Source organism: Brienomyrus brachyistius, chromosome 7, assembly GCF_023856365.1.
Source record: "Brienomyrus brachyistius isolate T26 chromosome 7, BBRACH_0.4, whole genome shotgun sequence".
Lineage (NCBI taxonomy): Eukaryota > Metazoa > Chordata > Actinopteri > Osteoglossiformes > Mormyridae > Brienomyrus > Brienomyrus brachyistius.
In genome coordinates, this window is record NC_064539.1 from 13,347,156 (window position 1) to 13,635,513 (window position 288,358).

Below are 288,358 nucleotides of genomic sequence, written 5' to 3' on the forward strand. Positions count from 1 at the left end.
ATTTGGGTTTGCTCAATGATGATGTCAAATGTTGGTTGGGCGCCATCAAGGCTGCACATAAACTTCAGGAAAATACCTCTGTATCTGACTGCACACACAGGAGGGTGGTGCGTGCTCTTCTTTAACCCCGAACCCCAAACTGAATTAGAAATCGAGTTCTGACAGCATATTAATTGGCTGTTCATGAATGATTCAAAATGGGGAATTTTTAAATAGGTGGAATTAAAAATAAACATTAAATTAATTACTGATCACAAATGTATCAACTTTTTTCTCTCATTGGATACATTTTTGCATGATGTAAAGAAGTTCATTTGTACTTGTTGATTGTACTGCCATGCCTGTTACGGTTTTTAAGGTACATGTTTTGTGACGTGTTATAAAGATGGACGATAGGTTACTTGGTGACTCAGGTGATTTGAGGGAAGGGTAAAAAAAAATGAAAAGGCACTTATTGCATGTCTTGTGACACCCTTCCACCACCACCGCCCAACATGTGTACAATGGCATGCTATGTTTGGTGAAGTAGTCCCTGATTGAGATTTATAAACTAATGCTGATAAAAGTTGTCTACATGTATCTTACCACAATCAATGTTCATTGCAATAAATACTTGATTCAACCAATTTGTTCAAGTTTCTTTTTCTGTACTCATCAGTCATCTATATATGAAAATACTTATATTCATAGCACAAAACCATGGATTTACCAGAAATTTACATTACAATAATGGCATTATTAAAATGGAATCAATGTGGATTAGAAGACTTTAAAGAAATACTTTCAGTTTCACTTCAATCAAATGTGAGAGACATATGAGACCCACATCCACATAAATGTTGCAAAGCAGTCAGTTTAACGTCACAAAAGAGATAGATGACGTTCAGCATGGTGCTTCTGCTGTAGATCTAGATAACAACTCCATAGCATAAACATCAACAAAGCTGGTTTTGCTTTTTCAGTTATGAGACTAAGCACATGATAATACGTTATCGATTATAAAAACATGTGCCGTACTTCACCTTGAGACATCCATATGACCTGCTTTAAGAAATTACGCTTTGTTAAATATTTTCATGGATTGTATAAAACAGGAAAGAATATATTTGAATGAGCTGGTGTGTCTGAATTCTGAGCACCTGTGTGTAGTTTTCTAGCATGCAAAAACAAGCATGGTAGACATTTAGCTCATTTTAACAATTTAAGTTCAAAGGGAATGATAAAAATGGTGCTAAATAAAATACAAATATAGCCATGTATATTGCTTATAGAATGAGCTAGATAAGAATCCCATCCTGGCTGCCCCCTCTCATACCATGCTGTTCCAAAAGTAGTGTTGTGGTTTTTCTTTCCCCACCAATCAGGAGTCAGGAGCCGCTTATGTAGATCTTCATATTCAGTCTTTATTGCAACAATGAAGTTACAACCAAGGCCAGACAGTCACAAGTGTGTCCAATACTGTTTTACACCGTCCAATTAAAGTGGATATTCATAGATTCAGGACTAACATAAAGTAGCTACTCAATTGATTACATGGTGTTGATTACATTATAATGTTCACATTGTACTAATCATATCATGCATATTTGGCATACTTTTTAATAATATCATAATACTTATATTCCACGTTACATGATGCTAAATAATATTCCATAGTAGTAAGCCATCTAAATATATATGGATGAATGGATGGCTAATGATAGAGCCATTGCTTAATTGCTACTGAGATTCATGTGCATATATTACCATTAATTCCAGCTGCCCTTTTAATGTTCATGTCTTGTAATTGTATCAGATTCTTTTGGCTTGAATTGAAAAATAAGCTTTCATACTATCAGATGAATTTAGAGTCCGCACCAGTTACTATGTGTCTTCCTTTTAATATAATTAATTTTAAGTTGCATTGCTATAAGCAGACTCATACACTTTATGGCAAAAGTATGTGGATGCCAGTTTATCCAACATCTTATTCCAAAACCAAAGATACTAATATGCAGTTGACCTGCCCTTTGTTGTTATAGAGGTCTCTGTTTTTCAGGAGTGCTTTCCATTGGGATTTGTTGCCATTAAGGTTGGGTATTGATGTAGGGTTATCAAGTGCCTTTCTGTCAGCTTGTGTAGCTGCTACTTTGCACTGAACTTGCTCCCACATCTTCTGACTTCATAAGCAATTTACTTGAAAGTTGAAGGTCACTAACCTCTTCTATACAAGAGTACTTTGTCTAAAATACTTTTTTGGATCCTTTTTACAAGTAATATAGTGAGATTCTACATCTGACAATGCTTTAAAAATATTTGTTTCAATTTCCTTGTGCATACATCACAGTCGGTTCTCTTCCCAGTGAGCATGTTGTAGTTAAAGGTTGCATAAAAAAAGAAAAATAATTATCATATTGCATTTCAAGATCCAGTATTTTTTATCCATGGTACACATATAATAATTTCTCAACATCCATAAACTTTTATCTGTTGAAGACCAAAATTAACTTTTTCAGGTGTAATTTTACTTTCGACCCTTACTTTTTATTACAGCAGTCACAGAGTCAAATATGTCAGCCAGTAAACTAGACTTCTCTGTGCAGCCAGAGGTTTTAAATACATTACAGCATAGAATTAGCAACAGTTTGTAACTGTTCAACAGGAATATCCACGGTCTGATGAAAGTGGAAAACATGCTTGTGTCTCTTTAAAAAGGGCTACAAAGGTTTCATGAAATTTAATCCTGTGCATGCTAATTCATCTAAGATTATATACCTTGTTTATCACGTTATGTAAAGTGACCCCAAATTATATGTACGAGGCAGAAACCATTACTTCTAACTATCTTTGTATCTGCGTGCATCAGAACAATCAGCGAAGGACAACTTATTCTGATCAAGGTGCAAAGAATATGAACCATCAGATACGTGCTGTCACATGAGACAAGTGCATTTTGCATATGAATCAACCTAACCAACTGATAACCAGTACTCTATATTTTCTTCCTGTACCTTCTCATACGTAATTCTGAAAATCAAAATAAAGGGCTTATTTATGAAGTCTGACTGTTTTGCTAATTTTGTATTTCCCTGTAACGGTCTACTGAAAATTATAAAATTATTATTAATTCGCTTATTACTAAAAGAAAGGGAATGGTTACATAACTGTAATGGATTTTAGCACTAAAATTCTAGGACATTTTAAATAATTTATTCTGTATTAAAAACTGGCGTTGTATATATCGGAAAAAATGTGCAAAAATATTTTGGAAATATCTGAACAGGTATGATTCAATGACAGTATGTAGAAGGCCAGTAGTAACGACGTATTGTTTAACGTTGTGAGGTGTAAAATACAGTTCGAAAATGATCTTCTTGAATTTTGGTTTGGTGCGTGTTATGTACGCGGTAGATGTCACTGTTTCTCTTGCTTAGGCACTATCCCTATCCCCTGTGCTTCCCCCACACACACCTTCCCTATTACCACTGGAAAAGGGCTGCGCTCCGTTACCCACAATGCAGCGAAGCGACGGCGCTGGAGATGCCTGTGTTTGTTGGATGTTGAGGATTAAAGATGGCCACCAGCAGGAGGAGCAGGGATAGTAACCACTTCGGAATTACGGCATTATTTATCATGTATGAATAATAATAATAATAATAATAATAAGAAGAAGAAGAGGAGGTCAAGAAAGGCGTCGTCGACATTCTTGCAAATACACATTCCTTTCCTCGACCCCGCTCCCTGACGATATATGCACCGATTCATTGGTGAGTTGTACATTTAATATAGTATGCAGTTAGCCAGCCAGCTAAATCTCAGAGTGGCAATAATGCCAACAGCCTCTGCTGATCGCGAAATGGAAACGCAGAAATACGGAATAATGCATTTAATCTGTTTCGTTTGTATGGTGTTATGCTCGGCGGACACAGTTAATGAAGGACAAAAGTGATCGTCAACGCTTTGATCTCTTTCTTTGACAAGGTGCGTTAGCTGGCTGTGGCTAGCTGGCTACATTGGCAGATGCTTTATTATTACTATTAGTATTATTATTATTAGTATTGTTATTATTATTTTTAACCAGGAAGTGGCTATTAATGTGCGTTGCATTGCTGCTGGGTACCGGCTTATCGCTTGATATTTCAGGCGTGCGCTGCCAGTGCATTGCGGGCTGATGGAAAAACGCAGCGGCTCCTCACTTTCGTTACGGATATTTAAAAACTGCAGCATGATCGCCAAAATTTGATGACCTCAAAGCTGTGCTGTAATGTTCGCACAGGGTGCGTCGAAAATATACATAATATTACAGTAACAGTGCTTTCGTGGACATCACGACAATGCCCACTCTCACAGCCTGCAGTTTTTATTTTTATGCCTGCGTGTGTCACTTAAATCATCACCAAACGCGCTTCTTAAAATGTAGAATTAATCATAAGGAGACCGAATGACTAATTCCAGAGCACTTTAAAGGCTGAGTCAAGTCACAGGTACGGATTTTCAGTATTAAGCTCCCTGCAACCCACATGAAATAATTTTATGAAAATTGCATTCGAACACTTGAGTTTGATTTTAATATGGCGTTGGCATAGTGGAATGGTTATTTCCTAATAGTGCAAGCGATGACTTCTCCTTTTTATGATTTGAAAAGAAGGCTTCATTGGAATCCAGTAACTGAAAACGAGCTTAATATAAAGATTATTTTATAATATATGTAGTGTTGCACTTTGGGTTATCCGTAATGGCCTATTTCTTGTAATGATTATATAAAAATATGTACTGTACGCAGATAATACACAGGTATAGAAAAGTGGTTGTTTTGTGATTATTAAAATGGGCGTGTTTTTAATACTCTAGGCCCTTGCGTAAATTTTTATTTGTATGTGGTTAACGGTTGTTTAGAAAGACCTCTGATTTGCATTATACGTTTTTCAAGTCCGTCAGTGCAATCTTGTTTTTGGTGCACGTAACTTCCTATTATTAATATTGAATGTTGCACCACAGTAAACGCAATACCACTCGCGTTTTACTGCTCCGTTGTTGTAACTGGTGCCTTCATTACTTTCAAGTAAATAAAATTTTGTAGTAATGTATGGAAGTGATGTTCTGATGAAGTTCTAAGTAAGTTAAATAGCCTTTTTAATGTGACCAGTCTGATCTCTCACAATAACACTGCTATTTTCAGATAAACTGAAGTCGCCTCGGATAGCTATACAAGTAACGTTTTTCAGAAAGTGTGTAACTTGTAATTGGATGGCAGAAAAATGTCACGATTTCCTTTCATTTGAGCCTGCATTGGTGGAGTCTTCTTTTTGTACTGTAGGTTATTGGTGTGGTATCCTCTAATTTAGGAACTGCTGTTAAGCTGCTTATCCCATCAAGGTTAACAGACATGGGGTGAGGGTGTTTATTGAATATGGAAAACTGGTAACTATGAGATCTATTCACAATGTAAAGTGTGTGTTTGCTGGGGCTTATGCCTAACTTGGTGAACACTTCGCTCAATGGAATGAAGAGAATGTTGTCCATCAAAAGATTCATTAGTAAATTTTTACAATCATAGGTGTAATTATACCCAAAATAATGCATTATGACTTACTATTCGCCAGCCAGTATAATTTTTAAAAATCCATTATTTATCTGTTTGCCTTCTAAGCAGCTGTTTTGGGTAACGTCTCCCCACATCTTCATCATCATCATTACAGTTTTTCTGTAGCAGCTCTGCAGCCATAATTGGCAGTAGAATGTTCCAAGAGTTCTATTCTGTGAGATTCCCAATTATTTATTGAACACTGTGTCATATGTGCTTTATTGTATTCTCTTCTGGTTGCACTGGCTTTCATTTTATTTTTATACTGCTAATTCATTTCAGTTCTTCAGTTTGGCCCTTTGGTAATCGTGAATTTAAGGTGACTGAAGACTAATGGTAAAATGATGCCAGAATGTCACATAATGATACCGGGGTTTGGCTTATCACTTACTGAGTGGAAGGGTGACTGTCTGCTGTCAGTGTGTTTGTCAAGAGTGAGTTGGAAGCTTGGGTCAAAACTTCCGATGCGCCATTTGAATATTTTCATTCTTAATGACTCCAGGTACGGGATTGCTTCAGACCTAATACAGGAACTTGCTGGCTAGTTGTTTTGGCATTAACAAAACTGGATACTTTGTCAGCTGGTTAAATGCTCACTTCTAACATTATTATTACAAGCCGCAGTGGTTTGGTCTTTCTACCCGTGGAAACCATGGTTGCATCTTTGGTCTTATTGTTCTGTTTTTAAACTTTTAATAAGGTAATTACTTTGGTACCTCAGTACTCAAACTCATTAGAACTTGAAGTTGAACCAACCAGTTCGAAAAAAAAAATGACCTAGAATTCGAATCTCAGAAGTCGAACCGTGAACTTGTACACGCAGGGAAATGAGTCATGCGCCACGCCTCTCAGCAGAAACAAAGGGTAACGCTTCAGTGTCAGCTTCGCATTCGCTGCGATAGCATCGTTTGTTGGTAATTTTGCTTTTTTTATTGAAAATACTGTATCGGGTAATACACTGTACTTTACATCATTTTGGTAGCCATTGCTCACCAAAAAGTTCCACAATAATTGTACAAATGTTACGAACTGAAAGTTTGTGATTTACGAACAAATTAACGAATACAGAGTAATAATCAAAATAAACAATGGACGGCATGGCATACTCTAGTGTTGGCAGTGTTGGGGAACGGCTTGGGGTAGTGTTGGGGTACATTCTTTATCATTTTGGAAGCCATTAAGAAAAAAATGCTCCACACGGCGTAATTTTTTTTTTAACTTTATACATTGTTTGGATACATTTAATTTCTTACTTTACTGTTTTGATAAATGTGCTTAGATGTGTTTAGTATATGCTCTTCTTGTTTTATCCTGTTCATTTTGTGATAAAATGCTAGAGAAAAAAAAAACAAATCTAGGTGTAATTTTTTGGGGCCGGGAACCAATTAATTGGTTTTCCATTATTTCTTATGGGGAAAATTCGATCAGAACTCAATTTTTTTAGGATTCGAATCCAAGTTCCAAACGGATGAAGTTCGAGTTCTGTGGTACCATTGTAATTACGATTGCTTTACCTCTCATATACAACACATCACAAAACTGAAATTGTATTTGAATATTTGAAACTAAATCGGGAATTTTTATTAATGACATACAATGCAAGGGCAAGTTTAAATGGTAGTCCTTCACAAAACCTATTTCTTCATCTGACTCATTAGTGAGTAAGGGAAGAAAATCCTACCAACGTCTGAAAAGCCATTTGGGATATGGCTCTTAGGGTCTGAAATGTTTTGTAAATGTTAAAAGAATACTTAAAACATTATCGATGAACCAAATAATACTTTTTCATAGGCGAACCTTTGAACAGCATGCTGGTTTATCGAAAATACAAAATAAGCGAGCTTTATGAAGTTCTGGAAATGTAGTTGTCTTAGAGAATAAAGCATAGTAACCTTTAAAGAATGGAGTTTGAAATTTTAGTTATTTGTAGCTTGAAATGTTATGACTTAATCATGTTCAGTGTCAGAAGCAAAATTGGGTGTTCACACACAAGGGATTTATTAGCCACTACATTCATCGTGTCATCCCAATGGCTCTCCCTAGTTCCCAAAACTGGAATATTCTTGTTAAAGCCACCTGAAAGATACTGTGCACATGAGGTTTTAGGAATCACGGCAGTGACAAGCTGTCCGGCGGCTTTGGCCTGAATTCGTTAACTGTTTTCCACGTGTTCACTGTCTGTTAGTGCAGATTCATTGCATTTCGATAGTGTGGAGTCAGATCGTATTTGTCATTCATATGGTTGCCATCCATGTAGCTGGAGCATGACTGTGCCAGTGCAGGGGCAGTTAATCTAAGACTAAGGGGGCCGGTATCTGCTTTCACTGCTGTCCTGAGGTTGTAAGAGGCAACAGTTCTTTAGTTTTTCAGTTGCAGGAGTTGGTGTCTCTCCTGTCCACAGGAAGGGTTCCTTAAATTGCTCTCACAGTTTGGCCCATACTGCCGAGGCCTCCGTAGGGCATGTACAAGGCGTCTTTATTGTAGATATTGGATCTCATTAATCTGCACCAGTCCTCTGTATATGAAACTGTGGTTCTCATAGTTTGTAATTTAAGCTTCAGATATTTCAGGTCTGTCAGTATGACCTGTGTATCGAAAACCTTGCTGGACTGTGTGTCTCTTTCTGTGTGTCTTTTTAATTGCAAATTGTCACCTTTCTGTAATGTAGACACTGTCATACACTGTAGCCTCTTCTGAACACAGTTTATTAATACATCCATTTGACTACTGATCGATTGATTAATTGGCCCACATTTTTCTTCCCCTCCTAATTTTAAGTTGAGTTTTTGTCTGAAAAAAAATTGAAACTACCTTTGAATTTAAAGTTTATAGATTTTGAAACATTTGCATAAAAATTTTGTCACACATGGATTGAAATCTTTAACATACAGTGAGATATGAAATTGTGCAATAAGAAATCTTTATTAATTATTATATAATTTAAATGAACATTTTACATAACCTGCAAGTGTGTAATTGATTTTGATATGTTGTAATATATAGCAAACTTTATTTGTAGTCATATGTGTTGTAAATATGACACTGTTATGGACATTATGCCTGAATGGTTGTGTTGGATATGGTGGAACTGACATTGGTTTGATAGTTGGATCATTTTCTCAAAAATCATGTATTTGCTGATTTCCAGTAGTAGCTTTAAATTTTTTTTTGCTTGCTATAACATACATTTATTTTGAGAAGCAGTTTTTTTTCCCTCTATGCGTTTATCTGCTGGCAGATTTAAAAATTCTATCACTTTACGTTACATTTTTGTGGAGGCTGTGATGTATCAAGTGACACCAAAATACCAAAGATGGGCTGCATGAGCATAAGACGTCTGTGAGTGTAGGCCTAGTGATTTTAGGAAATGACTCTGCATTCTATTGCTGCTTTTACGCTTGCAAAAAAGCCATCTGCATTTTTACTCCCGATTAATGAGTGTGTGTGAGAGAGAGAGAGAGAGAGAGAGAGAGAGAGAGAGAGGAGAGGGGGGCAGAGACACATGTTGGGGAAACTTCTGTCTTGCCTGACTGTAATGTGGAACTACCTAGAAATAATCAGTTTCGCTGTGTTTGGGCTGCTATCATTTGTCTGCTGTTACAGGCTTTGTTTATTCTTTTTTTCAGTTTGGAGGGAACTGCAATTAGTGCCAGGTACCTTAAGTGTTTTTAATATGCATTAGTAATACATTCATGTTCCAAAGCAAAGGCAGAAAAAATATGCATGATGAGGTATATCATAGATGTTTTCTAGACTTTACCAGCTGATGAATGTATGCAGTTTCGATTGATTTGGTTATTGGTTAGATCCATTGGGGTAGTTGTAGCTGATCTGCAGTCATTGAAGTATGTGCACTGGGCTGTGATGATGAGCAATGTTGTTATTAATTAATGGTAAATAGTGTACTCATTAGTGAAATGGCATTAGTTGGTATTTAGTGATATTCATAATTCTTGACCAGTATATTGGCATTAAGGAGAAGGAAATTTCTATAGTTTCAATTTTCCTAATTGTTAAGAGTTTTATTAAGGCTATAGCTGCCAATCAGATCGGTCACCTTCTGCGTTTTTAATTTTAATAATGCTATAGATATAGTCTGCAGTGCTAGTGGTCTCTAGTAGTGGGGTCCAGGGTGGATATTTTTAGTATCTGTGATATGGAGGGCACTTGGTGAAAAAGGCTGATAGAGGTGAGTGGGCCACCATAAGGACTTTGAAGCTAGCAGAAGTGCTGCAAAGAAATGCAGACTTTGGAGACAGAGCAGAGGTGGGATTTCAGCGCCCAGCCCTGAAAGTGTGCAGCAGTGCTGCTACCGCCTGGTTCTGGGTGACAACTTAGTAGAGGAAAGAAGTATGAGAGAATCGCTTTGGCTCAGTGTGACTGACTGTGTCTTTTGTCTGAATTGCATAGTAAGTAGGTGCTAAACACAAACTAGATAGTAGTCTGTGTACATTTTTCACAAAAAGTAAAGGATAAACCCACACTCAGTAAAGTCCCATTCTAATACTCTTCAGCAGGCATAGGTACCAACCAATATTATATAAACTATCTACCAAAAAACATTTTAAACCAAATTATTGAATTACTAGTAGGGCCAGACATATATTTTGTTTCTTTATTACTGCAAAAGCCAATAGCAGACATGTTTAGAAAAATGTGTTCCTCAGTTTCTATAAGCCAAGTAATCACAAATTAGCTCTTATATAATGGAAAGGAATTTGACCACCTGTTCTCAGTCCCTGCAATTATCATTAGTCTTGAACAATTGGCTACCTTCAATACTTTGATTTCCAACGAATGATTCAGGAGAACCCCAATCGCTAAAGCAAATACAGAAAAACTGTCAAATAATACAGCATATAAAAATAATTTGACCTGATTTCTGAAAAAGTAACATCCTCATTAAGGCCAGTTTGATACTTGTTCAAAACGTGTTGCCGGTAGGCTTCCTATCATAGTATTATTATGTTTAAATCACCATCCCTTTTTAGTAGTAGAAGGATAATTTGTATTTTTTTTGTGCACACCCAGATGCTGGCAGAGGTATATTCTTTATAAAATTTCCAAAGGAAAACTTAATATTTAAGAGAATGCAAAGAATGTAGCAGAAAGATATTGTATATAAAACCATTTTTAAATGACACATATTTAATTAGGTATATTGTTACAAAACAGTTTTTTTGATGCTTGATTTAAAATGAAGGAACTTAAAAACTATTTTTGCTATTCACTTTTAAACACGGTGCATTAAAGCTAATGACTGCTGCTGTTTCAACAGGAATCTACTGTAGTAGATCAAGCTGGGATCATTGCTGTAAATATTATTATTAAGTGATGCAGATACATGCTATGGTTTTTACATTTTTTATGGATTGTCAAATCAAGTCAATTCCATCCATCCATGCTTTAATTTTCCAAAAGGGTCTCTATTGATGGGGCATGTACAGTACATGGTTACTAGGCAAGTAAAATGAAATTATAACTTTCAATATTTTTAGTGTAAATTTTTTCACCGGGCTTTTGTTTATCTTGGATCACATTTCAAATTCTGGATTATTTGTTTAATATATAAGTCTGATTGATTTTTATGTAACTAATATCAGTTTCGTGTGGGTGATACGTAAATTATCAAAGCGTAGTCCTTAGTGGGGGTGTTCTTCTTGCAGAAACATTGGTCCCATTTTATACTTGCATCATTGTAATATACAAAATCAGTATATTAAAATATTTAGGCCATAAATAATAGAATAAATAATAGTCATATATAATAGAAGGAAACAAAGATAAGGAGATTTAGCAATATTTACCATCTAATTTAATGTTTAATGTCATGTAGTTGTTTATTAAATGCAGGTTTTTCCCACTGAATTGTTCAGCTGAACTTCTCAGCAGCTGGAAGTATTTCTACACTGAGTATTTTTGTTGGTAGAATCGGGCCCCCCCCCCCTGTTTTAGCTCAGATGGTATCTCCTGGTGTGACTGCGGCTCCCCCCAGCTCCCTTGCTGGAGCTGGGGACAGAGGGATCAGCTGTGCCAGCCCCTGCAAGCCGCTCTGTACGCTGGCACAATAGTCTCCTGGTATCCCAGCAAAAAAAAAAAAACACTGGAAAAAAACAACAACAAAGCTGAAGGTTCACTGGCTGCTCTTCTCCCAGGATGTGAACTTAAAGCCCCGGGTTTGTTGAGCAGTGCTCCTGTCTCAGCTAGTAGCCGCGGTGAAGGTATTTAAAAATGCTGGCAGGACGACTGGAAAACAAAAACAGGTATGAAACATGATCTGGGAATGTTCTTGGTGTTTTTTCCCCGTTTATTCCGTGGGGCCGCTTGCTTTTTTGTCTTTAATTGAAATGACTCTCCATCCCTTGGCGCCTGATGCAGCGTGTGACTTATGCTGAGTATATTTGCATATTATTTTTATGAATTGGATGATTCTGGCTTTAGCTCGTGACTTTAAAATATAAAATTTGATATGGTCAGCGTATAATTTGAGTTCCTTGTTTTGTTGAATATTCGATAAATTGTAGAAGGTATGTTTGCAGTTTTGTAGCTGTAAACTATGCTAGCTGCTAGTGAAACCCTGGGAAACTTGTTTACTAGGCACTGACGTTTATTTTTATGGCAAAATGAAAATTGTTACAGTTCCAGTGCCTTATTGCAAACAGCTTAGCTACCTGCAGTTAACTGTACACACTATATCTTGCTTGATAGTGTCTGATTTGTTGGCAGTTTGTGAGGTTAGTTTCCGGGCTGTGCCAGAGGAAATGCTCTCCTTCGCTCTATGACTTGCATTTGACTCGTAATGTGACCATTTTCCTTCTAAGTTCAATATATTTAATTATATAAGGTTCTCTTGGACGTTGTCACTTCCTGCTCACTCCCACGGATATCTCAGTGGGTACCTTAAACAAACATCCTCACTGAAACTATTTGTTTATTAATCGATAAATGTATGTATGTATGTTTGTATTTATTTATATTTGTTTGTTTCTGTGCATTATTATTAAACAATCCAAAACACTGAAAATTTGAGACATTGACAAGACTCAAGAATCAAAGAATCAAGAATCAAAAACTCAACTTTACCATGATAATTTAAGGCTACACCGCGCCTATGATCTCAAATGACAACACTGATGATGGTAGCTGAAGTAAAACTACTTGGAGATAAATGAGTTTTCATACGAGTATAATCTTCATTTTCCCGCATCTAAATACAAACCAACATGTTTCACAGTTGATTATTTACAGTGCAGTATTTAACTTTGGGGGCACCTATCCTATGCAGCGCTGGGCACAGTCATGCACACAATATTCTAGGCAATTTAGAGAACTGTTAACTGTGGAAGGAAATGCAAAGTCACTCTCACATAGATTGAGACGGAAACCTCTGACCCTGGAGGTGTGAGGCAGTAGTAATACTCTCTGGGCCACTGTGCTGTCCCAAACACAATAGTCACTGATTGTATATATCAGTATAATGTATTAAAAGGGACAAACCCACATATGTCTGTCTGTCGCTGTCTGTCTGTTTGCATTTTGGTTTAACATAAATAGAAAATAAAGGTGTGAATAAAAATAACATTGCCTAGAATTTAAATTCTAATAATTAAAAATGCAGGCTATTCAATGGTCAGTGAAGCCTAAGAAAGAGGTCAGCTGGGAAGTGTAAGAGCATGTGTGTGTGAGAAAGGTGATGAGGAGCAGGGAGGTGATGAGGAGCAGGGGTAGGAGGTGCTTCTGTAAGGCCTGCTCCCAGCCGTAACCTGGACTCTGCCATACTAAGGCTTACATACTGTGAAGGTCTGTGTTCCTGTCGCCATCTTGCACATGAGTAAGTGCGAAGTCTTTCTGCTCTGTATTAATAACGCCTGTAACTGGGCTCCAGCTAGGCTTGGGTGCTGTTACGGTATATCAGATATATAGAAATACTGAAGGAATTATTTCGAATAATACAGACACTCCTCAGTCCAACTGATAGAGAGCTGAAAGCAAAACAATTCAAAGAATAACACACGTGCGTAGATCACTGCCACAAAAACAAAATTGTTTAAACTTGTACTGTTTGTGTAAAGATCCATACAGAAAAAACGCAAATAGCATTTGTATTGATATCAGCAGTCATCTACGATTACTTGTCAAAGTGCAGCCTAGATGTTTATAGATCACTTTTAAAATCCGAAGCATTCTGAATATTATAATTGTTTGGAAACATCTATTACATTATCTGTTTTATTACTCATTCTAGATGCATGAAATACATTTACATCAGTATTGAAATAGTATTGAAGCAATATTGTTACATGAAGGATGGCTTATTCTTTCATTTTATTCTCTCTTACACATAGAGGGCACTAAGGGTGGCAAGGTTTGAGTGTGATGTTTGGTGTATATGTGGACCAGGCGGTCCCTGAGCGCGGCGGTCCCTGTATTTATATTTTTTAAATATAAATACTGTCATATACCATATACTGGGGAGAATTGTCTGGAGGCTTTGACAGTATGAAACAATAGACTCCACCCAAGCCTAGTTCCAGTTATGTTATGTTTCTGCTTAATCAATTAGACTCTGTGATGCCTAAGCTCTGCAAAAAAAAAATCATATCATAAAACCGGAAATAACAATTAAATTAAACTAATCCAGTCATTTATCTCAGTTTAGCTCTTCTCACAGAGAGAGTCATGAGTCCAAACTTTAAAATGTTTTTGTGTTTTTAGACTAGAACCCTTCTCCCCTACCGGTTATAAAAATCAAGCTTGTCTAAATGCAGCTCAGTTCAACCATTGCTAAGACTACCTGTTGTTTATTGATTCTTCTTACTGTATTTGGATGATATACCATAGGATTATTTTTTTCAGTCCAGGTTCTGTGTGTGTTTTCATTCCAGCTGGGCTTTTAATAATGCATGATTGAGATAATATAGTGAACAGCAGGATTTAAATTACATAATTCGATAGGTTAAATATTTTTATGTTTTAATCACTTCATAATTTGATATTTGAATTAAGAATTTACATTTCATAAGATGTATATAGTCTTAAGACTGAACCACTGCTTCATTATTGGCCGATTGAGAGGTTCTCCCAAAAACCCATCCCCACACCGACCTCCATGGATTAGGTACCCCACCTCTGGCTTCACAGCTATGAATGAGTAACTGTTAGTTTCGGTAGTGAAGGGAGCTTAATTAATTCTATTATTTAATTTAATAATTTGGAATAATGTTCATACAATGGTAGCTGTAATAGCTCCATGTCTGTAGTTTTCCTCACCAGTACCATTTTACAATAAGGCTTCTTTTTGCCTCATACAAATGGTAGTAACACCTTGATGAAACTTATAACTTTGTTTGTAATTGTGTATTAATGATTTACAAAGTGTAACAACTAGGGATGCACCGATTGTAATTTTTTTGGCCGATCCCAATTACCAGTTTTTTGGTATGTGCCATCGGCCGATAACGATTTTTCCGATACTGATTTTTGCCCTGAGAACAGCAGATACATACAAAAATCACATTTTCTTCACCTCAAGACTTTATTTTCATAACAAACTCTTATTAAACTTTACTAATTCAATTAAATTAAACTAAAACAAATAAATAAAACCCCAACTAAACATTAATATACTTAATAATATACTTAAGTGGGGCGGCATGGTGGTGCAGTGGTTAGCACTGTTGCCTCACACCTCTGGGACCCGGGTTCGAGTCTCCGCCTGAGTTACATGTGTGTGGAGTTTGCATGTTCTCCCCATGTTGTCATGAGGTTTCCTCCGGTTTCCCCCCACAGTCCAAAAACATGCTGAGGCTAATTGGAGTCGCTAAATTGCCCATAGGTGTGCATGTGTGAGTGAATGGTGTGTGAGTGTACCCTGCGATGGGCTGGCCCCCCGTCCTGGGTTGTTCCCTGCCTCGTGCCCATTGCTTCCGGGATAGGCTCCGGATCCCCCGCGACCCAATAGGATAAGCGGTTTGGAAAATGGATGGATGGATGGATGGATATACTTAACTATAATAATAGATGCAGCAAGTAAATGTGTGTGACATGACACTAGATTAAGCAACTCCGGTAGCTTGGTATTCTATATTTTGGGCTGATGTAATTTATCAGATTTCTGAAGCCTTTATCCTCAGCTACAGAAATCAGCTGGTCATTCAGTGCCATGAATTCCATCATTTTCCTCATAATTTCTTTGCTCTTCTCACTGCTCATACCAACGAAAGGTAGCACAGACTGCTGGCTCGTCCATGACTTCAAACATGCTTTTGCTTTCGCTTTTGCTAGCTTGTGAACTCAAACTGAGTGTGTTCACTGGGGTGATGTGTTTTCAAATGTCTAATTAAATTTGTTGTGTTGAATGTCTTTGTATTGGTTCCTCCACGGAGCACCTGGTCCTTTACACTTGCTGCAGATAGAGAATTTTGCGTCCGCTTGGCTCACGCTGAAGAATTTCCAAATTCCGGACATTTTTGCGTGTCCGAAAGTGCGCGCGACTGTGCATATGATTTATTGTGCATGCACAAGATCGGTTCGTAATCGGAAATACGTGAGACTGATTCACCGATCACCGATCAGGCCAATCAGGCTGAAAATCGGCCCATTCCGATTGCTGGCCGATCGGTTTGGTGCATCCCTAGTAACAACCCAATTACTAACCTGATTATAAACCATTCATAGGCCCTTTGAAAGAGTAGTCTTATTGTAAAGTGATATCTCCTCACCTATTCATTTAAAAAGCAATTTTAAAGTAATCACACCTTATGATTAATGTTTCAGAAGGTGTTACTGGTCATAACGTAAAAAGCAAATCATTATCCTAGATGACTGGTGTTCATCCTGGTTCATCCACAGTTGGCATGACAAAGGGCAGAGTCTGGTGACTTGTATGACTGCACAGTCGTCACAAGCTGCAGAACACGATGGCAAACGACTCCAGTTAAAGGTGTCCCTCCCACCAGTGTGTTCTTATATGGATCAGGGCCAGAAGATTCTTGCAGTGTCGCAAAGGAAGTGCAGGCCTTCCTGGTGTGTCCTGGCACGGTCCCAAAGAGACGCTACTTGCGCTTTTGGTCACAAAAAGCTTCTACTTCAGAGCAACACAATGGCAACCATTTTAATTTTATCAGCACCTTTTCCCCCTTCTCTAACCAAGCTGGAGATCATATCGCAGTGTTTGCTGATGTGTGAACTGCACTACACTAAATTCATTTACTAAAGTGTACATGTTTCTCCTTTATATTTGGTTATTTTGTAAAATGGTTGGAATTAAGTAGATGAGTTAATAAAACATCACTATGGAAAATGGTGGATTCTCCTTAACCTTTCTTTAATTTGGTGACTCTGATGTAAGATTAGGTAACAGAACGGTTCTTATGGCATTGCAACAAGTTATCTGGCTAAGCAAGAAATCCTGCTTCGTGAAACACCACCCCTGTACAACACACACAGAGCTGAGAGTGCTACTTAGGGTCAGAATGCAGGGTCATGCTTAGAGATAGTTCATGCGTAAGATAAAGGTAACGTGGGTTACTCAGAGCAGGGGAACTTTAATCATCGGTGGTATGACGACCTAAATTGATTATACCTTTTTTTGCCTACAAAAGGATGTAAAACTTGTTTTACTGATTATTTTTAGTAATCAATATTATAGTTACTATACAGAAGCATCTTGGACTGGTGAAAGCTCAACAAAAAACCATCCATCCATTCTTTTATCAGCAACCATCAAAGTTGCTGGGGACTAGAACCCGTATAGATCCTAGGCTTTCAGCCAGTTAAACTCATGCCAGTTCAACTAACTGCTTAAATTATGACTATGAGGAAACTTGGAATTAAACAAATACCTGGAGGAAACCCGTAGAACATGAATGAAGAGAACAACTTTAAACCCCTACCCTAATAGCCAGTTCACCAGCACACATAATGCCATCACCAGTTGCAGAAAGTGTTTGAGCAAGCTTTCTTTTCCAGATCCTACCATATCCCATCAACCCTGTGTCAAATTTAGTGAAGCGTTTCTGTTTGGTAAATGGCTAACTATGGTAGAGTAATTTAAAGCCTGAAGCATATGTGTGACACATGAACCGTTTCTAGCATCGTTGATGAGCCTTTAAATGACACTCCAGCGACTACAAGCGCAAGTGCGTAGTGGGACATAAAACAGGCAAGTAAGCGATGGGGACCGATGTCCACCTCCGAGAGAACAACAGGTTATCTTCACACTTCATACTTCACAGCATGCATGCTATTTTTTGTGGAGTTGAACTAAGAAGTCGTGTTTTCAGACTTTGAAGTGATTAATTTATGATATAAAATGCGTTTGACTCTTGTAACGAGAACCATATATATTATAAAATCGCTGTTTTATTACGTGTACAGTTTGAGAATGGAAAATCGTATCTGCTTACAGTTGCTAGATGTGACCAGTGCTTATGAATATATATAAATGCTTGTGCTACAAATAAATAATTATATATTTGGCATAAGGAGTGTGATTGCCAGGTTTGCGCTGTGGTCAGCGGAGGGACCTTGGGAGACTAGCAGAACTGCATGCTCAAACCTGGGAATTATGGAATGGGTTCAAAGGGAACATCATCTGTGGTTTCATTCTTTAATAAGCACAGGATGAAGCTAGGAAGGAGACATGGATGACTATGCAGAAGCGAAGTTATAAAGTTTGCAAGTAGCTGACCCATAGAGAGGGAACTGTCTGTAAGAAAGAAAACGGATTTTGGAGTGCTTTTAGAATTTTAGAAGCTTCCATATATATCACACGTAAGCAGAAAACCACTTGGAGATGTTTTATGAGAATAATCAACTTCAACTTGACGCTAAGCGGAGGGTCGCTAACCAAGCTGGAGCTGATTATTCTGATATAACCATTCCAGCCTTGTTGTGGAAGTGAAAGCCAAAGCTAAAGTCGGCAGTCAGCGTAAAGTGTGAAGAGTTAAATTGGTGTAAAATGACCCATCATTCTCTCAATGGTGGGTGTTGGTTCCCATCACCTTCTTACCTGTTTTATGGGCCACTACATGCTCACGTTTACTCTCATCATTGGAGTGCATCCTTACAAGGATAGAACATCTGGTTGAGCTACTCGCTGCAAGCAGCAAGTTCATTCGGTTACCATGGTAACCATCAACAGATTTTGTTTTGAAAATTATGCTGATAAGAACGACTGCTTATCTGTGAGTAAAAAGTCACACAGGTATTGATATTAACGTTTGATAAAACATTTAAGCGCCTTCATATAGAACTGTCATTAGGCTGCTGGAACAAGCTGTGTGGTTACATGCAAATAAGCAACACCTATGTGACATGCCTGGACCAATAAGGAAATATTTACTGAAGCCAATAAACTCATGTACTCTTGTTTCACAGTGAATAGCCCGTGTATAAAGCAGTTGAAGTGTTGAGAAAAGACACAATCCTGTAAAACATGAGGTATTAGATCATTGAAGTTTCTCATGGTCTGATAATAAAGAGATCCAGAATCAATCAAAAAGTAATAGAGGCAGTAATAAATCAAATGAAAAGGGGAGAGCAGAGTTTAGAACCTCCTGGTAACCAAGACCATGAAAGGAAAACATTAAGAGCAAGATCACAGATGAAACAAGTAAGTAGTGTACAAGATAGGGAGGGTTCCATCCTGACATGTACATTCAGCTTGGCTGTCTGAAGTGTCTGTTCACCCTTAATGAGAAATAAAGGAACAGAAGTGAAACTCCTCTGCTCTGTATTTGTGTAATTTTTTCTAAAACTGAATAAATTGTAAAATTAGCAAATTGGAATTTTAGAGGATTTATACTGTGAACAGGTTTCTTGGTAAGGCCTTTATTGTTTGTCATCCTTTCCTTTAGAAGCTGTGGTTTTGTGTTATGGAAGCTGTGGCCTCCTTCTGTACTGAAGTTAACAGTTTCAGATAGTATTCCACTGAGCCTCTGCCTCCTTCCTCAGCATCGTCTGCTGCATTTATGAAGTGACTTTTTTTCAGGAAAAGTTTTTACTCCTGAAGAAATATTTCACCTCAATTTTTATTTATTTATTATTATTTTTTTTTTAGTGCGTTAGTGTCTCAGAGTAATATCCTCTCTTGGAAGTAATTTTAGTTGGTGTCATTCTGTGCCTGACATGCTTGAAAAAGGAAACGGCAATAAAAAAGTGGTTTACTTGATTATGTCATAGTTGAATTAATCCACATTCAAACTTAATGTTCCTCTAACCGACCTCAGAAGCCAGTAGGATTTGCTGTATTCTGTACCAATGTTAATCCTGCTTTACCAAAACACTTTATGAAGTAAGCAGCAATATTAATCGAAGCCTCATCTCTAATCACCATACTTAATTAAAAGTTCTGAATGGTTGACTGCTTGTGCAGGCTATTCTGTAGATACTTCTCGAAGTATTATGCATAATTAGACCTAAACAAGTGTCCATTGGGGGTATAAATTTTAGTGCACTTCGATTATTATGTTTTTTTTTGTGAGTCAGACAGCTCATTTTTCTAGGTACAAACAAAGGTATACTTCTTTCTATCACAGCAGTGATATGTCACAGTGTTGATACGAAATGTTTCCAGCAAGAGGTGGGCAATATTCACGTTAGAAACTGACATTTGCTTACATTTCCTGTTCCAGTTCCAATTTTATCACTGCTATGTCAGCAGGATGTTAGGAAGGATATGCACTCCATTTATATCCACATAATAATATTTATAATAGCTGCAACCATAATCAGTGTTAATCACAATCGTGTAAATATCTTACTTTGGTACAAATTCTGCTTTGCTGAGTCACAGCCTAAGATAAAGGCAATCAGTCTTTTCACAACAAATCAAATCAATTGTTGCACTATTTCACAGTTGGTATAGTACAGGTGAGTGACAACATAGTGCAAATAATGGTAAGATATATAAATATTGTTACAATACACAACCATAATAATAATATAGTATGTTAAAAATAAATATGATGTGAGCTAATGCAGTACTTGCTACTATAGTGAGAATTGCACTATGACCTGTGTAATATGGTAGCACAGCCATATGTCATATGCTGTATGTGGTTATGGATGAATGCCAAGTAAATACATGCATTATCGCATTTGGTGTAGCTCAAACTGTCCACCAGAAGAGCACCGGAGGCTTCAGCTCATTTACGTGTCTGTTGCTGCTTCATAGCTGGCTCCGAATTCCCCGTTGACTTAATACAAGCACTTAGAAGAACAGTGTTTATGGATGTGTGTGATCTCGTGTGCTCTTTTGTCTGCTCTCCGTCGCCCCCTGCACCTGATCCGACCCGATAATGGTAATGTCATGTAGCAGCGTCTTTAATGTGAGCGGCTAGATTTTAAATTATTAAGCCGTGGGTCGAGGCAAAGAGCTGCATATTTATGTCGGCTTGCTGACGCGCCAACGATTGGATGACCGGCGGTATCTCTGGTTAACAGGCCACGTCTTCGGGACCCTTGCTGGGTCCAGGCTGCTACATGTGCAGAGTCCCGCTGCGACCTGCCTCCCGCAACATATGGTGCGCGCAGTCGATGCTCGTCCCCGCCTCGCAGTGGAAGCGTGACCCGCCCCGTAGTCCGAATGGGCTAACCGGCTGGTGTCTTCCATTTGCAAAGACAAGAGTAAGGCGGCGCTAACTCACTTGTACTCAGCCAAGAGGGGTTTGCTGTACCTGATGTAGCTAAGATGAATCCCAGCCAGCCTGAAAGTGCTAACGTACAGCTCAGAGAGCTTGGAAAGTCTTGTGCCTCCCTGGGATCCATTAAGCTGAGTTCAGCCTGCAAAGACTGCAGTAATGTCTTTGGGAGAAGCTTTACCTCAAAATGCTCAAGTGAAATAGTTCACGTTTGCTAAACCTTGGCTTCATAAAAATCGCTACTGGATTTTTTTTTTAAATGTGTATAAGAGGCGTGACGCACTTGATAGCGTGATAGATTTGTTGTACTCTTGTGCCATATGGTCTGTTACTAGTGATTTGAGGGCTTCCTTGTGAGGTCTTGCAAAGCCACGCAGAATGACGGTTTTGCATTATGGAGCCTTATTGTCATTTGTCTTCTGAATTTCTGACACTTTCTTGTCTTGGTCTATGTCTGCTTTGAAGACTAAACAAGGTGATGCAGTAATATCTCTGTTGGGGATGTGTTCAGTATTTTCTTATTATTTTATTTTTTTATTTATTTCCATCTCTGAGGGATAGTGTCACCAAGAGGAATTTTGTCTATGTCTGGATATAATTTCTGATAAATGTGAAAAGTCTGGTACTGCAAACACTCATAAGTTCCATGATGATTTTTGTTTTTCTTCAGAAGTAGCAGTGACAGTCTTGTTATTGCTGTTCTTATGGGAAATTACAAAATCTTTTACTTCATTCTGGTTAGTTTAATCAGTTTGGGTTCAGCGTTCAAAGTATTCACATGGTCAGTGTGTTGTTCCTTGTGTGCTACTTTCAAAACAAAATACAGAACAATAAGTGGCCTGCATGACACCCCGTGGCGACAGATCTCCGCCCTGCATATTTGTGGTTCACATGACCTCCCTATGTCTCACAAGGTTTCCTCCCACGGTTCACACACATGCGCATAAGCAAATTAATATCTGCCTGTAGTGTGTGTATCTGTGTGCCGTGCAATAAATTGCCATCCTATCCGAGTTGCATCCCAGCCTTCTGCATCCTGTTGCTTGGGTTAGGTTCCAAGCCCTCCACAGCCCTCTCTGGATAAGTCTTAGGAAGATGGATGGATATTCAAAGCATCTGATAGCAAGTAGCACCAAATAACCCAAGTGCACCTCTAGTTATATATATGTTTGCTTAGCTTGGTTCTCTTTTTTATTTTTTTGTCTTGGTGAAGAATGAAAAGGAAATATGTTATTATCCAGAGTTAAAAGTGTTTTTTCTCATACTGAGTAAATTGAGGACTTCATTTCATATTCAGTGGCAACACCTTTATCTTTCTATGTATTATGCATCGTTGTGATGTGTAAAATATTCATTTCGGCATTTGGGTTTTGATGTGACAGGTGACGGTTCATAATAGGAGGCGGGGTAATTGTGATGGTGGGGGGGGGAAGCACAGCAGCTGAGGGTGTTTGATTTGTGAATCAGTAATGTCTGTTCAGGGCACAGATGCACAGCTGGTGAGTTAATCGGTGTCAGTATGCCGAGGGGCCCAGGGTCTTCAGAGGCTTTTGCCTTCTTCCCCAGACCTAAACCAGAGCAATGCAGATGTGTAACCGGGAACAACCACGCGATGATCTGCCTGTCTAAAGCGGATGCGTCTCCTCTTATGTTGAGTTTTGGAAAGGGGATAGTAAAGGTGCCAGGAGGGCTGCTGGATTCATAAATGGTGCTTGGCGTTTCTCCCGAGTGAGGTACTACTCTGCGCTGTCATTTTCTATTTTTGTGTGTTGCCGGCGAAACTCTTTCAGACCTCTCTCTTCCGAATAACTTGAGAGAATGATGTCATTGTCCCGCTGTTTCGTTTAGTCCTTGATAACAGAAGGCTGTAGTGATTCTTGGAGCCTGTGCGTTTTTTTTTTTTTTTTTGAATCTATTCGCCTCCACAGTGCAGCCTTGAGCTGAACCTCCCCCTTTTATTTGTAGGTGTCTGTGGCGATTCGTCTCTTACAGCAGCATTTATTTGATGCGGTGCTCACTCTGCCTGAACCGTTCCTTATTCCTTAATGAGCCATTTTCCTTTCCTGACAAGGACTATGTTGACTAATTTCTGTCATCGCTTTATCTTTTTAGAATATCTGCCTCGACTGAATTGTTTAATTTTTTTAAGTCACTGGTCTGAGCATCTTATTGTGAGTGCTGGAATCAGGCATCTACTTACGGTGGGCCGTTTTATGGTTATTATGTGATATGCAGGTCACTGTGCATCACGGGGCCATTTTGGTGGCTTTGTAATGGTGTTTTCTTCTGTTCATAAATCCTATTCACTCACACAGGGCTTTATTTTACATTTCATTCAAAAATTTAGACCGACAGTATGTGCAAAGTTAACAATCAAGATAAAGCCTATTTCACTTATTATCGTAATATCCTTTTTTGGCATGGATTGTCGCTTTTGTTATTAACAATGAGAGGATATGAAAACGCCATGCAGACTGGGGGAGGGAATAAATGCCTCAAAATAGACATTTGAAGGCAATTAACAGAAGTGTGTGGATTCGAGGTGCCAGATGGTGTCTCCTGAATATAGGATTCACAGCCCAACAGGACTGAAGACTCGACGCCAGCGTTCCCTCCCCAGTGCTTTTTGTGGATTTTATGTTTTTTTAAAGGAGTAAGGTATCCCCCAAGTAAATTTCCGTCCTTATGAAATCAACAATTAAATGAAAATCTCTTGAAACAAACTGACAATGGCTCACGCTTTTGTTTTGCATTCGGTCAGCTACGTTAGCTTTTACGCTATTTAACTACATAACATCACTTGGTCTCCTTCTCACGTGCTGCTCCCCAGCCTCAGTCATAATGCATTGGTGATCCATCTGAAATAATACAAATCCACTGCTATGTCTATTACCGGTACAATATTCTGTTTTCAGCATATTCTATTTTTGTACTGCATACTTTTTCAATTTGTGTGCTTATTTTGTCTACAGTGAACCCCGAAATCTGAGGTCAGTTTACTTGACCTCTGTGGCTTTTTATCTGTCTGCTTGCATTTTGTACAGAATTGGCTCCCAAAAACCTGGCTTTCTTAGGGGCCTCTCAGTGCATACGTGGTTTTTGTGGGAAAACCAAAGGAAGTAACTTATCATGGAGGGTTAGGGTTATTCTTAGTTATCGTGAAAGGACTCTTTATATGGCTAAGATGGCTTTGTGTGAATTTCTCTAAAAACACTTGGGTGAAAAGTGTATGTATGTCTTATTGAGGTTTGGCATATTGCTTAGTTTGTTATTGTGGGTTGATAATTTTCATTCAGCAAGTTCCTTGACCAGCATACCTTCATTTCACTCCCAGTTAGAGCTGCCACTAATGACTATTTTTCTATAGATGAATCTTTTTTACCGATTGTTTCGATTAGTCTAAACTATCGCTGTCAATTGTATCAAAAATTGAGTAATCTGTCGATGAATCTGTCAATTCATTGAGTAATAGTTTTTATAATGTAATCTCAGGCAATGTGTTGTATTGTAATATGATATAATTAGCGTGAAATCAACCCTCAACTGCAGGGTGCACACTCAATGACACACACAGTCAGTTTAAGCACACTATTTTAGTTGTATGTTCTTGGACAGTGGAATGAAACTGGAGGATCTGCAGAAAAGCCACCACACAGAGTGAACATGCAAACTCCAACCACACAACGCAGCGGTATGCGGTGACACCATGAGCCTGTCCTGACATGCTTGCTGGAGGTATGATGTTATTATCAACATGGCATTTCATGCACATGCAATTGTCACAACTCAAGGACTGCAATAGTTTCCTGGGTTCAAGCTGGAATAAGTTTACAATAAGTTACTTATTGTAAAACTCTCACATATCTGGTGTGACACGCTTTCCGACTCTCACGATCACACAAGAAATCTTAGCAAATCTATATTATTCCATCATAAGCCTAAAATTAGGCAAATTTAAAGCGTTGGGGTAGTTTGCAAACCGTACAGAATATTTACAAGGTAATAAAACTCTTACATACATGTAAATGCATGTGCAGACTTAATTGAAAATCTCACGTCAGCCAACTGGACCCAAGTTGGTAACCCTGTATTATGCAAGAAGATTCGGGTTAAGTGACATACAGGAATAACAGAAAGTAAATGAAGCAAAATAATTTGTCACCTTGATGACCAAGACAGATACAGGCTACTCCGCTCGGCCACTCCCCTAGGCTACAGTTAACGTCGCGTTTATCTTCTCAAATGTCGTCTTTTAAGGCTCTGAGGCTAGGGATCTATGCCAGTAACCGGAAGGTTGCTGGTTCGAATCCTGTGAATGCCAGCAGTAATCCTACTCTGTTGGATTCAGTAAGGCTCTTGACCGGCAAGTATTTCATCCTGGGTGTGACATTAATCTACACCCAGCCCTGCAAGGAGGTTCTTCAACTTACAGGGAAATTTGGGGGTTGGTGACAGGATTGGCACTCCAGCCACTGGAAAACAATTCCCACTGGTCCATTCAGACCGGTGTGGTGCTAAGGTGTCACTCGCCACACGGTTACTCTCGGATTCTCATCCCGGAGTTGGTATGTTGTGTGGTGGGTGCAGCAACACATTGTCAGCACATGCTCTTTAGCTTGCTTCTTTTAAGATGTACTTGCATTGCAGTTGTTCTGTGGTGAGATTTTTAGTTCTGCTTTACAATACTTAGACGACTGCATTTTCAGTCACTTTTAATGTAAATGAAATCATTTGTACCCTCAAACACTATGCACAAGTTTCTTCTGTCACATTGCGAAGTAATCGAGAAGGAAAATTTTAATCGATTGCATTTTATAATTGATAATCGTGTTTAATTTGGTAATTTCAACAGCTCTAATCTGAACAATTAATTTTCCTCCAGAGAATCAAACTGACCATCTCATTTAAATTAATATTATTTAGACAGTCAGAGTCAGACAGTTTAATTGTCAATTCCTTTACATGTACAAGCCATATAAAGATATCGAGATTACGTTTCCCACTGTCCCTTGCGTACATTAGACAAACAGTACAGGACGGGACGAACTATAAACTGCACAGAACAACAACATAACAACAACGTAACCTGGGTTATACCAAATTCTAACGCTATTTCTAAACACTAAAAATACAGTGGACAGACAAGACAGGACAGACAAACAAGTGTCCAAGTACAGCACAGCAGTACAAGTACAGCACAGCAGTACAAGTACAGCACAACAGAAAACATGTATGTGCAGTAAGCAGTGAGTAAACGGTAAACAGCATGTAAAGTGCATTGATTGTAGCAGTAAACAATATGTAGGTAGTAAACAACATGTAAAGTGCATGTGGATTGAACTTAAGAAAGACTTAAAGTCAGGAACTGGCAGCAATGAGTTTTCAGTCAATAGCAGCATTGATAAATAAAAATAAAAATAGCAGGTTGTGCAATTTCCATATATGAAGATAGTCTTTCTATTTTGTGAGTCAGAGGATACAGGGTCCGAATTGTTTACTCTGGGGCTGGAAAGAAGAATTCAACATCCTGACGGCTTGGTGGACAAAGCTGTAAGTGAGTCTGGTGGTACGGGACAGACAATTTTATGGCTTTAATGATGGGTGTATCTAGCAGCTATAAGGACAAATGATATTTTAAAAACACACCATACTAATGGTATTTTAATAAACATGAATAAACAACAATTAAGGTAGTTTTGGCTTTTTTTTTTTGCAGTCCATCATCCAGAACAGGCCTGTGCGTTTCTCCTTCAGGTGCTCGTGCATAGCGCTAGTGCCACTCTGGTGTGCCTTTGAAACTTTACACAGTGTACAAACCTTTTTGTTTTGTGATACTTTGAATTGCATAATTATGTAGTTATATTGAAGGATATGGGGGGGGGTGTTTGTTGTGGTGACTTGGAATGGACAGGGGTGGGTGCAGCATACCTCTCTTTAAGGAGTGCAGGTGACGGAGTGGGGTGATGAATAGACCTCTGCCAAGGAGCGCCTACCTGCACTCCCACGTGCTTCTCTTACCAGCATAGCAGCTGAGCCCCGTTTTAACTTTCCGCCGTTTGACGCTTGTATACTTATATGTATGTGTATATCCCCCCCCCTTCAGCTTGCTGACTATCCTTCTCCTCCGTTTGCCTTTCTTTGTCATACATAATGTGGGTCACCAGACCATCGCACTCACAGAGACAGTAAACACAAAGAAATTGAGAATAAAAGAGGATAATTCAGCATGACAGGAGGCCACAGTTTACTCGCCGATATGACATTTGGCGCCGCATTTCAGAGCCGGCCAGGCAGGGCAGCTTTCCTCTCTCCTTATCTCCTCTTTCTCTTCTACCCCTTCCTTTGCGTGTGGTTCTGTCTTGCTACCGTTAAACGTCATTAAATATTCCACCTTCGCGTGCCACTCTTTGTCCCAGCAGCACCGGCTTCGCCCTGAGAAAGCAGCACAAGATGAACATGGTGAAGAGGATCATGGGCCGGCCGCGCCAGGAGGAGTGCAGCCCGCAGGACAACGCGCTGGGCCTCATGCACCTACGGCGCCTCTTCTCAGAGCTTAGCCACCCGCCGCGTCACATGACCCAGAAGGAACAGGAGGAGAAGCTGTACATGATGCTGCCCGTCTTCAACCGGGTGAGGAACAATGATCTCTGCTGAACAGGGGGGGTCAGGCAGCAACTGAGGCAGGTAGTAGTTTACATGGGGGGTTAAGGGCACACATTGCTTCAAGCCAAGATCCAATCCTAGCTGTCGTACCACTGAGGAGGAACTTGAGCAGAATCTTTATTTTTTCATTTTCCCCACTTCTTACATTCTAAAAGGTACTGACCTTGGAATTACTGCTATAAATATGAATATTCCCATCCTGCGTACTCCCCATCCTGGGTTGTTCTCTTCTGTGTGCCCGTAGCTTCTGGGTTAGGCTACTGAATAGGACAAATGGATGGATGGAAGGATGGATGGACATCTCGCATATAAAAAGCTGGTTCTTTGACTATCCATCCATTGGAAACTGAGAAGCTTTGCATCCTGGTTCTCCGCTCATCTCTCGGCCGCGTGATGCCCCCGTGCTAAAGCCAGGGCACCCAGCTGCCTTCCCTGCATTAATGTGGCAGTTGTAGAGGGATTATCTGTGTTCCAGGATGCAGTGATCCTGCTTAGCATCAGCTAATGAGAACAAGTGTCTTTGTTTTTTGTTCCCCTAGTTAATGATTTTTGGTATTTTACGTTTATGTGGCACATTTCAGCTTATTGTTCGCCCAGTGGGCTGTAGAGATTTCCACTCACCTACAGGTGAACGGTGCACTTCAGTCCCTTCAGCGGTGCACTTCACGACGCGTTCATTAATCACTCAGTACTGTTAATGATTTAAGCATTCATGCAGAAGCAGGTCCTTTTTGCAGTGAAGTGCAGTGTAACACCCACCCTACTTTTGAGAGGCTCCACTTCAAAAACTGTCACAGACGAGCAGCGATTGTAGCCTTTATTGGAACACATCGCACTGTTTGTGGGTGGGTGGGTGAGAGAGGGAGGGGAGTGTTTTCTGCTAATGCTACACTGCTAACATAGGTTGGGCTGGCTGAGGCCTTCATCTCTAGTTAAGAATTGTGAGTAAAGGTTATGTCAGTTTTAATCCAGGTCTGATGTACACTGGATTTTATTGATGCATATGATTAGGACTGGTGAATTTAATCTCATTTTAATTTCAGTTTTGGCTACTAACAATTATCAAAACAAAATAACTAAAATAAAATGGTTATTCTGCCACATTTTGTTTCACAAACATGCTCCCGTTTTGTCTTCTGTTATGAGACCTGTGTACCCCTTTCCAGCCCCTTTTTTTGCTGCTCATTTGAATTATTTTAGGGTTCAAGGAAATCCACTGTGGAAAAAGACAAATTTTGTATAAGTTCAATAAATGCCTGATATTTCCAAAGTCAGTGAGTAATCGTGTTAAATAATCTGGATCTCAATATTGACCAAAATAATGATGATTATAGTTAACTGACTAGCCCTGCCTCCGAATAACTTTCTGTCTGGAAGGGCAGTAAAAATGACCACGGCTCCGTTAAGCTGGTTATGTGTCTAAAGGCTGTATTCATAGTGATCTGTGCCTTAGTCTGCTCTCTGACCATGTCCCCCGGCTGTGTGTGACGCAGGTTTTCGGGAGCGCCCCTCCCAGCACGATGACAGAGAAGTTCTCTGACCTGCTGCAGTTCACCACCCAGGTCTCCCGGCTGATGGTGACGGAGATCCGGCGACGAGCGTCCAACAAATCAACAGGTTTGAGGAGCCGAAACCTTTATTTCCTACCTCACTCCCAAGCTCGTCTCAGACAGCATTTAGTATCAGCTCTCCTGAGCCTTTGTGTGAAAATAAAGGATGTGAGCAAGATGCTGGTTTATAGTTACAGAGCACATCTTATTCAAACTGAGTGTGGCAATAAACTGGATTCCCTCCAATAATTAATCTAAAATAAGCTGGTACGTGAGATATCAAAGCCAACATGCAACTGCAAAGTCAACTGTAGAAATAATGACACGGTGATGTTCATTTTCACACTGTATACGTTATCAGATGCATGGCAAATTTAAAGGGGAGCCGTCTATCAATTTTAAAGTCTTTGTGCTGCAGATGTTGGTTAGTCTTGTTACATGGGCAGCTTTGGATCTTTGAATTTAATCATTAAACATAAACCACTGTATCCCTGTGCTACCCCCCCTTCCCAAAGGGTTTGCACAGTAATTTGACTTTAGGTTCAGGTCCTTACCCCCATGTACAGTGTCTAAGTGTCTGTCCTTACGGAACTAGCTGGTGGAGGCTTGTCCCGTTGGGCTGAAAACAACTTCCCATCGTTCTCTACTTTCCCCAGTATCGGCTCCTGTCTGCGGGGCAAAATATACGCGTCAGAGGTGCTCACCAGCCGCGCGTATTTCCGCAGGACCCATCTGTTCTCTGGAATAGCCTGCACCACTCACACTCCCCAAATGCTCTTAATGTAGCACTTTCTGCTGCTCTGAATTATTGTCTGATTAGCTTCTCACTTGCTTGGAAGTTCCTTATCCAGTACTGCTTACCCCTCTACCTGGCTATTCACTGGAAGTTCAGCCTACCTGTACTTATGCCTAGTTGACTCCATCGCAGCCATATGTTTGTATGTATGTGCTATTTGTCCACCTTGTATATCGCTTTGGATAAAAGTGGCTGCTAAATAAAATAAATATGTGTGTTTGCAGCTCTCTTTATCGTATTTCTTTTGTTGGGTTCCTGGCTAAAGATGGACAGGGGCCTGTGCCCCTTAAAGAAAAGGGACCATTATACCTCTCTGTTCCTGCAGAGGCAGCCAGTCGAGCTATCGTGCAGTTTCTGGAGGTGAACCAGAGCGAGGAGGCGAGCCGAGGCTGGATGCTGCTCACCACCATCAACCTGCTGGCCTCGTCTGGACAGGTGTGGTCATGAGGCGGGTGAATGGGGCCACGGGTGGGGTGGGCGGAGCCATGGGCATTCTCAGCTCCATGTCTTTTTGCCGACGATCTAAAGGCAGTGCTGATCCAGATTGCATCCTCTCCTGGTGATCAGTATGCCGAATTCCCCGGCGGACCGTCTCGTGCCGATATGAAATAAATCTCAGGAATGCTTTTGAAACAATTTTTCTTTGAAGTTGCACTAAATCAAATTTTTGTTCAGAGTAGAAAAAGGCTTTTCAGATCCCATTCCCCCTTTCATGATCCGCAGCCTCCTCTGATTTTATGGCAGTTTATTTGCTTACCGTTCAGGGAGAGGCTTGTATATCTGCAGCGGAGCCCATAGCTGCCGGGGCACCTTGATGGCTAGGTATTTGCTCTGCTGTCGTGCTGCATCCTTGTTTACTGGATACTCAAGGACACCCAGCATTTCTCAGACAGGCCTGATGTGTGCTGAGCTGCTCTCTGTTACCTTGGCGACTCAAGAATACTGACGTTACTCTAATAGCTTTTGTGAGTTATTTTTTTAAATATAGCCAGAATTCAAAAGAACAGTTTTGAAATCATGTGTGTTATACAATGTTTATATTATGGAAGAGTATTAGGCCAGCTTATAAGAAATGTAACAATTTTGTTTCAAGATTAAGAAAGAAATATTGGATTCAATCTTGTCATTTTGAATTGGGATGAAGTTAATGTTGTAAAGTCAGTATCAGGAATCAAGCTGAAATCTACACTTACAATTTTATTCCATTCTCAGCACTGTATCTCGAGAAAAAAAAGAAAAACAAAATGTCAAGCTTAATGCCAAAATTTTGTATCATCTAAGAATACAGTTATTGTTTTTCTTCTTGGTGACCCTAATGCTCTTCCAAGGTGTATTATCCTACTGTTCTCATTGTTTATTGTTGTGTGAGAGCGTTTCTAGCAAGTGTCATAGGTGCCATTTCTCATTTTCTTTATCATCCAAAAAAATTGCCATAAATGTGTTTTTGGCCTCAGTCATTCTTGTTGACTAGGCTAAAATGCTTAAAGTTGTTCTTGGAAAAATCAGATATAAAATAAATCACGTTTTTTTTTTTCTTTTTGGAGCAATTTGTCAGTTTTTTCTGAGCACTTCAGACTTTCGCCACGGCAGTGTTGCATTACTGCTGAATGATACACTATGTATCGCCCTGTTTGTTTTTGCATCAGCAGATGGAGGAGCTGTTCCGACTGTCGCTAACTCTCAGATTGTCTTTCATGTGAAATCGTGCCTGAACTCTTACTGGAACAGATGTTATCACCAGTCTTTGTAGATAATTTCTGGCATTTACTCACCTGATGCCACATTGTTTTATGTCTCTCGTTTTATTAGCCTTGGTTACTGGGATATTTTGCATCAATATCAGTCATGCTGTCACGTAGTTTTCTTTTGAGAAGCTTTTTTTGGGTTGCCGTAATGTGCGTTGCGATTTGTGGATTTCCTGATATGACCCTGAGCATAACTGGGATCTGCTGCTTGTTATATGTGTTGCGTTCATCTGAAGTTTCTGAGGAAGAGCTTCTCCTCTGTTTTAGAAAACGGTGGACTGCATGACGACCATGTCGGTGCCCTCCACGCTTGTGAAGTGTCTGTATCTGTTCTTCGACCTGCCGCATACACCCGAGACCCCGGGTGCGGCTCAGACGGAGCTGCCACTGGCCGACCGCCGCGCTCTGCTGCAGAAGGTCTTCGTGCAGGTGAGGCCCCTCACCCTACCTTAAAGCTCACCAATCAATAGAGACTATTGAGCTCTCGACCCCCCCGTTGGGTGTTCCGTGCTCAAGCCTTTACAGTCCCACTTGCTGTGATATTCCTGTACATTTTCCAGTGCTGAATGAGTGATGTTTTGAACCCCATGCACTTCTTTTCTAAGAGGGTTTGTTGTTGTGGCTTTTGCATCTCTGATACAAAAAACAAAATAGAAATTTAAAACCAAGATTTGTGTCACGAATTGTAGGGCAACTGACTGCTAATATGTGCTGTTTAGTAACATTAGTTATACTGTATGGAGGAAGTATTGCACAGAGTAAGTTTTTTTGCTTTTATTTTTTTATTATAAAACATAAAAGTAAGAAAACTCTTACTTTGTGCAATACTGTTACTTGACTGCCACCATAAATCGTTGACAATTGGACTGCTGCTTACTCTGGTTACTTTATTTCATGTGCAATAACGTCCCCCCCCCCCACTTCTGTACATGCCAGTGGTCACTTTTTTATTATTTATTTTTTTTTTTTTACAAAAAACTTTATATTGTTATTTCTTTATGCTATATTGCTGAGAGACTTGGTGATTCTCGTCAATCACTGCAGGATCTACATGTTGTGATTGTTCGTTAGCAATAAATTAGCCCCAGAGATGTAAACCTTGCAAAAGCGAGCAGTGGGTAATTCGAGCCAGAGACAGAGACCGGGGGGTCATACTGCTGACACTGTTTCCCTTGCTGGCAGATCCTGGTCAAGCTGTGCAGCTTCGTGTCGCCTGCTGAGGAGCTGGCCCAGAAGGATGACCTGCAGCTGTTGTTCAGTGCCATCACTTCCTGGTGCCCACCCCATAACCTACCATGGAGGAAGAGTGCCGGCGAGGTGCTCATGACCATCTCGCGGCATGGCCTCAGCATCAATGTGGTCAAGTACATTCATGGTACGTTTTGGGCCTCCGTCAGCATTGGTGCTTTTTCATCCATCTATCTCTCCATTCATCTATCCTTCCTTTCATTCCTAGCTATAGTACCCATGAGCAAGGTATAGCTATCGAAATACTTACTAGAACTCCAGCTGTATATAGAGGAATAAAATTCTCATTGCTAACTTAAGGTGTATACTTCTTTCAGCATTAAAGGACAAAGCGTGTAAGCCTGTCTTATTCTGTTTATAAGCCAGTGAGAGAGCCTTCACTCGAGTGGTTCTCTGCTCTGATCTCCTCCCAGAATGTGCTTCTGGGCATAGAAATGATCATAGGTATTACTTCTAAGGTTGGGCTCTGCCTTGTGTGTCTTTTTGGACAAAGTCGTGGAGTCACAGCTGAGTTCGGCAGGCGGGCCTGACAGAAGGTGCAGTGTGGGGCTGCCGTTGCGGATGGAATTGAGTTTGTCGGAGAAACCCAAGGCTGGAGTAGAGTGGGTGATGTTAGAGCAAGAGGAAAGTGAAAGGGCCCAGCGCTGGAGAGTTGACAGCCAAGGGCTGAGAGTCAGTGCTGGGCACTGCAGGTGAACACGGTTAGAGTCCATGTTCAGTGGCCGATTCGCAAGGAACACCTGGCCAGTAGTAGGTAAGACCCACTTTGCCTCTTGAGAAGGTAGACTAGTGCATTCAGAGAAACGTTCCTGCACACTGCCGTTATACTGAGCTGCTGTTTTTATGGTGTTCCTGTTAACTTTAATGAGCTTGGCCATTCTCCTCTGACTTCTCTCTTTAATATGCCGTTTTTGTTTATATCCATTGACTGTCAGTTGTTAATACTGTACGATTTGAAAATTCCCGGAAGATTGCTATTTCTGAGATGATGGAACCATCGAGTCTGGCACCAACAATCACTCCATTCACCCTCACTTAGGTCATGCTGCTTAGCCATTCTAAGGCTTAGTCCAACAGTAAATGAACCTCTTGGCCCAGTCTGTGTTCTGTTCTGCATGTATTCAATTGCAGTCACATGATCTGATGTTTGGAGGAGCAGGTTTCATTAATAGGCTCTACCTAATAGACCGGCCTTTGAGTATATCATTAGTCAGATGAATTTTAATTTTCTCCTTTGTACCATTTATTATTAAACCAGATTAGAGGCAATTTATTGTTGAAACTGTGTTTGACTCTTGTCACTTGGGAGATTGTTCTTTGCTTGACCTTATAAAATGTTTTTCATATTTCATGTTGAAAAGTAAAAACAGAATATTCCTGCCAGATAAATGTTAAATATTTAAAACTCTGCCATGAATTAAAAACCTCCTGACATCTCTTTTATTGGCATTGTACCGTTGTGCTGCTAAATACATCATCCGGTGAGTCTCTCTTAATCCTCGGTGTGACATGACCAGATGCACGCACCTTAAACAGATGTGATGCTGTCCCCTGCAGAGAAGGAGTGCCTGTCCTCTTGCATCCAGAACATGCAGCAGTCAGACGACCTTTCACCCCTGGAGATTGTGGAGATGTTCGCCGGCCTCTCCTGCTTCCTGAAGGATTCCAGTGATGTCTCTCAGACTCTTCTGGACGACTTTCGCATGTGCCAGGGGTATACCTTCCTCTGTGACCTTATGCTCAGGTATGCGGCTTTGTGGGGGTGTTCGGGGCTGGGGGTGGGTATATGAAAAAGTATTATACGTTAAGTCAGGGATTATGCCTATTAGAAACGTAGCTGCTAGCCGTAATATCAGGGGGCAGTGTGAGCAAAGTCATTAAACTGCATTTGCTCCAGGGTCTGAACCTTCTGAATTATATGTTGCTTTGGATAAAAGCGATGGACGGATGGATGGAGAGAGACGGACGGACGGATGGATGGATGGATGGACGGACAGACAGACAGACAGATATATTTTGAATGGGGAGAATGCAAAGTGTCCTCTGCTTACTGATGGTTTAGACTGCGGCCTTCTCATCTTGGGTGTTCATGAAACAGTATTGAGGGCTATGGAAGGCTTCTTATCCAGCAAACCTGAATTGGCCATGTCCTTCCAGACTGGAGCAGGCCAAGGAGGATGACTCCAAAGACGCCCTGAAAGACCTGGTGAACTTGGTGACGTCCCTCACCACGTACGGCCTGAGTGAGCTGAAGCCAGCCGGCCTCACCACAGGCGCGCCCTTCCTCCTGCCAGGTTTTGTTGTACCGCAGCCCTCCGGCAAAGGTGGGTCCCATGGGATCTGGCAAGCCCTGGGTCTCTAGCAGGAAGGCAGCACACTGGCACAGTGCCAGCCAGCCTGTCTCACTGCTGCATTTGCTTGTCTGTTTCGGAGTTCAGATGGGTCCTGTCATGAGATTACATCATTACTCATCCATTTCATAGACCAGCGACATATGTCACTAAATTTTGGTTATCGGTATTATTTTTACGATGGTGAAATCACTCTTATCCAAGTGTAATTAGTGTCAATATGGGCATACCTTAAATTCCAGGCCCCCTGACAAAATGTCATCTTGACTCCCCTTCACCAATTTAGCATATAATTTTCTGTATTGAAGGGCTTCTGTCAAATGCTGAGCCAGCTGTATCTACCAGGGTATCCATCCCACTCTGAGACCTCTGCTCTTCTGTCTGCATACGTAACCACCACATACTACATGTGGTCTGCTGTTTGGAGTATATGAGTGAGGCCGTGTAATTGCTCATTCTGCTTATGCTTCTTAGCCCCTCCATCCTGCCTTCTTTATGATACTGTGCTGTTCCGCATGGCAGATCTGTCTTGCCCTTAACGATAGACTGAAACGAAACGCAGGTTTCAGGAGTCCACAGTGCCTGCTGCCGTTTGTTTGTGGGATTAAGGCACTGTAACAGCTTCACTTGATACGTGTCGCTAATCGTCTACAGCATCCCTTCTTTTTATAACTGCTGCAACTTGGTGTTTCAGTATACTGAATTAGTGAACATTTTTTTAAGCAATATTGAAAGATTCAGCCTGCCTGCTGGACAGTATAGTTATGGGTTACATAATCAATCAATTCCCCCCCCCCCATTGTACTGAAGAGTTATGGTCTTTAACAGCCTAATATGGACTGAGCATTGGCGGTATTTGGCCGTAAGAGGCCTGACATAAAGGGATTGAATTACTGTTTTCCTCACATTGTACTTTTGTTATTCTCACTTATAAAATCACAAATGAAAATGTGTAGCTAAAGCAAATCAGCTTAATGTTGTATTGAAAGTTCGTAAGTAGAGGAGCGTCTGTTTAAATTATTTGTGGTTGTGTGTGTAGGTCATGTGTGACCCGTCCAGCAACCTCATAGGTTTGTCCTCTTACGTTATGAGGGATAGCTTTGAACAGGAGTTATCGCTTCCCCAATGTATTGTATTGTATGTGTGCTCTATTGTACCATTGTAGGTATGAGTATTTTTGGGTCATCAGAGTGTGGTGTGAAATTCCATCTGTTTCTTGTCTCCCAGGTCACACAGTAAGGAATATCCAAGCCTTCTCAGTGCTCCAGAATGCATTCCTAAAAGCCAAAACCAGCCGCCTGACGAGCATCATCCTGGATGCCATCTCCAACATTTACATGGCCGACAATGCCAACTACTTCATCTTGGAGGCGCAGCACACGCTCTCCCAGTTCGGCGAGAAGATCGCTAAGCTGCCGGAGGTGCAGGCCAAGTACTTCGAACTGCTTGAGTTCGTGGTCTTTAGCCTGAACTATGTGCCCTGTAAGGAGCTGTTCAGCATCAGCGTTCTTCTCAAGGCCAGTGCGTCCTACCAGTGTAGCATCACCGCCATGCGCACCTTGCTCAAGCTCAGCCGCCACGACCCAATCTTCAGCGAGGTCTTCCGGGAGGTGGGCCTGCTTGAGGTGATGGTGACCCTGCTGCACAAGTACGCCGCTCTCATGAAGGACCCCACGCAGGCCTACAACGAGCAGGGTGAGGAGAATGTCCGTCCACAATGATACGCCTGGACGTTTTATCATCCGGAGTTCTTAAGGATCATGTGATGATATTTTGTTGCTTGGCTGTTAGCTTCAGAATCCCCACCTTATTGAATTTCACCTTAATCCTATTGACATTTTGGCAGTAACATTTTTATTGACTGGAACTGAATTCTGCTTGCTAACAGAATTTCTGTGCCAATAAGCACTATTCATTTTAATCACTAATGTAGTGCTGATTCTCATTTTATAAACTTTGTCATGAACTCAGTGTAATTGGAAATGTGGATTACGGCTGCGTCTGAAATGTGAGATGGAGGCTCTATATTGACGTGGCACCTGTTTAACCCTTAACACCCTTCCAGGTGAATCGAAAAACAACCGAGTGGCAGAGGATCAGAAGCAGCTGGCCTGGCTGGTGATGGAGACCCTCACCGTTCTTCTCCAGGGGTCCAACACTAATGCAGGTGCTTATCCACTTCCTCTTGCCACCGAACTAGAGATGCCTATGAGTCTGGTCTGCCCTTGTTTGAGCCCAAGGAGGATTGGGGAGCCCCTTTGCAGTTCCTTAATTAACTTCTCTCTCATCCATCCATCTACCTATCCGTCAACCTTCCAGTAGCTTATCCAGTGCAGGATCTATCCATGTGTGCCCACACAGACACACACACACAGACACACACACACAGACACACACACACAGACACACAGACACAGACACACAGACACAGACACACACAGACAAACACAGACACATGCAAAGATATCTGACACTACAGACTTTTTTGAGGAATCTTATCTTAATGCAGACCTCCTTAATTATTCGTTCTTTTGTTTTATGCATGGTTCAGACGCCCGATCTGATAAATCTGGGCTTTTCATGTGTGACACAGTGATAATGAGAAATGATAAATGGCCTGTGGGGTCGAAGGTCACGCAGGCCACACCTCCCGTTTATACACTATTAATGCTGACAAATTGTCTGAGTCTACTCAGTGTCTGTCCTTTTGTTTCTTCTTTGTCATTCTCTCTCTTGGGTGGGGGCCAAATCAGCTTGACTGCTTTTCCTTTGGGTGGTATTTTGGTGGGGGGGGTGTAGGGGAGAGGCTATTCAGTTGGGATCTGGCTGACGTAGAGATTTTGTTTGTTCTGTCATTCCCAATTACCAATCTCCAACCGCTCACAACAGGATGTTGGACAGACCGCAAGTAAACAGACCTTTCCCGTCCACGTCTCGCTGCGTCGTGTTAAAATTCCCAGCGAAACAGGGGTAGTGCAGCCTTTTGATGTCTGCGGATATCTACTCCCCTTTCGAGCTGTCCTGAGGTCCTAAACAGGGATGTAAATTGAGGCCTGTTACAATATTGATGAGTCAGTTTCTCCAGAAAGGGAGCTGAAGGCTTTTAGCAGATGGCTATTAAGCCATTTAAGCCACTCCTACTTCATACTGACTGTCAGCTTCTGCTATTTGGATTCATGCATGAATGCGCTGTAGAGAAACATTATTTCTAGGGCTGATGTTATTTTTGCTGACAAGTAAACCTTCAGACAATTCCTTTGTTTTGTTTAGGGTGGTGGTTGTTTAAGAGTATCAAGTCATTTATAGCATTTTTTAATGATTAATGGTAATATATATTTACTTTCTAAGCAAAAAATAGGTTAAATGGTAGGTGAGTATGTACATTTTGTAGAAATGCTCTACATTTATCATAGTGATTTATGATGGATTTTTAAAAATACCTGATTCGCATTATAGGTAATGCTCTTCCCCAGTCATACCGCATCCTGCCATAAAAAACCAATTATATTTCTAAATTATATTTAGAAATCTTAAATATTTCCCATATCTGTACAGTCTGTCTCCTTGGCAGTTTCTAACTGTGCAGTTAGCTGGCCATTTCTCAAATGGTTAGATATCATCTCAAATATCCGATTTTTTATTTTTTTTGATGGGCCATCATTGATGGTCAGACCTTCCCTGACGTTTTAACAGATTGCTGCCCACATCGCTCTGATTTAAATTTAAATAATAAGATTTTGTGCGGCTCTACCTCCTGCCCTGTGTTTCCAGGAACAAGCTTTAGCTCCTCCCCGCTAGATAATCGGTTACGGTACAAAGATGCTGATGTTATTTATTAACAACTTTTGTTTTCTTGATTTTACTTATTAGGGGTGTGTGTTTGTGCTTATTGATTTTGAAAGGAAAATAGACTCCAGGCCCTCAAGTGTGATGGGGTGTTGATCTTTGCCATAGCTCAGCATTTAATTGTTATTAAATTAAGGGAGTAGGACCTCCTCTGGATGAGTACCCCCCCCCCCCCCCCCCCCATCTGGGGAGAGTAGAGCCTCCTCTCCTGGGAGGGTCTTCCGCTGTTTCACGTGTCAGTCAGTTCTTGTCGGAATTAATATATAATGTACAGGATGACCACCCAGGACTGGCCCTGGGGGGCTTCTGATCCTGAGGTGGATGGGGTGGGGATAAAGTTACACGTTATTTGTTATGATTGTTGCCTGATTGTTGTGATCTCACGAATTCTCTGCAATTATTAATTTGTGAATTTTCGTTAGGATTCTTCATACTTTAAAACCGTGCTTGTTCTGCCCAGAGCTGCGTGAATGTAAAGGTGCTTGGAGTCGGCCTCCTTTGTGACGGTGCGTTCCCCTCCCCAGGTCAGTTCCGTGAGTTCGGCGGTGCTCGCTGCGTACACAACATCGTGAAGTACCGGCAGTGCCGCGAGCACGCCCTGATGATCATCCAGCAGCTGGTGCTGTCCCCGAGCGGCGAGGATGACATGGGCACACTGCTGGGCCTCATGCACTCCGCGCCCCCCGCGGAGCTCCAGCTGAAGACCGACATCCTCAGGGTAAGCGTCTGACCTTGCAGGTGTGCTTCCGTCACCCAGAACTCCAGGCGGCCATCTTTCCGCAGGGCACATCTTGACTTAAAAACATTGTGCGTGACGACGCCGGTGTATGGAGCAGCTCTGTGCTCATGATGAGAAGGTGGCCGCTCTTCCCATGGCTGGAAGGTGCCATTACTGTTGGCCCTTAATCACAACTTCTTCAGGGACACTGGTTGGCCTTTCTCTTTGATCCTTATGCGTCATTTTGGACAGAAAAATCTTCTAAATAAATGCAAAGAAGAACAGTGGGGGTTGAGGTCAATTACAGTGTTAGAGTTGAGTCCCCCTCCTCCAGTAAATGCATACATGTAGCCCTAAGTCTGACCAAAGTCTTTTGTTTCTTGGGCCCAGATTGTATTGCTTTTTAGAGTTTTTTTTTCCGTACTGTCTAGTTACCGAGACGTTCTTTCATCCCAGTTAGTTATTTCAAATCCAGTCCACTTCCATACCCAAATGAAGCCCTTGGTCCCTCCTCCTATGCTTCTACTCTCCCTCACACCTGAAGGCAGGTTTTTTATGATCATTTTTAATCTGTGTGGAAGCCTTGCTTTCGGATCTTTAGTCACCATCGATTTTCTCCTCTCTGCCTGTCCCTGCAAGCACATACCAGTACATGTGTATCACTGCTATTATGGCAGAATTTTATATAGATCTTCGGATTTCTTAGAAGATGAAAGTCTGCCATTCATGCAGGAGTGGAGGTTCCTGGTAGGCTGAGCTGGTCCATGATAGCAAGGATAGCAAGCAGATTCCTGCCTTTATGTAACGTTCAGCAAACTGTCAGTCTTCAGAAACTCTCTCAGTTGTTTTAATGTGCACTCTGCATGCCCTTCAGATTCATTAGACAGTTAAAGGTATAATTGTGACCCTGACTGGATATTTCTGAAAGCCCTGGCCATTATTTTTAAGTGAAAGTGTCAGAGACAACGGAAACTGCATTGCTTTGGAAAGACCTCGTTTACAGAGCAGTAAACACCAGGGTGAAGCAGCACTCTCTACCTGAGATTTTTAAATATAGGTACATTTATTGAGAGCAAGTTAATTACATTATATTTATTCTTTTATTTGTTGCTTTTATCCAAAGCTACTTGCAATAGGGGGGTTACATTTTTATGTGTGTGCTTTTTAATTAATTGTTTGTGAAAACTTGATATCTTAGTTCATGAGCAGATTTCCAAAACTAATTTCACGGGATATTTGGACTGGATATTTCTGTAAGTACGTACCATTTTATTGGACTTAGTGATTTTTGGAAATTTAACAAAAGCTCTTTGTTGGATTACATGAGGACTGAGTGAGTTCGGGCTCCCAGCACTGTAACTTAAAGGAAGCCTGACTTTGGGTCTTTGGCGGTCTCATTCCGAAAACAAAAAATGGACCGAGTGAGTTTTGGAAATTTTCTCTTTAGTTATGCGATTTAATTAGTAATTTCATAATTTAAATGTCTTGGGCCTGTACCTGATAACCTACTGGTTCCCCATGCTCACTGGTCCCATGCTGCTTCCCCGGCAGGCCCTCCTGGCGGTCCTCAGGGAGAGCCACCGCACACGCACCGTCTTCCGCAAAGTGGGTGGCTTCGTGTACGTCACGTCACTGCTGGTAGCCATGGAGGGTTCGCTCTGTGCATTGCCCCGGAACGGCTGGGAGAAGGCCAACCAGAAGCAGGTCTTCGAGCTGCTGCACACGGTCTTCTGCACGCTGACGGCTGCCATGCGCTATGAACCCGCCAACTCGCACTTCTTCCGCACTGAGATCCAGTACGAGAAGCTGACCGACGCTGTTCGCCTGCTCGGCTGCTTCTCCGACTCCAAGAAAGTGGGCCGAGCCGGCGTGCTGCCCTCCAACTCGCAGTCTTTCCAGAGGCTTCTGGAGGACGAGGCCGTGCTGGTAGACAGCGTGTGTCCCACGCTGAGGCACTGCAGCAAACTCTTCATTTATCTATACAAAATGGCCACCGATTCCTTCGACAGGTAATGCTCTCACGCCTACTAGAGTAATAGCTTTAGTTTTTTTATGTTTGCTTCTCTGGTCTTTTTCCCCCCTTGCTGATTTATTTTCAGGATTCAGGAACATCAGAGTGTGCAATTAAGCAAGAAATGTGGACACTGGTTCACGTAAGCCAAGCAAAATAAATGCGCTCTACGTTTTTTTTGAATGAGGGTTAAACAAAGGATCCTTTGTCCGCATTAAGTGAGTGAATGCATCTCGGCATTGTTGTGTTTCTCTGCTGATCCGCCTCAGTATTAGTCATACGGCTATTTGGGCAGATTTAAGAGAATTGTCATTCCTGGCAACACTTTGGATGCATTCACATAACCGTAGCTCTGTTTATGGTAAGTTTTCTGGGTATGTGACAGAGTGAGGAACACTGAATAGAATGGAGGGCTTGATTTTAGTGGAAAAATTGTGTGCAGACGTTTTATGAAATTCCATTTGGAAGCCGAATGTGTTCCATCGTAAGCGGTGGCATCGTATGATCTTCCAGAGTTGCGGCTGACCCTCTCCTTCCCACAGTCATCTTTCTGATGATTTGTGTGTTTTTCCTGCTGCAATTCTACCATTCTGCTGACTTTGGGATGCTCCTGGTAATTGGCTTACCCAGTTAAGCAGCTGAGTGCTTTTCATGTTGCAGGGACTTATGCATGTGAATTGATAAAGTTCACCATGTTAGATTAATCAGAGCAGCCAAGGTTTGTCCTCTCTGGAGTTTGTGGCAGTGTGATACGAGAACGCAAGGGCAGGGAGGCTGCTGGTTTACTTGGTACAATTGAGGCTCAGCATTTTATAGCCTATTAAGTCTATTATTTTGTGACTGTGCAGTCCTGCTGAGAGAAGCTTGGTTAGATACAGAAATATGATGATGAAGCGTAGCTGAGAGCAGATGTGGCAGCAAAGTAATGCCGTATCTGTGCTGCTTGTTCTACCATTAAGGTAGGGCAGTGTTTCTTAGTCCAGTCTGCGCAGACCCACAGACAGACCACATTTTCTCTCCCTCCCAGCTCCCAGCCAATGAAGAACACAAAATATCTGGTACAAGTGTGTTGGGAACTGGGAGGGAACAAAAATGTGGACTGTTTGTGGATCCCTGAGGACTGAGTTGTGAAATACTGAGGTGGAGTATTAAATTAAAAGATGAGGGGATGGAATGTACAAATGTAAATGTACTTATTTTGTACTAAATGTACTAAGTGATTTATTTCCTTTAGTGCTGGTTTTCACTAAAGTAACCGTGTGTGTGTGTGTGTATGTGTGTGCATGTGTGTGCACCTGTAAATGTGTGCATTTTACTTCAGGCATAATTATTTCGTAGTTCACGCTGCACGTGACCTTTTAGTTTTTTTTCTAAGAACATTGGTCGTATAAACAATAACCAGCAAAAATGTTTCAGAAAATTGGTCAAATGGCAATTCTGAGAGAGACACGGATGTGTGGTACCTCTCAAGGCTGTCATTAATATTTAAGCTTTATTTCATGTATTTCATAGACCTCCACTGTTCTTATCAATGTGTAACACGCTTCGCTCAGCTTGTAACATGGTGCTGAAACGGAAGAGGCCTTGCAACACTATCAGCTGCAGCGAGTTTTAACTATGTCCTGTGATGGCATAAACAAGCAACATATAGCACACACTATATGGACAAAAATGTTGGGATACTGGCATGCCATTTTAAATCTATAGTTATCAGTATGGAGTTGGTCCCTCCTTTGCAGCTATAACAGCTGCCACTCTTCTGGGGAGGCTTTCCACAAGATTTTGGAGTGTGTCTGCGGGACACTTTGCCCACTCATCCAGAAGAGCATTTGTGAGGTCAGACACTGATCTTGGGTGTGAAGGCTTGGCTCACAACCTCCGTTCTAGTTTATCCCAAAGGTCTTTGATGGGGTTGAGGTCAGCGCTCTGTGCCCTGTGGGTCACTCAAGTTCTTCCATACCAGACTCACCTAACCATGTCTTTATGGACTTTGTTTTGTGCACTGGGGCACAGTCACGCAGGATCAGAAAAGCTTCCTCAAGCTGATTCCACAAAGTTGGAAGCATAGAATTGTCTAAAATGTCTTGGTATACTGAAGCATTAAGAGTCCCCTTCACTGGAACCAGGAGGCTTAGCCCAGTCCCTGAAAAACAACTGCATTCCATTATCCCTCCTCCACCAAACATTACAGTTGGTGCAGTGCAGTCAGGCAGGTAACGTTCTCCTGGCATCCGCCAAACCCACATTCATCCATCAAACTGCCAGACAGAGAAGCTTGATTCGTCACTCCACAGAACACGTTTCCACTGTTCCAGAGTCCAGTGGCGGTGTGCTTTACACCACTCCATCCGACGCTTGGCATTGAGCTTGGTGATGTGAGGCTTGCATGCAGATGCTTGGAATGAATGGAATGAATGGTAGCCGGTACACAGTTTTTGTGCTGTGGTTAATGCCAGGGGAAGTTTAAGTGAACAGAGTGTTGGTGACTGTGCCCCTCGGACCTTGGCGATCCCACTCTGTTACTTTACGTGACTTGCTATTTCGTGGCTCAGTTTCTGTTGTTCCTAAACGCTTCCACTTTGCAATAATACCACTTGCAGCTGACTGTGGAATATCTAGCAGGGAAGAAATTTCACAAACTGACTCATTGCAAAGGTGGCATCCTATGGCAATGCCACGCTTGAATTCACTGAGCTCTGAATTCACTAAACAACCCATTCCTTCACAAATGTTATACACCTATATACCCTTATACACCTGAATTCAGTGATTAAGAGGTCTGTCCCAATACTTTTGTCCATATTGTGTGTGTGTGTATGTGTATAAACACGCACACATATACATACAAGCATAGGGTCATTCCATGTCAAATCATCACGGATTTTAACGAAATTTGGCATGCTGATTTGGTCACATGAGTGACCAATAATACTTACACCTGTGCTTGTTGTATTATTTCATGTCAGTTTGGCTGCCATTAAAAAGGCCCATTAGTGATATGAAACCATGTGATGCTACATTTACATCAAGATACCTCAGCAACACCTTAAAAAACAAAGACCAAGTTTTCTGGAGATGTTCATGACATGAACTAGATTTAGTAAAAATGTGATCAATTTTGAAATATAGGTTTTTTGTTATTGAATTTTTTATACATTTATTAGCGTTTACCTACTAATTATTCCTATGGGGATGGCATATTATTTATTCAATCTGTAGAGCTGGACAATAGCTTTAAAACAATTTGAGAACCATTTCTGTGCAGCTTATATTAAAGTAAATATAGCCAGTCAAAGTCATAGTCCCCCCCAAAAAAAAAAAAAAAGTGAAAAGTTTGTTCGCTTAAATCTCCCTCAGTATTGATCCAAGACGCATCCAATTTCAGTTTCATGAGTCACCAGAGTGACTCAGCTGCCAAGTTTTGTTAAATCGTGTGATGATTATGTCCGAAGGCGTGATGATTTGACATGGAATGACCCCATATTCACATACTGAGAAAAATATAAATTTGATGATAATCATACATACAGCAGTAGTCATACATTTTTTCCTTCGGTAAAGTATGTGTTTTTCCGCTGGCTAAATTAAATTAAGTATTTATATGTTTATTGTACTATCATTTTGATTGTGAGATCTTACCTACTGCGAGCTGCTACCAACAAGCCCGTCCCAGATAATTATCAGGTAATGGATTGATTTACTCAGGTTCTGTTATGGGAATGATGTTGGGGTAGTAGACCAGTCTGACTGCTTTTTATATGTATGTGGCATTTCTATTTTTGGTTTAATTTAAAGGGAAATATGATTTATTTCTTTGTTAAATATTTGCATATTAAATTGCAAGTATTAGCTGTTAGCTGAATTTTGAAGTTCTCCAAATGTTGTGTCTTTCGCGAAAAGGCTGTGTGATTTTCAGATTGGGGAACCAGGAGAGGAGTAAGATGAGAGTGCAGACTTATCCCAGTGGCATGTGTCGGTTAGTGGGCAGGGAGGGTAGTCACGCTGAGGCACGGTCGATACATCCACTCTAATGTGCTGCACAAGGTTTTGATATGAATATGTGCCTTATTCTGTGCGCGTGCGTGCTCACACGAGAGAGAGAGAGTGAGTGCGAGTGAGTGAGTATCTGTGTGACTCTATCGATTGACTCTGAGTCTGATTGTATGTGTGTGGGAAATGTGCGTCTCTCTCCAGTACTCTTATCTGCAGGAGTGTCTTGCTGTCTGTGTCTGTGTCTGTATCTGTGTGTGTGTGTGTGTGTGTGTGTGTGTGTGTGTGTGTGTGTGTGTGTGTGTGTGTGGTGGATCTGAAACTTGCATGTCTCTCCTGCCCTCCAATCTGCAGGAGTGTCTGTCTGCCTGTCTGCCTGTCTGTCTGTCTGTCTGTCTGTCTGTCTGTGTGTGTGTGTGTGTGTGTGTGTGTGTGTGTGTGTGTGTGTGTGTGTGTGTGTGTGTGTGTGTGTGTGTGTGTGTGTGCGCATTCGCGGATCTGAAACACGCATGTCTCTCCTGCCCTCCTCCTGCGGCTCTCCTCTCGGATCACCATTCTCCACCAGACACTAACTGCTTCCGTCCCTGTTCTCTCCTCTCTCTCTAACCCCCCTGCCCCCTCCCCCATCCCCCCCCCCCACCCCCGGCGTTGCCTGGCTGTCGCCTGCTGTGTGTGTGTAGCCGTGCTGAGCAGGTGCCCCCCTGCCTGACGCATGAGAGCTCCCTGCCCTCCCCCTGGGGAACGCCAGCGCTCACCCGGAAGAGGTACCGCACTCTGCAGTTTTCTCTTCCTCTCGCATTCGCCAGTCATTCCTTTTTTTCCTCCATCTCTCTGCTGTCTCTTCTGCATTGGCGTGTTACAGCCTCTTGATCATTTTTTAATTCCGTTCTTGCCCCCCTCCCATGCAAAGCTTGTACTTGTATTTCTTTTCCTCTCCCCGTCTGCCAGTTTGTGCTTAAGTCTGCTGAAAGTTCGCTTCCTACTTTGCATAAAGATGAAACTTCCCTGCTTCTATTTTCCTATTGAATTTTTATTGCTTTAGCTTTATGCAGAACAGTCCTGGATCTGTCACTTACTGACTTCTCTTATTTTGGAAGGTGAATCCGTGCACTTTCTCTCACAGCCTGTTCTGCTGTGTTTCTTTTCTTGCCTGCATTTATAATTGAAGGGCAAATTAACAAAACTGACTGTCAACATGATACGTTTTCAAGAAAATTTCTGCGGAGCGAGTTTTGGTTCCATGTACAGTAACATACAGTGAGGAAGCCTATCTGTAAGTCATTGGTGGGCTTAGCTTAAAAACAATAACAAAATAAGCACTGAGTTTGTAAATTTCTCTTCAGTTTTTGACATTAATGCTTGATGTTAACTTCAGTCAAGTTATGAGATGCTATTTTTTATTGGGTCTATTTAGATGTGGTAGTATTACAAACATCTACAATGTTTCCTAGTATAATGAAAAGTATTAAGTCTCAGCTAGCTACGGTACACAAATACATTTTTTTTCGTTTGATATAGCATCTCTTGTTGCTTTAGCAACTTAATGTGTATTAGTTTCTTAATACAACACGCAAATGTTATATACCGGAAAAACGGCACAGGTTAATATTATGTTTATTTAGATGTGACTAGATACATTCACAGTCTTGATGTTCCCAGACTGGTTTATAAGAACATAATACATGGAATTGATGTCTTTGACTTCATGTATTTATTTTAGCAGACACTTATATCCAGACTGATGTACACTAACTTGAGCTTGAATTAATCTTTCATACAAAATCATTTATTCAACATCAGACATTTGGTGAGAGTGAAGATTCCCCTGTAGTTCCCAGCACGTGGATTAGTTTTCACGTGAATCTTCACGAATGCGTACATGCAGAAATGAGCAGCTGCTGTGGCAGAGCCGGGTTCACGGTTTGTCACATCAGACTTCATGTTATTGCCCATCTAGACAACTGTCAGCTGACATGGTCACAAAACACTTCCTCTGGGGCCATGACAGTGTCGCCACAATGGGGAACTTGGAGACTAAGCTGCAAGTGATAATGCGTCTTTTTTCCATTTCTTTTTCTGACAAAAGAGGAATGAAAATTTTTAATTGCTGCCAGTGCAGCACAGGCCTAATTCAATATTCTACAGTGAATATTGATGATGATAATCTTGTTCAGGTTTTCCTTTGCTTTGACAGGCTTGTGATAGGTGCTAAGCTCACCAGGACCCTGTATTTGGTGGTGATAGTGATGATGATGATGATTATAATAGTTTTAATAATAACAGTTTTTTTTCACTTCTTTTTTCCTTATGTCAGTGGAATCAATTGATTTAATCTGGCAGCTGTATCACTGTCTGCCTGTCTTGTGTGTTTGTTTATTTGGCTACTTCTTCTCGGGCTGCATTTAGCAGAGCCTCCAGCTATCCTTACGCAGTGCAGGCCGGGCTGTGTGTATACATAGTCCTTGACATATCTGCAGGGAACTAAAGCACGAGTCAAACTGAGAGGCTCCTTCTCCTCCCATGGAGGAACAGTGCTGATTATATTCTGGTGGAGCTGAACCTGCAGGTCACCAGAAATTCGTATTGCGCTTTGTGTTTGCACTGGAAGACCCAGTGAAATCACTGTTCCTGGTGGGTGGTGACTCAGAAGTAAGTGGCAGGGTGTGTGATGAATTATTTCCAATTTTTTTTTCCAATGACAAATTCCACCCCCCTCCCCAGTCACCAAATCTTACATTGCACCCCCCAAAAGGTGTGTGTTTTTTCTTTCTCCTTTTTATTCAACATTCTGTTTACTACTACATTATTTCAAAGTTAAATTTTGGTCCAGTATTTTTTTTTTTATTTGAGTTGTAACTTAATGACTCAGGAGAAATCTGGGTCTGTAGGATAAACCAGTTCAAATCCACTGATTTAGTAATGAATATCATCCTTTGCACAGACTTTCATTACATAAAAATAAATAATTTGGCCATAAATTGCGCATTAAAAAGTCAATGCTGAAGATGGAGCTCTGAGCACTCGGCACAAGGAAGCTTGAGAGACCAAAGCCTTACGCGTGCAAAGGCACCTTTTCCTATCCATCCTCAGCTTTGAGAAGTGTGTGGACTGAGTGTTTATCTTATGTGTACTGCTTCTTCACCTCAGCAGTGGTAGAGGTTTCATGTTTTTTCGTCTTTTGTATTGCTCGTGTAGTTTTCAGTAAAAAAGCTGTTTAAGTTTCAAGCTTTGTTCAACCTCAGTGTTGCCTTGGAGAAGACAGCACGGTCTTCTCTTGGAGTGATCTGCAGTTTCTAATTGTCGCTGGTGCCCTCAACTACTTGTCCCCACAGACACGGCTGCGGGGTTTCGGCCGCCGCCGCCCCCCCTGCCTCCAAAGTGGGGGCCGACCTGAAGTTTCAGCTGGGAAATGCTGCCCAGCCCACCTCTGACGTGGTGATCATCCACCCCGGGGCGGCGCTGGCCATGCTGGACCTGCTGGCCTCGGTCAGCTCGGAAAGCCAGCCTGAGGTAGGACCAGCCTGCGGCACTGACTGCTGGCTGAGCCTGTGAAGCACGGGAACTCATGGGCGGACTGGTATCAGCAGACCGACGGCTATTGCCGCCAGTACTTTCTGTCTGGTATTGCTGCTGCGCTGAGGGTTACAGCACAGCATTAAAAAGCAGAAGAAGGCGTAAGCTTTTGCGACTGCCTTGAAATTCAGAGATACCAGACAGTAAGGCAGCTGTGATTATGTGGCCTTTCAAGAAAATAGTCCCTGATTCGTTACATTCATCCATAATACCTGTGAGGGCTCTGAATATCTGTGAAAGAGGGGATAGTAGCCCATTAGAGATTATGTGTGTTGCATGGATTACAAGATAACCTGCGGATCTTGTGTTATCAGTCCTGTTTGGTTTCACTCCAAATTTACAGTTTTCTTTGGTAACGTTTGATGTGAGTCTCATGCCAAGAGAAACCGCTGATTTTAAACTTTTGACAACCGTTATTTTTCAATCAGTACAATCAGTAAGGATGTAGTGGAAAAATTGCATTATACTGAGATTATTCTTTTTTTTGAAGCTTAAAAGAACCCCTAACAAAACCTGTTTTTTGTCATTCTTTTTGTCTTCTGATATGAGGACATTATACTTCACACACACACGAACAAGGAAAGCCAAACCTACATATTTTTATAGTATATTTTATGTTGTTGAGTTGTTGCTTCTGTGTTTTTTTTAAGATATGAACAAAGGAATCCATTTTATTTAGTCATTTTAATACAACTTGCAGATTCATTGTAGCTTGTTTTTCCTAAATCATTTTGCTACGGAGGGTTTGCTTGCTACCGTGGGTATTTTTTCACTGTTGTATCATACACCTTTGTTCTACCTAACTGAATTTGTTCCCAACCCCCAGCATGCTCTGGACCTACAGCTGGCAGTAGCCAACTTGCTGCAGACACTCGTGCACTCAGAGAGGAACCAGCAGGTGCAGTGCGAGGCTGGTCTGCATGCCCGGCTGCTGCAGCGATGCAGCTGCGCTTTGGGCGACGAGGAGCACCCGCTGCACCAGCCCCTGCAGAGGATGTTCGAGAGGCTGGCCTCGCAGGCCCTGCAGCCCATGGCGCTCAGGTGAGGACCCCTACATCTCGCTCATCCTGATATTAGCGTTACTCACTAGCACGATCCAAAGTATTTGAAAATGACTCGCGGTCAAAGCAGGAAATCAGTCACTTTTGAAATCACCTCTGCTGATACATACCAAAAGCTCCTTGGAAATTCCTCTTTGGAAATTCTTGTTTATGAATTTAGTTGCCGCCTTTGTTAAACGCAGCTTAGTGCATCAGTGTGACAATGTAGGGTACGATGTATGTTTTATGCTGAACTATAAATGTACTGACTCATCATGACCTACAGATAACCTTGATTGCACAGCTGTGGGTAGTCCAGACTTGGGAGACATTGCCCCCCACCCCAAACACTATAATGGCCGTATTTAATTGCTCATATTCCATTTGCGTTAATGTGCTGCTGATTATTTACATTCACTGTAGAAGAGCAGCAGCCCCCCCTCCCCCCCCAGTCCCACTAAACATTAAATGCGGATATACCTTTGTCTGTTTTGAATGATGGAAACTGATGCAATGCACTTAGTGCATTTTGTCTTTAACAACGTTAGATAGTAGTGTAATTTTCAAATGTATGTGCTAGATGAGTGTCTGTTCATTCATGGATAAATTAAGTATTTTAAAGAACATTTCTGTGTTAGCAGGATGTAGTGTGATGAGCTGGTTATATAAACTGCATGATCTACTTTTAATATTAAGTTAGCTGTGAGGGCGGTGCTGCTTTCCTTCAGGATTTCTCACATTAGATCATAGACTGACACCTCTGGATGCCTGCTGCGTTGCATACAGTAGCAGTGAATCTTCTGAGAATCACGCATCTTATTTTATTTTAGGGAATTTTTGCGTCTGGGGAACCCGCTGAACTGCGGTGCCTGGGACAAGAAGCTGCTGAAGCAGTACCGTGTCCATAAGCCAAGTTCTCTCAGTTATGAAGCAGAGATGAGAAGTAAGGGCTCACTTGGATGATGGCAGTAAGAGCCATGGAGTGATTGGTCTACTGTGCCTGGGAGTGATTGGTCTGCCATGTCTGGGGGTGATTGGTGTGCCGTGGCATGCCTGGGGGTGATTGGTGTGCCGTGGCATGCCTGGGGGTGATTGGTGTGCCGTGGCATGCCTGGGGGTGATTGGTGTGCCGTGCCATGCCTGGGGGTGATTGGTGTGCCGTGCCTGGGGGTGATTGGTGTGCCGTGCCATGCCTGGGGGTGATTGGTGTGCCGTGCCATGCCTGGGGGTGATTGGTGTGCCATGCCGTGCCTGGGAGTGATTGGTCTGCCGTGCCGTGCCTGGGAGTGATTGGTGTGTCAGACCTCAGAATTATTGGTTTGCTGTTCCTCAGAATGATTGGTCTATTGTGCCTTGCGATGATTGGTCTGTTGTGTTATAGAGTGATTACTCTGCCATGCCTTGGAATGTCTGGCTTGCTGTGCCTCAGAATGATTGTTCTGCTGTGCTTTGGTGTAATTGGTCTGCCGTACCATGGAATGATTGGTTTACCGTGCCAGGGAATGACTGGTCTCCCATGCCTCAGAACAGTTGGTCTGCCCCTTTCCCTGAGTGATACCTTGGTCCAGAGATGCAGTAATAAGTTATTCATCCGAGAAACTCCTGATGGAACCTACTGCTGCGTACGGATCATTTTTTGGACATGGCTGGGGTGTGCTGAAGAGAAACCGATGTGCCTGTTTTGATTGAATTCGTAAATCAACTTTTCTGCCAACTAAACCATGATGAGCATGTCACTGAAACGTTGATTATGTTAATTATTTAGATTTTTTTCCTGAGATCTGTATTCATTTAACTAATATTATCTGTAAGAACATAACCAGTCAGCTGTGATTGTATGCAAATTAGTCATTTATCGGATTAATGTTAGAGAAAAAGCTGACACCAGATGTCTAGAACTCCCAGTTTTTTTAAACCTACATATATAGACTCCTTGAACAGAATAGTATTTGAGCTTCCATGTTCTGCATCTGTGTGTGTGCGCTAGCCCTGCTGACTCACAGCCCTTCCAGCATGTCCCAAGCTGTGTGCTCCCTCCTCTCTATGACCCTGCACTCAGTGGGATGGATGGATGGATGGATGGATGGGTGTTTAGCTGGCTGGCTGACGGTATTACCAGAAAAGCAAAGCCATTGTGTCTAGAGGCTTATACGGTCCTAATAACATTTTATGCACCCCCCCATAGACAGTATGACAATGTCCATGGAAGGTTTCGGGCCGGACAGTGTCTTCACTGTGAACGAGGACAATAGCCAATACAGAATCAGCAGGAGCCTGGTCCGCTCGGCAGAAGGAAGCACCGTACCGCTGACTAGAGTGAAATGCCTGGTCTCCATGACGACGCCTCACGACATCAGGCTGCACGGGTCATCTGTCACGCCGGCCTTCGTGGAGTTCGACACCTCTCTAGAAGGGTTCGGGTGAGACGCGCCACGCTATGCTGGTTTCTACAACTTATTTACCAGAGATATGCCTGTTGCGTTTTTCCATAGGCACCATGAATGCTTAAATTCTGTTAAAGAAAACATTTCAAGGGTTGCAGTTTTTACTGAATTTTTGTATCGTGCCTTATTGCCCTAGTTTTGTTACACATAAAAGACACACACACACACCCCCATCAGTATTCATGAAACATTTATGTGAATTCCCAGTCGTCATGCCACTGCTCTTAATGGGAGAAGAGAATGAAATATAACAGGCATGGCACAAAAAGATTTTGCCTTTCTGTCTCTTCATCTGCTCTTTATTTTAATTTTTAAAAAGTATATTATTATTATTTATAATTAGGCACGTAACCATGAATCGCAAATCAGTTAAAAATCGATGTAAATGTATGACAATTGAAACCGGCAATGTGGAAAATGAATCGCTACTTTAAGAGTTCTCCACAGTACTTTAACAGAAAAACTGGTGTAATATTACATTTGATTTCATGACATCAGTTCGACCGAATGCGAGGTGGCAAGCTTGAGGTTGCCCTGCCGGGCGGCACGGTGGTGCAGTGGTTAGCACTGCTGCCTCACAGCAAGAAGGTCCAGGCTTCGGTCCCAGGTCCTTTCTGTGTGGAGTTTGCACGCTCTCCCCGTTTTTGCCGGGGGCTCCGGCTTCCTCCCACAGTCCAAAAGCGTGCAGGATAGGTTGATTGGTGAGTCTAAATTGGCCCTGTAGTTGTGTGAGCGTGTGCGCCTTGTGGTGGTTGGCGACTGCCCAGGGTTGGTACCCGTCTGTTCCCATTGTTCCCTGGCCCTGGTCCCCCCGCGACCCCAGTTGGTATTAAGTGGTTTCAGAAAATAGATTAAATTGGTGGTGTGGCATTTTAGCTTTCTGTTACATAGTCACATATGAACAGCGAGAAAAGCACAGGCAAGAAAGATAAAAACTGCGTGCAAACATTGTAAAAGGCTGATAACGTACACAAATAGCACAATGAACGTGCTTCAGCGCTAAAAAGCTGCACATGCAAGCCTTAGTTTATTTGAAGACTTATTTTGATTTGGGATTTTTTAAACAGTGTTTTATTCCATTTCAGTTGCACTGTTATGACGACGACAAGTTTTGCACAGTTTAGAAAGATGAAGGAATATTTTTTAATAAATTTGCAGCTCATCCTGCTTAAAAAAATCGTGAAAATCGTATCGTGGACTCAGAACTGTATTGAGTCGTGAGTTGAGTATATCGTTACTTCCCTATTTATTATTGTTATTATTTCTACTGAGCACTGAAACCCAGTTTGAGGTGTCACACCCATTTGAAAAGACAAGAAATGGGAGACGTACTATATTTTTTCGCTACTCTAGAAGAAATTCTGCTAATTCTGCGGATTAGATATTCATTCTGGGGTTAATTATCTATAGTGCACCAAAATATGGCAAAATACCTGGTACTTGGCACTGCCGTCAGCTTTCTGTAAAGTTAGCAATTTATTTATTTTCTTGCTAAAGTTTGACTGAATTAGATGACACACATGACAACTTTCATCAGACTCACAAATGAGAAAGTGACAGTGCTTCTCTGCTTTGAGTGATCGTTGTTCGGGCTGCTCGGTTTCTAGTTCTCTCACTTATTGAAAAATGCTGTATTAAAAACAGCATGTTGCATGAATCATTGGAAACAGTGCTGGTAGAAATAGACTTATTTTCCTGTCAGGCTTTGTCATCAGTATTTGTTCCTCCCTTGTAATCGGCAGTGTCATCACTAATGAGGGTGACTGCAGTCCTGCTTGCATTGTGGGTAGAGAGTCTCTGCCTCCTTTGTCAAATTTTATACCCGCAGTTCACAGCCGCACACATTTTTACCACCTTTATTTACAGATTATGTCTCGTAATCTCCATGTGATAAAAGGAACATAACGTTTCTGGGGTTATGAAACAAGAAAAAGTTTGTGTAAGAAAACACCTCAGAGTGATTATGTAGTAGAATCACCTTTTCCTTTACAGTCTGGGCCTGTTTGGACACATACGCCCTCTGCTCACTATTCACAGGATTGTCCCAACCGAGTCAAAATACTTGATGACCATTGACGGACTGCCTTCTTCAAGTCTGATTCGGTCAGGGCCATTCAAGGACATTGACCCTTTGTCCTTCCGCCACTGAAATTTCTCCGGCAGTGTGCTTTAGGTCATTGTCATATTGAAAAGTGAACCATCTTTCCATCTTCACTTTCTGCCCGAGGCTAGCAGGATTTCTTCAAGAACCTGTTGGTATTTTGTCCCAGCTGTCTTCGCTTCTGTCTTGAGAAGCGACTCAGTCCCTGTCATGGAGAAACCCCGCTCAGAAGAATTCTGCTCCTTGCATACAGGCTAGATTTATGGAGCACCCACACAATAACCTCATAATAGTCTGTTGCTTCTTTGGAATTGCCAATGTCCTCTTGGAGGGGTGGCCCCATGTAAATTAGTTCTGGGTGGTGTGTGTTCTCTTCTGCTTCCGGATGATGTGCTATAACAGGTCATTAAAAGCAGATCTTCTTAATGCCTATGCTTTCTCTAGCTTCAATTCAAAGCTCTTCTGAATGTCCTTTTCCACCCACAGTGTTTTTTTTTGCTTTGAAATGTCCTACCAAGCACTGGCATCCTCTACAAACACATGATTTTATCTAGAGCTAATTATTCAGTTGGCCACTAGTCTTGTTTTGTCATTTTTTTCATGGTTATACCTGATTGACTTTGCAGATGGATTTTGGAAAGAGGTGAAAAATGTATTCTGTTGTAATATTTGGGAATTTTGTTTTGACCTTACTTACTATGTGAGCATAGCATTATTTATTTATTTTTCTGTCTCTCGGAGTGTAATTTAAATTAATGGAAACTGTATGTTCTGAAAATGGATGGTGACTTTCTGTAACCATTGTATATTATCAAATCCGTTCGCGATCAGGTATAACTCATCATGTTTTGTCCTTTTACAGTTGCCTGTTTCTGCCTAGTCTGGCACCCCATAATGCCTCTACCAACAACGTCAACACGTCGGGGGTCAATGAAGGAGCAGTGGTCAGCGGAATTGGGACCGGTCAGTACACACTGTATCCATGCTAAAGTGCCCTGTGCTGGTACTGATGTGTGTACGCACTGAATCCGGCCGGAAGCCGCGCAGTGATGAGCTTAATCTCAAATGTTGCCGCGGTCGGGATCATCACCCGGCAATAGCTGCCACTTCTCATTTTGACCGTCATTAGAGCAGGAAGGGGAGCAGGCGGCTTCTGCGATTGAGCCCCGGTCGCCTGACGTGTTCTCAGCGCGGAGTGAGGCGGGTCCTGGTGCCTCCAGGCGTCTCTGGGACGACAGAGCGCTGCATGTTTGCTGCAGATTGTGGACAGTCCCTGGCCCTTTTCCCGTGACCTATATATAACAATGACATCATCCGTCGTGTGATGGAGTTTTAGTTTTTGAGTTGTTATCACATAATTGTATTTAAAAAGATATATCGATTTACAAAATGATTATTGTACACCCTACCGTGAAGCTTTTGTTTCAAGTAGAATTAAAAGGTTGCAAATGTATGAAAATAAAATAGAAAATTCTTAAAATATCTATAATAGGAATATTATAATTATTTGATACCCAATTATTGTTCTACTTAAACCTCGAAGCTTCTGAAAGCCTGTGATGCTGTTATTACAAATAATAGTAATAATAATTGTACTTTTATTAGCTCTAGGTATTTTAATTTTAGTATCAGATACAGTATAAAGTGTTTTACAAATTCATTTATGCCTAACTGTATAGGAAGCACAAGTTGCTCTGTAATTATTAAAATGTTAATCTAGATGAATCTGATCTTGCCACATGAACCAGGGTAATTGATATACGTATTACCAGTCAAAAGTCTTTACACGCATTGAGATTTTCTTCATTTGCATGTAGTGTGTATATGTATATATATATATGTGTGTGTGTGTGTCTGTGTGTATATGTATGTGAGTGTGTGTATGTTTATGTGTGTGTGTCTGTGTTTGTATATGGATGGTCTGCTAGACTAAGTTCTTGTGTTTTAGTGCTCCGCTTGTTCATAAGGTGCCACTGCCTCCCTCCGACTGACAGGATGCTCTGGATTTCCCTGCCCCCCCCTTCCCTGCTTCCCTATGCCTCCTTACACAGGTGAGCGCCTGTTCCCACCTCCCTCGGGCCTGACCTACTCCTCCTGGTTCTGCATCGAGCACTTCAGCACCGCATCCCACAGCCACCCAGTGCGGCTGCTAACGGTGGTGCGTCGCGCTACGTCGTCCGAGCAGCACTATGTGTGCCTGGCCATTGTGCTGTCGGCCAAGGATCGCTCACTCACCGTCTCCACCAAGGAGGAGCTTCTCCAGAACTATGGTGGGCACCACCCCCCCCAGCCCAGCCCAGCCCAGCCTGCCTCGGACCCATAACTTTGCAGTCTAAGAAGTCTTCTTGCTTTAGTAAAAGCTGTGTAAAACGTATATAATTATACATATCAAAATCATAATTACTACAATGAAAGTCAGTTAATGAATTTAATTTTGTTATGGCTCATTTTCAAAAGCATCTTTCCTTAAACTCTCAAGAATATGTAAAAAAAAAAAAAAAAAAAGAAAAGAAATAAAGAATAGCTACTAATAGGATTCCTGCATGGGGGTGTGGAAAAATGTTTTAGCCTCTTGAAAGACTTGATCTAATATTTAAAAATCAAATGACACTGTATTGTTACACTAGCCAGGCTAATCACATTATTTAGGTCATGTATGATAAGGGCTTCCTTACTTTCGATGAATCCAGTTTTATTCACTGTGACATCTGAAGGTAATCCTTCCCTTCTGCCCTGCAGTCTTCAGTCGTGTAACAGTCTCTGTTCCCCTGCCCACAGTGGACGACTTCAACGAGGAGTCATCCTTCTATGAGATCCTGCCCTGCTGTGCCCGCTTCCGCTGCGGTGACCTCATCAACGAGGGACAGTGGCACCACCTGGTGTTGGTGATGAGTAAAGGCATGCTTAAGAACAGCACAGCCACGCTATATATCGACGGCCAGCTGGTCAGCACAGTCAAGGTATGATCGAGGTCATTTTGTATGGGACAAATATTCAGTAGAATAGACTATTTGTTTTCAAAATTATAATAATTATGTAGAAATACCTCGATTTCATTTGTAGTATTGATAGTTTGGAACATGAGGTCCCTCTTATGATACACGTGGGAAATGTTACGTGATTTTATTCATAATGCTCACTAAATTCTCCTCATAAACTCTGCTCCATTAGAGTATTACAGAAGAAGAAACCATTTGAGAAGGGTCTGTATTTAATGCTGCCTCTACTGTGAAATATGGTTATACCATGAAATAAGATCTGCGACGGCAGCCTCTAAGTGGACATATGTAAATGTGCAGGTTTAGGGCTCAGTCTGGGGGGGGCGGGGGGGTGATGAATGTGGTTAGGGGGCCTCGCAGCCAGCACACCCGGGGTGACTCTGACAGGACAAGCCCATCGCTGCCCCTAGGCTGTGGCCCCCCATGTGGGAGGCTGTTGGGGGTGGGTACCTGTCTTTGTTGTGGCTTAGCGCGGTTTTGTTGGCTTGCGTTGGCTTTTTTACACACCATCAAAGAGGGCACCAGTGTAAAACCACACCACTGGCACAGAGCCCTAGATCAGCCCAATTGCTTGCCTGCTAACTGGGGGGTGTCCCCGTGTGTCCACAGCTTCACTACATCCACAGCGTTCCTGGTGGCTCTGGGTCCACCAACCCCCCGGTGTTGAGCACGGTGTACAGTTACATCGGCACACCCCCCGCCCAGCGCCAGCTCTCCACACTGCTGTGGCGCCTTGGGCCCACCCACTTCCTGGAGGAGGTGCTAACAGCCACCAGTGTCTCCACTGTTTACGAGCTGGGCCCCAACTACGTGGGCAGCTTCCAGGCTGTCTACCTGCCATGTGAGCATCTGTGTGTCTCTGTCTCTCTCTCTCTGTCCATGTCTGTCTGTCTCTCTGTCTGTATCTCTGTGTCTGACTCTGTCTGTCTGCCAGTGTCTGTCTGTGTCACTATCTCTGTCTGTCTGTCTCAGCATGTGTATCTGTCTGTCCGTCGTTGTGTCTCTCTCTCTCTCTGTGTGTCTGCATCTGTGTCTGTCTGTCTGTGCCTCCGTGTGCAGAGAGGAACCAGGAGAAACCGTTCTTGTCCACTGTAGAAACTTGGTTACTTGGCAGTAGCTTCAGTTGAATTACCCAGCAGTATAAAATAGGAAAATGTAGGTGTGTTATTCTTTTGATAACACAAAATTGTTACACAAATATCTAACAGAAGGTATACAGTTTTGAAAGAAGTACGCAGCGAATTTGTCAGTTATTGACGTGCTCCTGCTTTGCACATATCACATCCTCTGTTAGGTAAAGACCCCAAAGGAGAGGCAGCCCCCCCATCCCCCGTGGCGCTCGTCCCTGAGGAGAAGGTGTCCTTCAGCTTGTATGCACTGTCTGTATCTACCCTCACCGTGGCCAAAATCAGGAAGGTCTACAACAAGCTGGACAGCAAGGCCATCGCCAAGCAGGTGGGTTGTTCCGGGTGACAGGTCTGGGGGGGGTCAAGCATAAATCCTGTGCTGCACTTGCTCCCCTCTGTAATTCCCCGTGTAAACGAAGTAGAATTGTTGCTGGTCATGGGCGCTCCGGAAAGCGCAGAGCATGCAGTTCTGATGCTGCAGTAACAACGGCAGCAGTAGAGAGTGCGTCCGTTTGTGTGCCTGTTCAGCACTTAGGCTCAGCCACAAGATCCAAAACTGTGGGCCCCTCCGGTCTTGCTGTGCAATCTGGGTAAATAATTTCTGTGTGGGCCATAGGTCTGCTCATGCGCCCCCCCCCCCGCCACCCTGTACCCCCCTGTTATTCCCTTAGCCTCAGAACTCAGCAGTGCCGCATCTAGTCCAACTGTACAAATGAAGGAAATTAAGAGGCATTATGCTTTTCACTAAGACCGATGATTTTCCCTAGTGTCACATTGTTTCTATGTAAACCGTCTGGCAGTCTGGTCATTTGACAGAAAGTTCTTCCAGGTGAAGGAAGGCACTTCCTGAAGTCTCTACTCTTTTCTGACTTCTGTGTATCTGACCTCCAGTTGGCGGTTTCCTCTCATGAGAATGCCACCCCAGTCAAGCTGATCCACAACGCTGCTGGACACCTCAATGGCCCTGCTAGGACTGTCGGTGCTGCCGTCATTGGCTACCTGGGTAAGAGCCTTGCATTCTGATTGATTAATATGATAATTCAGCGCTGTCATTGGTAATTTATTCTGCATTCATCTCTTGTAATTTAAATTGTTTTTGGATTTATCAAGCCCTATTTCGTTGTAATTTTAATCATGAAGTAGCTCTTGGAGAATGAGAAATGTTTGTATTCCAAGACTACAATTCTGAGCTTTAAAGCTGCCTACAGGTGACTTGATAAATGAAAGGAAGGTTTTGATGCGTTCCTCTGTCTGCCCTTTTTGAACAAGGATAAACATTGATTTTAGTGTTTGTAATGCATGCTGGTTGAAACGCTTTTTCCCTGAATACAGACAACTCTGTCCCATAAAGGATGAAAGACGAATGGTCTTATGTAGTAAAAAGGAAAAAAATATCACAAAGAAGCTGTTGAAAAAGAATAAGATCGAGTTTAGGGTGAAGCGTGCTTTTACATCGCACAGAAGATGAACCAAATAATGGAAACACTTAACGATGTAATAATGTGAAGGATGTAAGGAGTTGGGCCACTCTTTTCCTTCCGAATAGCTTCAGTTCATCTTGGAAAGGTCACTTGTAAGTCCTCAACTTTGAGTAGTGGGACATCATGCCATTTCTAGAAGAAAAATGTCCACTTTAAGGGATGAACAAGGTGGTAAACTCACCTCAGCACTCTACCAGGTTCAGTGATGTTTAGATCTGGTGATAAGGGAGGCCATGGATGGTTTGACTTCATCCTGGAAGTTCATGGAATCACTCTTCAACTTTTTCAGCGGTGTGTATTGCATAGTGGATTATGGGAACATTATGAAGGAACAGGGTTTGCATTATAGGGTACTCCTGGTCCTGTAAAAGGATCTCACATTCCTTGGCCATCATATGACCATGCAGAGCAATCGGACTGAAACACTCCCATGAGATGCCATTATGGATATCCTCCATGTTTCACAGTTGGCAACAGTCATTGTAGGTTGCGCTTTCTGTTATCTGCTGCAACATTACATTACCTGCTCTAATGCACTATACCATACTATGTTATGTACGGATAGCTTATGTACCACATTTCTTTTCATGGTTTACATTCTGTATATAATGTACAGAAAGTTTACATTCAATTATGTAATACAGATGCATTGGTCTTATCCATAGCCATGAATTCCAGTGATATGAAGATCATGATGTTCACTTTCCGTTGAAGCCAGGTCATAGAGGTGCTGATTGAGTTTTATGGTTGTTTTGAGGCTGTATTTTTGTGATGTTTAGCAGGTATCCTGTGTCGGTCTGTCCCTCTTATTGATCTACTTGGTATACATTGTTATGATTTCAGAGATGGTTGTCCTTCACTTATTATATAATTTTGCAGTTTTTATACTGATGCACATACAATTCAGGCACCAACTGTTTGACCTCTTTGAAATACTCTCACTCAGGTTGCTTTGAAATCTCACACATCAAACTCGCATACTGCTAATTGGCATTCAGCCAATACAGATCATCTTCGTAGCTGCGTTTCATTAGGTTGCTTGAGTCCTTTTTCATGTGGTTTCTACCCCTATATGTGACACAGTTAATACTGCGATTATCTTTCCAAAGGGATCTGCCTTCTGTCAGTGGAGACACAGTGTCGCTTCACCTTGTAACCCTTCCTCAGGTGTCCGGGCGTTTGTGCCTAAGCCTGTGGCAACAAACCTCCAGTACATTGGGGGTGCAGCCGCCATCCTGGGCTTGGTCGCCATGGCCTCAGACGTGGAGGGGCTGTATGCCGCGGTCAAGGCATTGGTGTGTGTCGTCAAGAGTAACCCTTTGGCTAGCAAAGAGATGGAGCGTATCAAAGGCTACCAGGTAGGTCTGTGATGTCATGCAAGACAGGCCCAAGTTCAGCTGTGCCACTGCGCATGTGGCATAAAAATACTGTGTTGTATTCATTCACATGCTAGCCAAGGTGTCCCTAGTTTCATGCCCTTGTACTGGCTGGGATAGACGCCAAGCTCACTATGAGGCGTTACTGGATAAGCAGATATGGGAGATGTGATGCAGCAGATGTGGATCCCCGGGTATCACTGAGAACTCTCATCTTTGTATTAGGGGGTTTCATTCCTGCTCCTACTGTATTTATGGAGTTGCTATGCTCTCTCCGTCATCCAGAAGTCCGAAAACATGCAGCGAAGTGAATTTGTGGCTAAATTGCCAGAGTATGTGATGTAGTGCAGCGCTTCTCAATTGCTGTAGCCTCAAGACCCAAGTATTCCCAGGGTAGTTAAGGCACCACCCTAAATTCAAGGAAGGCTCAACCTCCCATGTTCAACCCGAAGTTATGCCCATAGTGCTGTAACAGTAGCACAATGTGTTCATGCACTGTTACAGAAAAATTGGACATTAGAAATTTTTTTATATATATATTTTTAACTACACACTATGCGACCCACTTTTGGGTCACGACGCACCAGCTGAGAAGCAGTGATCTATTGCATGTACATGCCCCGCAGTAGACTGACATCTGTTCAGTGTCACACTTCTTTGTGTGCCCTGAAAAGTGTCCTGTGCATTCTGGTATAGGCTCTAGATTTACTATTACCTAATGCTTGGTTGGCAGCCGGATGGACAGACGGACAGATAGATGCAAATTAGTTTTGGATCCTTTTTTGGACAAGACCACCAGGTCCCCTTGAGCATCCTCTTGAGTCTGAGTCCAGTCTCTTATGCCTTAGGGCCCCGAGCACTCATCGTTTTGGTTTAGCTGCCCAGCTCATGCCTCTTACATATTTTCATACATAAAAACCTATTTGAATTGCACGCAAATTTTCCATTGTCATTTTCTGCACTCACTCCAAGACATGAATTGCTGTCAGTACTTAAAGCTAATTGCATGCATTATGATTTACATACTTTTTGTCTGCCATTTATAATGGGGAAAAATAATGTTATATCTGCCCCAGTCCCTCCCCACTGTACTTTGGCGTCTTTTTTGCTGTGTATTCTATATAACAGCCTGCACATACCTGCATTTGATATGAGTAGCTGTATGTCCTTGGACTCGCGTTGCATCAGTGCCTGTGTGTACCTTAAGCCCTTGGCCTTCTCTTCCAGCTCCTGGCCATGCTGCTGAAGAAGAAGCGCTCTTTGCTGAACAGTCATATCCTTCATTTGACCTTCTCCCTAGTGGGCACGGTTGACAGTGGCCATGAGACCTCCATCATCCCCAACTCCACTGCATTTCAGGACCTGCTTTGTGATTTTGATGTAAGAGCTCCATCTCAGCTATGCATTAGGGAGACCATTCTGTGCCTGACAGGGCTGATATTCTTGCATATCCCTCTGATTAGAGTTAGCGTCTGTCATGACCATCTCAGGCTTCAGCGTACATCTGCCTTCTACCTTTCCTTCTCTCAGGTTTGGCTCCATGCTCCTTATGAACTGCATCTGTCTCTGTTTGAGCATTTTATTGAGCTCTTGACTGAATCCAGGTGAGTTTCTTACTTGATGATTTTTAACTGCTAGTCAAATGCTTCGTAAAATTGGGCTAATTGTCACCTAAATCTGAGGCAGCATGTCCTGTTATATAATCACGCAGAATGTTTTTCATGTTGTTCATATTTTTGGTGTTCCTTGATGAAATTGGAGATACTCCAATTACGAAGTGATGAAATTAGAGCGATGGTTAGAACATGATCTTCCTTGGGTCTCGTCACCTTCAGCGAGGCGGCGAAGAACGCTAAACTCCTGAGGGACTTTCAGCTGATTCCCAAACTGCTGCTGACACTGCGGGACACGTCCCTGTCCCAGCCCACCATCGCCGCCATCAGCAATGTCCTCAGCCTCCTGCTTCAAGGCTTTCCCAAAAGCTGCGACCTGCTCCGGTACAGTGCCTGGATGACCTCACCCACATGTCTCGTGGGCTCCCGTAATTGGACTGCGGGTTCATTTAGCTTATGCCGGTGTCAACAAGTTATGCAGTTTTATTCCACAGTTATTCATAGTACAATTACCTTACAGAAACTTTACAGTCAGTCACCTTCCCAACAAGTAATACCTGTTAGCTGTCTAACTTGGACTTCATCAGCTGTCATTTAATGGTCATTTAACTTCGAGGGTTTGTTTTGTGGTTAGTGAAATTATTGTACATTATTTCTATTTATGCAGGTTTGGCCAATTCATTGCCTCCACCCTGCCCACATTTGCAGTCTGTGAAAAATTTGTCATCATGGAAGCCAACAGCGAAGAAAAAATTGATGGAAGTAAGCCATACACCGCACTGAGAACGCATCAGCACGTGAGCGTACGTTAGGACGGTTTTGATTCCTGTTCTCCAACACCTCCAGCAAATGAGGACGATTTTGCCGGCCACCTGTCTGCCAATCTCATCCTCCTGAGGAACCGGCTTCTGGACATTTTGCTGAAGTTGCTCTTCACCTGCAAAGAGAAGTGCACCGTGAATGCGCAGTAAGTGTTTGCAGTGGGGATTTCATTTACTGGAAGCCAGTCTCTCTTAGTATTGTGTATTAAGGGTTCTGCGGGCTGTCATTTGCTCCGTGCCACCTTGAAGCAAGATTAAGGCCTGATTAACTCCCCACCTATTCCTGCTTTAAATGCACTGTCATTATAGGTATGTGTTTGGAGGATGGGACGCACATATGCCGCAGTCTCAACTGCAGCTGCTCACTTCTGCCCCCTGCAGGGCATGCGAGGAGCTGGTACGCACACTGGGCTTCGACTGGCTGCTCATGTTCATGGAGGAGCACCTGCACTCCAGCACGGTGACGGCGGCCTTACGGATCCTGGTGGTCCTGCTGAGTAACCAGTCCATCCTGGCCCGCTTCAGGGAGGGGGTGTGCGGAGGCGGTTGGCTGGACCACACCGACTCTGTCATCACCAACAAGATTGGCACCGTGCTGGGTGAGCCGAAACAGAGTGGTGTCTGATTTTAAAGCTCGTCTAAGGTTTGATGGACGGTGCAGGGTTTGCTATCGACGCATCTTCTTGTCCTCTGTCGTCAGGTTTCAATGTGGGCAGGAACGCAGGCGGCAGGTCCACGCTCCGTGAAATCAACCGGGAGGCCTGCCATTTCCCAGGGTTCCCTGTTCTCCAGACCTTCCTCCCTAAGCACACCAATGTGCCCGAGCTGTACTTCCTGCTAATGGCGCTGTTCCTGCAGCAGCCCATCACGGAGCACCCCGAGAACCTGCAGGTACATGTCGTCGTTTTTGTTCTTCTTCTTCTCATTATCAGCAGTAGTACCAGTAGTAGTAGCGGCACTCTAATGAGGGTTGATTAATTATACAGAAATATTACTTGCTCATCATTTTCAACATGCTGTCTGTGTAAATGATGGCCTTAGGATGGAATGGCTGTTTTAATTGTCCTTGACTAACTGTGTTGCATGTTGTGAAAGTGACTGATGTAAATGAGTCTGTGACATGGCTGAAAGGTCAAAGCCCCCCGGATGCTGACTGACCATCCCCCCGCCCCCGCCAAATCTCCTGCAGTTTGACCTGGACTCCATCTGGACGTTCATCTTCGGCGTGCCCGCCTCCAGCGGCGCTCTCGTGGGCTCCATCAGCACCATGTGCACGGAGGCCGCCTTCCTGCTGCTGGCCATGCTGCGCAGCATGCTCAACCTGGTGAGGGGGGGGGCGGATGGGCTGGGGTGCTGAAGGCCCTGATGGAGGTGGGGCTGATGCTGGGGCTGGTGCTGATGCTGATGATGGTGAATTTCGGGTTGCCTGCTTTCAGCCCTGGCAGTCAGAAGAGGAAGGCTCCTGGCTGCGAGAGTACCCGCTCACCCTCATGCAGTTCTTCCGTTACCTCTACCACAATGTGCCCGACCTGGCTCACCTGTGGGTCAGCCCTGACTTTCTGTGCGCCCTGGCGGCTACAGTGTTCCCCTTCAACATCAGGCCATACTCAGAGATGGTACGGGCGGGGGGGGGGGGTGGCCTGTATGTGAACTACTGAAAAAGTACCAATTAACAAGACAAAAATTAAAGCTGAATTATTCATAGTAGAGGTAGAATTTGGAAAGATTGTGCTTTGAAGTCTAGAATTTTGTCTAGAATTTCTCATTGGTTACTTTATTCATCTTAATTGGCTCACAAACAGCATAGCAATGACAGAATTTCAATGCCAGTTATATTTTATTAGTATTCTTCAACTGTAGTCTGGCCATTCAGCGCTCTCCATAGACTTTATATAATAATAAAAAAAATATTAAACCTTTTTCTTACTGACATTAATGTATATCATGAATGTAACAAAGCATATTTCGATATGTAGAAAATCACTAGTTATTTGAATGCCACATGATTGCATTTGAGAATTCAGTTTGATTACAGTTCGATAGTATAGAGTATATTGGGTATTGGGTATATTGGGTATGTCTTCTGTCGTGGTCTTAGGTCAGTGACTTAGATGATGAGGTAGGCTCCCCGGCTGAGGAGTTCAAGGCCTTCACAAGTGATACAGGCATGAACCGCAGCCAGTCAGAGTACTGCAATGTCGGCTCCAAGACCTACCTGACCAACCACCCGGCCAAGAAATACGTCTTTGACTTCATGAGGGTGCTGATCATGGACAACCTGTGCATGACCCCAGCCACCAAGCAGGTGCCCATCGTTGACATCTTGTTGGAGGTGAGGTCTTATTTTTAAATATTAAGAATGCTGTCTGTCAAATACTGAATCATTTCTTGTGTTGTTTTTGAAGCCATTGGCTATGAATGTATACCTTATATTGGTCATTTAGTTTCTTCTGTTTTTGCTACATGGTGTGTAGTCCATGGGCTTGCAAAATGTTTAGCAGAATGTCAGGTAAGTGTTTCTTAATTTAGAGTAGCCTTTGCCCTTTTGTAGCAGTAGGGATTCATGGTTAACTGGACTGGAAACCTGAGAATAAGTTCATGATTTGTTAATGTATAGATGGTGTCAGGAAACTGTGGTGTTTTAAAGCCCAGTCCTCGGAGACCAACAGACAGTTGACATTTTTGGTCCCTCCCAGCTCCGTGCCAGACAACCCACATTTTTTCTTCCTCCCAGCTCCCAGTAAAAACGTGGACTGTCTGCAGGTTGCCAAGGACTGGATTGGGAAACTCTGCTGTAATAGAAGGTCTCTCAAGGGGCAAAGTATATGAAAGGAACACAACAGAAAGGGGGTCTGTGATGTGGTGGCAGCTAGGAGAAGAGCTCTCCCTTAAGGGCGATTGTTCTTCTGTATGTGCCAGCGAGAGGCACGCATGCATGACTGGCATCTCTCTGCCTTCTCCCTGGCTTGGTCCCAGTGTGGGCTTCATGCCCAGCTAGGGCAGACTGTCCCGCCCCCTCACTGGAGCAGTCATCAGTTGCCTGCCATTTCCCGATGCACTTCTTGAACCCGCCAGTGAGGAAACCACAGTTACTGCCGGTGATGATCACCCCCTACTGGCGGCTTCCCGATAGGGCTGTTGTAACACTGGTTGTGTATATGGCTGGAATATACTGAGTTATATACTGATCCCAAATAAAAATGAAACAGATTTTTATTTTCTTCCTCCTCCTATTCCCAGTCCTCTCCAGAGCGCTCAACTCGAACCCAGCAGAAAGAGTTTCAGTCCTACATCCTGGACAGTGTGATGGAACACCTACTGGCTGCAGATGTCCTTCTAGGTGAAAATTTGATGGTCATCTGCTTTGAAAAGCAGATAAGATTATTCATTTTAACATTAACCCTGCCTGGTGGGAATTAGCATCTCATCTACATTGTATGTGTGTATTTTATTCTCCCCGTATTTTGCAGGTACTGTATTTTTTTTTCTTGCAGTCCAAAGGCATGCAGTTAGGCTAATTGGTGTGACAAAGCTGCCCATTGTGTATGTCAATTGTGTGTGTGCGCGCATGTGCACGTGCATGTTCCCTGCAATGAAATAAGACCCTGCCTAGGGTTTTTGCCAGCCCAGTGCCTTCCTGTAACCCTAACCAAGTGGTTAGAAGCTGGATGGATTAACCAGACCATTTTCAAGTCTAGTTGTGCTTTCAGGCTTAGTCTCATATGTTACTCAGTCTTCTGTTGCCCTCCTTGAAGGCAGGACATGCTGTTGAATCTGTTGTATTTGCCATGTTCTCCTGATACCTGGGTGTGTCCCTGCATCAGGTGAGGAAGCGTCGCTGCCCATCGCCAGCGGAGGGAGCTACACGGTCCTGGTCAATAATGTGTTCTACTTCACCCAGCGGGTGGTGGACAAGCTGTGGCAGGGCATGTTCAACAAGGACTCCAAGCTGGTGGTGGATTTCATCGTGCAGCTCATTGGCCAGGTGGGAGAGCCCACCTTTTCCTGAACCCCTGCCGCCTGTTCCATGCAGACCGACGCTGCTGCATGACAACTACACTTACATCTTCATGATAAACCTGCCCAAGGTTTTCTCTACTGTATATATTTTTATTCATTTTCCATGACTAGTTTTTTATTTTCCCATTTTATAGCTATTTTTTTTCCCCTTATATAAACATTAAATTTTATGTATTTGGATTTTATGCCTGGAGAGAGCTGGGCTTTTTACATTTTTTACATAAGCTCTTGGACAAGCACCTTAAATCTTTGTCATTTTCCGAGTGCTTAGATTGTTAGTTATTGTTTGGGAGGTGGGGACAATGGCTCTGACCCCCCCAGCATGGGCATATAGACCTATGGCTGCTATTATGCTGATCTGTTCAAAAAGACCTATTAAGGTTAATCCATAATTGCAAATTCTTGAAATAACTTTTGGTTATACAGTAGTAGCAATTGTCCTTGGTGACAATGAAAGCCATAATCTGACGTCTTTCGCTATTACACTTACAATTTTTGTAAAACTCAAAAGACCATAACAGGTCATCCATGTGCATTTGTCCCTTTATGTTTTCATTTTTACACCTGCTGATCTCAGTGTTATTAGTCCACAAAGCCGCTGTGTCTTGCAGAAGCACCCAGGCAATGTTCTTCATAAACTCAGGATCACCATCTTATGGAAAGATTTCCCCAAATGCTACCTGCTGTTTTTTTGCAGCTAAAGACTGGAACGGCAGAAGTGCAAAGTATTAGCATCTAGGAGCAATTTTTAGCTGCCTTTTTCAGCTTGTATAAAGTTACACATTTCATTTTGCCCACTAAATTTAACATAAAATTACTGATAAATTACAGGCTGCTGTGTTTGTTAGAACACAAAATATAACACATGTACTATTTATAATGGTTGTATCAAGTTGTCTAGTCATGTATGAGAATATGCAAGCTTTTGATCTGACCTAATTACCTGTGAGGGTAAATTTTATTCATGCAATGCATTAATATCACTTGGGTTTGTCAGGTAAAAAGAAAAAAACAGCTGTTAGCTGAAAATTGGAACATGATTAAAAACCAGCTGATGATGTTTCTGTCATAGCAGTGACTTGTTATACTAATTAATCATTAAAATGTTGGGATATTGTGGAAGAATTAATAGACCGATGAGCAAATCTGCACCCCCTGGTGGAAATGCATCCCATGGGTTTGCATATTTTATTTGCATAAATGTGTCGGTTACATTGTTGAATGTGAATTTCTGCCTGCTTTAGCTGTATGGTTAACATGAATGGTTGCAATGAAAGCAGAGGCATATCCAGGGGTGGGGCTACATGGACACGGGCAGCAGCTAAAAAATGATTGGCCCTCAAAGTGCCCTCTCACCTGTCACTCACCCATTCAGAACATCCCATTGGCTGGCGTTGGTTGAGGTGAGGTGTTCTGGAGGGAGAAATTTGGAATGGGCTGTCATCAGGGAAATATGGAGGAGCTACTTGATGTAACGGCATCCTGCGTCCCCTTGAGAGATTATCATCTGGTCACAGATGCGGCAGTGAGGCCGTGATCCTGACCTGGCAAAGCTGTGAGGCACCTCGTGTCTGTAGCTGGCAGTGGTGCATTTTCGGAGGACGCTGCCCATTGGCGCGTGACGGCTCTCCTAAGCAGAACCAGTGCCATTTGACTCTGATCCCAAACATGCGCTACGTCTGTTTTTATCAGACGAATTCTGAATTGTTTGGGCACATCCTGGATAAACCAGTGTTTCATCCGAAAATAAAAATGCCCCATGTAATTTTAACGACATTTTTAGGATACGGTTGTACGTCAACGGGCTGTTATTGACAATGATGCACAAATGGTATTAATTTGTCTCAATATTTTGACGTGTTCCAGATTGATTAGTATAATTCTCATTGTGTTTTTTTTCCGCCCAATTAATCTGAACAGTCCAAAAGGAGATCCCAGTCCTTCTCTCTGGACTCCATCTACCACTGTCTGAACCGGACCATCCTGTACCAGCTGTCACGGCCTCAGAAGACCGTTCCGCAGCAGGTGGCGCTGCTGGACGCTTTGCGCGTGCTCACGGTCAACCGCAACCTGGTTTTGGGCCCTGGCAACCATGACCAGGAGTTCATTGCATGCCTGGCCCATTGTTTCATCAACCTACACACGGGGAGGTAGGAGACATAGCAGGTTGCAGTAGATGGTGTTTTTTGTGGCAAAGCACTTCAAATTAAATCGCTTTGTTCAGTTGTGCAACAGCAGAGCTAGTCTGAGGGTTTGGAGTGGTGAATATCAGCAAAGGGGTTTGTGTCATCAGGCACTATGCTTACCAGCTACAGTGTTGTTATACGGGAAGGTGGAGGAGAAAAATCAACCAGATCTTCACACTCTGCCGACAGCGGCCTGCAGTCAGCACTGTTCAGTACCAGAGATATCTGCGTAGTCGTTTCAGCCCTCCTAGCTCAGTTTCCTTTGCAGCAGCATTTTTGTAACTTACTGCTCTGCCAAGATGTTCCTGAGAAAAATACATATTTAACACCTCTATAGGTCATACTTTAAGACAGCTCGCAGTGTTTTCGATGCCCCCTAACCATTTTTTGGCAACCACTATCCCCCCCCTGCCAGCTGCGTGGACGGTTTTGGCCTGGAAGCTGAAGCCCGCATGACCACCTGGCACGTCATGATACCGTCGGAGACGGAGGCTGATGCTTCGCACAGCCAGGACGTTAGCGAAGGTGAAGCAGCCCCTACAGGTCGCTCAGCTGCATCATACCTGTTTCTGTTCCTCCAGGAGTTACATTAAAACATTAGTTGTGATCTTCTCTTGAAGCTCTGTATCCTAAGCTAAATGCCTTTGTTGTCAAGTAGTGCTTTTCCTATTGTATATATTAGCTAGCTCAGTAGTTTAATATATAAACAGGAATTATCTGTATTTGACCTACGTTTGGATTTCCAGTACCTTAAACTGACAGAGACCTTTTATGCAGTGGGCACCACTGAGGCCTCGCGTATGGCCATGTAAGCGTGTCCTCTGTTCCCGTGATTTGCTCCAGGTCGCCATCTCCTGCTGAAAGCAGTGAACCGCGTCTGGACCGAGCTCATACACAGCAAGAAGCAGGCGCTAGAGGAGATCTTCAAGGTGCCCCTGCCAACTAACGAGCGCGGCCATGTGGACATAGTCTCTGCCCGGGCACACATCGAGGAGCTGGCAGCGAAGAATTGGCTGAACCACCTTGGTGAGCGAGACTTAAGCCCAGCAGGGACTTTATATGCGGCGGTTCAGTGCGAGGTCTGAGTACGGATGTAGCGTTAAGCATATTTTATGAAGAAGGCAGCCTGTGCTGCTCTAGTCGATGGTCTTTTGAGTGATGTATTTCATAAGGGGTTTGATTTGCCTTTTATTGCCTATTGACTATAAATAAAAAGTTGCATTGTTGTAAAGAAATATATCTGTCTCTTCAAATATGAGATTTAGTCCTGCTGAACATTTTCCATTCAGGCTGAATGCCTTTGAAATTAATGTCTAAGCTTCTCAGGCAGACTGCTTATATCTGGATCCTCCTGTGAGGTCTAGAGTTTTGGCAACTGCCGGCAGACTTTTTGAAAGCGTCATATATTCCAATTTTTACCAACGGCGAATATGTGCTGTACAAGCATCACAACAAAGTTAATTGGTATTGTGCGTCATTATGCAATAGCAAGTCATGGCACCGCAGGTATAATCAGATTAAGGTCTGTGGTCTTCAGTGGTGGGGGGGCTTAACTCTGCCGCTTCTGCATTCCAGCCCATGAGAAGAAATGCATCAGCCGCGGGGAAGCGGCCGCCCCTGTTGCCCAGTCCAAGCTGTCTCGGGTCAGCAGCGGCTTTGGCCTGTCCAAGCTGACGGGGGCTCGGCGTAGCAGGAAGGAGAGCGGCATCAACAAGAACAATCTGTCGGCACAGGTACGGCCAGCGCTGGCACAGGAACCACTGCTCTCCCTTAACGTGGCTCCTGTCTGAACATGCTGTTTGTCTTCAGGAGACCTACCAGTGGATGTTTACGCACATCGCAGTGGTTCGGGACCTGGTCACCATGCAGTACAAAGAGTACCAAGAGGTTTGGATGCAGTTCTGCCATATTTTTATATAAAAAAAGTTACCTTTTGAATTTAAATCAGCAAGTATTTAAGAGCCAATGATTGGATCATTATTGCAGCTCAGCAACATTATAAGCAATAAAGTGAAGTCAGCTGAGTACCTGAATCTCCTGAATGTCCAGGTTATCTCATCAATGGTTTTTTTCTTTCCTAATGGAATGGGCATATTCCAGGACGGTAATGCCAAGATTTATCATGCTTGATTTTTTTCCCCCAAACTGTGGTTCAGGGAGCAGAGGAATCATTTTCACACATGAATTGGCCACAGTGTCTTGACCGTAACCCCACTGAAAGTCTTTGAGATGTGCTGAAGAAGACTCTATGGAGTGGTTCATCTTAATTCTATCAACCTTTAAATTCTAATTCCTAAACAGAATGAGCTTTGAAAACACTTTCACCTTGTTCTTAAAGGACAAGGTGAAGATTAAGATTAGTTTCCTAAAACCAGAGGCTAGACTAGACTTAAATATTTTACTGGGGTGGCAGTGGAGGAATATTTTGGCAGCCTGGGTGAGGGGGCTTGGTATATTTTGCTGACAGTGGGGGGGGGGCACTTCGATATATTGCTGAGGGGTATGACCCAAGGTGCCCACATATTTACTGGGGGAGGCATGGCTGCCCATTAGATCAGAGGTGGGGAACATGTTCCATGGAGGGCCAATGGGGGTGCGGGTTTTTGGGATGGCCTCTCAATCAGCCAATAATAAAACAGCTATTCTCGGCTCCAGTCCTGTCTGAGAGGCCATCCCAAAAAGCGGCACCCACACCGGCCCTCCATGAAACAGGTCCCTCACCACCCCCCGCCTTAGAGCCACCCCTGCCTAAAACACTTGAGAATAAAAGCTTCACAATGGCCCCAAAAACCATCTTCTGCTCTCTGCGACGCCTGCAGCGGCAGCAAAATGCCCTGAAGTATGTGACGGAAGAGTGGGCGGGCATCGAGTACGAGCTGCTGCGGGAGAGGGGCCTCTGGGGCCCACCCATCGGCTCCCACCTGGACAAGTTCCTGCTGGAGATGACAGAGGGGCCCTGCCGGATGCGCAAGAAGATGGTCCGTAATGACATGTTCTACATCCACTACCCTTACGTGCCAGAGACGGAGCCCGACGTCAGCACCCAGGTACATTGGCACCTCCGTGTCCCAAAGCTAAAAACAGAGCCTCTGTAAGTGGGGAAGAAACTACAAGCTGGTATTGGCTCTGATACTGTGGGCCATTATGGTTAAACATACAGCAGTAGCAGCACACATGAAATGAAATCGGGCCCGGTGGGTTTGGCTAGCGTCCACTTTCATTATGTCTGAGTTTTGTAGATGAACACATTGTGCACAGGGTTATGTCTGGCAGGAAGTTATTGATTTCATAGTAAAATCCAGTAAGATCACAAATGTGAAGCATTTTAATACAAATAATTTTTCACTAAACATTTTGACCCTCCGGCACAAAACCGTACGCAAGTCGCATGGCCGTATTTTTAGATATTTTTTGAGGATTTTTTTGTGCTCTTTCATTTGACACCATAATCCTAATTTCTAATTTTTAACCCAAGTGTACAGTTTTGTGCTGGAGGGTCACATTTATATTATTTTATGTGCAGAACAGAATTTGAAGAAGAGCAAAACTTTCTCGTGGAAGCAGCTTTTTTGTTGGCTTGCTGTGATCTCTCAGTAACTATTTCAGAGTATTACCTTCACAATTTTAATCAACAGTTCAGCTGTCTCTCTTCAAGCCCCCAAAGAAATTAACTGTAGCCTCAGTTAATTGGAGGAGTATTTTCAGTATGTGATTAAAAGTGGCTGCAGTGGGTCAGTCTAGCTGACATTTATATCTGAAAGCTTGGATTGACACTTGAATGAACTAGAGGGGATTGGAAGTCTCTTTCGGAAAGTGCGCTAGATTTAATTTCTTTCTCTACCTGCTCTTTGGGTTTCCACCTGGTACCTTTCCAGGAAGTCGGCCTAAATGGTGCCTGATCATGCAATACTTGACTGGACGAAACTCTCAAAATTAAAATGAAAATAAAATAAAATGCGTTCCCCCCACTTTTATGAATTCAAAACCCATTTTCATACATGAAAATAGCAACAGTTGCTCATTTTTAGTAACTAAATGGGGATGGTGGCCAAAGAGCGTTTTGCCGTTATTTGGGCCATTATTTGCTATGATTTGGGCTGTCCTAATTCGGCTAGAGAGTATAGAATATTATAAGAATATTGTTTACTCATATGCTGGATGTTTAGAATTTAGTGATCAGTGTTGACACAGCACACTACAACTAAATGTGACTTCTGCATTTAACCTATGTGTGACATCATGACAATTCAGCGCCCAGGGAGCAGTGCTTGGGGGCAGTACCTTGCTCAGGGTACCTCAGTGGTGCCTTGTTGGTCGGGGATTCGAACCTGCAATCTTTCAATTACAAGTGCGCTTCCCTAACCAGTAAGCCCCCACTGCCCACAGTTGACAGTAGGATTGCAGGAATACAAGTGTATATATGAATGTAAAGTGCATCCTTTGTAAAATGAAAAATGAATTTTTGAGAGGTCAAAATATTTGCAAAATAAAGTCAGTTATATTTTCAAGGGAATGATAATCCAGTTTTTAGAAGGTACTATTGTGTAAACATATTGTTGTATTCGGTATTTTGCTAAATTACAGAAATATTTTATGTTAGCTTAATACTGTATGGTAGCTTAAAGATTTCTTTAAATGTAGTGATTTATTACAGATTATTTTATTATCTAGAATGTACCTCAGTGTTTTTATTCTCTTTATGCCAGTTGATTAATTTTTTTTGGTCGGCATAACATCATTTTGCTTTTAGTAGTGTTCCCTAATTTCACCTGTAGGTAGTATGACGATATCTGTACACGCTAAGAAGTAGATAGTGCTGAAATGGATAATGAGACCAGGTCTATGTGTCCTGTTTGTTCTAATCCAGCTTGCATCCACTCAAAGCTACCCTCAAGTACCCCTGTTTCCTGACCCGGCTCTTGCTCCTGTGAAGGTACCAGCCAAATGGTTATTCTGACAGCTTAGCAGCTCAAATTAGAATTCAAGAATTTTGTAATGCCGCCATTTTAAAACACCTGGGGGGGGGGGGGGGGGGGGTTTGGTCTGGAAGTCCCTCTGAGCACTTAATATGGAAAACGTGCAACCAGATGACAGGGATATGCTCAGTGTTTAACATAATGGCACTGGTTGAATGCAGATTATGCGCCCTGGCCCCTTGCTACACCTTGGCTAGACCACATTAATGCATTTTGACTAGCTGCTGTATACAATTAATGTATAAAACATGATTGGATGAGTGAGCTGGCCATAAGGAGTGACCCTAAAATCATTTTTGATACACCTTGAAAGTAAACAAAGATGATTTGTGAGAAATGCCGGTGCACTTTGTTTTCCACTGCTTTCAGCTTCTTATGAATATCTCACTGCATCAGAGAGCGAAATCTCTTCAGGCTACGGTGGAGCGTTGGAGCTGTCAGACATGGATCGTGTTTTATTGGATGTATTTTTTGCTCACTTTGTGCATAAGTCTCATGTTGCATTTTCTCATTTGTTTGACCCAAATAGAGACATACAATGCACCTCACAGGATAACCATACTCTGAAAGTTCTTTTAAGCTTCTTAGCCGCAAATCTTTATTGACGGATCATCTGCACAGTCTTACTCCCCCATTAAAGAAAGAATAGACTGTCAAAGGAAGCACTAGCAATTATTGCTCCACACATTCAAAAGAAGTAATCCTTTGACTGCTTTAGTAGGTTTCCTTTAGCAGAAGCTCTTGTGCATTAGAGGTTCTCCCTTTTCCTCATTTATCTGTCCACATTTGAATATTACAGAGCAACTTCAGTCCCCAGGTGCTGAAATGATGACAGTTTGGTTGGCACAGCTCCAAGTCTGCACTGGAAATTTTGCAGTTAGGAGTACCACTGTGGGGTGGCTTTAGGACTTTGCTAGGGTTTCGCTTAGCAGGGGCTGGTAACATACCCCCCCCCCAGGCCTCCAGTAAACAACCCCATCTCACAAACTATCCATAACCAGCAATTAATATGCATTTAGGAACTGCCATTTACACCTTCCATATGTTTTCAGCTGGTTGAAAAACTCCGATTTAGCCTTGTATGGTACCTCGGTTGTTCTCCTGATCCTTTCAGTACATATATATAAATGTATATATACAGCTTCAACAATTGCAATGTCTGCTGATTAATAAAGCAAAGCACATCTCTTCTTTCTAGGGATCCAGTGGTGATTCCAAACACTATGTAGTTAATGCATTTTGGATTCAGTGTATTTTTCTTCATGGGTTATGCTAAGGACTAAGGAGATCATCTAAATGCTGCAAAATGTCATTTAGCAGAAAGACGAAGCTTGAGCATTGCAGGTCTTCTATAGCGACACGTAACGCCGACAGGTTGTATTTTTCTGTGACATATATGGACTTTTTCTTTAACAGCTGGTTCCTAGAGAATGATGAAATGCCAGAACCTGTCGGGGGGGTTTCCTTCAGTGATGCTCTGAGTTTTTCAGAGTGCTTGACAGATTTCTGTACTATTAGTTTTATACTCTGTCATCTATCTTACAGCAGAATACATTTATATATTTTTTTTCCCACGGATGTAGTGAGCATGATGCATGGTTCCTGATTGATGTCTTCCTCTCACTCTCTCCTTTTTTGTCCAGAAACCTATTCGATACCGGAGGGCCATCAGCTACGATAGCAAAGAGTACTACATGCGTGTGCTGTCGGGAAACCCCGGCATGTACCAGCACTCCATCGAGCAGAGCTCAGAGGGAGTGACCACGCAGCACGAGCCCGAGCACGGAGAGGACACCATCGCCAGAGTCAAAGGTGGGCGCATCTCGGGGTCAAAGGTCACACTGATACCGGTACTGGCCACGTCAGAGAATGTGATTCCTCCAAATATAAGGGTTTCTAAATCTCATTTTCTGTGTTTTACATTTGTGCTTCAGCTGCTTACTCATAGTATATCAAAACTTCCAAAACTCACAGCTTGCAAGTTTTACAATGAATTCCTGAAGCAGTTCAGTGTCGACGAATGTTTGTCAGATCAGAGACATGCAGAAGGGTATGGGTACGGGTATTGGGGGGTGCCTGAATACCTACCCATTTTCACCCACAAAATTTTACCGCCTCGCAGGTCAGCAAATTTAACCAAGGTGGATCCATCCCATCCATCCATCCATTTTCCAAACCGCTTATCCTACTGGGTGGCGGGGGGTCCGGAGCCTATCCCGGAAGCAATGGGCACGAGGCAGGGAACAACCCAGGATGGGGGGCCAGCCCATCGCAGGGCACACTCACACACCTATGGGCAATTTAGCAAGTCCAATTAGCCTCAGCATGTTTTTGGACTGTGGGAGGGAAACCAGAGTACCCGGAGGAAACCCCACGACGACATGGGGAAATGGTAAATCCACCCCCCCCCCCCCCCCAGTTGGCAAATTTTATCAAGTGAGATGCAGTACTTTAGGACAAAAACCTGTCCCTTGTAAAGTACCGGCTTTTGGGTTTTAATGCCAGTCGCGTGCAGAAGCAGCCTTGCCCTGGCCACTTCCTGACGCTGAACACCTGGTCATGTACCACCCCAAGGCCTTTGGGTCCGCTTTCTCAATGGGTATCTCCCGGCCGTGTGGCTGCTCTGTGGTCCACAGGTCTGGTCAAGCCGCCACTGAAACGCTCGCGCTCTACGGCGGATGGGGGTGACGAGGACGGACCAGAGCAGCTGCAGGACCAGCTGCTGGAGTCCGGAGCCGTGGACGAAGAGGAAAAAACGGACAACACTACCCTGCTGAGGCTCCTGGAGGAGGGGGAAAAGGTGAGGAGGCACTTCTGGGGAAGGAGTCTTTTGATCGTCAAATTATATGTGGCTTTTTAAACTAAAACTGCATAAATAAGCCACAAAAAAGCCGAGATTATACGTTTACAGAATGTAGCCCCCATCTTATGTGATTTTGGTTTTGACTCCCATTACAGAGTAAATTAATCATGTTTTACTCACTGTAGCGATGCACCATTTTTCATCGTAACCTGAATATGGTCTCAGAAGAATAAATTCTGATATATGCATGATGGGGTTCATGTATCGCTGTATATTTTCTCGCTCTGGAAGGAAGCCTTTTTCTAAATCACTATAGTCATTCAGTATTTATATGAGGATGGGCTGGAATTTGTTGCAACTTGATTACATCACGAGACGTCCCATTGAGTACCTTTTGATTCTGTGTTCTAAATACAGATTCAGCACATGTACCGATCCGCTCGGGTCCAAGGCTTAGACACCAGTGAGGGTCTGCTGCTGTTTGGGAAGGAGCACTTCTACGTGATCGACGGCTTCACCATGACGATGAACAGGGAGATCCGCGACATCGAGACACTTCCTCCAAAGTAAGTCAGCAAGAAAGAAACAGTGGCTTCCCTGCAATGGTGACCTCCAGTTGGGATACCTTTATGTGGGTATATATATGTATAATTTGTATTTCTTCTTATATACTTTGTATCCATAGTTAGCTACTTTCTTACTGCTTTCTATTTGCTGCAGATTTTATTGAAAGTTATTTTCAGAAATTGCCTACGGGAAGAAATAAAATATACATACTGCTCCACATAAAGAGGGAATTCTGCATTTATGCATAGCTTGTCATTCCCTTTCATTCATCTCCTCTGAAGATAGAAGTCGCATGAATTACTGCATGTATAATTTGCACTGTCGGCAGACTGCAGTATGCTTTTCTCTGCTCCTCCCCTCTCATATCATTTTTTAAATATTAGGGACACGGTTCTTTGACTTTCATCTAATATTTTAACATCTGCGTAGTTCTTCAGATTGTTCTCTCTTTTTTTTATTTTATTATTATTTGCATTTATTTTAAGTGTAGCTGAAAACACTGAATGAACGCTGGTCTCGGTCTATCTCACAGTGCCTCCCTCACTAAAGTGCCGCAGAGCGGCTGACCTAGATTTCCGCTTCATATGTGTGAGGGCTCCTGCTGAATCATTTGGCTCCTGTCTTGTGATTTCCCGTCTGCTGGATGTGTGTGAGGTTATGGTGAAGCGCTGTGACTCCACGCGCTGTGACTCCACGCGCTGTGACTCCACGCGCTGTGACTCCACGTGTGCTGCGGTGCGATGGTAAAACATTTGGCCGTTTTATCGGGGTTTTCCAGCATGCATGAGGCAATCATACCCAGGGGGGCGAGGCAGGGCCAGAACCAGCTGAAGAGGACCTACAGCATCTTCGCCTATGAGGACATCAAGGAGGTGCACAAGCGACGGTACCTGCTGCAGGTGAGACCACTTAGATTTGTCCGGCCAAAAGGGAAGGTATCTGTCACTCAGCTGTTGACATAGAACATGGATCTTGGCTTTGACTTTGGTCACAAAATCATTTTCAGAATTGGCTCAGTCTATTAACACCTGCTCTGTTTGATTCCAGCCAATAGCAGTTGAAGTCTTTTCAGGAGACGGAAGAAATTATCTGCTAGCATTCCAGAAAGGGGTCCGGAACAAAGTCTACCAGAGGTACGTGTGCATCCATCCAAAATATCTCTTCATTCATTCATTCATTCATCCATCCAAACATCCTTCCATCCATTTTCTACCGCTATCTGGTGTCGGGTCAGCGGAGCAGCAGACTAAGCAGGGATGCCCAGACCTCTCACCAGCTACCTTCTCCATCTCCACTGGGGAATACCAAGGTGTTCCCAGGCCAGCCGAGAGATGTAATCTCTCCGGTGTGTCCCATGTCTGCCCCGGGGCCTCCTCCAAGTTGGATATGCCGGAAACCTCCCAAGGGGGGGGGGGGCGTCTAAGATGGAATACTTCTTAACCCTCTCAAATGACTACTTTCCCGATCCAAATTAACCAGGCTGATTTTCCTTAGATACTGCTTATTTGTGCATTTGCCAGGATGTGTTTGACTCCTTCTGCAACATGAAAACATAGTGTTGAGTTTCCAGATTCATTAAATATGGACTGAGCACTTCAAATGAAAGTCCTATTGCAGACTGACCCCGGCGAATGAATGTTATGTTTATGTAATGCTTTTCAAGACACCCAAAGCACTTTATAGAACCATCGAGGAGACACTTCAACCATTGCCACTTTGTAGCACCCACCTGGATGACGCAACAACAGTCGTTCTGCGCCAGTACACTCACCACACATAGCTAAGGTGGTGAAGGGGCAGGAGAGAATTCACCAGTTAAATCTAGGAGATGATTAGGGGTGCAGATTTGGAAGGGCCACAGATGGAAATTTTAGCCAGGACACCAGGGTACCACCCATACTCTTCTGAAAGATGCCCAGGGATCTTGACATCAGAGTCAGGACCTCAGTTTTACATTTCATCTCAAGGATGGCAACATTTCTACAGAACTATGTCCCCTTCACTTCACTGGGACATTGGGACCCATACAGACTACAGGATGGACTCCCCTGTTAGCCACACCAACACCTCTTCTGATACATAAATGCACCTCCATTCTGCAGTATATGAGCCTGTAAATATCTTCTGGTCTCATTGCAGGTTTCTAGCAGTGGTGCCCTCTCTAGCTGATAGCTCAGAGTCCGTCTCCGGCCAGCGGCCCAACACCAGTGTAGAACAAGGGCAAGTATCCCATCCCTTGGAAGAGATTCCATGGATCATCATTACACTGGAGTTTAATGGGGGTTTCTTTCTCTTGTCACATAAAGGTCTGGATTGCTCAGTACTTTGGTGGGAGAGAGGTCCGTAACACAGCGTTGGGAGGTAAGCTTTCCTGAAGACCATTTTTGTTTGACTTTCTTTACATCAAACTGACGAATATGTATATAACTCATGAGGGAAATGCTGTGTTTTTCCACACAGCGAGGGGAGATCAGTAATTTCCAGTACCTCATGCACCTGAACACACTGGCAGGCAGGTCCTACAATGACTTGATGCAATACCCCGTCTTCCCCTGGATCCTTGCAGACTATGATTCAGAGGTACACACACCATGACATACTAATATACCGTTTAATGATTTGATTGAGGAGTAAATGGTTCATTTGCTTTTGTGGAATTTTGTGCTTACACTGTGTTTGTATCCCCCCCCCCCCCCCCCCCAAGGAACTGGACCTGAACAACCCCAAGACGTTCCGTAACCTGTCCAAACCCATGGGGGCTCAGACAGAAGACCGGCTGATCCAGTACAAGAAGCGGTTCAAAGACTGGGAGGACCCTAATGGTATGCGCACTAGAGAGACACAGCAGTGTCATTATCTATGTCTGCATCTGTTCGATCAACAAAATTATCTGTCTTTATATATTTGAAGACATTAAACCCACATCTGTCAGCTGCCCACCTACATTGATGTAATGTGTATATAAGATAATTTACACTCAAATAGAGAAAGTCAAATGTTGCAACTGACCCCCTGACAGGGGACAGTTGCAACATTCATAAAAATTTTATAAATTCATTCTTTATGTTCATTTTGCAATTTCTTTAGTTCATTTATGCACAGACAGGGTACCCTTTTCATTAAGTTAAATTGGCTGTATAAAGATTTTGCTTAAATCAAAATCAAGACACTGAAATTTAATAATACTTCTGTGAAATGTGAAAGCTTACTAAACTGAACTGTGTGTGTGTTTAAGTGAATGTTGGAATATATTCTTAAGTGTGCATCTGGATATATAGGTGTGTGTGTGTGTGTGTGTGTGTGTGTGTGTGTGTGTGTGTGTGTGAGTGAGTGAGACAAAGAAAGGGTAACAGAAGACATCCACATTAGGGCTGCCGTGATTAGCCAATGAAATCGATGATGTTGACGCTGAAAATGCGTTGACATCAATATTTTAAATTGACGCATCGTTTTTTAAAAAATTATTATGATTTATTGTTATGGTTTCTAAAACGCTTTATTTTGATAAATGTTTTCCTTTAGTATCACTACGTAATAGTTCAGTATAGAGAATAGCTCAGTTGTACACTGTTCAAAGTCTCGATGGCATGCTGTAGTGGCACTGACGCTTTGCATGAGGACCTGAAGCGAACACACATAGGCGCCGTTCTGGATGATGGGCCGCCAGAGCAGGCAAAAGCACTGCGAGTGCTGTCCATTCATGCTTATTAAATTACCATTAGTATGGAGAACTTTTAAATATCTTTTGTCCTTGTAGCTGCAAATACAGTCATTATTAAACCCATAAAGTTGTCTGCCTGCTACCTCAGAATATCCATTGAATAAGTGTTTTTGAAAATGTTTAGGCTAAAATCTGGGCTTATTCTATGTTGATTGATGGTGCTGGTGTGTGTGTGTGTGTGTGTGTGTGTGTGTGTGTGTGTGTGTGTGTGTGTGTGTGTGTGTGTGTGTGTGTGTGTGTGTGAAAATGAAAAATGAAAACTATTTACCAAAGAAATGTGTCAGACTGCGAGAAGTATGGCCACACCACCGACATCTCTTACTTTGTGTAACCACAGTATCTCCTCTTTTAAAAGCTGTTATGGCTACTTAGCTGTCCGTTTCTTCATCACCACTTCAGTGCTTATCACTTAGATGATTTACTAAATCAGTCATCAGTCACATCTGGCGTGCTCCACTAACTTTATATATATATATATATATATATACATATATATATATATATATATATATATATATATATATATATATATATATATATATATATATTCTCACTGAAGGCATCAATATGCCATATCAATATTGCCATAATATGAATTTTAACAGTTTTCCAATAGGGCTGTCGGCTGTGTAGTAACCTGACCTCTGCACAACACAACTGATGGTCCCAACCCTATTGATAAAGCAAGAAATTCCAGTAATTAACCCTAATAAGGCACACCTGTGAAGTGAAAACCATTTCAGGTGTCTACCTCTTGAAGCTCATCGAGAGAATGCCAAGAGTGTGCAAAGCAGTAATCAGAGCAAAGGGTGGCTATTTTGAAGAAACTAGAATATAAAACATGTTTTCAGTTATTTCACCTTTTTTTGTTAAGTACATAACTCCACAAGTGTTCATTCATAGTTTTGATGCCTTCAGTGAGAATCTACCAATGTAAATGGTCAAACACATTGAATGAGAAGGTGTGTCCAAACTTTTGCCCTGTACTGTGTGTGTGTGTGTGTGTGTGTGTGTGTGTGTGTGTGTGTGTGTGTGTGTGTGTGTGTGTATATATATATATAATGATACACTGAGTTTATGCAGATTACTAACTTCTCAGCATCACAATACACATCTCAATATTCTAGGCATACTACTAATCTAAATGCTAAAGCAAGATAACATTTGCTGTGCTTGCTCAACACAATAGCTTTGACACCTGCTAGCGATGCCTGTTAGAAGCTAAGAATTAAAATTGTATAACAGATTAAAATTGTATGACTTTGCAGTGCTTCTCCCAAACAGTTTAGACATGACAAAAACTGATCATAAAAAAATACCTTTAGAAGTATTTTTGGCAGAAGGAATGGTTACAAATGGCTGCTTTCTTCCAGGAAGGAGAAGGGGCTAACTAAGCATGTGCAGTAGGAATATCGTCACTACAGCTGATTCCTGAATAGAGGAATAAGCCATGTTACAACCATCCTCACTCTTCCCTACCAGAAATCCTAATATTCACTGGAAGTGCAATTGTTGTGCCCTGACCACCCCCCACCCCCCCCCCCCCCCCCCACCCCCCCTTTTAGCCAGGGAACAATCGGAAACTGTACTGAGAAAAACTTTTATGAATTGTGTTTTGCAAACAAAACAACACAACATGGCGTGGGAATATATATATTCTGACCACATACATGACATGATTTCCTGCTTCTAGGTGAAACCCCTGCTTATCACTATGGGACTCATTACTCCTCTGCTATGATCGTGGCCTCATACCTGGTTCGAATGGAGCCCTTCACTCAGATTTTCCTCAGGCTACAAGTAAGACAAATGCTCATCTTCACCCAGCCCTGATTCCTGAAGCTTTTACAGTTCTTGTTGTTTTTCACAGATTAATGTACAACTTATAATACCAAGTTATATTGATGTCTCAGTATGACTTATTTGCATTAAAAGCTGTCTCCCCCTCTCCATGGCCAACTGTTTGGAAATGGCGTGGGAATGGTCAGGGTGTTTGTTTTGCTTCTCATGCTCGAGGCCACTACACTGTGTCTGTTATTCCCGAATGCCCACAGGGAGGTCACTTTGACCTGGCGGACAGGATGTTCCACAGTGTCCGGGAGGCATGGCTCTCTGCTGCCAAGCACAACATGGCCGACGTCAAGGAGCTCATCCCGGAATTTTTCTACCTCCCGGAGTTCCTCCTCAACTCCAACAACTTTGACCTAGGTGAGAACCTCATTCATATGCTTTTATGGTATTTTACCACAAAATGGGTGTGAGAAGACCAACATACTAATTCTTTGTTTATATTCTGCTCCCTGCATGGTTAATAGGCAGTAAACAGAACGGCACTAAACTTGGTGATGTGATCCTGCCCCCATGGGCCAAGGGTGACCCCAGGGAATTTATCCGGGTTCACCGAGAGGTATGTGATGTCATTTGTTCTCTAGCTCCATGGGGGCAGTGTGTGACCCGTGGCCAGCAGAGTGATCATATCACTGTTGGGACCTTGAGCACGGCCCTTAAGCCTGAAGCTCCAGTGGTTGACCCTGCTCTCTATCTGTGTGTCATAGGAGAGCAAGATGGGTTAGAATTCCAACTTGCTTGTAGAAATGGCACTAAAGTATCATTACCGTTATAGTGTGCTGCTGCAGTTCACCTTGTACACAATTTTTGGTGTCCATCTGCAATGCCCAGGCTCTCGAGTGCGACTACGTCAGCGCCCACTTGCACGAGTGGATAGACCTCATATTCGGCTACAAGCAGCAGGGGCCACCCGCCGTGGAGGCTGTCAATGTCTTCCACCACCTCTTCTACGAAGGGCAGGTGGACATCTACAACATCAACGACCCACTGAAGGAGACCGCCACCATCGGCTTCATCAACAACTTCGGGCAGATCCCCAAGCAGGTACCGCAGAGTGGCCTCTTTTGAAAGGAATTACAAGAAATTAGAATACACTCCTGGTGATATAACAATATATAAGAGTGCTGACCACAACGGAGAATCTACGAGGAATAAAGAAAACAGGTTGCACTTTGTTTTTGATATAGTACAATAAATGTCACAGCATAGACATGTTTCGGCGTGATCCCTTCCGCACTAGCCCTGTGCACTTCTAGTTTAAAAAGACATATACCTATTGGACAACCAATGATAATACAGCAGGCGTCATGGGCATCACCAGGGCATCATCAGACCACACCCTGAATGAGTGATATCACTCCAGATTACTAACAAAGTTTACAAATCTCAGTGATCGATGATATGTATATCATGTGATAATATTACAAAGGATAATATCACCCCAGTACTCATTAAAAAAGAAAGTATATCACAAATTCATAAACCAATACAGTGATACCTTGGTTTGCAAGCATAATTCGTCCTGGAAACGTTGCTTTTAATCCAAAGCACTTGTATATCAAAGCGAATTTTCCCATTAGAAATAATGGAAACTCGGATGATTTGTTCCACAACCCAAAAATATTAATAAAAAATTTATTCATACAAAATATAAACTAAAAATTAAAATTAAACTTGCACTTTACCTTTGAAAAGAATCATAGATGGTATGAGGGAGACGAGAGAGGAAAAGAGGAGGGTTATTTTGTAGGATGACTTTCACTATAACTGCATCACTGCTGTCTGTTGGTTCACTGGAATCTTTTTCTTTTTTGTGCGGCTTTAACAAGGAACCTGTCCAATGACAGCTGCTTTTGCCTCCTTTTCGTTTTCACAAAAATGTGGACATTGCATTGTCGTTAAACAGAATCATTGCTCGCACTGCTACACCCTTATTCGGGTGGTGCTTTTCTACTAAATTTTGACTATACGAGTGATACACGCCAACTGAGACTGAGCATGGGAAATAAATACCCACAATCCCGCAGTGAGAGAGAGAAGAACCATCGGCTCAGTTGTGATTACGTGACATTAGGCAGACAAAAGTGTATATGTAATACTCGTATTGCAAGACCTAGCTTGTTTATCAAGTTAAAATTTATTAAAATATTTTGCTCGTCTCGCAGACCGTTACTCACAATCCAAGGTTTTACTGTATACATCTACAGTAAAATCCAGATATAACGGACTTCAAGGAACCTGGCAAAACAGTCCGTTATATCCAAATTCCATTTTATCCAGAGTTGCTGTACTACAGGACACCATTTACTCATACCACACATCTCCAGCAGACACACTTGTGGTATATCCATCCATCCATCCATCCATTTTCCAAACCGCTTATCCTATTGGGTCGCGGGGGGTCCGGAGCCTATCCCGGAATCAATGAGCACGAGGCAGGGAACAACCCAGGATGGGGGGCCAGCCCATCGCAGGGCACACTCACACACCATTCACTCACACATGCACACCTACGGGCAATTCAGCAACTCCAATTAGCCTCAGCATGTTTTTGGACTGTGGGGGGAAACCGGAGTACCCAGAGGAAACCCCACGACGACACGGGGAGAACATGCAAACTCCGCACACATGTGACCCAGGCGGAGACTCGAACCCGGGTCCCAGAGGTGTGAGGCGACAGTGCTAACCACTGCACCACCATGCCGCCCGCCACTTGTGGTATAGATTATTATATTGTACATATAGTAATCCAACTTTACTTGACCAGATGCATGACTACTAATAATCCCGACTACATATCTGCACTGGATATCACTGGCACGCCACACATCTTGTAGGTGGAGCCTGCATGCCCGTTATAGCCGATGGAAAACTACAGCTAAAAGCGGGCCTGGGGACCAAATTCTTTGTCTGTTATAAGCGAAATTCTGTTATGCGAGTTCGCTACATCTGATGCTTATTCTGCATGTTCTTAAAGGCGCACGGCCGGGACAGCTTGATTAAACAAAGTGAACCGAGATGTACAGTATGAGAAAAGTAATGTATTTTTGGAACATTGAAGCATTTAAATACATACTTGTAGACCCCAAAAATAAAATTATGAAAAATGAAAATTAGCTTAATTGGGCTTTTTTAGCACTAATTCATTTAAGAACTGAAATTTTTAAATTCCAGCTTATTTTAACAGACTTTTAATTCTGGGAATGTTTCACCTGTTCATGGTCAATGACCGCAGCATTTGTCATGGCCACCCTGGGGTGTGGCTCCCTGTAAGTCTTCCTCTTCCTACCCCCCCTTACGGGTAGCCCCGTCTCTGATCCGGTATACCATCATCCTCCTCTTCCACCACCGTTCTTGAGGTCTGACATATTGCACTTCTTCATCATGTGCATCTTGTTCTACTGTGTAAATGTGCTACTCTGTATTCCAGCTGTTCAAAAAGCCGCACCCGCCCAAGCGAGTGCGCAGCAAAGCCAATGGGGAGCCACCCGGCATGCCCACGGGCCTCAGCACCGCTGCCGACAAGATCTTCTTCCATCACCTGGACAACCTGCGTCCGTCACTGGCGCCTGTCAAAGGTGAGCTGTTTAAGACTGTAAATGTGCTGTTTTTGATGTGATTTTAATTTTTAAAAATACTAGAGCGGTGTTATTTAGTTTTTTTTTTTTTGGGATGACCTCTCAATCAGTTACTGGAGCTAAGAACCACTGCTTTATTATTGGCTGATTGATTGGTCATCCCAAAATACCCACCAACAGTGGCTTTCCATGGATCAGGCTCGCCACACTTGCCCTAGGATCAGTCAGGTTTATTTCAATCAGTGAGAACACATCAAAATAATTCCTCAAGTAAATCATGTCAATTTATAGAGTTTCAAGACCAGTAGTACAAGCGGACATCCAGGAAAGCTGGATCTCAGAGCTACGAGTGAGCTGGTACTCAATACCGCGACATCTTTGTTTTTCTCTTCAGAGTACTGAGAACACTCTTGCATACTGGCACCTCTCATAACCTACTGATACTGATAACAAGATTACTGGCGACTTTTCCCCCCACTTCACACAATGATGGTCATAGAGCACATAACCTGGCCTCTGGTACAGTGGCAATGCAGCAGTGCATGCAGGGATGCCCAGTCCTCCAAAAAGCATCTGTCACCAGGGCCTGACAACACCCCCCCCCCCCCTGTGTGTTTCAGAACTGAAGGAGCCGGTTGGGCAGATCGTATGCACCGACAAGGGCATCCTCGCAGTGGAGCAGAACAAAGTGTTGGTACCGCCCACTTGGAACAAAACCTTTGCCTGGGGATACGCTGATCTTAGCTGCAGACTGGCCAACTACGAGTCAGATAAGGTCAGTCCTGCATACCTGTGGCTGGCCCAGCCCAGGCTACATATCAGGATTCACTTACATGACTTCTGGTAACTAACAGCTGTCTGTCTGCCTGCAGTAGGCCAGCCTCATTCGGGAATCACCTCAGACAAAAATTCTATTAAAAATTCAATAAAACAGGCAGGCGGCTTGTGCAATCAGACTGCTTTTGTCTCCTTTTAGGTTTATTACTTCTTGTCGTTCATGGCATTACACCAGGCATTTGTTAATCACAGATGGACATTTTATGTTTAATAATGATACTGTATTGGTCATTAGGTGTCTTTGTTTTGTTCCTGGAAATTGAATCGCTCCTCAGCATATTCTGTGTCTTCAAACCTGATACCACAGTCTTCTTTTTTATTACATATATCCTGTCAGTACCGTATTCATAGTGCTTCTGCTGTCTGGTGTTTAGTCTGGGTTTTATCTTTACCTTTGTAAGAAGATATTGCATTACAACGTTTTTTTCGGTCTCATGCTTTCTTCCTTTTTTTATTTCTTGCTTCTTTTTTTCCAGGCAGTTGTTGTGTATGAGTGCCTGTCAGAATGGGGTCAGATCCTGTGTGCCATCTGCCCTAATCTAAAGCTGGTCGTCACCGGAGGCACCAGCACCACCATCTGCGTTTGGGAGATGGGCACGTCCAAGGAGAGGGCCAAGATGCTCACTCTCAAACAGGTAAACTGCGCCTGAGTATTTAACCTTCGCGTCCTCCTGTCTGTCTGTGCATCTCCTGCATATCTGTGTGTGCTTCTGTGGAATGGTACGGTGGTCTCTCACGTCGTCTTTGTTTCTTAGGGGGGGTTTTGTACGTTTTCCCCATGTCCAAACTGACGCGTAGACTAAATACTAAATCATATTTTAGTAACTTTCCAGAATAAACACTCCTCAGTCCTCAGCATCAAATCCTTCTCACCCATTATTTTATGCCCCCTGTGTGAGCTTACAGAGCACAGGTTCAGCAGCACAATGATCACTCGGTGTACAGTGACAGTACGACATAGAGATACAGATGACATGCAATTCAGGGAACTGACTCTAGGAGCGCTGTTGCATCTCGCTTCTCGAATTGTGGGTTTCACTGACTCCAGTTGGCTCCAGTGTCCAATTTGCATATTCACTGTATATCAGTGGCTTTCCTGCAGCTCATCTGCTTTTTATTTATTTACTGTTTAATCAAATGATGTGCATTTCCTATGAATGAGTAATCAGCACATCAGTTTCCATTCTGGTCCAGCTTTGTTAAGCAACTATGAAAAAATACAATGCAGGAGCTCACCGGTGCCCCCTTCCTGTGCCAACAGGCTCTGCTGGGTCACACAGACGCAGTGACATGCCTGACGGCCTCCTCGGCCTACCACATCATCGTCAGCGGCTCGCGCGACCGCACCTGCATCATTTGGGACCTCAACAAACTGGCCTTTGTCACTCAGTTGCGTGGCCACCGGGCCCCCGTCTCTGCCCTCTGCATCAACGAGCTCACGGTGGGCACCCCCCTGTCCCCCCCTCTGTGGCTCAGAGACTGGGCAGAAGAAGTGTTTCACTGGACCTCTGGAGTGGTCTGTGGCTTAGTGGCTCAGTGATCACAAGCTCGGCTGAACTCCCCTTGCTAGCAGAATGAAGTCTAAGGCCCTTCAGCATGGCCCTTAACCCCCTTTGCTGCAGGGATTATCTGGTCCTGCCTTCTCAGCTGTATGTTGCTTAGGATAAAAACACTGCTAAATAAGTGCATTGCAGCTTCAGTCTATTTATTGTTCAATAGCTCCCTTTACAAGATAATTTCCTCAAGATGTCTAACAATATTGTGTGACTTTACATTATTGATACATAGATAAATTGACAGGTGGCTTCCTTTAGGAAAGGTACAAAGACACACAGTTTGATATGTTCATTAGTAACATTACATGTTGTGGTGTGAGAATATAATTATGCCCGTGAACAAAAACAGCAGCGCTGGAAGAATCTGCAGCTAATTAATGGAAATGACATGAATTGTTCCATTAAAGTTTAAATGGAGTTTAAAGTTCCATTAAAGTCCATTTTCTGTCTCACACTTCCTGCTTCCTGACTTGTGGTGTGTTGGCAGGGTGACATCGTGTCTTGCTCAGGGACCTATATCCACGTGTGGAGCATCAATGGCAGCCCCATTGTGAGCGTGAACACCTTCACCGGGCGCAGCCAGCAGATTCTGTGCTGCTGCGTGTCCGAGATGAACGAGTGGGACACGCAGAACGTTATGGTGACCGGCCACTCGGATGGCGTGGTGCGGGTGAGGGCCCTGTCCGCCGAAGCCACACCCCCCTGCTCTGCTCTCCTCTCTTACTGCTGGTTTCCTGTCTTACACTGATGATGTCAGCATGTCCACTGTACCTTTAAATCTGTCTCTCACACCCTCAGATTTTGGAAGGAAAAAAATTAAACACTTCCAATAAACTTTAGTCCAAGGGCAGGGGGGAATTGTGCCAGAACTGTGATACTCAAGTGTTTTGCCCCTGCAGAGCTGTGTAACACACTATATTTATAGGCATCTCCCCCCCCCCCACAGTTCTGGCGGATGGAGTTCCTGCAGGTGCCAGAGACCCCAGCCCCAGAACCGCTGGAGCCCTCTGAGGTGTCGGACTGCTGTGGCGAGGACAAGATCGGTATGTCCACCTGGTGTCCCATCCTGAGAGGTCTCTGCACCTCTCCCTTTATCCTGTGTCAGACATACTGTAGTCTAAAAGTGAGCTGTTATGCTGCAAGGGAAAGGCAAACCAAAACGAAATGTGGATAAATATGTTCGGTTATGGAAAATAGGCCTGTGTGTAGTTCTGTGAGTTAGGACTCGAATTCTGTAAATCCTACAAGTCCTGTAGCCGGGAGAGTGATGTCACCATTGGGCCCTTAGCACTAATAGTTCCAGACATGCCAAATGCTCGTCAAGTCTATGCTGGGATCCCCCAGCCTGTTTGTGCCCCTTGGAGAGGAAGGTGGGATAGGCAAAACCCAATTTCCCCACGGGGATGAATAAAGTATCACAATTCTATTCTCGCTTTAGTGAGTGTCAGCTTCCCTTAATTAGTCTGTCGGTTCTTCTAATAGCTGTTAAAACTCCTGTTTATATCCAGTTGCTTGGCAGCCGCCAGAACTGAATGGGACGACATCGCTAACTGTTTTCAGTGCTTTGTTTCGCCTGGACATTGTGGTCCCCTGATTCAGGTTCCCCGTGCTGGCGGAGGCTGGTGACGCACGCCCGGCCCTGGCCTGGCAGTGACGCGGCTGACCGTACTCCCGGCCTGAGTCTGGTGCACTTGTCTGTCTGCAGAAGGTGGCGAGGCCCATGAAGATGACAGCAGCGACTCAGATGGCGACGAGCAGAACGGCGGCCGGGAGCCCAAGTCTGGGCCGAGGCAGCCGGGGGCGGCGGCCCGACCAAAGGGACCCGCAGGTCGGCTCGGTGCATCGTGGTCGGCCGACAGCGGCTCTGACGACTCGCGCCGCTGGTCCGACACACTGAGCCTAGACGAGAAGGATGGCTTTGTGTTCGTCAACTATTCAGAGGGCCGGACGCGTTCTGGCCTGCAGCAGCCCTCCAACCCCCACCCCCATGCACCCCTGGGGCTTCATGGGGGGGTACCACAGCCCCTTCAGCCTTCATCGATGGAGGCTCGTCCCTACAGCCAGTTGAGGCCCGGTAAGCCCAAACACACTAAGCGCTAGAACGGGCTCTGTACATTGACTATACTGGGGGCTGAATCACAAAGCAGGGTTTAGCCAGATAACTTGTCGGATTTAAGGTAATCTGTACTAAGTGAATGAAGATAAAGGGCATTTAAACTGGACTACCTTAAATCTGGCAAGTTATCCAGCTAAGCTAGAATTTCCCACTTCGTAATACAAGCTCCTCATTCACCTGTCTAGTTTCAGTACATAAACACATACTTACAATTACTTACACTTAAACATTACTTACAATTAAGAAATTGCTGCTTTTTTGGAAAAAAAAGCTTATCTGCTTTTTAATAACTATATATATATATATATATATATATATATATATATATAAAATAAAATCCAATAATCATTAGTAACTAAGAATATGAGCATCAATCAGGTCTGTTTTCGATATTCAATACGCTGGTGCTGTTGTGATGTATTTTTGTTAAATCGCACTTGAGAACATGCCCAAGCAGCCTGAGTCATCACGCTGTCTCGCGTGCACAGGCTACAGATGGGAGCGTCAGCTGGTCTTCCGCAGCAAGCTCACCATGCACACGGCGTTCGACCGCAAAGACAACGCCCACCCGGCGGAGATCACCGCACTCGCCATCTCCAAGTAAGTCCCTGTGCCGCCTCCCCTATGGGCCCGAATGCCGAGGGGGCTTCCAGATCCGCTCTGAGGAGTGGCAGGAGTGGATGTAGTGTAAGTTTATTATAAATCCCGAAGAGCTTGGCCTGCAAGCCTCCAAAATTAAAAAAAAAAGACATGAAATTTTATGTTTAGGTCTGATGAATAATCACATATATAAGGGCATGCAAAAATGAGCCTCTCCAAAAAAATTACGAAGTTTTATTTAGCCTGTCACGGGACATAAAAACAGTCATTAAAACATGGCCCCCACTGAGATGGTGAAGCCCAGATTTAAGCCTCCACAGAAGTTGCCTGCCCAGGCATGACTTGTGCCCTTGAGAGGTAAAGTGGGCCATCCCACGAAAACAAAGTTTTGCGAAAATGAGCTCCAAAGTTGAATTTTTTTTGAAAAATCAGTGTGCCTATACCCTACAATTGATATATATCATAGGTAGCACAGATCTCGGTATATTTAAAAGATAGGTAGACCCTCAGTAATTAATATTGGACACTAATCTCATTTTTGACTGACATGTGAGAGAGCCCACTTTACCTCTAAGGGCTCACTTGGCCTTTCGACAAACGCTGAGCTAAAATGTCATGGGTCAGGTCCTCTGCCTTGGGACCCGTTGTGATAGGATGGCTTCTGAACTCTGCTCCAGGGACCACAGTAAGATCCTGGTGGGTGACGGACGCGGACGGGTCTTCAGCTGGTCCGTGAGCGACCAGCCAGGCCGTTCAGCCGCGGACCACTGGGTGAAGGACGAGGTGGTGGACAGCTGCTCCGGCTGCACCGTGCGCTTCTCCCTGACTGAGCGGCGGCATCACTGCCGCAACTGCGGGCAGCTTTTCTGCCAGAAGTAAGGCAGCCGCTCTCCTTTGGCATAAATCCACTGATGCCCTCGTCTGCCATCTTAAGCCATAGTGTCTGACTGACATCTTACCGACGTACAGTACTATGCAAAGAAATTTTTAAAGCTGCTTATCTGGGCAGGAAGTGTATATTCACTCCGTCTTGCATACCTGCAAATGAACAAGAACTTGGTAAAAAGTAGTAATTTCTTTTGTACTGCACAGCTAGAAGAACGGGGCATCCCAGCCATTCCTTGTGGTGATATAATTTTATTGCTAGCACACTTAATTAGCTTAATTTGTGAAATCACTTGAAGTATCGATTAGTCAAACATGCTGTGCTAGTGGTCGCATCAAGAAATAATTGGGTACATGGGATGGTTGCTGCAAATGCTGAGGTGACTTGAGGAGAGGTTTTGAACTGGCTGATACACTTTGACAGACTTGAAAGACTTTCTTGGCAGGCTAAGAATTTAGCACAGTGCTGTATATTTGATAAAGCTGCCCCATCACTAAGCTCTGGGAATGGTATGTTCTCCATCTTTACAGGTGCAGTCGCTTCCAGTCGGAGATCAAGCGGTTGAAGATCTCCTCTCCGGTCCGGGTGTGCCAGAACTGTTATTATAATCTTCAGCATGAACGTGGATCTGAGGATGGCTCAAGAAACTAGCTCCCCTGCAGTGTAACGGACCTGACCACACGCCCAGTAAAGCCACTGACCCAACCCTGACAAAAGAAGATCTCAACCCAAATCAGGAGCCACTCTCATTTTCCTTTGTACTGTGTAAAATGCTAATTAATGGGGGGAAAAAGATCACAGAGATCACGTTTAACTTTCTCTGTGTAGCAGATGATGGGGAAGTTGGGCAGAAAAAAATCTGAAACTTTTTGGTGGCTTTAGAAATCACCCCTCACCCCCATAATGTTTTTGCTGCTTTAACAGCCCTCAAAACACCATCAAGGAATCACTCGCTTTTTAGATTTTAGATAGACAACATGTTTAGGCCTCCCTTAGAAGAGCAATGAAGCTGTTTATATTGTAAATACATATGATGGCCTTTTTAACTAGAACAAAAAAAAAACCTCTTGAAGATGAGTTTTGCCTACATAGGAACTTAGTATGAAACAGTTCTGGGGGTGGAGAGAGTTTGTCTTTAGTCTGTCACAGAAACCAAGTGAAAACGAAAGGCACTATGAATGTTATTGGAAAAGAGATTGGTTAAATGCAATTTTTTATAAACATTTTTGTTTACAGTATTTGTTTTTGTTAATATGTTGCCCATGGTACCGGCATGAAATCACATGCTAACAAAGTCATTCTGATTACAATCATGGATCTTTTTCGATGTTTGGGATATATTTATTTCTTCTGCAGCTTGCAATGAATTTGTGATCCGATTTATCTTCTGAGCTGGTGGTGAAGCTATTCGGAAACATATCAGAAAGTTCTTCTGTATCTGTCCTCAGGTTTCTTTTATACAGAATTACAATGTTACATTTGAGGGCAACAGCCTATTAGCTGTTCATATTTTAAAATACAAAGTCAAATTTTTATACTATGACAGGGCTAAAATAAAAGAACAAAAAAACATCGGTGAGTGCAGTTGGTAATAATGTACCTGTTGTGGCCTGTCTTTGTGGATGTGGACAAAGGGATTCTTATTGGTTTTTAATAGATATTTAATTATACATGTAGTATATTTGGTAAAAAGTACGGCTCTGTAAGAAAATGTACGTAGAGAAAGAAACTTTTTAGGTGAGGATAACAAGTTACTGACTAATTCTGTGGGGGTGTTAAGGGGTGCCTCTGATTTTGATTTTGAAACTTGGAGAATGCCCTCACTCATTTAAATATTTGTTCACAAATTACATTGCCGTTTCATATATTGACTTGTTTTTTCCTTACATTTCTTAATGATTAAAATACATGTGTATTAAAAGACATTTGAAAGATACTGAGACAGTAACTAACTGAAGCATGTGTGCCAGTAAAAGGGTGTGTGCTTCCTCTAAGTGTCATGAATTGCTGGTACCGTGGGCAACAAAACTCTTATTTTAAATGCTGCTTTAACAATTAGAAATGATTTTTTTTTTTCCTTCCTCAAATGTTCAGGTCACTTTCACAGACATTTCGTCTGATGTAGCGCAACTGCAGCCCGTTTCTGATATAGCCTTAGATTAGACATTCTCTCATTGTATAGTGTGCAGTCTTATATCATTATTCATGTACTGTATGTATATCTAGCTTACAATTATTACATCAGACTAATTGGATATGCTGCGGATTGGCAGCTTCCAAAACTAGGTGGCAAAAATGATCTGGGCAGTTTTGCACCACTTTGTGTACAAACAAAGGAAAAATCTTATCAGATGTGTTTCCTTTTAGGCGTTATGGTTGAAGGTTGTATTTCTTTACAGAAAAAACAAACTGTACAAAGTATTTATGCAATTATATTGGTTTTAACATTTTTTTATACTATCATTTCAGCAAGTTTTGTTACTTGTTGCATGTCTAATAACACAGCTGACTTTCTGTGTCAGTGCAATGTACATCTTTTATTTTTTTTTTTTCTTTATTTTCTTTTGATTGTTTGATTTCCTAAGGCATTAACTAATTACTTATCCCTGAAAAAACTTTTTGTGTACAGTAATGACTACAGGATAGCAGAAAAGTGGAAAGGGGTGAATTTTGTACAAAATGAAAATGGACAGATTAAATCATTTGATTATTTTTGGTGGTCTTGTGCTAGACTACATTACTACAGTATCTAGTGTGCAGTCTGTGATAGCTGAATGTTCATTGTATATTTGTCTTCAGTACAACTACAAAACAAAGAGTAGATTAACCCAAAAGAAATATGTAACTATAATGCAATAGATCTGGTACTTCTTTTTTATTTCAATTAAATTCCTGCTATTTACCACCAGAACTGATTGTCTGTCTTTTTTTTTTTTTTTTTTTTTGGGGGGGGGGGGGGGGGATAAAATTTCCTTTTATGAGTAAAATTTGTTGTTGTGCCACGTTGTGAGACATACGAATTCACATGCAAATTCATTATCAATCCCAGAGGGTATTCTACATAAAATCCATTTGTATTGTGCTATTGGATTTAACACACTAGTAATAATGTGATTATGCTTTTCAGTTTCAGACCACACAATGCTGAATCCATGTTTTTATTTTTATGTGTGTGTACACTCTGGTAGACTGCCATCCCTTCCAGGATGTTCACCTGCCTTTGTACCCCTATGCTTCCTGGAATAGGCTGCTGTCTCTCCCACAATCCTCTGCTGCACTAGTGTCACCCCTAAGAGCTGTGGCCTCAATACGACCCACTGCCGTGTGTGTCTGTGTGTGTGTCTGTGTGTCTTTTAATCTCACCTGCAAGAAGGTTTGAGAATACAGGTACATTGTTAGAAATCATGGATGGATGGATGGATGGATCAGCAAGTCAGAAACGGCTTCAAAGTCAGATGGAGTTCATCAGTATTAATAATCGAGTAAGAATTCATACTATAGTGTGTACGTGTCTTTAGAAAAGGAAATCCCACACTAAACATTTGCACCAATTTGTTCAATGGTCTTACAAACAATGGATGAAATCTCAAATTAGGAAACATTTGAACTCATACAGTATAGTGAAAATCAAACAATCTCTAATCAGTTTTGTAAGACTTTCAGGCTCTCACGCAAGAGATTTTATGGCAAATCTATATTTATCCCACTATAGACCTAAAATTATCTGCATTAAAAGCGTTGGGCTCATTTGAAAATATGTGAGCGGAATTTAAAATTTCATATCAGCCAGTTGACCAAGAATCAATCAAGAGTCTATGTAAGTAAATACTTAACAGCATTCTTTTAATGCACCTAAAATTAAATTGGCCCAGCACTCACTGAATGCTGCCACACATGCACAATAAGTATTGTGTCTTTACCATTTAGCAATTTTGTCATTTAGCACCATAATAGGAGACAACCATTATCATTATCTGATTAAATATACTGGCCACAAGAGATATATCCAGGGGTTTCTCCTGAGACTTTGCCGGATGCCTCCTGCATGGAATTCAGCTTTCACGTACGAGTATATAATGCCAAGGTAAGTAAATTTCTCAACAAAGTCGACATTCTCCCCACAGACAGATAAACTACTGATTGCTGTGGCTAAGAAGCCATTAAATGCCTGGATCTTGGTATTTATGCAGGACACCCGCAATCCCAGACACTCAGTATCCTCGCTCAGTCTCTCGAGGGCCCCAATCAGAACCTCCATTGGTTCCATTGCTAAGATCACAGCATCGTCGGCAAAGTCAAGGTCAGTAAATCTTTCTTCTCCAACGGATGCCCCACAGCTGTTGGACCCCATGACTCTGCCCAACATCCAGCCCATACAAGCATTGTAACAGAGTAGGAGGAAGAACAGATCCTTGGCAAACCCCAGAATCAACTGGGAACTCTGAGGTTCTCCCTCCGCTCTGCACAGCACTCACAGTACCAGTGTACAGGCCATGACATCCAGCGACTTTGGGGGGATCCTGCAAAGTCTCAGGATGTCCCTCGATCAACTGAGTCGAATGCTTTACGAAAATCAACAAAGGCTGCAAAGAAGCTCTGCCGATATTTGCGCTTGTGCTTCATGAGAACCCTCAGTGCCAGGATATGGTCAATGGTAGACTTCTTAGGCTTAAAACCAGACTGATCCAGTCGCTGACAAGTAAACAAGTGATCACGCATCCTGTTAATGACCCTAGCAAGAACCTTACCCGGCACTGAAAGCAATGTTATCCCCCTATAGTTGACACAATACAGCCGATCACCCTCCCTTTTCCAGATAGGGACCACAAGTCCTGTCTTCCAGTCAGCTGGGATGATGCCTGACTACCAAATGGACACAAAGTCTGCAATGCCAGGAGGGCAGCTTTACCACCAGCCTTGAGAAGTTCACCCCGGATACCACAGATCCACCCGTGCGATCTCTGTGAAACTGGGTGGTTTACATCTGATTGGAGGATCAGGAATCATGGACCCAGAGATGTCCAACATCATAGCTGAAGGGTCAGCTTTAAACAACTGCTCAAAGTAGTTGGAACCACTTTAACCCCAGTCTCCTGACCCATGGGGCCCGACACAATCGTCCTAGTCAATTTAAGCCCATTTAAGTCACATTTAAGCCAATCAACATCAAATTAAGCTCAATGTTCCTCAGGTCCTATCTAATCTTTCACACCTTTTTTCCATATAAAAATGAAGGGAAGCCATTTGTGGTAATTTAATATGGTTGTGTCCTATAACCATGTATCTGTATTGCAGTTAGATAAATTATAATAGCTTCTTCATTTTTAAGCCAATCAGCATCAAACCAAGTCCTCTCTAATCTTTCACAGCCTTTTTTCCCTAAAAAACTGAAGGGAAGCCATTTATGGTTATTTAATATGGTTGTTGCTTAATAAACTCTTCAGATTGTAACTAACTAACATCAAACCATGCAATTAGTGTTTTTTCACTCTTCAGGAAATTTTCACACTTTTCAGAACACCACTTGTGATGTTTTTGTGTCTTATAAATCTATTTTTTAAATCAATTTAAATCTATTTTTAAAGCAACAAACAAAATTCATTGGATACCACTTCATATATACTTAATATTATAGGCAGAATTAAGAATGAGCATTTATTTCACAGTATGGAAACAAAGGACGCAGGAGCAGGCAGTGGGGCAAACAAGGGGTTAAACAGAAACAGGGCAACAAAACATGTTCAAGCAGAAAGACACTACTAGCAAGAGGGGAAACTGGCTTGCACGCACACCACCAATGACCAGACTGGGGAACACAGTGCTGGGAGGCACTCTTATACTGAACTAATGAGGGAGAAAACAAGGGGCAGCTGGAATGATCCATACGAGGGCTGAACCAAGAGTTAAGACAAATGAGCAACAGGTGTGGCTCCTTAGAAGAGGGGAAGAGTTTCCTGAAGCCTTCTCAACACTATGCTGTTTGTAAGTTTTGTGTTAAAAGATATAACTTATGAATGACGTAACATTAAGAAGGTTTTGGGAAACACCCCATTTTTTTGCTATCTTCCATTGCCAAAAACCCTGTGTCACATAAATTAACTTATTAGAAAACCTCTGGATCACAGACAACACATCTTAGGTATATTAATTTCAGACTGACAGATAAGGGACAACTGGATTGGGGTGGGGGGGGCAAAAATACTGGAAAAGCGTTGCTGGATGAGGCTGGGGGTACGTGGTGGGTGGCTCCTTGGTGGCTAATTTTACTGGAACAACAGGATTCCCAGCACTTATTGTTCAGGTGGGATGGTGGCGTTAAGATGGCCACCTTTGATAAATTCTGGTGTAGCGTCTACTTGTCTTACTTATGAGACATATAATTCATATTTCTGCACTTGGGAAATTTTCTGAATGCAGAGAAAGCAGGCAAGAATTTAAGCTCATGTGAATGATCACAGCAAATGACTTTGCATGTACAGCCTCTGAGTGGCGTATAGGGCTCACCTCAGCTAATTAATTCAAAGTCCAGGATATAATTCCCCGAAAGCTGTAATGTGAGAAGCCTGCCTTGGCCCAGCCTGAACGTCAGAGGGTGCTGTGTTTGTTTAAGTGCCACCCGTTTAAAATAATTTATTAATGGCAGTCAGTTATGAATAACCTGAAACATAACTTCCATTGCTAAACCGATCTACTGACAGATGTGGATAGTTTTACAACAGATTGTTGGGCTGGGGATGGGAAAGGTGAGAAGGAGAGAGAGAGCGAGCGAGTAAGGGAGAGGTATATCCCTCTGGAGGAAGAGGGGAGATGAAGGGATTACCGTAGATCTGCTACACCAACCTGCCTCTTGAGCTGCTTTTGTGGTCTTAAACACATGCGCGCAGTCTACCGGGAGGTGCGCAAACACGCGGAGTCTTTCACTGTTCTTACGAAGCATCCGAGACAGATTCACAAAATATCGTTAATGGTGCCAAACTGCGCTACTCGACGGTGTTGTGCTGCGTGAGGAATCACCTGCCTGGTTTGTCCGCCGCGGAGCAATGACAGAGCTGAGGAAGCGAGTCGGCAGAGGTGACCCTGACAGCTCAGGAAACATCAGTGACAAGGTAAGATAAGTATTTAAATGAACTGCTACCATCTCGATTGAATTTTAAAGGTTTTACTTATTGTGTATACAGATCCCAACCTGGCTAAAACTGTATAAGTGAAGACGTCATGATCGCGATTAACTTCATATTCAAAAGAGCTGCTCAGGACAAGTCAATCTACATTTATGCTTGTTTTTATTATAATCATTGCTGCGAAGGTGCCACCAACCCCGCTTAAAATACAAAAGTTAGCTAACCTACACTAACCTTGGGAAACTAGGAAAAGTATAATACCCGGTTTATGCCTTTTATAAAAGTTATTTTAAAATAGTGGGGGAAAAAATCACCCTCAGAGTATTTGTATAGGTTAATGTAAAACTATTCAATACCGCATTAATTGAAAAAAGTATTACGATACATAACACCTGCAGTAGCTAAATATAGTAATAATTAATTTGTTATTCGGCCGGTGCTTCTCTCTATATCAACCATTCTGCCTTCCGGCGATTTATTGCTTTTTTGTAAATGTGAATCACTGTTTTTAACTAACCGTATGGACATATACAGTGTTGCAATATGCATTTATTATTTCTCCATCCACGGCATGTTGTACGCTGTTTCAGTGTAATGAAAAGTTCAAAGGTTGTGTGTGCTGCGTCAAGTAATCCACGGTATCATTAAGCTGCGGTAATAAACCTGACCGATGCTATGTGCGCCTTTAAACCGATGGCGTTACTGTAAAAACAATCTGATAATTTGTACATATTGTAGAGAATGCACTAATACTGATACACATGGCGTTGCTAACTCTTGCTGTTGATTTAGCAATCCAAGCCGGTGACAGGATACTGAAATGCTGCAGGATCTCTCTGGCTAGAGGCTTTCAGAGGACGCCTGGAAAAAAAGACACAGCTTTACACAAATCTATCATCTTCTAATCCTATTGTATGGCAGCAAATGCCTGATACATTCAGGCTGCCCGATGCGTAACGTGATGTCTTTTCATTGTGACAACGAAACAATGACGTCAGCTTTCACGATATCTGTACTCTTATCAAAAGCAGTTTCACCAACGTTATTGGCATGCCCAGCATACTTTACATGAAATATAATTTGTCTAAAATGTCTGAACTATTTTTTCGTACTCTAAGACTTTAATATTTGATATGTGAAATGCACATTCATTTGACCTTGGATACTTAGTAATTGGGAAAAACACAATATAAATCATACAAATATAAATGTTAAAGATCAGTTCCTAAATGCATAATACCACGAAATAATTTCGTAACGCATGATAAACTCTCTTTAATTGCAGCTGTATTAGATTAGTGACTTTTTCAGCCCCGTAAATTACAGCTCAGGTATTCATTTCTCCTACATTTCATATTTTAGAATTCTTTCTTTATGTAGCTAGCACTATATGGCACAGATCGGCATTTTATGTTCATCTTTAATGTGTGACAGGTGCTATTTGGAGTAGGTGCGGTTAGTTCAGTTTTCGTTTGAAATCCTAGACCGTTTTCAAATGTTCTTTGTATTACAAAGATACCTTTTTATTAAGTTAGTGCGGTGTCAAACGGGTTTGAAAACCGGAATTCCTTCCCCTAACTTATTCAATAGTTCGTTTTAAACATTTTCTCACTTTATGCAATACATACTTTTAAGAAGAAAAATCACCGATAGTCTGTAAAATATTGTAATATGTAAAATGTTATTAACTATTGAAATACATTTGTGGAATATAATAATAAGGAAGTTTGTTCACTTGATTTAGGAAACATTGTTCCTGTAGCTCTATAAATATAGCAAAGCTATTCTGAGCGATCAATATATTTGTAAAATATACATTCAATATAGTGGTAGTTAATTTTTGCAGAGATTCAAATCTTGAAGCTGTTGCTGGTGGGATAGTGCAATTATGTTATTGTGTTGTCTTTTATTGCTCTTTTATTCCAACCAATCAGCTACAGTAAACTTGCTGCTTGATATCAGCATTATGGATTTTCTTTAAAATACATCTTACAATGCAGAAGACATCATGTTTGTATGGGTGTCTGCTGCACAATTCAGAGTCTTAATTAAAGGTCTCTGATAGATAAGGGTTTAAAGGAAGATTAATCTTCCAATTCCCACTTGTTCTTCCTGATGATAATTTGGGTTTTCAAGTGCACGGATGGGTTAGCAGTGTGTGCTACTGTTCCATGTGCAGGGAATAAAGTAGTCTCAAGAATCAGACACCCGATTATCTTTTCCAGGCATTCTGTCTCATACTTGTTATGACTTTTTCAGCTTGAAGGAGGGCCTTGTTAAGCAGAGTTACATTTTAATGTTGTTTTTAAGTAATTCCCACTTATATATAGGAGCTGCCCATGCTGTTCACTATTCTATGGTATGATATTCACATGTATGGTATGATAGCTAAACCAGAAAATGATCAATTTAGTCACTTGCTTGGTTTGTTTCTTCCATGAATGAAAGCAGCTAAATGAGAAGTGTACACCCTGCAGAGTGCTGTGTAGCTTTCCCAAACATGTGGACAGGTTGCAAAAGTGAGACAGGTCTGGTGTGAAATTCCATACTCACTCTTCTTTTAGAATCGAGTCTGTGTCTTTTGTCATTTAACTGCCCCCTGCTTTACTCTGTTACGCACTTTGTTCCTTGAAGGGGGGGGGGCATTTCCAGCAATTTTGGTTTGTTAATTTGTTTGGTTTGTGCTGTGATGCAGTAGGTCATACTAGGAAAGCTGAAGGAGAAAGTCTTATGAGGGAATTGTGTTATGGTGACCAATGTTTCATTACAGGGTCAACCTTTCACCATAATTTTTTACTTGTTTTCATTTATTGTATTTGATAGCTTGTGTTTGCTTTGAATGAATATATTTTAGTGTCATAATTACTAGAGTAATAATTGAACACCAACAGCAAAAACGGTTGGTAACAGGCTCAGCAGCTCAGTAGCCGTTGTCTTGCATGACTAAGGTTGGGGGTTGAAATCTTACTTTGGCTCTGTGTCTGTTTTGATCATCAGTATACAGAAGATATTCATTATGCTACATCCTAATGGTGTAATAAAAAGCATTGCTCTTATGTCAGCATTCCATATGTTTTAGTGTTTGTAGGCATAAGAACATAAGAAATTAACAAACGAGAGGAGGCCATCCAGCCTTGTTTGGGGGGAATTCAACTAATAGCTAAGAGTTGTTAAAATCGTATCTAGTTCTGATTTAAAGGAACCCAAGGTTTTAACTTGCACTACGTTAGGAAGATTATTCCATACTCTAACTACATGCTGTGTAAAGAAGTGTTTTCTCAAATCCAGTTTAAAATGTTGTCCCACTAATTTCCACCTTGAGGCCATGAGTTAATATTGAAGTAACCATTTGGTTGAACGGCATCCAGACCTGTTAGAATCTTATATACCTGGATCATGTCCCCCCTTAGACTCCTTTGCTTGAGAGTGAACAGATTCAGCTCAGCTAACCTCTCCTCATAAGACATTCCTCTAAGACCAGGAATCATTCTTGTAGCCCTATGCTGAACCCTTTCTAAGGCAGCAATGTCTTTTTTAAGGTAAGGTGGCCAAACCTGCACACAATATTCTAGGTGGGATCTTACCAAGGAATTGTATAATCTTAGCATCACCTCCCTTGACTTAAACTCCACACATCTAGAGATGTAACCTAACATCCTATTGGCCTTTTTAATTGTTCCCCACACTGGTGAGAATGAGACATGGAAGCATCAACATAGACACCAAAGTCTTTCTCATAATCAGCTACCTTTATTTCAATAGAACCCATAAAATATCTGTACTTCATATTTCTGCTCCCTGCATGGATTACCTTACATTTGTCTACATGAAATTTCATCTGTTCATCTGGATTCAGCCCAGTTACTAATTAAATTCAGATTCCACTGTAGCCTCTGCACCGCTAGATCAGTATCTGCTACACCATCCACCTTGGTGTCGTCTGCAAATTCAACCAGTTTATTGTATATATTGGTGTCAATATCATTAATGTAAATTAGGAACAATAGTGGTCCTAAAATTGAACCCTGCAGTACACCATTATGAACGCAGGCCCACTGTGACATTGTACCTCTAATAACTAGCTGCTGCTTCCTGTCTGTTGCCCAGTTTTCAATCCAAGCTGCTATAGTTCCTAAAATCCCTGCTGCTTCAAGCTTAAGCAAGAGCATTTTGTGGGGGCCAACATCAAAGGCCTTCAGGAAATCTAAGTAGATTACATTGTAGGCCGTTTTGTGATCAATTTCTCTTGTAGCTTCTTCAAAGAACTCAAGTAGATTAATTAAACTCTCATAAACCCATGTTGGCTGTCCCTCAGAATGTTATTTGAATCCAGGTAATCTACTATTTTCACTTGGATTATAGCTTCCATTATTTTTCCAGTAATGCAAGTTAAAGTGATTGGCCTACAGTTTGCTGGATCACTTCTGTCCCCTTTTTTGAATATGGGTGTTACATTAGCATGCTTCCAATAATAAGGTGCCACACCAGCAGATAAGGATTTCTGAATTAGTAACGTTAAAGGTTGGCTAATAATATCCCTCATGTCTTTTAAAACTATAGGTAAGATGTCATCAGGGCCCTGCGATTTATTTATTTTGAGCTTAGCTAGGCTTTGTAGCACATCAGCTTCAGCTTTACATATACAGTATGCAAATGTCTTAGGCAGACCAAAGAAATGTTTAAAGCTGTTTATCTGGGTAGCAAGTGTACTTTGACTTAGAACAAAAAACACAATTTAACATTAGAACATCTGCAAATTAAGAGTAACACAATAAAAACTAGTAATAATTTCTTCTGTTTTCTAAAAAGTTACTGATATCTAGTTGGATGGCTAGATGAACACCGCTTCAGTTCCCAAACTTCTCCTCAGGGGCATCTCAGCTGTTCCATGATTTTGTTAAATTTCACCAACAGCTCACAATTAAGTAATTAAATATATTGGTTTAAAAAGTCAGTGACAGATTGACTAGCTGTATGAGGTGTGTTAGTGGCCAAGTAAAAAAATACATGGCTGCACTGGACGGTCGCTGCAAATACTAGGATGATTTTAGCAGAGGTTTTGAAATGGCTAAGCTGACACACTTTGACAGGCATAATATCATAGTTTTACACCAACATGAGGATAATCTAAACATCATTTTCTTTGCCTGCCTAAGACTTTTGCACAGTACTTTATTAGTCATAGACGATGCTGGATTAGTAATAAAAGTCGGTTAAATAAAAGTTTAATGGCATTCCTTATTGCTTATTCCATGTTTAACACAAATCAGACTTTGCTTTTGATTATTGATTCATATAATTAACTGAAAATGGCATGGACAAAAACTCTACTATACCCTGCTCTCTGAAAATAGGAAAATAGGTAGAAATAAAAGTAGGATGGGCTAGTTTTATTTGGAGTTTTTTTATTTTTATTTGTAAAACCATGTCCTCTGAGGAGATTGTAGTTCAACGATGCAATATTTCGAGCTGCGCAACAGTGTGCGATTTTACTTGAGTACATTTATCAGTCAAAACAAGGAGCCTTTTGTTAAGATAATTGTCTGGCATGGCCTAAGCGCCAGAAAAGGTTGGGCAGGGCCCTTTTTATAACGTCCTGTTGCCCAAGGTGTGCTTATCAGATGTGTCTGGAGCCTGGAGCATTCAGCTATGTGAGGTTCACTGCACACTTTAGTAGGCAGGAAGAGCAGGGTGTGTATTGTCCTTTTAATCCATGAGTAAGTATACTACCCCCCACCCCCCAGGTAATAATTCCCCTTCTTATTCTAGTAGTTCCCTCTCATTGTCCTCTTTCATTAAAGCTAGCAAAATAGCACAAATGTTTCATTTAAAACAAAAATGAATGTCCTTTGCCCATTGAAAGTAAAGGAACAATGACTTCCCTGATGTCCAAGGGTCTACTCCTAAATCTCACCCATTTCCCTGTTCGTAACCGGCTTACTCCCAGTTATGTTAATGTCACTGCTGGATACTGTCGAGGGAGAGAAGGTTTTTTGACCTGTGTTAATTTTAAATATTAACGCCTCACTGAAGAGGAGCCTTATTTAATCAGTACAGTACATAGAACAGTAAGAGAAATGTTGGCAGTGTTTCTGGGAACAAATTTCCCTGTAGTGCCCCATATCCAGGGTTCATTACATATTTCAGTCGCATATCTAAAAACTAGCATTCCGCGCATGCCTCCATGGCCACGTTAAACTACCAGAACAATGTGCAGCTTTTTTTCCTTGGAATTTATATATCAGATGACAGGTACTTTATAAACCACTACTAAAATGTGTATAACCCATGTATGAACCTTGGAGATGATATCTGCTGTCTAAACATTGAAAAAGGAGAGGACAGTATAGTAAGGCCACAGATCTCATCTGTTTAGACAATGCGATATTTACACATTTTCATTCCACAATGCACTTCACTGATAACTGGTCTTTCTGCATGTCACTGGTTGTGCTTTTGAGTTTTGCAAACACAAAGACGAGCTAGACCTTGCACAGGCTTTCAAAAGTTCTGAAATTGTCATTAGATCAATAAAATACATTTTTTTACAATAATGCATTTGTAATGCATACATAAAAGTATGTTAGTTTTTTGATGGTTGTGTCAATTTCTTTTAGGTCATTGTTATTATTATTAAGTGATTTTCCAATGCTGAGGCTAATTGGACTTGCTAAATTGCCCATAGGTGTGCATGTGTGAGTGAATGGTGTGTGAGTGTGCCCAGCGATGTACTGGCCCCCCATCCTGGGTTGTTCCCTGCCTCATGCCCATTGCTTCTGGGATAGGCTTCGGGCCCCCTACAACCCAGTAGGGTAAGCGGTTTGGAAAATGGATGGATGGATGGTATTATTACCTGAGTAAATGAATCAATCCTTCCATCCAGGCATGTATTTTCAGCACTCAGCAATCACAGATTACAAAGCAGGTGGACACCCTGGATGGGATGCCTGTCCAAATCAATGAAGGAGTTTCTAAATATAGGCCTCTCAACTTCTTATAATTAATTAGGTCTTTCATGCAGATATTCAGTGCAAATTACTGAAGACTCTGAAGTGTATGTTATAATTCTGCAATTATGGCGATAATTCTGTAACTGTAAATCTCATGAAAGAATTACATCCTGTCAAGGCGGTTCATCTTCTCAGCCGACTGAGGCCAACTCCACCATAAAAAGTGTAGCTGTCTGAGAAGCTTAATCCACAGAGTAAAATTTACGATCAAATATTTATAGTTGTTAATGTCTGTATTCTGTTATTAAAAAATAATCAGTATTAGATGTTAGATATTTCATTGTACATCCACCTCCCTCATACAGCATTGTGGTTTATTTTTGTTACAACTTTTCTAATTTTGCTCTGCAGTTCTGAAGTTTTCATATGATATAGTAATTGTTATATAACTTAACATTAATCTTATTACGTGCAGCATTTTCTTGAAGTCGTCTTGGTTAACTTTGTTTCCCACCATTAAGGTCTTCATAAATGTTCCACTCTGTCCATTCATCCCAGATTTTGATCAAACTAATTTTAAATTTGCTCACTCTGTGTGCAGGAGAAAGATGGTGAGGACAGACTGGCCTTCTCAGGTGAGGGAGAGGCAGATGGAGAGGTGGAAGTGGAGGGAGACTCCAAAGCCGACACTCCGGAGGTCCCGCCATCAGTAGACAACACTCCAGAATGTCTCAACAAAGCTTTAGAAGGCCTCTCCTCTAGGTCAGCAGCATCACTGCAGTGGAGGACCATCTCTTTACTATCAAAGGGGAAGAAATCTGTCCGATTTTCTTATTCTTATTATTTTGCAGATGGAAGAATTGCTGGATACGTGTCATTTTGTCTCTAACAATGATCACTGGCTTCTGTTTAATAATCTGGGCTGGACCCATCATGCTAATACCACTGGTAAGTGCCCAGGAATCCTTCAGCTGCTGTTACACAGTCAGCCCTCTGAGAAGAACAGCCAATGAAGACACAGTGGAAGAACCTCACAGAATGCATTTAACTATAAGAATTGCATGTCAAAAAATCAGCATGAATTTGTTTTATACTGTATGTTTTTACTTTTACACGGAAAACTGAGTTTTTATGTCTCATTCAATTTAGGTCATGACCATTCAGATTAAGTGCTTTCAGGAAATAATTACCATTGGATACAGAGTTTACCATTCCTATGAGCTCCCATGGTTCAGGACACTAAGCTGGTAAGTGTGTACGGTAATATAACAGGGCAGATGCATTGATTATGCTGTCCACTGCCTTGTATGTGTTTTATTTTTACGTACTGCCAGACAAGTGATTTCTTTACTGGTGTGGCACCAGTAATTTGCATTCTGACTTCGGTATACGCTGCTGTCAGTGCAGGTGAGTAGAACTGAGATGTGGTCTTTATGAAACTGCAGGTACTTCCTGATCTGTGTGAACTACTTCTTCTACGGTGAAACGGTAGCTGACTATTTTGGCGTGTTGGTGAGGAGGAAGGAGCTGCTACAGTTCCTGGTGCGATACCATCGCTTCATCTCCTTCACCATGTATCTGGCCGGTAGGAAGCTGCTTGTGCCTCCGTGCTCATACGTAACCCGTGGATCACTTGCAGTGAAGCAGATACTGCTTTTGATCAAAAACTAAAGCTAATAAACCAGTATTGTCATGCCCTGCTCGCACAATCGTGTGGAAGCCCAATTGTTATCAGCTGTTTTGTGTCATTTCCGACCAGCCCTGTGTATTTTAGTCCGCGTTCGAGTCTGTTTCCCTATGTCTGTCATTGAAGCCTTATGGTGTAGTGTTGCCTCTTCGTTGCCTCTTCGTTGCCTCTTCGTTGCCTGTTCCATGTCCCTGCTTCCATTCCCTATTAAATCCCCTGTAACCCCATCCAACCTGTTCTGCTCCTGCTTTCCCACTCAGTGCACCGCTACCGTTCATGACAAGTATTATTATGTTTATATCTTCTTTAATTTTTCCATGCAAACAAATCAAATATACTGTATATGATGTACAGTGCCAACACATGATTTTAAAATTGCAAATAATGCACAAGCATACAGATATGGACAATAATGGAAATGCATAAAATATAATATTATGATATTAATGGTCTAATAAGGACTAAGACCATCCTTTGCTTTCATGACCTTAGACCTTAGTTTCAGTCCTTAGAATGCCGTCATCATGACGCCACCTGGAAGAAGGAGAAAGGGCGAAAAATGATTAATCAGATGATATAACTTTTTTTCCATGGCTCAGGTGTTCAAGGTTTGTCCTCCTTACACCTCTGTCTTTGTGCACTGGCTTTGGATACAAGCATGTTAAAGATGGCAGTCTTGCCTGTGCCAGATTTGTGAAGTTCTTGTCGATACTGGGTCCTGTGGTCATTTATGAGGCCTTGGCTTTGCAGTGTTTAGCATGTTTTCTGCCAGCGCAGAACGTCTGTGTTTAGCATATACTCTCATACTATTAATTTCCCATTAATCTTGCAACTTTTGTGACTGATACACCTCAAGTTCAGTCATAGACCGTTTGGTCCCTTGGGAGCTCTGTTGTCTTGTGTTGCTTTGAAAGTTAACATTTGTTTATTGCAAGACCTTTTTTTTATAGCTGTCAAATACTGCTAATTGACTGTCAGCCTCACATAGATCAATTTTATGGCTGTGTTTGTAATTGCAATGTACAGTAGTTACTGTTATTTCTGTCATTTTGTCCACTGCAGAAATAAATTGTTGTTTATGAAGCAAATAATGGTTTAATAAATGCAAAAATAATTTGAATGTGATAAGGAAGAAGGTAAAAAAAGAATGCACTCAATTTGCTAAGAATTTATAACTAATTTAGAAATAGCTACTAAATGAAATAAAATACGGGGATTTGTTTTATGATGAAACAATAGTATAGCTGTGAAAATTGGTAGTGTTATTTAGTTGGCTAAGTAGACTTCTAGAAGTCTTTGTCTAAGTAGACTGTTAAGTCACTCCAGGGGATGTCCATTTACATTCCTATTGGCTACAGGGCTGCGAAATTAGAATGCACAGAGAGAAGTTGTCACACTACATTAACAGCTCATTTGTAACCCTGCTCTTCTTATCAATCTGAAGGTTAATAATTTACCTACTGGGCATAAAGTCTGTCTGCAGGGCAGATTGTAATATGAAGACCACCCATACACACCATCTTAGTGCTTACAACTCATTATAAACAGTGTTTCCTAAACCAGTCCTTGGACTCCCAGGCAGTCCTCATTTTTTTTGTTCTCTCCTGGCTTCAAACACACTCGTACCAGGTATTTGGTGTTCTTGATTGGCTAGGAGGTGCAAAAATGTGGACTGTCTGTAGGTCCCCTAGGACTGGATTAAAAAACTTTATACTGTTTGTATAGTTTAAAAAAGGTTAGAAAGCTGTTCCTCTGACCAGAACGTGACTGGTTCAAATGTGATTACTTCATTGGGCACCTTGAACAAGACACAGTTACTTCAGGGGCTGTCTAAAACTGCTTTCTCAAAAATGTATGTTACTTATATAAAAGATAAATAAAATGTTAAATAATGAGGATTTGAATGGATTTTCTTCATATGTCTGTGCTATGTTAGGTTGAATTGTTAAAATTATAGCGGTTTAGGCTCGCATACATTCACAGGAGTTTGCAAACACAGATGTTGTTTAGGTTTTATTCTTTTCAAGTGTAACTAATTGGAAATCATTTGCTTTTTTTTCAGGTTTCTGCATGTTTGTGCTGAGTTTAGTGAAGAAACATTACCGGCTGCAGTTTTATATGGTATGAGTCTGATATGTAACTGCCAGTGTGAACCAGAGCCAGTTCCACCACCTATTCCTGGCATGAAAGGGCGTGAATGACAGGAGATTATGAACCAGATACAAGCCTACAGTTCATTGTGTCCATGCTATGTAACTGCCAGCACCTTTTCACGCTCATAGTACAAGCTACTTACGGTCAAAAGAATGGTAAAGCTAATAATTATTTTCACAATACCTTTTTCTTTTTTTAAGAAGGAGGTTGGAAATTTTCAGGCTCCAAGTTATTAATAGTATCATACATTGCGATGTATAATACTATTAATAATTAATAATATGTAGAATATCCCCTTTTTTGCTTTAAATTATCCATGCATATCAGTACAGATTATCGGCATCTCCATGAATTTTGACCAATCAGATGGTGGTGACACAAACAGCTCAGTATAGTCACCCTTTTGGCTAAAAATCAGGACCATGTCAATGCGGGTACCGGTCAGGTACGGCTCGCATAATTTACAATGGGGAAAACAACCCATCTCGTCTAAGTATAGATTGGGTACGGCTTCATTCTCGGTGGCGGAGGACAAGTGCCAAATATCTGTCATCGATACCCATTCTAGCTTCACCGCTATCACAGGGTTTAAAGCCTGTGGCTGCGCAGTATAGGATACAGGGTATGGCAGCACCCTGGATAGGATGCCAGTCCATTGTAGCTCAGAGTCACATCATGATCCATTTGGAGATGTTGATTTGCCTGTCTGCAAGTAAGGAAACTCACGTAAAAGAGAGAAAACATGAAAAATCCACATACTGAATGGGACTTTTTCCCCCAGTCCTGGAGGGTGATGCAATATTGCTAATCCACTACACATGCTTGCCACCCAGAACTATTTAATCACATTGGGGTTTCTGTATCTATCAATAGTTCAGAAATGAATCATTTGAAAATGTATTCAATACCAGAGAATTGCACAGACCATGTTGGAAGCCCTATGCTTTGCATCTCATTTCAGTTTGCCTGGACCCATGTGACACTCCTCATTGTGGTAACCCAGTCCCATCTGGTCATTCAGAACCTCTTTGAAGGATTGGCCTGGTAAGAGCGTCATGCACTCAGCACTTAAAAAACTTGTGCAACATAAACATAAAATTGCTTGATTTGACTTGTCTAATATAAAAACTCTGCTTGCAGTCTGCCTGATTCTTTCATACTTAAAAATATATCATTTTAAAAGTACTTTATTTCCTAAAGAAATTGACATAGATAAATAATACATATGAGTAACTAAATTATAAATGTTTGCTTTGTGACACAGTCCTTAAGGTTGTTTTGGAATGCTGTGACAATGTGTAATAAATGGATATTTTTTTTTAAAAGTGTAACATTCTTCCATAGGTTTCTTATTCCAGCATCAATTGTGATTTGCAATGACATCATGGCTTACCTGTTTGGTTTCTTCTTTGGAAGAACACCTTTAATTAAGGTTGTATAATCAATTGTAACTGGAATTAGGCTTTGAAAATGCTTAATTTTCATGACAACAATATATTGTGAAAATATATTGGTCTGAATAGTGCTAATTTCGGTTAAATCTTGGCTATTGTAAATGAATATTGTACTCATTCATTAAAGAACTAAAAGAATTCTTTCTAAAATAAAGGGATATTAATCAACGTGCCAATCTTAGTTTATGATTTTTAAGATGTGTTTACTTTTTCAAAATAATGTGATTAAGTAATTAATTATGCCAATGGCAACCTACATCTAGAAAATGTATTTGAGACTAATGCCATAGAGGAACTGTGTATAAAGTGAGCAGTTGCAGTTCCATGTCAGCCTTATTCATCTATAATGGTTTGTTTGTGACACTGCAGCTCTCCCCAAAGAAAACCTGGGAGGGTTTCATTGGAGGATTCTTTGGCACGCTTGTCTTTGGGTTCATTGTGAGTAGAATAACACTACTTAGTAATGGCACACAGAATAATAATGCACATTTCATTTGACATTGGCACAGGCACAGTCAATCATTTGGATGAAGTTTTGATACTGACTAATAAAAAATAGCATCCTTTGCTTTTGATAGTGACTGTGTGTTGGTGCTTTATTCATAAATGCCAGTTTAAATGTTATATACATAGGCATATAATAGAGTTTATGATGTAATTTTAAGAATCCATGAATCCTTTCAAATTCTCTTTCTTGATAATATCCTGCTCACTGTATCTCTGCAGTTCTCTTACCTTGTGGCTCAGATCCAGTACTTCATTTGTCCTGTTGAGTATGACAGTGAGATGAACCGTTTTACCATGGAGTGTCAGCCCTCAGATCTTTTCATGCTGCAAGAATATAGCCTCCACCCCATGGTGCAGAACATCCTTGGATGGGTAAGGACTTGCAGGGGGAGAGGGGGTTGAGTGTGTCTGAGAACAGCTGAAAGTGTCCCCTGCCCCCTTTCTTAAGCTTTCAAGTGCCCCTTTTCCATCACCAACCTCCCTCATCCACAGCTAGTAAATGTTTCCGGTCACCGGCAATCACGTTAAATGATTTACCAACCAGGGACCCCATTCCCTGAAAATTAACTGAGGGGGACCCCTCCACCCCCCCACCACATTAACCTCCCCCCATCTAGCTTCCATCCCTTAAAGTTTTGCATGGCACTGGTAAGGACCACCTTGGATTCCACTGGATTCCATTCCAATTTCAGAGAGCCGCACCATTCATGACGTGAATCTCTCCATTTAAAAAGTTGCAAGCTGGTAAGACTTTGAGGTGGTGCTTGGATATTCTACAAGTATAGTGCCAGTTGGATCCTCTTTGTTATCCCATAGAGGTTTTGATGCATCATTGATTATTATACCCATCTCTGAAGGCTGTAGTCAATAGAAATGGAACTAGAATGACATTTTGTTGGTGACAGTGTAGAGGAGCAAGATATTGAGCTCAGGACTCGGGGAGACCAAGCAATAAATCCATTTTTGTTCCCTTTTTTCAGGAAACGGTGACTCTGTATCCATTCCAAGTCCACAGCATCGCTCTCTCCACCTTTGCTTCTCTGATAGGCCCATTTGGTGGCTTCTTTGCAAGTGGGTTTAAAAGAGCTTTCAAAATAAAAGTAAGCACACGTTGATTGAGATGAGTATGAGATTCTTAAGATGACTATGAGCTATTATGTGTCTCAACTCTGGTCTCTTACAGGATTTTGCAGACACCATTCCTGGACATGGAGGCATCATGGATCGCTTTGACTGCCAGTACCTAATGGCCACCTTTGTTCATGTTTACTTGACCAGCTTTATCAGGTACTTCCACTACAAAGTGCTTATCCAGCTTCAAAAGCATCACTTTGTTCTTGAGCTTCTTTGCCTTAAGGAAATAGCAGTAAATTAATGAACTGTGTGTGGTTCAGGTTAGTTTAATATGCATGGTTGTTTAGTAGGGGAAGAGGGGACCGACCTCCATGCATATGTATAGCTATACCCTGTCACGGTATGCCGAGGTCGATCACTGTACTGGGTGTCATATGTGCAATCTCTCGATTGTCCTGCAGGGGGCCCAACCCCAGCAAAGTGCTGCAGCAGTTGCTGGCCCTGCACCCAGAGCAACAGCTGAGCATTTTCTACTCACTCGGTGCCCATCTAAGGGAGAAGGGCATCCTCCTCGCCACTGGAGGTGAAGACTAACAATCACTTTATCATAGCACTCCCCACACTGGTCTGGACCAGGTCCTGTCCACCCTCAGTGTGAATCTTCACCCCAGGAGACACTGTAGCGATATCTGGACAGTGCCTTGGGACAGTGCAAACAAGTGCGCCAATGACGCAAGAACAAGTATTGTAGTGCATTCATTGCCGTGGCAAGAATACAGCATCTTCTGCAATATCGGGCTTTGAGCACTTGATCGTAGACCACAGGTAGGCTACAGGATCCAGCATATCTACATATCTGTGTGAATACTATGCTGGTTTGCCTCATGATGAAAAATTGTAAGAAACACTGGTAATCTCCAGCTATTATAACTAATTTAATATTATTCATATATGGTGTATAGGAAGCATTCTATATTCCTCAAACAAATGTTTGAAGCAGTGAGTAAATAGGTAAACGTAAGTGATTATTACATTGGTGAGGTAGTTTTAACTGCAGAATCAGGTCATCAGCGGCATCCTTGTAATGTCTCAGCCTTCTTCCAAATTGTGTGAATAGTTCATTGATATTGAATGTAGCAGACATGGCAAACTGTAGTTTGCACACAATTCTGAAACTGCAATGATGTGTACATATACTGATTTACATATATATATAGATTTATAGTATTAAAATAATATCAAAATAAGACAGTAATGTAAGCAATAGCTGGGATCTGTAGTATTTTATTTTGCAGTATTTAACATTCCTACTGAATGTTATGAATTTAAAAAGCCTGTAGTTTCCAAATAGATTTTTTTGTAACTGGTTGCGCATTATGGCTTCAAGGTAATGTACGGATGTATATTAGCCAGTAGAGTTGGATGCATTACTCAGTGCATAATTCATAATTCAAGTTATTTTTTTAAAGAGATTTAACGTAAATGTATTGTTTTTTATGTGACTGAAGGGAAGCAGTGTGTGAAAATAGAACCCTTTGATATGGTCAGGTTTAGGAGACTCTTTTTTTTGTTCTGTACAGAGACTTAAAAGCAATGAAGTATTCTATGCACGTACTGACTTTAGAGTAAACAAATCTCAGATGATGATTCAGCACAAAGCTGCAGAGATCCTGTACGCCTGTGAGTGTATCCCATCATGCTCTGTACATAACTAAATCTATGCCCAATATAAACTGCTAAAGGTGACAGATGGAGAATAGATATGAGTTCTGGTTTGTATCACTGACTCTTGGGATGCGTCAGTCTCTTTTGCCTGTTTTACAGTTTCAGTTGCGCAAGGACTTTACCTGATCAATTAAACTCAATTAAAAATTTTAAATACCATTTTCTATACAAGGATCTTGTATAGAGACAAATGCGTGTCATAAAATCTGTTGCAGCAAAATATTTTGTATGAAACATTACTGTATTAGCATTACTATTTCATTGACATGGGGTAATGGTTATGTGATTTGTTGACATATCATTTTTCTTTACAAATAAAATTTATTTTAATACTGTTGAGTTCAGGTATCACCTGTACTAGTGACTCTTTGTTTTTGAATTTCATACAAAGCCTGATGTTTTGACGGCTTCGCGGAATCTCGTCTTTCAGTCTGTTTTCCTGGTGAGGGTCACAGTGTGCCTGGCAGGTCTGATTTCCCGGCCACAGACTAGCATTTTGTTGGCGATCCCTATACAGTCCTAAGTCAGCTGAGAGATCAAGTCCCTCTCATGTGTTTTGAGTCTCCCCCAGCACCTCCATCTGGTGGGTCAATGCCCACAGCTCATGAACAAAGGTGAGGAAAGGGATGTAGATTGATCAGTAAATTGCGAGCCTTCTCTGGTGATTTAACTCCCCCTGCACCACCACAGACATTCACAGTACCTGCGAAAGTCCCCCTGTCAATGTCATGGTCCCTCTTATTTAGGCTGGGCAATATGGCAAAATATTTCATCATGTTGATTTTTTTCGTATCAAAATAAAAAACTTGATACGTAATTTTAATAAATAAATCATATAAAAATTAACTTTCTTGTAGAGCATAACACTAGAAAACTCCAGTAGTAAATTTTGATGCTAGGTTTTTTTTATCACACTACTTTGTTTTGTTTTGGTTTTGAAAAGGGCTTTGACTATGACTGTGCGATATGCCCTAAAAATATCAGTTTTTTCCAGAGATTTTCACAATATTGATGTTTATCACAATATTATAAATTCTTATGTTGAAATCAGTAAATTATGACAGGTGTTTTTAAGTTTTGGCTATGATGACCAATTTGTTTTACTAATAGTGAGCATAGAATATGTATAATGATAAATTTAATCAACAATACACTTATACCTTGATGGAATTCATGTAAAATATTCAAATGATATTCTTATTGATGACGATATGAATGTTCATAATCACAATATGATATTCAATTGATATATATCAGAGCCCTACCTCTTACCACTGTTCATCAACGGCAGACTCTCCACTCTCACCTGAAAGGCAAATTTTAGTCTTTTCTGAGAAAGTACCATTTGTGATTCTCACGCCCAACTAAGCTGTTTCTGTCATCTTCATAGTGTGAGTCCTGCCACGTTATATCGATGTATAAATGAACAGCAAGCTATAGTCTGTATATGTTTATTCACAACAGAAAGCAGCAAACATATAGCAATTTGTATAGATCTGAAAGTATGCTGTGAAACTCCTTTTGTAGGAAACGATTGTTATTGTTGCATTAAGTCATCAAAAAATACGAGACATGGAAAGCCATGCCAATGGTCACCAGTTAGAGACCATTAACCAACAGTGCCGCTTAGTGCATAATAATCACCGTTATGCAAATACACTAACAAAAAATGTCCGTCCGTCCGTCCGTCCGTCCTGGGGGGTTATCCCATAACCTACTGGCACAAGGCTGGGAACAACCATCACAGGGCACATTCACACACTATATTAGATGTCTTGATCATTTCACGCTAATGTTGTGCACCACAGCAATCTTCTTTCAGCTTCTTTACTATATTTAACATAGACATTCTGTCATCATCATAGACTCACCATAACTTTAAATGGATGATTTCCCACTGCTCATTATCATTCACACAAAAAACGTTTCCTTTGAAGTGCAAAATCAGAGGTAACTGGCATGCCTAAATGTCAACAGGCTGAAGAGTGGTGTGGTACCTTATTTCCTAATTACAGACTGAAATTATTCATTCACAGGGAGCACAGTTAGAGGACAAGAAATGGAAGAAATTTAAAAGAGAATGACCAACACAAGTTTGTGCATCCTTGTTTAGCTCCAAAGCAAGTGGACTCTCCATTAAGATTTGAAAGCCATTATGTTTGGTGTGTCCCACTCTGTGCTTGGTCCCTCATGCAGATGTATTTTAAATACACACAGAAATACTCTGCCAAAAGGACCCTAGTGAATAACTGTGTCATTTACTTTTGCAAAATCCTTTCTTCTATGTGCTGTGAACTGCTGAAACGGAAATGTAATTTGTGTTTTGAGGATAATTTTTTTGACTTTGCAACTATGAGACTTTGTCAGGGTCAGCACCAAAACGCCAGTGGAATCTACCATCTTCCAACTCCATGGGATCAGCCACTGCATAAAACTATTCCTAAAATATCAGGCTATTGTGTCAAGTTGGTCTGAACCTAAGCCAGACAAATGCAAAATTCGGTGGGAGAGCAATTTGTGGAACTACCTGTGCAGGGATGGTGTTTCCACTTTAAAGTACAGGTACAGAATAATTCAATTTAGTTTTTTACATCAGTTTCCAGTCATCCCATGTAGACTTCAACTCTTGCATCTAATCCCCCTACTTCAGACTTCAGAGGTGGTGCAACTGAAGCTTTGTTTTCCTTTATAATCCACTTGCTCATGCTTTAAAGTGCGCAGCTTTTGACCAGGTGCATTTAACACCACATCTAAGATTCATGAAATTTCCTTCTCATCAGATCCAGAGAACTGCCTCCTGACCAAATATAATCCATCCATCCATTCATATTCTGAAACCACTAGTCCTATTTAAGGTTGCAGAGGGTCCGGAGCCTATCCCGGAGGCTATGGGCATAAGGCTGGGACGCTGTATCCTGCAGTACACATAACAGTGAATTGAATGAATATTCAGCAAACATTCCCTTTTGAAAGCGGAAAAATAGTGCAGAAGGTTATGCATAACTATACCCTACAGCAAAAAAATTACTCTTTTACTTCATATTTAACAAGATTAAAGGCTAGAACGGTATTGACTCATATTGTTCATATTACATTCCTTACATATGTAGCTACAAAAGACCTTATCCATGTTACACTTTGGTGGGACTGGGTGGCTGAATAAGTTGTGGCGCCCCCTATCTGCCTGGAATCCCTCTTCATTCTCTAACATCTTTCCTGTACCCTGCACTCCTATACTGCTTGGACCCGCTTGGCTTCTGCTGTGGCCCTCTAGTGGTGGAAAGAGCTAGTCAGTCATCAGGCTGGCTGTTTGCTCAAGCTTCCACAGTCCTTTGAGGAATCTTGGTGTTCCCAATATATTGGGCAGAGACTCTTTGTCTGTCACCTGAGATTTACTCTAGATCAGTGAATTTGATTTCATATTACTTCCTGTGCTTGAAACAAATCTGTAATATTTCAATTTCTACTTCTCCCATAGTACTAGTTATTTGCCTTTTCCAGCTGTCTGAATGGTTCCAGAAGATGCCTCTTAAATTAACAACAATGAATCATAAATGCTGACATAACCTCTGCCTTCAAAAACAAGACAGCAGGCAAGAGATTATTGGACCAAAAGAACAAATTTCTCACATGACTGACGATGCTTTTCTGGCCATGACAACATGGCTTTGCAGTGCATGATCCACAATGCAGCTTCCCTAAAACATGTTATAAACACCTTTAGCAAGTGTTATCTAGGCATCTCAAAAGGGGAAAACATCTGCCTCATTTTGATTTAAAGCCTGGAAGCAAGCAGGGAAACCTGCTGTTAAACCGAGGAAAATGAAGGTGCAGATTGCTATTATTTCAAAAATGGGTGTGAACCCTAATCTATGCTAGTACCCAACGCTGCACCAATGCCTTGAAAACCACCCCAGCAGCTGCGTGACAGCCTCTCTGTCACAGCTAAGTCACCACATCGTTAAAATCCAGGCGTGAGTCCTGCTCACCCTGGAGGTCAAGCATGGTGGGTCGGTGTGGGCAGAAGAGCCAATGGAGAACAGCCAACGCCACCCGGACCAGGAGGCGGAGCAGCAGGAAAGCGACGGGCACCACGATCTGCGTCAGGTGAAAGACCGGGGCGCTGAATTCGCTTAGCACGCAGGTGATGAAGAAGGTGCCCAGGGCCACCGCAGGGTAGAGGGAAAGCTTGGCCAACATGAAGGCGTGGTCCTGGCCTCCATAGTGCACACAGGGATGCAGTGTCTCATGCTGGCTGAAGAGCGCCACCACCCAGATAGCCAGCTGGAAGATCCCAGCAAAGAATATAATGACGCAGCTTATCTGGATGGCCTCCAGCTCATTGCGGGAGTTTTGAGTGAACTCATGAGTCAGCTGGTAGGCTAGTGGCAAGCCCCCCACGAAGGCCAGTGAGAAGGTGTTGAGTATGCCCATCAGCCGGGTGCTTTTGGTCACGTGCATGAAGAGTGAGTGGTGGACGAACCACAGCAGGCCCACTGTAGCGAATGAACCGAAGTAAGCCAAAAACTCAGGGCCGAATTCTTGCAGGGCCACCACCAGGCTGCTGTTGAACTTGTGCTGCACCTCCACAGGGTCTGGGACGTTGTCCTCACTGCCCGCCGCGAGCCAACAAAGGAAGGATACAAACCATCAAAATATTGGCCCCAGTAGACTGCAGCACATTATGTAGGTTCACCTTGCCACTAAATATGCATAAGGGCAATTCCATGCAAAGGTTCATTTGATGTCACATACTAAAATAATGCTGTATATTTCTAACATGCATATTAATACATGAATTTTGAGGATTTAACTGTATTCAATCCAAGAACTTAAATGAAAAGAAATGTAAAAGATGAAAAGATATGTAAACTGACTCATTGATACTAAGCTTGTCCACGTTCTGAGGTAATTTTTTTTGCCAATATGAGTCTAAATGTCACATCTATTATGCTGGAATTGTCCATAAGTCTTCTCATTTAACCAAACAAAGTACCCCTTCAGTGTCACATGATATTGAGATAGAAACCCAACTGAGAAACCATATCTGTGTCTGCGAATCAGTTTCAAAACCACCACGCTGGGAAGCTTTTAGTTCTGGAAATTCCCCACACTGGGAGGTAGTGGTTACATCCCTCCAAAGGACTTTACACTACATACACTACACTACAGCACAATATGCTCTACGTGCACCAAGACCAGCAATGCAGAATAAGGTAATAGGCAACAAAAATTACCATATGTCTAAAATGAGGAGCGTGGCTACAATGGCGTATACCCCATCGCTGAAGGCTTCTACACGCTCTTTGCTGAGTGGTTCATTGGGGTGGTAGGAGTAGAACAGCATGGATTCAGGGGTTTCCTCTTGTCTCCCTGAAAACACATGGACATGACATTTTTGGGTAATGTATTTTTCTTTTACAGTCTGAAGGAACATTTCCTAAAGAGTGCTGCTCTCAGTTATTGCTGGTTATGCGACAAAACACTGCTGTCTTAAATGCATAACTGACACTGAACGCAACAACAGCACAGAAAAACAAGGGCAAACATTAATTCATAATTCAATCAGACTTGCTCACTAATGCACTGCCAATGATAAGATTCACTACAATGATAATGCAAAGCTGTGGTCAAAACATATTACAGTACAACTCTTAACTCCATAAACATGTAATATCACTCATTTGTACTTAGGTAAATGGCCTAGTTCATATTTAGTTGCGATAATATAAATTAAAAATAGCAAAATATTTTATAAACGTATCGCATGACAAAGGGCTCATTATTATTAATATCTTGAAAACTGATGACTGCACTTTGTAAAATTCACAAATGAGTTTAGAGGGCTCTGAGCTGATTGTTTCATTGGTGCTTTGTCCTTTGTATGGGCTGGTTAGGAAATGTTTCGCTATATACACACAGTGGCAACTTTGTTTGGTACACTAGGTTGTACCGGATAGGAGCCACATTTTCTGCCAGAGCTACTTCAAGGGTAACTAGGTTGTATGCTCAGAGCTGCCAAAACATCTGCCTGATTGCTGCATGTATTCAACTGCACTCACATGATTCTCTGTTTGGAGGAGCAGCCCAGGGCCAGCTTTAGCTACAGGCAGAATATGCAGTTCTCTGGGACACCTGAATTATCTGTGTTGCAGAGGAAGTAAAATGATAATCAGTAGGGGGGCCTCTCAAGTAAACTGATGCCAGAGTTGGCCCTGATGGAGACTGTTTGCATTAGCAAGCAGGTGTACCTAATAAACTGGCCACTGAATGTACATTCAAAATTCAACATGCATCATGCCGTCACCAGAGTATACTCCTTACCAACTGCTTTGCCGTGACACCACTTCACTAACTGTGAGATGTAGGGGAAGAAGATAACAAATGCCAGAATAACGTAGGCCTGCAATGGAAAGAGAAGGAATACTCAGGTGAAACTAGGTGCTTTATCAAAATATTTGTAAATATTTATTTAATTATTTGCCAAATTTCATCTAAAAACACAAGACTTCCAAGAATCCTATCTTATCAGCTAAAGATATACAAACGTTCTTTTAAAATTCTATCTGTCACAAAAAGGGTAAGACAACTCACCATTGGGGGAAAAATTAAGGAAAAAATGATTGCAACAAAGCAGAACACAGGAACTCTTAAAATGACTTTTAAGATGTGTTTTTTGTAAAAGGTCAGATTTTCAGACACTTGTATCTGGTCATTCAGCAGGAAAGGCTGGCTAAATCCATACAAAACAATGACAGCCTGCGGGGAGGAAAGAAACAGTCACAGGAGATTTGTTTCAAAGGCAACCGGCACACTTTCCAAATGTGCCACTTACCTGTATCAGGCCAATAACTACAACACAGCCGCAAAAGAAGAGAATGCCGAGTATGTTTTCTGGAAAAGCTGCCATCAATGAGAACTAAAAATAGAATAATTGAACAGGTTTTTCAGTATTCTGAATTTAGGATCATATACAGTACAATAGATTTAGCAGATATGCCAAAATGGGGTAAATATACTTTGGCTGTTTTACAATTTACACTGAAGACTCGTTCCTTTCTTACACTGTGGGACAGCAAGGCTGCAGTGTCCTGGATACCACTATCTAAGTAATTTGGACCTAAGGATGATGGCTCATCTCAAACCCATTAGACAAAGTTGGTAATACTTACAGTGTATGGAAGGAAAGTTATCAGCATCATACAGGCCTGACAGAAAAAGAGCATACAAAGTTTGTGATGCATTTTATTATAACACCAAATATATAGAATTAGTCTGGTTATCACTATATCAATATGAAGCTGATTCAACATAAATAATTTTTTACTATAAATCATGTAGTCAATGCACTGGAAATAAACTTACAAGATTTAGGAGTGCAAGGCAGTCATCTATGCGTTCTATCACTTGGAATAACCTGTTAATAAAAATAATGTTCCACTGACACTGAAGGATTTACAATACAATACAATTATTCATTTGTTTGTTCCTCTATTTACTTTAATTGAAGTTCGTTATATAAACATTATGAGAAGTAAACCCCACCACGCAAAAGGCACACAGCTGGAGGTAAACATTCTGTACCTGATATGAGCAGCCCATGCTACAGTCACTATTAAAAATGTCATCAGATATACAGCAATCTTTGTTGTGAGAAGTTGCTGCAAGCTTTCTTTCAATTCCTGTTGAACAAAAAAAGTATTCAGCAAGAGAAATAATGTTAAGGGTGACTGAAATGTTTGAACAATGTGCATATCCTTATTTTACTTCCTGTGCTAATATCTTCATATGGCTTTGTTGGAGCTTAAACTGGTGACAGTTTTAGGTGAAACTGAATCTGGGATTGATTTTACCTCATTATCTTGAATCTTTGTGTGCGCAACAGGCAATATCTGGAAAAATAAATACATTTTTCGCTGAACAAGTTCATATAACAAGGATCACTAACATCTGCACAAGTTCCTCTGCAGAACACATATATTATTTCACATCCCATAAAAAACAATGAGAATGTGATATGATACATTATTCTTTTTTAAAAAATGTCTGTCCTCGCGGAAGGAAAACTGGTGTGCAAAAGGTTAAAAACCTCATGAGATTCAAACCTATAACAAACTGAAAGTGTTGACAATGATTAGCTCATAGTTGCATGCTTGGACAAACTGAACTGTCGGCTGAATCGTGCATATGAGAAATACTCTGACCATACCATAACAGTAGCAATAATGGAAAGAAGCGCATCGCTGTAGGCAAGCAAACGATGCGAAGACTGCGTGTTGCTGTGCCGCTCCCTTTCAGAGAGCTTAGCCACTTCCGAGAAAGACCCCGGACGTCTTGTCAGGTGTCTCTTCTCCATCTCCTCGTTGACGTGATGCTCAATTATTTCTCCATCCTCGTTCTCTCCCATTGCGAAAGCAGACTCCCGGCACAAGTAACACACAGATGTCTCTTTGTGATTTGGAGCTCAAATCCGCTTGTGCATAGACAAACAAGGAAGTGCGAATCCTGAAGGAAGTGACATAATTGGACTGGAGGCGCTGGGAATTAAAGAAGCAGCGGTAGCGGTACAGATTAAAACCAGCACAACGACAAACGACACCATAATAATAATAATAATAATAATAATAATAATAATAATAATAATAAAGACACCCTCCGCTTTTGTGAGGAGGATGCAGTGAAGAAATACACTTACAGTACCAAAAGATAAACTGACGACGTAGCCTATACTTCGCTTTCTGACTTTATTACATATCACAATAGGCTAGGACGTCAATGGGCCCTATGACCGGATCGTGCTCATGTACGCATGTATTTGCTAGGCACGTGTAAGTTGGGACACTGCTTGAGGCTGCGAAGATCTGGCAAAAGGAGACGTTGAAAAGGGTTAACGTGGCTTAATGTCCAAAAGGCATGTGGTGGGGCACAACCTAAATTAAATTGTAAAGTTACTTTTCTCAGGACTGAAGGAAGACAAATTAAACAAGTACACGCCATATGCCCCCGTCAAAAAACAACTTAGGAAGATCAAGTTTCTGTCGCACTTTACAGGTCATGAACAATGTTTATTGCCATGGAACTGTAATTTAAAAAGTATAAAATTCACCTTAAACTTCCTGCTCATCATGGAGGCCCAGTATAGGGAATTTACAGTGGTTTAATATGAATGTACCAAAACAATGATCTAGGAAATCAATAGGTATTTTTCACAAATAAATGTACAACTCTTATTGCAAAAGAGAATGAAAAGTATTTCGAATGTCAGCAAGCCAGGCGGTATATAACCGCAGTCGTTTGATGTCCAGTACACAGGCAATCCTGCACACCGATCATTCTTGCGGTTCGAGCCCTTTCACTATTTGTGATAAATTTTGTCTGCAAAATTTTGTTTGATTTCAGGGGTGGCCGGGGGGGTGACGTGATGCGACATCTGATGCACAGCACAAATGCAATAGTCGTATCGTGAAGGGATGCGGTGTAAGAAAGGTTTACAAAATATTTTTATAATAATAAAGATTTGAGGATATTAAATCAGGATGCTGTTTTAGAACTAAACACAGGTAAACAATACTGATCCATATGACAAAATTATTTAGCTAGCATTGGTTCGTTGGGCCGACGTCGGCTTTTGGTCGTTATGTCGATGGTCAAAAGCGGACGTCGACACAACGTCTGGCCAACATAATGGTCTACATAATGAAAATAAGATTTTTGGATATTATTGTTAGATACACTAACTGCCTTTTAATAGGCTAATTTCCTTTCTTTCTGAATCGATGAAATACACTTGATGTTGTCCAAATTTTTCGTCGGCATAACCTCTGGCAGACGTTAATATTTGTAACCTGGGTTACAGACGCGATAAATGACGAAAACTTTCAACAGGATCAAGTTTATTTATTAGACACGCCTTGATAATAGCAATATAATTAAGTGTCTAAATAATCCTTTGAGAGTTTGCATGTTGATCTATGATGAATTTTTTAATTGGCAATTGAGAGTTGGCACAACGTGCATTTGACGTTCGCTGCAAACGTTGAGTTGACGTAAACCCGATGTGCAGATGCACGTCCGGCCAACGTCTGCTAATGACGTTGGGCCGACGTTATGTCCGACGTTCTACCAACGTTGGGCCAACGTTAAATGTTAGCTGGGGAACGCGCTGATTCATAATAAAATATAAAGAACACGGACTTATTTATTTATTTAATTAATTATTTACTTACTTATTGAGAACGTTAAGTGTCTGTCGATATGGGGGAGTCCCCGTCCCTCCTATTTCCGACATCCCATGTGCACATCCCTTGGTTTTCCAGATTTCTGTATTATTAAAGAAAATAATAGAAGAAAAGAATATGCATGAAAATATAAAATCTGCTTAAAGCACACTTTATTAAACATGTCTGTCTCATTTAGTAATTATACCATTTATATATTGCCAAATTGCACATAGAATAGGCACAGTACAATTATTAATAGCATGAATCATAGTGTATACATCACTTTTCCGCGTGATGTTTTGATTTGCGCGGACTACATTTATCCATAGACGCAGAAGGTCCCCGATGGCGCATTCGTACAGGAAAGATATTCCACCAGACCAGCAGAGGGCAGATGTAAGCTGTATACCGAATTGGGTGAAGTTATATGAAATTTTAAAATTGTTAAATTGCTAGTTTACACAGAAATCCACTACTGTGGCGTCGGGTAGACCGAAGAGAGAGAGAGAAAGTGAGTGGTGGGAGATTTGCATATGCTAATACACAGGGGGGGTCGGACCGGCTACATACAAGACAGGGGTAAACCCACTCGTAACAAATGTGACATTAACATTGACAACAACACAACGATGGCTATATATTTACAATATATAATGCTGGGACATGCTCCCCGCCGGTGCTACGTACACTACATCGGATTTTTTTTGTTACAAAAAATGTGACTTAAACATACCTCAATGTTTATTTATTTATTTTTTTAAGAATTGCACATTTCTTTAAACCCTGTACTTTGGCCCAATTAATCGGTAAGCTGATCAGATGGATAATCGATCATCAAAATAACCTAGCTTTGCTGCCTGCAAACAGGCAACTACAATAATTCAATATAGCAATGTATTCCAAAAAGAAGTCTCGAAATAACGAGAAAATAAATGAACTCATCATCTAGAAAATAAATAAATGAAGTCATCATCTAGCATTTCGTTATGACTGAGCTAGGTACTCGTTGCATAACTGAGGTAATTATACAAGAAGGAAAAGGTAATTCCGCCTTCTTTTGATAAAGCCACCATCGTGCTATGACTGAGGAAATTATGTAAGGGCTATTTTACTTTTTTCTCAATATAGCCATCATCTAGCTACTCATTATATGACTGAGGTAATTATACATGTATGTATTTTGATAACCCACCGAACTCCATCTGTGATTGGCCATTATTTACTTATTTTTCCGAACACTTTCAATGTTCCAGGCTTCATGAGAACACAGTGAATCTAGCTGCACTATAAAACCAGTGTGTGGCTTTTAAATACTGGTTAAACATCTCCAAGAAAAGGGGGTCCTTTAGTCCTTTAAGTCTGAAATATACTCAGTCGCTAAAAAAGTTAAGCACCCAGACAGAACAGTGGAAATTAAATTAATCTGAATGTGGTGAGAGAACAGGTGACTGTATTACAATGATTATAATATCAGATAAAACAGACAACAGAGTTGTCAGTATAGGCACACTGCTGGTCCCATGTCAGTAGGTTGTGGCACCCCCCCAGACCTGGATACATGTGGCAATAGAGTGCGAAAGGAAGTCGTACAGTTGTTGTATGCTCTGGCCCTCAAGATCCTGCAGATTGCAGTTGATGTCCGAGCTGATCCCAAACGTTTCATTGGGGAAAGATCCGGGGACCTAGCTGGCCATGGAAGGAGCTCAACATGATGCAGGCAGTCCATAGACACATGTGCCATGTGTGGATGGGCTTTATCTTGTTGAAAGACTGTACCAGGGCAAAGTCACAGAAGAGGTAAGACATGCGGATGCAGGATGTCACTGACAAAGTGTTGTGCCATCAGGGTTCCCCCATTCGCTACCAGAGATGACCTGAAGTCATACCCTATGGCTCCCGACATCATGATGCCAGGAGTAATGCCAGTGTGTCTCTTCACAACATGGCAGGTTTGGTCCTCTCCCCTCAGTGTTGCCATACGCGCTCACGACGGTCATCCGTTGTAATACAGAACCGAGATTCATCTCTGAACATGGTACGATGCCACGCGGCATCATTCCACAACCATCTCTGCGCTGGTGTTGATGGCAGCCTACGCGTGGGACAGTGAACCCGTAGTCTAGTTGATGCCAGTTGTCGAGACACGGTGCGGGATGAGATGGGGTGCTGTAGAGAGTCCAACACCTGTGTCCGGATGGCAGGCGCAGATGTCATGAGGTTCTGTAATGCTTGGCGCACAATACAATGATCCTTGGTGTGGTCTGTGTTGGGTGACTGGAACTTTCACAATGTGTTATATGATATGATATGCTTTCATTTCACTTCCAGTAAATAAATGAACAGGCCGAGCAAAACAGGGAATAAAGGACTTACCATGAATATTCATTGGATTTCGCATTAATGTCCTCTGTAAACATCTAAAGAACTTACCACAAACATTCCCTCAAAGTACCCGTATGTTCACTGGACGTTCCATACTTTATTTACTTAGCTGGGTCACTGTGTGTAAATAAGTGTAATGCTATATAGTGATTACCTGCTATATCGCAGTCCAGCTATCAGATTTTTCCCCAACGCATCACAGTTCTCTGCATATATTTAATGGAATACATATACATTACATACTATTATTATTATTATGTTACTCATATCCTTAGCCCGACATCCACATATCATATGTGTTCACAAAGTGTGTTTTAATAAGTTTATATGTGTTTAAAGCATGTGGGAGGGGTATTTTAAGGCTTAAAAAAAAATATATATATATATATATATATATATATATTTTTTTTTTTTTTTTAATTTTTTTTATTATATGGTCTTTCTATATCGCAGATTTTCACCTATTGCTGATGGGTCTGGAAAGTTACTTCCGCGATAGGTGGGGGATCACTGTATAGTTTTACTAGCAGGAACTCCATGCATGTATTGGTGTGTTCACTCTGTGATTCTCAATAAATACAGAATTAAGCATTCGTCTCGACTCCTCGTCAGTTGAACAACACCTGACAATCAATTAAAGTGCACTTAATAACTAGAAATATTTTAATTTTTAGATATTAGCCTTCAATAAAATAAAACATATTGAAAATTATGATATTTTTATTATCAGAGAAGTCTATCATTTAAAAAAAATATAATGAGCCATGGGAAAATGATTCTTTGCCTTTCCCCTTTTTCAGCTTATCAGTGAAAAATTATAATAATAATTTTGGCTGTGAATTCTGGGGTCCTGTGCTCTTGCATTGTTTACAACCAGAAAAGAAAATTATGGCTCTCCACAAAAAATCTTGGCTCATACTTTGTTGTACTCGTGTCGCACTCATCCCCCTCACGGATTCTAACCAAATGATAGGTGCTCCGTGAGTCTAGTTTAGTGAACCACCTAGCCCCCTAAAGTAAATCAAGGACTGAAGACAACAGGGGTGGTAGAGGGTATTGGTTCTTGACTGTGATCTGGTTCAAGTCTCAATAGTCAATACATGGCAGAAGGGACCCATTCTTCTTCTCCAAAAAAAAGAAACCGGCACCTGCTGGAGATTATGATTGTGACGTACAGCAAAGACAGAGGAGGCAGATCCTGTAATGCGGTAGTGAAATGGTTTAATGAATAAACCGGTAATACACTCAGCCAAAGGGGAAACCCAGAATCGTAATCGAGGGGCAGGCAAGAGGTCGGTGTCCGGGAGAGTCAGTCTATGAAGAGAGACGGGTCGGGATGACGAGGGGAAGGAAGGAACGACGTGGATGGAGTAGCAGGGCAGGACAGAGCAGACAGGCAGGAGGAGGCAGGTCGATGGGGCAGGCGTGACAGGCAGGACAGCAGAGCAGGACAGAGCAGGTAGGGCAGTCAGGGAGAATAAAAGACAGAAAGACCCTCGGCAAGGTACATTAGAGATAATGGCAACAATACTTCACATCGAACCTCTGGGCTCGCCAGCTTAAGAAGTGGAGCGAGTAGCCGGGGATTGACTGCAGGTGCTTGGTGCCGCCTGTGTGGGCATGACAATGATGGCCGAATTATTCCCAATACTAAAGCACTGCTGATATAGTCATCTATAGCCTTTATTTCAGGGACAGATAGGGAGTACAGACGACCCCTAGGAGGCGCGGTGCCAGATAGGAGGTCTATGGCGCAGTTGAAAGGGCTATGTGGAGGAAGAGAGGAAGCCTGGGACTTACTGAATACCTATTTCAAGTCCAGGTAGTCTGTAGGAACTAGGAACTGAAGACAGAAAACTGAACAACTGAAGGAAGAGCTGTGCGGAGACACTGAACATGGAAAAATGGGCTACAACCCATGATGGATTCCGTCTTTCAAATTTTTTTCTGCTGGTGTTACCACCACCCCCCCCCCCCTCTTCAGAGGACAACTTTATTTTTAATTAAAATTACGGAATAAAGATATTCAATCCCAATGTGTCCACTCTGAAGTCACCCGCCCTGGTACTGAGATTATCCAAAAATAAAAGGGGAGGAGGACATGGAAACAACAGTCAATACAATTACAGACATTAATCACCATGGATTGAGAGAGAAAAAGGCTAAATGGAAATAAAGGTGGGATGGAGAAAACAAAGTGTAGGGGGATGCATACATACACACATAACACTCCTTAAAAGGACATCAAACAACCAAACAGTAATAGAAGGATAATGATGACAATAAAAAATTATAACAACAATAATAATAATAATAGTAATGTTACAAATTGGTATTATATATATGTAGCATACACACGTGATTATACACATATATTTCTATTCCTATATCTATCAGTTACTCTAAAAAGTAATAATGATAATGATCGCTGAACCTCGTATGCACCCATTCTTGTATTTGCAAGTGTAGGTGTGAGCTGATTCATTATTGGATGAGCTGGTAGTTGATGCCCACCTTTCACCCCTGGGCCCAAGGTGAAGGCAGGGGGAACCAGGCAACCGAGGCCACCCCGGCACCCCCACAGCATAAGGGCCCATCGCCACGCGTCCCCGAGACAACCACCCACCCAACCCGAGAGGAAGCCTGAGAAGGCGCCAACCTCCGCACAAGGAGGCCCCCCGCATGCCAGAAGGGCCCAAGCCCGTTCCCCTGCAGGATGGATCCCCACCGCAGCGACCCGGCACGCCCCCCTGACACTGCAAGATGATCGAATTTTTTTTTTATTTATGTGTGTGTGTATACACACATATATATATATATATATATATATATATATATATATATATATATATATATATATATATATACTTTTCTAGCGTATAAATGAACAAAAACATATATTCATGTGTTTATTCGCCAGAATTTTACAACTGACGTTCCGCTGTAACACAGAGTGGAGATCACGTGTTTCCTGTGGAGCTCCACTTTATGTCGTAAAGATTAGCCCCACTTTACGTTCTTAAAGATCTCATCTCTCCACGCACCGGTATTATCATGTCTGTGTAGTCTATGACTATTTGAGAGAGACACTTGAATGCTGGACTAGGAAAAATAGGACAATAGACTTCATGTATGCAAACTTAAGGGATGCATACATCTCCACCCCCCTACCTCCAATGGGAAAGTCTGACCACAACCTCATTCATCTTTAGCTAAGATATAAGCCACAAGTACAGAGGCTACCAGTTGCTCCACGCTACAGAAACAGAAGAGGCCTCGAGAAACTGTTTTGAATCTACTGACTGGAGTGTGCTAACGAATGGAGAGGATCTAGAGAAGGTCACACATTGGACAATGGACTACCTGAACTTCTGCATGGACGTTGTAGTTCCCACAAAGACTGTGCGCTGCTTCCCTAATAATAAACCTTGGGTGACCAGTGATGTCAAAAACCTCCTTAATAATAAGAAGAGGAAGAAAACAACATGAAAGAGGTATGGAAGGGGATGAAGCAGATCACAGGATGCAGGAAAAACAGCACCAGGGCAGAGGGTGATGTGGCTGGAGCAAATCAACTAAATCATATGTATAACTTTTGATGACTCTGCCACTACTGCTAATAGCCGTGCCATTGTAATTGCTGCAGCGACCACCCAAACACATCCCCCACCATTGTCTGCTGGGTGTACAGTGAGCAACCCAACGCCTCCCTCAACAACGTGCGACATTCCACTGGACACTGATTGCTGGGCATTGTCTACTGACGTCTCAGCCATCGTTCTCATACCTCCGTTGCCAACCTGTGACAGGATGGCAGGATGAAGACCCTTGAGCGGATGCTGCTCCACCTCCTCCTCAGACCCCAGGTTCGCCATGAGCTTGACCCCCTACAGTTTGCTTACCAGGAGAATGTGGGAGTGGAGGATGCCATCCTCTATCTGCTACACAGGGTGTACTCTCACTTGGACAAAGGATGCAGTGCTGTGAGACTCATGTTTTTTTTTATTTCTCCAGCACTTTCAACACCATCCAGCCCCTTCTGTTGAGAGACAAACTGCTGCAGATGAGAGTGGACCCAAGCCTGGTGACCTGGATTACTGATTACCTTACTGAGCGGCTCTTACTGGGGGACATCACATCTGGCGCTGTGGTCAGCAGCACTGGGGTGCCACAAGGAACTGTTCTTTCTCCTGTACTGTGCACCTTGTACACCACGGACTTCAAGTACAACTACGAGTCATGCCATATGCAGAAGTTCTCTGATGACACTGAAATTGTAGGCTGTATCAAAGATGGGCAGGAGGCAGGAGGAGTATAGGAGCCTTGTGGAGAACTTTGTGGGATGGTGTAGAACCAACCAGCTGCAGTTGAACATCACCAAAATGAAGGAAATGATAGTGGACTTCAGGAGGTCTGCTCCTCCATTGCCGTCTGTCACCATCGACGGGATGAATGTGGAGACTGTCAGTACATACAAGTACCTGGGGGTCCACCTTGACAATAAGCTGGACTGGTCTGCCAATACTGAAGCACTTTACAAGAAGGGGCAGAGCAGGCTCTACTTCCTTAGGAGGCTGGGGTCCGTCAATGTCTGCAGCAAACTCCTGCTTATGTTCTACCAGTCTGTCATGGCCAGTGTCCTTTTCTATGCTGTGGTATGTTGGGGAGGCAGCACTAGGAAGAGGGATGCTGGCCGACTGGACAGGCTGGTGAGGAAAGCTAGCTGTGTGGTGGGCATGGAGCTGGAGTCACTGACATCAGGTGCAGATAGGAGGACCCTGAGCAGACTGCTCTCAATACTGGACAATGACCGTCACCCTCTGCACACCACCTTCTCCAAACAGAAGAGCATATTCAGTAATAGGCTCCTGTCTCTGTCATGCAGAACAGACAGGCTCAGAAGGTCCTTTATCCCTAGGGCCATACAGCTCTTCAACGTCACATGGAATGGGAGGAGTGTGATGGACTTAAGTCTTTAGGCCTGTATAGCACACTGCCCTCCTGTTATATTCCTTTGTATTGTTGCAGTATGTATGTGTGCAGCAATGTCATAGGTCTGTGTGCCTATGTGTATGTATACTGTGTATAAGCTACTGGACATCTAAATTTCCTTCTGGATAAATAAAGTATCTGTATCTCTATCTATCTCTAAAAGCCTGTTGGAAATCTCGTGCCGAATCGAATAAGGGGTTGTCATTCGTCCATAGAGCAGTTGCCCACTCACGTGCTCTGCCAGTCGTGCTGGTTACACGAACCGCATGCGTCCCTGAAGTGATCCGGGTGCTCAGCTACATACAGTCCGCACTGCATTAAGAACGCCCTGCATTGATTCGGGATGCCATCGTACTTCTCCGGCAGCGCCACCGGAACTGGAGCGGAAGCCCTCGGAGCGGAATCAGGTAGTCTCTCCCGAGCAGCTTGTCCGTCCATGAGCTGAGCAACCATAGTGGTTAACTGACTAACCTGCTGCTGGAGCTGTTGGGTCTCCGCGGGATCCATTTGAAGGCAAAGTATTCTGTTCGGAACCATCGGTACAAATGGAGCGGATCCCTGATTGCGGAAGACAGCAGGTTTTATTGTCAGAGACAGAGCAAACAAAATCAAGCCAGAAGACGTAAATCGTGGTCAAGCCAGAGGTCGGGAGCCTGGTAATTCAATCCTACGAATACAGACGAGACAAGGAGACGGCGGGGAGGCAGGGTCGATGGAGAGGGGATCGGCAGGGAGGGAGGACAGGCAGGGCAGGCAGGACAAGCAGGGTAGACGCAGTAGGCAGGTAAAAAGGGAGAGACAAAAGACAAGCAAACACTCAGTAATGCTCTGGTACATTGGCAACAATACTTTACAGTGAGAGTAGTCATTGGTCAAGTGGATCCAATTGGCTGAAACTGCCTCCAGCTGCTGGGTCCACATATGCTAGGCTAGCCATAAGAATTAGACGAAGAGCAGGAAATATGACTTGTCCTAAAGCAGCTTTCCAGGGCTGCTTAACCAAAGCAGAGCTCAGAGAATTAGGGCAGCTTGGCCATCAGACTAAGCTCTTTGGATATTATGGTTAGCAGAACCTCTGAGGTGATGGTTCTTCAGAGTGCCAGCAGGCATGCGACACACTAAAGACCATGCAGATGTGCAGCTCTGTGGATTAGCACTCTGTGCCTATAATCACCAGCTCAAATCCTGTGGTCGGCTGAGTGATGTCATCTTAGGTCCTTGAGCCGGACCTTTAACCCAAGTTGCTCCAGGCACTGGGTGACCCTACTTCATGAATTGTATGTTAGTTTGGATAAAAGCATCTGTTAAAGAAATGATATACCATACTGTGAAGCATCTTGTAGCATTCAGTCATGAGCAATAATAATAACTTATGCATACAATGTCTGGGGTAAAGTTGCAGGTTGAGACAGGGTAAGCCGGCCTTTGTTTCAGCAGACTGTTTTGATAGTATCAGTTATTTGGAGGGCCTGTTCTTATAGTACTTCATAAGTTTCTTGTTTTCGCTTTATGTTAATCCTCTTGGAATTTTAAACTGTGCAGGACATCCTGTAGATATCTCTGCAGAATCAGGCAAGACTTTTGTTTTGACTTAAAGTGTCAATGTGGGTGGGATGAGGGGGGGTCAGATTTTCTTCACTACAAAACCGGGAAAATTTAAAGTTCTCACCTGGAGGGACATATGGCAAATCTGAAGCCAACGAATCGGGGGATGACAAGCATGCAGTCGTCAGGATGATATGGACGACTCTCTTGGGATAAATAATTCATTCCTGACACTGGTAGCAGTGCAACCGAATTTCCATCATCTTATGCCTAGCATTTCCAATATTCAATTAGTACGTCAGGGTTGTTGCATGGAGACAATGGTATCCTGCACCCCAATAATGAGAGGGGAGCAGCAGGAGGAACAGCAGGCAGGTTTGACATCAAAGGGCTGTATTCACACCAAACTACACAGGCCCTGCTCTCAAATGAAAGACTCTCTCAACAGCGGTTCCGCCACCCACTGTGAAGAGAAGCGTTTAGGTGAAGTAAAGGCTTTATGTCTCAGCAAAGGGAGCCAGATCTATCCTTGCACAGCGAATCAAATAGCTTTTAACAAATATGATTCTATGGTTCTATATATACATATATATGTGTGTGTGTTTGTGTGTGTGTGTGTGTGCATATATATAAGATATATATGATATAGATATAGATATGATTCTGTCTCTGCTCTTTTTCTCTTTCTAGCCCAAAGTCAAGGGTGCAATCTTGACAGAGACTATTATGTTGACATCACACCACTTATTGTATTATTGAAAAGTACACAAGAGAGGAAGAAATACTCTATGGACTGGCGCAGTTTTATCAGAAAGCAGAGAGTGACACACTAATCCCTTAGGCCTAGGCACATGAATAAAGCAAATTATTTTCCCATTCATGGTAGACACCATTTCTACCAGAGCCTTTTAGTCCATGTGGATAAAAATGCTGGTCTCATGCCAGAGGCTATGAGGTCTCGGGGGACAGACAGAGAAAGGTGACCAATGACTGAAGCAGTGTTTATCATTGCTGATAAAATAAGAGCAAGGCCAACAGTAGAGCTGGTTTTAGGCTTTTTAGAATTATTAAAATGCAGCTGACCGGAGGCAATGTTACTGTCCTGCATGCTGAGGTTTGGGGGGTGAAGAGAGGATTGAATGCAGTGGATGTATGTGCGTTTGTGTGAAAGATCCGCCGGAGCTTTGCTGAGGATAGACTTGCTTCTTGTAAAGTAACCAGCATGAACTCGCCCCCCACCCCTTATGGGATGAATTATGAAGATAATATTCCCCAAATAGCATTAGGTGCAGGATTATAGCCAACATTGAAATCTGGTTTACTATTTAACTGCTTTAAGAGACAGTATGTGGCTTTTTGAGTGCATCAAGGGTAACATAAAAATTATATGCTTCATGAAAGGACAAGCCTGCTTTATTGCTACTTGGCTTTTATTGAAATTATCATGTCCATAATGCAGAAGCCAGTCTGACTACTGCACTGCATCGTTTATTTACACATTTGTGTCTTGCAGCAGCAAGTGTACAACTACTGACTAAATATTAGCATTTTGCTGGTAATGAATACCACTGCAATGTAATACTATTTCGGTGGCAGCTGAGAGCATGCCAGTTTGGAATGCAGAGCAATTACAACAAATCCTCTGAGTATATTATCATTACTATAAAACTGCCAAAAATCTCTGCTCCATGAGTAGAGTAGAGCTGAATCCGTGATGCCAAGGAAAGTGCCATTAACTAACAAAAGTTGGTAAAATCTGCTGTATAATTGTGATGTTTTTATATATTTAACATCCTCCTTACTCAAATAAAAATTACTCCTTTTTTGTTTGTGAATTGTGTCCAGGGCTTCTATGCTAGCAGGGAAATTTCTGAAAAAAAGTTAATATTAATGTATATTTTTTTCAGATGTCAAACATGTCATGAAACTGGTTACTGCAAAAACCAAAGGGACAAAAATGGCAAAAAGCTTGAAATTGGCGAGCACCATATCTGAGCATTTTACATTTGCTTCAAAACTGATGTCCTGAATTATATATTAAAAGACACTTGTGGTTGGCAGCAGAGAAATGTACACCAGGTCATCACAGCACTAAATCCAGATTACATGTGGTCTCTGCATCATTTCAAAGAAATTGGATGCATCCATCCTGTGTTGCTTATCCAGACTCCCCCTCGATGGGCCCCATCTGCCCTCTCGCTGTCTCATAATGGTCACATTTTCAGAAGGAAAGGCAGGGAGCAGATATGAAAGCATGTGGATAGTTCCTGTGATTTGCACTTATTGGGCATTTTGCTGCAGTTTTAGGAGCTGCTAAAAAGGACCCCAAAAAGTTATCTCAGGTTTAGGGAGAGAAGGGCTGAGAGGAATCGGCGTGGAGATAAAGTTTCTCAGGACATCCCTGCTGAGACGAGGAGTCCCCCTCATACCAACATAAGAAGCAGACCTCTGTTGTGTCGAAAGTGCTGTAAGGAAAATCCCCACAACTTTTTCATATGGCAAAGTTTCTCGTCGAGCTGCTGGGATGCACTCTGCCAGACAAAGGCAGAGATTCGAGGTTTGAGGTACGTTGGCTTTCTTTCCAAGTACATATTATCATTCCCTGGAGCATGGCACTGACAGGCACCTGTGTGAAAATGACTCTTTGCTCTTTGAAGTGCATGGGCTTTCTGTGGCAGCTGCTGCCAATACTCCATAGTTAATCATTCAGTTTGACGTGGCTACTCAGACATGGTACTTCATCCCTGCAACCCATGTCTGCAGCTGAAAGTCATTTGTAAGCTTTCTTTTCCCACTACAGACAGTTCCTCAATTTACATTTAGGACATCAGTAGTGACACACCGTGTGCAGCAAAAGTTGTTTATTGTGTTAAGTTGATATGTTTGAACTAGCTAATGTGCTCTTGTTTCTTGCCATGCATCAGGTATGTAATGATTTCATCTGAATCTCCGTGGTTCAATGAACATGTGGATCAATGTGTCATATCTTTTTAGTGACAGGAAATATTCTCGAAGCTTTGCTGTGTGTTTCAAGTTTCATTCCCAGGGTTACACTGAAGACTTCTATTAATAAACAAAATGTTGCAAAGTGCTTATTGACCATGCCAGTAACACATTAAAACATATATATAGTTTTCTTTCAGTTGAAATGTTTAATTTCAATATTTTAATAATTCTCAATATTTTGAAGATCACTTTGCAATCAGTTGCATTTACACTTATAGAACTAAATGCATGAAATGGATCAATGCAAAATGCTTAAATTATGATAACTGTTTCTGGTACCATCCTTCTATTTTTCAACTGCTTGCGTTGCGCAGGGTCCTAAAATATTTGAGGTGTTGATTTGTTAGGTGTAGAGCCCTTTCAATACTGGTCAACTTGCTGGTTCTACAGTTTCCGTCTTTGTTCATATCATATCGGACACACACATGGGATTGATCTATAGGAAAATCCCAATCTTTCTACCAAAAAGGACTTTTTAAAACTAAATAATAAATACACATACCAGTGATTTACTGTTTAGTGTCAGTCAGAATAAGCTGACCTTGATTTAGTTTTGTAAATCCTTTCATCAGCAAATTGGTTACCAGATAAGCTGTCACGCCATTATGGCATTATCTGACAGAGTGCGAGAGAGAGAGAGAGAGAGTGCGAGAGAGAGAGAGAGAGAGAGAGTGCGAGAGAGAGAGAGAGAGAGAGAGAGGCTAAATGAGGTATCAGCCAGTGGATGTCAGACATGAGACACCTCCTTTCTGTCAATGTAACCTGTAGGCCCATGAAATTTGCTAGCTCAACCTGCCACCTTGCAGGTCCAGATAAGACAAGCATCGGTATGAGCAGTTTCCAGTTGGTCTTGTGAGATTCACTCGTACCCTGGTGTGCGTATTTCAGTATTGCAGCTGAAATGCTGAGGTTCTTTTTCAGCAGGAGTGTTGTGATGCCAGCATAAAGGCCAGGAAGAACAGAAGCAGGTGGATATACTATAGGCATTTGAAGTAAATGCAGATAGAACAAGTTAGGATGATTGCAAATGCCCCTAAGTAACAGGGGTCCTATAAAATTTGGAACATTATTGGATTGGTCTAGATTGTGGGTCCAATAAGATACTTTCATAGGACCTAAAGTCTCTACCAATGCCCCTGAAATAACCTGAAATAACTTTATGTTGTCATTTTGTCATTATTTTGGTTTCACCCATTGAGCCTTTGGCCTTCTGTCATAGCAGAAAGCTGTCTTGATGCTCTGTGTTTACCTTTTTTCATTCTGAAATTGAGTTACTACATATACTCATCCATTCATTCATCTTCTAACTGCTTTTGGAGCAGACACAAGTCTGTGTTACTCTAGTAGGCTTCAACAAACTGTCCAAATTATTGTCATGCCAATGTATATCTGCAATCTGTAGGTACAGACCTGTTGGCAGACATTTTTCCAGACTGTCCAGAATCTGAAATCTGTAGATTAGTGTTCTGTAAAAAATGGATAACCTCCATTCTAATAAGGTAGAGCAGTCATGAACCACATAGGGATCAAAAGACAGAACCCTTAATCTGAAGCTAAATTTATTTATTTTTTAATCCGTAGCTATATTTATTAGGCCAAGCAAAGACATTGTAACTCCAGTCTGTATAAAGTCATTCGGCACTTTGAATCACTGTAAAATAAAGCATTCCTCCAATGTGGACGACAACCTGTGTCTATTTCTTAAATTCGCCTTATGCACCCTTATTTGTTCCAATACCGTGTAAAAATTTTATCTACCAGATTTTTTATCTACTTAGTACAGACGCTCCTCTACTTATGAATGAGATACATTATGAGCGGCCATTTGTAACTTGAAATGTTCGTAAGTCGTCATTCAACATCATTTTAAGGGTATACACAAGTACAAAGAACTAGGATGCTGGGAGTACGCACACTACACTGCTGCGCGGCGAGAGTAGCGGCCAGAAGTCGTACTAGGCGGAACTGGAGCGCTGAAAAAAAAAATCATGTTGCGGACAGGAAACGGCAGTGCCCCAGTGACAACATGCATGTCCAAGCCCCCCCCATGGCTCCCCTAAATTCTGCTGCTGTTGGCTGTTGGGTCTGTAATAAATGTGTTATTATTACTATTATTATTATTTACATTTACTGGGAACAGGTGAACCACAATTGAAAGCAAGTAATTGATGGACTCTTAATATGTGTGTGCTGGGTGATGCGAGTCACTTCAGTCAGTGAAAATTGAAGTTAACGACAAAAAAATTATCCAGCAGGTGGGACAAAGACAGTCTAAACAAGAAATCAGAGTGAGTTACATATTTGTAAAAAGTAAAAGCTTTACTTCTTATTGGGTACTTGGGATATTAATATATTGCTAGATGTTTCTATTTTTGTCCAGCCCCTGTAAGTATGGTAAAGACAGGAAGACTACAGTAGGTGTAACATAAACACATTTGACAGATGTCTGCATTGGCTGGGAAAATTGTTGATATCAGAAACAAATATACATGGCATACAATCTAATATCAGCATTTTTATCCTTTCTTACTTCTCCGACAGGCATAGTTTTGTGTAGTATATTGAGAAGTGGTGTTTTATTCTTCATATGCTTGACTTTGTTAATAGGAAAACAGGTTAAGCATGCTGCTTCAGTATTTGGGATGACTACACCATTCAAATTTGTGACACACTGCGGCAGTGCTGTACTGTTTTATCAGCTAGGCTGGTTATTTTTTGTTTCAGTTCCTTGGTCAGGAATTGACATTTATTCCCTTCTACTTATAGGGGTCCATTAACCAGTGAATCACACTGTCTATAAATCATTTATAAACAGGCTGAGTGTCATTCTGTCCTCAATACATTTTTCTAAGAGTTATTATGACTCAATGCCTGCTGCCAAACAAAACTACACTATGAATTCATCTGACTGGTTTACATGTAGAGATGTTCTTTTCATAGTGTATCCATACATATAGTACAGATTTTCATTAAAGCATTCCAGATATCAGTAAATTTGTGAAAATGGTATATATTACTGACATTTTTTTTACTGTATGAAAGGACTTTTTTTAGGACTCTTAGTATTCTTTGATTACATGAATCCATCCACCCATCTTCCAACCACTTGCCTTGTTCTGGAGTAGACATAATTTGACAATAAACCCCACATACTGGACCACAGCACTTCTAAATCAAGTGTACCCATTGTTTCAGAAAAACATGTAATGAATGTGTAATCAAAGCACCCTCATCAGGCACCCTTACTGCTAACTAAACTGATTCTGCCTTCAAGGCAAAATATGGCCTTACTGTGGGTGGCAGTGTGGCCTCACATCTTCAGGGTTGGAGCTTCAAATCCCACCTCCACTCCATGTATGTGGGATTTGTTTTTCTCTCTGTGTTGCACAGGTTTCCTCCTGCAATCTGAAGACCTACAGTTAGGTTCAATTGTGTCTTTCAGTTGCCCAAAGAGTATTTATGTGGATACCATAGGATGACCTGGCATCCTATCCAGTATGTACCCTGTACACTGGCATCCTGTCCAGTATGTACACTGGCATCCTGTCCAGTATGTACCCTGTACCCTGGCATCCTGTCCAGTATGCACCCTGTACACTGGCATCCTGTCCAGTATGTACCCTGGCATCCTGTCCAGTATGTACCCTGTACACTGGCATCCTGTCCAGTATGTACCCTGGCATCCTGTCCAGTATGTACCCTGTACACTGGCATCCTGTCCAGTATGTACCCTGGCATCCTGTCCAGTATGTACCCTGTACACTGGCATCCTGTCCAGTATGTACCCTGTACACTGGCATCCTGTCCAGTATGTACCCTGTACACTGGCATCCTGTCCAGTATGTACCCTGTACCCTGGCATCCTGTCCAGTATGTACCCTGTACCCTGGCAGTGATCCCTGTACTACCTGCTAGACTCAAGTTCCCTATGGTGACCCTGCCCAGAGCAAGATGTCAGAAGAATGAATTTCCTTGCAGCCTACCACATGAAAAACACTAATATCTCTGTTATCATGTCAAAAGTTGTATTTTCTGTATATGCCTCCTTCAAAGTTTTATGGCCATCTGCCTTGCTAGAGATTTGCACAGCAGGACCTCCAGTCTCCCCAGTGGTGCTGTAGGACTCAGCTCCAGATGCAGGGATGCCATCACTGTATGACATGGTGTTCATGCTTTTAAGTGACTATAAATCCATCATATACTCATTTTGATTGGTGGATGATGTTTGAAGAGGAGAAATGTGTGTTCTGCTCCTGTATTGTTTCACACAGTATCGTTACAGCAGGGCTTGATGGGAAGGATGAGAGGATCCAAATGGTGGCTCCAACAAACAAACTGTCTTTATTACACTCGACCCCCTGCCCTCATTAAACCAAAGGAGCACAAGGGCTCAAAACAAAACAGGATAAACTAAGGCAGAGGGCAACACAGGAACAACATAGACAAGTAGCAAACACAACAAGGGGCAGGTGTGGGCTGTTGCAAACAAGAGACTAGACTAGGGGCTATGAGGAGCAGGCAGGGGCACTGAACAGATGCAGAAGGTACAAACAAAAAGGAAAACTAAGCTAAACATACAAACAGGGAACATGGAGCAAAAACAAAGAACTATCTGAAATACATGGTACAGGAAGAAAACATGAAAACGCAGAATAACATAAATATTAATTTAACTAGTTGCCTCTAGTCTGACACAAACCCACAGAAAGAGGACAGTCAGCACAGCACGCAACCACTTAGCCCATTAAGCCAGACAGCAGCCAGCAGAACAGGCAAACACTAAGAGTTAAGGACACAGGATGGTCAGCGACATCTGCTGGCTAAAAAAGGAACTTGCCTACAGAAGGGGCAGGACAAGGACTGATCCTGACACCTCTATTTGCTTGTCTTCTTACAGCTGGTCTTCTTTCACCATTGATTCTTTATCTGGGAAAATACAGTCTTTTCACCAGTTTGTCTACACACATTGGCACACTATGGGCAATTAAGGTAACTGCATGTCTTTGGACTACAGGAGGAAACCTACTCCCAACACAGGGAGAACACACACACACACACACACACACACGCACACAACAGGGACAGGATCCCCTGACACCAGAACTCTTAATCCTGGTGGTGTGAGGTGACAATGGCCATATCAACCACCTTTTTTAATATAAAAAACAGATATAACGTGTGTAACTTTTGTAGTGTAGAAGTAAAAGTGATCAAATTGGCAAAGAACAAAGCAGTTTATAGTGAGAAAAGAAATAGCGGTGTGATATGCAATGTAACCGATTTGCCTCTGCTCTCACATTTGATGAACAGTACTAGGATTATATATTGCATAGTTGACAGCCAAAAAGCTTTTAAGCTTTGGCCTACAATACTATACATCCACTATAAATAGCAAATAGAATAATTAAAGACAAATCAAAAGGATTCACAGGTGAGAACAAGCAGATATTAAAATGCTGAAGGGGGTCACTGATGTTTTCTTCATGAGACCACCATCACTTTTCCTCCACAAAGATTTTTATGTTCTCCCGCACCTGCTTATTGTTCATTTTAAACTTATCACAGATCTTCATGCACCTTGTGGATTTTGGCAATCTCACACATTTTAACAGAATTATGACCAGGAAAAAAATTATCACACAGACTACCATTATTAAATAGAGCCCAGAAATAGTTCATATTTGACAATCTGCAATTTATGAGCAAAATATGCAACAACTGAGAGGTAAATTCTGTGCATGTTATTGAATCAGAACTGAAGGTGCACACCACATTGGTCTTCCATAAATTAAGCCTATACATAATATATACAGATAAACATTTTAGATCATACATATGTATATGACTTGTATTTAGTAAATCAAATAGTGAACACTTCAAATAGAAACTGGATTGCCAACAGAGAATTGCATTTATTTAGCAGATGCTTTTGTCCAAAACACACAAAAATTAATCAGGGAAAATGGTCAGGCAGCATCCTTGGAGCTATTGGGCTTAAAGGTCTCACTAAAGGGTTCAACGGTGGCATTTGAACGTATGGCATTTGAAACGATGAACTTCCGATCACAGGCAGAGAATCGTAATTCATAGAGCAATACACTGTCCAACTTTAAGATTAATTAGTATTTAAGTAAAACTACATCATATACCATTCATTCAGAGAGAATCAGAAAAATGTTCTCATTCATAATATTTCTGCTCATTGGGTCTCAAATTAAATAGGCTTGACATAGCTAATTATAAAATTTAGATTTTACAAAACATTATACTAAACAAACCACCACAAAGAAATCACACAAAAACCCCATATGTACATGGCTCACACAAACAACAACCATCTCCCACTACACCATCTGACCCTCTGTAATGGCCTAACAAACTAATTAGTCCAATTAGGGTCAGCTGGGTTTCATTAACAGTGGCCTCTGTGGGAGCCAGGCTGGTGATCAGTTGCTATGGGAACACCAATGAGTGCCCATATTCAGGATGTCTAATTGTCTAATGCCTGCTAGGTCACAAGCAACCTTTCTAAATTGTTTGTGAAAGATGTTTATTCTTATTGATAAAAGATAAATATTTATTAATTTCCATACATGGTAGTATATTTCTTCTGTCTTTCAAGCTATTTTTTGTTCCACTCTGAGAATATATAGTACTAAGTATAATTGCACTTTGGCTTATGATAGCTCAATGGGTAACATTGCTGCCAAACACATCCAGGGTTTGGGGTTCAGGTGTTATTACTGCTTTATATGTAGGTGGAGGAGTATGTACTGTAATGGACAAGCCTTCCACGCAGGGTGTTCCCCTGTGCTTCCTGGCATAGGCTCAAGGCTTTCCACAACCTATCCATCCATTCATTTATTTACTTTCTGAAACTGTTTGTCCTATTCAGGGTGATGGGGTGTCTGGAGCCTATGGGAACAAGGCAGGATGGGGTGCAAACTCATTACAAGGCATACTCACACATGCACACCTACGGGCAATTTGGTAACTCAAATTAGCCTCAGCATGTTTCGGTACTGTGGGGGAAACCGGAGTACCTGTGGCCTGTACTACGAAGCGGGGTTACTGGCTTATCAGGGTAATTTGTCGGATTTAAGCTACCCCAGTTTAAATGGACTTCATATTCGTTCACTTACATATTGCCCAGACTACCTTAAATCCGACAAGTTACTCCAATAAGCCAGTAACCCCACTTCGTAATACAGGCCACTGGAGGAAACCTCACAACAACAAAGGGACAACATGCATACTCCAAACAAATTAAACCTGTGGCCTGTTAAATTAAATTAATTAAAACTGTGGAGACTTGAACCCAGGTCCTAGAGGTGTGAGGCAACAGTGCTGACCCCTGTACTACCCACATCTACTGCGTAGGTTGTTTTCACACACCTGCTTTAATGCATTTGTCTCCATTTTAGCCGTTATTCACATTATAGTAAAAGGCCTGGAGGTAAAGAAGTAAAACATAAATATTGCAATGAGAGAAGTGCTAAACATGTCAAAATTTTCTGAAATTTTAGACTCTTCAAAATAGTCCCCTTCTACTTTGATGATACCATTGCAGACTGGCATTCCTTCAACTAGCTTCCAGATGTAGTCACATTAAATGCTTCTCCAGCAGACCTGAAGGGGTTTCCATAAGTTCTGGGCACAAATTGGCAATGTTGCTCTTACTTTTCGATCCAGCTCATCTGAGACCAGCTCTGTAGGGGTTAGGTTGGGGCTTTGTGGGGCCAGGTCATCTGTGGCAACACTCCATCTCTTTCTTTGTTCACAGGATTATATTACTATATAACCTTGAGGTGTGCTTAGGATTGCTATCTTATTGAAAATCAAATGGTTTTCAGTATGTGTGCTCAGACTTTTGACCGCTACTGTATATGCTGGATTTTGTAATCTAATTTATTGTTTATTTAATTGGATTTTAATTAGGAGACGTGCGAAAGGTCTTCTACTGACTTACACATGTATATAACAGCAACACCTAGACTTGGTCACCAAGACCAGTCAAGCATATATCAAAATATAAATTGGTGAACATTGAATCAACACACACGATCCCCAGGAAGAGGTTTGGGAAGATTAAATAAAATTTTCACTATGGAGAACTGTGGTAATACACCACAATGTTATTCTTATTTATCACATTCTGCTCAGCTCAATGTCTAGGAAGCCTTTCATCAACAAACAGCACATAGCATGTTGTGTCAGAGAATGTCACAGAAAATACTTTTAACAAACTAAATGCCACACTTAAGCAATTAAACCCTGGAAAACTATTTAAAAATTTATGATTGCGCATCTGGAAAAATCAAAATTCCCTGTGGGTATAGAAGACCATCATAAAAAATATTTAATGCCTCCAAGGCAGGATTTTCTTGTGATTTTATATGCAACTCTGGGTTAATAGAGTGAGACTAGATATAATTCTAGTGTTTCCCAGCATTGCTGTGGGGACTGTATACCAATGCTTGACTGATTTTTCCCATGCTCCATAAATGAAGCCAAGAGATTGACAAAGTCAGAGGAAATTAATTCTTTTGTCTTACAATCAGCAGATGAATTTCTACTGGAAGTGCAAAAAAACCAACCATGTTGGGCTCATATCTGCCACAATGTTAGCGTTCCAACTGAAGTCATGTAAGGTAGAAAATTTATTTTCTCTTGGATGGTTCTGCTGCATATTAGCAGTGTTCAAGGACTTGGGCTATTTTGACAGGTTTTCTTTCTTCTTTCCTGAGGAGAAAAATATTATTGTACTCGCAGAATACATTTGCATGAAATTGACTCCAAGAAGAAAAGTCGAGGGAACAACAAAGAAAACCAAAAGGATTTAACTATATGGTTGCCTGTAGGCAATTCATTACAAGCATCTCAATGGATGGATAACGAATGTGGCCATTCAAAGATCATGTGATTAAAACATTTTGAAAAAAAAACAATTTTCATCATTTGCAAAATCAGACAAAAATAGATAACAATAATTAAATGTACAAAAAATAAATAAATAATGAAATGATTTATCCTCTACTTATCTAGTATTGTATTGTGGGGGCACCAAGCTTATCCATGGGCATCCGGGAAGATTCACAGACACACTCTATGACTGATTTTCGAATGTCCAGTCACCAAACTACATGTCTTTGGTCTGCTGGAGGAGACCCACACAACATGGAGAGAAAAAGCAAACTCCACACATCCATTTTTCCACCCCAAAATGGAGGTTTGGGGCGGCAGTCTCTCTTAGTCCCACCAAAATTACTGGTCTTATTATCTCATATTATTTTAGAAAATTACTGTATTTATTTCAGTAATTTTCAAATCCATCGCATTTTGTTTATTTAAAAAAAAAATTCTGGTAATACTGCATTTACAGAAATAATATCTCATTCTTCTTACAATTAAAGTTAACATTTTCTCAGAAACATAATCAACCATTATGTTCTTGCATTGTAAAAAAAAAATAAAAAACAGCTCAGAGTGGACAGCCTGGAGTATCTCTGGAGTATCTGAACTGCATGTATCCAAAAGATCCAAAGGAGAAAACATAATACAGTAATATATGTACAATATATTATACTGTACCTGCCAAATGTTCCACGAAAGTAGCACTGCAACTGCAAGAGAATAAGTGTGTTCTGTGTATTTTGGCAGTGTTGTAAAACTGTGTCTTGATGCTGGCAAAAAATATTACAGTAATTACATCATTAGCTATACATACTCATCTATGAATGAGCTGAGGAGAAGCCTATGACTATCTGCTCTTTCATCTAATGCCGTCTCCTTTCATTCAACACGGTAGTTTTGCCTCAATGAATGGCTGGGTGTGAAAAGAAATTTACATCAGATGAGAGTAAAAATGGCAGTATTTCCCATAGGGGCTCCCTATGATGATCCGTGGTGCTGGCAGATTGATCAGCGATTTACCCCTTAACATGTTTTTTTTTCCTCTTCTGAACATAATGTATGATCATGAGGGGGTCGTAAAACAATGAAAATATGTTGTTTGCACTTGTAACCACCCCCTCCGCAAAGTGCTTAGCGGAATACTGCACGTGGACCAGTATGGAAAACCATTTCAGCATTTATTCTGATATCCATGTTATCAAGCTCGCTTTGCTGTACTAGTTCGGACTTTGGCCGTACTAGTAAGACATCCTGGGACCAGTGGTGTGAAGCCCTAGCTGGTTAGCACAGATCTAAAATGCATCAAACTAAAACTATGAAAGACATAACGTGATATAGTAAAACAATTAATAACTGGTATTGCATGTTAGCATTACTTTAAGTACAACGTGCCAACTGACAACTTTACCTGTTACTTGCCAGAATAGTCGCCTATATAACGTTTATAAAGCAGTGATATGCAAGCGGAGGTACGTTAGCCAAATGGCAGCAGGCAGAACACGGCGTTACACTGGAGTTAAACTTACTGCAGTATTTACAGGCACTTTTAACAGCAACACTGCTGGTCATTAAGTCTTAAATTGAAATGACTCTTTCTGCAGTAAAATTGAACAGTAACATTGTGTCAGGGTCAACTCCCATACATCCCTGCCCATCATGTCTCTTCCCTGCTTGGCCAGCAGGTGTTGCTGGCCATCCAGTTCTCTTCTCTGTCTTCCTGCTAGTCCCTAATGTATTTTCCATGTTTCCCAGCCCACTGCATAATGCAGTGGGTTGCACATGTAGTGCAGACTGTTAACTCTATGGACAGGGGTTCAAGACTGGCAGATGCCAGCCTTATCTGTTATTTTGTATTTATTGGTTTTTCTGTTTCCCCAGTGTTTATTACTTTCTATTTGTTTGTCTGTTATCGGTTTGCCCTTCTTGTGTTCTGTTGTTGTTTTCGTTTTGTACTTTATTGTTCCGTGTTGATTTGCTTTGCATTACTACTAGTGTCTAGTATCTCTCTTAGTTTTGATGTCTGAAAAGCTCTCTAGTTCTGTTAATTAGCCCCACCTGTTGCTCGTTGTCCTGTGGTTTCATTGATTGGTTGTTTGGGTATGGTTCTCACTTGTCCTGCTTCATTTCTTGTTAGCCTTATGCGTATTTAATTACCTGCTCCTGCTCTGTTCTCCAGTCAGTCATTGCATGTTTGTCAGTGAAGGTTAGTCTGTGTTACTCTGACCAATTGCTTTGTCCTGCTCCCTTCTTGTATTATTCTGTGGTGCTTTAAGTTAATTCTTGTTTCCCCCATTTGCCTTTTGACTCCTTTTTCTCCCTTTTATTTTGTGCTTTCCCTAGTGTGTCACCTTTTTCCTTCCTGTGCCATGCCCCAGGTCTGTAACAACACTGGAATTTTGATGCATTATTATTTTTTATACTTTCTCCCATTCATCTGTCTCTGCTTATTGATGTTAAGGAGTGCAAAATGGGGGGGGTTAACAATGTAATTTCAAACCAAGTCAGATGCAGCACTAAGAGATTACCAAGACACTGTTTCAATAGTAAGGATGTAGTATTGTGATGCTCTTGTCTTATCCTATCCTACCCCACCTCACTCCATCCTCATCCAACACAGTATCTCTACTAATCCTCCTTCCCCCGGTCGTATCCCATCAGTCCATGAATTCTTCAGAGGAGCTGCTGCTCCCTGGCCTCTTTCAGGTTGCAGAGGGTCGGAGCCATTGAGGTCATCCGGGTTTCACCTGCTTGAGGCTAACTGGGGCCACTTTCCCCGTGGCTCCCGCTTCCTTCCTCTCCTTGAGTGAGCACTTTGGCTACAGTAATTTCCTTGTTTCATTCTGGGATAAGTGATTGAAATCAATCTGTTTTTCAGAGTGGCCAATATATTTTAAGACAAGGAAAGATTATTGATATAGCACATTTTTATACTGTCAATTCAACTGTTATCTCTTAATAAAGAGCTTTACCTTTGGCATGTAACCCACTCTTGGTGTATGACAGGGCTTGTCTGTATCATCTGTCCCCTTGACCACATCTTTCTCCACCTCCCTCCTGCTGTGCTCTTCCAGGGCCTCTTGTCTTTTTCTAAAACACTGTCAGTTTCTGTATTTATCTCAACTTCGATGTTAATTAAACTAACCAAAATTTAAATTTCCTTGGTCTTCCCTTTTTTTTGATGTTGAGACTTCAAAATACAGCCACTCGTCAAGATGTTCGAAAGAAGTACAAGAACAGAAGTACATCTGACTCAAAATTAAACAAGCTATTGTCATGGAAGCTCACTCATATTACAATGACAATAAGGTCCTATGCAGGTCACTGTGGACTTACGAGTGCGATCGAGTTCGACTGACTACTGTAAGTTGATTTGGTCTTAAGTCGACCCTTTAGTTTATATGCAAAAAACTCATATGCACTGTCCAAAGTACCCATTAATGAAAATGAGGTGGCGGTGATTTTACTGGGGAACAAGTAACAACCGCAGCAAAAACAACCCAAATCTAAGCTTCTTTTATATACCTTCAGTTTGTAAAAATCAAGGCAAAGAAACTGAAGAGCTACAGGAAAGGCAACAAAAACGGACGGTACTATCGGGAAATGGCACGTTGCGTGTTCTGAGCATTTAATTATGGTCAGTATTTTAAATGTATTTTAAATCCGTATTTACTTTTGAGTGTTTTGTAATTTGTATTTTGCTGGATGGATGCAATTTGTAAGAAAATCCTTTGAGAGGTTATATTTTATGTATTTTAAATATTTAAAATATGATTTTAAGAATCTTCATTACCAGACTTAGGCTATATCTAAAAGTCTATCACCATCACTGACAGTAATCCAGGGAAAGAAGCTGCTTGGGTGATTGGTGCAAATTGCCTTAACTGAAAGTATGTTGCTCACTCAATATCAGTATTGTACAGAAAACAAAGTAATTAGAAAACTACAGTGGTGTTCTTGAACTTGTGAATTAACTTGCTAACCTGCTATAGCTAGTAGCATTCTGGTTAGTTTCAACAGGCATGTTCAGACGGTGGCATCTTGTGCTTTGTCATACAGTATATGGAAGCCTTCGTTAGTGATAAATCAGGCTAGCTACTTTTGTTGCTAAAGACAAAATTAAAATTGTATCAGCTAAATGTAGGGTTTTTATAGGCACTGACTCAGTGTAAAAGGGAGAACCAACTGGTGAACTTGATGTTGCATATTACAGTATACAGTATGCGTCATACTCACTGGTTATGTTTTTATTTTTCAGTGTATATGTGTCTGAGTTTGTGCAAGTTTTGAGTTTGTGCACGTTCAACACCCCACTATAAGACAAAGACAAGTGGGAAATTCATGTATTATGATAATTAAAAGCATTATTGTACCTCATTGTGTGTGCGTGTGTGTGTATTTAGACTTTATGGTTATTTCCTTTATGTGATTATTTCCTTCAAATGTTATGAAGAAATGGCTCAGCCACTTTTACCTGAGCAAAATACGGCTTTTATGGTGCTGAACACTTGCTATAAATTTTGTTTATATGAAACTTTCTTTAACATTGAAAAGAAACATCACATTTTCTGCATCTAACCAATGTATAACATCTTTGACATTCCCTGGTAAAATGGCGTACAAATTGCGACATAATTCACATGTAGCTTAATACAACCCATTGGCTATTCTGTGAGTGCTTCGTGATGGAATCGTGTTCTAGCTGTGACCCTGCTTTGGATAAGAGTAAACAGTGAAATTCAGATTTAAAAAATATATATAGCAACATATAACATATACACTAATAATATACTAATATATAAATATATAAAGTATACACAAATATTCCATGCACATTTTATGTTGGTTGAATTCTGTGTGTGTGAATGGTGTATGTGCTCTGTGATGGGTTGGTGCCTTGTCCTGGGTTGTTCCCTCCCTTGTGCCCATAGCCTCTGGAATAGGCTCTGGACGCCAATTACCCTACACAGGACACGTGGGTATAGAAAATGGACTGATGGAATTATAGCAGTCCAAATGTCCAGGCATTGCTTTGCTTTCACTATACTATATTGCATACCTCATAATAATAGACCTTGTGTAATTAAAAGAGAGTAAAATCTAGTAACAGATTGTACAATGCATTTAGCATCTAGACACAATACGCTCATGCATATGAAGTTTATTCGGCGCAAAGCTTGTTTAAGCAAACAGCCTTATCCTCGAAACAGCATAACTTATAGTTGCAACTGAGTAAATGTAACATACAGATAGGGGCAAGAGGCTGAGTTACTGTTTGGCTAAGGTTTAAAATAGTTAAGATACATGATTTAAGTTTGAATGTGGTGTGATTGTTGGTGCCAGGTGTGGTGGTACCAGTGTTTTCACAATAGCCAGCTTCCTGAGTTTTTCACACACCACAATGTTTACAGTTGTCTTTCTTTGCTATAATGCAACAATGGAAAAAGAAACATCTACTCAATGGTAGTTCGTTGGAAGAAAACACCTTGTTAATGAGGGAGGTAAGAGGAGAATGAGCAGAGCTAACATGCCTCTAGGCCCGTTGTTCAGAATAGTTTCTCTGAATGTGTCTCATCTGCCTTTTATGCACTTAGGGATAAATGTTGGTCCTATCTGTTGCCAGCTAGGTGTACCTGATGGAGCTGCCACCGAGTATGTAGTGCTTAAGGCTATTCATTCACTGTCCTTGTATTTTAAGTCATTTACAGCACTCAATTATGCATTTAACCAGAGGAGTTTAATAGGCTTAATAGGCTGCTAGATTGAGGAAGTATAAAAGGTGAAATTTTTATTCACTGTTGTGTAAAAATGTTTCCTCTCTCTTCCTCCACAGTGCAAAAGCCAGAATTATATCGGGTTGAAGCATGTTTCTAAACACAGGGTGTGTAAAGTCAATCTTTCTATTTCCTGTTCTCTAATTCCCCCAGGAATCTGCTTAAAACAACAGATCACCTTACTTTTTCTGTTCGTAACATAACAAATAAATGTGTGTGTGGTTTCAGGTGTTTATTTTTCTATGTGAGAAAACTTTAAGGCCTTTACAAATGAGATAGTCTGAGCAACAAATGAACACAAATTATATACGGCCGTTGAGGCAAATCTCACCTGAGGAGTTTGATGTGGTTTACGAGTCGAAATGAGACGCTGCTGGGTGATGGTCAGCAGCTCCGGTTTCCCTGATGAATAGCATTCAGCGGGTATTAGGAGCAGGGTCACCTGGAGCACAATTTTTGAATTGCTATTGTTGTCGCTCTTGTGTTGCAATAAACACAACACTGGCACGTTCACCCCAATGTCCCAGAAAATGTCACTGATAAAATCTTGTTGAGATAGACCCTTTACAAAGAATTGTGGTAGCTTAGCTGCTACAGAGGAACCCTCTAAGCCTGTATATTTACTCTGCCATTTTGCTTTATTTACTTTTTCCATGAAAATCATGCCTTTTTGCATTGATAAATGAAGTCGGTTACATAACTTAAGACATGAAGCTGCAAACAATTGACAAACTTGAGTGCTGAATTGTAGCTGTGTTTCAGTCCTAACCCGGACATTGTGCCCTTACTTTAATTGTTTCTCTTTCCTTTCTCCTGTGAATGATTTCCTTTTGTATGTTTATCCTATATTATATAGTTTACCCTTCATTGTTCAGCTATATAGTTTTATTAGTAGCTTATTTTTAAGAAATTTTCAGCGGACCTGTGTACTTCCCCTTTCCTTTTAATGACAAATCATATTGGTGTACATATATACTTAATCCATAGGCAGTGCATCTACAATCATATTAAGTCATTACAAGGATGTACAAGACTGAATCAAAGCATACCTTCAAAATGACAGTACAAAGCTATTTAAAGTTTAGCTATATAGATCATTACTGGCCCCTATTGCTATCCTGTCAATTTTAATACAGCAATTCTGCTCCATGCAGAGTTAATGTGCCAGTGATCTGCAGGGCAAGCAGTTAAAATGGCTAAACACTGATGAATGCAGAATCACACTACTGCAATATTCACTATAGTTACACCTTCAGGGTGCAACATTCCAGAAAAGGGGCCATATTAGGACATTTCGGACAAGAAGCTTTATTTTTAACCTCAGAATAATATAGGTAAATCTGAGTAAAGACAGGATTGCATATTTATTGGTTCTGTTTTTCAGATAGCAAAAGCAGATGTTTACAACTGTTAAGTTAAAGGATGCCATAGCGTTTCATAGTTTCTATATATATATATTATATTTGGTTGGGGGTTAGACGCTGTTATAATGCAGTTTCCTTTGAGTATTAATCTGATCTCTTCAGTTCATTCAGTTAATTATAACCTTACATGTTAAGTCGACAATAGCACACTGTTCTGTAAAGCTTTGTAATTCAGTGTATTTTTCTAAAATATTTCCGATTCAGTGCAAGTAAGGGTTGCTTCACAATGTAGATTTATTTCAACATCTCCAACATTATTCTTTACAGCACATCATTTTCAACAATATCAGAATCTATATTCTGTTCAAATAAGTGTTCACAGATATCCAAACCTCAAAAATGAAATAAAATAATAAATAATAATATGAAATATTAAATAATAAAAAAATTATGAAAAGTGTTGCACTTTCTAATAATACTATCATCTCTTTTTCCGCCTCAAGGAAACAGTTCAATCACAACTTAGATTTCACAAATATGAGAACATGAGTTAAAGGGCAAATCTCCAGCACTACTCTTTACAACTTCAGAATGTCCTTTTCTGCAATATCAAATATCAAGCAAATTAGTGTTCACAGATATCTAATCCTTATGAATAAAGAATAAAAAAGTATTGCACTGTTCTCTGCAAGTTCGTTATTCACAGTATAACATAACTTTCTAATGATGCCATTTTCTTTTTTTCCTCTGCATAAGAGTAGTTTCAAAGGCACATGGCCAACCCTAAAACATTAATGAACGCCTGTATAGTGCACTGGTCTCTGCATCTTTGTTTATTACAGTATCATTGTACAAAGGCATGAGAATTTCTTTCTCAGTGCACATGAGCATGAATGATTCAAGTTTCTTCTGGGTCAAAGTGCCCTTGAGTCTGTGTTTTATGAATTTCACAGTTGAGAAACTTCTCTCACAGGCTACCTGTGTGATGGACAGTGTTAATAGCAACTTGCAGGCCAGTCCAGTCACATGGTAGGCGTCAGTTAGCAGATTGTACTGAGAGAGGATGAGATGAACACAAATGACAGTTTTTACAGGAGGAACTAATTTTGCTCTTTAGTTCAACATCCTGCTGCCCCATGGAAGGACCCTCCCCGCTTCCTTGCGGATTTCCACTAGCTGTCCTGACAAAGGTTCCCAGTTATGTGGCGTCGCATCATACTATTATTTAAATTATATAATGTTATGTTTTATGCCACAACGCCACACAATTCATTGACTTGATAATTACTGAACTTGAATGGTGGTTTGCAGGCAAAGTTCAATATCTTGCCTTACCCATTTCATCGTCCTCATCTGACGTTACAAACTGCGAGCTCGTTTTAGTGGAAAAAGTTGGCAATTTTTTGCACATTTAGCTGCGTCTGTTTACAGAGCTTTCTTCTTTTTAATTCAAGCCTTCTCCGCATCAGTCTTGCTCTTTCTACTTTCCTTTTTTTCAAACACCACTGACTGAGTGCATTGACGTGTTACATCAGGGTGCATCTGCGAAAAAAAAACCCGAAAAAACAAGAACTGCCAATGGAGGCGGAGGCAGCTCAGGGACAGCGGTAGCAGCGTACGCGATCAACCCAATGCCGTGACTGAACACCGGCCTGAAAAACAAAGAGAACACCGGCCCACCGGGAATTATCCCAGTCCTCCCGATTAGCCACTCTGGGCCTGATATAAATTTTTTATATACTGTGTGTGGATTATGTTTATATTACATTGTGGGGACCATTAATGGTTCCCACAGTGTGATTAAAATCCTATTATTCTGAAATGGTGGGGACCATTTGCCAGGTCCCCATAAAGATCTGTGAAAGCAATAAAAAATACCAAAAGTCTCATATTTTGTTTGGTTACTTATGGCTAAGGTTAGGGCTGGGTAGGGGTTAAGGTCATCATGTTGGGTTTAGAGTTTTATCCATAGAAATGAATGGAGAGTCCCCACAGACTTTGTATTATTACAAACCTGTGTAAATGTGTGTGTGTGTGTGTGTGTGTGTTTGTATTCCCAGGGCTGGGGAAATGTCCTTCTTACTTACCAGGTTATTGATTGATTTGATCCCTAAGGTAACAGCGTAAGGGAGCGTTTGTATGCACAGCCATGTACAGCAGCAGTGGGCTTTTCCCTTTCAAAATCTGCCAGCATTATACTTGTAGGGTAGAATGTCATCGTGACTTACTTTTGTTCTCTTCAGAAAGGTAAAGGAACATGAAAATATGCAACATAACAAGGAACAACATTTGGCTTACAAAGATGATTATCATTTTTCACTTCTTCATTATCATTTTCTTTCATTAAAATTTTTTTTGCAATTAAAAGTGCATATTTTATTATCTACCTATTATACACATATGTACCACAGAATGCTTAACTTATTAAATTACGCACATAATGTAATTTTTCCCAATGTACGACCAAGTTTTATAGTACCTGCTATATGTTAGATGTCAAAATCATATTATTAGTAATAACTCATTGAATGACAATAACTAATTACAGTACATTGACATAGCAGTATTGCAATTTCCCACTCTTTAATGCAGTTTTTATAGGAGTCATAACTAGTTAATTAGTTAAAAAAAATTGCATGCATTGTTTATTGCTGTGTTCTACATTTTCCATGACATTTGTGACCCCAAATGACGTTCCATAGCAAACTGTGATTGCCTTTGATGTTACGTACAGCCATTGTGGGGGTTTTCAAAGTGCTTGTATTGGATGAGCTATGGCATTATTGTCTTGCAAACTAAGATGTGATTTTCTGTGATGGGTGCTTGCAGGTGATTTAAAGTCTGAAATGTATCAAATCTCCAGGGTACAAAAATTCCAGGTCTGATCAGTCATTTGAGACACTGCAGGTGAGTTACGCAGATATTAAAATGTCTAGGTGGTTTTGGGTTCAACCTTTATTTGCACACACTCAGTTAGGATCAGAATCGAAGCCATATCCCTGGAGAATACATGTACGCTAAATAGTTTTTCCGCTATGCAAATCACTACAGCTGTGACCCAGTGCTTAACTATATAAATAATGTAACATGTCGAGCAATCAGCTGATCTCCTTTCACAAATGAGAGGAAAAATGTGTTGAAATACCAAATCACACCTGGATCCTGGGCTACCTGGCTAGCTGAGTAAATGCAGACTGTCTCTTCCATGCTATAATTCCTATTCATATCTGACTTCTTAATGGAGTGCAGAGTGACTTCTTAATGGGTTCGTGGGCCAACAGTATGATTTCCATGATGTGAACCAGCATTTATATTGAAAACTGGAGCTGATTATAATTAGCTATATTTAGCCCAAACAAGTCTTTTAATGGAAAATAGAATACTGGTAGCAATCGGTTTTCTAGTTGAAGATGCTAGGTTTACTGGCTGCTGTTTTACTTATTATTACATAACAGCTTCAGCTTTCAAGACTCAATATAATAACATAAATTAATAATATAAACTTATTAATATCAAATGTATTTTTTGGGAAGCATACACTGACTTTGATTAATATTATAGCTCAGATTTTGTATAATTAGAATATCTTATGTGCTTTTTTGCCTAATTAAAAATTGTTTGGTAATGAAAAGGTTAAGGAGAGATGATAGTGCTTGGAAATACATTCTAGTTTTATGTTTTTGGAGTAATTCATTTGTGATATAAGTTGTATAATTTAATGTTCATCAGGTTATCACTTTTACGTTCTGCTGAAATATGAATCATTATTAAAATTTACAAGAGTGTGAATTAAATATTGCTTTTTATTGGAAAAACAAGATTGCGTAAACTGCCACAGTACCCTGGCATAGCCAGGACCTAATATTATGGAAGCCGTACATAATTACTACTATTTTTACATACAAAACATTAACCAGGTTTTTGCAACAGGCTTGTAACGACAAACATCTGCAATGGGTGGATCCATTATTTACTATGGGTGGCTCCTTTGGCTCCCTTGCGGTCCCTCGGGAGTCTCCGGGTGTGGGAAAAGACATTTTGTTCCGTGCAGGGGAAACTGGCGAGGTGTAAAGAGGAAGGAAGCCATCACTGCACAAACTGCACCACAGCACAAAATGTCTCCATGGAAGTGCTGACTGTGTTTGTGGTTACATCAACGGGCAATATCCTTTCTGACAGGGGAAGCGTCCACTGCCTTAACTGATCTAACAGCGGGATCAACAGACACACAGTGCAGTGTCCGTTTTCTTAAAGAGCTCCACCTGCCCTGAGTGGCTGGTATCTTAGACCTGGTTTTCTTTATTTTTTGTTTTGCAAGTATTCAGTAAACCAGTGGCTTCTGTTTCTGTTCCCACTGTCTGGATTTCTATCTGCCACACCCACAGCCGACTGGCTTATTACCCTATTGCTTTTTCTGAGTAAAGTGCAAATACTGAACCACTGGTAACATAGCACAGGCACACAGGTTCCTTATTTATGCCGTGGCCAGACTAAGAATAAATCAATATAAATCGACTGTGAGTTCCGCTGTGAGTTTGTACCTGCTTGCGATCTCCTGAATGTTTTTTTTTTTTGTATATTAGTTAATTTTTTCAAATCAACCCACATTTTTCAGTCCAAGACCCCAACCAATCAATGAGCTATTACTTCCCTGCTGTGTCTTGCAAGACTGATCCCTCAAGAAGAAAACAAAGTTAAAGCTTGACTGCGTTAACAATGTCAATGGAAACTGGTGAGCTGTTGGCTATTAGCCTCGCTGCACTTTGAGAGTAATGGCCAAACTGACTGGGGACTGAATTTTCCAGCTTGCCAGCTGGCAGGGAACTTAAACTAATTATCTCACTCCAATAATGAAATCTACAGATATAAAGATTGTCCATCCAGCATGAAACTATAAAAGACTGATGGTTTTCTCACAGTCACAGTGGCTTTAGTTAATTTGATTTTAATGTTGTGAGGATTGTTGATATTAAGCAGAAATACTGCCATCCCGTCATGCCTTTGCACCGCAGAAGCTCAGCACATGTCAATGAACTAGTATCACATGATTCTATGTGCTTAATCCATGGCCTGATAATCATAACTGGGTGGGGGGAGGGGGTGGCACCTTTATAGATTTCTCCTTCTTTGACCTCTAATGACCAAAAGCTCTGTAATGTAAAAATAGGGCCATCTTGTCCATTGTGGATACTGGTCTCTAAATCATTCAATAATGAATGGTACAGTGTGCAGTCATTTTCAGGATAGATTTTGGAACCAAAGTTGCTTGTCAGCAGATTTGCTAGTACTGCCCTGGTCCTCGATCCATTTCACAGGACTGATATTCATCAGGCAGTAAACAGATTAGGCAGGCAGCACATCATGCTGCAGACAAACCACTGAGCTGTGGTAACACCATTACTGTCACCTTTCAGCTTTTGCATCTCACTAAGGGTGTTTTCTAGACTGCAAACCTCTACTGATTTCCTTCATAATAAAATATTCAAATTATCCATCCATCCATCCATCTTCTGTACCTGCATATAACTCGAGCCTCAAGTCTCTTGCAGAACACAATATAAGGAAATTGATCATTATGAAAGCTTGCAGTGGTGTTTCTGTGTTTGTTTTAGCTTTTGGGTGTCCAGAAAGCTGTCTTACAGACTGCCCTGCCTAAGGACTTTCAACTCAATCCTCCCTTTTTTTCAAAATGAATAAATAAATGCATTAAGGCTCACGTTAAGTTGAGAGATTTTTCAGTTACCAATTCATGCCGTGTTTGGGGGAATATTGTCTTTTTCATTTGTGGGGTTTGGTGGACACAGCCTCCACGAGACGGGCCTGCATTATGCAATGCTGCTTACATAAATCCAGATGCTCTCACATCTGTTCCAACCTCATTATGACTCATATGTAAATTATTCTGCAAAGCAGTTCAAAACTCTATTTTTGATTCACACAACTTACAATATGTACTTGTTGTGAGCCTTATTGCTGATATACTGAGATTTTTTTACCACAGGTTAACATGTCTGATTGTATAAAACAAATGATGTAGGTTTAGCCCCGTATGTCAAATGATTTTAGATGAAGGACTTTTTATGTTACTTAACGAAGCATGTTTCTCTTGGTTAATGTTTAAGATTAGTTGAAGATTTCTGTTTAAATTGAAATGTAGATAAATATATCCAGTTATTTTGAGGAAAAACTAAAAATAAGGATGTGGATTTAGTAAAATGCATAGTATGTAATGGTTAGATTTTGGTTGTCCAACAATAACATGTAAAAAGCAGATGGAAAGTATAATATAGGAATTATTAGTATAGACGGATTGCTAAAAACAAATAAGTTATGACTATGATATTTAGAATATTATTTTAAATACTTCATGACAGAATTATTATAAATATTCTCAAACATCATTGCCAAATACTGGGTGTTTACAAGCAATTGGTTTACAAGCAATCCCCACTGTTTTTAAAACATGGACACACCAATCATTAAATCTGATATTCATATATTTGTATCTATTTTTAAATTATATGCGAATGTTTAATGCACACAGATGTCCCAGGCAGTGCCTTTCACAACACTGCATGTCAACTGAGGACAGCAGACCAAGCGTGATAAGGTCTGCGTGGGTGCCCTAAACTGTAAAACTTCCCAAATTGTCCCTTGACCTAAATGCTCAACGACACATCAGTCTGAATTAATCAAGAATGCTAGTCCCCTCTGCTCTATGAGAGACACACCCCACAGTAGCTGTTGCTCCACTTTGGAAGGACCCATCCTGTGACAGATTTGCTCGGAGGCTGGTGTGTACCAAATGAGGCCTGCTCTGAGAATTCACTCAGGACAGCCACAGACAAATCGGGTTTACTGACATTGCCGCTGGTGGCATAAAGCAAAAATGTCCACTTTACATTTAACCTAAAGAAAGAGCCTTTGATTCCCAGGGATATTGTATAATTAACAACATGATATATTTCATTCTACCAATTAAAGGAAATTAAAATATAAGAAGAAATGAGAGGGAAAATATACTCCCACAGTTCGGGGCCGGATGTGGATGATTATTCAAAACTTGTGATTATGTGTGTTTGTCTGCGTGTGTGTGAGAGAGAGATTAATTTAACACAAACTCCACAGAATATTATGCATGTTCTAGCACATTATGTCAAATATGACTATGAACTCCAGGACATAAAGTCACAAGTCACTTTCCATAATGAATCTGTGTAAAAAAATGACCCTAGTTACAATAACATTACACCTGTCATACAATAACATTATACATTTTTAATATATTTTTTATATATTATATTTCACCAAAACTAGACATTTGAATCGTTAATTGTCCTAATGTTATATTCCAAATATGGTACACAGCTCGCATTGTGAAATCAGCCATGTAACTGGCTTTATAATGTTAATAAAGGCCCATAAATAACAACCTTCATATTTTATTGTTGAGTACTTTTCAAACCCTCTTCTCTCATAAACACATATTGAGGACCACAGAGAACATGTAGCCTATCCCAGGAAGCACCAGGAGAAATCAAAAGACACAAGAGAGGATGCTGGGCCATCACAGGTCACGCATTTACGCATCATGGGCAACTGAGAGACACCTATGCACCTGAACAATGCATGTGATAAAAATGTAACTAAGTCAAAGTGGTGGAATGAATATTTCATCTAGGCTTGGAAATGCTGGCTAACTATTGCTATGTAAAATATGCTCTTACATTCTTGGAAAGTTTTCCACAACACACTTTGTAAAAGGGTCATAAGGCAGCAGAAGGACTGAGATACACAAAGTCATGACAGAAGAACTGAGGAACAGAAGGCCAGAATTAGTTAAGTTCTCGCCGAATGAGCTTAATGGGCCGAATGGCCTCCTCTCATTTGTAAATTTCTTATGTTCTTATGTTCTAACAACAGATAAGTTGAAATACACAGAATTACTACAGAAGGACCAAGATACTCAGATACATGACAGAAGGAATAAGGCACAAAGAGTGCCAACTGAAGGACTAAGGTTCACAGAGTTATGACAGAAGGACAGTGATACACAGAGTCACGACATGAGGACTGAGGCAGAGAAAGTCATGAGACAGAAGGATTGAGGCACATAGACTCACTACAGAAGGATTGAAGCACACAGACTCACTACAGAAGGATTGAAGCACATAGATTCACTACAGAAGGATTGAAGCACATAGACTCACTACAGAAGGATTGAAGCACATAGACTCACTACAGAAGGACTGAAGCACATAGACTCACTACAGAAGGATTGAGGCACATAGACTCACTACAGAAGGATTGAGGCACATAGACTCACTACAGAAGGATTGAGGCACATAGACTCACTACAGAAGGATTGAGGCACATAGACTCACTACAGAAGGATTGAGGCACATAGATTCACTACAGAAGGATTGAAGCACATAGACTCACTACAGAAGGATTGAAGCACATAGACTCACTACAGAAGGACTGAAGCACATAGACTCACTACAGAAGGATTGAGGCACATAGACTCACTACAGAAGGATTGAGGCACATAGACTCACTACAGAAGGATTGAGGCACATAGACTCACTACAGAAGGATTGAGGCACATAGACTCACTACAGAAGGATTGAGGCACATAGACTCACTACAGAAGGATTGAGGCACATAGACTCATTACAGAAGGATTGAGGCACATAGACTCACTACAGAAGGATTGAGGCACACAGATTGGGGCACACAGGGTCCAGTAGCTTTGAGATATACAAAGTCACAGAAGGACTGAGGCAGACAGAGTAACGGCACGGAAGGATTCAGGCCACACAGAGTCATGACATCAGGAGGGGAGTGATGGGAGGCAAGTGGAGTGATGTGATGACCCAGTGTGATATGTGTGTGATTGGTCCAGGTGCACATTACATTGTTGGACCCAAATTTCCCCACAGTGTGATATAAACCTGTTATTTTGACGTTGTGAGGACCATTTTTTTTGGTCCCCACAAAGGGAAACTCAGTTTTATAAAAAATCTCTGACTGCAATCAAAAAACTAGAAATGCCAAAAGACTTGTATTTTGTTTGGTTTAAGCTCGGTAGGGGTTAAGGTTGTCATTGCTGGGTTTAGGATTTTGCCCATAGAAATGAATGGACGGTCCCCACAAAGATGTGTGTGTGTCTGTGTATGTGTGTATACACACACACACACACACACACACACACACACACACACACACATATACTGTAAGAGTATCATTGTGTTATCCTGCAATAAACACAGCGGGTTCTCTGCATCATAATAAATAATTTCCTAAAGAGTTCCTCCAGTAGGAGTTTCCTCTACAGAAATAAATAGAATCTCTTTTTTAACTTCATACATCAAGAATTCCCTCCATAGAAAATTGTGTTGAATTGCATTTTCCAAAAGTTTCCACCGGCAAAAGTTTTCTCAAAAAGGAACGCGCCTCATGAGCAGCTTCCTCCATAAGGAGTGTGGGAGCTCAGCCCACTCCAAGCTGGATTTATCAGATGCTCTACCCATAGTCATTCAGTGTTTCATTAGTCATTGCCTCCTCAGCAAGCAGCAGGTGGCTGAATCATTGATGTGACAACATTCAGGTCTTTTACCTGAATCAGAACAGTGGTGAAGTGCCTGTTGTGTAACTGTAGGCATTTGGCATTGTGCTTGTCCCGGTAACTGGAGTACACTTCATTGTGTAACTCTTTGCAGTAGGCCACCTTGGGCTTTCCCTTAGCTTGAGGGTGGTGAGAGGGTGACAGTCAGGTTCGCTGTCCTTCCTAGGGAAATGGGTTTATGAAATATGTACCATATAGAGAGGGTCAGGGTTGAACTCATCTGGTAAAGTGCTTCTGGGTGGCTAGTTTTTGTCTTCTTACATGAAAATCCTTTTTGATTCTGTCATGTGGAAGAAATCTAAACAATTCAATATGTGCACACACTGCTGCATTTTCATAGCCACTTTGTTTGCAATAGTCCTAGATAAGACATAATATATTCAGGTGCTAAATTATACATGCATTGCCAACCATGATGGCAACCAAACTGATTTTTTTTTTTAAATGTCAATATCTCAGACTATGGACTATAAAAATGTTTATGTCAAATATCAATCTGCAGTAATAGCCATTATATAATATAGGGAATTATGTGTAGTTTTATTTTACTCAAGAGGACCAGCTATTTTTTTTTACAATTAAATGTGGTTAAAATGTTTAAGTGCCAAAACATTATTTCCATGCCTTGCTTTGTCCACTGAGGATCCTCATGAGCACAGGTGAGTCAGGAAGTCCTGTTCCGAGGGGTGAGTTTGATGTCGTGCCTCTTTAGGAGAACAAGACTTTATGCTCATGTCTTTTTTTAGGTTTGGTTTTGTAATCCAGTTCTCCTGGTGCTTGTGTCTTGCTCTCTGTTTCCTGGCCCCACAAGCCATCAGCACTTGAACCTTCTTCCTGGACTCCTCATTCTGGAGTTGTTTCAATCAGCAACTCTGAATCATGGTGATTGTCTGTTTTCCATGGTGTTCTGCCCAGTGGACTTAGGGACCATTGGACAGAAATCTTGGCATTGTGGGTGGGCTGGTGTGTCACTGTTTATCCACATCCTTCAGATCCAGTAAGTCATATTTACCATCCAGCGGCATCACTTAACTAGCTACTTGTTTCACTTACACAATTAAGTTTATTTAATTGCTTAGCTATTTAGGAAATTCCTACTTTCTAAGGATATTCTATGGCTTTTGCCAAATAGCATTTCAATTTTTTTCCAGTTGATTTGTAGTTTTTGGTTGATGTGCGATTCTAGAAAAAAAAATGTATGCTGTCATACAAAACAATCAAGGCTTATAATTAACATATGTTTTCTCATGCGAAAATATTGCAATTGCATTTATCTAGCATTCACTATTATAACTCCTCGAATTCCTGTCAGTCCCCTCTGGAAGGTCTCATACTGCAAATGCTTGTAAGTGGTAGCAGGGGCGCTGCTAAGGATTTTGGGCCCCATGAAAAGAATCTTGACAGGGCCCCCAACACAGTTTATTGGGGGCTTCTCTGGGCCCCCTCTCAGTCATGGGCCCCGAGAATCGTCATCGTTTACCTTTACAGCGCCCCTAAGTGGTAGTCTGACAATATGAAATTATCACAATCTGAAAATATGACAATTAGTTACACGTGGTCCAGCTGAGACAATGTCCATGCCAGTAGTTTTCCCATCAAGAAAACTGGTGGCTATCAATAATGAGGGAAGATTTAGTTTTTTTGGGTGGGGGTTACAATGACAGCCAGGCATGGTGCTTTAATTGTCCCAGAGGGGGTGGATTTAGTTGGGACAGAGGGGGCTGACAGCATTATGACTAATGTGGGAATGTGGTGGAGCTGTGATGACAAAGGCACTAGCTGCCTGTGCCCCCCACCACGCATCCACCCCCGCCTCTCCAGCAGGGTGGCAGATACGCATATTCATGCCAATGCATAATCCCACACACAGGCACACAGGCACACAGGCACATGCACGTGGATGCACACAGCCACTGAAACACTGCCTGTATAACAAAGTAACCAAGCCAACAAAAAGAATCCAGCCATCTCCACCTGCTGTCAGTATTCACAGTATTATGGGGCTATATGACTCATTACAGCAATCCTACTGCTGCACTGGGTTTGTAAGCAAGTAAGGGATACAGCAGCAGTGAACCAGTCATTAGCCAACGTAGAATATTCACACTGTCAGCTCTAGGCAATGCATGACTGCCTGCTTCTCATTGATTGTTCGCATGAAAAAAAAAAACGACACAAAATTTTAGAAATTCAATTATCACAAAAGAGGATACAACAGAAGTACAATGAACATAAGAAAAGCACAACAAACAGAAAAAAGAAAAAGTAATGCTGTATTTGATTTTGTAAACTTTGTATGCTGTATTAAATAAATATATTTTAAGATGCTTTCATAAGTGGGCAATAAATCTAGAGCTCTGAAATAGTCTGGGAGGGAGTGTCACAGTTTGGACTTATAGAAAAAGAAATAAAGGAGGCTCTTAAAACCCACTGAATGAGACTGTATGCCTTTGGCTTAGTGTCACTATACATACTGCCTAAATAATATTTTAAACTGAGAAAAATGTGTTACAGAAATACAGAGAAGTCATTTTCTATTTTGTCCTTGTCTTGTACCACCAAGACACCAGTAACCTGCAAGCTTTGTGTAAATTCCTTACTTAAGTTTAACTACAGGAAAACCAAGCTTAATATAAATGTGTTTAAAATGTCTCATTATCAATATAATTTACCAGTCCAGGTAATATTTTTGTTTGCAATGAACATTTCAGCATTGATTGGTGATTTTTCTTCTCTCTGAGTGTATGGACAGCTGTGTGGGGATTAGATAAAGCCAGATAGACCTCAAATGGATACTGACTACACCAGCTGTCATCCTGCTAAATTGACTTTTACTGCTGACTCTTCCATTTAAATGAATTGAACTATTTTTTTCCGGTGGCCTGCATAGATTAACGGATCACCCTGGCGTCTGCAGGTGACAGAACAGAAACACAAAGAAAGCAGGAAGAAATGGAATATAAGGTATTGCTGACTACTGTACAGCCACTGTTTCCAGCAAACATGCACTGGTAGTTATTTTGCCTGTCAGTACATTTGTACATGGATTTGGTGAAGAGAAAATGTCAAACAATTGAGTTCATATTATTTCAAACACAGTTCAAAAATAGAAGTAAATGCAAAAATGAAAATATATTGATCTGTAATAGCACACTGTTTTATAGAATACCTTGAAATGTTCATAGTAGTTTTGAACATATTCTGAAGTGCACTCTTTTAAATATAATTTTATGTAGAACAAGGAGACACTGAAATTTTATAAATGACACCATAACAAAGTATGTAACTTGTACTCCTAAAATAGTGTTGAAAATCTAAAAGAAAATGAAAAAAGACAGTAAATGGATTATGTATCTGAAGCAGATTCATGATTACCTGAACTACCAAAATCTTCTTATGTTACGTTGTTCCAATCAATTCATAAAATGCGTAGAAACCCATGATTAAAACAATTAAATTATTGAACCCTCCCTTTTTACACCGAGGTGTGAAAGAACTCCATGTGCTGCAAAATTATAGATGAAATAGTGCAAACCAGAAGGACTTGAAATTCTATGGGAAATCTACATACTGTCCTTGTATTTACACGCAGATCTCCAGTCGCTAAAATGACCTCTTGGCCTTGCCTTAAGATTGATGTGTTAGAAACATCAAGAAAGAGCAGGTGCTGGCTTTGAAATTCTTCTTTTATTCCCAGAACCTCTTTGCGTGTGCATTTATAAACCCAACCAGAGGGGGCTTGAATGACCCCCCCCCCCCCCCCACCACCCCAACATTACATTAAAAGCTTTTACAGATGTACATTTTTGTGACGCAGCTATGGATAATAGGGAGAGACTGTTCTGCATTCCTCACTTTTCTGTCTCTTTTTAAGTTATTGTCTTGAATAATTGGAATGTCAGGGATCATTGACGGATTATTTTCTGTACTTGTGGAAATATTCTGTATTACATTTAATATTTCATCTTCCATGCTGTGATATTTGGCACAATTAACTTGTGATATTTTCCCTACATGCCAGTGGGAAATAACGTGAGGAATTTAGTTTTTTGTGCTGATCATTATTTAATAAGCAGCAATAACACTATATGGGCTGACCATAATGCCACCGTTTTTTTTTTGTTGCAGTGTTGGCATTTATCTGGCACCCAGGGAGTTAATTTCTGACAGCACTTGAGTCCAAGTGTAGAATTATATTAAATCTCTGTCACCTGTCGATAGTGACCTTAATCTGTTGGTTGGAGTTCATCAATGTTCATCAAGATTCTCTGCAAGCTGCTTGTGTGAAGTAATCTGAAATTAAATTAATCCACAAAATCAATTCTGCACTATTTCATTGCTTTTTGTTTATTCAATTATACACTGCACCACAGCTTTCACATGTATAATCCAGTGGGTACCTCTCAGATCCTGTTCCTCATCCAAATCTGCGTAACATACACCATACTGTACTATGACAAAATGTCTGGAAGTTGGGGATGTCTCATAACTGCTACTCATTGGCCATCTTCTCAATTAGCTTGATGCTAAATGGACCATAAAATATATTCAGCTCAGTAACTCTGCAAGTCTGCTTCAGTTGGCAGGAACAATGCAACATGAAGTCAGTCAGGCAGGTCTTATAATTGGCAGCGTCTTGTTGGGGCGTCTCTTTGTTTTTATTTTGACTAGAATTGCACTGTGGCATTGCTTTGATCTGGAAGGATTCTGCATGGCTTTCACATTATAGTGCTCGGGTATCTTTGTGGAACATCCAGGGATTGTTTTAACGCCATGATTTGATTCATACAAGGACACAAGATGCTGGTAGTTGGAGCATAGTGAGGAATTTCCCTTTGAAACCATCTTAGTCCTGTAGTTAAATGGATTGTGTTAACGCAGCTGTTTAGGTCACATAAACAGGTTGGTGAAATATGCAGAGTAGCTCCACTCTGACACTGCAGCTGAATGGAGCACTGAGTATCTGCAGCTGAAGTGTTTCGAAATAGCTGCATTCTCCAAGGGTGCTTTGAATGCCACAAAAAATGCTTTGGAGTCAGTGGGGATCTGTTATATATAAACTGTGCTTACAGATTGGACACAGTGCCTAAGCACAGGAGGAGGAGGAGAAGAATAGACGAATCGCCACGCAGTTTTTAACTCCCTCTGGGGATGGCTGGGAGTGTGAAAGTCATACATCTTCAGGAATGCCTGGTATTCATCTCATTATTACACTAATAGGTGTACACACTACATTTTTTTTCAGAAAAAGCAGTGAGGTAATCATAATCAAACACATTTCAAACATACCAGTTTTTTATATATGAATTTAAATAAGAAGACTTAAATTCAGAGAATGATTTCATTGACCTAGAAAGGGAAATGAATGATTTAAGATACCATCTTTAATAACATTTCTATAGCCCTTGCAAGGGAATAGAGTTCTTTGTGCGCACTAAAAAAGAAAACAATTCATATAAAGTATCATGCACTGGAATTCAGGAACAGAGCACATATATTTGCATGTGCTAGAAATTCTTGAAAAGCATGGAATTATAGTAACATTATGAATTATCATGCAAAGTGTAACATTTCTCCCATTCACCTATTTTGACCAAGTATAAATATTTCATTGCATGACAGTAGCACACTTTGCGCTAATTCTGCAAAACTGCTAATGGTTAAGTGAGTTTTTCAGGGAGACCAGGGAGCTCCATCCTGAACTTTTGTTTTAAATGCTCGTGAAGCATTTAAGGGTGAAGTTTAGCTTGAAGAGAGTTTTGTTGGCACAGTCTTTGGGGAAGTTGCATTTAACCCATTCCCTTCGAAGGCTGAAGCTGAGGCCCTGCCTGCTTGTGGGATCTCACATCGCTCATAAACTCAAAACACTTAGCAGCCCATTTACAGCCTCCCCCGCCATCTGTTTCCAGCAGGGGAACGACTTGTGTAAACATGGTAGGCGCATTTCTAGTCTGAGAGTAAAGGATAACTTCACTTTGTTATTGTTTTATTTGGTGTGGTCTGTCCTAACGTTGGCATTGTATGTTTGACTGTAAAAACACAGCAAAGGTTACAGTAACGTAATGTTATTATTATACATGAATGTTGTATATGTGCCCATTAAGTGTTTATGCATAACTATCCATTCATCTATCCACCCACCCATCTTCTAACCACTTAACCTGTATAAGGTCACAGGGATGGATAGCTAAAATCTGGAAATATTTTAAAAAGATAATAGTTATATTTTGCTTTAACAATAAGCACCTGTTCTGTAATTGTGTTAACTATTTAATTTGTATTTTTACATAAAAAAACACAAATAATATTTTCTTATACATTTAAAAACTTGAACATAATTATCTTTTTAATTTTGATACAGTTGCAATGGTAATTCATTATATAATATTTTTTTACCTCACAATATTGACTAAAAGGATAAAGTCACTTGCCAAAGCCAACTGATGTAATGTAAACAAGGGCTTCCCACATTCCTGTAAAATCTCCTGTCTACCTTTCCCATAATTCCATGGGACAGCTGATCCAAATGCAGAAAGTTCCATGTACTGTGACTGACAAGTCTTTTAGGATTTAGAGATACCAGCAGTGACGCTAAATGAGGAGAAACAAGAGGATTATTAAAGTACCCTGTAGATTCACCCCCATTCTTCACAATCCAAACACAATGCTCTGAGCTGGACTTATGCTATCAACAAGGTTAAGTATATATTTTCAAAACTGTTATTTTCTTGTAGCCACACATTCTGTCCATTTATATGTGCATTTCCAGAACGTTCCTTTTATTGGGCTCACAGTAAACAAGTAACACCATGTTCTTAGTGGCTGGGTCAATGGAATCTGGTGTCAGCCTGGAATCCTTTCCATATGAGCGCCTCAAGTCTTGTTTACCCATTTCTTTGAGATTGGTGCCCTGAGTAGAGATGCTCTGCAACCTCCCACCTCAAAACAAGAACATTTTCAGAACAGGTTAGCTGTAAACAAGGCCAAGATGGCAACAAAATAAAAAACTATACAATTGCAATTAGGATAAATTTAAGTGTTTACTGGAAATTGAGAGGCTGTCGTGAAATTTATACATGTAAATCAGTAGCGCAAAGCTTTTAAGTGAAGCTAAATTGAACTTCCAGTGCAATAAATTATTTTCTCAGTCTTCTTAATGCAATTTTTTGTATTTATTGGCTTTTGTCCAAAAAAACATTTGTCTTTGAAAGTAGCTTAGTCCCCTGCAGTGGGAATGACAAAATTTGGGAGAATTCTCAGTTGCTTTGCACATTTTGTGAATCATATTTAACATTCTCAGGACTATAAAAGCAATTCTCAAAACAGTTCATGCATACAGCATAACATTAAGGTTTAGCTTACCCAGAACAATTAAATTTGCTAGTAATGTATCAAAAGCAAATAAAGTCACACAGCACTGTATAATACAAAAACAGCAATATAGCAATACAAGAACAACAAAAGGGCAACACAATCACTGCACTGCAATTCATGGAATGAATTTTTAAATCATTTTGAAAGCTTGGTTAACTGTTTGGCATGTGGCGGCTTACACAATGATCACATACATCGGCGGTGGCCAATCTTATCCGCAAAGGACCAGTGTGTATGCAGGTTTTTGGGGTAACCTTTAGGTCAGCTGTTCAAACGCAGGTGTGAGGACTCTTCAGCCAATCAGTCCTCTAATTAGCAATCTAATTAGAGAGCTGCAGCAAAAACCCACATACACACCGGCCCTTTGCGGATAAGATTTCTCACCCCTGACGTACGTATATCGTTTTAGGTGTAAAATGATTACAATTGGAGATTACATAATCTATTTTGACCAAGACGACTAAAGCAACTGATAAATTGGCAAATGATGACAATAGTACAAAACCATTCGTGTATATGCACTAAAACATTTGGAAATTTGTATGAAGCAATGAGAAATGATGTTCTGCTGTACAGAGGTGACATTTTGATGTGGGGGTTACACTTATTGTTTTCCAAATGTTAATTGTCATTTGAGATATGCTCCAAAGCAATTGAGAAAAGCTGTAAAGTGTGAAGTGAGTATTACTGTAAACACTGCAGTAACACAGTTTTCTTATCACTAGGACTATACACACCAAACCTACTGAAAGACTTCTTCAAGGCATTAAACCAAGATTTGATCACTGTTACCAAGAAATGTATAGCGCTGAGCCAGCTTATGGATTTGCGGCTCGAGTGGATTCTTCAGCATGGATGAGTTTACAATTTCTGCATAGCTTGTACTTTGCATGTTCGATGGATTGTATTGATGTACTAGATGAAATCAATCACAAGCAGAGCAAAAACAAGCCGGAGAGCTGAAGTTGAGTTAGAAGTGATGTCATGGTGTCATGCTAATCTGGCAGTCAGTACCTGCCAGCAGGTCAGTGATGTGGAAGGAGATAAGGAAGGCAAAATTAGCACCTTTTCTGGAGTCCTCCATTGTCCAGCTCTGCAGTTACATTGTCTCTAAATCCAAATTTTATGCTCCAAGGGCCAGTATTTGTTTCCTAATACCCTGACAAATTAGCAGTCCTACCACATTAACTATAACAGCAAAGCAGGAGAATGTCAGTGCTGTCAGTGTCTGAAACCCCACTGCTATCTACTAGCATTGAGTAAAGAGCATTTTCGCAGATTTAGTGCTATAGTAACTGATAGAGATCAAAATGTTTAAAAAGGAAATCCATAAATTGCAGTGATACAGCACTGTTGTGTTTCAGTGCATGATTTTGTTGTTCTTGTGTTGCCATTTTGCTGTTTTTGCGTGATACAGTTCTGTGTGACGTTTTTTGTTTGCTATTCTACTGTGTCTTGAGATCTGAAGACGTTACATATGCATGCGAGTGCTTTCTCTTGCCAGTGAACTTTACATACTCTAATGTAGAACCTTGCAATGTTGAAACTGGTGTCTGACATGAAGAAGTATGTTTACTAATGAAAAATGATGACATTCAGTGACAATGAGAAAGTGTGAACCGACTATCATCCCGAATTGTGGAGCTCAGAAGCAGACTTACACTGACATTTTGACAATATATCTAAGCATTTTGACTCTCACTGATAAAACAATGCTGATTATACTTCTCATTTTGGTGGCGCTGATTAATTCATTGGTGGAATCATTTGAGACATGAGAATTGTTTTGGGTCTTGTGACTTTTACAGTTAAACTACAGTGTTGTGCTATATGCATAAACTGTTTTGAGAAATGCTCTTATAGTTAGAAGAATGTTAAGTATGTTTCATGAAATGTACCAAAGCAATCGATAAAAACTGTAAGTTAACATTATAACATTAGGAACTTTCTTGAGACTGACTGGAATTGTTATTTTTTTTAGATATCACCCTAATTATGTGCTAATATGTGTCAAAGGTGGAGTAAACACAGTTTGATGACCCCCTTTCCCCTTTTTTTTACTATTTCCCTAAAACCCCCATTATCCACCCATTACCTTCAAGAAGCATATCTAATCTGCACAGTTATAAGTCAAGGCTGCTGGCAATGCAAGACACAAAAGTCAGGGCAACTATAGATGAACATTTAATTTCATTGAAATTAAGCAACATTAACAGGTATTCTGAAAAATCTCGCTTTTTACCTATATTCTGGCCTCTGCGAAGAGGGTCTTTAGCCTAAGGATGTTTGCACTGTGATAACATGATATAGGAAAAGTGAAAAAAGTTCTTTTGTCTTAATGTTTTCATGATTTCCTAAGGAAACAGACACTACATCAGAGCTATGTTGTGGGAGTTTGTGTTTCAATACTGACCTTCAAGTCTTAGCTACAGATGAGAGTTCTATAGCATATATTTTGTAGTCAGTATGCCTTCCAAGGCTTACTTATTTTGCTGGAACCAAAGTCCCTCCTTCAAACTGATTTGAAGGGTCAAAGCGATTAATGTGCCAGAGAAAAGAAACGCAGGTCAAATATCAACAGGCACAAAGGGGAAAAAAACAGATTAAAGCATTACTTAATTTTTGTAGTCAGATGTTTCATTTTTTGCATTCTTATTTTTAGCTACAGCAATTGACTATATTTATTATACTGATAGTCTTTGGAAAAAATTGTGAAGAGCCCTTGACATAAAAAATCATATTAGTGTATTTCAAGGCTGCTTGAACAATCGTACACTTAAGTCAGCATAAGGATTATTATTCAAAGCGCGTCTCTCATGTTCTCTGCTCTCTTTAATGAGTCAGAAAAACTGTGACCACAAGGGTGGGGAGGATGGAAAAATTAAGTAGCTGTTTTATTGCTCTGCTGATCATCATTCAGTTACAGTTCATCTCTCTTTACACTCTCTAAATGCACATCTTGCCATACATGCAAGATGCCTTTCATTCTGTGAAATCGATGTATGCAAACATAATTTTGAAGATCCACAGAAGAAAATAAGAATGCGATTCTCGGCAGTACACAAATTGAAATGTCAGAAATTGTGTTCTTGTCCTGCAGTCGAATATTAATTTCGCTCAGCCGGTGAACTGGACGTAATTAAGGGCAAGCATCAAGATTTGTTCTGCCGTGGGTCGGAGCGGAGGTGATTGTGAGATCACAGCCTCCCATCCTACAGGAAGCCTAATTTTTTCCTGCTCCTTCTCACAGAAAAAGCCGACATTCTTACATATGTCAGCAAAGGGCATGGCCACAACTGACCATCACTGCCTCTAACTGCCACCGTCACTGGGCTGTCATTGCAGGGCAAGGAAATAGCATTTCGCAAAGCTGTCGCAACCCGGCTCATGATTTCGAGCTCGGATCCATCTGGCCTCACCCTGTTCTGTATATTTTATTATGATTTTTTTAATCTAGATGGTGTGCCAGGTCTATCTCATCTCCCCATCTGTGCCCGTTTGTGTCAGCTATGCCGCGAGGCTGTAGCAGCGCTGCTGGGAGCCGGGCTGACCGTCTGTTGGGTTGGATGGGCCCAGCGTGTCGTGAGATGTGAAACCCACTTGGCTGACTGACTGCTCAGTGTTACATAAAGGAGACCTTACATAATAAAGTGCATTTGCTGCAATCTGGCCCTTCTTTGTTAACATCCAGCAGAGGCCTCTGAATAGGAGATCTGAGGGCGTATGAATGTACGTCTTTAGACATGAAAGAGTCAAAGGAAAAAGATAAAAAAGAGAGATTCCATTATTAATGCAGCACACAATTTGATTTGAGCAACAGTTTTTTGTCTTGATTGACAATGTTAGCAGCTCATTAAAACGACTGAATGCAACTATTAAACTGCGAAGTGCTGATCATACTGGAAAAAGAGAGGAGGAAGGAAAGAAACAGTATTATTCCACTGCCAGTTCACCTACAAAAGTTGATATCTCTGTCCATCCATCCATCCATCCATCCATACATCCAATTTCCATACCCATTTGTCCTAGGTAGGGTCACAGAAGCAAGGTAGGAAATAACCCAGGACAAGGTGCCAGCCTATTGTGGAAGAGTGGATATCTCACATCTGAAAATCTTCACGCCAGGAGTTTTTTTTTGTAGTTTTTAATCTACTTTTCATTGTTGCTTAGCAAGTTTATATTACAGCAGACGATCCATTTGAAATTCTTCTTTATTATGTTATATATGAAACCTTCTTTATTATATTACATGCATAAAGGCATAAAAGTTAGAAAAGCTCAAATGTTATATGATCCCCACAGACTGATGCAAGCTCTAGCTTGACTGAGATTATACTCACATAAACAAATGATGGCGATCCCGTAACAGTCTGCTCTACAGGTGGCTGGCCGTCCTTGTTGTGACATGTGTGACACGCTCTCCATTGTACTGGGCTTTTCCCAAGGGTGGCAGGGAGTGGAGCCAGGGAGGAACCAAAGGGCCAGTGAGGGCGTCACCCTCAGTTTCCTCCATTTCCTAGACCCTCCCCTGTTTCCCAGCTGCTGCTGTCACTAATTGCATCTGCGTCACTCCTGCACCAGGGCAGGGAGCATGTTACCCTCCTGCTGCATGCAGATTCTGCCGGTACTAAAACAAGTCAGTTTTAATGATGGCTATGTTCGTGCTAACATCCGGCGACTTGCAGTGTGGGGATTATATGTCAAAGTGGATTTCACATAATGCTGGATTTCATTCTCTTAGGAATACTTTACAGTTTTATGACAACTAGATTTTTAGGTTTAACAAAAGTTCAACCTTCAGGAACAATGCATTCTTGGCCTCATAGAGCAGCAAAAGATACATGTACAACAACTGAAATCCTTTCCAAATCAATAGCACTATTACCTCAGATCTCCAGGTTTTGGGGGTTTGAAATCTGTCTTTGTTCAGCTTCAAAGTTGCTTGAGAGTTTCTGTTTTTGAATTATTCTCTAAAAATGATGTAGGAATGTATCACAACACACCCATAGAAAGTGCTCTGGGATGACTCTGTTGTAAAAGGTGCAATATAAAAATAAAATCAATTGAATTGAACTGAAAGTTGCACAGGTTTCCTGCAGGTTCAGTCCACAGACATGCTGTAAGGCCACTTGGTGTCTCTAACTTTCCCATAGTGTGTGTGACGTGTGATGGGCTGATGTCCCATTCAGGATGGACTCCTACCCTTTTTTGCCTGGGATGGGCTCCAGGAAACACTGTCTGGGATAAGTGGTTGCAAGACGAATGGAGGGGAAAAGGAAAAGTGTCATTATTCTAAAAAAAAAGTATTTCTGTGAAGTTATTTTAATTTTATATTGAATTTTAGTCACCAGTAACTCTTTTGTCTTTAAATTCTGACATCTATATGTATTTGTTTCATTATATATTTTATTTACAACGTTCTATTTGTTTAAATGTTACTAAAACAGTTCTTAGCTGTAATGTGGCTCTTCCTGCCTTTGTTTTCTTTTGTCCTCATCTTTCATTATGCATATGACTCCTGAGTACTTCCCCTCAATTAAGCTCTGTTTTACTGGTTAATTCTGCCCCTCTGCAAGAAATGTAAAAGCAAGCAGTGGGCCTGGTGTCCTCACTAATCACTCAGGCTGCCCTTAATCCACCTACCCGTCGAGGTGGGGGGGGGGGGGGGGGAGGCTGGTCGGTGCAAAGCCCCAGATGACTTGCGCTGCTGCAGATCAATGCCGTTCACTGCAGGCTGAAGGTTGAATGCATCTGGTGATGAAAGGCTGAGGTGGGGCAGCTGGATGACTTTCCACACAATTCTCATGATGAGTGATTGTCTCACATGCTGTCAACAAAACAGCCGGATGAATAGAAAATAAGGTCTTCGGTGGTTGAGGTATTAGGGGCCCAGGTATGGTTACAGAACCCTCACATATAGGCTCAGAAATGGTGACAGAATGCTAAATCAAGGGGTTCAAATATTTACATGCCATTACATATATCCTTAAAGTACTTCTTAAATGACCTCTACCCAGTAATCTGTGGTCAGCACCGGTGGAACAGGATAAAACGTTTCAGCAAGATCCTTTATCTTTTTGGCGAGTTCTCTTTGTTCTTCCTGATGGAACACTGAGCATGGTGGTGCTCTGTGTCATTTGTGTCGTCATGAGGGAACTAAACGCTTTGCTCTGTCCTGTTTATACTGTATGTTCAGGCAGCTTCCCTTTTTGGCACAAGTCCATACACCTGCAAGAACACTTTTTTTTTACTGTTGGGGGGGGGAAGAGGGGGGCTGTGCTTATCATGCATACAATACAGCACACAGATACTGCAGACATATATTGTCAAAATCGTTTGTGATGAAATGTGAGTGACTGGTGCTGCAAAGGCTTTCAAAAGAGAAAACAACGGAAAAATCCAAAAACAACGGCACCTGCATATTTACTATTGATGAAGTATATTTGCTGAATATCTGAGCTATATAAGAAATGTAATCCTACATGAATGTTTTGCATGCATATCATAATTATTAAGGGTAAGGCTATAGATATGATGCATATAGGTCAAAAGTTTGTAGCACTGAATCATTATAGCACTGAATCATTTCACTTCTGCGGTCATAAATTGTTTAAGTATAAATGATCTTGACATTGTGGGTCAAAAGCTCTGGCCACTACACATAAGCAATATGGAACATATGGAAAAAATATAGAATATTGTGGATCTAAATGTTCTTTTACATTAGATGAGGTTGAACACAACAATTTAGTACAGAACAAGAAATACAAGTATTTTTATTTACATCTAGCTAATGAAAATTACTCATTCATTCCTCCATCCATCCATCCATCCATCCATCCATCCATCAATCCATCGCTCCATTAATCCATTTTCCACAACCGTTCATCTAGTATATGGTTACGATAAGTATGGCGCATATCCCAGGAAGCACTTTGTTTTAGTTTATGTAAACATTGTCTTCCGTGGGATATAGACAAGTGCATTTTTTATGACACTAACAGAAAGAAATTCACACATATTTTCCGAAAATTGTATACTGAGTTTACATCATTGTAGTTTTAATAGTTTTGGTTGAGTTGCTTTGATGATTTATATTGACACTGTGCTTTTAAGAAAAATTATCACTGGCTTGGGTTGTTGATGATTAGCTAAATGACTAAATGATACAGAATAATTATATTAACGTGGTTCAGACCAGTTTTAAATAGACAGCCAGAAGCTTTGCTGTATTGAATAAGATAAGATCACACTGCATGAGTCTTTTTATAATGGGATCTAATGAGGAAACGTTTTGTCTCCAGCAAAGTCTTGTCTTGTCAGATAAGTTCATAAGTCATTTTGGTTTCCTTGCAATAGATTTAATTTTGAAACTGTGTGATATCAATCAATATATGAATTTTAGAAAAGGGAGTTTTGTATATGAAATGTGTTGAAGGCTGGGGAAACTCCTACTGAATGATTTGTCACAACTGTTTCTCACAACAGTGTCACCCCACGGTGCTTTATGTGGACGTGTTGTAATGCATTCCTACATCATTTATGCAGAATAATTCAAATAAATTTGGTTAGTTACCAAGTTTCAATCCCAGTTAATTGTTTTCATTGCAGCTTGTTGCGGACAAAATACAATCCAATGAAACAAAATCTTAAAAAAAAATCTGTGAACGGGAACTTAAAAAACATATGATTTTGATGTTTTATGAAAAGTATTAATTGTTACAATAAAGATTTCTAGCATAAAGAAATATCTTGAAGCAAACATGTTTGAGGAAACGTTCTGCCTTACAATTCAATGAATATTCAATGGCCCATAAAGTCCACATAGACCCATAGGAAATAGCAGCCACTGGAAAATCACAGACTGCCTTCACATCCAAAAAATGTATCTGACGTTTAATTACACCAATTTCACAAAAGTGCTGGGTGCTCCAAAGCTGAATGTAGAGCAAAGTGTACGCAAATTTCACATTATCTAACTTTTAAGAGATTTTAATTTCCTTAAGTCAAATGACTAAATGTTCTACAATGCCGGCAATTATTTGAAAATGACATTTTATTTTATAATAAAAGAATAAAATTGAGAAAGGCAGAAAAACCACTTTATTAAAACAGACTATAAAAATAAATTGAAAGACAATGTTTTAGTATAATCTTCTACACATTTCCTCAACCTCAAGGTAATACTAGGCACCATCTGTTTTTCCTATAATGTTTTCTAAAAATAAAATGATCATAATAACAAGAATGGATGCAAGGAAAAGGGACAGCCGAAGAAAAGCTGTAATCCCTTCAGCGGTCAATCTCTTTCACAGCTAGAAAAAAGTAGCAATATATGCAGTTGGTTCTTATCCTCAATTTATTTGAGGATACAATTACTTGTCACTGGGGCTGTACTTGCAAGGGCCTGCCGATGGTACCCAAACTGTAGGTAAATGTACCTTTTCAGGTACAGAAATTGACTCTGAGGGACATTTATGTACAATTGGGGGTATATTCATGTTGTTTGTACCTTGGGGCAAAAAACAGTGTTCACCCCCCACCCAGTAACACCTTTTTTGCAGAGTTTCCCACCCCCAGTCTCCCCGCTTGATCTTACATTTAAAGAACATGCACTCACAGGAGGTACAAAAGCACTGTATCTCAGAAAAGGTATGACAAATGTCATAATATGTAATACAATGAAAACTCTGCACTAAAAGCAACATAAATCAATTTCCCATATGTCTGGTAAATTTAATCACTTGCTGTTCTATAGTATGTTTACCATGCTGTGACTGGAATCCCCCATCTTCATCGATGAGGAAAGCAGATAAGACTCATGAAAATGTTAATTAATGATGGAGGTAGCAGGCATTTTTTAAATATAGGGTTTTGAGAAAAACCTGCAAATTAAAAAGATTGTAGAATGGTTTATGATGTTTTTAGTGCCACCGCACTCAGCTGACCCCTGAACTGTTGTTGATGTGTGTAGTTCAAACATCCTGCCTGCTGCTTTGTTCTGACCGTGCTATGACCAGTAAAACCACATTGGTAGATGATAAATGAGAATCAGTACAGCATGAAATTTTACCTTTGACCTTTAGATGGAATGCTTCCTAGGTCATGTATCTGGCATGTCTCTCATATCATTTTAGCTCCTGGCCATAAACATGTGATATTTATGAGTGATATTTTATCTGGCCAGATATTGAACAGCAGTAGTAAGTTTTTTTCATTTTGTTACTTTTAAACATGCAGTTTACTATGCAAAGGTGATTGTTGGTTCAAGCTATGTGTCAATGGCTGTGACGAAATGCACCTCTGTGTTGTCGGCTCAGGGTGGAGGTGTGAACATAACTTTTACTGAGCTGAAGCAGTCAGGAAATCATCACGAAAGGCTTTTCAGATGTTAAATGTGGGTGTTGATAAGCACCTTCTTGTATAACAAGAGAAACCAGCAAAGTGTTTTCAGAAACAATTGTTGGAAATGTGTCTGTATAATGTAGCGAGTTTCAATAGAAATGATTCAGCAACCCATAAGGTCAAATTTCAAATGTAGTTTCTGTCATTTATTTTAGACTTCAGCTGTAGGTTTACATGGACACAGCATTTCATCCAACATAACATTATTTCATCCAACCACTGACAGGATCATTTTTTCTGTTTGAAATCATCGGGATAAAACAATGCTAAACCTATTATGTTCAGAACTCCTAATACATGGTGTATTGCTGAGAGGTCAGAATATCTGATTAAAATGAACCTCCGTTCTGTTTGATCTATTGAATATATTCAGCAGTCTTGCAGGTGTGTACAACCTGCATGCTGCGGACATTCACAGGAGTTCACTTAGGTGTAATTTGTGTGTTTAGGCAAGTATTGCCATTTCCCCCCAAGAAATGGAATCAGCCATAAAACCTTGTTTCCCAGGCTGCACATGAAAGAGCACAGGTTTGCTATGGAGTTAATGTAGCTACACAAGGTCAAGCAATTTCCTCAGTGACAATCAAAGGATTCTGATTTTGACTGCCCCTTAGATCTGTAGTGTAGCCAATCATGTTTAAAAATAAAACACTAAGTTCTTATTTTCACTTTAGGTATTTGTTACATTTATTAGATTTCTTTGGCATTGCTGATTAAGTTTTGTACTTACTATCTTAACCTTAGTCTTACTGAGGTTTTAACAAAGAGATGGACTTGAACAATATGTAAACACTTACTTTACTAAGAAATACAGCAATTGTACTAAAAGGTCTCCATTTATTAAAAATATCAGCATAAACATGTCAAAAATGTATGCTACAGCCAGACAATTTCATAATTATAATCCCTATTACTGGATCCACCACATTCAAATATTGTGTCTGGTTAGACAGAGATTAAGCATACTTATATTTTAAATCTTTTCAGCTGACGTGAGTTCCCAAATACTGCATATGTTCATTGTTAAAACCCTTTCATTGCTTCAGACACTGCCAGACCTTTGTCAGAAAAGGGCAAATGTTATTGACCATGACAGCTGTAGTTTGGCAACACACCTTGTAATTCTTATTGTGACCCCGCAGCTGTGCTGTCCAAAATGAAGATATTTACCTGTGTCCCTTTACTCAGATATCTTTATATTTGTAGAATTTCACATTATGTAAAAGTTCAAAAATTCCTTTGCCTAAAAATGAAAAGTCGCATCTAAATATTTTAAACATAATTAACATAACCAACGCCTAGTCTGCTTGCCAGCGTATGAACGAATAATTTCCATATTCCCATAATTCACCTTCTTTTTTCAGTTTATTTTTTAAATGTACGGCTAATTTTTATAGAAAATACAAATAGACGTACATATATGGATCAAGACTCCAGAATTAATGCCTAATAAAAAAACATATTTATAGTAGAACATAATAAGTATAAATATATGTCTATTCCTAATGTCCAGCGCATCAGTTCTATAGTGGTTCGTGATTTCCCGTTAGTTAACTAGGCGAGGCTATTGACCTATAAGGATAGACGCAGAGTTTCCTAGTTTCATCTCGCATCTTTCTGATTGGCTGACGGGCCGCGGTCTTGAGTATCGTGTGGGCTCGCGGGGACCAGCCATTCCCGGCCTTCCCGTTGTTGCATTTGAATGGTGCTGCGCCGCGCTCTTGCTCTCCAGTTCAATTGGTGGGCGGGCATCGTGTGGTTGCTCCTGATCTGTAGCGATTACACTTTTCAAAAAGCTGTTGTTTCGCTTCTCCGCTAAGTGTAAACGCTAGTTGCTAAACGCCGGGGAGGGTAACTCCCTGCTCTGAATTTTTGTCAGAGAGTGCCTTCGAAAAAGGATTGGGCATTTATACTGCTTATGTACTCACTACTGGTCTTCACTTGACTTCGTGTCTCATCTGAAGGGATTTTTTACATATTTTTTTTCCTTTACGGTAAGTTTCTATATGGTGCATCTTACGTCGTCATTTACGTCTGGCTATTTTAAAAAAAGACAAAAATTGAACTACAGGCATGTTGTTGTTTTTTCTCAACAACTTGTCAATAAGATTTAGCAAAACATTATGTACTAATTCTTTTTGCATATCATGCTTTTGGATATATATTGAATGGTTGCGGTCACGATTTTGCGAAAAAGCGCCTATTGCATTACACCTGGGCTCTAAAAATACGGAAAGGAGATTTGTGATTCCAATGATAATGCGACCATAGATAACTTACGCGCTATTTATATAGATAATTAACAAATAGTTATTATAACTAAAACCACGTTAAATGAGGCGCGATGTTTCACTCCTAGATTATTTATTCTACCTGCTGTAGTATCTTAAATTATATGCTGTGTTCAAAGAGGCTTAGTATTTATGAACAGCACATGATGCCTGTGTATTGTTCATACGATACGATTGTAACTTGATTAGAAATGTTATCTAGTAAGATTCACTCATCACGTTTGGTTGTCACCATGTTTTAATCTGTGTTGCAATAGTTTCCAGGGATTCTTGTTTATTTTATTGATGTGGTCATGTTAGTTTCTTGCTTTCTTTCGTAGAGGTTAACGTTATCTCACGGGCTTCTTCAGTTTCAAAGCAGTCTATTCTGTGATGGCTTGGGATGAGTCTGTAATTTTTGCTGATATTCCACCTTGTTTGCTTGAGACTTTGACCTCTCTGCTTCCAGGTCTAGAAAATCTAATTCTCATAGCAAGTTGGGGTTCAAGATATTAAGATTCAAAATAAAACTATAGATTTTGAAGTCCTCTGTATAATATAAATTCCTTGTTTATGTCTCCTTTATTAATATGATTTATGTTTTCAATGTTTTGGTTGTACGTTAAATATGTGATTAAGCAGGGGGCTGAATTATTTTCCAGTCATATGTTTATTATTATTTGGGTGTCTAACATTACTCATCTGTAGCTGATGTGCAGCCAGTCAGGATACACAGTACTTCCAGTGATCTTCTCACATTGTGCAGATGAGTCATACTCCTCAGAGTCAAAGTCAAGTCATTTTGGGTCTATTTTTATGTAGTTTCTCAACAGTGGCGGCTGTCAACATCTCCGACTATCTGGGACAGTTTTCCATAGTGAGAATGGTCTACATTGAGGTTGGGGTTTTGTATTATTTTGGCGCTTCAGCATTTCTGTTAAAGGATTTGCAAAGTATTGACTTTTCTTGGATACGTTATGGTGCGAGACTCCTATGTTTCTTTTTGGCTGTAAGCACGTTCCACACACAAAATGGCTGGAGATGTAAAGGCTTATTATCTGTCCATTTTTCTGTGAATTTCCTCCTACACCTGCTTCAATGACCTTTGCAGCCAACATTTTCAGCTTCAAATGGGCCACTTTTACACACTCCACAGATGAAGTTAAGTTGGAGCTGATGTCTCTGGTTTAGGGAAAATGGCACAGAAACACCCCCCCCCCCCCCCAAAAAAAAAAAAAAAAAATAAATAAATAAAAAATCACGTTTTCTTTGCATTAATTCCTGGGAGGGGGAATCTGGCCTCCATGGAGCTCTTCTTGGTCTCTTTTGGCATTTACTTCTCAGCAATATTGTGGAAGCAGGCCGACGATCGTGCTGTACTTGCCTTAAGATCTTTCTAATTCAGCATCTTGTAAATTGATGATGGACGTTTTGAACAACTAGCATATATTGCCCTTTTAAACTGTGCTCTATCCTGTTTAGATACTATTATGATAGTTATATTGTGATGCTGATATGAATATTTTCAGTTTTTCTAAATAACTTGTGAGGGGATCCTTTTGACGCGGCTATTTTTTTCACGCCATTGACTCCATTGTCACGTTGGAATAGGGACACGCATGCTGGAACAGATGTGATGGGTGCTGAAGTGATTTCAGACATGCCAACAGTCCTTACTTCTCATGCTAATTTTCACGGCTGTGCTGAATTTAGGAGGGGCTGTGATTGATGGTACCGTTGGATGGCTTCTGGCAACCTTACCCCCCTGGCTGCCTTTTTATTATCATTTTTTTTTTTGATCACGGCCCTTGTGTAATCGCCCAAATTGCTTCCTCAATGGACTCGTGGTGGCTGAAGATTTGGCAATTGTTTTGAGGTCTCTCTCACCCCACACCAGGAGCATTGAATGTTTCCATTGTCCCTCATCGTGGCCCCCAATAGCGACTGCTAATGCCAGTCCGGGGATTTTTTTTTGGTTGCTTAGTAAATGGCATTTTCAATGCAGCAACCAGAAAGGGTGGGAGAGAAAGGCAGCCTAGGTGACTGGATCTCGTAGTGGTTCACGCCCTCTGATGTAACTCATTAAAAGGACTGCCGTCCCTCCTCCTTTCTTGTGGGTGTGCTTCTTTGTGGCAGTGAGGTGGGATTAATGGTCGGCCGACGGGCATTTGATCTCCAGAGTAAGTTGTTTACGTTCTGGGGAGCAAACCAGATCTTTCACAGTGGTGAGCTTCTGGAACATGCTTTGTTTCTGTCACATGGCCTTTAGAGAGACACATGCCTATGTTTTGCGTATAAATGGCCCTTTTGTGTACATGCCCATGTGAATTAGGAACCTTTGAGTAATCAGATATTCATAATCAGTAGATACATTATGCATTCAGTAATTCATAATTGTAAGTAGTAGTTATAATAATTTTGAATACCTGTTGTGGTGTTAAACTTACTAAAAACATACCATTTATTGTGTAGTCTTATTTTAAGATTGTAATATAGAACTTTTTTGCTGTGTTGTGCTTAACTTCCAGTTTGCCATGTTCTGTTTAAAATGCCCCTTAAAACACAATGTTGACATTTGTGCACGTATAATGTTTCTTTTAAGCAGGGAAACATGCCACAGACGCTACCGTTTGGCAGTATGTTTGGACCTGCTGGTTTTAACGACAACGTCTACCAGTCAAAGGAGGAGGGCTATGGGGGCCTGCGTTACCATGACAACAATCTTGTATCGGGATCTCTGGAGGCTCTCATTCAGCATTTAGTGCCCAGTGTGGACCACTACCCTGATGTGAGCACCCTTTCAACTCCCCCTTATCAATTTGAAAGAGATTCTGAAATGGATGGTCATAGGGCTCTTTAAGATGCTGTTAAGGAAATGCTGTGTTTTTTTTTTCCCCCATTCCATCTTCCAGAGGACGTACATCTTCACCTTCCTGCTGAGCTCCCGCTTATTCCTGCACCCTTATGAGCTCATGTCTAAGGTGTACCAAATGTTTGTGGAGCACCAAAGACTCGGCGACCCCCATGCTGACAAGGTGCTCAGAAACTGCATGTGAAGCTCCCCAGTCACTGGCTTTAGCATGAGCCTGTTCGCGATGTAATTTTGAGTGTATGTTGCAGTATCTGCATCCATCGTTTAAGTTTTGGTGACTAGGAAACACCATTCTGCTGATCTGTAAATCTGCGCTACAAGTCTGTCAGTGTCTTATCTCATTACTTTTTCTTACTTTAATGACATTCTGACCATAAATACCACATACGATGCTGAGGTTGTTCATCTTGGTTCCGCAGATCAGAGTGCGTAAGATCGCGCCCAAGATTGTGCAGCTCTTGACTGAGTGGACAGAGACTTTCCCCTACGACTTCAGAGATGACCGCATGATGCGAAGCCTGAAGGAGCTGACCCACCGCTTAACCATTGGAGATGAGGTCGGTTACAGTGCTATGCTGGAGCAAGGAGTAATCCACTACTTTCTTCCAGCTGCAAGCAGAGGAGTTGAGATTCCTTGTCTTGCCTTTGAGGAATCTTTTCACCTCATTCCAGCATTATTACAGCCCTGAGAGGCCAGCTAGAGCACCTACGAGACTGGAAATGTACAAGGAATTGGATGATCTAGTTGTTTTTTTGGACATCATGAGCCTGACACTTGAAATATGTTGGGAACGTTATAGGACAGTAACATTTCCTGTTTGCCCAGCATGCACTCATCACAAGCCTTGGCGACTCGTGGATTCCCACAATGCCGAAAGGGCAATATTTGTTTAAAATGATAAACTGCACATGGCTTGCGAGTCAGACGTGCCTCAGTAGTTGGAATTGGGGGATGGGAGAAAATGAAGAGGGTGGGTCTCTTGTTTTTCTTTTCCCCTCTCCAACCTCGAAGCAGTTTGTTGAGCCTGACTGCATAAACAGAAAAGGCACATTGTCCGGGATTCTGGCAGTTTTTGTCAGCTCTAGGCAGCCTTTGGATTGTCTACCTAATGCTGGCTCAGCTCACATGTGCTCCGCTGGTGTCTGTGGTCTTAACTGTGCCGGACTTTGCTTCATCATCAGAACCAAACTTCAGCCACGTGTCACAGTTATAGCTGGATGAGTGTATAGTATTAACTCTCAGGGAAAAAAAAGTAACTGTGTAGGATAATAGTGCATAGACTGATTTTACAAAAATCTGGTTATACAAACCGCAATTATTTAACGTGCTGGTTATCATGTGGTGATGTCCTTGCTTTGCTATTTAGACTATTTTGAGAATCATATCTGTTTTCTCTGGCTGCATATTTTGACAGAAGCCAGAATGATGTTAAATTTGTGTTTACAGGACAGCTGGTCTATGTTTAGCACTGGTTGTTTTCCGTACACTGTGAACTCTATGTACTCTCCAAAGCACAACATTGCTTCACATGAGATGGTGCACTGCAAACTGGCTTTCTGGTGCCTGTCAGATGTCCCTCTGTATCTGTAGCCCAGTGTTTGGAGGATGGAGTCCTACACATATCTGGTGTTATGGTACATTATAAGGGTGTTCTTTGCAAATGTAGTCAGTTATTTACTGTAATAGTAAACAAGAATTGTTTGAAATTTCTCTGTTGTATTGATGGCATATGTGCTTACACAGATAAGTTAGTTTTGATGATCAATATTGAATAATTATAGCATAGTCCCTTCTGATGTTTTGTTAAAGGCGCTGTGCGTTTACACAAGTGCACGTTTCGCGTTTTGGGTGCCGCTATAAATTTAGCTCCCAGATGGGCCTCTGCAACTTCTGAAAGGGATTGGCTTTTGGATCCAGCATCCTGGTTGACCACTACAGCTCTTTGAGTTGATGGGCTGCAAATTTTGGGCAGGATGTCAGAAGCCTGTAATAGATCAGCATCTGTTTCCAGTGACTTCCAAACCACCCTTTGCTTTACAGCCCTTAATTTGCAGAGGCTTTCATTACGGAGGTGGTCGGCTTACTGGAGTAGGCACCGGGGAACCTAAACAAGGGTGGCTCTCAGGACTCCACCCCCATGGTTCACATGCACAGTCATGAGCGATCTATCAGCACCCCTTCCGCAGAGCTGGCCTTCCGAAGTGCTTCAAGCTGGTCTACCAGAATGAGGTGGTGCAGTTCCAGGAAAACACTGAGCGGGGGAGTTCACTGGGCAGCTTGTTTGGGGTCACGCAGCGAGCCCTGCTGTCCTGCTAGCTCCTGATGCAGTCTGGCTCCAGGGTTAACTGTTCAAGTAGGCCAGAACTGGCACATGTCAGCATTCTGTATCAACTGTGCACCATGTGGCCCAGAAATTTTGACAACTAATCCCCAGGAATATGTTTCTAAATTTACACCCTCTGTTGGCAACTGGAGCCAATACATTAACAGATGGTTATCTTTTGAAAGTTGGATTTCTTTGATTTCCGGTTGGCCTAGTAGTCTGTCCCTTGAAAGACAAGTAGTATAATATCAAGAACACATAATTGGTTAAAAAAAAAAAGATTGCTAAGATTCTGCCAGTGATAACCTGCTGTTAGGGTATGATGTAACATCTCATTATGCATCCCGAATGACGCTTTTACTGCCCACCCATTAAGCACGTTTTAATCCAGTGTGTGGGGGAGGGATTGGGCTGTCATTGAGATTCTTTCGAAACTTGCCTGCCTTTGGCAGTATCCTCGCTGTTACCCCTTTGATTGATGGAGGACAATTAAATTCCCCAGGTTTTTTGGCATCACTCGAACCGCTCCAGATAAAGAGGATGCCTGCTGTATTAATCACTCAAGAGGAAACCTAAAGAAACTGTAATCTCTCCACACTCCACCCTCTGCCTCCATCCTGCTGCAGCTGCCGGGGAGGTCTGATGGTGTGGAATGTGCATGTTGCCCCATCCTGGAGTTGCGCTGCCATTAATTTTTTTTTGTGGTGGGGTTGAAGCATTATGGGTGTAAAATATTTTGCTCCCCCCCCACCCCATGCAGGTTTGCAGGAAGGCCGTGCAGCAGATGATGCAGGGTCTAATCCGCAAGCTGGCCGCTCTCAGCCAGTACGAGGAGCTACTGGTGAAGATCAACGCCACAGTTGCAGAGAGGCTGACCGTGTTGAAAACGAAGCCGCAGTCCATCCAGCGGGATGTTCTGACCGTCTGCAATGACGCCTTCAGTTTGGCCCAGCAGCTTACCCACATAGAGCTGGTGAGTGACCCACCTGCTTTCCTTTGGGCTACACATGGAGTTTTATTCTGGGGGCTAAATGATGCCTAAGTGCAATTTTATGCAAAAGTCACTTTACATTTTACTCAGTGTAAGCTGGTTAGTTTACTGGGGGGGCAAAAATGAACTCAATATATTTCTGTGACATAAACATGCTTTGATTTTTTTTTTGTTCCGTTTAGGAGAGACTCAGTTACATTGGACCTGAGGAATTTGTACAAGCCTTTGTTCAGAAAGACCCGTTGGTTAATAATAAGGTACGGTATTTTTGCATATATGGAATAAAGTGAGGGTGAATCTCAGCTAATTTTGGATAAGTTGCACCTTGAAAGTTTTTTTGGGAATTGAACGAATTTGGTAAATAAATGCAGTTTTTAGTGGCTAAAACTTTAATTAAATCATACAAAGAAATGCTTAAAATTGCAAATAACATATTTGTTAATGATAACTTTGTTACCGCTCAGCCGCTCACCAAAGCACCGAGCCGTCCATCCCCCTAAATGCCGGTTGCTCGGCCTGCTCGGCCACCAGAGCTTTGTCTTTTGACATGCTTCACATTTCACCATCTGCAGTCTTCATTAATGGCCGACTCAAAGCCCCCCACTCCACGTCTTTTAAGAGCAAAGTTCTGGGCGTAATTGCACATTGCTGGGCCCTTCAGCATGCCTGTGAAGTATGATCCTTTGTTGCGCGGCAGGAGCCACACAGTGGCGGGAAGAAGCAGAGCTGAGAAAAAAGGCAGGGCCTGAAGAGCCGTGTTTTTCAGCAGGCCGAGCCTTTGGTAAAGCCAATTCTGCCCCCCTGAGCGGGGAAACCATCGGTGGTTCCAGAGTGGAATGCTGCGGACGGGAATTGTGGGAGAAACAACCTGAATATAGACACTGGGAAGGAGGAGGAAAAACTTTCTTGACAAAAACTTGTCTTACATTAAATGTTAAAGGGCAATTCCATGCAAATGTCCATTTGATCTCTAACACTTATAAAATGCTATGCATTTCTCACCACTGGGAAGGTCAGGATCAGAAAGTAAAAATCCAGACCAAGATTTCGTTTCAAGCAACCAGCTGAGTATAAAAAGTTGCAACAGACCTGGTTGTTTGAAATAAAATCTTGGTCTAGATTTGTACCTTCTTAAGTTGAACTTTCTACCTTTGGCATTTCTAGCATGTAAATTTAATATGAATAATGTTCAACCCAAGAGGGTACATGAAAAGTTTGTGCTAATTGGCTCATTGATACTAAGCTTGTCCATGCTCTGAGCCATTTTGTTTGCCAATATGAGTTCAATTGTCACACCCGTAATGCTGGAATTGCCCAAAAAGCAAAGTAAATTCTAGGGAAAAGCCTCCATTCACTCGGTTAGTAGCGGCATGATTTTGGACGTGATTTTAAGCACTCTGATCTGCAGCACCCAGCAGGGCAACCAAGGTAATTCTGTTGTGAAATAACCTTTCTCATGCCGTTGTTTTCACAGAGCCGTTTTAGTGACCGCAAGAAGGCAAACAACCTAGAAGTGTATGTGGAGTGGTTTAACAGGCTCAGTTACCTGGTGGCCACAGAAATATGCTTGGTAAGCCTTCCGTCTTGTTCTGTCTCTTTTTTTTTTCTTGTCATCTGCCTTTATCAAATCTGACATGTTTTATGTGACTCTCGCTGTCTAGCCCGTAAAGAAGAAGCAGAGAGCTAGAGTCATTGAGTTCTTCATCGATGTCGCCCGAGAGTGCTTTAACATCGGCAACTTCAACTCCTTGATGGCCATCATTTGTGAGTATGGCAGTGTGTTGAAGTCTGTAATGTTTCATGGTGGCTGTGTCTTGGGCGTGGGGTGTGGGTGGGGGGCTTTGTTCTTGTGAAATTTGAGAGACTGTTTTGTTTGTCTCAGGTTTGTGATGACGGGGTTCTGTTTTTGTCATTACTGTGGGAGGTTTACGGGCTTCAGCGAGTTACGGAGGTTGTGTAACTAGCTCTTCCCACTCATCCAAATCAGCATATTTTCAGAAAAGAATAATAGTAATAGTAATATAGGCATTTTTGATCTCCGGCTAGAGCTGTTAAGGAGTAAAAGCTGCAGTAATCTAAGTGCTCTGCACAACTGATCACTGACTGAATAAAGTGCTTAAGTTAAATGAAAGCAGAACATGACAAACATAATGAAGTGATCATGGGATGTATAGGAACAGGGATACTTGTAGTAAATGTTTCCCAGCTCGCAATTTCAGCTCTGGCCCGCAATGTTCTTGATGGTGGACCTTTATGGGGGTGGTGGAAGGGGCTGCATGGAGATGGTGGGAGAGGCAGCTGGCTGGCCAGCAAAGGGCGGGGGGGGGGGGGGCGGAATGTGCCGGGTGGACCTTCCTGCAGGCAGATGGTCAGGGAAAGGGCCAGTCAGGCCTGGAGGAGAAGCCAGAAGAGGCAGGCAGCTGTCCCTATTCTGACCCCTCCCTGGGGATACAACCACAGGCAAGGCCGTAGAGAGGGTCCTCTCCTGAGAGGCAGAGAGGAGAAATTAGTATCCTCAAAAAGAACAAACGAGTCATGAGAAGGGCTGGTGTTGTCTGCGTTTGTTTTACAGCACACTGCTTAGCCATTGTGTGCTGTGAATAGGCTTATGGCTGATGTCCCTGTCCAGGCTCTCGCACACAAATAATGAAGGACTCGCACGTCATTCTGTTGCAATGGATGTTAATTTCTGTTGTTACTAACACCTGTTAGTGCTGAAAAGTCCTCTTCTGATAAGTTGTTGTTTTTGGCATGCATTGATAAAATTGTATAAATTTATTATTTTTCTAACCAAGCTGGTGAGAATCACATCTGTTGTATAGTTCTTGCATAAAAGAAGAGACTCGATAAGCATTCATTTGATCTATGGCTTTTTTTCCCTGTGCCAGTTCTGAAGCTGCCCTAATGCTGCATCTTCCAGTAGACGGAAGCGCAACTTATGAATATGAAATCTGATTTCCTTTATAGACAGTAACAAAATCTTACCGGAATCTGCTGGGCGTGTGGCTTCTTCAGCAAGCCGGCCTTAATGAGCCGTGCAGGTGTTGGAGAGCTGCCGGCACCTCGGAGCGCTTTCTCTGAGTCCACAGGGACTGGGAGGTCACATCTTTGATAACTGGGCTGGTTTTGTGCTGCCATTCCTTCTGCATCCCATTACCATATGTTAAATGCTGCTTCGGAAAGATGTGACTCAAGCCCTGGTTCCATTGTCCCATTCTGGGGTTCTTCCCTGGAGGGAACTTGGGAGATGCCAGACAAAGGGCAGTTTGAGGGGTTGCAGCTGGCTGGGATGAGAGGAAGGGGAAGCTCTTGTCCTGCACATGCTGACATGTGCTCTCATCTGCTCTCTCCTCAGCTGGGATGAACATGAGCCCAGTTTCCCGGCTGAAGAAAACCTGGGCCAAAGTCAAAACGGCCAAATTCGATATCCTAGAGGTGAGGACTGTGGCTGTATTCAGCAGGCCTTGTAACACATGATGACTAAGCATATATTGGTGGTTGGATCACATAGATGTGAGCAGAATTATTGAAGTTTTAACTACGCTAATTAAAATGAGTACTTACCAGTTTTTTTTTCTCTTTGTAAGTCTTCCTGTAAGGTGTGTGTATTTCTTGATTCATTTTCATGTATATCCTAACCCTCTCTTTTATATATTGGTAAAAATGAAGGTGTGTATTTTAAAGACAAGGCAAAAAATAGCTTCCTGGATAATGCTTGTATGAGGTGTAGACTGCAGCACGCAGAGGCACCTGCGGCACGATGTAAACGTAATTTCTATTTGTAATTTCTTCAAAGAGGTGGAAATTGACAAGTTGTGATATCAGGGCACTGTCTTCAGTTGCCTTTGTAGCCCACACTGCTCTGCTCTCTGGAGAGATGTGCTCCTCACAGGACAGGCGGTGTTTTGAAATGTAAATTTCCCGTGTGCAGAGCCAGGCTGCTGGACTGTGGCTTGGCAGTGGGCTCTAGAGGGGAGGAGCTGGTTCAGGGAGAAGATGTACTTCCTATGCTAATGAAATCTGTGTGGAGCCCATTAAATCTCCTCTGTGTGCTTGTGCAGATGGTGCAAGGGATGGGAGCACAGGGTGGGCGACTCTCTTTTCTAACACTGGGAGTCAATAGATTTACAGCAGTGTTTCCCAATCTGGTCCTTGGGGACCCCCAGACAGTCTAGATGTTTGCTCCCTCCCAGCTCCCGGTAGTAGCATGCGCTACTTTAGTAGGAACTCATGATTGTAATTCAGAAATAATCCTGTTAAATCAGAAAACATTGCAGGGTGATTTAAGGCCAGGGGGGGTTTTAGGTGCAGTATACTTGACACAAGCAAAAAACCTCACAAGCTTGATGTTCCATTTGTTATGCAGCACCAAATGGACCCAACCAGCAATTTCTACAACTACCGAACGGCATTGCGTGGTGCTATGCAGAGGTCCATAACGGCACATACTAGCAGAGAAAAGGTAAGTCCAGTAGCTGGTTCTGACTGGACCGTTCTTTGTTCCTACCCCCCTCCCACCCCTATGTTTCCGCAAATGTCTCACAAGCCTCCTTGTGTAGACCAACAAACTTGTTGTGCAACATTTTAGTTTCTGTGATGGTAAGCGCAGTTTTCAAAAACAAGCTCAAGTTCTGATTTATTTTCCTTTTTAGGATCGCGTATCTCCATTTTGCCATTCATTATTTGAAATTGTGTGGAAAAAGACTCTCTCACACACACATTTTGAACCGATAAAAGCACATTAATTATGGGGGAAAACAGCAATTTCAGGCACTTTGATGTCAGTGTGCTGTGTACCATGGCAACTTCCAAGAAAATGTATATATTGTTTCTGACGGTGAAATGTAAGATCAAGATAAAAGCCACACTATGCTAAAGGCTCCAAACTAAATAGTGGCATTTTCGTTACATAACTGTTTTTTAAGCAGAGGTTAGGACATTCATGGGTCAACAAAGGGGGACTGATGTATAAAAAGCCGGTTCCTGTTTTAGATATGTTCTCCCATGGAAATTGGCCTAACATTAACAGTGTTATGCAATACAGGTCATTAAAATATCAGCGTTATTTAAGAAAATCACCACCACTGAATTCTGAACTGCATTCTAGTCATGAGACGGTATCCCTAGTCTAGCTGAAATGTTCTCTGTTTCTGGTAAGATCGCGTAGGCATCTGTTTCTCAGCACAATAAATACATTGTGTATTGTAATGGACTTCATGGGAGTATTGTGAGGCTTAAAGAAATGGCATTTCAGTTTATTTGATTACACTATTTTGCTCCCATAGTTACCCACAAGGTTGGTTCCTCTACTAAAACAAATATTTGAGCCCTCTTCTATACTACCTAAGTTATTTTCTATCTTTTTTCCCTACTATCACTTAGCCAGCTTAAGTAGCAGAGGAAGAGAATGCCCTTCTTGTAGCATTTGAATCTAAATCTAAAAACCCGTATGATAAAGTGTATCAGAAGACTAAATTTGGCCAATTAGGGATCAGCTCCAGGTACTAGTTTAACACCATGTAAAGACACATCTCAGAGCCTTTTTTCATTGTACATGTATGAGGAGTGAAGGTCTTTTTGAGCTGTTGATAGGTTTTGTAACTTCACTAAAAATGTTCCAGTGTCACTACTGCTAAAATAATTTCAAATTTAGAATGAAAATGTCTGACTCCATTTTCTTTGTAGATTGTGATCCCCTTCTTCAGCCTGCTAATTAAGGATATCTACTTCCTAAATGAAGGATGTTCCAACCTGCTGCCCAATGGGCATGTTAACTTTGAGGTAATTACTATAAACATACATTTATAATATGTCTGTATTGAACCATGCACTTTAATAGTGATTATTCATATTTTTCATACCTGCTCACTTAATATATCAAAATGAAATGTTTTGTTGTAGAAAATACATTGCTTTGGAATGTATAATTCAAAGGAACAAATATTTTCCTTAAATCACGGCATTCCATTTGAACCTGCAGCCAGTTACCATATGCTGCAATAAAGTGAGACATTCAGATTGCAAATTTCTAAATCTTTCTGCTGTCGTTTCAGAAATTCTGGGAATTGGCCAAGCAGGTCAGTGAGTTTATGACGTGGAAGCAGGTCGAGTGTCCTTTCGAGAGGGATCGCAAGGTCCTCCAGTACCTGCTGACTGCACCGGTCATCAGTGAGGATGGTATGTACCTTCATACTGGTCAAGGGTAAATGGTTAAAATTGCCCCACTAATGTAGGATCTGTGGATTTGAGTCTAGCATGTGACCCGTAGCTGTGAAATTAGCTTTCCATTACCCTGACTTCCTTTTCCCTTGCAGCTTTGAATTTGTGCATCACAATGCAAATGAGCAACCAAAAAATGTATCAAGACAAGACATTTTTTTTCCCCACCCAAAAGCTCTGCTAGTCATTTACTAATGGAAATTTTGTTCAGTCATTAATCGCACATAGTATTTATCACTGGAATATATGCTGCTATTTACTCAGTTATTGTAATGCTTTCGAAACATAGTACACCTACATACATTTTTGGATCACAATCTACCATCCACCTCTTCAAGTTGATATAATCTGGAAGGAGCTAACGTGTTATGATGGATGGATGGATGGATGGATGCTATAGTGACACTTATGCCCCCCCCCCCTTTCCGCAGCCTTGTTTCTGGCCTCCTATGAGAGCGAGGGTCCAGAGAACAACATGGAGAAGGACAGCTGGAAGTCTCTTAGGTGTGTATTAGGGTCAAGCCCATTCATCAATTTAGCACATAACCCTCCATATTTATTCAGTAAGCTGTTATGGTTTTATTTATGCAAATAGCGCTGTATATTGGCAAAATTTACAAAAGTGTCCCTTGCAGCTGCTATTTTGAGCAGTGTAACCAATCATTTGCTTGTTGGCCTACCTCTGTGTTGTATCAACAGTGTAAAATTAATCCTTAAGTTAATATATAGAATTTATTTCTGTGCATGTTCAGTATTAGAATATGTAATTTTTTTAATTAAATCATTAATCAGTTATGGTGTGATAATGATGTTGCAAAGCCTGTAGCCTATAACGTGCATTTAAATGTATGTACCTTTGTTGAATCTGCATTTCCTTTAACAGTTGTTCCTTTTTTGCAGGTCTGCTCTACTAGGTAGAGTATAAATGCTGAAAGAAAACATTTGAAATGTCCTGTTACACCAGAACAGTGTGAAGTTTTCTAAATTGCAGAGCCTGGCTCTCCTTTGACCGTATCGAAAAGTACTCAACAGTAACATCAAAGACTGTCAGGATTTTTCTGATGCTCAGACTGAAGATTTTAGGACATTTTTTTCATCATTTGAAAAATGTATTAAAATGATTAAGAAATGCCCATTGAACGACATGTAAGGGATGCTCTTTCATGCATGGCTAACAGCTATAGGCTTCAAGTTTTTGAAATGCATCTTTGAAGAAGTTCGAGTTTGCTGCTGGTTGGCTTACTCTAGATTACAGCATTGTGTGTACTGTGTATACAGTACTGTGTATTGTTAAGACCTGAAATATTAATTAAGCTAACGGTTATAGTTTTGTTAATATACTTTTTTCTATTTGTAAAAATGAGTACAGTGTTATCTAACCCAATGTGGGTTTTTTGGGTGAGGTTTTGAACGTACGTTAAATGCACTGAGTACATTTAACAATTTTATTGTTGTTTTTTGTGAAACCATGTGAACTCCTTATAGCTAGAATTATGCTCCCACATTCCCGATGCTACTTGACCTCATTTCACTAGTATTTATGCAGAATGTATCACAAAATCCAGGGTCTTTCCCACAGCCTACCTGCCCCCTCTCCTTCCCACAGATTACCAGAATAGCGCAAGTGGCCATATAATCCTACTTTATGATGGTCAGGTGGCAGCGAGAGTTTACAATGAATTAGCAGAGTAGCAGTTTGTATACATACATTTTGAAAATAGAAGATGTGATTCAGTATTTTCCAGTCTCTTGACCCTGACTGATTTCTGTTAATGGGGTGGGACTCTCTTATTTTTATTAATTTCATTGCTTTTTGTTTAATATTTATGTGCAAAATTAGATATCTACAGGTTATGTTTCACTTCTATTTAATTTTTATTAGGTGATTTTTGTCAGGCTTCTCTTTCTGTAGTTGTATGTTGCAAAGATTTTATTAAATGTGTTTGTCACTTACTGTCAATTTTAAAATGTTCAGGGTACTTGGAGTGATATGCACTGGCTAATGTCCTTTGTCAAATACAAAACCAATGATGTGCTGGTATCCTGTGTAAATAATTTATACGTTTACATTATCCCATTTCAGTGATTTCATTACAATGGGAAATTTAGTACATAAAATACATGGAAGACTATTAATAAAATGTTTTAGAATCTGCCTAAGTGTCTGATCCCTTTTTAATCGATGTGAATGATGCAAAGTTCAATGCAATTCAAACTGAAAATAAAATTTACATATTCAAAAAAGAAACCCACCAAAATGCATTCATAAGTACACATGAAGTGTTATTTAAAACAGGAATATACATTCGCTAAAACAATATTACTATTTGGCTATTTCTGTTACTTCAGTTGGTTATTTACTTTATGTTGATTCTGTAAATTTCCCCATGTAATCTGTCATTCTGAGATTTTGGTTACATGGCAGGACCTTAAGTAATTATATTGTTATGTGATTATCAATTAAATATGCTAGCTATATATTTTACATAGAATATAGTCTTGCAAGACTGAACTTTCACTTCCAAGATGAAATAAGGGAAAACTTTTTGATTAGATGAAGACTTCCAGGAAAGACATGAGGAAATTGTAGGTGAGGGGAAAGTGCCCCCCCTTAGCCCTGTCTGATGATACAGTTTGATATACAATACACATACACGTGGCATTTAAAAAAATCAATGACCTCGCTAATATATATAAGTAAATGCCCAAAACACAATATGGACTTTCACTTCATTTTGTGCTATGGGAACATTAAATTCTTCATCTTGGTTAACATAATGGATTGGAGCTTCAAATGAAATGGAAGTTGAGGTTCTGTGATACGATTATTTGCCGCCATCTGCTGGCGACTTTTGAATGTAATAATTCTATATTCAACAAAATCATCCATCCATCATCCAGCCTTTTGTGTGTGCATGTCCTATTATTCCGTATTTATTATTATGTGTGACTGGTTGCTGTGCTACTCCACGTACCTTTTAATTGCCCCTTGGGGGATAAATAAAGTGATTTGAATTGAATTTGAACTGATTTGAACTGAACTGAACTGAATTAAACTGAATCCATCCATCCATCCATGTTTTTACTCTGCGCTACCTTGTCCTTATCCCAGGTACATAGATGGGAGTGATACAAACACACACAAACACACACACACACACACACACACATTTATATTCTGTGGACTATTTAGAGACAGCAATTACCCTTACCCAGTATCTTTAAACTATGGTAGGAAACCCTTCAACAACACTGATCCATCCGTACAAACCACAGAAAATCGTCTACAGTTAAGGTCGTATACAGTGCTCAAGGAAAGTCTTGGGACGGTTACTTAGTTCTGTAATAATGTTGCAAATTTATTGACTTAATAACAAAAGTCTATTGACAAGCATATCTTTTCTTTTTATTAACTGCCAGTTTTTTTTACTGATTTATTCAATGGTGTTCTTGCTATTTTGCTATTAATTTCAATTGTAGTTACTGCACCCCCCCCCCCCCCCCCCCCCAGAGGGACACTAAACACAAATGTTAGGTGTCTTACGTTATTTCAAAGTTACTTTGAACTTTTTAACTCAGAACAGCTCTTTTAGAACTGTAATTTTGGTTTCAAAGTTTTACTTTAAAATTTCCGGTTGTTTCTAATGTGTGTATATATTGTGTGTATTTTATTATTTTAGTCCTCGTTGGTTGTATTGTATTGTGACTATTTTTGGGGTTGTCTTATTTATGTTTTGTTCGTGCTAATTTTCTACCGCACTTTGGAAAACTTCGATTGTTTAAATGTGTTTTAGAAATAAAATTTACATTACAAGAGTCCCAAGACTTTCTGTGAGCACTGTATCCATTTCCTCTAACCTTTAATCCAAGGGCGTCGCTGCCATTAAATCTGAGGGGGACGTACGTGTCCCCCCTCACATTTCCTAATTATTCGTTTGCGCCCCCCCCTTCCCCCACATACACACATTTAATATAAAATATTAGTTTTATGCCAGTGTGTCTCCTCCACATTCAAAATGCTTCTGGCGCCCCTGCGCTTATCCTACACAGGGACTCTGGAGGTCTGGAGCCTACGGGCGCAAGGCAGCGAACAACGCAAGATGGGACGCCAACCCCACGCAGGGTACATTCACACACCATTCGTTCACACAAGCACACTTACGGGCACTTTGGTAACTTCAATGTACTTCGACATGTTTTCGGACTGTATAGGAAACCCGCGTCGACACGGAGAGGACATACAAACTCCACACACGGAGCCATGGCGGAGATCCGAAACATTGTCAAAAGGTGTGAGGCAAAAGTGCTAACTACTGCACCACCACGCTGCCCCATAAGCTTTGTATATTAGACCATATATATATATATATATTGCAACTACGATCCCTCAGTTAGTAGAATATTTGGTAGTACTTTACCTGACGGGGCACAAAAACGTCGTATTAACTAAGTTACTACTGAAGTACAAATAAACAAATATAGTCGCTACTTAATATACGTTACGGTTCATTAATTTGGAACAAACGAGATCAGTATTTCATTTTTGTTATTCATTACTTGTTCCTTTAGCAGTTCACAAATGTTTACAGAATTAACAGATATAGTACCAAATATACGAGTAACTGCTTGAGACAAAATATGCGTCACAATTTATTAATAATGAATTAACATGAAATCAGTATGTAAATAATTAAGACTTGTAAGTTCGTGGTAAATTTATACATAAGTGATAGAATAATACTATATTTCAGCTTAGTCAAGTAGTGTTACCGAATATTTAATATATTTTTTTCACAAATATTTTTCCACAGTTGATTTAATTAACATTTGAAAACACAACCACGTTTTTGTTATCTTTCTTCTTGCTGCCCTGCTCGATTTTAAAACCACATCTACTTGGTTTAATCCCTGGTATTAATATATACTTTAATTGATCATAGCCACATTTTCTTGATTTGTTCTGGAAACATTGTTTAACATGTATAATTGCTCTAATGGGTACCACTTCACAATAAGACTACTTATAAAGGGATTATGCATGGTTTATTAATAAGATAATTAATTAGGTTGTGTCACTTTGTAAATCATTTATAGACAATTATAAACAAGTTATAACACCACTTATAAGTGGCAAAGGGAGCATTAGGTGGTACCTTCTATTTGGCCCCATGTTGCTGTTTCCTGTGGGAAATCCAGTTTCTTCTCACAGTCTAAGTTTATGGGATTTAGGTGAACTTTTGACATTAAACTGCTCTTAATGTGTAAATGGTTCTGTGTCTGCTTCATGGTAAACTCATGATCGTCTTGATCTGGACTGGATAAAGTGGTTATTGACTGGATAAAGTGGTTATTGACTGGATAAAGTGGTTATTGACTGGATAAAGTGGTTATTGACTGGATAAATGCACCGGAAGTATAGAATGAGGCTGTGTGTCATTACTTTATATGTTGCTCTCTGTAAATTTTAATAGGCCTATTTTCTGTTAGTTCCTCATGACCCTCACACACCAGTTCATCCAAACATGCTTTAGTTCTCCATCCATCTTCCAAGCACTTGTCATGGTCAGGGTCACAGGGGACCTGAAGTCTATCCCAGGCAGCCCAAGCTGGGGATCCCCCCCATTATGGGGCTGCAGGCGGAGACCAGCATGACACAGGGAGGAAATGTGAAGTCCGCACACACAGCTCTGGAAGTATGAGGCAACAGTGCTACCCACTGAGTGACCCTCCTTTTTCTTACTCACTTGTTTGCTTGTATGTGACCTCATCACTAAGGAAACACATTTAAGGGGTTGCGTCCAATATGAAACTGTGCAAGATTAGTAAAGGACAGAAGAAAAACAAAGCAATATTTTTTCCTTTTTATGTAGCTGTCAGCAAGCACCTGATGTGCAGAAGCCAGTGGAAGATCTAGGACAATCGGACTTTTAAATATGTTCACTGCAGCTCAAGGCTGCCTTCACACAACATATTCCCTTTACTGAATTAATAACCATTTCAGAATGATAAAGTAAAAACAATATTTCAGACTTGGTTACCTTCCAGTGTGGAACAATTTCTCCTTTCAGATTCTTGCCTGTACGCCTTGGAGAAAATAAAAGATGATGCAACCATGAAAGGAGCTCACGTCTTAAGCACATATTTTTCTTGAGGTGTAAACACGTCTTTCAGGAACGTGGTAACTACTCCAATGTCAGAGTGGTGTGTTCCACTAACCCCCCGCCGAGTGGCAACCTGACCTTAGTACCTGATCCATCACTGCAATGCAGCGCCAGAACATTGTGTGACACAGAACAAATTCCTTGGTAAGCACACAACTATTATATCTTTTCCATTATGGCCCTGGCCTGCAATGAAAACATACACTGACTATAGAGACCCGAACTGACATCCATTCACCTTTGTCCTGCTGCACCTATGCAAACCTGATAAATCTACTGTTTGAGAACCATTATTTGTTCTCAACCCAAGCAATAAACCTGTCTACATATGCTCATCCTGTCCAGCTGTATGTCAGTGTATCTGTTTTTTGTGGGACCCACAGGGTATATAGGCTCGTATTTCTTAATTTTATTTCATTATTGACCTTTCTTCTCATAAACTTTACTTCATTAGCCTATTAGAGTTCAACGAGTTATGCTGTATGCATGAATGGTTAAAGTTTATAAACACCTTAACCAAAACATGAGATTATTGTATTAATTTTTGTACTTGTAATAATGATTTTCTTTTGATTTTATTTGGCCCATATGTGCATTTTCACATGAAATTATATACATTAGTATTTAATTTCCCCTTTTATTTACTTCATTTTAAGGGGCCAGGAAATGTCTTAATCTTAACTGGATCATTTAGAAAATAATTGACGTTACAACTGAAACTAAGCATTTTCTAGAACTCCCACACCTTTAAGCCTTACCCTGCAGAGAACGCTACAAGGCAATCAAATCGCAGGGACCAACACATTCCTGCCCCCACACATCAACCTAGGGAAACAGTTCAGAAATTATCTCATACTTGCTCCTTTTCAATTCAGGATCGTACTTTAAACAAACTTCATAAATGCTGATTTCTGTTTGGAGATTTCTGTCATCAAATAAATACCTCCCTGGGTGAGAGATGGAATTTGTAACCCAATCATAGCCCAGATGTTTCAACAGAATAGTCCGGATACCTTCGAGTTCAATCATTAAACAGAATGTAGAAAGAAATTCTGCACGAAGGGCTGTTATGAAAAATATGTTCCCGGGACTCAGATTTGTTTGAAATATTAGGGAAAGTGGACAATAATAAAATACTTTTAGAATTATTTGAAAGATAAATCCGTAAAAAGTCAGGCAAAGATTTACATTGTTTTTTCATTATACAGAAGAAAGATTATGTGCGGTGCATATGTAAAACAATTCAAGCTCCTTACCTGTAAATTCTGTGCATTAAATTCTTTTTCTGGTGATGCAACAAACAATACTAAATCCACGTATCTATCCATCTTCCATTTACGTATCCTGGTCACGGATGTAGGTATAACGAGATTATTTCATGAAATAGTAAAGGCTGGAGACAGACCCAATAACAGCTATTTTAGAATGCAAATCTCTGTGTTAACATCCGTCCATCCATTTTCCAAACTGCTTATCCTACGGGGTTGCGGACACACCTGCGGGCAACTCCAATTAGCCTCAGCATGTTTTTGAACTGTAGGGGGGAAACTGGAGTACCTGGAGGAAACCCCACGACGACATGGGGAGAACATGCAAACTCCACACACGCAACCAAGGCGGAGACTTGAACCCGGTTCCCAGAGGTGTGAGGTAACAGTGCTAACCACTGCACCACCATGCCACCCCCTGTATTAACATGAAGGACTCAATTTGTTCTGTACACAGTGACATACTTCACTTGTCTGTGAAACCTGTTCCTGATTTGTTTTTGCTTCTCACGTATATTGATGCCACACATCTATTGGTGATGACTATACTGTCTTGAATTGATTTTAATTTGGTCATATTTAGTATATTTACCTTGGTTCAGCAGTTTTTAGAAATGTATTGATGGTTGAATGGATGCATGATTTGTACAGATGGAGGTGTTTCCTTCTTAAGAACTTTTTCAAAGTCTTAGGTCTATAAATGATGCTGACGAGGCATATATGCAAATACATCTAAAGCTACTAAATCCAATATTAGCTGCCAGTGCATTTAGGGTTATACAAAATTCCACAACATTTTATTTGGTAAACGGTGGCATATGTAGCTTTATTGTTTGCTTGAATGGTTCACAAGAAAGGTTCGTTCTCAAACAGGGGAGTCCTCACATAGAGGTGAGTGTATACATCAGTAGTAATGAGTGCCATTCACAGCTTGACAGGTCATGTGATGGTCCCCTCTCCGCATCGTCCCCACCCTTTCTTCCACACTCCCTGCCAATCAGCAACCACGTCTTAAAAATAGCCGCTCATCAGAGAAAAAAATTAAAACAATACACAGGCTATAAATAAAACATCATTAAACATTAAATTCCATATACAAATATAATGTCATTAAGCTTATTGTGCAAGAATACCATTTTCTCTTAATGCTATATATTTACAGACTTTACAGAGTGGTATGGGGGAAGCTCCATTTATAGCATTCTCTGACATACTGAAGTGGTTGTCAAAGCAAACAAAGGTGATGTTCATTTCCATGCATGGAAGAAAAAAAATAGCAATAGAAAATATTAATTATATAAGAACTTTTCCCATTAACACAGTTACTACAGATACTAAAAATGTCTCATATTGGTATAGCACCCATACAATCCATTACGACGCAGTTAAAATCTAAATTTACTTAAAGCACTGAGAGTAGTAATAGTTTTCTTGGAAACCAAAGAAAAGTGAATCGCTGTACATTTAAATCAATACATTTTTCTGAGATGAAGCTCTGATTGCTCATGTGAGACTTCATTGTTCAAATACATCCCCACAAAAGAACACTCGCAAAAGTTAAACTTTGTATTAAATGCGAAGGTAAATTCTCTACTGGCAGCATTTTATGAAAGTAGCAACATTCTGAAAATGGGTTTGCATTTACAGTGATCCCATGCTTCATCTTAAATGGTTTAAACAATAAGCTGAACTGCTTTTAGTATCACATAAGTGTTCCATTATCTCTTAACACCAGTGACATACACTAAACTACCTCCCTTTTCCACCTAAATATTGCTCATAGTAAACAGTCATTGAAATTTAGTCATTGAAGTCAAGATTTGTCTTATAAAGTTCTCTTTGCACTTTGAAACTACTATAGAGCTGAGAGATTGGTTTTGTTAAAAAAAGGAAAATAACTGAATTTGATTGATAGATATAAGCATTTCTAGGCATTATAGTATTTAGGTACAACATTTACCATACATGTTGATATTTATGCAGAATGTATGTTTGTAAATGTAGTACGAGCTGCAATATAATTACTTGCCACTTACAGAAAAAAACATTAGAGCAAGTTGGTATGTTTACAGATAAGATTGATCAGATACCTAGAGCAACCATGACACATGATGTCATTTTGCAGCTGCGTGAAACAGAACTATACCTGTCGACAGCATGTGTGCATACCCCACGGGCAGTTATCAACGGGTCTGAGCGCTTCTAAGAAGTGGTCATTCATACACCGACAACAGTTTGAGATGTTGTAGCTGTGAAGTTCAGGTTGTTGATTCGCAAAGCAAGCCCAAGTCCAGCTTCTACTCAAAGATTGTTTTCGAAAGACTCAATGTGAATAAAAATAAAATGCGTCTAAAGCATTTATTGCAAATAATGAGACAACAAAACAAAACAACTTCTACAGCCTAGCCAAATGCATCGAGATGCTTATCAAAATCCATTGTGAAAATTTCTATTAATTATGTATTATATAAACTATATATGTATAAAAGAACTGATTAATATTTCATACAATAAGAATCTGTGCTGAAATCTTTGCTCACTGTTTTAGCATAGCTCCCTAGATGATAGAGATGAAGATAAAAATCCCTTTTTACATGAGTTAAACCCTAGTACAATTACAAATATTAATTTAAAGTTACCTTTAGTAGAAAATTCTTAGTATCTAAACTGAAAGAAGATAAACTTTTGCCTTCAATTTGAAAGCTGATTTTTTTTTCTGTATAAAGCAGCATAAAAGTTTAGTTCAGGCTAACGATTATATGAAGACACTTATGGCTAATGAATCCAATTATCTGTTTTCTTTAAAGCCACTTGCATCTGTATTTCAATGGACAGGGACAGAAAATTGGAGAACATGGAGATTTCTGATGCCTGTACACCTTTTGTAAGCACAAAGGAATGACCTTATTAATGCATGAAAGTGTGTCTGGCCACTGTTTGAATATGAGCTTCAAAGCATCTTTAGATATAATTGTGTATATATAGTTGTGTAAAAGCATGGTACTGTCTTACTTCATTTAATAATTGCTAATATGTGATTAACTAATATCTGTATATTTGATAATGTTAACTGCAAATAGCAATAATCCTTTATCAAATAGTAATGAGAACCATTAGTGATTTTCCAAAAGGCACTAAATATTTTGACTTTGGAATCCATACATAATAGGTATATCGATACAATGATCATATGAAATTTTAAACATCATGAATTTTAATATATGCTGAACCTTCAAATTATATTTTAAAAATGCACTGATGTATTGTGACTACAGAGATGTACATTAGGTCAAAACGTGTAGTACTGGGGTAGGGTAAAAAACAGGGTAGACTGGTCTCTTTCAGGACAATTATGCAGTATAATCATGACATAAAAATACAGTATAAACCCACAGTTCAACGCATTGTATACTTTATACTTTGGTATAAAGCATGTAATTTTTTACTTTGCATTCTATTGCATGTACTGCAATCCTGGATGCATATAAGTCAAATGAAGCCCTTTGCTGCAAGTGATTCAGTCTTTGACCTTTGAAAAGGGAAATTATCCAATGGTTGTTCATCCTCCTGTGTTACAAAGATAGACAGTGTTATGTCATAAAGTTAGAAATTAAATTTTTATTTCTGAGGCATATTAAAGCAAAACCTCCTTTGGTAGGGGCAGAAAAGAGATTACATATCTTACAAAAATATATTATTTTAGGCTATGTTTCTTTCAAGCTTCCACAACAGAAAGATAAAGTCTTCAAAAATTTGATAAATGATATGGGAACCAATTCTTAATTAGCTATATATCAGGGTTTCGTTTCTCTTTTAGTGCAAAACGCAATTTCGACATCATCTGCAAACGCAGGAGTCCACGGTCATATTGGGGTAAACTTTGAGCACTACATTCTTGTCCTGGTCAAAGAAGAGGATGCTGAGGGGTGACATCCTTTCAGGCACACAGCAGGGTTCCGGAATGCCAGGCACCACGCCCACTGCCCGCACAATGCTCTGGATGGTAGCGTGGTTAGAGGGCTTCAGGGACTGAACAGAGAGAAAGAGAAAGAGGTGAGATAGCTCTTTAAGCAAACAGCTCTGTGATCAACCTGCTATGATGACCATGGTGCCCCTCAATGACTCTGTGTCCAAAGACCCACAGTATCCTAAGCTATATTTACTTGACTATCAATCAGCTGATAAGCAGGCACTTGCATTCGTTACAACTGACTCAACAGCTAAATATGTGTTTACTCCAGTAATTCAACTCCAGTTTACAGCTCAAAGGTATAGCATACCAAGCCCCTTCTGAAATTTTAAATGGTCAGCTTCTGAAACCCAGTGCCACATCTACTGTGCTTCCTACTGCCCTGTCATCATAAATCTCAAACATCCAAGCCAATAGCTAGTTTGGATTCATTTTATTAAAAAATTATTTATAGAAAAATTGTGCTGGCACCTGTATAATACTGAGAACTCTCAGAGTTAGTTAGTTAGTTAGTAACTGCAACCACACACAACCAACTTCTTTTTTCCCCAGTTGTTCTATTGTCAGTTTATTGCTACTACTGATGCCACTGCTGATCCACAAGAAAGACCAGAATTCAGTAATGCAGCGTTGTCGGTGTGCCACAACAAACTGGCTGAAAAACGCTGCCTTATGGAAAGTGTGCCCTGGCAGAAAAAAGGTTGGGAAACACTGCAACGTAATCCAGTACGAAGTACATCAATGTACTCTAGTAAGTTTTGCATAAGAAAACTTATTCTACACCTTGATTCTATGCGAGGTGGACATAAAAAATTAGCTGGCTTGAGAACGTGTGTGAAATGCACAGACTGGTGGTAAATACAGAGAAACATAATTCAATTTATATTCATTATTATGTGATGCTTTAGAAAAATTACGCAGCCTTTCATAAATTATTAACACTAATAAACAGAGGACTATAAGATACCCAACAGCTAAGCCAATAGCTTCAAATGTAAGAACAGATATTTATAAATAATAGGAGGATGATTATTTTCAAAGAAACATGGACAATATAAAATGATAAAAATTCAAAATATTTTTTTTTCACAGCTATTAATAGTATTGGACTGGCAGCTCAGCGATGTAGCTGTTATTGTTACACTCTCCAGAATGACCATGTAGCAACAATGATTCTCTCACTGGAGACTCACATAAATACATTAGACAAGGTTCTGGCACAGAACGTTCAGAGGAATGTCTATCTTCCTAGCAACACTGTCATTTTTAAAATTAAAAGTATATCCTGTATGACATGAATTACTTGGCACGGCTCATGTTTTACATTTCGTAATGAAAACCAACACTATCCTAAATAACATAAGAATTTCACATTAAGTGATGTTTTCCTACAATTATTCAAATAAACAGTGTAAGATTGCTTACTATTTTGTGCAAGCTTTTCCCCTTTAGAACAGCTTGCATAATTCACAACACATCAGCATGAAAAGTTCGTTTTTATTGTTTGGCCTGCCTAACAAATTGATCGAGAGAGATGTTCAGATCTGACACCGGGTAAACAAAACTGAATTTGAGCATTAACCTAGTTAAGCAGAATTTAAGTATAAGTACACTTACACTTGAATTATTTCCCTTGAAATATCCAGATATATGACAGAGATGGCATTCATGTCTATCTTTCTGTTTTCAGGAGTGTCTATAAATAAAATCAGTATAGCAAACAGCAAGAACTCAGGTTACATATGACCTCCTAGGTCATTTAGGGGAAGGGAAGCAGTACTTTTCTCATCCAGGACTCATTTCCATTCATTTTCTTATTAGATTCATTTTTGAGCATAAACCAGGAATGAACGTACCTTTGGCATCGGAAACTGGCAAGATCCTGAACAGTAGTAAGCATCAAAGGATTTTGGGGAGATAATCCACTCACTCCACCCTATGTCAGCGAAGTCCACCTTCAGGTACCGGCGGGCACAGTTGCGCGGCTCGCTCCATTGCTTCTTGTGTGCCCGCTGTATAGTCTGATCATCAAATTGCAGCAATGGCACCTTGTGGCGGTGGTTCTTCCGGGGCTTCTTCTTGGGCTGTTTCGCCGGTCTGTTGTCTATGGGGTTGTACGGGTCCGTCTCATCCCAGTGTGGGACCTCATATGGGTACTCGTTCCCTGGGAGCTCGTTGTTCTGGAGCGGGAGGAGGGTGTCGGCTGAGCGCCTGGACCGAAGTGGCATTGTGCTGGCACTCAGGTGTACTCCTAAGCGATGAAGTCCTGGCCGCACAGGGTCTTTGTGCCCCCCTTGCAGGGCGGACACCACATTTTCTGGACCAGAGATGTCGGAGTCATTGGCATACACCAGGATGTAAGGGGGAGGGCCGAGCAGAAGCTCATTCCACAGCTTGTGTCCATCTGATGGGACTTTGATGCCAATGAGGAGTTCGTTGTGATGTTTTGCCTTCTTCATAAAGGACGTTATATCTTTCCATTGCCAGGATGTCACGTCTCTGTGGGCTGCGGGAACCCTGATACGAACATGGCCCAGAGTCCTGGTGTCATTATCCAAAGAAGCAGAACTCCAAATACCCAGCTGAATGTAGGTTTGCTTTGAACTGCGTTGACTGCAACTTTGGGGCCTTGTACATCTGGAGGAGCTATTCTGCAAGCCACCAATGAAGTAGTGTAACGTGGCAGAAATGATGTCCTCTGATTTGGTTAACGAAGTTAGATTAAAGATCTGCATCTGGATGCCGTTAACTGTACCTAAATGCAGAAGTAACAAATACCACTTACAAATTAGGGCACAGCAATTGCATTTTGACTAAGAATTAATACCAGAAAATGTACTTATGAATTAGTGTTAAAAATGACTGCATGCTTTGTTATTTCAGTGGCGATATGAAAATATTTTCAAAGATACCAGAAAAGATTTATTTTATTTAAATATTTAAATTAACTTACGTGACGCGGATCTGGACATTCTAAAATATACCAGTAGGAGGAACCCAAGACCTGATGGAAATTCCAGCTGAGGTTTCAAACTAAATTCCAGCATAATGTTTCTGATTTTGATTTCAAGAGGGACAGTTTTTATTTATTTATTTATCAGGCTCCTTTATCTTCGTTAGAAATTCTTAAAGATAAACATAAATAAATATACTGGTAAGTTCCATAGACTATAGAGATTTCGCTGTCCAAAAATCCATATAAGACTTTCTGGTAAAACTTTAAACTGATTACTTTAAACTGGAATTTCCACCAGCTAAACGCGCACAAAGAACACAAAAGACTGGGGACGTAAATATTTTACAGTTAAAGATATAAATGGCCTAAACAATATTTCAGTAAGTACATTAAATAGTATCCAAAATAGAAATATGATTTAAATGCTATGCGAGTCTTAAGGAAATATGTCTAAACATTTAAAGAAAATATGCATTGCATCTTAAAATTTCACTGTAAAGCACCACGAATAATACTATTTTGTTAGCGCAGATACCGCTCTGCTTTAGTCTTTCTTTTCACAAATCCACTGTCATCCAACAGCTTACAGTAGCTGTCCCAACAGGTGTCTCTCTGTTGCATGACAACCCTGAAACTCTGGTTTTGCAGTGAATTAGAAGTTATAGACTATATTATAGCCGTATATAACAGTAATTATATATACAAAAAACAAAGATCGCTACATACCCCAGTGTGCTTTGAAGCTGCGAACCGTATTTCCATCCTTGAAATGAAATCCTGCACTATTGTATTTCTCATACAGCATCTGCATGTGCTCTGATACGGTCTCCTGTAAGACAAGGTCGCCCTCGTCCTTAGCGAAGCGATCATCATCCCTATTCTCTTCAAATTGTCCCATTTCCGCCTTTCTTTTCAGTCCAGGGAGATGTTCGTCCAACATAAAGCGATATCCACTGCAGATATAGATCCATCCCAAAAAAATGACAAGTAAATGTTGACAAGGTGCCATGTTAAATCCCAGTACCGATCTGAACGTAATGGAATCAGTCAGACTTCTACGCAAGCTTTCAGTTCTTATCTCTCAAATAATAATAACACCTGGGAAGGCTGGTATTGCAGTGTATTTAGCTATCTTCCTCTCTTTACTCTCAGCCGTTTCACTTCGGGAAGGAAGTTCACTTGGTTTTGTATGTGCGAGCAGGGCTGATCTCCGCATCGCCAGCCAATAGCAGTCCTTCTTAGTTTACCGAGGTAAAAACCACGTTGCGCACGGTAACATGTGAACCCTGTACTCCGTTCCACACCGCACTTATGGTAAATATTCAATAAGGGCACCGAAACCTTCTCTGCTGCATCGACCTATCTGGGACTACACTTCTGCAGAAACATTTAGATTCAGATGTACTTTCAGAGCAATGTGCTTTTGAAAAAGACCCGTCAACGCATGTTGTTGAGGTATTTGATTTTTGTTTACCGCTGAAATCCTTTAAACAATCCGAAATGGAGAAAAGAGAGAGAGAAAAAAAACAAATGCCGTCCACATACCGATCATGTTTAATTATTTTCCAATTTAACAACGTTACATGTTTAATATTTTGTCAATGTTAACCTCCTCAAGGCAGCCAAGCTTCATCAAAACATCATCCATCTTATAAACCGCTTATCGTCGTCAAGGTCGAGGGATCATCAAAACACGGTATCAGTGACATCATGTTGGCAACATGCACAACTTATTTCACAGGTCTAATTTGTGAAAAAAGAATTTCTTGGGGGGGGGGGGGGGGTTGTGGGTCAAGACTTGGAAGATTGCTGGTTCAAGTTCTGAGGTCAGGCAGAGTGATGCCACCATTGGTCCCCTGACCAAGGCCCTTAACCCCAGTTACTCCAGGGACTGGCTGTCCCCACTGTCTCCTCTGCACCAGTTTCATAAGGTGGCCTCCTGGGATGCTTTTCCAGCTGTCCTGAAGGAGGTCCCACATATGCTGAACACGTATTGGTTGCTTCTCCTTCACCCTCCGATCAAACTCCTGCAAAACCTTTACTATATTGTGTTTATATTGTGTTTATTGTGTTTGGTCATGTGATGCAACACTATCACTCTCCTTTATAGGCAGCTTGGTGTGTCCAAACTTTTCACTGGTATAGTATAAACATAAAGCAGCATTTATAATTATTAATACTTCGAATTTATTCTGGCACAATGATTTCTGAAAAATGCGCATTAAATACCTGCTTTTCGTTATTCTTATTCCCACGTCAGCAGAAATAACTGAAAGTAAAAGAATTATGCCTTGAATTTTTAGATGTTACGTTTCAGTATGTGCAGTAATTAAGCAGGATATTCAGAGAAATAAAGGATTTACGTATTAAATTAATAAGATTATGTTATACTTTTGATGTACGGTACTAGGTATGTGTTTGGTATTGGTTTCCTTTTTTCAGTTTTCTTTACACATTTTGTCAGACTGCTGTTAAAAATGTAGAACAAAAACATGATTTCTCCTTACTTTCCCATCTAATGATCACACATATCGCAAAGAATCCAATACTGACACAATGCAAATATCGATTACATTTGTACTAAATGCTCCAGTGCAAAATTACTACACAAGCGACATCATCTTAGATAAATGATACATAACTAAAATGGTACCAGTAACTGTAGACAGCAGATTAATGGGAACTAGAATATCATATGATGATGATGATGATGATGATGATGAGAACCCTTTATTGCTGTTGCAATACACCATGTCACTAGTCACTAGTACCAGCGAAAAAACTGGCCATCAACCCAACTATACGTATACACAAACATCACAGTAGGGGGTAGACAGGTCGGGAGACAGGGGCATATCATAAACAAGGAATCTTAAGGAATGACTCTGTGAAAATTACCCATTGGTTTTATTATATATTTTGGTGTATCTGCTTTATACTACTTTTGCCATTATATACCTTCTGCTCAGTCTTTTAAATACCAAGTATATACTGTAGCTTCACATTTAAATGTATACATTTTCCTTTGAGATTAGTATCATTTATCTGTCTGTGTGTCTGTTTGTCAAAACCACAAAAATATTTTTTAGGCTGTCTGAAAAAGTCTAGTGAAGTATAAGAAGGACCACAAAGATGGCTTTCGCATATGTTTTGTGTCAGATATAGTCAATATGTGTTTGAACCTGTTGTGTAAAGCATGAAGCATGAAGAGGAGGACATGTCATTAAACCACATAAGGCTGTTTTTGATGTAATTATTTAAGTCTTTAACGTGCATAATATATTTCGAGAATCTCAGCCTTTTAACTTTTCCATTGTAGAGCATTGAGTTAGAGGACTGCATCAACATTTGAGAACGGGGCTACTAAACCTAGAAATGTGTTTTAGCAGTTGGATACAAGCTAAGGCAGCCTCATTTAAGAGCAAAGTTTGCTTAAGTATATTCAGATTTAATTAATCATGTTGCCATCTTCCTCCGCTTTGATATGAACATCTGTTATTGCATTTGTGGGTATCAGAGTAGATTTTGTTCCTCTCATAGAGCACAGTTCATTCATGTGTCTAATAGGAAATTGCTGCCATAGACCACATGAATGTATTATGGCTCGAAAAGCGACCAAAGGAAAACAATTTTTAATGTGGGTGAGAAGCTCTTTCGTCTCCTGCTTGTGTAGGACTTCCTTGTGAACAAATGGTTATGTTGAAATAGACTGGGTCCAACTGAAGTTGGCATTTCAGACACTTGAGTTAACAAATATTGATATAAAGGAACTAGATCAATGAAATGATCATATGGAAATGCTTTGAGAAACTATACAATTTATCTGCTTAGCATCCAGATTTAACCAGGCTATACTTTCAGCATTTCCGTTAAGCAGATTCACCATCAGTCGTTTGCCAAAAGAGTGAGAGAGACTAATTTGACTGGTGTGCTGATGAGCGCTTTGTGCCTGTAATGAAAATGATCTGCGTAGATTGTTTTCAGTTATACAGGACTGCAGAAAGCCATTGAGGGACTGATATGTTAATAATCCTTCGCTTTGAAGTAAATATGCTTGACAGCTGTGTCTATGGCTTAGCGTCCTCCTCCTTTTGAGACTAGCAGCAATCTTCCAGGTCGCTGAGAAACTTCTGCCCTCTCAGGAAAGTGACAGCAAGTGGAGTTTTTGTTAGACAAGCTAAAGAAAAGATTAGACTTAACAAGTAAGACTGTAGAAGGGCTAGTACTGAGCCATGCACCTAAATTTTAGGAAATCACTTTGGAAAATACTCTGCTGCGTATGCAAATGAAGTGTAAAGTTGAAATCTAAAGTTTTCTGTGTATTATTAGGATCAAAGTCAAGTATCTATGGCACTTCCCATCTAATGGCTTCCCAGTGGCATGTCCATTATTGTGATGCTTGGGGTCGTCCATCTTGCTGGTTGTTGTCCTCATCCTCTTTCCACCAAAAAAAAAAAAACAAAGTAGGATTGTGCTTCATGTGAGAATTTGGTCATTTTAATCAAGAATCTGCTTGTTTGTTTTCCTTGCAGGCTGTGCTATTCTTAAAACTCTCTGCAAGTAAGTTCAAAGGCATTAATAGTCCAGTCATTTACTTAACTTTCAAATCTGTAGAGTTTCTGAAGAAATGTAGTTAAATAGTGTCATTTAAAAAAATCATGTCATTCAGCTTTTGATCTATCCATCCATCTTCTGTACCTGCTTGTCCTATTTAGAGTCATGGGAAGCATCTGGAACCTATGGGCACAAGGCAGGGAACGACCCAGGATGGGGCACCAACCCATTGCAGGGCACAAGGCAGGGACGACCCAGGATGGGGCACCAACCCATTGCAGGGCACAAGGCAGGGAACGACCCAGGATGGGGCACCAACCCATCGCAGGGCACAAGGCAGGGAACGACCCAGGATGGGGCACCAACCCATCGCAGGGCACAAGGCAGGGAACGACCCAGGATGGGGCACCAACCCATTGCAGGGCACAAGGCAGGGAACGACCCAGGATGGGGCGCCAACCCATTGCAGGGCACAAGGCAGGGAACGACCCAGGATGGGGCACCAACCCATCGCAGGGCACAAGGCAGGGAACGACCCAGGATGGGGCACCAACCCATTGCAGGGCACAAGGCAGGGAACGACCCAGGACAGGGCGCCAACCCATTGCAGGGCACAAGGCAGGGAACGACCCAGGATGGGGCACCAACCCATTGCAGGGCACAAGGCAGGGAACGACCCAGGATGGGGCACCAACCCATCACAGGGCACAAGGCAGGAACGACCCAGGATGGGGCACCAACCCATTGCAGGGCACAAGGCAGGGACGACACACACCATTCACACCTATAGGCAGTGAGGCAGCTTCACCTCAGCATGTTTTTGGATCATGGGAGAAACCTGAGTACCCTGAGGAAACCCCACAACGACACGGGCAGAACATGCAAACTCCACACATGGAGCCATGGCAGAGACCCAGGTCCCAGAGGGGCGAGGCAACAGTGCTAACCACTACACCACCATACCACCCCAGTTGTCAATCATATTTATTAATTAGTAATAATATTAAAAGTATTTATTCATATTTAAATTACCTTAAAATGTTGTTCCTTTTCCCATGGCTGGGTCTGCATATGCAATTCTTTTTTTCACTTTTTTTTTAGCATTGGTTTCCCCCTGCTGTCCAAAAAACATGTGGTTTAGGCGACTTGGTACCTCTGAAGTGCCCTTAGTGTGTGAGTGAACTGCACAATAGGAGATTATAATCTCAGATATATACGCAGACTTTAAATGGTGTAGGTCACACGTCAATAGAATTTGTTGTTACTGTTAGTTTTCAGTCTTCTGCCAGTTTCCGAAGCACCCATTCTCAGATTGCGGATGTCGGGAGAGGAAGTTTATTCATCCAAGAGTATCAGTGCTAATAAAAGTCAATTCTCCCAACAAATAGAAATTCCAGATCCACATATACAACAAGGTTATGCTACTGGTTAGGTGACCCCCGTCACCTTCACTGTCTTTATATAGTATGTTTCTTTATATAGTTTTTTACATTTTTGTGATATTCTTAAGGCGTTTCACTCAAACGATATACTGTGATTATATGTATATATCGACATTAACCATTTTATTCTTATTTAGGTTGAATGGTTTAGAGATGATACACAGATGCACAGAATAACGTGCAAGTTATTATTTTCATGTTGCAGCAGCTTTAAAATTTTCATCAGAATCTTCTGGATTGATTTTTTCCTCAGACTCCAGTGTTCCCAATATTGTTTGTTCCCCAAACTGTTTTTAATGAATAAAAGAATACCAAAACCACAAGCAATGAGAACTATGATTACTGATGTAAATACATCTGCAAAACAACTACAATAATCACAAGTTTCACCTAATTCCATTCGGCCTACAAACGGCAGACAATACAATGGTTTTGGAAAGGGCCCTCAATAGCATGTCACATGGAATATGACATGAGGTGGTTTATGGTTGTATAGGGAGAAAACTAATTATGTGTTATTGTGGATGACAGGAATGTCAAGTTTTACAATGAAAAAAATATAAGTATATGATTATTTTAGCTTATTTATATGGCATGGTGATAATTGTAAACAGCAGACAACAATGTGTATTACCCTAACCCCAAACAAACACATAAACCTAACTTTCTCCAAATGTATGAACTGCTCTACATAGAAAAACCGCCTTGACACCTGTTTTGTTTTTCATGACGGACAGAAATGGCATGAAGTGTTCAAGAAAAAAAAAAACTTCATACATAAGGCCGCCATCAACATTTTTAACATCTGGAGCTCAGACACTGTAATGTTGTCCTTTTCGGTAACAGAGGAGCACTTGATGAATGAACAGCCTGAACGGAAGGGAATACCTTTCAAGACCATCGAGGAACGTGTGCGTGGGGGGGGGGGGGGGGTTGGGGGTGGTAGGGGGAAGATTTTATAATATTTTCTCACTTATTGCCTAGTGATTCAATGTGTCAACCCAAGTTATTGTGATATTTGGAAATTCTTCATTCTTCTGTTTGTAGACTTTTTGATGTTTCGAAATAGACCAAAAATTAATTGTGGGCAGCCCAATTATATTGCTGCAGTAGGCAAAATGAATGGGCACTCAGGTATGATTAAAGCAGGAGTTGCCATCTTTCTCGCATGTGCTGGAGGTTGACCTTCCCCATCTGGTGTTTAATGGGCAATCGTGTGCTTACCGCAGGCTGCGTTAACCCACCTCATCAAAAGGGTTTTATGTGCTTTTTATAGATCCTGCTGTGTAAATGTACAGGAGAAACACCGTGGATGGAGGTATCTCAGGGTCATATAAATGCATACGATAGATTTCTTGTTGTCTGAAATGGCATTTTCCTCTCTATGCTGCTAAAGGTTGGTATCTCTGAAAGGGAGACAGAACATTGCTACTGCTTATCACTTATAGGTACAAAGATATATTTGTAAGCTTGTGAGATTTAAGATGTGATAATTACCTGCTTCATTAAGGAATCAGTTAGTGGTATCTTTGTGAAATCACTGTAGGAAACATGCTTGTCGGATTTATAACAAAAGTATATTCAGTTTTAAACAATAATGTAAATCTTTTAAAAAGCACTTCCACGTGTGACACTAACTAGAACTCCAACCCACATTGCTACAACCATCCAAAAGGATTAGTGTAATAGACTCACACGGGGAAATAATCTACCGCATAATATACTTTCTAATCCTCAATGAGTTCCATAATCCACATGTGACTATCAAACATAGGTGTAAAATCTAGGGGTGTGGGCATGAGGGCCTGTTAAAGTAATGCTTTTTAACATTTCAGTGAAATTGTTATTCAAAACAGCCACATCCCTTACGCATATAACCCATTTACAGGGAATTAATGATGTTATGCACTGATTTTCATTATATGTTTGTGGCCGGGAATAATGGATGACTGTGGGAATCGAGTTGGCTGGTGCTGACCTTGCCAGTGCCAAAAATTATCCAAACTGTAAATTCATAACAGGTTATGGATCAGAAGAAAGGCGAAAAGTACACAATATAAGGAGGTTAAATATTAGTTACATTTTGAGTTCATTCATAAATAAATGTATGGTTGAATAGGAACATAGCACTTGCAATGTAATTTATGAATAATTTTTCCCTGTCAAGAGCCGATGCAATTAATTATTCTGACCTGACTCCTAAAATTTCTGCATACAAATGTTGGTGAAAGAGATATGAACCAGCCTTGTACTAGTGGGCAATGTTGAAGGATTCATATTGCTGAAAATTAGGATCAAGACTCCATTCAAACAAGTCAAATATGCTGCATTAAGATCATGATGGCCAAACAGAAAAATCATATTTTGTATACTTTTGCACATTATCTTCAGGTTATGATAAAGTCGAATTATTTTTAAGACAAAAGAGAAAAACATTTTGTACAGTAAACAGTGTAAACCTTATTTAGGATTAGGCCTAGTAGTATTTTAAGTGCCCATTTAAAGCCAATTAGCATTTTTTTGGCTAACCGCTTTTATGTTATTTGTAAGCCACAAACGACCAGAAGAGAATAACTCAGCTGTGAGGTATTTCTTAAAAGGAAAAAAGGGAAAAAATATAAATTAATATATTTTTGTCATTAAAAGGTTATGAGTTGGATTTCTTAGAATTTCTTAGAATAAAATATACTTTGTCATAGTTAAGATAAAAAGATGTGTGCCCAAATTAGCTTGCTGAATTATATAAAACTAGCACAGAGAAGGCGTAGTATTCTTATTGCTTGCTTCCCCTAGACAGGGTTGTTTATACCAGGTGCCCATACAAGGTAGCATAGGGCACAACAGGAGTACACCCTAGATGGGATGCCAGTCTATCACAGGGAACATGCACTTATCCCCATAATCACACACTATAGGCTGTTTAGATACTTAGATACATTACAATGTAAAACTATGGACATCCAAACTCTACACATAGGTCAATGGAGGGATTTGAACCCTGGAAACTGGAGATGTTTTCATGCTGCTTTTGATCTTTTTGAACTTCCCTCTGTCTGAGTAATTATCCATTACAATATATCTCTAAAAGGTTATTAAATCATTTTCTGTTAGAATTATTTTTTATTGTACAAGCAATGAAGTCTGATTTGCCACCTAATGTGCCTACGATTCAGTATATTATAGATATATTACTATCCATTACATAATTAATACAATGTACTCCACCCATCTACTAAGTAAAAATTGCTGTGAGGGTGTTAGGGTGTATCCTAGGCAGTATAAGATACGGCTCCACAAACCTCTGGGCATAGTTACAGATCTTTACACATTTAGAGGCACAAATTAGCCAAGCTTTTTGTCTTTGGACTGCAGGAGGAAACCAGGGTCTAAGAAGGGGACCCAGGTGGCTCAGAAGGAGCATGCAAATACGTACAGAATAGGGGTGGGATTCAAACCCCCAGCCCTGGAGGTGTGAGGCAACATAATGCATTTTATTAAATGTGTGTGTCCTTCATGTCTCACAACTCATAATTTATCACATATCCAAAACTTATTTTCCGAATAAACAAAAAAAAAAAATAGATGGAATTTTAAAAAGTATGGTCACCATGTGTGAATTTCTGCACGCAACACTGAATTTTTTTAGCGTCTCTACAATTATACACTATGGCCATCAATTTGCTGTTTATTTAAGATAAGATATCATACAACCCCCCATATGAGCACGGTTTCAGGGGACCCGCTAATCTACATCAGGGGCTGAAATAATTTCTTTTCATATTAGAAGTTAATAAAGCAAGTCAGTAAAGCAAATATTGTTACAGCAGGCAAAAAGAGCCAAAGGCACAGGTGCCTTGTAGGAGCCACACATGGGGGGGGGGGGGGGGGGGGCAATGTGATTATGGCCAAAAGAAGCAACCTGTATTTTTCTTGAGAAGAAATCCTTCAAGTCAAATTCTTCATGCAATCACAAGAACACAGCCTCACACGCACAACCTGAAGAAATCTCTTGCGTTACAAATTCTTAGTGTAGTCAGCATCTTGTTCTACTTTCTTAAAGGAAACTCATTTGCAGATTTGGAAATGGAATTTGGAAACGGCTAGCTTTTGTTTAAGATTTACAAAAATGTTTTTGTTTTACTTCTCTATTCTACTGAAATATTCCTAAAATATTTTTCTGTCAGTGGTGCCTCCTTTCCCACAAAATGCAGTAGTTTTGGAGAGTCGGGAGTCACTGTACAGTGAGTACTGTAAATACAATCACAGACACGTAAAGTTGAAGAATCGATTTATGAGGACCGACCATACAGCTGCTATATACGTTTTCTTATCTGAAAGAGAACACAAATAGTTACTTTTGGCTTGATATAATGGCCGTTTCAGCATTCAGCATTTTTAATTCAACTTAATAAGATAATGGTGTTTGTTTTTTAAATGAATGTGCAACAAAGGTGTGCTCACAAAAAGGGAAAGGAATAGTGCCATTCAGTGTCTCTCCTCAATGAAACTTCTTCAGTTAACTTACAACAAGTAAATTAAGTGGTTTACATTTTCTAAAATATTCCCATCCATCCATCCATCCATCCGTCCGTCCGTCCATCCATCCATCCATCCATCCATCTCTGCATGTAGCTGACTTTTCTTCCATTCATCCATTGTGGGGAGGTGGAGCCTATCCCAGGCAGTACAGGACACAAAGCTGGGGTATACCTTGAATGGTATGTCCATGTATGACAGGACAGGGACGCACACAGACACAGGCACGCACACAGACATGCACACAGACACAGGCACGCACACAGACATGCACAAAGACACAGGCACAGACATGCACACAGACATGCATACAGACACAGGCATGCACACAGACATGCACAAAGACACAGGCACACACACAGACATGCACACAGGCACAGACACAGACATGCACACAGACATGCACACAGACATGCATACAGACACAGGCATGCACACAGACATGCACAAAGACACAGGCACACACACAGACATGCACACAGGCACAGACACAGACATGCACACAGACATGCATACAGACACAGGCATGCACACAGATGCACGCACACAGACATGCACACAGATGCACACACACAGACATGCTCACAGACACAGGCACTGACATGCACACAGACACAGGCACACACACAGACATGCATATAGACACAGGCATGCACACAGACATGCATATAGACACAGGCATGCACACAGACATGCATATAGACACAGGCATGCACACAGACACAGGCACACACGCACAGGTGATTCAAGGGACACTGAGGGCCCCAGGCAAAAACCTCCATAGGGCCCTCCAAGGCACCTTACCTGACATGGTAAAACTTATGTCTATTATAAGTCTAAATGAAGAATATCAGCAAAGAAAATTTCATAAACACAATTCCTTTATTTTTACTTTACTGCGAAAAGCAGAATATACAAATAAAGCTGATTTGTTGTTGCAATGTATTATGTAATCGGCCCAGTTCGAGGGACCCAAAGCAATTACCTGCCTTGCCTGTCCTACATCTCTGCACGCACACACACACACACACACACACACACACACACACACACACACACACACACACAGTCATGTAATATCTTTTTGGGGAGTGCGCATTCATTTCTATGAGAAAAATGCTAATGCTAACTAAGACAACCTTAACCATTACCCAGCCCTAACCATAAGGTAAAAAAAGGGGTGTTGTGGGGACATTTGCTCCCCACAAGGTAAGTTATACCTGGACCACACACACACATACACACACACACACACACACACACAAAATCATACACTTGAATCATACAACTGAGAGATGCCAAATAGTCTGACCCTTAAGATATGAGGCAATACGCCTATCTTCTATCCATGGTGCCACTGGGAATCCTCATATTCTTAACACTAATAATGTATTTGCAGGGTCTCCCTGTATCACGGAAATTTCCACCAGGTTTCCTCCTAAAAAATGATAACATTTCCTTCCTGTCTATACACTTAATATTTGTAAAAACTGAAGGATCCACCTGGAGTCTGAACTGGTGATTTTTTTTACTTGCTAATGAAGGTGAGGCAGCTTGCACATCTTTCACATCAGAGTTCAAAGGAGGAGATTTCTTTATATTTCTTAAAACAGATGCTATCACTTTCACAGCTGGACAAGAGCTGAGTACAGCCACAATACATAAAAAGACCAAGAAAAACAGCATTCATGTGGGCTTTATGTTTACTAAGTCTACTCTTGCGACCCCGTGTCACACAATGGTTAATAGGTGTCTTGGTCCACAGTTCTGCTGTCAGAAGTTCATCTTCATAATAATTTCAAAAGAAATGGTCACATCCTTAGCAGATATACGCCTAAAACTGCAGACACCAGCCACCCTTAAGTCACTTTTGACAATAGGCTCTCTTGTTTTGTCAAACCATAAAAAGACTTCCTGTTTGCTGTTCAGTGGTTAAGAAACAGAAGAACGTCAACATCCAGGGCCCACAGAGCTCTTTGTACTGCAGAAGATTTAGAACTGAGATATGCTGTATCTTTTAAAGTGAGTTACATACATAAACAGGAAATACATTTTACAGTGGCTGTCCTCTATAAGGAGATTATCCATATTCTATAGCCACTGACCCAATACAGGTCAAATTGTTAGCCTAAAAAATACAGGGCAAAAAGCAGGGGAACACCCTGGATGGGTCTTACACACACACACACACACACACACACACACACACACACACACGTTGAGTAAACATATCTTTATGAGGACCGCTCATTCATTTCTATGCTAAAAAATGCTAACGCTAACTATGACAAGCTTAACCCCTACGCAGCCCTAACCATAACCATGAGTAACCAAACACAAATACAAGAGTCTTTGCATTTCTAGTTTTTTTCATTGCAAACACAGATTTTTATTAAACTGAGTTTTCCCTTAATAAAATACGGGTATTCATCACATTGTGGGGACATTGTGTCCCCATATGCTAAGGTATACCCACTCACTCACACACACACACACACAGGTTTGTAATTATATCTTTGTAAGGACTTTGTAGGAACCACGTGTTTTTGGACTGTGGGAGGAGACCTGTATGCACACAGGGAGAACATGCAAAACACCACATACACAGAGTGTGATTCAAGGCCTCGGCCCTGGAGGTGCAAGGTTACAGTGCTCCTTATTCAGCTGTGGCACCAGCCAATATGTAGATTAGGCAGATCTGATGGAAACTGTGGGTATCCAGTAAAAAGCTGATGAATACATCGCATCGCTTCTTGAGCAAATGAAGCATAGTGGAGGAAAGGACTTGTTTTATTGTAGTGTAACTCCCCCCCCCCTCCCCAAGAGGGAAAATATATATTTTTACTGCAAGGTTTTCTATACACTTATCTTTGAGTGAGCTCTTGGTGTCAGGGAGCCTGCAGGTGCCATTGGATGTCAGCTGGCCTGTGTTTATATTGGGTGAGCTGTTCTATGGGAGGTATCCTGGCCCATCAGCAATAACTGTAAAACGTTTGGGCAATGAAAACATGGCCTGGTTGAAAGGAATGTTTGAGGGCCTTTTGTGGCACCCTAGGCTTGGTTCCTTTCTGAGTTTTCCTTGATGAAAAAGGGAGCTCGCTTGTTTGTCTTGGACGTCACTTCACAAAGCAAAGCTTGTGTAGGAGATGCAGCAGTGGGAAACCAGATGTGTTGAGGTGTGCTGCTTGTTTGGGATCTACCAGTCTTACACTTCCTCTGGATATCTGATACACAGTTTGCTGACAGGAATGGCATATGTGTACATAGTAGAATCAACAGAGTAACCTACATCAGAGGAGACGAGAGTTCCACAGCAGACCATGAACCTAAGGTCTTAATAAAACTGTAACTAGCTAAATTCATAAAAATGTTATCGAATACAAACAATCTAAATGAAAGAAAAATGGAAGAAAATTGAATAAAAAAAGGGTTTTCCATTATTTTCAAACTCTCCATCAAGCCCATTTGTACACAAATCAATACATAATTGCACTTATGGAAGAAGACATTTTATTACATGTTTCTATACTGAGTCATTCTGCAGGCAGGAGTCTCCCAGATGTTTTCATTGAATGTGTTAAGCATCTATTCAACACTCTTACTGTATACCTATGGGAATGTACACAGATGGAGCTCTGTAGACCTATGAATGGATCTTGTTAAATGTTAACTTGTTTGATACAAATTTGTATGTATGACCATTTATCTAAAGATGTATAATGATAGATTAATAGAAGCAGTGTTTGTTTCAAATGGGATTTTTAGGGCAAAGCATTGATAGAGCATCAGGCATGGCAGGAGTAGTTCACAGAAAAGGACTTCCAAACAAAAGGACTTAGGGTGGACAATCAATGCCCTCCTATATACAATTCCATTTAATCTGTTTCCATTTTTGACTGCACCTGAATACACTGTATCAATAGGCAGTATTTATACAGCAAATAGGAGGTGTAATGAACTGTGATGCAAAACCTCTCAGAACATTCCATAACTGTTGCCCACCAACTGTATACTGTACGCATACACTGAAAAGGTCTATTATAACCTTAAATCTAACTAGTAAAGACATTTAAGGTTAGATTGTCATTGTTGTTAAATTTATAACTGGGGTACAATGGCCCGCAGGTTTTGTAATGTTTAAAAGAGTTGATGGTAGGTTCACATATGGGGGGGGCGGGGGAGAGTACAGTATATTGTGCACTGGTACAAGGTTTACTAACTATAACAAAGTGCTGCTTGCTGTAGTCCATAGTTAAACCAAACCTCTGGGCATTGGCTGCATGTATTTGAACACTATAAGCTTTCCCCTTCCGCACCTAAACAAACAAACAAACAAACAAAAGTGAAAAAACATGGCACGTGACGTAATATTTATGCTTTTGTAAGACCATTGTCTACTTTTTCAATATTATTCTTAACTGTGCAGGCATTTTCTGCAAACATATTTAAAAGAATAAGAAAACAGTGAAATAGTGAATGGCTGTACATTTTTTATATGGCTTCTGCATCTGCATCTTTATTTATAAACAGTGCTCTGGTGTTTATATATGGAAATAAATAAATGGAGGCCAGGTGCTTGGTGACCCCACGTCCAAACACCAATAAGAGAGTTACACCCTGAGGTTAACCATGAGGGCCAGACGACCGCGGGCAGCAGAGTGGAAGTGAGCTGCCAAGCAGTCTTGCTGAGAAGAGGAATGCTCTTGGAATTGGGTTTTTCACAGACGTGACCAGCAAAACCAACACCAAATATAGGTGGCTACAACCCACATACTTCAAATTACAGTGAGCTTGACATCAGAAAAGGTTGGCCTCTGAATCGAGAGATCTTTTAAAACTTCAGTAAACTCTAATGTTTTCATCACACTTTTTTTTCCGCTGGTTTCCGGTCTGATATGCTCTGTTGTACAGATGCGCGAAAGAATCAGGAGAAACGTGAAACAGCTGCATCCATATAAATGTTCAAATGGTTGTGGAACACTGTCACATTACTTTTGTATCTGAAATACCATAAATTAGGGGGTATATCACTGTCTTCAAATCCTGTGAGGTAGATATTTACTATGCAAGTAATAATGTGTATGTGAAAGTTTAGGAAATATGTAACTATTGCTTGCTCTTATATTGATTGTGAAGATGGCCTGGAATAAGTCTGGAACCTTTAAGTTTAGGGTAATGGCAAGACAAGCTGGAAATGAGTCAAAGACACACACACGATAGGGTTAAGGTGGGAGATGAAAGAAAAGGCAGCATTTGGCAGGTGTCAGATATGCACAGCTAAGGAATCAAAGGTATATATTTTCAACTGTGGAGTGAACAAGTACAGAGATATTTTTTCTTCAAGCTGCTCTCCTATGCTAATTTTCTACATTCTTTTGGTTTTAAATTACTTGCGGGAAGGAAAAGTTAAGTTTAGCAGTCAACATCTGTGCAGTGGTACACCCTAAGGGACAGAGGAACTATAGTTATAAATTTACTAGCATCTGACCAAAGCAAGTAAACCATGGATTATGGGATGAATCAAAAACTGGCAGATGCAATTTCTTGTCACATGTTAAATTAGTCACTCATTCTGGAGTTACTTTAGATGCAATAAATGCAGATTTACAGCTCAAAGATTTTTTTAAGTATTAAGTATCCAAAATACCACTAATTCATATTTGTATTAATGGGATGTGTTATCTTAAATTTAAATGTCATCAGTAGATTATCTATGGTTAATGGTTACATACTAACAATAGAAACAATTAATTGGATAAAACTGCTACATTTCTTGCTGCATGCAATTTTTCAGGAACGTACATCACAAAACAGTAAAACTGAAGCTAAAGCAAGGAATTAACCAACCTCCAGATGTCAATATGATAAACCATAACACAAGTGTTTTACATATATGTATAAGGGCGGCTCAGTGGGTAGCATGTTTGTGTCACATCTCCGAGGTTGGGGGCTGGAATCCTGACTCCGTGCTGTGTGTGTGGGGTGTGCATGTTGGGTGTGTGGCACTCAGGGTTTCCCCAGATACTCCAGTTCACTCCCACAGTTCAAAGACATGCAGTTAGGCTAAGTGGTGTCTCTGGATTGCCCATAGTTTATGACTGTGTGTAAGTCTCGTGCCTTATGCTACCTGGGACAGCCTCCAGCTCCTCCCACAACCCTGGCTAGGATATGTGGTTAGAAGATCAATGGATTTACCATATTTGTGGTGCTTAAGCCATGAATGTGGCTGTTGCATTTTTTGCAAGACATATAAAAATCCACGATATGATACTTCGCTTCAGTCAGTTAAAACAGGCAAAAGACTTTATTTCTGATGAAGAACTGAATATTGTGTGTTTAGAGGGTAGCTGAAGCTATTTCTCCACAAGATATGTCCTGCGGGAAGTATATACTCATTCAAACTAGAACTTCTTCCAAAGTCATATGTCTGAGGAAAACAGTGAAGATCAGTGATAGTGTCAGGATGGAGAGCATATAAAGCAGAAAAAAGGTTTGTTATGCTATGCTTTGATATGAACTGGGACATAACAAGGCCAGAGAGATCAATGAGATATTCAAGGCTGTCAAACGTGTGCTGCGGTTAACAGAGTTCTGACGATCGCCTGCAAAAGCCTGTAGGAGGTTAATAGATACTCTAACAGCAGCAATTTTGTGTTGTCTCTTGAAACTAGGCTAAGGAGCTTATGTATGCTTCGTTACTTTAGCTAAAAGGACATGAATAATACAGAAGTGTAACTGATAAAATGTTCAAGCGTGACCTTTTAAGCATATGTACAATTGAACTGATTAATGAGTGATAACTCTATGCAAGACTGATACCTACACCTGAAAGAGCAGAAGTGATATAAATAAATCTTGATTCTAGTTCTACTTTAAATATCAAAATAAGTGCATCATGACATGTTTTTTGCTGTTATTTTTCATAACTTAATATGATAATCTGAGAAATCAATGTGTTAGTATATTAAAGAACATAATACATAAAATAATACTGCCTCTTAAACTTTAATTTATACACTATTATCTTAAAAGTCTTAAAGCAGCTGGTAGACCATAAACTGACTTAAGATCTTGGCAAATTTCCATTAGTGGCTGAAGAGGAGATTTATATTTTATATACTTGACTTTTTTTCAGAGAAAAACCACAAAACCTGAACGTATTCCAAAGGTCTCGCGGACAGAGAGCTTTAAAGAATGCCTCTGTGGGCCAGGTTTTATTTAGTAAACCAGCAGCTAAGGCCTGCTCGCTGCAGTTTGCAGTCAGATGCGCTTCTCTCCCCTAAGCCAACCAGGAAAACAATGTTGTGTTTGCAAAGCCTGCCATTATTAAAGGAGACCAACACCTGCAACACAGAGAAGACCTACAAAGGTTGAGGACAACTGCACGTGACCCAACACGTACAAATAACAAGGCCATGAAGGTTCTTGTAAAATTTTCTGAATTCCACCCAGGTTATACTATGTACTGTGCAGTTTTACCAAAACATTGTTTTAAAATGGACTGTATGTTACTGCCAAAATTATTTTAAATTGATCAATATGTTAGTCTTAAATGTATATTAATTAGAAAAGGATATATAAATTGCACAAAGTAATTCACTCCTGCAAAAAAGTTAACTATTCTACTAATAATATACAATGAATTGCTAAATTGTTAAATTGGTTCCAGATTAAGAAGCAAAAATAAACCTTAATATTATTGTATTTATACACAGAATAATAATGCACTGATGTATATTAGGTTTATGGAATTTTTATGGCATTGTAACACTTGTTATGTTTTAGAATTGGCGTCATAATCTTTTGAAGCCATAATTGAACAGAAAATAACATTAGCAGAAACATTTTCAAAACATCATGAATTGTTTTAACCATGATCATATTTCCATGTAATTAGGAACTTCCAAGTACACTTTCTTAAATGCTGTTTCATCTTGCAGCTGCTTTATATTATACTTCACATGTAAAACCCATGAAAATCCCTCTACATTTAATGTAAAACAAACTTATCTTTCTGTGTGGCCTTCCGACTTCCCTCCACCTTTTTTATTTCCCCCATGCCTGCCCTTCGTTTTCTGTCAGCTTTTGACAGTTGCGTCCCCTGTACCCTCTTTAGTCACAGGCTCACAGCTCTCAGCTTTGTCTGGAAAATTGCTCGCTCTCAGTCACCATTAGTAAGGTCAGCTGCTTTCTAACTCTATCAATCTAGCATCACTGCAGATATCTTGCTGTAGTCTTCATTGCCAACAATGGTACATATCCACGGATCTCACTGAGCCACCACCCCTAGCACTTCACCATTCCTGACTCTCACAATGTCATTCATGTTACTTGGCATATGGCACATGAATCATGCTCACTATACCCATAGGACCTTGTATTAAAATCCCATCCATCCATCCATCCATCCATCCATCCATCCATTTTCCAAACCGCTTATCCTACTGGGTTGCGGGGGGTCCGAAGCCTATCCTGGAAGCAATGGGCACGAGGCAGGGAACAATCCAGGACGGGTTCTCACGCATGCACACCTACGGGCAATTGAACAATTCCAATTAGCCTCAGCATGTCTTTGGGCTGTGGGGGGAAACCGGAGTACCCGGAGGAAACCCCACGACGACATGGGGAAAACATGCAAACTCCGCACACATGTGACCCAGGCGGAGACTCGAACCCGGGTCCCTGAGGTGTGAGGCAACAGTGCTAACCACTGCACCATGCATTAAAATCATATCCTGAATTTCCCTCTTGGAAAACGACTCTCAAACTCATGTTTTCGAAAAAATGAAAATTCGGTTTTTCACTATAGGTGCATATATCCTGTGTTTTTCACCAAAGCAGTTGACATACTGGGTTACTAAAACTTAAAGAACATGAAGAGTATGGCTGAGCAACACTCCCTAGAAACTGTCCTAAAACATAAAACCTCTTATGTGCATCTTCTGTTAAAGTTTGGTCAGTGTATACTGAATTCACTGTTCTAGGTTTCTACTATGAATTGACGCTATCCTATCTTGTTGCAGTTATTGTTTAATTAGCCAAGTATTAAGTATTAAATGTGGCCAAATAAAAATGCATATGAATGGAATATTGAAAGAATTATACATAATATTATATAATATTTTGCATGCAATAATTATACACAAAATTGCAGTTCCAATTAACTTTGGACCTGAGGAGAAGGAGGAGTAAAAGCATTCAAAATAAAAGCATTCAAGACTGGTAAAATGTTCTCATTCCTGTAATTAAAGAGCTTCACTATAATAACCCTCCACAAAAATGATAGCTACGGGGTTTGTATTTCTTTTAGTGTGAATGAAAGGTTGTCTGGCAATCTCACTACCTAAAATCTCCACTATAAAGCTGTGAATACTCAGTAGCTGTATTCCAGAGGCTGGAAGCAATAGCCCGACCCCACTGTAACTAACTCTACTATAATTAGCCCTCTTCTTTTTTAGAAGTCTTAACATGTTTTTTTCATAATCTCCCTCAATTAATCCAATTCAAAGGGCTTGCCAGCATTGCCAGGTGGTCCGACAAAGAGGACGAGGAGGAGGCGGTGTCTCTGAGGCTCTTTACGGCAGTGCACTCCGGGTGTTTATGCTGATGGCTTCCAACTGTTCTGCACGGGTTGAATAACAGCAGCCACTCATTGTTCTCGGCACAAATGGGAGAACAGACTGAGGGACATTGTTTCGGGATGAAGAAGAAAAAAATTGCAAAAATCTGGACCTTGGACAAAGGAAAGAGCTATCAAATGGCACGATAAGTGTCAGAGAAGCTGCAGAGGGGCAGCCTGCCTCACAAAATGAAAATAGTCGGGGAAATAGTATAGTGATACGATAAATGGCGAGGGAGGTTCCCGCAAAATTAACTTCCTCAGAATGTACATTAAAGGTCCTTGAGAGGCAATTACTATGTATCCTATTTTCTTGGACATCAGGCCATTGTACTTTGTTTTCAAACCAACTGAAAACATTCAGCTTGATGTTATCTGCTTATGTTTTCTTCCGATGATCATGATCTGCATTTTCACAGTCAATTAGCTATGTGATTTCTACTGACACTGATTGACCTTTATTGTTACGTTTTTGTATCTCTTTCTTTATTCATTAGGAAATTTCCCAAATTACTTAAATATGTACTTACTAAAAACTTATTCCAATGATCTTTTCACAGTGTGGATCAAAAGCGATGCCAAAGGTTCAGGATTCTTGCAGCTGATATATTTGGCTTGTTTATAGGAATGCTATGAGCAGCCTGGCAAATAGAAAGTGGGTTTTTTTAGGTTAATTAATAGAGCTTCTGTATTGGATCAAATGTGTTGATGGACAGCGCGTAGTTTGAATGCAATGCAATGTAGAGACAATATTTCCACTTACAAACCTATTAAGTCGTTTAAGTGATAACCAGACTGCATCCATTGTAGAAATGCATCCATTGTAGAAATATTGTGGATATAAGAGCACTTAAAAGCAATTAAGCATTTACCAAATTAAAATGAAAATACAGTTAATATATAGATATATTAATTGAGAGATAAACAGAAAAATGCAAATAAATATTCATAAAATGTTATTATAAACTCAAACAAATGACACTGGATAACAAACATCCATACATATATCCAACAAATATCACTGTCATTTTTGATATCCAAAATTAAAATAATTTTATTCTAAAACAATCAACACTGGAATAATCAGTTTTGACAATATGACTACGCTGTGAGAAATGCTATCTAACATAAAAAAGTTTCATGTCAATACATGTGTATTATGAATTGAAATTTTATATATTGCTAACTGCAACGGATACATTTTTGAATACCATACTGAATAGTATGAAAGGAAATACATAGAATTCACTGTCCAATAAATGTGGAGAAAATCTGAACAAATAAAGAACTCATATGACCTCTTCTATGTCCCAAGGCAGATACAGAATTTTCAGCCAGTTAAACCTCTATTATTGGAATAGGGGGGAATCACTCCCATAAACAGAGTGGGGCCACATCTTTTCTGAAAGCGTGCTTGGGCGCAGCCGATCACCCACATAAGCAGGTCAGCATATAGTATAATATCTGTTTGGCTGGTCGTAAAGCGATCAGTACCCTACCCTCACCTCTCTGCATCACATTTCATCATATCAGGTGAGCACCGATTAATGCAATGGTGACATGCTTTTCAGGGTTAAAATAATGTCAATCAAGAATATATTCATTTGTGTTGTTCCCTTATTCCAGGGCTTAAAGGAAAACATTTCTTAGACTGGTATTGACTTGACAAACCCTTCTGATCAAGTATCACTTTTCATTCATTGCATACATGACTTCTCTCTATTATTAACCATTTGTGTGTTTGAATTTACTTGCATGTGATACATGAATAATAAACCATTTCAGTTTTCACTTAATTAAAATTTATGTAAAAGCGGCAATATTCTGTAAACATTAAAAAAATGTGGCTTTTCATTTAAGCAAATAACGTCACTGTATGACTAGGTAATGTGTAATTTACTGGCTCTACATGCAGATGAGGTCATCACTGCATGACCAGGTAATGTATGATTTAATGCCTCTACATGCAGATGAGGTCATCATTGCATGACTGAGTAATGTATGATTCACTGGCTCTACATGTGGATGAGGTAATTTTTTCGATTCAGCCAGTGATAATTATCTAGAGATTCCATTTTTCAAAGGCGAACCTTAATTTATACACTTCTTTTACTGTAGATATAAAAATGCTATCTGCATGAAGAAATACTTTATACTAATTTCTACTTCATACATTCTTTATTAATATTTTTTAAATATTTGCTGGTAAGGGGTCTGGATATTTTTTCTTCTGACAGCGGCCTCTTTGTGACATCTTTGCCGCTCAAAGTTTAGTAATAACAGCTGGGCATGTGTGAGTTTCCAATCTTTTAGCGATGGCAGAGAGACATCCAGTAACCAGCGCCTAATTGGATTATGTCAACTTCCCACTTCTCACTCAGATCAACTGGGGCCTCAACTCTCCTTCGCCAACCTGTGGGGAGCAACAGCTGGGGGTAAGACCTGGCCTCGTAATCTTGCCTTTCTTCCATTTACTTATCCTCTCCTCCATAAAGGTCTTTAAATCTTTTCTAATCCCATGAGCCAGAACTGCAGCATTTTAGCTGAGTTCTGCTATGACTTAACAATGTGACCATTCTGTCCCCAAGAGAGCAACAGCTAAAAAGAAAGGCCCCTAGGTTTTTTCTTTGCAGATTCAGGAGTTGTGGTTGCACGGTTTGCGAGCCTGCCACACCAAATTCAACGCTGACCCAGCATCTGCGGGTGGCCTGGACGTGAAAGTCCACAGTGGGTCACAAACATATTCCTGCTTGGAGGATGTTGAGTACCTTATCGTCCATTTCCACCTTATATGAAAGGGCATTCGCGTTTACAGTGGTGGTGTTTGTGTTTGTTTTGAAATCAACAACCAAAAACTAAACAAAGTGTGGATTACCCTATAGGGTGGAGTCCAGTTTCTGGCTTAAAATATTTGCATGTATTCTGATCTTTGTCAGTCAACCAAAACACCACTTCAATAAATAGAAATTATTGTAATGTACTACCTTGCATAATACCCTGAAATCTTAGTTACTATATCATTTATTTTGAAATTATCTTATTCAATTAAAGTCAGTGCTATCCTAGGTTTTCATCTTGGTCAGATTTTGGTTTATACACATCTTGAAGGACACTGTACAAATACATGTGACGCAAAAACATTAAAGGAGTTCTTGTGTGTGGCCGTAATTACCACAAACCCCTAATAACTCCAGTAATCAGATGACCAGCTTTGTTATAATCAGCTGTGAAGTCATCTGTTGATTACACAAAATGAAAGCTCCACCTAAATAGATTTTGTCATGAACTGCCCTACTAATTAATTTTAGTACTTTATCATATTTTTATGTATTTTTAGGTTTACCAGGTATTTTAGTTTCTAAAATATGGTCAATTTGTAAAAGTGATTCATTTCTTAGTTTAAGTCTATAGTGGGAGATTACTGCTGTACTGTCGATTATGGTAATGAACCTGAATAAATGACTTCCTTAATAACAATAACAACAACAACAACAACAACAACAACAACAACAATAATAATTATAATAATAATAATTAATTGGTACATTATGTTCAGGAAAGATTAGTAGGTGATACATTTCCATTATGTTCACAGCAATTCACATAACAAGAAATATATGCATTAAAAACTCTTGGTTGGCTAAATAATATTTCTATGGTGTTTTTAAAGAAAACCTAGAACAAAAATTCAGAGATTAAAAAGTGTCTTTGAAGTTGTCATTGCTATCTTGTAATGTAAATGTTGTATGTTGGACTGAAATGAGGCATGATGTGCCAGCATTTTTTATCAAAAGGCATCAAGATAAAATTGTCCTCCTACTTCATTTTTTTTTCCAAATTGAATTGTTCCTTTAAAATGCTGCTTTAAGAAGTTTTGCTGTATTTAAGACTTTTACCCATATCATTCCCAGAACCCTCAGTTCCCCAACACGCATGAACACGCAGGTGAGTCTTTGCCAAACACATGAAATCCAGAAACTTCTAAAGCCGCCACATAATGAAATGCAATTCTGTGATGAATCTTTGCTAGCACAAATACCTTATATTATCAAGCAGATCCTTTTATTGAGGTTTAACTAATCCATTCTAACAAGTTAAATTAAAGACAGTGCTGTAAGCTGAGGAAAATGCATCACAGACACACATTTTGAAATCCAAACCATAGAATTGCTAATATATATTTTTAATCGGTTAGTTTAGCTTTGCTACAGTGGTTCGGTGGGCAGCACAGCAGCTTCACACTGCACCGTGTATAGCTGGGGGCAGGCAGAAATAACGCCTCTGCTCTTTGTAAGTTTTCAGTTCTAAGAGTACTCTCTTTTCCTACCCAAGCCCAAAGAGTTAGGCTAACTGGCATCTTTAAATTGCCCTTAGTGCATGATGCACAGGTAACCATGTGCGTGTATGTTTCCTGCCATGTATGGGCATCCCATCCAGGGTGTACCTCAGCCTTGTGCCGCCTGGGATATTAATGGATACATTATAATTGTTACTACTTTTTAAAACACTCTTTTGACACTTTTAATATTATTGCTGGTCATGTATTATGTTAAATTGTATGGTAGATAATTTATAGGTGTAAAAAACATCATTATTCAAGAATTAAAGATGAAATATAACAATTATGATTAAATCTAATTTTCATTCTCATCCATGTTTAATTTCCCACTGTTATAAAACTACAATGTTTCCATTGCAATCTATATAACACACCAGGCAAAACAGACCCGTTTTACCATGATCCCTTTTTGGCTTGCATAATACAGGCCCCCAGATGAGGTTCCTTTTGATATAAGGAACATGGATTTTCTGCGACAAGAAATAAGTTCTTTGGCGGATGGGCCCAATACTGAGATGGATGCGGGTCTGGCATGTGTGTGCGTTTGTCTGTTTTTCCAGCAGCAGTGTTTTTGAGGTAACTGTCCTGTAGGAAACTGCTATTTTTGGAGATGCTACTTTCCAAGCAACTGCATCCATATAACACAGTATGTCTGTTATGTCATCATAATATTTGTTCTAACTTGTCATTGCAATACTAAAGCTGTTGTTTTGTATTAAACATAAAGGAACTTTGTCTGCCATCACATTGCATTGACAGAAAATTTTGCACAGAACTGAGACCATCTAGAGCCAGTTTTAAAACACACACGCGCACACGCACACACGCACACACATGGAGTGTGTGGCTGTTAAAGTCTCCCAGTGGATTTGAGGGTAGGGCATTTGCTCTGGTTTTTGCTCTTGTTTACTTTAACCTCTACATTAACCTCTCATTTAAATAACCTCAAAACTTTCCTGCATTGAAATACATTGAAATACATGGAATACAAATTACAGTATGTCTTTCATCATCTATGTACAGCGTATATTTTATTTCAAGGCTTAGTGTCTAGCCAACTGTAAAGTAGAACATGAATTATTTTATATTAAATGTAATGTAAATTATATATAATTAATATTAATTTCAGTTCGTTTTTATTTGCTTTATTGAAAAAAAAACACTTTATTTTTTTTGCACCCAAATTATATAGAACTGCAGTTATCCAATTGCTACTTGTCATGCCTGGTAAAGCATCAACATTTGAGCTGTTATGAACAGTTATACTATCCATTGCCGTGGGGAAATTGGGTAGCTTTCACATATCCCACCTGGCTCCCCATGAGAGGCACAGACAAACATGAATATCCAGGTGACTACAAGTTTTGGGGCACCTGGGGTCAGCCGGCAGCCAGCCCCCCTGGAGCAGTCAGGGTTAAGGGCCTCGCCCAAGGGCCTAACGCTGACCACAGGATGTAAACCCACAACCCTCTGGACAAAGGCACGGTGCCCGGCATGAATTAAACACAGCAACGAAAATAAAAAGAAAACTTGATGCATCCTGAGAAATAGGATACAATTGGACTGTTTTGCTAACTTTATTAAATCCATATCCTTGTTTATAAGCCACTTATCCGTATAGTGTGGAAAATATATAATTTATATACTCTTTACCTGATCTTTAACTTGAAATATACAGTAAGTGGGAAGTTTTTTTTCGGTATGCTTCTTGAGCGTATGGGAGTAAAGAATTAAATATAGGATCCACAATAATTCAAAAAAGCACTTAAACACTGATATAGATTTGCTTATGTTTTTCACAGCTCTGATTTCAGATTTATAGAAATGTCTTTAAATATACCTCCATTATTAACCATTGACAAATTAATGACTTTTTACCAGGTCACATGTAGCAACAGTTTGTGAAACAAAATGTACTATTGTATTATAGTGTATAATGATTTGCTTATTTGTTGAAGATTGTAAACATGCAAAACATGCTCTGGATTTCAGCAAATGAATTTTCACATCCCAGTGAAGTTTTAGGTTTAGTTTCTTTGTGAAAATTAAAATGAGTTTTTTTTTCTCACCAACAGGTGAAACATGGTCATTTTCGGAATGTGACCTTTTGTTGTGTCCTCTAAAAGGAAACGGAACCTGAATACTTCTACAAACCTTCCTTGTCAATAAATAAAATGCAATTCTCTTAGACACATGGTTTTGAAAAAAGATTCCATGCATGTAAATTTAACACAACACAATTCTTGATAAACGTAATCATGTTCATTTACTGAAATTACAAAACAAAAACAAACATTTCAGGAAAAAAATGGGCTGAATTTTCTTGATTTAATCATTATTATGGTTCTCACACTCTACCTCAGACGTATGACCCGGTTGCGGGCAGCTACTAAAGAAAAAAAGGTACTTAAATAAGCACACCTGGGCAAATCTCCATTATCTGACCTCCGCTCAGGTGTGACTGCCCCAACCCCCACACATCTCAGCCAGGTGGTTTAACATGATCAGACCCACACAAGGATACTTATGTGTAAATCTAAAAAGACATCATTGTTTTCCTGACTCCTTGATTTACATTCTATTTTATAAATTTCCCATTCAAGCATAAAAAGATAATGTAAAGTAATGCCCCAATAATGATTTTAGTCATATCTGGTCCTGGGCTGTGCAATTCCAAAGATGCATCAGCCTTGTTCAGTGGAACAGAACATTCCCACATCCTCTAAAATTTTCCTGCCAATGCGCATTTCTTTCACATCATTCTGCCCAGTCCTTCTCATTTGTAATTTTAATCACGACAGCTCTATATGAGTTAAATATGCCATTCAGTCACTCTACAGTTTACAGATCTTCATAAATTATTTCTGACGAGTAGAAAAACAGAAATCCGTATGTGAATGGAAATTGCTCAGTGTTTGCAAATGTGGTATTATTTTAAGAGAAGCTAAGTAAAGACAGTAATTCAAGTGGTCGAAAACTATGTAACAAATTAAAGACCACTGAAAGCGTTACTCTTAGTTTGATCATTAAGGGTTATACTGGCAAAAATAAACACTGCACAGAAAACGTCATGATTAGACCTTTGAAGAACTATATAAAGGAACACAAAAATATGGCCTGTGTTCATGATAGAGAAGGAAGTAGGTTATTGCTTTTTACTATATGGGCTTTAGCATAACCAACTATTGGTCCAGGATTTATGAAGATTTATTTTATATATGGAACTGAAGACACCTCTTTCATTCTGTTATTATAAAGAATATTATTTAATCAATTGTTTGTATTTTCATCCAAAGCTTTCTTAATGTTCGGTATCAGTACAATCTATTAAATATTTCACCTTTTGGATCTTACACATGGCTGTTGAAATGTACTTCGTCACAATTAAACAAGATTAACGTTAGTTCTTGAGCGTTTTACATATACAAAAGAACAACCTTGTAAAATGGTTCATTTGTAGCAATGAATAACCTAAAACATGGCTTGAAAATCCTGAATATCATGCTTTCTGCAAGGTTTTTATCCCACTTTAACTGTGCACACCATACAAGGTTAATTCTTTTGACCTGAAAGAAGACTACTTGAAATTATAAGGCATTTCTGCCTTTTAACAGAAACCTTGAAACCCCCTTTGTTGGCTCTGAAAAGACAACACTAACACTGAAAGCTGACAAAGAATGTAAATAATTTTAAATGACAAGTGGCTGTTCTGTTTAAGTACTTAGCCGAATTGTGGACCTGAAAACTATCAGGACAAGTGAATGAATGGTGAAAATTCAACTCTTAGAGTTTGTGTCGTCTCTGTTTGAAAGTAATGAACTCTCTTTAATACATGTTTGAGCATGCGATTAGCTGACTTGTTTCAAATGAACCTTGGCTTGAAGGCATTCACCAACTATTTTTCTTTGTTCCAAGTATTTATTAGTATTAATTTTCTTATTATCAAAGTATGGTTGTGCTGAGAAAACAGCAAACACCTGTCGTGTGTCAGCAAATTATGTATAAAAATTCCAAGAAGTTGCAGAACTTGATAAATAGAAAAACAGAATATGTGTTAAATTCAGTTCAGAGTAGTTACAATTTTATCAGCAGCAGAAAAAAGGAAAGACCAATTATCCCTCTTTCTTTTGATAAGGAATCTCTTCCTCTTTTCTGGACACTCCCTTAGAAATTAGTGCAAAGTGAACCGTATTAAACAGCTTCAAGGGAAACATAAAATGCACAGAAATGTTTGTCAGATCCAGTCGAAATGTACACATGTATGGAGGTTTCCTGTTCTTTTAGGAAGATGTAGTAATGATAGCTTTTTACTGTGGATTTCCCACCCCTTTCTTAAGCTTGGCATTGGGATGCGTGGAAACACAGCACATAAGTTACTTTATGATGGAGATCAAACATTAAGATTTAATGCTTTAAACAGTGCCCCCTTTGGATGTCACTGTTTAAAGCATTACAGTTTAAGTACTTCCATTTGTTTGCTTGAGTTGTACTGACAGCCTTTGTAGGCTACTGTACACTTTTTAAACCTGCCACGGTTTTTGACAGTCTGACTTTTCCTTCAGATCACTAAATTTGCTAATACTAAGGGACGCTACGGTTTGCTTTTTAAAAACCATCCTTATCTGTCTTGCTTACACTCAAAAATACAGCATTGAAAGATACACAGATGAAGGTGACAGCAGTTGTGTCTCCAGGAAGCCCATAGTTTTAATTCAGCAATAAAACAGAATACTAAGCATTCAATTAAACAGTTAATGAACACATTCAAAAGTTTTTTTTTTTTTTTTTTTAAAGATGTGAGTGCCAACCCTTTAGGGGGCGCTAAATGATTTATAATATTTAAAATTTTGATACTCAGTGTTTGGCCATTTCCAAACAATTTTAGAAAAAGAATATTTGACCACTGGACTATTTTCTTCCATATTTTACTCAAAATTAAAATGCCAAGAATAGAAGAAAGGAACATGTTTGTGTTTCACTTTGAATTGTTTGCATTTGAGATAAATTAAAAAAAAATTGAAAAAATAAACAATTATACAGCTGTTTGCCTACATTAAAATACATTAGATTTACATTAAAAATGAAACCATTTCTGATATTATGTCTCCTTATCAACCACACCTACCAGTCTATCACGTGATGCTGTGAATACGTTTTTTTGTGTAAAATATAAAACAGAAACTGAAAATTGTACCTAAAACACTGAACCAATTCAATGTAATCAGTACAACAAAAAGAAATGCGAATGGTCAGTGGTTACAAGGTCCTGTGCCAACAATTGTAGCTGCCTCATTCACTGTAAACACTTTCAATCATGGTAAAAATATGCTTCCATCCACTGGGATATTCTACTTATGGCCTCACTCAGGAAGACAGTAGACACATTTGCCTTTCCTCATTTATTTAGAGTCAAAAGCTCCTTCCATTTGGTCACTTTCAGTGTGAGCAATATGCTTTCATCATCATCTTGCAGACAGAGATCAGAAGATAGGAGCAAACCATTAGGATTCCTGTCCATTGCTGGGGACACACAAAGGCATAGGTTTGGTTTCAACATTGGTAGGGACCAAATCAGCCCCGAACTCCCCTCACCATAACACACATGGTACTACCACAATATTGGTAGGGAAACGTTCCTCCCAGTCATACCCAAATCTATGCCTTTGGAACACAGGAACACACACAGTCATATACTATAGGCAATTTAGAGATGCTAGTTCACCTTTAAGGTAGTGTACTAAATGAAGAAAACATAAAGACATATTTAGCTTTACATATGATATTTGAGGAGTTACAAGCATGTGAACACTACTGTTTGACAGACATTTGGAAGCCATTAGAGAGTAAATGGAAATATAAACTACTGCAAATTAATTGGAAGAAAATGTGTTGAATGGGAAGCAGGAATAAGTAGTAAAACTGAAGGTTAAGAAAAGCAGATATCTTTGCAAAGCATGTGCTGGCAGTAAAATCTGAGAAACGCAATGACCAGTGTGTCAGGATACAAAACAGAATTCCCGTCACTCCCTGTAATTTGACAGTTGGTTTACAACCCATTATCGTAAATTCACTTAGAGGGCCTTTTTAATGAACAGTTTATGATCCACAAACCTGAAGCAAGCGGCACTGGGGCCAGTTCAAGTAAGTGCAGCTTGATGCGTCACAGGGAAAAAAAAAAATATATATATATATATATATATATATATATATATATATATCTATATTAGAAATTTCTAACAACAATCATCATTTTCATGCAAACACAACCCCAGCAAGTCTCTGCAGAACTCTACCCAAAAGTAACAGTTCAAATTTATGTTTTATTCAATTGACAGTTTAAACATTTTCTTGCTAAATCTGTGAAATTTTGTACTAGAATAACAGAAATATGAGTATTACGTTTATACCTGTTTTAGAATAATGTTTTACAGGCTGACAGGCGTTAGGGTAGCATCAGGGACTCCTGCCTCCAGTGCTGAGGGTGCGAGAAGTGTGCCTGTTTCCACTGGACATTTTGGTTTCCGCAGGCAGTCCAAAGACATTCAATTAGGCTGCTAGAAATATCCTTAAATTGCCTTATATATATATGATGGAGTGTGTATGAGATTGTAGCCTGTGATGGACTGGCATTCTATCCTAGGGGTTCCCAGCCTTGTGCCTGACGCTTCCTGAGACAGGCTATACGGCCCTTGATCCCTGAGCAGGATATGCAACGGGAAAGAAAATGCACGTTAGGTATTGTAGACCTTCCTAATGTTTTCCTGTTGAGCTTGCAAGTATGATTCCAAGTGTTAAATGATTAATAAACTGCTGTCTTATCTAAATTCTATTTTTTTTTTATAAAACTTTATAAATTATAATAATAGAAAATAAAGTAACAAACAAATCAAAACACCTTTTTTTTATTCTAATAAGATAATAGTAAAAAAAAATGGTTTGCTGCACTACCTAAATTGTTACAAGTAATCTTACCATCATGCTAGTCCCAATGTGTCAACATACTATATTATTATTATTCTAACTAAAGAAATTCCTCATGACACCTGCCAGAGAGGGTGTTCCAAACAGCAACAGCCACATCACTGGGAATCCATCCAAGCCAAATATTGTTTTCCCTGTATTTCACAGGGCTACTTTACAGACATTCTCTGCCGTCTCACAGTGCTTCATTAGACACACTATAATATTTGTGACACTGGAAAATGATCGGCTCCCCATTTACACAAAAAGGAGATATCAAATGCAGCTCTCAGATGAGGACTCACAACAATGGTTTTTAGAACTATATCATAGGCTCCGGATTGTGTTATCTGCGGAACCTTTGAAGGGGTGATATGTTTTTTGCCACATTAGGACCTTGAATTGCAGTTCAAAGGGGATGACATAAGTCATTGTGACCAGACTACAAAGATAAATGACCATGGTGAACCTTAGAGAAATAATTTGTTTTAAGATCCTGATTAAACTTCTGTTTATCTGCTTCCAGTGGGAAAAGGTGTTCAAACATGATTCTGTTTTTGTTGGCCTGCTTGCCTGCTGGGGAGTTCTCCTTCAGCTTGCCATGGAACCCATCATTTTGGTTAGGCATAGTTTCTACTATGTATAGTGTAAAAATCACATGCTTAAAATTTTCTTCAACATAGTTTCATATCAGCACGCGTTACTGTGCTAGCATAACATATGCGGGTTTCATTATGGAAACTGAAAAAGAAATGCATGTTATGTCCCCTGCACGTTTAGAAGTCTCTTGTGTGTTATTTACTGAAGTATGAGATAACAAAAACTATGTACTCTGAAAAATGCATCAATAAAACCAAATTTTATTTTTCCATTTTCACTTGGCAAAATACAATATTGCAGCCTTTGACCAAACCAATTGCGTCTGTATAGTGTAAAAAATATACATTTAAAATGTCGTCCATTTAAAGATAAATGCACTCTCAGGTGCATTCTCAGCTTGTTTATTTACCAGAGTCCAGAATTCTGTTTGTTTGTTTATTTATCCTATCGCATATAATCTTATCTTCCCAGCACTTTTCTGGTGAGGGTCATAGTGGCAGCATGTTGAACAGTGGCCTGTACTACGAAGTGGGGTTACTGGCTAATCAGAGTAACTTGTCGGATTTAAGGTAGTCTGGACAAAATGTAAGCGAATGAATATGAAGTCCATTTCAACTGTGGTACCTTAAATCCGACAATTTACCCTAATAAGCCAGTAACCCCGCTTCGTAGTACAGGCCACAGATCAGACCAGACCTTTGTTTCCATAGCCACAGAATCTAGCTTGTTCTGGGGGATCACTGCTCATTCCCAAGCCAGCTGGAAAATATAATACCTCTAGCATATCCTGGGTCTTACTTGGGACCTTTGCCTAGTGGTATGTGGCCAGAATAGCTCAGTGCCCAGTGGCGTCTTTATAAGACACTCAAATCACATCAGTTTACCCGTCTCAAGCTGATGGAGCAACAACTTTATCTTGAGGTTCATCTGGGTCTTTGAACTCCTCGCCCTGTTGTCAGGAGTGAGTGCAGAAATCTCAGTACTTCTTATACTTGTACCCTTCTACTTTGGGTCATTATGAACGCAGACTGACCAGTAACCTGTGATCCTTGTCTTGCAACTTAACTCCCACTTAACCACCAAAACTGTAGTAACCGAACAAATCCACTGCTCACTGTCATGTTCCCTCTTACCATCACCCAAGGTACACTCCTTTACTGAGGGTGTACTCTCTCACCCTCATCTGAATGGGCAAATCACTCTTTTTTTGAGAGAGTACCATAACCTCAGATTTTGAGGTGATGAATCTCATTCCTGACTTCCACCTCCATAGTGACTTCAACTGCAGTGGCTGACTCTGATTCCTGAGAACTTTCCAGCACTGCCCCCTAATCGGGGAGCATATCCACTGGATTACTGACTTCCTCAAAGGGCTCCATTCTGATGATCTAGCACGAAGCCTAAAGTGCAGTGCAGCTAACATTTATGGACGTGTCCAAATCCATCATTTTGACGCCGGAAAGGCAGAAAAAGGTTGTCCTAACTCTCTTAATGGCGCGTTTGCCAGGCCATCCAGATCATCTTTTGCCCGAAAAAACTAATGTATTTGTGGGCAAGGTGACATCATCTACGTGAGCACCATTGCTCCTGAGCCTTTCGAGGGGAAGCAGACTTGGGATGAGGTAGAAGCGAATGTGTCCTCATTTTCCGGCCTCACCAGATCATCCGCACAGTGATGAAAGTGGTATAATAACGTCAGAAGACTGAGAAAACAGAAGCTCGCGGCTGGGAACGGGGATTTAATTACGTTTGTGTGTTTTTTTTTTTTAATTTTGTGTCTGCAGTTCGCAAAATATAAATAAAAGTGCAATATTTGTTCAGACAAAACACAACCTACAGTTAAGGTGTTTTAAAATGTTCAAATAAAAGGCAATAGGGTTGTTATTTTTCTACATCTCACAATTTAGATTCCTTACCAGGTTACAGATGATTCAGCTCTCCTGCCAGCTGATCCCTCCTTTCCTGCATAGCTGCCGATGTACACTCCTTTAATGCTGGTTTTGGCAGATGCAGTTCAGCATATCACGCCTTTTAAAGTCCTCATTTATGTTGTAATGTGCGCTCATTTATGTCCATCAGACATCCATCACGCATGGCAATTTTATGCAGCAGACAACATGCCTCAAAGAATGCCGCTGAGGGCTTTACATTATGGTAAATGCTTGTATGCATATTTATACATGCTATATACTTTACTTTATATATATATTTCGAGCATATGCATGCATGGCGTGAAAATATGCAATGCGCCGGTACGAAACTAATAAAAACCAATTTGTATCGTGCTATGCATCGATGGAAAATAGGCCCCCAGTCTCCACCGTAGCTCAGCATGTGGGACAACATTTTTTTTTTTTTTATTTAAATTCATCTCACACAGAAGCTTCAGGCAGATGTTCCCTGTACACCTTGACGTGTTTGGTTCATCCCGGTCTATTGGCTGGACCTTTTCAAGCACCTCAACCACTATGTCTAGGAAACCTGAGGGAAGCATAGAGAGGTAAGATTGACTATATATGGCTGATACCTTTCGATCTGCCATACTGTGTCAGGCTCCTTCCCCATCAGTGAGGCAATTCCCCAAATCCACATTCCCAAAGGCAGAGTCTATTGCCGAAGTTTAATCCGTCTGGGGCCGTCCCTCTCATGCCTGCCACCCAAATGGCACTGCACCTGACCTCCACCTTTTATCTTGCAGGTGTTGATCCTGCAAGGGCTGAGACTGGCTGGCTGGCTGACGTGGGTGGCCCGGTTATCAGAAACTAGCCAGCAAACACCACCCCAAGCCTGACTCCAGGGGTGGGTCTCGGTATCCTTATTCAGAGCATGGTATACTGGTTCTTCTTGATGTCTTTCATGGGAGATTTCTCTTAGATCCTAGTTTGTCTGGCATCTTACCACAAACCTGCTAGGCAAGGGAAAGCCTACCAGGAATTCAAACTCCAGACATCTTAACATTATGGATAGTCAAACATACAAACTTTCCCAATGCAATAAGGCAGTTTTTCCATTTTTGGTCCTTGGGGACCCAGAGAAAATCCTCATTTTGCTCCCCAGCAGCGAGGAGGGAGCATTGTCTGGCAGGGAGCTTGAAGGGAGCAAAAACATGGACCGACTGTGGATCCTAGAGGACCAGGTTGGGAAATACAGCACCAAGGCCCTGATCCTCAGAGCGATGTTGGTTTAGCCAGGGCCCTAATTCATTAGGTACTATATCACTTTCTGAAAACTGGCTCCGCTTAATATCTCTGAATTTTAATCCAAAGTTTTGTGCACTGCAGTATTTGTGAAAAACAACGTTTTCTTTATCTAATAACACTTCTGCCATTGAGCAAAAACTTATCTTTCTGTTGTTTACAATGCAATCAGCAGTTGGAACAGACAATGCCGTGTTCAAGAATTCACAGTTGAGACCGAACAAGCTAACATTTTTCAGAGGTATAAAGTTGTGGATGGAAAATCTAAAGTAAATTTTAAACAAAGGCAGTGACAACTGATATTTATGGCTTACATTCAAGAGCCTTAGATCAATGGCCCTCCAACATTAAATGAAATGTTAAATGGGCATAAAACAATTTCTTAAATTGACATTTGTCTCACTTTGTATAAACAACATTACTCCTGCTCAGTATGACCTGACTATGTCATCTTTGAACATATATGATGCTGTAAAAACAAAACATCAAGAACTTGATTATCATAATAAACACAACGTTTTGGCTTTTTTTCAGCCAAAAGCAGATATGTTCTTATTGACTACTGGTGATGTGCTGAAGAAGGTTGATACATCTAGTCTGCAGTTAGTATGAAGTTAGCTCTGGTAATCAGATCAGTTTCACAATCCTATTTCGACAGAGACATCATTGTTCTTTGCAGGCTTTCCATACTTTAAAAACTGGAGTACATACAGAAATTTTAATATTCAGAATTCCTGGTGGGTTGAACATTTTAACAACAAGCATTGGAAAGTCTAGATCAAATATAAGAATGTTTAAGATGCTACAAGAAATCAATACCATTATATACTCCAAACAACAAAAGCATGTATTCTGCATTATTAAATTATATTTTTAAATGCTCAAAATAAAGAACTTTTTTCCACTTTAAAAAACTATTATTAGAAATCAAATACTATGCCTAACTTATAAAACATTAAAAACATACCCACCGACCGCGGTGAAGTTACAGGGTGTGTTTTTCCAGTTATGTTATGTGACCTTAAAGTATAATTTATGTGCAATCTGCCAGTATTCATGTAATGATCATACATTCGGACATATTTACACAGATTCAGGCTAACTACCAAATCATGTGTGATTTACAACCACATTTCTTTGCTTTGTCAGATCAGAAGATTAACTGAACCCTACAAATACCAAGTTTTTATTAATATCACATGACATCTTAAAATATCAGTGTCATACCACACTGTGCCAAAAATCTACTTCAATTTATCCCCATATTTGGCAAACCCTGTGAACACCTGTTTATTGTGTATTATGGCAAGATTAAAACATGCCTTGAATTTTGCACATTTAGCCATGCAAGCGGACACTACACTATAAGTTGAATGTAGAGTGTGTGTGTCTGGGGTGTATTCCTAAAGAAAGTAAAAGGTTACCAATGGCCTCACTATGGCCCTAAAGACAAGAAAGATTTTATGTTATTGATTCAGGTGTGATACATCACTTATATGCTAAGTGCACTGATGAAACAAAGAACATTCCATGGAAAGAGCTTCAGTTATTCCTCCAGAGCATAGGAGCAGGAATGAATGGCTTTGACCGAGTAGAAGTGTACTGTCTCAGTTCCACTCTACAACCAATGTGTCTGTACGTGTGACAGAGTGATCGAGAGATACAGGAAGAAAAAAACCTGTCTTATGGCACCTGGTCCCAACTGAGAAGGTTTATTTTCAAGATTGGCTTTAATGCAGATTCCTTAGAGACTCAGCTGATTCAGATTGAATGATTGATGAATATTGTGGATATTGTGGATAAACAATTAAAATAGCAACTGATTTTACTGTAAACAAGCTGTGCACCTACTTAGTGTGAACCATAATGTGTCCATATTCTGGAGAATAATTAATTCAGATTGAAGCTCTGAATGCCTAAAAAAGGGGTGTGAGTTAATTGAAAGGATGCTTTTTGCATGTCAGTAATTCGAAGTGGAAAGAACAAGATGCAAATCTGATCATGTGGTACGAGCTTCTGGATTTGGGGCCATCTGCTCTGCTGGTGCATGTTCCCTTGCAACATATGTAGTCAAGACACATCTGCAAACATCAGCCTCGTGGTGGTCCATTTTAGTTTACATACCAGAATATCCATTACTTAGTCTTCCTTTCAACTTTGGGGAAATTCAGCTTTTTGCCTCTTTGCTGCAGTGTTTTGTGATTGATATCATAGTAATTACCACATTGCTGCATGTGTATTATTCTTGGCTCATTCACTGCACCCCTGCAGTGGGGCAAATCCACAACCATTCGAATACTGGGCACTCTCCACCCTCTCTCTCTCTTCATCATAGATAGTGAAAATATTTTCTCCCTTAAATATTTAATTTCTTTAAAATGGGGGGGGGGGGGGGGGGGGCAGTAAATTAATTTATATAGAATTCATTATGCTGAATGATATGCTGAAACTTATTATAAAAACCATACCTATTTTTTCACTTGGAAAAATACTGCAGCACCGGTGAGATCCGTGCATCCTGTCATGCCTCACGGGGATGTTTGCATAGCCTCATGTATGTCATAGTAAATAGCCCTTGTATTGTTGTTGTTGTACTAGTTATGATTATAATTCTATTTCCCTATTGTTGCACATGTGTTTGCCCGTGTCTTGTGTGTACCCTGTCGGATCCTCATGTGTATTTAGCTTGTATAAATCTCCCACCGTGTGTGCACTTTACAGTTTGGCATCTGACCACCCTCTGGGGCCTGTTACGCTCCTGTTAAGGACTATAAAGAGCATGTTCTGTCCTAGCAAGCGAGTTTCTTTGTTTGTCACTGCTCTCGCCATGCCTCAGTCTGCCCAGTGCTACATTCGTGTCAGAAGTAGGATACCGGAAGCGATCCCACTGGTGCCGCTGAAGTGGGTGGTCTTTGACATCATCTGACAAGCCTGCTTCAGCCTGGCGGACCTTGAGACGGCAAGAAAGCAGCGGGGTTGGAGAAGCAGCAGGGCTTCTTGGATGAGGACGACTCGGCTCGTCTGCTGGTGCTGCAGGAAAGAAGGACACCAAGCACGCCATTGCCCAGAAGCTTGCACCAGAGCCACCAGTAGATGAACAGGGGATGCCCGAGTGACGAAGGCACCATCCGCTCCATCAAAGATGCACTGGACCTGAGTAGCGTGCTTTGGTGCGCGTTGGGTGCCAGTTAAAGTCCTGTTAAGGACGATAATAAAGTGTTCTGTCCCAGTAAGCAAGGCTCCTCATCCTTCGCTGCTCTCGCAATACCTCAGTCCACTCAGTGTTACAGTTCTTTTAATATTATAAAGCAACACAAAAATATGCCACTTCTTCATAAATTAAGTAAACATCACAAAAAACCTTGCAGCTTCTGAAGAGTCTTTTTTTCAGGGTCTGACCATCATAAGCAGCCTTAAAAAATATAGCCTCAGATACAGCAGGTGTACATTCCTTGGAAAAAATGAGATGGAGTGTTACACTTCCTTTTCACACGAAGGTTAGATAATTCCTCGCACACATGCAGGCACACATCTCATGTGTCTTCCTATGAATGCTGTCCACGAATGGGAGTCATGAGAATAACAACATCCTGATGTCCGTGAGCGGGAGAGTCGGGATTCCACCTCGGTGTCAGATGAGCAGGTGCTCCGGGAAGTTCTCCCATGGCAGGGGATAAAAGGTGCGGAGGGCGGCAAGCTGTAAATAATTTCTGGTCATGGGGAGACCAGCCCGAGAACTATCACTCTGGTGATGATGTCATCGGCAAATATCAAACGCAGATTGCTGCTGGCTTCAAGAAGAGAAAAAAAAGAGAAACAGTGAAAAACACAGCAAAGCCAACATGCCATAGTGAAGAAGAAAGGAACAACTGCTGTAATGACTCCACCTGGAGTGTGTTTCCCAATCGCTCCAGTTAGCGACTTACACACTTGGACCCATTCAGCTGCATGGTTCCAACTATGTAAGTTGCTAGCATAGTTAATAAGTATGCTTTTGGAAAACACACCAATAAGCATATGGCTAATTCATTAAGATTTAAAGAATAATACTGTAAAACTTAATGAAATAACAGAAGCACCAGACGACAAATAAAGCTGTTATTTTGTTATATTCAACTTAAACATCGAATCTTGCCATGAAAATCTACATGTTGTGTCAAAAAGGGCAAACAGCAATTTCCAGCCAGTAAATCTTTAATCATATATTTACAGTTCCAGAGAGTTTCTGTTGACAGCAGTGCACACAGATGTTAGATGTACTGTCATCACCTATCACCTGTTTTACGTACAGCAGTCCATAAAACATTGCATAGAAATCGGACAAGTTTTACAACTTCCCTGAAATCCTTCCTCTTGTACACTTGGTCTTAGAGACAAAATTCCTGGAATTTATGACTGAATATATAAAATGCTGTTTGACTGTTTAAAATATTACATTGTTAAAGGGAAATCATACATCACTAAGGAGTGTGATGTCACAGAAAAAAAGTAAAGGTATTTACTGCTGAACCTCAAATACTTCCACAGTAAATGTCATACCAGGTGATGACACGTCAAATACAGGAAATTGCTTTCAATCACTTTCATAATCTGCTTAAAAGCTATTAAATTAATTTGAATGTCAAATGACATATATAGGGGGCAGCATGGTGGTGCAGTGGTTAGCACTGTTGCCTCACACCTCTGGGACCCGGGTTCAAGTCTCCGCCCATTGCTTCCGGGATAGGCTCCAGACCCCCCACGACCCAGTATGATGAGTGGTTTGGAAAATGGATGGATGATGTGTGTGTGTGTATTTTTTCCATATCTGAAGCTTAGTGGTTGCTCTTTTTAGATCATTATTAATGATAGCAATCACTACTTCAAACAATATTGTATATCCATCCATCCATCCATCCATCCATCCATTTTCCAAACCGCTTATCCTACTGGGTCGCGGGGGGTCCGGAGCCTATCCCGGAAGCAATGGGCACAAGGCTGGGAACAACCCAGGATGGGGGGCCAGCCCATCGCAGGGCACACTCACACACCATTCACTCTCACATGCATTCCTACTGGCAATTTAGCAAGTGCAATTAGCATCAGCATGTTTTTGGACTGTGGGGGGAAACCGGAGTACCCGGAGGAAACCCCACAACGACATGGGGAGAACATGCAAACTCCACACACATGTGACCCAGGCGGAGATTCAAATCCGGGTCCCAGAGGTGTGAGGCAACAGTGCTAACCACTGCACCACCATCCCGCCCCTCAATATTATATATATATTATGTTACTATTAATCTGTTTATTCTTCTTTGTATTTTTCTATTATCATCAACTGTATATACACTGACCAAGTACTGGACAAACAGGAAGGTTAAATAGATGGATATAGTTGCAATATCTTGCAGTCATATTCCCACTTAAACGCATTTTGAAGCAAATATCATCTGTACTGTACTGGAGCAAATTAATCTAAAGGTGACACAGCAATTTACCTGCGAAGTCTAGCAGGTACACAAACTGCCAATTTACCTGGCACCTCAAAGTAAATAAATAAATTGATTGTTTATGCATGAATCAACCATGAAAATTTGAATGTTAAAAACGATGTAGTACAAACGGCAGCTGCAAAGATGAGATTAATTGAATCCCCTTTTCAACTGTTTGGAAAATATCCCAGCACATATTTTAAAAGGTGTCTTAGAGCTGTAGCAGCTGGTAGTTAGAGTATAGAGCATTGTAGAAATTAAGGAGGTTTTTCTAGGCAGTCAATGTCAATAACATAATAAACAGAAGAGTTCAAACTGTGGGCCAGGAAAGAGCTGCATAATTTCCAATTTCATTACTGAACACCTCAAAATGCTACTCTCGGGATCTTTGGAATACTGCGGGTTTACGATTTAGAGTGCAAAAATGCATGCCATTTACGTTACAAATAATTTATACAAATGATTCAGACCTATAAAACAATGTTTCTGATTTAAAAAATAATTGTTTCAGAACAGAATTTCGCAACTGTTCTTTTGAAATGTAATTATTCTGAGAACCAATACAGACGTGTCTATGTTCTCTACATCTAATGGACATGAATAAATGTATTAATATTCATATATTATTGTTATCTGGGAGCATTTATGCGAGACAATCATTATAGTGACTGTCAGGCTGCAGTTAATGTTTAGTGCTGTGAAGCAGTTTTGTAAAACTAAAGGCCTTTATATAGTATTGGATTACATTATTTTAAGGCTGCTTTTATTATACCCCTATAGCATTTTCTGGTCAACTACAGTGAAGTTTTCTGATGCCTCTCCCCTCTCACTTGTCCTGCCCACAATGTTCCCACTTGCTTGCGGTGCAAACCCACTTGGACCAAGTTAGACAATAAAAAGGGAAACATGAAGGGGAAAGAGCATGTATGGCTCAAGGTGAAACACTTGGCTGTGTTTCCTCGTGAACCTTCTGGCCAAGATGTATTATGTTTTTACTTTTTCTCTCTCTAAAAGACCCATTCAGCATCTTGAGTTTTATATGGGGCTTATTCGTTAGCCCTCGTTAAAGGCAGATCACTGCATGCAGCACTGCATTGTTTCTTGGAAGATTGCATTCAGTGTAAAGTAATTTGTTTTAATTCTTTTGTGAAATTAATTAACATTACTTTCCTAAATTTTATATATATATATATATATATATATATATATGTGTGTGTGTGTGTGTATACATGTATAAATATGTATATATATACACATATTTATACATGTATACACACACACACACACACACATATATATATATAGATAATAGAAAAAAAAGATAATTATGGGTAGAATCTTCAGTCATGTTCCTTTAAAAGTTTGATTGGGTCTATATAATATTAAGATTTAATTGATGCTGTAGATGGCTGACTAGCAAGAATAGCAAGGCACATTTTTATTTTATTTTGAAAGTTAATTTTTTTCAGTTTGTTACATAATATAGTATTAAATTGGCCTTAATTAAGCAGCTTCAAAATTTCAAGTTAGAACCAAGATGTGGTTGATCCTGATCCTAGCTAACATATCTGCTGCACTCACCACACTGGGGACATTAGTACTGCCAAACTGGACACTTTCCCAACCAGTTGTGTTTTTTATTAGGTCATTATTTAGCCATTGTGTAGCTTGGAGGTGTTTCCTTGAAAAGAAACAGTGCTAAATTGTGTTAGCATCTTACTCACAAAGAAGCACTTTTAGCATTTTGCTGTTATTGAAAGGGACTTTTGCATCCTCCTGTGTCCATTCGACATTGACTAAGAACTCAGTCCTACAGACAGAAATAATTGAAACACAACATGATAAATCACTCTGGTGCTGCTGCTAGAGCGATACCAAAAGCCGGAGATTTCGCAACCACGCCAAGAAAACTCTGAGTTTGTTAAAATCTGCATACATTTCTGGGAAAGCACTCTCTGTAAGGACAAGAACTGATTAATATCAAGCATAGCAGCATCCTACAGCATGTCATATGAGGTCTGATTTCAGCATTGGCGGCTATCAAATCAACCCTGAATCCCCCTCCCCTAAACACAAACGTTTCTCCCATGATATTTGCAGGGAAATGCCCCCACCATCCTCAAATCCATGTCCTTCACTCATCAGGAGGCAGAGATAGGAGAGGTAAGTGGTTAGATTGTGATAAATGAAGATGCTATTTGGAAACAGAGAAGCCCTTTATGACCAACTCAAGTATGGATAAGTGAAAATTCAGATAGCAAATGTCCATAAATTTAGGGATGGGTTTATGTGGCATTACATTACGTGACATAAAACCAGCCTTCTTGAGAATACATCTGTACTCAACCCAGACAACTACAGAAATTGAGACATAAATCAGCCCTGGTTTCACAGTTTATAGCACCAAGGAGAACATTCTAAAGTAGGCCGCATTCAATCAGCATCATTACAGTGATATTATGCTTACTACCAAACAGGGCGCAAATTGCACAAAAAGGCAGGAAGTTTAAATATTCAAAGTTAAAAAGCTGTTAAAAGATTGATAAGGATTTTAATTATTTTATGTAGACACTGCAGAGTCGAGGCAGCACTGCGGCTTCACACCTGCAGTGACATAGATGCGATTTTAACCCCAGATACAATTTGCTCATAATGTGTGATTATGCGTTTGAGTTGCACAATTGCTTTCGATGTAAAAGTCTTCTGCTTCGGAGAGTGACGGCCTGGAATCTTGTTCAGGGTATCCCCTTTCTTATCCCTCATACTTCCTGGGATAGGCTCCATGTGGCCTGTAATCCTATATTGGGTAAATCGATGTATGGATGGATAGATGTCTGACACACAATATTTTCGAAATTTCAATAACCATTGTTGCTATCAATAATCGTAAACAACCTTTGTAAGAAAAGGGGAAGAAGTCTACAAGCAAATAAAAACCCATTTTAAGCCTTCAAAGTGCATGTCTTGTGCTAGAAAGAAAGATGATCCAGACAATAGAAACTGTCTCCATTATCAATAATGTTTAGGTGGCAAGTCCAAATGAATTACCTCAGAACTTCAAGCCTGGTCTGGAATAGAATAATTTTATGCAGACTAACAGCAAGACTACTTTTTAAAAGGTGATTAAGCCTTTGAGCAGAAGTCACCTGGATTTCATAAATATTAACTTCAGATCCAGGATAAATACTCCCAGTGTTGTTTAGGTGCATCCATTGTTTGTTTGGGATTTAGCAGGTATAGTGGAACTTGCACAATAAAACCATGGATGCAAAATGTAGGCCTATGCTGAGCTGTTACAAGGCCGGAGGGGTATTTCAAATAGAAGTACAAAACTGTTGATGTTAACAGTAAATTAATGGTAATGAAAATGTTAAATATGGTAAACTATGGTGTTATGTAAAGGCACTGCGGGTTTAAATATCTAAGACTTTTTTCCTGTATCGTTTCTGTAAAATGATACTTGTCATTTGAGGGCAACTGAAAAGTGAAAAAGGTGATTTTTTTTTTACCAACAGCCCACAGCAAAAACTGTCAAATACTGTCATAAGGAAATATTTTGACAGTATTCCAGCTGTTCTTCAATGAAACAAATTATATCTGGGGCACAGAAAATGTGGCATAGGTCAAAGGAAAAATGTAGCTGAGAGTCTGATTTACAATTAGAGCACTCAGTGGACCATTTCACTGCATGTGAAGCACTGGCCCTAACCTTTAAGGACTGCAGAGTTTGCTCGCATTTTCCACAGGGATTTCAAAGTTAACTGTGACTTCAACTGGTCTATAGCACCAATTTTGCCATTGTTGTTAGCAGGATTACCAATGGAGATGATAATAATAAAATAATAATAATAATAATGATGATGATGATGATGATGATGATGATGATGATAATAATAATAATAATAATAATAATAATAATAAGGCAGAGCTTCCTTATTACCAGGTTGAGTTGCTTGTCCAAGCTGTATGTACAGGTTCTGCTCTGGGTTTCCTCTTGTTTTCATCCCAAAGTCTCATGGTGCAGATGACTTGCGTTTCTCTAAACTGCCCATTGTGTGTCCTTGTTTCCGTGGGTGTGTCCCAGCCTCATGTAGGGGGCTCCCTGGGATGAACTCCAGGTCCTGTGTAACCCACCACTGGATAAAAAGTCATAAAAAATGGTTGGGTAGATAATAACAATAATTGCACAGTCCTTCGTCACAATCATATATTTTAATTGAAAGAATGATTAAATGAAGTATGAAAGAATAAATATTATTATGTTATTAGGATAATCTTATAACCTATTCCATCCGTTTTAAAAGGGATCAGACTTTTTAACATTATCAATGAAACAATAAAATGCTGATTATTGTCTTGGATGAAGGATGACAAATAAAGATGGAGGTGTTGATTAAATGGAAGACATATGACGCGTGAGGCCAGCTCAGGAAGACAAAATCCATACATGTTCATTATGAAAACAAAACAGAGCTGGCATTTAGACCCTGTTTGATTCGTGGTGGTTCAGGTACAGTGGTTTCTTTGAATATCTGTGAAAGGAACCAGCTGTGACCTTCTGGAACACCATGGATTTTAGAGAGCAGGAAGGACCTCAGTCAGTATTCTGTGGGGGTATTTTTGGTCCACAGGCTGTACCACACTCTTTCAATGTACCTTATATGATCTTATAATTTCAAATCCCAGTGGGGGTAGTAGGAAAATTTCATGGTTCGCATTGCACCCCCCCCTTTTTCTCCTCTGCCTCCCTGAAAAACACATGAACACAGGAAAGGTAGTAACACCATTTTTCTCTTTTTGTTGATTTTTATCAAAGAAATAGAATTCTACAATGAGAATTTATACTCACAAAGTTGACTTCGATACAACACTATTCATGATAAAGCTAATCGGGTTAAAATTCTTAATAAACCTGAGCAACTTGAATGGCATGAGACTAAGCTTAGTTAATTAGGGAGTCATACTCCTAAAGGGAATGAAGCATTGGCCATTGATGTAACAGCTCATAGTCTGATTATTTCAAGTTGCATTTAAATACTCCAGTGATATGAGCAGGAGCAGCATCCACAAAGTGAGTTTACAAATGTAGAACATTCAGCTTTACATTTTATATCAAAATCTGTACAGATTTTTTTTTTTTGAGAAGAAATCTGTGTAGAAGGTTATCAGCAGCACTAGACTTCCAAAAGGATTAGAGCTGGTGAAGCACCTGATCAATTCATTACAAATGAATAAGCAATTATATAAAAAGAAACTCCAGGAACTCATAAAAAAGCTAATTGGTGGACAGGCCAACAGACATTTTTGAGTTGAACTATAATTTGGATTTCTGATTTATCCTTCATTTAGCTATTTGGGAAGAAGTAATGCAATACAGAAAGAGCTCACATCTGATTTATGATGTGTTTTACCCCATAGGCAAAAAAATGAGCTTTGGCTTCAAGTTCTGCTTGCCTCCACCCATACTCCTGCCAATGGCTCACCTAGTTCACAGAGTACCAGCATTCCCAACCCTATAAAAGATGTGGTCACAGAACCGAAGCGCTCATAGCAAACTACACAGCAAGTATCTATACTTAACGTCTGAAGATTAAGCAGCAAAAAGATTAAGGAGATGAGAGTAATATTGCTGCCTTACACTCTAGAAATATCTGGGTGGTGGTTAATAGCTCCTCAGGTTCTTGAGGAGCTAATCCTTTAGAAAAGGCTTACGCTAATAACTAAGGAATGCCTTTGTAACGTATAGGCCAAAATTATGTCTACATGAAGAATACAGGGCATGGAGCAACTACCAGAGTTGGCTCACTCTGGAAATCATGCAGTTTGCTGGAGAACAGAGTATAGCTGAACCAATCCCGTCGGTCCCTGCTTTGAATCACAGACAATGAAATATTGTCTCTAATGGCCATTTAAACAAAGCAACTTGCATAGCTTATACTTTGGTGATTTATAAAAGGACATATTCATCATATACATGCCTTGGCACTTACCAGCAATCTATTAGCCCAAAGGCAAATCCATATCCTAAGCAACTATGCTACCTGTAGCAATTGTGGCACCACCCTACCCCCTCAAACACACGTTCCTTAGCCACACTTAGTTGCCAACAGTGCCCTGCCCTGACTTTCTAACCTCATAAGGCAAAAATCAACTCATCCTGGAATTTCCTGTATTGGCACATGCAAACAATGTCAAAATTATAGCTGAAATAGCAAACAATAATGATTCTCTAGTTTAGTCCAAACACAGAGGCACAGTGTATCTGCTTAGACCTCTCTTTCGAAAGAATCATAATAATTATTTGCACCTGAGAATGGCTGCATTGATGAGCCACAGTGCCAGTGGCCACCCAGGGCCGGCTGGGGGGGGGGATGTTCCTCCTCAGGTTGTCTGCTGCGCACATGTTGCTTAAAACTAACCAAATATCTGGCCTCTCATGTTTCTACTGATTTCTTTCGATTTTCAAGTCTTATTTTTTTTAGGTAATCTACTGTTCACTATACTAATGACTTTAAAATGCAAACCTTATAAATACTTAAAGATGCTTTGGCAACTTCAGTTTTATACATTTCCTACCACTTGCATTTTGTCAGAATGTCTTTTCATAGGTAGACTAGTAAGCCTGAAAACACTGTCTTTATTTTGCTGGCAAAATAAAGTATGTCCATGTGTATAAAACAGCTGAGACTATTTATTGCATTAAATGTTTACAATTTTCATTTTTCGGAAGCAAACATTCAGATGTTTTTTCTTTCATGATTAAGTTATATTGAGTACGGTATTTCTCTTTACCATCCATCCTTCCATCCATTTTCTACTTGTGCTATTCAAGGTCATGGAGGTCCAGATCCAATGTTATTGGTGTAAAGCTTTATGTTTACCAATAAAAGTATTCATGTTTTATCTATTAAATCCCTTTATTGGCATAATCTATATGGATGAGTTCTGGTTCTCAGCAAGTTAGTAAGCATTAGTACCTGATTTTCACCTGAAACAGCAGCTGATGTAATTTATTGTCTAAATAATGTCACTGCTGAAAGCTGAGATTAAACACAAACCAGGGCGCCCTAGAACCGCATAACCCTCTCTTGACCATCAAAACAGTATTAGAACATAAATAAGATTACAGTTGCTAATTCTACATTTTAAGACAGCAAAGCATTTTCTTGAGGGAACATTAAAGTGCGCTTTACAAATAATAGTTTGTATATAGTCAAAGCAGATACTTTTATTAAAAACTACTAAACAGTACTAGCTCTTAGATCTACAAGTGAATAAGTCTAAATAGCAAATAAATACAACCACTTTCAAAGAATGAAAGTATTTTTTGTTACTGTACTGCTAGAGTTCTAGATCCACTATAGAAATATAATATGAAAATCACAGAAAGTGGAATGTTAATTTTTGAATAAAAAAAGCTATAATTGATGAACTAGTTTTTTTCCCTCAACTCACCAATTACAGTACAATCACATAGTCAACAGATGGTATTTTTGATAGTTTAATAATTTTTTTCGATATTTTTTTATTACGTATTATTATGTTTTCATTCTTTTTTTTCTGGGGGAATAAATTAAGCAAAAATACAAAAGTTTCAGTATGATCACAGCTCAAAAACAAAGCTTTCATTTTTATTTTTATATTATTTAAGTTAAATGCAGCAGTGGCAGGATAGAAAACTGTGATTACAATTATTGTTTTTGTTGTACACATTTCAGTATCTACATGGAGACGATTAGGGAAAACCACCAAAAAGCTTGACATGGGGATGATCTTCTGGAAAAACAAAAATCCCCCCAAGAAAGGAGAGTCAAGGTAAGAGCAGGACCTTTAACATGAAAACCATTCTGGAATTTCAAGGATAAAGTAATCAAGCTTCTTCATACCATGCTGGGAATAAACTGGCGATATGCTTCCAGAAACAAAGAACTGTGTGTGGGGTAAAAAAACAAGGCCAAGAAGATAGAATCATATAGGACCAAAAGTGTGGCTGGACGAGAAACCAGAGTCCACAAGGTACAAGGAAATGTAGAAGGGTAAGGAACAGCTGGAGCATATCATTGGAAACAGATGAATGAACTGGGACACCCTGGAGGAAGTTGGAGAAACCTGCCTGAAATGGAGTCCAGCCCTCCAGTGAAGAGGTAATATGGACAGGCATGCAAAATACATGCAGAGGTAGAAGATGAAAGAACACACTTATTATATGAAGTCCTCGGGATTTGCTGTCCAAAGCAGTTTATGTGGTCGTCAGCCAAAGTGGCAGACCAGAACTACTTCTGCACCCATCAAGAAGTTCCCTCCTTGTCCATATCTCAGTCACAGTATGATGCAGCTCATGGTGATCATTTTGCATGGACACTTACTGATCAGTGTTGATCTCTGCAGTAAAATGTACTGTCTAATACAGCTGTTCATGAACTTATAATCTTTTTATTAATATAAACAAATTTTGAATAGTGGTAATACTCTTGCTTTAATGAAACATCGTTGTATTTTCAGTAAAAGTGTAGCGAAATGAAATCCCTCGTTCAGTTATCCATCCTTGTATCACAATGGATATTTTCTTACAATGCACATTCCAGAGAGTACGCTGATAAATGTTTGAAGATTCAATAACAAATATTTGCTAATAAAAAACAAACACACAATAAGCACTTCATGATATTAATCTAATATTAAATTAGTAAACCAATATATCGTATATATATTGCTACTACAATCATAACACCCCACTAACAAATTAACCTTTCCACATTCTAACGGACCATTAAAACTTGTTGCATTGAACCTCACATGACTGTCGCAAGCACAATTTGACTCACGATTACTTATTACTTTTAAATTCCAATAATTGGAAACAGCATGCACACCTTTTAATGTGGAATACACTAGGATTTCCAGCTGGAATGCAATTTACGCTACACTATTGCCAGCTCCCGTAATGAAAGGCTCAGAGGAGTCACATGTTTGTGAAAGTGCACAGGCAGCACATATTTGGAAGCTGAGCGAGTGAGGGATCGCTGAGGAGGTTATGGAAGCCGAGGCCCCAGTGTAAACACAGGTGTTGAGGAAGCCAGTGAGAAGGGCAACCTGACCAGTAGCCACTGTGACATAAATCGTCACATTGTCAGCAAAAAAATAATACCCCAGTAACACCAAAGACGAATAAAATGCTTTCTTTCCTTCGAAGTCAAAGTCAAAATCAAAGTCCATTCATATAATTAACAAAGGTGTTTGCAATTAAATATTTATTACAATGTACAGATAGACGTCTTTAGCATTATAATTGCACTTGACAGCTATTAAAAATAATCTGATGATAACTATATTGCAATGTAATGTCCATGGTTGAGAAGTCTTGGTTTCGAGTTCTTGGTTGTGTGTTTTTTCATTTAAAGTTTTTAGAGATGTATAAAAAAAATCTAAATTAACCTTTGATTTTAGTCAGATTCAAAACCTTTTTTTGTGTAGATGTTAATTGACTTTAATTGACTGTTTTTGACTTTAACAGATATTTTACTCAACTTTTAGAACAAAGTGCATAATAGAAAGCCAGCAGTATTTTTAATATGTCATGTTATATGTGTTTTGTAACAATTGGGAAAATCACAATTTCTTGTCTGATTTTTCCCCCTTTGAAAGGAACAGGAAACAGGTGACCACTGGCAGGGTTGGGAAGTTCCTCTTGTAAAATCTTGATGCAGAAAGCAGATACATCAGGATAATTCTTTTAGCGAAAAGTAGCCATGCATCACACAAACGGAAGAAAAAAGGAAGGGAAGTAAGCAGACCGCAGGCAGCCAGGACTATAATCTGAAGAGAGTTTGACTTATAATGTGTAGGTTATGATTTTTTAAATGTACATATGAGCACCCAGGCTTAATACACATGACATGAAATATCAATTCCAAGGCAATAATTAAAGCAAGTAACCCAAAATAAGCTAATACTGTATATGACTTGATAAATGATAAATGGCATATAAATGTGATAAATAGGGATATATTACTGAAATTATTTTTGTAATATTTTATTGTCCTTATTATTGCTTAGAATTATTTAAGGAACAGTACACCTTTCAATCAAAAAGTAAACACTTTCTTCAAAATGTATTCTCATGTAGCAAAATATGTGCCTGTTTAAATAATCAGTTAACCTCATAATTATTCACGGGCACATCAAAATGAAGAAAGAAATGTCTACTGATGATGATGATCCTGTACATCTAAATTTAGCAGCTCAACTTATTACAAACATCCAACTGTGATAAAATTCTAGCTGCATATATTTTTACATATTCAAGGTTGCAATTGAAAAACCAAATATTCCTCTTACTTTTGATATTAACAAAGAGCTCCATTTGCTTAAATTGCCATGTTTAATATATTGTTTAGCATTTTGGATAAGGTAAAGGATGCCCTTGCAATATACCTTTTTGCATAATTTTCTTTATCATATTTAGGAACAATCAGAGCTAACACATGCCACCTGGTGGTTGGCCTAATTATCTTTTAAAAAGACCACAGCAGTTGTTGCAACACGAACAACACCGCTCTCTGACTGGAGGAATAGTTAGTCCCACGAATAGGTGTGCTTAGCTTTTCTTATTGTTCTTAAATATCACTGAACACCTTTAAACAGACAAGTCTATGCACAATGCATCTTATAAATATCTATATTGCTGCATAATACTTATTTTACTTATGCTATGTTGCTGTGAGATAAACTGGAACTATTTCGATAGTATATTCATCTTCATTTTTTATCTTAATGTTTCTTTGCAAAGACTTTTTAACAAAATGCGACTTTTAAAATGATTTTCTCGACACAGTGACTGCGATATTCAAGTATTGCCTACAATCCTCATCACTGCCAACAGATTTGTGAATCAAGGATGCTTCAGTTTCTTTGGCCTGTGAGACTCCGGTCCAGCTTAAATAAAAATCACTCCCAGCATCAATGTAATTCAAAGGAATGTGCTGCAACATGGTTCTCAACCTTTTCTTATGATAAATAAATGGATATGTACAGTATAAGCTTCACAGTCTGCATTCACTCTCCTGTCTCTTGAAAGTGTTGCTGACAGCTGAGTCCGAAGTAAACTTGAAACCCACTTTAAGTGGAGTGAAAAATAGAGGAAAGTCAGAGTAGCAGAGCAGCTTCTGCCCCCCGGTTTAAGATTACAGTTTGGGTGTGCCGAGCAGAGAAGCTTCGACCCTGAAGCTGACTTGTAGGATGGTGAAATCCAGGCTCAAATCTTGTTCTTCCACAAAATAAGAAAATCCCGCACCCTCAAGCAGTGGCATAAAATTAGCCCTCCGCTCTGGCCTGGGATGTGGTTGCTGGCAGGAAACAGAAAGGATTTGTGTCTCTCGATGGCTGGTAGGAAAAGCACCACCCTTTCTGCTTTTAAGTTCACAGAGGCAATTGGCTTGACATGACATGAATTGAAGACCACCAAAGCTTAACTGTTTTAGCTCACTGCCACAGTTCCACAGAGCTTGAGTGATTTGTAAAAGTATGGAAGGATGGACAAAGAGTAAAACCGTGGTTAAAGAGGAAATCCACTCGTATTTGATCGGTTCATAGGGTGTTCGTAATGTTTACTGTGGTAGGATTCAACACCAAATATTGCACATTTTGTTTTAGTAAGTAATAAACCAAGAGTTCCGACATTGGTCATTCTGGCATGCGGATAAGAGGTTTGTAGTTTGCATACCTCTCATTTATAGTAAACCTGCCACAATAATTTAAATCCCCCCTACTACAGCACCAACGATGCTACACCAAAAATTACTAAATGAAAGATTAGGAAAAGGGGTGAAGTAAATGTCATGTTGTTTTGTAACAAGCTGAATATACTGATCTGTGTGACAGATGTTGATGCTAAATGAGTCTAAATTCTGTATATGAAACACTGAAAATGCTGCCTGATTATGTGTTTGCTTTAGGTGCATATAAAATTATGTGGTGACAGAAAATACATTTATTTACCATTTAGTGGAAATATCCTAAAATGACAAAGCACAGTGATTCTGAAGTTGATACTATTGCCATTTAACTGGGGGCATTACCTAGTTTTTTTTTTTTGGTTTTTGCTACATTTTAGCAGCCTGGTACTTTCTTAATATACTTTGCTTTGGACTACAGTACTGTATTTGAAAACTAACCTTAATTTCCTTTCTGAAAACCAAATCACAAAAGGCCACAACACCCAGCATGCTTTTAATGAACTTAAAACCTTTTTAAATAAATATTACAATAGAAACAATAGTAGAACACCTCGCTGGCTCATATTATTTGAAACCGTTAAAGTGTAAAATAAACCAAGCTGCCTAATTTTAACACAGGATTATGTGTGGGTCACCTAAAACCTACTCTGACTAAGTTTAAAACTAATAAAATTTCCTGTCTTATTCCTTTTTTTCCCAAAAAATAAGTTCTAAGGGTACAATTCCCTTGTCTGTTTGTGTTTGGTTGGCAACACTCTTTCATGGCTAAACTGTGTGGATGGGTATGTTTCCTTGCAAAGTAACATGGCCATGGCTGATTCACATTCACTGCACTGTCTAAGTTCTCTTGGTATTTTATTACCACAGGTGCAGGGGTATTCACTGATCAGATGCCCGCTAGAGGCAAGGTCAGCGCTAATTGAAAACAGCTCTATTTATACACCTGCGTGCATGAAAGGTCTCTGAGAGTGGGGAGCCTGCGAGGGAGTGAAGACCTCACTGAGCAATGACAATCCACTGCAGAAGATTGACCTTAGGAAACAAAAGGGCAAAGTCATTCCCAGGACCAGCCCAGTCAATCCGACTAGCATGCAGGTGCACAGCATAATTCATTGGAAGTTTATAGCCCAGCCTGTAACCGTAGCTTTCATGCTACGAGGTGAAAACATAGATGTGTACAGACGGGGTGTGACACATTGGGGCAGTACAGTATGTACTAATCTGACATTATTTACCACGCTTTTAAAGATGTGTACATCAGCGCTATAACCAGTATTTACTCATGATAAAAATCGCTCAATGCTATCGTGTGTCAGTGAACTCAATGTGGTCTGGAGGAGCGCATGGCAGCTGGGGAATGCAGTTTGCAGTAATGAGAGGTAGGTGTACAGAGGAGAAAAGAAAACTTGACAGAATTTCGACAGATTTTAAGACTGCAAGGGCCTTAGATCTGCAGGATCTCAAATTGAGGGAAGCATGAAAAAACAGCCCTGATAAAATAATTTTAAAGTAATTAGATTTAAAAAAGTATTTTCAGGTTCAAAAACATTCAACTGCCCATCCAAGGGTCAGATTGGCTCTGATACTGTTATGGCTCTAAGTTTGTAGCTGCTATTCACATCATTTACACTTTCATTAAAACGCTTTTGTTTTTGGCTATTCCTACTTCACCTTAGCACGGAAACACCTCCGGGAGTGAAGAGCAGTGACTAAATGTTTCAATGAGACAAACAAGGGGAAGTGTAAGTTATTTCAACTGTATTCAATTGTGGGAAAGCCTGAATCATGCGACGGGAGAGTTTGGGATGGACGAGAGCTTTTTCAGGGGCAGGAGGAGAAAGTGATGGAATGGAGTAGTAAAAAAATACTTTCTTAGCAAACAAATGAAAAACTGCGTGCACAATCGTCTTGTAGGTTGACCGTTCTAGCGTATGCTCTGACATATGACCTGGTCCCCAGGTTGCTGTAAAAGTGAAAGCAGAAAATGATAATGTATAGGCACGATAAGAATGAGTAACAGGTGGAATGAATCAACGCGATGTTAGTCACCTGACGCACCCTCCTGAGATGCACGGTGGACTCCACCTGACTCACACTCCCCCATCACTGGATCATTGTGAACCCCCTCCCCCCCCACACACACACATCTCTAGAAATTGAGTCTGACCGGAGCATATCCGCATCTGGACCACCCGGAAGCAAAATAGCTACAAAGCAAAACAGTGAAGAGTGACCCGGGAATGGCTGTTTTTCCCGAGAGGTGCACAAGCCAAACAAAGGGTGATGCACTGCCACAGGAAGTAATAGTGGTGCATGAGCTCTGCCCACTTAATGGTGCTATATATCAACTCATGGCCTGTGAGATTTTGGGTAACATATAACGCTGGGTGTTTCCTTCTGTGCACCTCCTGGGACGAGTCAGCCCCTAACTCTCTGTCTGACGTATTTGTCTGTAAAATAAATGACTGTGAAAAGTCAGGTGACACACAGAGTGGGCCCCCACAAAGCACTGACTTAATGGCCAGGAATGCTGCCGGACTCGCCTCTGGACTGGATTAGGGGCCCTCTTTTGGGTTTGGATGCTCAGGGGGCTGACCAAGGTAGAAGACCTTGGAATGAAGTGACACTAATAATTATCCAGTCCCAAAAACCTCAGCTGTTTGTTTTTTTTTTTAATTAGTGGACATGTCACAATAGCAGCGGACTTCAGCATTACCAATATTACAGATTCTATAGCCAGTGATTGTAGTCCAGATAAGTCCCAGCCTATGCAAAACGAGGACAATGTATGTGGCCTGTGAATTACTTAAAGGTGTATGGAAATTACATATTACAGACTCAATTGGAAAGTGTAAAGAAAGTGCAAAAAACGGATGCAAACAAAGTAAAAGGTTGATTGGTTTATTAGTTCTTTGAAGAAATTAGAAAACATGAGAGCAAAATTCTGAATCATGCATCAAATTAAGACATCTCATTTACCATTCTATAGCCTATGAGAAATAAAACTCTGCCATCAAGGTTTGAAAGTACATAACATAGCCGTGACAATCCCCATGTGGCTTCGCTATTGCTCCCATGTGGAACATTCCTCCCGAAGTATGTTTTTCCATGCATTTGGGTATGGTCAGGGTCTGTATGTGCTATGATATGAGATCCATACGATGTGGACCAGGGGAACACATGTCTCCGAAGTCCTGTTGGACAGAGTTGTCCCATTGTGTATGTTCTGGGGCTGCTTGCTGGAAACAGCTTTAATCTCACCACCTTGCTGATGATGTCAGACATTGGTAACATATGCTACACCCCCAACAGCTTTCAGAAGGTTTTTTGCATTATCTTTGACTCCCAGTTTTGCCTGCAGATATCAAAGGTACCTCTTAGCCAAGACCATATAACAATGTAAATTGGGAAATCCTGCACAGGATCTGGGGAACATCTTGATTGTAGAATAATAGGTTTATGTATCCCAATTATACATTAGTGAAAACAAACAAACATATCGTGGCCTTCAGAGATATTAAAAGATCTCACTAATCTGTTTGGGTTGATGTAATTTGGGCAAATTGCTTTAATATTTAATGACAGAATAAGCATGTGTCTTACAATCTTTAAGATTCTGACTCAGGGATAAAAGGACCACAGCAAAAGTCTTAGGTGAAAGTTCTATTGCACAGAATTACTGTTTCCCAGGATTTTGTTGTGTGCTTTATGACTGTGTAATAGTCCAATAAGATTCATCCGAGTTTTGGCAAAAGGCCTCTTTATCAACAAAAAGTCACAGTGGTACTAATTAAGAACTATAACTAACTGCAGTTCCCAACAGCTTTTGCAATACTGACAAATGTCTACATCAATACCCAGCTAATGAAATCAAGCCATCATCTTTTCTGAACCCCCTGTGTGTCCAGTCAGGCAAGGACCAGTAATGCCCTTTATTTAAGTGTTCCAACACAATATGCCCTGTCATTAAGCACGACTAAATAGGAGTGCAAAGAGACATTCATATCTTTTGATGACCTGAACCACTTTATAATAATTACCTGAAATTTTTAGTCTGATGTTTGTTCACATTACCCTGATTTATTTATTTTTTGGTCCAGTTAATGAATAGTTATCCAAGCACATTAGATCCATGCACCTTTCTTCGTAAATGCATGTTGACCCATTATCAGTCATACTTTGATGGATGCAAGACTAGATTTTATACAGCTGACCAATATCTGAACCCTTTTCCTATAACAAATTTGCATAATCCAGAATGTTTTATAATGAAAAGTATTTTATCCTAGTATCAAATACCTTATTTATGCTGGCAGTGCGCTTAATTCAGCAATGATCTCATTATTTTTAAGAAGCACAATTTATTGTTACTTAATTTTTAATCACTTTGGAAATAATAGAGTATATTGCAAAGACCTGGTTATGTTCCATCAACTGTCATTGATTTACTTTTTGGCATGAAAAGCAAGTCCTGCACACCTGTGCCATTTGAATCAATACAGCGAGTTAAAATTACGTGAACACCCTGCGGCAGTAAATGTTTGGATACCTTTCTAAGTCTGTATGTTACTTTGGGGAAGGGTTTAAGCATTATCAGGCTCAGGTCCCTATCAGCTTGTCATCAAACAAGGCCTGACAACAGGTTTTCGTTTGACCCATTAGATTCATAATAATTTATCAGGACCATTTTTTTCATGTTATCAGATATTTACTCTTGTAGAGTTGGCACGTTACCTTCTCTAGAAACAAGGAACCTCAAATTGGTTTGAATTACTTTTTGTATGCACAGCCAAGACGGTCGGTGACCCTTGAGAGATTATAAAGTGAAAATAATGGTAAGTTTTACAATCTGCACTTACATAGAAGGTCGACATATTTCTAGTCCAATTATTTACAATTCGCTTTTTATTTGTGGTCAAAAAAATTCCCCTCTGGTGTTTCTGCTCCTGTATTTAGGAGTCAAATTACACTATGGTCATTTTAAGCATTAATATTTGTAGGATCCCAAAAATAAGGGCTTCTCTATGAAGACTTCAGACCTCTGCAGCTGTAGGCTTCGTGTTTAATCAACAACTCCACACCTCCAGCTGGTAGGTCGGGTCTGTATACTGGAAGATGGATGAAAATAATATGGTGGGCTTGGGAGACAATGACGAAACCAATACGCAAAAATGTAAAGTGAGATAATTATGAGCACAAGAATGGCATTCATTTGCCTACAAAGGGCCCATTGTGCTTCAGCAGAGATTCGTGTATCAGTGTAAATGCGCACCAGGGAGATGGAACAAAGTACCAGTCCTGTGTTTATTTGTATTTGAGAGCCATGTGTGTGACATAATAATCCAAACAGAGCCAGCGCATGGGTGGATCAACAGCTGTTGTACTTGTCATCGGACAGCTCAGTCCTTATGCAATCTTAACTTTACAGACCACCCTATATGCCAAAAAGCTTTTTTGTTTTCCAGATGACCGAAGACCAACTTTTTTTCTAGTCCAATGGCATTTGTCTGCGATATTCGCTTTACAACATCTACTTCTGTGACTGTAAGGAAGTTATGAAAATATATGTCTAAGGTATATTGTAGATAAATTGAATGTAGATGATTATTCTTTTTATTAATAGTATAGCAGTATATATACGTACAGTATAACTTATTGAAGAGATATTTTGGTCAACAATGTATGTTGAACTTTACTTATACAGTAAATGTAATTCATATCCAATTTCAGTATTTTTTACATAAAGTGCACACAAGTCTCTCTTTGTACTTTGTACAAATATACTTTAAATTCATAGGCTTCAGGTCTGTTTTGAAATGCACGTTATGAGCATTTTTTTTAACTTTGGGCAACAGTTCCATCTAGTGGACCTGGTGCACTTTTCAAATAAGACCATTTTGCTTTACATTTACCTTTAACAAACAATCTTATACGAACCTCAAGTAAGATGTCAGTGCATTCCGTGGACTTTGGTTGAACAAACTAGTAAAATTTTCAAACAGAACAATGGCATGTTGGAGAAACGCGCAAAAACATCACCTGGAATTATTTTGCACGTTATTGTGGTCATGACACTTCAAAAATGGGTAATGCTGCAATCTTGACTTTCAGATACAGTTTATAGAGTTTTCTGCTGGCAAGAATCACAACGGATGCAAACAAGCAGACATACATCCCAATACAACATTAAAACCACCTGCAGCCAAAAGAGCTCTGACCCATTGAGGCATGGAGTCCACACGACCACTGAAGGTGTCCTGTGGAATCTGGCACCAAGACATTAGCAACAGATCCTTTAAGTCCTGTAAGTGGCAAGGTGGAGTCACCAGGGATCGAACTTGATTGTCCAGCACATCAATAGATTCTTGATCGGATGGAGTCTGGAACGGTTTGAGGAACGTGAAAAGAGTTCAAGGTGTTCAATTTCAACAATTTTTGCAGTGTGGCAGCACGCATTATTCTGCCGAAAGAGGCCCCGGCTCCTGAGGAGTGCAGCTGCCATGGTTTAGGTAGGTAGAACGTGTCAAAGTAACATCCATATTAATGCCAAGACCCAAGTTTCCCAGCAGAACATTGCCCGGAGCATCACATTGCCTCCACTGACTGATCTCAGGCAGATGGTAACTCACCAGATAGGATAGAAAACCTGCTGGATACTAGCACTTCAGAATCACGGTTGCCTACTCCTGGTCTAAAACATAATAATGACCTGCAAGGGTAAAAAAAAATCTTGTTTGCCCTTTGCCTAATAATAAAAGTTGCATTTTATCATACTCACCAGCAGGTGTCAGTAAAGCACAAATAAAGCTCAGCTGCTCTATTGCATAGCTTTTATAATGCGTACCAGACAGCAACTTTCAGTATGTTTTATGACTGTGCTACGTGTGCAGTATTCAATTAAATTTATCGTTGTTTGTGTTAACTGAACCCCACTAGTAAGCAGTGTTTTAATGTTAATATAAAAATGAAATCTACATTCACAGTCAGAGGTTTACATTTGGACAATAAACATAGAAAGAAAATATCAAGTAATTTTTTACTTCTATTTTAATGGTTCTCAACCATTCATACCAATATAGCAAGTGAGTTGAGAACTAGACCAGTATGTGGGAATTTTAGAAAAAATGGGATGGTTTAGTTTCAAATCAACACACTAGCGGAATGGTGGAAATGCTGGAATTTCAATTATACACACACACACATACACACACACACACACACAAAGAGTCAAACTTGTTCACGCCTACTACATTGTTCTGGTGAACTGCTATAGGTATAACAACTGTTAAAAATTCCACTCCAGTTAACAAACAAGGTGTTAACCTTGAAGAATTTCACTCTCGTATTTGTGCTGTATTCATGAATTTATTATCATCTTGCAGAAGCCATGTGATGATTTCACTGTTAAATGACAGTTACGCCTCTCTACTAATGAAACATCTAATGTGTCTTTGGAAGTCACCTATTGTAATGTCTTTTGTAGATGTACTTCTCAGGCTATAAGCCATTCAAAAGTAATGCTCTGTGCTCTGAAGTAATGTAACAGTATAGATTTGGATACGAGTAGTAGGTACATGTCCCTATATATTGTGGGAGTACTATGTGTGTTTGGGTGGGGGGGGGGGGGGGGGGTAGGGTTGATTTGGGCTCACCCACTGTTGAAACCAAACTTTCATCCTTGATTATCTTTCATATCAAATTAAATTCTGCTAATGCAGCAGTTGAGGCTAAAACTGCACAGGAAGCGAGTGGCATCCTTTTCACAGCCATGGGAATATTGCTGTTGAAGAACAATATTTTCAAATATCAGATGAAGCCACAGTGAGACAGCATAGTCCATCATGAAAGAGGACATTGTGAACCTGGGTACATTTTCTGCTTCTAATCACTCCATTTGATATTTATATTATGCAGCCCCTGACCCTGAAAATAAGAGATTTGCTAAATTTATCCTACTCTACTGAAGTGCTTATAGTTGAAAAGGTCCAGGCAGCCACTCTGATCATTTTAATATGGCTCAGAAAAAGCGGAAGGTCTCACATTCTGCACCCAATATAAATTGGATTATGAGCCAAATTGTAGGCATTATCAGTAAAGGACTAATCTAGAAAAAGTATTAGTGTGAATTGTGAAGGCAGAAGAATCCTTGCTAACCACAGAACTTTGGGTTTCATGGCTGGAGAGCTTTGGAAAGATTAGCACAGATTGTGCTGAGGATGAAGCTGCCTGACGGAGGTGCTAAGTGGAGGGAGTCATTACTGCTAAACACTAATTTCAGATCAGTACCTCCTGCGAGGCCATGACCACAGCCTCCTATAAGCAGCACTGCACCTCCAGTCATGGCACAATGCAGACCGAAGATGACTCAGTCAGCATTCTCTCCACAGACACCATTCACCTTTGGTTCAAAAAAATTAGCTGCCATGCTGGAAAACTGTCACGCTGGAAACCCGCATCCCCTCCAGGGTTTATCTGCCGCCAGCAGGACCCGTTTAAGAAGGTAAACTTCTGAAGGACATAAAGAACATCATTCTACTCAGATCTTATTCTGAGCTTTGCTGAAGAGACTGTGAAGAAGAGTGGTTTGTGCTTGGATCTCTGGCCTGGGGGAGCAGGCTGATTAAGTTCACACTTTGCCTGCTCCAGCCTGGATTCCCACATCACAGCCTGTGTAGATGGCTGAAGTCAAAGTAATTCTGGTTTTTTTTTTCTTTCTCCCAGCTGGTATCCAGGAAAGTTGAAGCTCCATGTTTGACCTCAAAATCAAAAATGGAGTTTAAAAATGGAGTAACGGTAAGACCATTTATCACAGCCTTCAATGGCTATGGTATTACTAATTCATTACTAATTTAAGAAATGAACACTATTTCCTTGTCCTTATATTCAGTCCATATAGCAGATATTGCCCTGGAATGCATTCAGACATCATCCCTCTCCAAATATACAACTTCGCTTCCAAAAAAGTTGGGACACTTTTGCAAAATGCATAAATAAAACAGAAAGCAAACCATATAAACCGAAATTTAATTAATAGAACAGAGACAAAATATAAAATGTTGAAACTGAGAAATGTTATTGTTTTATGACATATACTGTATGCCCAATTTGAATTAGATGTCACATTTTAAATAAGTTGGGACCGAGACATGTTTACCACTATACTGCATCACCTTTTCCTTTAACAATACTCTGTAAACATTAGGGAACTGAGTAGACCAGTTGCTGGAGTTTTGAAAGTGAAATGTTCCATTCTTGCCTGACATAGGATTCCAACTGTTCAGCAGTTTGGGGTCTTCTTTGTTGTATTATTTGCTTCATGATGCGCCAAATGTTTTCAGTGGGTGACAGGTCTGGACTGCAGGCAGGCCAGTCTAGCACCCAGACTTTTCTATTATGGAGCCATGCTGTTGCACTACGCATAGAATGTGGTTTGGCATTGTCTTGCAGAAATATACAAGGCCTTCTCTGAAAACGACGTTGTCTGGATGGCATCATGAAACAAATGTGTTCCTTTAAAATCACTACGTAATTATGGTAATAGTTCAAATTATCACAAAAAAATGTGTGAAAAGTGCGATGGCATACTACTGGAGCACTATCGCTATGCACGAGCGCCTGAAAGAAAAATGGACGGACGATGGACGGCTAGAATAAACAAAACCACTGGTGTGTCTGTTCATGTTTATTAAATTACCATTAATACGGAGAGCTTTTTCATATGTTTTGCCCTTGTAGCTGCAAAATTTACTCATTATTAAAGCCAAGTTGTCTGCCTGCTACTTTGGAATCTCCATTGAATAAGTGTTTCAGAAAATGTTTAGGCTAACATTTGGGCTTTTTCTACGTGGATCGACAGTGTATGTTCGTGTGCATTGGGCTTATTTGGAGTTGGGGCCATTGTTATCGTAAAGTAAAGCTGAAACTAAAACTAACACTAAATAAAAGAAAATGATTCGCGAACTGAAATAAAAATGAAAGTTATGTTTACGGGGAAAAAACATGCGGCCACACCATCAACATCTTTTTACCTTGTTTATCCACAATATCTCCTCTTTTAAAAGATGTTGTGGATGCTAAGACTGGGTTCACCGCTACTTCGGTTTTTATCGCTTCCGTGATTTACCAAAACAATAGCATAGAACGCCCCGGCCGCTAAGAGAGTATAACAAGTGTTAGGATACGGCGAATTTATACTGATGCCGCAATACGCACCTCATTAATATTTTAAGCATTCTACTAATTTGGTTATGGAATTGTGGGTGAAAACAATGTCCATATAGTAACAAAAAAGCCGGTGTCTATTATCTAGAGTTCTGCAATGATAGTTTGTTGTCATTAGCTTAAATTACTTAAATTAAACATCTATTTCATTTTTTGGAGGATTAGATTAATCGACCAATTGGGAATAGTCGATAGATTAATCCAGAGAAAAACAGTCTCTAGTGGCAGCCCAAGTTGTCTTTGTTCTATTACATATACGTTTATATGATGTGCAATAATTGCATTCTTTATTTACATTTTGCACAGCGTCCCAGGTTTTTTTGTAAATTAGGTTGTAAAAAATAATATGTTACGTATGTTTTGAGTGAAGTGCACCAAGATATGAACACATATTAATGTCCTGTCAAAGGCTTTGAATTTAACACTATTTCCAAACTTTCACGAGTTGTCTTTTACAACTAGTTCCACAGGAAGAGTGCTCATTCATTCATCATCCTCAATTAAGATTAGAATTTGTATCCCCCCCATTTGTTATGGTTTCCCCCATGTACTCTGGTCTCCTCACCACAAAGTGATGCCAGGGTATTGCCCAGTGTATCAGTGTGTGCCCTGCAATGAGCTGGCATGGGTGCTTTCTGGGAGAGGCTCACTAAGACGTGCATGAATAATTGGAGGAATGGATTTCCTGTGTATTTTTTTTCCTAAGTCTTATTATAATGAAAACTGATTTCATACATTTTCAGAGGTATGCATAGCTACACTGCCTTATTCTGTGTGAACCTCTTATGGTCATCTGATCTGCTTTGTTAGACAAGTAAACACTCTGTGAATCAACTTCATGTTAAAGATTCTCTTAATAATGGATGATGAATTGTAGGCAAACTGCAATGGGCTGGCCCCCCATACTGGGTTGTTCCCTGCCTCGTGCCCATTGCTTCCGGGATAGGCTCCGGACCCCCCGTGACCCAGTAGGATAAGTGGTTTGGAAAATGGATGGATGGATGGAATTAAGGCAAAATCACCTTACTAAGTACCATGTTAATAAGCTACATAATTTAGCCTAATACAGAGCTTGGTTTTGCAATTCTATTAAGTTAGTTTGGGTAACAGAAAAATAATACAGAAAACTGAGAACATGTAAAACACTTCTATATAATGTAACCAGGAGAAATACATGTAAAGGTTATTCATGCACGCAGAATGTTACCATTTTTGTTTGTTAATTTGAAAGCCTACAAGGCTGCTTAAATTGTAGTATCCTATGCAATGGGGCAGAATTATTCCTGTATATTTTTATTCATTTTCCTAGACGGTTGTTAGACTTTCATTATTCTGGTTCTTGTGAATCTTTTTTCCCCAGTGCAGCACTTGAGCCATTAGGATTAGTGCTTTCACAATGTTTCCCATTTTTTAATTGCTAGATGTGGTAGTTGACAGTGGTTAAATGATGTATTATACAGTTATATTGTTGCTATGTTCACTTGGGTTTCCACTGGGTACCCTAGTTTGTTCCCACATTCTAATGGCTTATAGTTTAGGTAAATTGCTGTCCCTAACTTGCCAGTAGAGTCTTTAACTGTGTCCTATAGTTCCCAGGATAGGCTTCAAGCTTTTATTGCCTTGCTTTGGATAATGAGGCACATTACCTGCATTGTAAGGGAGCGCCATGTGGTGCGTTTCCCTGAGGGTGATACGTGCAAGATCCTCATTGCTGAGGACCCAAGCAGCTGGACCAGGCCAAGGGGATGCCCACGTAACACCTGGCTGCAACGGATAGATGGCCATTTCTGGAGGATGGGACTAGACTGCGTGTCGGCCTGGGGCGGGGGGGTTGCCAACCTGTCGGCCGTCATGTCGTGAATGTGCCCCACTGTACCAGTGCATGCTCCCCATCCTGACCTAAGCTGGCTTGGCCTAAGCAGAGAGTAGATGGATTACCACTAGTACAACTAGCCAAGTAAAATTAGGCAAAGCTGCCTTTAGCATTTCTGTGATTTTAATGGATTAAGTTTATACTAATAAATTAATAGACGATATATATTTCCTAAGGCATACTACTATCTTTTCAGTTTAATTTTTTAAACCCTCCAGAGACAAATCACACTAATAAAATACAAAAAAGTAATCTGGTGTTAAGTGTCAATCTAATTCAGCAAGGTATTCTTGCTTATGCTGCATCTTACGTGGCTATAGTTGTGGCTAATCAGCTTGGGAATCTTCATTTTGGAAGCCAGTAGGCGTTACGTCCCCTCTGTACTCTCTCTCCAGAATAATAATGAATTGGCCTTTGGTGTATTATGATTTATGTAAAGGTTCTGATCCACTCCAGCCGCTGTAAGCTGCACTTCTGAATCTCCAGTGCACATGCATGGAGTTTGGATTAACCTTTGACTGATGTTAAAAACAACCTCACATGCCCAATTCTGGCAGGAATCTTAGAGATGGCCATCTATGTGAATGACATAATGTGGCCTGCTATCTTAAGACTATGATGAGTGTCTTCTGAAGGTGTTTAATCCACTTTTCAAACACAAACTCAGAACAAATGTGTGTTCTCTGCTTTGTGGGTTTCATAATTTGAGCACAAAAAAATCTTTACCACTTTATTCAAAACAAAGACACATACTACCTACAATTTCTACCAAAGTACACTGCTGCCATTGTGTTGTTGGTTAAACTGCTGAAGAACGTTTTTGGGGCTGGACATCTCCGTGCTTAGATTCCTTTCTTCCCTTGAAGCTACCTCACTGCCAGCTCTGGTCGAATCTGAGCCTGCATATAACACCTCTGCTGTAGACACAAAGCGTTCTTAGCAATATAATGAGCTCCGGATCCCAATTACCTTTGCTTTTAGCACTGGAGGTCCTACTTGACAGAAGTGCTCAATGGGAGAGCAGGAGGTCCTGGCGAGCACCTGACCTTGTGAGCAGTGGCACACATATCTTTGCTTCCACTCTTCAAACGGACTTCTCGGCCCTAATCATGCTGTTGGCCACTTCTGAAACTGGTTACAAATCACTAAATATTCACCACCAGGCAAAATGATGACAGCCGTATAATTCTATGCCTGAAGTTCACTCCAGAGGCCAGTGGAAGGCCATCATGTCCCTCCAGGACCTTCAGCACAACTTGCCAAGACCCCACCCTCTGTAAGCTGGTCACTTTCTTCACACAGGGTGGTCAGCGCATATGCCTAGAAACTTCACCCTACATCATTCAAAGGCAAACTGTCCTTTTGGAACAACAAGTGTGTGGTATGCGGCCTCTGCACTGTAAATCCTAGTGCTCCTTGGGCCAAGGACCTTGCCATAGCTCATACTGGCCATCTGGGCATAATGAAAGGCAAGCAGCATGATGAAGAGGCCTAGCATTGACACAAACATTGAGTCTCTGCTGAGGGACAGCCCAGCCATCATGTCAGTGGAAATTCCATGGCTCCTATGACTCCCCCTTATGACCATTAAACTGAGTTTGCCTCAGGAACAGCTGGAAATTTATGCGTGCAGTGAGCTCCATGGACCTTTGTTTTATCAGAGATCGGTGGTGGTCTGATCCTCTAAAGAGTTAGAGGTTGCTCTCACTACCTCTGTAACTATCAGGATGATTATAATTCCTCAAACTCTGTTTTCTTGCTAGTGGTAGCTTATGGTGTTTGCCACTAAGCTGGGGTAATGGAGGGGCAAGGATACCCAGGCACTTTATGGGGCCCCCAAATCTACCATGGGGACCCCCTCGCCAGCTCGGCAAATTATTCTGTGGGGGAACTGAAATCTGCAAACTCTGTTGGGTTCTAGGCCTTCAAGACCGGAATTGGTGAACTCTGCTTTACAGTAAAAGGACTCATCGCACTTGAATGGCACTGTACCAATTCCAGTCCAAATGACAGATTGTGAGATTCCACTTCAGACAGAAGAATGGAATGACTTACTTATGCAAGGCTGCTGACCTGTCACCAGCTCCAAAATCCCATGCACTTTCAGAAACATCACCCACCTCCAGCTGCCAACATCAGACAAAGCTAATCCCAGACACTGCTGTTCAAGACACAACAGCAAATCAGCAACAAAGGAAGCAACACTTTGACAGATCAAACCTGGCCAAAGGGTCAGACGCAGCAGGCTAGGACTGGGTTAGTGTGCATTAACCTCAATGGAAAACCAAGCTACAGTCCTTCTGACTTTTACAGTTACAAGCCAGCATGTTGCGAAAATACAGATGCTCCTCTACTTACGAACGAGTTAGGTTCCAAATGGCCGTTCGTGACTTGAGTCACAAAGTCCTTATTCAACATCATTTTAAAGGTATGCACAAGTACAAAGAATTAGGATGCTGGGAGTACGCACGCTATACTGCTGTAGCCAGAAGTCGTAGTAGGCAGAATTGGTGCGCAGAAAAAAAATTGATGTTGTGGACAGGAAACGGGAGCCCAGCAAACACAATTTTCGTATGTCTGAAAGTTCGTAAGTTGAAAGTTCATAAGTAGAGGAACGTCTGTACTTAAATTCAACTCTATGCCTGGTTAATACCTACTGGGCCCGTAAGCATGACAACAGTGGAATATTTGCAAAAAGGCAAAGAAGCTGCAGTCTCCCCTAGACCTCTTAAAGCACTCTTACAGAAATCAGCTTATTGAAGTCTTCTGAATAGGAGGGTTAGGGTTAGGGTGCTTGCACTTTTTATTATTTAGCCCTCTTGAAGACTGTATGTTGAGCTGAGCTGCACACACTTTTGACTGGTATTCAGGATAAGCAGACCAGTCTTTATTGAAATGACTTGTAACCATGTATTGTTAAAATAAAGGAGAGAATAGCTCACAGACATAGTCATGTGTTTTTTTAATAGAATGTAAATACGTCACTGACTACGTTCTTCCTTTTCGGATCTCATACAACAACACATTATAACGTTCCCTACACAATCATCCATTTAAAAAAACATACAATGTCAAAGAATTTTTCTATTAGATGAATAGTACAGTAGTTGTCCTGAAAGTCCTGAAAATGGAATTCATCTTATTTCATGTTGGTTTTCATGTCCTTCTAATTTTAAAATAGTTTTAATTGGACAATCCTTCCATAGTCATTGACAAACTCTGCTAATATCTGTAAACAGGGTGGAAACTTCCTTTATTGATAGTGCTAATTTGTAATACTATAATTAAATTTTAAAAAGAACAGTACAGTTTAAAATTATAACCATCCAGCTATTTGACCAATAATTCACGGTACATTAGAAATAAAACCTGTAATCGATTAAACAGACACTGAAAATTTCATTGCGCAATAGAAGGGCAAACAAATGTATCCTTAAAGTTGTACAAAAAGCTAGGTAAGAAGAGGTCCCGATTGCAGTGTTACTGCAGTCCTTTTAACTGACCCTATGTAATAAGTTGAGTTGCATAAACCGCATTTTTGTTTTACCATGGATTATCAAGATGGTTCTTTTCACTTGACGTGACCATGCATACACAGCACAAGCATTTTTATTCGTGACAGAAATTCTCTTGCGGTTTATTTATATTTTAATTTTATTATTATTGCAACGTCTTTGCTATTTCTTAGTTCGCTTTTATAAAAGAATAGACGGGAGTCACTATGGTCGGTAGACCTGTTGCCTGACATCTCCTGGGTTGGGGGTTCCGCGTACTCCAGTTAAGCTAACTTGTGTTTGCATATACCGGAGATTATGATTGTGTGCATGTGTATGAGTGTCTTGCTATGCAAAGAATGTACTCCCACCTTCTACCTAGAAGCTGCTCTTGACGTGAACAGCGTCTTTCGGTCTTTTTATAGGCCTATATAAACGTAACTGTGATTTAAATAGTAAAGGAATCTTTTTGAAAATGTTAAATCGTTATGGAAACGCCGCGAACAGCACTTCAAATGTCAATCAGCAGGCGTCATCTTTTACTCTTTTGTCGAAATTTTCAGCAATCTCTACATAGCTAATACCGGGTACAGACGCATTGCGTGCATTTACGTTTAGGGATATTTAACGATTTATTAATATAAAGACGTAACGCATAGCTTAACTAATGTATAAGTAACTTTGGGCACAATAGAGAAGTAATTTGCACTCATAAAGCACATACATGTGCACTCTCAGAACCTATGGGTAATTTAGAGATACTAGTTCACCTACATTTCTCTGGATTGTGGCAGAAAACTGAAGGCATATCTCCCAGTTCTGAATATATGAGGAATCTGTGCTGCCCACTGAGCCCCCATACCGCCCTGACCCCTGCCGCAGGTTTCTGTAAACACTTATTCAATGCAGGGATCCTATCCAAGGAAGCAGATCCAAGTATACAGTAGGCACCCAGAATGGAATACCAGTCCATCACACCGACTAGATTACAAATCAAGGAAGCCTCTTGAAAATTTGGAAATAAAAAAAACAATAAGCATAATTAGCCAGCATTATTAACATAAAAAATTCATTTAACTAATGATGATTTATTCTGCAAATGATTAAATATTTATGTTATAGTAATTGCTAAAATGTTGCAAACATCATCCACTTTACAGGGTGATAGTCTTTTTCAGGACACACAGAAAGGATGGTTAAAAGACATCCACACCACTTCTTCAGACCCAAATAAATGGATGAACCCCATACAAACACTGAGACAATATGTTAACTTGACATACAGGCCTCTGACAGGAAGTCCGCCGTCAGCCCTAGAAGTCAAATGTAAAGCACATTCCCCAGTTTGTCAATAATAGTGTTATCAGTATAGCAGTGTAGTAACGTGTTGCAGTGTAGGTTAGTACTAGTAGTAATGGTGCTACTACTAATCACACCAAGTGACCTTAACAGCTTTATCTTTTTCTGTTTAACAATCCTGTGAAAGGAGTAATTTCATTGAAAGCAGTTTAATAAAAGACAAATATACCGAGGCATAATGTGTATGCATATGCACCTTTTTTATATTAAAAGTCGTCTTTGCAAATGACAATATTGTTGCATTTTGTGCAGTATCTGTGTTTCATCCATCTACTATATAACCATATATATCACGGTTAGATGAAATATATTTGCTTAAATGCATCAATCCAATTGTGGTAATCCATATCTTTAACTTTGGTATAAGTTTATGGTTCTAATGTGCAGTTTGTGGTTGCTATCATTTTTATTTTATAAGCCACACATTCTATTCCAGAAGTAAAGGGGTTGGGTCAAACATGGCTTAAAATATACTATAAAAATCACATACAACTGATGTTTATATTCAAGACCGTTTTCAATGTAACTGGTTTGAAATTTGATCAGATTAATTAACTTTGGTATTTTTATAGTATCATTTATATATGTAATTTAAAAAGTAATTTACAGTTCTATATGAATTATGTCCTGTTCCTGCCATGAAAACCTTCATGTGGTAAACCTTAAAAACTGCCATTACTGAATGAAGCAGCAATGCAGTATTAAAAGACACATTTGGATGAAAATAAAGCTATTTTATTGTCAAAGCATTCACCACATTAGATAAACCCTCAGGTAATTTCAGAAAAAAAGTAACTAAATTATTCCTCACTGACACAAAATATTACACGGTTCAGTCAAAGCAGTAGTTATTTACACTGAAGACTGCAATTTAAATCCATATCTATTAAATAAATTACATGCACTTTCAAATATAGATTGATGTAAGAATCCCATTTGACTTAAATATGTATAACCATTTTGTATAAGCCTGAAAAATAATAAAAGCATTGTAACGTAATTCCATGTTTGTTTATTTTCTTTATAGTAAAACAAGTGTAATCATTTGTTTCCCTTTTTTAACCAAATTATAAGTGCTCTATGCAATAAATAGATTTCTTTTGTCAAAATGCAATTTGCATACCTTAAAACATGACATCTGGTAAGGAAAGATTCTTTTTTTTTTAAAGTGAAAGCATGTGCATCAGGGATATACCTCCAGTTTGATCATATTCCCAAAACAAAACACAGAAAAACCGCGATCCCCTGTCCAAGACTGTGAACAAGCTGTCAGTTATGGGACGTCATATGGCGTGAGAGATGGTGTCGCTCTCGGAAGGACTCATTACAGATGGGGCATTTCAGCTTCTCCTCCCTCCGCCGCTTCACCAGGGGCTCCATGGAGAACTCCTTCTTGTGGTGAGACCTCATGTGGTACACCAGGTCAGACGTCATGCGGAAGGAGGCGTTGCATTTGGCGCACCAGTTCTGAGCAGGTAGACAGAGCGAGGTGAACGTGGGGGGAAGGAGGGTGAGCGCAGAGGGCATCTGCATCTGAATCGGTCCGGACGTCTTAGGCCAGAAGGCCGTGGCGTAAATAAAGGGGCTGTGCTTGGGGAGGGTGCTCTGTAGCAGTTCTGAACTCTGCAGCTTAGCGGCTAGCGGGTCGGACTGGTACATTCGAGTGGGTGACATGGTGTCCCCCACGCCGGGGTGGCAGTCTACCGTGGGGAGGAGTTTGGGGGTCATCATCAGAGGGGAGAGCTGCGAGAAGGAGCGCGTCGGTTGGCTGAAGGCGCTTTTCCTTTCCGAACTGGTGATCTGCTGGGTCACGGACATGAAAGCACTGCCCACAGAAGAGTCGTCCATGCGAGAATGGGGCTGAGTCTCCATCAGAACCGGCCGGATGTGCGCATGTTTCTCCGGGGGGCTCCCACTGGGCCTGCTGCCATCTTTGTTCTCGGTGTTGAAGCTCAGGTTCTTGGTGCCCTGCTTCTGGCCCTGCATCTGGCTCTTCTTCACTTCTGTGAAGGCGCTCCTCTTTCCCTCAGTGGGCTCAGGGCTCGGTGAAGAAAAAGCCTGTCTGTTCTCTCCTAGAGTATATGCCGGCATGTATCGTGGAGCCATGATCTCCGCGTCGTCCTTTGACATGTGGGACCGAGACAAACCAGCAGCTCTGCTTTCCTCCATGTCTGAGGTTTTCCTCTTACTGACGCTTTTACTCCGCACCTCGGCCTCCTTGTCACTTGGGGGGCATGTCCGGTTATTCTCCATGTCCCTGGCTAAATTGTGAAAGTCTGTGGCAGGCTTTACATCCTGTGAATTGGAATGGCCCTCCAGTCCTCCTCTGCTCATCTTGGGGCTCGACGGTGTGGACGTGGGACTCGTACTGCCGCCATTGTCTTTAGAAACCTCGTCCACACCGTTGATTTGTGGCTTCCGAGAGCAACGAAATCGCAGATGTGCCGCGAAGGGGAACTCAAACTGGAAGCGCTGGTTGCAGTCTGGACATAGATAAGGTGGGGACCCTAAAACTGAAAGAGGGGGAAAAGATACCTCTGAATAAAAATAATAAATGTGTGTATGTATGTGTATATATATATATATATATATATATATATATATATATATATATATATATAGCAAATATAGTAATACATCATTGCTAAAAAACACATAAAAGGTCGCCACATAAAGGACAATTCGTTATATTAATTTGTTGATTTACTTTTGTAATTCATATTAGGTCAGTTATAAAGAAAGGAAGGCCAATTAAACAGTTTTATCATTTTTAAATGCATCTGTTAACTATATCTTAATAGTATGACATGTTTCTGTTTCCTATGAAGGACTAAATTAGGGAATACTAACAGCTGCTCCGGGTTGGTTTAGTTTAAACCAATTTAAAATATATACATATATATCTCCATCCGTTTTCTAAACCGCTTATCCTTCTGGGTCGCGGGGAGTCCGGAGCCTATCCCGGAAGCTATGGGCGCGAGGACATATAAGCTAACATATATTTAAGTTTTAATTCTAACGCAGTTAATTTTGAACTGCAATTTTTTTCAACGTACTATTCTTTCTTTCAATTAATGATTATACTGATTTATTTAATCGTTTATAATGGGAAATTGGTGATATGGACATTTATAATTTTATGGAGTTTATGCTGCTGTGTAGCCTGTGTAGGCTAGAAATGGATAGACGATAATGTTGTCAAAGATTAAGTCGCATTAATAAAATATTACCGTTGCATTAACGTTAATATTAATCAGTGGACATGAGAAAACCATAACTAATTGACTTGATAGAACTCGTCTCTGTTTTTATAGTTCTGGTTAGGTATGTAATGCACAGCGCATGTTCATCACGTTAATGTTCCGACTCCAAATGCATACCTTTGTGTTTCACCTCCGCTTTGCCGGAGCTGAGAAGCAACAGCTCGACCAGATCTTTTCCGTACCACACCAGCAGCTCCTCGTCCTTCTCAATCCTTCTCAGAGACCTATAGAAGAGCTGTCCGTTCTTCACGTAGGCCTCCAGGTTCTGCTCCTCGCTGTTCCTCGCCGACTGGACTAGTCTCAGCCACATTAAACTGTCGGATGATCCGCTAGCTGTAGAAGTGTCCACCTGCGCGACCCACGACAAAAAAGTCGATAAGAATGAATCCAATAGGCTGCCATCTCTGCGACGGCCATAAAGGTACTTAAAACATATATGCATTACTTGGATTACGCGACTTTCTCTATATTATCCTTTAAAATCTATATCATTAAAAAAAATAGGAAACGTAGGCTATATGACACGTTTGTATACATGTTTTTACCCATTCGACAGTTTTTATAGAAAGAGTTAAGAATACCTGGTAGCCTATTAATGATTCATAATTTACTAAGGCCTATACTATAAAGCCAGCCGTGTTTTTGATTAATAAATAAATTGATTTTAAAACTAGAGGCATGTAGTCTACTCAGTGCCGTAACTGATATTAATGTTTTGAAAGCCAAGTAGCATATAGGCAAGTCGTTATATTTTCAGAGAATATCAAGATATTCAGTGTTCAGAATGTCACGTTCTCCTCCACAAATAAAATGATACAACTACCTTTAAATCAAAAGTTAGAAATCGCATTTACTTACCCTGAATATATAGGGTGCTGTTCGCTTGTCCGTGGATTTAAGAGCAATAAAAGCAATACTGTCAAACAGTGAAGTGTGACTCAAAACACAAGGTCCAAAAATGGCATTTTCTGGAATGTCACAAGTTGTATAGACGCTGGTGAATATATCCGTCAAGCACTGTTGCACAGCTTTAGCGCTCCCATCGCACCCCAGTTTTTCGGAACTGGATTCCTCCATAATCTGTTGGTAAAGATCAAACGAAGCAATTGAGATTTCCATATAAAGGTAAAATATTAGTCACTCCTTACTGACTAAGATTTATCTGGCTGTTCAACGAGTTTCATCAAAAGGAAAGAAAACATACTAGTTGGAATAAATATTGTTTTACTTAAATCCCGTGGTGGATTTTCACAAAGGGAAAAATCACACTACTTTACGTCAGATAGGAGGTTATTAGAATATAATGTAATAAGTATTATTTTCGATTTTATTGAATCACCATCATTACTACCGCGCAATAATTACATCGCTATGAAGTATGTTAATTCCAATCAAGACAAAACGTTATAGGGTACTTGCTGCAAAATCATGGTATGTTTGATTCAGTGATAACAAATTTGAAAGGAATGGTATCTTATAGTATGTAAACATGTATAGACGTGTAAAATCGGGTGCGTGATATGAAAGGACATATTTCATGGGTGTTAATCCAACAGTAAATGTCACTGTCCAATGTCATTGTTTTATGTCAGCTACGTTTTAGCATCACTCAACTACGAAGAACAAAAAAGTTTCTGGTTTTCGTAATATGCTTGATCAGATTCCAGATGGCTACATAAAACAAACTCGTTTTACTAAATACGGTGTCCTTACTTTTAAAGTTATTTTTTCTTAGTTGAGGTCAGTGCATGTCAAAAATTAAATGAGGTGCTTGCTAGTCGCAAGTTAAACTTTGCAGTTAGCTTTAATTGCGTAGTACTGTAACACCACAGATTCGGTGGCTAATTTAAAGCATTCTCCTATATGGGCCTGAGTTGTAACCACATTCCATTATATCGCCTTTAAATAATGTGTTATGCATATTTCTTTAAAATTCTTGGCAGCATGTTTAAGTATTATATACCCACAAACAAACACGCTCACTGGCTTTGCGCGTCGGACTATGAAAAGACAGTAGAAAACTGCATTGTGCAGACTTCACTGCTACCCCGACCGAAACGTAAATGTTTAAGTATGCAACGTCTTTCAGAAAAGTAATCTCATCTCCCCAGCAGGGCCCCCTCATTGTGTAAAGGTCACACTCACACTTGGGAAAGCAACACAAAAGCCTCAATGAATATGCATTTCAATTAATGGTGATAAAATAGTCTGAATTCAACGAACGTTTAAAACTGGCAAAGTGAGACATTTTATTTTTAATTTCATTATGCCAGCACACTGACGTTAAGATTTGGTTCAATTTCAAGTATCATTTTAATATATTTCTTAAACCTGCTGTTCAATTACATTTCATGACGATGCGCATTTCCTCTTATTTATCTCACGATTCTGTTTTCCCGCATCACCGTTGCATATACGCCAACTTCTAATGATTTCAATAAAAGAGGAAACACTTACCTTATTTTTTGAAAAATATAATCCACCACGATCAATTGTTTCTGTGTGTAAACTGGCTGCAAACGAGACTATTATTTTCAGCTCTTCAGTCTAGTCAGTACATGTCCCTGTCATTTGAAAGTGACAGTGTTCACAAGCTCCCTTGTGTTTCTCTCGCTGATATAACCGTGCAGATGGGCCCGATGCACTGGCTGAATTGCACACAGACACACACTTTTTGTTTGCTGCCCATAATCTGCCCAATGAGGCGTGTCACTTTTCGTCTCCTCCCTTTAACTCTTAAATGACCGGCATTTGTTTTGCGAAATTGACCTACACGTTGCGGAATATCACTATCTGACGTTACGATGTACTTTTCCAAAGGTTAAGCGACTCTTTGTCTTATAGTGAAATTTAGATATGATCTATGATGTGGCAAGCGTATAAGAAATTACAATGGTAAGTGTGTTTTTCCCTTTTTAACTATGTAGGCTATGTAATGACATGTAATTGTTGTAATTGCTGTTTGTTGTTAATTTTTACCACTCGATTTGATGTAGTCCTAAATGACATGTTAGTATGTCCCTGATATTACCACAATTCATATGACAGTTGCTTATACTAAAGTTAGTCGCTTAAAAAAAGTTTTTCTGGATGCTTTAATTTTCATTCATGCTATATTTTAACATTTTATTTAGGAGTTTTGAATAGAAACTATTCTTTTCTAAATTAAATAAAAATGTAATAGTATTTAGGAGGCGTGAAATAACAAACCATCCCCAATAATTAATCTATGGGTTTTACTTAAATTTTTGGTGTTTCTAAACTTAATCGGTGCCGGCAAGTAAAAGTAAAAGTGCATTTCATTGGATACGTCGCGGGCACCTTGTGTATATACACACGGAATAAATAGACGAATGCACGAGAATGGCTAATTAATTGTCATTTCATCAGGTGTTTACATTATTGTGCGTTGTAATAAAACTTCAGACGTGTATATGTATCGAAGCAACGATCTGTCAACATTGAAAACATGATTGGATTACTATATATTTGGTGAATATCTGTTTGTTTGTTGGTGTATGCGATAGTCTGTTTCTCTGTGTAAGACTGTGTGTGTGTGTCTGTGTGTGTGTTCTTCAAAGCTAGGCTGAGTCCGACAGATGACATGACAGGTCATAAACATCACCAGGCAGTTAGCCTTCGGAGGCCTCGGACCTCGGTAATTAAAAAGTGCTCATTAATCCCATCAGAATAGGTCTGGGTGTGTAACCTTTAACAGAGTACCTACAGTCCTGTCCAAGCCAATTTCTAAGCTGGAGGGCTCTCTTTCACTCAATTATTGCTAATGGAACTATGTTACTCTTTTTGGTATTATATATATTTAAAAATCACTGATTAGAAACAAACATGCAAAAATGTCAATGGCTATATGTATATTTTGTTTAAATATATGTTTTTTTTATTTTAGCAAGTAGAATTATGCATAAAACAACATTAGAGGAATTTTGTTTGTTTTTTACGATGAAAGAATACATTTGGAAAACATACACATAAAATACACATTGATTTTTCTTCTTATTACTATTAGATTGTTGTTATTGTTGTTGTAGTTTAATAATAGAATTTTAATATATGAAAAGGGGATTTAAAATCAATAGTGAATTTGGTTCTTCAGTTTTCAAAAGCCGTTCAAAATTTTTATTGTATGATATCATGCATTAGACTGTTACTGTACGCACATTTAAATAGCCATTGCTAGTTTGACTTGAACATTTAAAGTTTGCTATGGTGTGATTTTGGTAAAGGACGTATTATATCATTGATTCATTTTTTATTAAATTGTTTAATAAAACGTAAATATAACTAAAAGGTTTTTTAACTTGATGATTTCATCAGCAGTTCAGTTGAATTTAAACTGTTAATTCAAATGCCTCAGCAGATAGTGATATAAGCTGAGGTTTTGTGTTTTTTTAATTCACTTTACCTATTATACAACTAGCTATCCTATCAGGCTTGTATTTATATATATATATATAAAGAAAGTGCTTTAAATAGATTGCATCTTTGTAACAGGTCGTCAATTGTTTATTCACGTTACATTTTCCAGAGCAGACAAAAGATACTTGTAGAACTGACCGATGTTTTAAAAAATCATACACATATGCAGACAAGTATTGAGTATTTCAGTTTCAACATTCATAGAATTGCCATTTGCTGGCACAACCTGGTGGATCAAAATTCACATTTATATTTATATGTGGGTGTGTGTCTCTTTATGTGAGCAGCCACAGGTTGACAGAGAAAAAAGATTTCTAACCTAGTGTGTCCTAACAAAAGGCCAAGTGTTGGTTCTTTGTACATATACAGAGCAGATGTAAGAAAGAAAAGGCGAAGAAGCACTTAACACCGAGGTACAATACACCTATTGACTGAATATGAGATGATTTACTACTGCAGTTTACATGTACACACACAGACACAGATACACACACACATATATGTATATATATATATATATATATATATATATATATATATATATATATATATATATAT

The 288,358-nt window shown here is 40.4% G+C and overlaps 6 protein-coding genes across 11 annotated transcripts; 3 read left to right on the plus strand and 3 right to left on the minus strand.

Moving 5' to 3' along the window:
• The first annotated feature begins 3,525 nt into the window (after positions 1-3,525).
• wdfy3 (WD repeat and FYVE domain containing 3) lies at positions 3,526-97,305 on the plus strand. 4 transcript variants are annotated; one of them, XM_049020381.1, is made up of 65 exons: positions 3,526-3,746; positions 27,627-27,837; positions 29,364-29,487; positions 30,542-30,651; positions 32,229-32,390; positions 33,144-33,336; positions 34,767-34,953; positions 35,367-35,533; positions 36,788-37,255; positions 37,626-37,727; positions 39,931-40,124; positions 41,676-42,133; positions 46,806-46,889; positions 49,458-49,635; positions 50,525-50,739; positions 51,569-51,681; positions 52,924-53,158; positions 56,146-56,246; positions 57,335-57,553; positions 58,062-58,243; positions 58,892-59,123; positions 59,577-59,737; positions 60,301-60,412; positions 62,058-62,248; positions 63,494-63,646; positions 63,797-63,870; positions 64,102-64,263; positions 64,547-64,641; positions 64,726-64,846; positions 65,082-65,299; positions 65,401-65,591; positions 65,890-66,024; positions 66,137-66,316; positions 66,799-67,032; positions 67,941-68,040; positions 68,525-68,685; positions 70,641-70,870; positions 71,322-71,431; positions 71,750-71,932; positions 72,482-72,639; positions 72,716-72,793; positions 73,726-73,953; positions 77,526-77,694; positions 78,519-78,682; positions 79,103-79,251; positions 80,031-80,151; positions 80,300-80,385; positions 81,392-81,472; positions 81,559-81,613; positions 81,713-81,832; positions 81,957-82,074; positions 84,667-84,773; positions 85,028-85,181; positions 85,289-85,380; positions 85,653-85,865; positions 88,252-88,399; positions 89,020-89,174; positions 89,713-89,871; positions 90,498-90,677; positions 91,280-91,462; positions 91,739-91,835; positions 92,498-92,866; positions 93,397-93,508; positions 94,186-94,383; positions 94,925-97,305. In XM_049020381.1, the coding sequence occupies exons 2-65, from the start codon at positions 27,658-27,660 to the stop codon at positions 95,043-95,045; spliced, it is 10,530 nt and encodes a 3,509-aa protein (XP_048876338.1). In that variant the 5' UTR covers positions 3,526-3,746; positions 27,627-27,657; the 3' UTR covers positions 95,046-97,305. The 4 variants fall into 4 exon arrangements, with proteins under 4 accessions (XP_048876338.1, XP_048876339.1, XP_048876336.1 ...); XM_049020382.1 differs by lacking the exon at positions 3,526-3,746 and adding an exon at positions 4,027-4,463; XM_049020379.1 differs by lacking the exon at positions 3,526-3,746 and adding an exon at positions 11,590-11,826.
• Positions 97,306-100,986: 3,681 nt separating this feature from the next.
• On the plus strand, positions 100,987-117,405 carry LOC125746450 (phosphatidate cytidylyltransferase 1-like). The gene is made up of 13 exons (XM_049020425.1): positions 100,987-101,500; positions 109,067-109,227; positions 109,317-109,413; positions 109,615-109,712; positions 109,911-110,050; positions 112,215-112,273; positions 113,268-113,350; positions 113,651-113,738; positions 114,130-114,198; positions 114,487-114,639; positions 115,248-115,367; positions 115,451-115,554; positions 115,803-117,405. The coding sequence occupies exons 1-13, from the start codon at positions 101,435-101,437 to the stop codon at positions 115,933-115,935; spliced, it is 1,371 nt and encodes a 456-aa protein (XP_048876382.1). The 5' UTR covers positions 100,987-101,434; the 3' UTR covers positions 115,936-117,405.
• A 1,096-nt stretch (positions 117,406-118,501) lies between these two features.
• LOC125746444 (endosomal/lysosomal potassium channel TMEM175-like) lies at positions 118,502-125,564 on the minus strand. Its single transcript, XM_049020415.1, has 10 exons — positions 125,276-125,564; positions 124,920-124,958; positions 124,651-124,748; positions 124,432-124,483; positions 124,239-124,274; positions 123,902-123,985; positions 123,661-123,825; positions 123,391-123,469; positions 122,304-122,439; positions 118,502-121,678 (listed from the first exon to the last, which is right to left on the minus strand). Exons 1-10 carry the CDS (start codon positions 125,471-125,473, stop codon positions 121,012-121,014), a joined length of 1,554 nt encoding a protein of 517 aa, XP_048876372.1. The 5' UTR covers positions 125,474-125,564; the 3' UTR covers positions 118,502-121,011.
• Positions 125,565-138,672: 13,108 nt separating this feature from the next.
• LOC125746446 (ras-GEF domain-containing family member 1B-like) lies at positions 138,673-198,497 on the plus strand. 3 transcript variants are annotated; one of them, XM_049020416.1, is made up of 15 exons: positions 138,673-138,769; positions 153,955-154,002; positions 186,539-186,724; positions 186,849-186,971; positions 187,228-187,365; positions 189,893-190,105; positions 190,306-190,380; positions 191,598-191,693; positions 191,785-191,887; positions 193,479-193,558; positions 194,490-194,585; positions 195,809-195,904; positions 196,177-196,300; positions 196,774-196,846; positions 197,243-198,497. In XM_049020416.1, the coding sequence occupies exons 1-15, from the start codon at positions 138,701-138,703 to the stop codon at positions 197,265-197,267; spliced, it is 1,545 nt and encodes a 514-aa protein (XP_048876373.1). In that variant the 5' UTR covers positions 138,673-138,700; the 3' UTR covers positions 197,268-198,497. The 3 variants fall into 3 exon arrangements, with proteins under 3 accessions (XP_048876373.1, XP_048876374.1, XP_048876375.1); XM_049020417.1 differs by lacking the exons at positions 138,673-138,769; positions 153,955-154,002 and adding an exon at positions 183,342-183,660; XM_049020418.1 differs by lacking the exons at positions 138,673-138,769; positions 153,955-154,002 and adding an exon at positions 183,342-183,660 and having other exon boundaries at positions 186,542-186,724.
• An 8,850-nt stretch (positions 198,498-207,347) lies between these two features.
• On the minus strand, positions 207,348-211,875 carry bmp3 (bone morphogenetic protein 3). Its single transcript, XM_049020424.1, has 3 exons — positions 211,424-211,875; positions 209,598-210,496; positions 207,348-207,800 (listed from the first exon to the last, which is right to left on the minus strand). Exons 1-3 carry the CDS (start codon positions 211,704-211,706, stop codon positions 207,609-207,611), a joined length of 1,374 nt encoding a protein of 457 aa, XP_048876381.1. The 5' UTR covers positions 211,707-211,875; the 3' UTR covers positions 207,348-207,608.
• Positions 211,876-280,813: 68,938 nt separating this feature from the next.
• LOC125746441 (PR domain zinc finger protein 8-like) lies at positions 280,814-285,999 on the minus strand. The gene is made up of 4 exons (XM_049020406.1): positions 285,821-285,999; positions 284,222-284,443; positions 283,481-283,712; positions 280,814-282,613 (listed from the first exon to the last, which is right to left on the minus strand). The coding sequence occupies exons 2-4, from the start codon at positions 284,438-284,440 to the stop codon at positions 281,370-281,372; spliced, it is 1,695 nt and encodes a 564-aa protein (XP_048876363.1). The 5' UTR covers positions 284,441-284,443; positions 285,821-285,999; the 3' UTR covers positions 280,814-281,369.
• Between the last annotated feature and the right edge of the window lie 2,359 nt (positions 286,000-288,358).

What these genes read in the sequence shown, in the direction of transcription:
- wdfy3 (XM_049020379.1), top strand. Translation starts at nt 11,795, where the DNA reads ATGCTGGCAGGACGACTGGAAAACAAAAACAG. An exon ending in ACCTGCTTTGTGATTTTGAT is followed by an intron (nt 63,647 to 63,796) that starts GTAAGAGCTCCA and finishes TCCTTCTCTCAG; the next exon opens with GTTTGGCTCCATGCTCCTTA. An exon ending in GTCACTGGCGCCTGTCAAAG is followed by an intron (nt 88,400 to 89,019) that starts GTGAGCTGTTTA and finishes TGTGTGTTTCAG; the next exon opens with AACTGAAGGAGCCGGTTGGG.
- LOC125746450 (XM_049020425.1), top strand. Translation starts at nt 101,435, where the DNA reads ATGACAGAGCTGAGGAAGCGAGTCGGCAGAGGTGACCCTGACAGCTCA. An exon ending in GAAGAACACCTTTAATTAAG is followed by an intron (nt 113,739 to 114,129) that starts GTTGTATAATCA and finishes GTGACACTGCAG; the next exon opens with CTCTCCCCAAAGAAAACCTG. An exon ending in TACTTGACCAGCTTTATCAG is followed by an intron (nt 115,555 to 115,802) that starts GTACTTCCACTA and finishes ATTGTCCTGCAG; the next exon opens with GGGGCCCAACCCCAGCAAAG.
- LOC125746444 (XM_049020415.1), bottom strand. Translation starts at nt 125,473, where the DNA reads ATGGGAGAGAACGAGGATGGAGAAATAATTGAGCATCACGTCAACGAG. An exon ending in GCCTTGCACTCCTAAATCTT is followed by an intron (nt 124,275 to 124,431) that starts GTAAGTTTATTT and finishes TTTTTCTGTCAG; the next exon opens with GCCTGTATGATGCTGATAAC. An exon ending in TAGTTATTGGCCTGATACAG is followed by an intron (nt 123,826 to 123,901) that starts GTAAGTGGCACA and finishes TCCTCCCCGCAG; the next exon opens with GCTGTCATTGTTTTGTATGG.
- LOC125746446 (XM_049020416.1), top strand. Translation starts at nt 138,701, where the DNA reads ATGGCAAAGTTTCTCGTCGAGCTGCTGGGATGCACTCTGCCAGACAAA. An exon ending in GCGACCCCCATGCTGACAAG is followed by an intron (nt 186,972 to 187,227) that starts GTGCTCAGAAAC and finishes TTGGTTCCGCAG; the next exon opens with ATCAGAGTGCGTAAGATCGC. An exon ending in ACCCGTTGGTTAATAATAAG is followed by an intron (nt 190,381 to 191,597) that starts GTACGGTATTTT and finishes TTGTTTTCACAG; the next exon opens with AGCCGTTTTAGTGACCGCAA.
- bmp3 (XM_049020424.1), bottom strand. Translation starts at nt 211,706, where the DNA reads ATGGCACCTTGTCAACATTTACTTGTCATTTTTTTGGGATGGATCTAT. An exon ending in CAGCTTCAAAGCACACTGGG is followed by an intron (nt 210,497 to 211,423) that starts GTATGTAGCGAT and finishes TTCTGCATTTAG; the next exon opens with GTACAGTTAACGGCATCCAG. An exon ending in GCCAGTTTCCGATGCCAAAG is followed by an intron (nt 207,801 to 209,597) that starts GTACGTTCATTC and finishes CTCTCTGTTCAG; the next exon opens with TCCCTGAAGCCCTCTAACCA.
- LOC125746441 (XM_049020406.1), bottom strand. Translation starts at nt 284,440, where the DNA reads ATGGAGGAATCCAGTTCCGAAAAACTGGGGTGCGATGGGAGCGCTAAA. An exon ending in CAGCACCCTATATATTCAGG is followed by an intron (nt 283,713 to 284,221) that starts GTAAGTAAATGC and finishes TGGGTCGCGCAG; the next exon opens with GTGGACACTTCTACAGCTAG. An exon ending in AGCGGAGGTGAAACACAAAG is followed by an intron (nt 282,614 to 283,480) that starts GTATGCATTTGG and finishes CCCCTCTTTCAG; the next exon opens with TTTTAGGGTCCCCACCTTAT.